The sequence below is a fragment of the Athene noctua genome, chromosome 1 (assembly GCF_965140245.1).
Source record: "Athene noctua chromosome 1, bAthNoc1.hap1.1, whole genome shotgun sequence".
NCBI lineage: Eukaryota > Metazoa > Chordata > Aves > Strigiformes > Strigidae > Athene > Athene noctua.
Window position 1 is genome coordinate 206989491 of NC_134037.1, and position 288358 is coordinate 207277848.

The window sequence follows — 288358 nt, forward strand, 5'->3', positions numbered from 1 at the left end:
CACCTCTGTTTCAGTTCCACCTCCTCCTTTCCTCTGGGTGCTGCTGCAGTAATGTAAGACAATGTGGGTATGGATGTAGAAGCAGACCAGCAAAAATCGTGAGAAAGAACTATGGTAGCCCAACTCATTTAAATGCCAGGAATCTTCAGGTACATTATATTTTCAAGTTATTGTTGGTTTTATGGTCAGGAGCCAATTTTGTCTTAATGAAAATAAAGGAAAGTGTTGAAGTTCAGAGGCTATGCAAATGGAGATTAATACACACTTTAAAAAGGTTATTTAACATTTTTATTGCTTTAAAACTATAATGCTTTTTGATTTTGAACATTTTCAGGATTATTAGCCTTGCTCAGATTTAATACAAGAAATTTATACGTATGAAATGGGAAGACAAGCATGCAAAAATTATCGCAGGAAGTGCACTGCAGAGTGAGGACTGCATATGGGTGTTGAAAGACTCCATATATTTAAAGACAATCATTTGGGGATAATGATGACTGAGTCATCATCACATACTGCGTGTCTCTGTGTGTCAAAATAAGAGTAATAAATGTAGCCATAAGGCAAATCTATATGACTGAGTAACGAAGAGGCTGAAGAAGACCTAATAGCTGGAATAATGATGGCTGCGAGGGTTGCTTGTTATGGTGATATGTGGTTTGCTTAATGAGGAATAGGCACAATAAAAGAGTCAGGATATTGTATGTTATAAACCAAGAGACTAAGGAAAGATGGCCAAAGATGGCATGCAGACAGATTTCAAATAGTTTATGTTATATACTCAGTGCATCGTAGAGAGGCAAGTTAGAGCTAGCAAGGTGACAGGGTATCCTTCTTCCTGGAGTGTTAGCATCTGTGGCTTCTGCAAAGCATGTCCAGCACACTTCATCGTCAGTGTGGGGAAGAGAAATGGCCCTTGGCACACCACACCTGAGAAGCTACTGGCAATTGTCACAAGCTGCTGGTGGGACAAAGACAAGTTGGCTTGTCCATGGAAAAAGGGATAAGGGACCCTGAGGTGTGGCTGTTGGTGTTTCCACAGCGAGAGAGGGTTAGAGGCAAACAATGAGGTTCCAATTCCAAAATGCAAAATGGTTTTAGAAAGGTACTATCTCATCTGCAAGTATTTCAGTATGAGGTTTGCTGTTAACTTCAATAGATTAAGCATTTTGTCTCCAGATGTTTATGAACCCAAAATGCTCTAATATTGAGCAAGGGTTTAGCATGGATATCCTAATGTGTCAGTTGTGAAATAAACTATCTGCTTTGAAGTTCTGTTAACAGAAGCGATGAACCATGCTGTAACGTCATTGATAATTATCCCTCTGTAGATAAATAATTTCCCTCTAGATTTCAGTGAAGTCTTTATTTTGGATCTGTGGTAAGAGTGTCATGATGATTTAGTGATTTTTCTGAGTTGGATATATTAATAACTGAAATATTAGTTACTTCTGAAAGTACTATAATTTAATCAACATGAAACGCATAAGAATTCTTCAGTATCAATCACCAGTAATAGATTATCTTTACCCATTAGTAATCACTCTACTGTCAAAAGTAACTAGAGAAGCATACTAATGTTTGGGAACAACCCTTCCTGTCCACAATAAATATACCCAGATTTCCACGCTGTACAAGTCAAATGTGATGTTAGAGATCAGTTTGAGCACTGCTGGACCGTTGACAGAGTCTGGGTTGCTGAAGGATCAAATTATGGAGCAGATCTTTATCTGCACTGAGTTCTCATTAACATGTCTCAAGCAAGGACTAGGTTAATAACTGAGACCTGTCATACAGAGCTGGCACAGGCATCCCCCTCATCCCATCCTCCGTCCACAGTCTCCCTCAGCTTTGCATGGATTATCGCACCCGAGAGCCTGGTTTTGTGCATGCTTACACCGAACTATGTACTCTCCAGTTGTTGTGTTTACTTGAACGAGGCCGTTAATGAAACTGAAGATTTGCTGAGGTATCTGCAGGGTTGGGTGCCTAATGAATAGAATTCTTAATGGGCCATAAATCCAATCAAGATTTTCATACCGTGTAAGAAAGCAGTGCAGTTTGTGGAAAGCAAGAGCCTCCCTGAAAGCTACTGTTATGCAAATATCATGACACACGGGGCATACATTAAAGCAGCCCTTGAGTTGCAGCTTTTTGGCTTTACACAGGAAATAAAATGGGATCAAAACAGGAGTGAATAATACTGGTCGATCTGCAAGATAAAGATTAATAAAAGAACTCATTGTATTCTTTACACAGAAATTTTATGGTTACCTTGCTGTAAATTTTTTAAAAAGACCTTTTTTTTTTTTTTTTTAACTTTCTGCGCCAGGACTATGATTCATTCACACAAAAAGGTTACATGAGAGGCACAATTTTTTAGTTCATTCAGGCTCTCCTATTCAAAGGAGAGAGGCTTTTGTGAGATCTGCCATTGTTCAGAGAGGGAATTAGTTTTATTAGCAGTGTGTCATTCACAATGTGCCTTACACATCTACCAGCTTCCCCATTTCATTTTTTTTTTTTAAATTTGTTAGCACTGGTGTGGTTCGGGGTTCTCGGTATGAATAAAACCCATTATATGCTTCCTATACTCTCACCCCAGGGTGGTATTTCCTTCTGACCAAGGACACAGGACTCTTAAAAAAAAGTGAGCACAAAAAAAAAAAAAAAAGCAATGTCACGCTTCCAGGATGTCAGCGTTACCAACTGATCACACCACAAAAATCCTCCTGCCTCATCCTTTCCTGTATCTTTACGTGTTGTTCTGTGCACTGAACTAACTCAGGAGCTTTTCCTAGACCTTTTGTTTTCTTTGCTGAAAGCCATGTGCATGTTGCTAGAATTAATTCTCACATTTGGGAGAGCATCAAGGCCGTTCGCTACAAAGCGAAGCTTTATAATTCACAAATCCTGGTAGGATCACATGAAGCATGGGGTGTCTCCCCGGTCCCTGGCAAGCAGACACAAGCAGCCGCAGCCAGCCTGCCCTGCTCTAGTGCCCAGACAGCTGGAGTGGGAGGACAAAAGACCCGTGTCTCCTCGCAAAGGATGCTGCCGTCATATCGCTGGTGCCCAAAATAGGCTATAAGCACAATTTAGGTATCTCAGTTTAAGTAAACAAGCAAGCCAGACCTTGCTGCATCAGAGGCATGATTATATCAGCACTCACATATAGGTGACAGAGTTCTGTATTGCATCAAATATATATCAGGCATGTGTAATAATTTGTTTTTTATTCTCATAAATTAAAAGTCCAGGGGGAACTGCTAGTGACCATCTCTGACTGTCTGCATATGGCAGACTGTAAGTTTTGTTCAAATTAATTGGAGGAAGAGCATCTGTTCTAGAACAAATTCAATTGATTTAAAATTTCCAGTACTGTAGAAACCAACATACTCAGAGAACCCACATACTTAATGATCTGTGCCCTGTTTCTCATCTGAAGTTTTCTGGCCACTGTCAGGCCACTGACTGCTGTTATGCTTTTCTTTGCAGAGTGAAGAGCCTTCAAACTCCTGCTCCTTAAGTTGGTAGTTTAGACTGATCATATTTCTTCTTAAATATTTCTTCTTCATATTTCTTCTTAAGTAAAACTGATGAAGCTCCTGGATCATTTCATTATTTAGCATGTTTTTCCTATCACATTCCTTGGTTTTTGGCTTTTTTCTCAACTCTCCTCATGTTCTCAATGTCCTTCCTAACCAGGGTGCAGGTAATGGATAGTCCACTTTGGCAACAGTCATGTGTAATGTGGGGATGATGGACACACCCTTCTCCTTCTCCTGCTCCTCCTCCTGGAGCCTATCCTGGTTCTACAGCCTTTGATCACAGCTCGTTCAGATCCTCTGGTGCAGCATTGGCTGTTGAACAGCAGCAGGCATATTTTATGATGCTTAGGTCTTTTTCAGGGTATCAGCATACCGGTAAGATTGAGTTCTGCAAATATAACATATGTCTTTCTGTTACAGGTTATCAATTTCATATTTGACTGTGTTAAAATGCCCATGGATTTCTTGTGTCCATGCTATACATTTTTTTTTTTTTTGCATCTTGAAGTTTTTCAGTCATGATTTTTGTTTTCCTCTCCCCAAATCACTGATTAAAATTTCAGTAGAAAAAAGAGTCAGGAACTGATCTTTGTGGGACCTCCTTAGAAACCAATCCACTCTTGAATAATTCCCCATTTACACATGCCTTTTGGGAACTGTCAAATAGCTTTTAATCCATACTGCTAAGAGAATAGCATTAATTTTGACACTATTCATGCCCCAGTGGAAAGAAGCACATTCCAGGACTGCTGTATTCGACCAGAACAAAGTTGGATCTGCAGCTGTATTTGAGTTTTCATGGGATTCAAATAGCAGACAGCTGGCTGGCCATCTCAGCCTGTTCCAGCTTAATATTTCCATGGTTTTTTGAAAAGGAAAGGCAGACCTCTGTGGTGATGTGTTGCCAACGTTTTAAGTCAGAGGTCCCATAAAATGTTCCCAGCTTGATGTGATAAATCTAAATTAGCCTTTGTAAAAAAAGAGAGAAAAAGGGCTGTGGAATCTTTTAATATATTTTAACTCTTTATGTGCTTTCCTGTAATTCAAGACAAGGCTAGCACGGCAAAAAAGGCTGTCTTAGATATAGTGTGAATAGCTACAGTCTGCTCCTGGTAAACACACTGAGGATATTTGCAGAGCCCAGTTTGTGCACTGGTAGATGGGAATTTGGGGAGAAAAGTTGCCAAATGTTTTCTGCAGAGAGGTTTTGCTTTCAGTCTGCTGGATCCTTTGTACACCCCAAGCCATTCCAGTGACAAACTCTCCACTCTCCGGAGGCAACCAGGATGCACTCCAGAAATCATCTTTACCTCGGCAGCAGAGAACTATATACAGGGAGCTATATGCTATATATATGCCAAAGCCTCCCTTGGGTTTGAGGTAATGTGTGAACAGCTCAGGGTGCCACCTCCCTCTATAAAAATGGGCAGTGGGAGAGGGGCAGGCAGAGGGGCAAGGGGAGAAATTTCTAGGCAGGGCTCTGGCTGGGACAGAGGGAGATGCTCTGGGTGCCACCCAGCTCTTCCAGCACAGGTCCTTTCTCAGCACTGGGAGAAAGTGGCTACATGATGGGTTTTTTTAGTGTTGTCAGATGACAACCTGCGTCACTGGATTAGCCACAACCACAGTCAGAGATGAGGGGAAGGATGCTTGGCATGAAAAAACCCTGGTTCTCACACTTCAGCCTGTAAATATTGTGACTGAGGCTGTATCGGTTAAAATGAACAGATTTTTTTGGTGGGAGATAACCATAACAGGTGGAAGCAGCAGATAGGTCTGCAAACCCAGCCTGAGGGTCCTGCACTTAACTGAGCGACTCCAAACTGAGTGGAAGAGGCTGTCTCTCTTGGGCTGAGATAGTCTAGCTGTCATTTATGAGAATTATTCCTGCCTTGAATCATAATAATCCATGAGTCATTTATATACAAAAACTTCAGATTTTTCCTGATAATGAAGGATATAGAGGCACTGTAAACTTCTTGAAAACAAGTTAACAAAGCACAGGTGAACTATGTGGCATGCAAAATTCAGCTTCTAAAGACCTAGATGGGTGAAAGCCAAGCAGACCTTTCCTTCCTGACCCAAGTCACCACTTGAGATCATCTATCTTAATTTTATAATTGTAAGACTGACAACCACTAGCTTGGCACACTGGAATAATAACATAAGAGGTAAACTAATCCCTTCCAAATCTGAGGGAAGGAATGAGGGAAGTTTCCTATCAAATGTCCACTTTTCAGAAAAGACAGCAAAATCAAATACATGAAATAGAGTAGCTGAACATGTCTCATTTTTATTGGTCTTTCTGAAAAACAAAAATATCTTTCCTGTAAGAACACAGACTGGTTCATTTGTGGAACAGATTACTATGCAATTGCAGCTAGCAAAAAAAAAAAAAAAAAAAATTAAAAATTGCCTATTGCTTGCCTATAACAGGGAAAATTGCTCTTTGAAGCAAGTAAAAACAAATTTGGCACATCACTCACTTGTACAACATTTTTCTGCTGCTCTCCTATCCCACGCACTAGATACATGTGTGTCAGTTGTGCTTGTGTCATCTTTAAAAGCTTTAATGACTGACTCATTTTTTCACGGCATGTGGCAAATGTAGGCTGGACTTCTGCGGGCTTTCGGAGCCAGGGAACAGGAGGATGCTGCTGTGGAAGAATGGCTGCAGGGAAGCAGGCATCAGGAGAGCGGCAGGATGGGCCCCATCCAGCTCTGTTTCTTGTTTCTCCCCCTCGTTTTGGCTGCTCTGCCTAACTAGCTCACAGCCAAGCATTCGTTTCACAAACAGATGAGCTGACGGAAACCCACACTGCCTCCAGCTGAATGCCATGACTTCTCCAGAGGAAGTTACCACCTCCTCCTCATGCTTTTGCCAGCAAAAGGGACAGCAAAAACACATCTTGAGGGACTTCAGGAGAGCTCTGCTGTTGCCTGGTCCTGGCTGGTTGCACCAGTGCAGCTTACCTAAGCAAAGGCAGAAGAGGGAGCATGCACAGAGGAGGTAACCACAACTGGCACAGCTACATCTGCAGAACAACATTGGTCCATGTCACCATTTTCTCATATCTTCTCACACGGAAAGTGACTTGATTGTTTTGGGGACTGTAGCATCAGCCATCACAGGGTGTCCAAGGGGAGCGGTGTCCTGTTTCCTGTTCCAGGCTTCCTTGGTATCATCATCACTTTAACAGCTGATCAGCAATAAAGACTTTTTATTCAGATGTCCTTATCAAATTGGACAAGTTGTGCCAAAGGTAATTGATTCCTAAAACATGGAGTACTTGGAGGGACAGGCAGCTACAATAGCAATGTCTAGCTGTGGATATAAAGTCAGACAGATCAAATGTCTACATTTACAACAGCTTTGAAATAGCAACAGAGACTATTCACCATGATGGACTCTAATGAAAGCATGAGGTACCAACCTTCTGACTCTTCCATACATCTGTCTCACATCTGCTGTGGCATTGCTGTGTGGTTTCCTTGCTTTGGTGGCCAGTGGGCAAGGCACCCCTGAGAATCCTCCATGGAATGCCATCCCCCATGGGACTGGCATCCCCCATGCTGCCATACAGCAGGTGCCATCGGGGCAGATGTTGGTCATGGCTTCTTCTCACCTTTTTGCTAACACACCTCAGCCCATGTTGCAAGAAGATCCTTTTCAAGAAGAGGAGACAGACATCCCTGCTCGGTCTCTGGCTTCTCTCTTGCAGCAGAAACAGCATCAATTAATATCAGCAAAGATGCCATTAATTAATGGTGGTAGGCTAGAGGACACCAATACCTTTCTTTTGTACATCCTCTCAAGAACAGATTCATCCCAGGCAGGTCAACCAACTGTGTGGCAGATGGCCGCAGCTCTCCCTGCCTCTCACCTTGGCTGGAGTTGACCTGGCTGCTTGGCACTGTCCACCCTGGTATCCAGCACCACCTTCCCAATCCATCATTCAGCCTCAAGAATTTGGGGTGAGATGTTCATTTACCAGCTTCTTTTTGGAGGTGTAGAAAGCAACCATAAACACTCATGCTGCAGCTATATTTTGCCAAAAAACAATCTGCCAGGGAGTGAATTCTTTCAAGCAAAATTTCTAAACAGTTCAATACATCCACTTAAAGTCATCATATACTGATGCTGCTGCAATAACCTGTGCACCATTCTGCTTTATGATACTCAAATATAATTTCAAATAAAGCTAATCTAGCATCTCATTTGTCTGTATTGATTACATGATTAAGGCACTAAATGAAGCCTGGAAACACCTGGAGTAGCTCCAAGCTTTGCCATGGACTTTGCCATGCCAATCTCTTTGCATGTTCACCTTACTTCTAGACTTAGATGTCTTCTACTCAAAGTTTGTTGTGTTGGCTCCTCCTAAACTGCCAGAGAGGGTGATGCCCTTACTTTGCTCAAGTGAGCAGACATCTATGAAAGGATGAATTGCTCTGTGAGAGGTCCCTCTAACTGGTGCTTTTCCCCAGGATTTGTTCCCTTTATTTTTTTAGACTAAATGTTCTTGAAGGTGATATATAGGATGTGGACAGAGGCTCACACAGCAGAACTCTGCTCCTCTTGAGCCACTCTGTGCATCTTTCTGGCAGAAGTAAGGGCCAAGCTCACTTTCAAAGTGTGCGACAAAACTGCCAGAAACATTGTCTGACATGATCTTAGCTCCACCTTCTCTCCATAAGATGCAGCCAGTTACATGCAGCCAGTTACAGAGAAAAAGTCCTTCCTTCACCAGACGTAGCATTGTCAACAGTGAACAGCCAGGTTTCTCTGGCTCCAGTGTATGTACCACCACCGATGGGTCAGTGGGCTCAGTGGGAGCTGAGCAAAGACCGGCGCTAACTGTACCTTCCTATTATATCAGGCCCAAACACAGCTGTTTGAAGAATGGTGATCTCATCCTTCAATTGCTTTGAAACTTCCAGAGCCTAGCAAACTTTAACTGCTGCAACTCTACTTCTCAAGGCAAGAAATCATGAAACTCCTTTTATTTGTTTCTCCAAGAGAAAGGATTTATTATAATGCAGAACTTTTATATTTTTGTAATAGCTCTCCGCCCATCTTTCCCACAGAAGAGGGTTGCATTTCTGTGGGTTTTGTTCCTACATTTCTCTTGAAAAGAGGCTTGACTGTTGGGGCACAGGTGGGTGCTGTGGAGGCACAACACTTTCTAGCTGGTGCTGGCATGTGGATCTCACCAGGGTGGTGGGTTTCATGGCTTTAAAAATCTAAAAGGAGAAATCCAGCTAATCGCATGCTGGAAGCACAGGTTTAAAATCAGGCACCAGTTATAACTTGCTTGTTAATTCACGTTCTCAGAGGAAAGTCCTTTTATCTGGATAAGCTATACTTAACTGCTCCACTTCATAGAACTGGGAGTCAAGAAGCTCTCCCCACTGGTGAGGCATTGATGTAGGCTCACCAACTTTCATGTGCTTCAGACCATCTTTCATTTATTCTCACTTCACTGGGCTGAGCTACCTGCTCCAGGTGAGGGCCAGGAGTAATGCAAGCACCTGATCATCTGCTTCCCACGTGATGAGGTTACATCTCTTTCTGTAGATTTGCCTCTTCAAAGATGCAAAAAACTCAGAGCAGTGAAGTTGAAATTAAATAGGCACTGTTGAAACTTTGTTTTCCTTTGCCTTTGCTTTCCAGTGTGCCTAGATTTTCCAGTTTTAAATGGCCTCTTGAAAAAGTGGACCAGCCCTCAAAGATGAAAGTCAGCAGTGCTGATTAGCTCCCTGGACAGGCAGAGCAGGAGAAAACTAACCCCTATGGTCTTACCACTGTCATCTTGACTTTGTACCCTGTTTGGGCAGAGCATCCCTGGGCTCTTGTGGCCATCAGCCACAGAGGCAGCAAACTCAGTTTCCTCAACGTGTCTTGGTCCTGCTCCAGCCATGGTTTAAGAAACTGAGCAAGCACCAGAGGAAACTGAACACAAGCCAATGCATAAGAAGTCGTTTTCTTGCTGCAGTGATTAATCAACCATAAAGGATGTTTCTGTGGTGATAACATCACACAAATTAGGAGCAGGATCTTGAGACAGGTTTAGGATTAGGAAGAAACTGTAATTATCCAAACAGAGCTGCTCTGCCCCACTGCAGGAGGTGGGAGAGCTTTGCTACTTCTGCTCTTCACTCAATTCCAAGTGTGATGAAAGCAGGAATCACATACTGGGCATAAACAGCAAATATTTTTAAAAATGCCTGTCTGAGTCTGCATCTAATCACTTCTCTCTGTCCCAAGACCTCCTAATTCCAAAATCTTTCCTATGGCTGGAAGTCTGATACAGATGAACTGCTGCTGAGGGGATAATGGCAGACATATTTTCCTCTGAGCTATTGGCAGTCAAATTGTCACTTGACCCAAAGTACCTGAAGAGATCACGCCAAGTTTTCTCCTTACTTGCATAGGGATGCAACTACTTGGTTGCAGAAAAAATTAATCAATGAAGGCAGAAGCAGCGCAAAATAGGCTATGTGAGATCAGATTCAGTTGCTGTCGGGAAGGGAGAGGCTGTGGCAATCACTGCTTTTACAATATTGTGACTACACCAAATGCAAAATTTCACTTTGCATCCATTGCAGATCAAAATACTTGTGAATTCTGGACAAATAGAAAGGACTTCTTGAATCAAATTAAATATAGTATTCAACACCCAAATGTGTTTTTAAATTTTATTTTTTTTTTTTTCATCAGAGCAATGGGTTGGGCTTGCAACACTAGGATGGAGTGATGGAGTGTAGTGTTCAGCAGTGTGGTGGAAATGGTAGAAGGATGCAGATAGACTGATGTTCTGACCTGTGATAAAAAAAATAAAAGGAGAAAATTTAAGTCAAGCAACACCTCAGAAGCATGTGCTGACTGCTGGGAGTGCCTCCCCATCCTGCATGGTTTTCTGACTGGCAGTTACACAAATTTTCTCAAGTTTTCTCTCAAGCAGTGAGTATATTCCAGAATTCACAGATAATTGAGTCTGGTTGAAATGGAATTTTTCATTGCAGAATCTTGTTCCAGGCAAAGACATAATTCAGAAACAATACCAGGTATGAAGCAGAAGTCTGCCTGACTGTGCCATACAGAGGTAATAGAGCCCGTAAAATGACCCCAGGGGGATGGGATTTGTGCCTTCCCCCAGCCTTTGGATGTGATTAGCCATTGTCAGTCCCACAGTGTATTCATTTCAGAACTGCAGAACCTCTTTGTAACAAAGACAAATGTATATTGTATTTCTCCAACTAAAAAGAGATGAAGTTGGCAATTTATAATGTTGAATTGCAGCTTCAGCCGAGTTTAGTGGTTTGCAGAGCTTAATCCTCTTTATTTAAAGTTTTATTCAGTGTGGCTGCTTCATTCTGAGCAAATTGTTCAAATGACCCTCAGAAGATGGGGAATCATTTGCAGCCTTTGACAGATTTGATCTCTTATCATTTTTGAACTAGGGATTTGGAGATGTAATTATTTTAATGCTTTTTTAATTTGAAAATTAAACTTGTATTTATTTTATCAATAAAAGGACTAATTTGTTCCTCAGAGGGAAAGCTCTGCAATAAAATAACAGAAACGTACAGTAAAGAACACAGCCTTAGTGCTGGTTTGGGAGGAGCTGTCTTTGAGCCAACTCTAAGATCAAGATTGTTGCTGTGTTCATTTTTGGAAGCCTCCTCCATTGATTTTTCATTTGTGTATTCATTAGACTGAAAGCCCACAAAGTGCAGTTGTTAATTACCATCAATGGTCTGGTTTTGAATTCTTTTCTTTTTCAGACTAAGTTGATAATTCAGCTAAGTATCTGAATGGCTGAGGCTGGTTAATACCAGCCTGCTGCATTGCCTTTTATTTCTTCTCTTGAAGGCCTTTGTGAAGCGAAGCAAGGGCACACGCACAGATAATCCTCAGCTTTTCTTAGTGGTGAGATGCCAGGTTCCCTATTGATGTCTATCGCATTTTTGCTGTGGGTCATTTGTGCACAACAGAGTTGTTTTAACAGAAATTAACAATCTTATGTTTTACATGAAAGCAGATCAAAAATAGTTGATTCAGTCAGTAGATAAAAATGGTCTTTCCTGCCTGTGATTTAGGCAAGATTTCTGCTGTTTGGTATCCAAGGACAGTGATGTGGCAGATAACTGCTCTGTTACGAGGGTTCCTGTTCTTCAAAAGATGTAGCGTGACAAGAGGCCTCCCTCTACGAACAGAAGGAAAAAGCTGATACAAAGTTATTTTAATGTCATGGCTTGCAGGTTTTTAATCACTGTTGAACCACAATAACAACTTGTGCTGAGAGTTATCCTTTTACCTTTTCTTTTTTTAAAGATAGGGAGCCCAAAATGTGTAACAAAGCATTTTGCGACAGAGTAAGTGACATGAGCACAGCCTGGTCTTCTCCGTCAGCTCCCAGGACAAGACTTCACAAAGAAGGACTGGGAGTGAACAAGATTGAACCCAGTGCTGTACTCGGACAGCAACAGCTCTGGCTGTTCTCTCAGCACGTCTCAAAGAAAACTGACCCTCCATTTGCACCAGAGTAAAGACCTCACGCTCTCTCAGGGCTTCACAGCTCCAGCACATCCCAAAGTGAAGCTCTGACTGCTGGAGATGCCCTGTCTCCATGGTTCACGATGGCTGCAGCCACCTTACAGGGCAGTCTGCAAGGTGGCATGATGCCTACATTCCCTGACCATGCTCCAATTCAGGTGCTCATGTTTTGGCTGGAGGTCACTAATCTTCCCACTTATTTTTTTTTTTTTTTCCTCACCACCCCCAGTACTCCAGATGCAGACTCCAGACTGTAACTGGGCTCTCATCTTTCCCCTGCTGTGGTGGCTGCTTTATGGGTGTGGAAGAAACAGTTTCTGAATACACAGAGCACTGAAGGATGCTCCTGGTTGAGACATATGATAAGCCTGTTGTTAATACACTCTGCTGTATAATTACCCATATTTGGTGTTTTTTAAATAACTAGTTGAAAGTTTCACAAAATTTAAATAAAATTGGCTTGCTAATGAAAATCAGAAAGATGCGAGAACCGTGACCTTGATAAAATTTTCCATTTTTAAATGTTTCTGGTACAGTATATTTATGTCTAGCTGTAAAGAGCGTCTAGGGAAGGGTGCTATGAAACTACCAGGCATCAGCAACCAGATAAACCAACATTTTGATACTTTGTGCTTATGTAGCCCACAACATCCAGAGATCATGAAACACTTCAAACTTTGAACTACTCTTGTTCCATGGATTAGAAGAGACAGGAGATTGCTCTGGGTCCTCCAGTAATGTGCAAAAAATTAATGAAAGCATTATTTTGCATTATTTCATCACACTTTTAATCTGCAAAGTGTTTTTTTTCCTCAAACAATATGATAATTTAGGAAGATTTCTGTACTGACAGCCACAACACAAAAAGGTATGGAGGCATTCACGGTACTTCTTTTGTATAAGAGGTATTGTGCCTGAACATGTCAATGGTTATTTTTAATGTCTTAGCTCTGACACAGCACTCGTTGAAAGACAACTCTTGCAGTGCGCTCAGCACCCACGCTCCCCGCCCCAGCTGCGGGTGCCAGTGGAGGAGGTGTGGGTGCTGACAGAAGTATGGGTGCGGTGGCAGCCAGTCTCAGGTCATCCACAGGTCCTTGCGGCTCCCCAGCTGAGCCAGCCCCAGTGCCATGGCCCCAGGCAATGGCTGGAGGCGGGAGAGAAACAGAGTTTGGGACAGTCTGTCAGAGCAGGCTACACTGGGGTCAGTCACAGAAGGTGACGAGAGCGTGCCTTTGGACTTACAGTATTGTCCGGGTTTGCTAATATACAATTACAAGAGTTTCAGGCTTGTGTTGATGGGCACATTATAATCTTATTTATTTATTTATTTATTTATTTATTTTCTTCTGATTAGAGACAAAATCTCATAAAGCATTGTATTTTGCTAGCCTGGTTATTCTTCCAGCATGGGTCATGTCTGAAATATTTTGCTTGTTTCAGTTACATTTCTCTTGAGCCCTGACTGGCTGTGTATGCCAGATAATCAAAGATGTGCCTGGAGCTTTGCTTTAAGAGCAGAGTTAAGTCATATTGTGTAGGCTGAGGTGTTCTAGCTTCTGCATACTACTGCTCATGCCTTACAGTCCTTGGAGTCACCTTGCTGCCTTACTCTACAGATTTTTTTAAGTACTGCAGTGCTGTTTGTTACTAAGTGGAGAGCGAGACTGAAGACTGCTTTAAGGAGGAGGTTGTTTCATCTCTGGAGTGGCAGCATCCAGACCCTATTTAGATTTTTCTTCTGGTCTCTTGTCTTTGACTGTAGTTATGCAGAGAGGAGTTGTTTACTTACTTTGCATGGCTCCCAAAAGTCATTTAGGCATTATTAACAGGAGGGTTACTACCTCCCAAATATCTAATTAAGGTCTTCCCTTCAGTCTATTAGTAGTGCTTTTGCGGACATATTCTTTAATTAGTTCTGACTTTCTGACTCCAGTGCAAAGTAGTTTTTAACTACTGTCTGCAATGCCCACGAGTGGTGAGTCAACCTATTAAAAATTAAAAATCAATTTTAGTTTCACCAAATGAACCGAGCAGTATTTCATCTTATTTTCATTACCACAGCGTCTGAGAGTCCAGGTGGTCACAAGAGCTTTATAAGCAGAGAGCAAAGATAGCCACCTCATAGGGCCCTGGGCAAGACAGAGCTTGTGCCTCGGTGGCCCTGCCAGAGCATCATCCAGAGCCAAGGAGGACATGTGTACTGGGAGCAGATGCGAGATGGGAACCACCCACTTGGTAGGACGGGTGTGCGGAAGGCTCTGGGTTTTGATGTCTGCCCTGATGTGAGTGCAGACCTGGGCTCACCTGCCAGCAGCTCTGAGGGAAGGTGACCCCACAGATGCTCCCTGTTATGTTTCCTTGCAGAAGCATCCCATTTCTTCACAGCCCTGGGAAAAACATATCTTGGAGATTTTAGGCAGCAAAACCCTCAATATAATGGCTCACCCTAAGCTCAGGCCATGTTTAGCTGGGTCCATATTTACCTTTTGAGAGCACACCCATGTCCTCAGTGCCTGGACATCCAGTCTGAGTCCAGTGCAGTTTTCTATCCTGGGTGTGACAGAAGTGTTAGGGTCACACTACATCAAATCCCAGCTAATGACTACCAGCCACCAAAAGTCATTGTCTCTCTTCCCTCCACCTCCTGCTGATGCCCTTGCACACCTTCAGGAAGCTAAACTGGCAGAAAACTCCCCTTGTGCTGGTTGGGGACTGGGGCAGGGACAAGGCTGAGCCTGGGCCAGGGCAAGAGGAGGAAGGTGGAATCATGGACGACCATCATCATCCCTTGCAGTGGCTGCTAGTATTTCATCAACTGTAATGTTGAGGAATGTGTGGACACCAGAGTGTCCAGAGGGGCTGAAGAGGGAAGGACATCCATCTGGAACAAGGAAGAGGATGGCTCCCCTAGCATATATGTGGAGATTCACATCTAGATTTGCAACCCTCAGATAAGGAAAAATTTGAGGCAGAAAGCCATGGCTGGGCCTTTTATTCATGCTTCCATGACCAGCTGCACACTGGTTCAGGAATCTGCTCAAAGCCACTTGCAAGATCAAGGCCTTTCTTTGTCACCTGTTTTGACCAAAGATGGTGTCTTTTTTTAAAATCCTTCACATCACTGTAGCTGTTGCAAACAGAGAAAATGCTTCCAGCCCACTGATACATTCATGTGAAAACTTTGTTGGTTCAGTCTTGTTCACTTTCGTGCTCAGGCTTGGTTTTCTAAGTGTGTGCATAGTTATTAATCTACTGACTAGGAGTATTTCCCACGGTGTCAAACAACTCTAAATAGATATCAGAACAGAGGCTCAATCAAACCAATGTGCATAAAAGGTGCAAAAACATCCATAAAGAACAGGTCAAGAGGAGTCTAAATACAGGTCATATTTTGAAAGAGATTCACCTACAATTTTGGGGATATATATTTAAATTTTAAAACCCACAGTCCTTATCGTTTCTGTGTTAACTAGAACTAAGGATAAGTTAAGTTTTCACAGTTTAAAATATAAGAATTGCGCTGTGTATACCATTTAAAACATACTAAAACACATCAGGTGATCTTTGAAAATGGTAAGTTATTCACAAATATTAACAATTTTTGTAAAAATTTTGTACTTGACTAGATAGTATGCTGCAAGTAATACAAAAAAGAATGGTCTAAATAGTTTTCTGGACCATGGCAGTATTTTCCAAGTATTTTTGCTTTCAGTAAGTAACATCTGAGCAGTAAAAATTATGCAGTACAAAATTATGAATTGCTGGGAAAGAAGGTTTAGTTCCAGGGTCTTTACTGTAATTTTGGCTGAATGCTTTTTCTAGGACCAGGGCCAGAGAAGAAGGAGGACTTTCAGAGCTCGATTAATGGATTGAAAGAAGGTATAAAGAGGGAGAGTTTAAATGCATTTGACATTGGAGAATGTTTTGGGTGAAGGAGCCTGAAGCTGGGGCTGACTGGGGATAAGGAAAAAATACATACTGCAAGGATAATTAAACAGTGCAACAAGTTGCCCCGACAGGTTGTGCAGTCAACATCCATGGAGGCCTCTGATGCCCTTCAGGACAAAGCAACCTGATCTGAAGGCAATGCTGACCTTGCTCTGAGCAGAAGGTTGGACCAGAGACCTCCTGAGGTCCCTTTCTGCTTGAGTGGCTTGGTCCTTTAGAGAGGATGGGTCTGCCACAACCTAAAGTGGAAGCAGCCTCATAGCAAAACCCCCAGTCCCAAATACCTGACAATGTCAGTTCAGAGTTCACCAAGTCCAGCCACCTCAGAACAATCTCTGGCTCACAACCAGGGCACAGGAGCTTCATCCCTCACCAAGCCAGGATCTGTGCATAGCAAGAGGAGAACAAGTGGCCCATCTGCAGTGCCTATGAACTCTATTGCTCCTGTTCCCTTACATAAAACAGGCCGGACCCTAGCGGTGACCTTGTAACCACAGGGCTTGCTCATGGAGAGCATTTCCCTCCCACCAGTGGCGGGGAAGAGCCTCCAGGAGAGGTACAGAAGCAGACGTGAGTACTGACGGGGCTGTATTAGTGTCTGCACCTCCCTGGAAGCCACCTCCCTTGGATGGAGGACCCAGCTCTGGGCTCGGGACCTCTCGTCCTGGCTCTGGCTCTCACCTTTTTGCCTTGGTTTGCTTTCATGGTCCAGCATCTGCACTGCTGGGGTACCCCCTACAATTTATTAGCATGGAGGAGCCCACACAGCAGACACCAGCTGGTTATGGACCTTGATGGTAGGTCCTCAAGGCCTTCTATCTTCCTTATCCCTAAGAGGAAGCATATTCATGCGCTGGCTTGTGAACACAATGACACATACATGGTCCAGAGGTACCTGAAATCACCAGTCATCAGGAGGTTATTTGGGGACCACTGCCCGCTCCTGTCTTCTCAACATCCTGAGGTGGCTGCTGGGGATAAGGCTGGATGGGGCTCTGATCAGATGCCATGTAGTGCTTCTGCTCTTTAACACAGGTGAAAAACCACCAGGCATGCCAGGTGTCCAGACCCAGCAGCATCGTGCTGCCCAGTCTGTGAGAGAGATGACCACCACCACCCCAACGGACAACAGCATCACTGCAGTCAGGACTTGGCTCAGCACACACTAAACAAGCCCCTGTGAGGAAGGGGAAAAATCCACCCACCACTTCCCCTGCCGCCTGCCAGCTGCTCAGCTCAGCGCTGCAGCTGGTTACTCAAGGGCAGGTTGCGGGGAGGGTTTTATTGCGTCTCAAAAGAGAAAGCCTAATTTCCCTGTGTCTCCAGCAGAACATCCCACCCATTTTGCAAGTTCTTTAGCAGTATTATTCATCTATGCCTATCAGCAATGGTTTTACAGGCCTCCCTTCACAGTCGGTAAGTAGGAGAAAAAAAAATTGTGCCATAACGGAAATGGTTTGTGTTTCTAAATCACAAACATCAGCATTGTGTTATGCTAGCAGCTATCATCTTTATTTTTAGGATATTTAATCAATTTGGATGTTTTCAGATATATTTTAGTCAGACCAGCTTGCTCTAACTTACCTCCCAATTCTGGTTGCCATGGCGTAACAATGATTTCTCTTTTAGCTAAAAATAAACCTTCAGCAACAAATGTATTATCCACAAAAAAAGAAAAAAAAAAAAAAAAAGAAAAAATCAAAACACCATGAAAACAAAGCACCTCCCTATGCATCTATTCATGTTACCCCCTGCTGTTGCTTGGGCATCAGTTGTACAAGGCCCTGGACAGATGCTTCCAGCCTCCCCTTTCCTATTTACACCCTTTTATATTCTGGCTAATGAAAGGCAGCCAAATGCTTAAAACATTGCAAACATTTTTTTAAATGGCATTAAAATCAAGTGCCGTAAGACAGACCGCCTGTCCTCAGTCAGGCAGAACTGCCTGTCCTCAAAGCTTCTGTAGATCCTGGGTTCTGTTGGGAGAAATATTTTCTTTTTTTGGTATGAATTCAAGCATGGGGAGAAAAATCTCATTCCCAAAGAGGCTGATAGGAGAGAAAGAAGGGGCACAGGGTGCTCCTTAACCAAGGCAGAGGCCAGCCCCAGTCCCATGTCTGCTCAGTGGCGTCTCACCTTGGCAGAGTGGCAGAGGATGGGGAAGTCCCACAGCAATCCAGTACAAGTCACTTAATCCCTCCTTGGGAAAAATGGCCTCCTTTGCAGCTACATGTTTTGCTCAAAAATAAAGTGGTATGCCACATATATAACAATAAACGGGCATTTACATAGATGATCAGGAGTCTGGAGCACCTCTTCTATGAGGACAGGCTGAGAGAGTTGGGGTTGTTCAGCCTGGTGAAGAGAAGGCTCCAGGGAGACCTTATAGCAGCCTTCCAGTACTTAATGGGGTCCTACAGGAAAGGTGGGGAGGGACTCTATCAGGGAATGTAGTGATAGGATGAGGGGTAACAGTTTTAAACTGAAATAGGGTAGGTTTAGATTAGATACAAGGAAGAAATTCCTTACTGTGAGGGTGGTGAGACAGTGGCACAGGTTGCCCATAGAAGCTGTGGCTGCCCCCTCCCTGGCAGTGTTCAAGGCCAGGTTGGACGGGGCTTGGAGCAACCTGGGCTAGTGGAAGGTGTCCCTGCCCATGGCAGGGGGGGTGGAACTAGATGGTCTTTAAGGTCCTCTCCGATCCAAACCATTCCATGATTCTATGAATTCTAAGTGTTAATTTAGAGGTGCAGCAGGCTACAGCAACACTCAGGTCATAAAAAATAATGTTGGTAGGTTCAGGGAGGTGTTTTCTTTCACTTTTGATTACAAAAACATCTTCCTTTTCCTTACAGTCTTACTGTGGGCACCCTGCAACAGGAAGAGGACAAGTCTGGCCAGGTTTGTCCTGCCCTGCCCTGGTGCCTCTCAGCCCAAATGAGTTGGTAACCTCCCAGCAGAGGCCTGAAAAGAAATGTTTCAGTCACGCAAATCCCAGCACGCCTGGACAAGGACATGGAGTAGAGCATGCAACTTGCTCTGCTTCTTGCTACCAAAATGACAGTCAGCCAGCCCCAATGAACACAGAGAAAAATGGTACCATGGACATTTCTGAGGTCCAGTTAGAGGAATGAGATTGAAGCAAAGAGGCAACTTCTCTCCATGAGTTTGTGGACAATGACCAGCCTCTTACCCAAACTGTCCATGCTTGCCGAGTCCCTACATTTTCTGGTCCTCATGCTCCTGTTTTAGACAACTTATGAGGCTGATCCTTGTAGGGATCCTGTGTTTTGTAAACACAGTTGCTAAATGAAGGAGGGAGAGGAAGGACTCCTGCCCCCAAGGGTGACTGGGACTGTCTGGCTCCTGTCCATGCACCAAAGCTCCCTGGCCTTGCGTCTTCACTAGACTGCTGTCATAAGCACCCTGCTGATAATGTTATACATACATATTTATATAAAATATACCTATAATGTTGCTGTCCTCTTTTGTAGCTGTTTTAATTGCAGAAATGTTAGTGGCTTTGTGAATGCTTACTTGAGAACCTGCTTCCTCAGCTCCCGTGGTGACAGCCAGAAGGTTAACACTGATGGTCCCATGGTTATAGCCCAGCAGGTTTGGGGCAAGGAAAGATCTGTCCTCCAAGGCATGTGTGTGGAGGCTGGGAAGCGCAGCAGGTGTTTCTTAGCCTGCAGCAGGGGCATATGTTTTCAACATGCTTGCAGTGGGTGCCCGGTCCCCCTCTGACAAAAACAGATGGAGCATGGCAGTTTTCTGTAATTGGCGTCTCTTTTAATCTGAGAGGCCGCCTAGGGCTCACCACTGGTGTGGGATGCTGGTGCAGCAGCTAACCAACCCTGCAGGCTCACCAGCTGAACTCCTTGTTTTACGTGTTGCTAATGCCAGCATTTTAATAAACAACACCCCTACCTGTGAGAATGAAGTGAAAGAGTGAAACATTGCCAGAATAGAGCTGGCCTGAGATCCCACCCCAGATTTGTACCTTTTGTCCACACAAGCCAGGCCCTCATTCTCCTAGTGTTCTTCCAAAAACATGACCCTCAGGCTTGGAGTTTGTATTCAGGTAAGAACTAAGGCATTTAGGCAGGCATCTCATTTCTGCGGCCTTTGGGCATCTGTTGTTGCCACTCCCACCCAACTCTTATTTGAGAGAACAAGGCTGTGCTTTGTTGGATGAGTGGATCAATGTCTCAGGCACTGTCACGCATCACACCACTGGGGCAGCATTACCAGTTGTGACCTGGGAACCTCTCCAGAGACACACTCACTGTTCCTTCCTTGCCTGGCCCTCAGGCTTTAATGAACAGACAAGTTTCCTACCATCTCCTCACTACTGACAGCAACCGCTGCAAAGAAACCAACCTCATTACTGCTGCTGTTGGGCTTTTTGAACATTGCTTTTCTGTAGTTACACTGCCCAGCCTCCTCCTTCTCATCTCTTACCATCACAGGTTCAAAGGAATGTTAAGAGCACAGCAGATGTTTTCTATATGAGTTGTGCTTCTGGGCTTGTGGTGGAGGAACCCACGAGTTGATCAAGGATGACGGAGAAGTTGGAGCAAGCACAGGTGCCTGAGGAGCCTTACGGTGTTTCTCATGCCAGACCCATGACAATGCCTCCATCCCTCAGAGGGACGAGACATACCACACATCATCTTCCTCCTCTGGGGTGCGGGAAGGGTGAGAAGATTTTGGGTCTGTCTTCAGGTCCCAGGAGGTGGCTGAGGGGCTGCAGGTCCATGGCTGCCCCCTCCCTGAGGATCTGGCTCCTGCAGAGGGTGGGCACCAGCCCAACTGCAGGGAAATTTCTGGCAGAGCTGATTAATCTTGAACTTGCTTTTGGGAAAAACAATGAAAAGCGCAGATCCATTTTCTGCCCATACTCAGCAAAGCTGTCTGTGCTGGGCTTACAGAAACACTCCAACACTCCTCTGCTGCTCCACTTGAGTTTCTGTTTTCCTTCAGAGCTCACATTTTTTCCCTTTTGCTTCACAGGGTCAACCTGCAGTTTAACAAGAGCTTTAAAATACCCATTTCAGTATTTAATGGCTTTTCCAGAGCATCTTCTCTATCTTTTATTCTGCTCCTCCCTTTGCTCATCATATCCATATTTTCTTTTAGAATATCTGTCTTGCACCCATTATAGGAGCCCCTTCTCCCCCAAAATTATTTATTCCTAGTTCATCATCTTGGAAACCAAGTTTTCTGGAGCTGCTTTTAATAGATGAGATCATTTCAACTCAAACCTGAGTTTCTGAGACCAAAAATCCTTCTGTTGATTATCAGCGTTGTCATTGTTTGAGCTTTATTTATATTGTTTCTTTCTACCTTTCCCCACAAAGAGAGGCTAAACCCGTGCTGATGCACTGCTGTCACTACCTCAACTATCTGGCACCGTCATTAGTTTCATTGAAGCCAGAGGGATCTCTCTGCATTCAGCTAAACGCAAGTGCGTGTGCTTTCAAGCTTGAGAACAGAAAAAAAAAGAGACAATATCCAGAAACTTTTGATAATTTATGGGTAGAGACTTACACCCCACTAATATAATCCCTATGGAGGGTGAAACAAATTGCCACTGGTCTGAAAGGGGATTGTGCAAGCTAAAATAGCCCCATGCTGCTTCACTCCAAACTTCCTGGCAATTTTTGCTGCTATCTGACCAGCACATCCAAAACAGCAAGGGTGCCTCAAAATACATGTTTATGTCCAAAAAAGCCTCCGAGGTATTTAGCAAATACAAAGAGAATAAGGGGTTAAAGCCCAAGAAATATTATTATTCCAGTTTATCTAAAAAACCCCATCCTGGTTTCTTCAGGAAAAGTGGCAGTGCGTAAAAAGAAGCCATACATGGGTGCACACTCAGCGCTCCCAGCAATAAGTACATTACAAACGTTACTTTAAGGCCAGATAAATAGTAAGTGTGTGCGAGAGTCTCGTATCAGCCTCATAAGCGTTTAAAAATCACAGGATTTTAATGATCTCCTCCTCCAATGAGCCATTCGTTTAGTCACGACGTTGTTTTCCTGGTCCTGGGATGTCATCCAGGAGCGGAAAAGAAATGCCCGAAGACTGTGTGCTAGTCCCTGTTTGAACAGGCAGCACGTGCTGCTGCCGCCTTCGCAAGGGAAGAAGCACTTCCAGATGACAGGCGAGTGTTTTAACATCCCCATCAAGGCCGAGAGCCCGGCTGGCTCCCGGGCACATGAAACACATGCACAGCTCTGCCCTTCGGCGCCTGGCCACAGGAATCACCGAACCACGCAGGCGAGCCGGCTCACCACATGGCACTGCTGCCAAATCGCTGCCCGAGGGATGCATGGCAGCCGGGGGAGGAAGAGGTGTTTTCCATTCAGGACTGCATGTTCGCAGGATGATGTTGCCCCCTTGGTCAGTGTGGGGCCGGCTGGGTGCTGAGGATGCTCTTGGAGAGGCTGCCAGGCAGACACCGTACTTGTGTGAAATACTAAATTTCCGGCTATTTGCCAGTGGCCTGGAATACTCACTTAGTTTTATCTGGTTGCTCATGCTGTTCTTCTTCTGGTCTCATTCAATGGCCTGTATTTCTGTTCAGTGCTGTAAAGGAGATGCTTTCTTTAGCTTAGCACCATCTTTTGTATAATCATATCCAGAATAGGTATCTAATGAGGTCAGGCAAAATACAAGTGTATTCATGTGCTTAGATGTGTATGACTCACTCTGACCATTTAAGATGCAGCCCTTGCTAAGGGTGTGACTGTGCTTAAAACTACAGGTATACCATGCATTGTACCTATTTATAAGTAAATATAAGTAAGCATATTCATATGTATATGTGTGTATATATATATATAAATATAAGTGTATAAAAAGTGCATAAATATGTATTTATATAAAACGAATATATATGAAGTTGGAGTTTGATAGCATCACAACCAAACAGATTATAACTCACCTGCTCATGTTGCTGTCTGCTGGTACTGTGTGCAGTTTGACTATCAGTTTAACTATCAGATGGTTTTGCGTGTGCACATAGCTGCTGAATTAAGAAAACTGCTGCTTTCTCTGTGTAGAGGTATAAGTAAAAAATACATAATGGGGGATACTCTAATGACCTTGCATAGGAGATCTGGTACCCAGAGCACCTGCCTCAGCCCCAGTCACTCTTCTGCACCAGGAAATGTTCTTTCTGAAGGAATGACGAGCTCCTGAGAGACCTCAGCTCTGCCCATTTGCCTCTCTTGGTGCCTTAGAGGTGACAGAGGGGAAGGAAACAACCATCTCCAGAAAAGCCCAGGGTTGTGGTTGCCATTGATGTGGTGGAAAGACAAACAGGACACCTCAGCCAATTCAGAAATCTTCCCTATCTCAAGGAAGTATGATGCTCCTGGGTCCCGTTATTAGGAAGTGGTGGCGGGCATAGCTCCCACAGAACCAGCACTGGGGCTGTTATTTTAGCTTTTTCCACCTCGTATGGTGCAAGAATCTGCTGTGGGGCAGAGCATCCCTCCTTTACCCAGCCTACTCACAGGGGATAGAAGTCTCCAAACTCCTCTGGTGGGAGTCCAAATTTCCAGCTTGGGACAGATTCCAAGATTTTTGACATTGTTTTCATTCCAGATTGAAGCAAACTCAAAGCTTCCCCATAGACAATGTTCCTGGTGGAAAAAGAATCTCTACAGTGTCAGAAAATAAAATAAATTTTAAATTAGAACGGGGATCTTTTTCACTGGGAAAATATTTTGGAACATTTATTTAGAAAATACATATCCATAAATGTCTGTTTCTCTGCACATCCCCATATTAAAAGAAAATATGTTAGGAGGTAACATCTTAAGTGTTGGGTTATTTTTTTTTTCCACCATTTAAAAAAAAAAAAAAATCAGAATGTTCTAACAGGATATTCTGGATTTAACCAAATGCAGAAAATACCCAACTGGAATGACCGTCACTTGGTTTTAGTTCCTAGAGGCCTCCCTAGGGGCTTGCTCCCATGGGACTCTCCCCGGTCACCCCTGTGGCAGTCAGTGCTGCCTCCTCCTGAAGGTCCAGGCAGAGCAGGCAGCCACGGAGCATCAGCAAGGAAGAAGTGACTGCAGCCTCTCAGCGAAGTCCCAACTCAAGCCATGGCTGCTCCTGCACAGGCAAGGGAAGTAAACGCTGGCCTTGCTGCTCTCTGGGATGCTGGGATTGTCCAGACATTGTGCTGGGAGACAGTTTTTAAAAGTCAAAAGCTAACAGAAATGTCCTTATAACACAGGCACCTTGACAAGCAGCACCCTGGCTTCGGCAAGCAGCTCTGGCAAGCACGTGCATACGCCCCTGAGCTCCTTGAGCTTGAGTGTAACAGGGGCTCTGTTGTTAAATTAGCAAAAGCACAAAAAGCCTTGAAGAAGGAGGGCAGTGAGTCTGAGAAACGCTGTGTCTGGAGCAAGGAAAGGAAGTGAGGGGATACAGGAAAGCAAAATCCCTCCGAGACCCTCCTTCAGCTGCCCAGATCTACACGAGGAACTGCTGTGTGTGTTTATGGAGGTGCAGATGTCTGCACAGGGCTGGGGTTTTTTTGTTCTGAGATCAGGAGTTGGTCCAGAAAAAAGCAGGTTCGAGGAAACAGCCACAGAAATACTTCCTAGTTTTGTTCTACTTCTTTTTCCTTGATCTACTAATAAAGACCTAACTTGTCTTTATTCGTAGAATTAATGCAGGACTATACCCTAATTGTCTACATACCTATTTGCTACAGTACTGCTGTCCATGGGGGAATTATGGCAGGGCTAGGATGGAGCCGTGGAGCACAGAAATAATTGACTAACATAGCAGCGGAAGATCACACAGTTCATTTTGGTCTGCACTTTGTTGAACAAGGGCAAAAGTATTTCAGCAGTAACATGCAGTGAGATGTGGGACAGTCAGGAGGATCAGTCCCGCAGAAACACTGTGACATACAGATAGTTTCTGTACATCTACGTTAGGCTGTAAATACCATTTTCAGCCAAGGCTTTCTTGTGACTCTTTATAAGACTTGGAAAATCTTTTGTTCAGTCTGAGACTGTCTTGGGCAATGACAAAAAAACCCAAAACAAAAATGACTCCTGGCACTCTGTGTAGCAATAGTGGGAGCTGGGAGGTCTGAGCAGCAGGCACCTTGCAAGGACAGCCCAGGTTGACAGCATTTCACCTCCTCCCCTCACTCCTGACTGCCACCTCCCAGCACCAACGTCTGTGTGACCTTGCAGTGCCGTCAGTCTCACAGGAGACCGACAGGTGAAGCTTTTATAGAGCCACAAAAGATGAGTCAAGCAAAATTTCCATGTTAAAACAGTAAGTCTCCTTAAATGTTGTCTGTCAGTGGCCTTTAAAAAAGAAAAAAGAAAAATCACTCTTTACAGTGGAAAGAAGGAAACAGTTCCTAAAATTTATGGTAAGCTTGTATATAAAATCTATAGAATTTTGATGCTGGCAAACACCAAGACTGGTTATATCAACAAAGCTGTTCAAAGTTGAGTTACTGAGCACCAAAAATAAAGGTCCCTGACCATAAAGCAGGGCTCAACCCTTCCTCCATGAGCTTGAGACTATACAGTTGCCTCTTTGCTACAAATGTAGGTCCAGGTTTCAAGTACCTTTGCTCTTTTTTTGCTCAATTACCTTTGTGATATTTGTTTTTACAAAGTTTGAAGTAGTGCCTTTGTGTTCAACCACTAGCTCAAAATACCCATGGACGTTCTGGCCAAATTGCTGCATTTTTTTTGGATGCTGTTTTCTCCAAGCCCAGATTTACTGGAATAAGGGCACTGCTCATCTGCACATGGTGACACACTTGGACCACGGTAAAGGTGGTCAAAGTGACCTCTTTCGTGCCCCTCAGTTACTAGTCTCTGGCAATATCGGGCTGCCCCCCTGGATCAAAGTGTGTGCCACCACCACCCTCTTGCCTTGCCACCAAGGTTTAGGAGTCCAGGGACAAGTTTGCTCCCGCATTTACAAGTAACCTGTAGTTATCCCACCAGTCTACAGACACTGAGCCAGTAATACTGCCATCTGGCCGACCTTTGGTTGGCCTATGCTACATTTTAGCCTCGCTTTCTGCCATGTCTTCGATTATTCGTTCACTCAAAATTTGTTTTACAGGGTTGTAAACTGATGAGGTTGGATTAATGAGTGTGTAAACAGCTTGGATCACTCTCCCATTTCTCACACTAGCTGGATTCCCATGTTATGATATCTGTCTCTGATTTGATAGATCGGAAATCCTTACTATCAGACTGGCAATTTCATGGGCCAGTTCACTTAGCACTGGGGATGGAGATTATCTGGTCTTTCTAGCTCGAATATATTAAACTCTGAGTTTAGCTTCAATCCATAGTGGAGTAATTTCCATTTCTCTTAACATTTCCATTAGTCATCCTGGCTCTGACCCTGCAGTCTAGATAATTATTCTTATTGAATTGCAGAGGCAAGCTAGTCTCTTATTTTTTGAGACCTAAATAAATTGTTACTCCTCTTAACCTGAGCAGGAAGCTGAATGTCAGGATCTCACTGATAATTTCATTTAGGAGGGTAAATCAACAGGAGGAATTGAGTGGCTCTGAAGCAGTTTTGTTTGCTTGCTTGCAGGGATGTGCAAAGTCTGGAACGAAAGGCTCTGATGAGCTCCCAGCTGCCTGGCCTGGGCCCAGATGGATGGAGATGAAGCTTCTAAGCCCAGATGGGACTTCCCACGGAACCAGGGGCCACTGTCACTGTGGCAACCCCACCCTACCAGCAGGCAAATGCAATCCCTCTGGTCCCAAGCACTCAAGCTCCCACACAACATTTCGTTCGTCTTTGAGAAAATTTGCTTATTAGCATCTTCTTTCAAGCCCCTTAATTGAAAGGTTAAGGTGCTGATTTCAACTTGGGTTAAATAATCTGATAACCTTAGTTTCTGTCTGATCCCTCCCTTGCTGCAAGAGTAGGCCACTACTTCTTGCCCTGGTTCTATGCAGCTTTTCCATATTGTTAAACACTTCTAGGAGGATGTAACTGCTACAAAGGTGTCTGCTATTTCTTTTTGTTTCTAACCAGACCCAACCGGGCTATTTCTCACATTAGCCATAGACAGTCTGATCTCAAATGTGTGAGATCCCTTTCCTTTTTTTCTTTCTTGATCTCCACTCACAAGGGACAGCTATAATGTGTCCTGTTAAGCCTGGATTCTTTCCATGCCCTTTTCCCTCCCTGGGATATCATCTCCTGGTGGCCTCTGGTGGGTTGGCAAGGATGGAGCACAGAAGGACAGCAGAGGTGGCAGGGCCAACCTCACCAGCAGAAAGCTTCTCACTTTCTGCTCAGCACTCCTCTTCACCGTGGTGTCTCCCTGGCCCAGGCCATGATGCAACCATACAAACACCTGCATCAGTACAATGGGAGAGGTGGCACACAGGAGGAGCAAGATACACAGCAGGATACAACAGCCATGACCGTAGAAAGTCAAAGCTCCCTTTTACACATTATCTTGTTATAGTTTACTTTTCTCATCTTTCCATTAACTTAAGCCAAATCTTCTCATGTCCACTTGGTCCAAAGGTCATCTTCTACAATATCTCTGTAACCAGCTGTATAGCTAACAAAATAGGTTAAGGTAACGTCACCCTTGATTGGCTCAATGACAAGTGAGCTGTTCCATCCAGGAATACCTGGGGATGCTGAGTGTGAGTAGGACTATTTTCCAGCTAGTAACTGTGAAATTTAAGTCTTTGCAATGATGTGGCTCTCAAGAGCACCTATTTCTGATGAAACTGCAAAGCCTTCTCCCACTTCTAAATCCAGTACTAGGAATGTGCAGCAGAGCACACTGAGCTCATTTCACAGACCCTAGATTCTTAGTCATCTCTTGCAAAATTAGCAGATAAAACCACACTCCTCTTGTTTGGTTTCTTTGTTTCCTTTGCTCACAGATTGGTCACTTGTTCTTTCAGTCAGTCAGTCTATCTATCTATCTATCTATCTATCCATCCATCCATCTATTATCTATCTATCCATCTATTATCTTGTCATTGCTGCTGCTCCACTGTTGTCTGTACAATATCCACATGTTCTTCCCTCTGTTGTTCACTTGCTGACCAGCCCCCTAAGGAGTGTGCAAATACAGTGGTTGTGTCTTCCTGTTCTTGTCCACAGTCCTACCTGTAGAAGGCCTAGTCCTTCATCCTCTGTGTTTCTGGCTACGTGAAAGTTTTTTTCAGCAGTAGGATTTTCCTTCTGTCCTTCCTTTTCTCATTCCTTTGTCCATTGACATCTCTGCTTTTAAATTACTTTTCTCTGTCTCTGTAGTAAAACCAAGCACATGGCTTGTCTAAGTCTCATCTGAGTTTTTTTGAAAACTCTTTTGTTTCTAGGCTTGCCAGCATTTGTCTCACCAGACTGGGAGCTTAGGCATGCAGGTGAAGTCCCTTTGCCAAGAGGAGTCCTTATTCTGGAAACATCTACTGTTGCAGAAAGAATGTGGTGATGTTCAGTTCATGCTCTGTTAACATGAGGGATGATACATGAACTTTCTTTATCCTGGATCCCTGAGGAAGTGCAACTACTCCCTTTCAACATTATTATCAATAACTTATAAGAATTTGCTGATTATTTGGTGCAGCTAATTAAGCAGAAAAGCAGATTAATTGCACTAATTCACTTTCATTTAGCTTTTATTGGAGTTTACTTCTTTAGCAGTTATTTGCTGGACTTGAAGATTCCTTACTTCATCCTGTGAGCAAACCGCTGTGTACTATCCACCACTGTAGGTACCTGTGGCTTTTCTGGCTATCAAGTCAGGTTTAAGGCTATCAAGTCAGATGTAGATGCACAGGACATGGCATCTTAACCCATTTGCCCTAGCTCCTGGCTGTGGCTGGAAGTGTTGAGATAGCAGTGCCACTGACTCTTGTTGGGATGGCATGGACAGTTACACCTCTTGGGTTGGCCAGAAATAACCCTGGCAGGAAAGCAGCGATCCAAGGACAGTAGGTGTAAACCCAATTGGTGTCATGATGTGAAAACAAGCTTTCAGGCCAAAAAGCTTATGCAGACATAGATGGAGCTGTTTAAGTAGCCATAGCCCCTGGTAGCTGACTGTCTGTCCCACTTGCTGGGGTTGTTCACCATGATAGCGGGACCCCATCACAAGGCATATGAACACCTGTTACGTCACTGTGGCATCCCTTCAGTATGCTAAAATCCCTGGGGATGTTGCACTGAAACAGAGTGGGTGCACTCACGCAATCCTTTATGAGGCTGCTTGTGTGGTTACCCATCAAGGGGCAATAAATGCACATCTGGAGTATGATTCCCCCTCAGAAGTGGTCACCTAAACATGTATGTCTAAATATAGGCGACAAAAGACAAATCAGGTACCTATACCTCAGTGTGATTAATGGAGCCTGAAGAATGGTTAGATAACCAGATTTAGGTGTCCACTGTAAGGTGACAGGAATAAATTTAGGAGTATACCCACTGAAGCTGAATTCCGCCTTTAATGACTGATAAAACGTTCATCATCTCCAAGGCTTTTCTGAAGGACTATACCTGTAAACCCAGGCACTTTGTAAACAGGTGGAGGATTTTCTGCAAGGTTGATCACAGACCCAGTCAAAGCTAATAATTACCCACCCCCACAAACACTTTCTCCATCCTTTCTTGGGCCAGAGAAGCTACCACTGCCCGGCCCCTCTCCTCACCCCATGCCTCTTGTGCTAGAGCTGGAGAGACACCAGTGACAGCTCCTCTTGTGCCCCACAAGTTGTGTCACAGCTGGGGCAGGTCAGCACAACGGTTGGGTAGCAGATACAGCAGCTGGGAAATAGTCACTATTTCCTGTCTATTACTCATTCTGTTCAGTATTTGAGGAAAGAGCTTGGGTTGAGTTGGGGATGGCATCTGTGTAATCATGTGGTCCTGTCCCTCCCTCTGTTAGCCAGGGCATAATGGCTTAGCACTGTTTCTCTTTTTGTCCAGCTAAGTCACAAGGCAGGTGCATTTTCTTTGCCATTACTGCCACCTCTGACCTCAGTTTCAAAATCAGCTTTCTGAAACTTGGGACAAAAAACATCTCCCTTCGTTCCAGGCACCGGTAGGTTTTGCTTGCTGAGGCAAAGGGTTGCAGTGCCTGTCTTTCTGCACTGCAGCACCAGCAAATGTGTCTCACAGGAACATTTATCCCTGATATGGACATTCAGGCATCTATTTGCTCCAAAATAGGAACATAGGTTGTTTCCACAACTTAACCTGTTTAACCTGGTTTATCTACTAACAAATCCTATTTAAACGCTGTTCTTCTTATTTTGTACAGAAAAAAAGTTCATCAGGAGAGGACTCTACTTGTGCCAGAACTTCCTAAAGAAAACATAGGCTTGGGATCCGAGTGTTTTTTTGTTTTTTTTTTTTCATTGCAGAGGCCCAAATCGATCACAGGGCTCCTTGTTTCCATCACTGAGCCTGCAAATGTGATGTTGTCTGGAAGCATGGGGCTTCCCATGATGGGTGCAAACCATGCATTTCCTCACCACCTGGCAACAATGAAGCAGCAGCACCAGGGAAGAATGGCAGTGGGGAGCAGCTTGGTGTCCCCAGGTGTGTTCATCCATCTGGCAGGTTGTCCTGAGACCACATGGGGACAAGGATAGCCAGGAGTGGCCTGTGCACTATCCAACTCATGCTGCTGCACCGGGTGCCAACCAGGGCCACGTGCCATGCGTCCCCATGGGAGACGTCCGTCCCGTGATGGGCGTGTTACCATTTTCATGTGTACGTTAAACAGCACTGATTGCAAATTAACAGTCTTTTAGCCTGCATTAGAGTATTGTCATTGAATAACTGCACACAGCGTGAAAATTGCCATTGATGGCAGGGCAATTTGAGGATGAAAATAAGTGCCCTTTGAAGAGGGATATGCACAGCTACATCTTCTGCAAGCTGATGGCTTTCCCAGGATAGCCCAACCTGGGCAGATAACCACAGCAAGCAAACACAAGTCAAAATGCTTTCAGCAGATGCTGAAGGAAACAAAGAACTGCTCGGGATTGTTTAACTGAGTGCAGACTCTTGGCAGCATGTTCCAAGCAGCAACATGGCTGGTCCTGGAGCCATGCCATACGAGGTGCTGTGATGGCAGGAGCCAGGATTTGCCCCCAGATGATGGAGGCGGCTGTGTAAGTCATGGTGCTTCAGCCAGCTCCGTGCCACGAAACCACTCAGGACACCTGAGCTTGTGCTTCAGGAGGGGTGTGGCAGGCTGGGACCAAGAGCCAGCCACATGGGCAAGGAGTATTTCTGGAAGACCCACGACTCTGCACAGAGGGCCTTAGGCAAAGGGGTTTGGGTGCAGTACGTCCCTCAGAGCACACATCGCTCTCATGCAAGGCAAATAGGGGGGTGGAGGCAGGGGAGAAAGGAAACAGCTGCCTCATGTATGAAAAGATTTGCCAAGCTCCCATGGTTAGATTTAATAGCTGGGTGCTGCAAGCCCAGGAGAACAATGTAATTTATGTCATTACTGCTAAAAGGCTGGTTTGATGGCAAGGGCTTCATTTGAGTTGCCTAAAACGTTTAACAAAGGGGAAAGTGAAAACAAACATGAACGTTCTAATAAAAATGATGAGGATTTTGGGGAGACTGCCAGGCCCGTTTTTCCAGTGGTACAAAGTTATCTCCTGAAAAGTGGCTCATTTTGTCTATTTTAACTCTAAGACATGAAGCTGGAGTTAGAGGTAGAAGGAAATAATTAGGTTTTGCTCTAGCTACACAAGTTGCTGGAACAGTAGTTAAGTCACCCTGTTGTGTCTGAATAGCACAAGCGATGGTGTACTTTTTTCATTCAGAATTAATTTCCTCTTCTTGAAAAATGACTTCTTAAGCATCTTTTTAAAGTATTTTGGGGATCAGAATGGAAGGAGACAAAATGGGTCCAAAGGGAGGAGGTCAGGGTGTTTGTGCTAAACCCAGTTTTTCTACCAGTACATTGAATACGACAATCCCATCCTTGCAGGAGCAAAAGCAACGTGTGTGGCTAACCCTGCTGTTTTGCCTCTTTCTGTACACGGTGCTATTTTTAATGCATCATCTTGTCCAGCATTGAGTGGAACATGGTGGGAACGCGAGTTAAAAAAATGCAATCAGCAAAGCTGCTGCTTCACAAAGGCACCACCACATCGCCTCCTCTTAATTCTGGCTGGTATGAGGCCGTACTGTGCTGGGTACTGCCAGCTCAGTCCCTGCACCTCGGCGAATGTCACTGTATGCTGCAGGGGGAAGCACAGCTCACAGGCGGTAAATTTGTGGGTTATTCTGGTGATGTGCTGAAGTTGGGTCAGGGTGCCTGCCTTGACCTCCTGCTCGTTCTCTGGCAGCAGAATGCACTGAAGGACTCATGCAGCCTTGTAGTGAAAACTGAGGCAGCATCAGCCTCTGATTTATGGTTTGGGCTGAAGCACTTCTCTGAAGTGTTTTTGCCCTGAGCAGCCAGTCGGCATCAACTGCTATCCTAGCCAGTGTCCTCCTGCAGCATCGCTTAGGGTTGTACTGCTTAAATTACTGATATCAGGAATCCACTGCAAAGCTCCCCATCCTGCAAAGAGGGCTGTGCCTGCCTGTATTCACCCACCATTTGGCACTGGTGGGACCACTGGGAATGGGCCAGGTGCTGCCAAACCCCCCCCCCCGAGACACATGTTCCTTACACTGCTCCCTGCTCCCACCATGAGGCTCTTCTCCCTTGAACAGCCACAGACAACTGCCCAGGGGGACATTTGAGATGATGGCCAGCCCACCTTCATCCAGCAAGGCTGATCACTCTTAATTGCAGACAACTGGGTAGAAATGATTTTGCAACTGGATTGTTACCAGGTCATTCAGATTATCTGCTCCAGCACTTTGAGGGACAGCTGGTAAAGCAAGTAGTAACAATCCAGACAAATTACCTTTATTTGCCTGTGAGCACAGCATCATAACGCGGGGCTCAAATGAGGCTCTTATTTTGGCACGCAAGGCCAGCGTTGCCTTTCGCACAGGGCATACATTAGAACAAGTCCCAGCCAGGCACAGCGTCTCTTTACCAAGAAGCTGTGTTTAAAACTTAGATGTGCTTTGCTGCTCTTGTCAGAGATAAGCTTACAGGATGGGCTGGCAGTGAGCTTTTCAATTTCATGTGTGCAAACACTTTAATACTTTTAGATGAGTTTTAATACATTATTTTACTCTTTCTTGCTCTGACTTGTTGCTACACAGAGGAGATGGTCACCAATTTCCCACCAGCTTTAACACTACTAGATGAGGGATGTGCACCCCAGAAAAATCTACCTGATTTTCATGATGCTGTACATCCCATTCCCTCTCCCTTCCTCCTTTATGCAGCTAATGTTACATGGTGGTTTCTTATAATAGTGAAAAATATGACTCTTGTTGAGCAAGCCAGACCCACGGACTCTGAACATCTCTGTAATTTAAGGGTTTGCCACTGGTTTTCTTTGTCTTTTTTTGCACTAGTGTGTGCTTTGCAGTCCCATTCTCCTCTGACTGACACTCAGGGAAACATGGCAGCAGGAGGGAGGTGCTGCAGGCAGGACGTGCAGGCAGCGATGCAGCTGCCAGGGCACAAGCATCTCCAGCCGTTCGCCATGCGCCGTTACATAAGACCTCCACCGTGGTGAGGCATTTGTGTTGGGGTGCCCAGGAAACCTCTGCCTTCTGGCTACTGGCTCTTGCTGCCAGCGAGCCTCCACCTGAGCATCGCCCAGGAAGCTGCCTGGCTGCAAGGGCTGTGCGAGGACAGGCACAGTGCTCGCAGCCAGCACTGCGCCAGCTTGTTCACAAGAAACTTCTCTTTCAGTCAGGGGACCTGCAGTCTGTCCTCTGGCTGGCTCCTCAGTGGAGGTTTCCAACAAGGAGATGGCTTCAGCACTGGAGCCAGCTCAGAGCGGGCACTGCACGGAGATCTGACTCAGATGCGCAGGTTGCCAGATACCCACCAGCTGGCAGAGTATTTTGATCATTAATAATGGCAGGATTGAATGCAAAGCAGCAACTGTGTTTCCAGAATGAGCTAGGGCTCTCGGCCTTACTGCCTCTGAAAACAAGTTACTTTTCCTTAAAGGATCCGGATCCAGCATGTTTTAGTGCTTCTGGAAGGATTTCCACTGTCCTTCAGGTTCTGTTCATCACAATTCATACCATACCTGCACTGTTGCTGTCACTGGGTAAGGAGGTCACCAGGAAGGGTCAGGTGCTATTTCTGGTATCAGCATATAAAATACAGTTGACTGACTCCACTGGACCATCCCACCCAAGGCAGAGCATTTGATACACTTTCACTTTTTCCCGGTGTCCAACAGCGGCTAGTGAAACCTCAAGACATTTGTTTGGGCATCTCTGGAGTATTATGGATGGTAGTGTGCTTTAATTCCTCCCCATCACTATCCATTTAAGTGTTGTATTTGTTTCAGCATTATCAATTTCTTGACTGTGGTTATCATCTGCAATAAACTCCACTCCTTTGTATTTATGCTGCCTTCAGATGTTTTCCCTTTTGGTCTTGCTATGAGAAGGTGGACTCTGCTGGATCTACATTCGCTGTATGACTCACTAACTGCCACATCTTCACTGCTTAGTCTCAACTCTAACTCAAACAATTCTCTTTTTTTCACTGCTGACTGCAGAAGTTTTGCGTATCACTAATCCTCCTTCTTGTCTCTGGATCACTTTACTGTTTCTGATGTATGCTGTGAAATGGCATACTAACAGTGCTATACAGTATTTCAATGTATTTATAAAGATGCTCAGTACTTTGTCAACTTCCAGATTTGCTGACTTTTTTGAGAAAAGGTTATTGAATGTAATAAAGTGCAACGATGCCTGGATTAAAGTGACTTGAATTAGTCTAGGACATACAGTCCATATATGATGAGAAGTTTCAAATTATCCCTTTCCATGTGCATCTTGGAAAGGATTTCCACCCACCATTGTGCTATGTGTCTGGTTTTCCCAGTTAGCAGCAAAGTCCCCCAGTCTTCCCCAGTATTTATGAAGCTAAGTGTATATTTTGCTACCAGCCCATTCTGCCCCCGCACTACTGTTCCAGGTCATTAACAGCTCTATTAATCACTGTTGCCAGTTTGGAAGGAGAGCATACCTCTCGCTACATTAAAATGAATCATTTTCCCCTCCTCCTTTGTCTCCTGCCTGTTTCAGTTGATAATCAGAAACATCTTTTGTCTACTCTTATCCTTTCAGTGCCTTGAGTACTTTCACTAAGCAAGTAGGAATGAGAGGTTTGACAGTGCCAGCAATCTCTTCTGCTAGGTAGTCAGCAAAAACTGACCAAGTCCTAGAGTCATCAGTGCTGAAGAGGGCTCTGGTAGGGCACAGCACAGAGCAGAGCAGGGACTAGTGAGAAGTTAAAACCCCTAAGCAGATTTCTGCAGTGTAAGTAGGATGACATTCAATTGAGGCAGTAGTACCACCTGTGCTTACAGCTGGGCAAACAGTCTGACAACCAGCCTTAAAGACTTGGCCATCACTTGATCTGTGTTCATGTAGCTCCAGGTGGGAGGTGCTCCATACTTCCCATCCCATGGCCACAGAAGAGGCTCACAGAGAGAAGGGCAGCCTTCAAAGGCATTCGGCACATTTGCTACCCAGTATGACAACCAGCAGGAGGGTTCACAAAACAGTGAATTTCAAATGCCTGCAGAACAGGCACTGGAAGTGAATTTCAAATTCATGTCAAGTGCTGGCAAAAGGAAGTTTCTTCCAAAAGCCACGTTCAATCAGGGAATAGATACACCCTAAGAACTCGCATCCCATCAACTCTGCCTCAGTGCTGTGAATCTCAATTAGCACTGGCAATGCTCACAGCAAACATCAAGAGCATCTCCTGCGCTGGAACCACTCATCCAAAAGCCATTGGATGGAGAAAGGAGAAAGCATGTTGTCACTAAAACTTATCACCTGTCTAAACAAGAGAGAGTGACAGAGTCCATGAGGGCTTTGATGAAAGCTGCTTTTAGCTTGAAAATATGAGGAGAGAATGAGTGTAATGAAATACAAAGCCCAGCTCCTGTCACTCACTTAAGGACACTCCTGCTGACTCCATGTGAAAGAGGTCAGACAGGGAGGCCATGTTTTGCTGCTTCCAGTTTCTAATAATTATTGCCTGTGTGATAGGTGGTGAGTGCAGGTTTTGCATGTGGTCTCAGAGGAGCTTGTACCCACACTCTTGCCTGAAAAGCAAAGGTGTCTCTTCACTGAAGAAAGTGAGGACATATTAACATGCTTTGCATAATGACCAGGTCACTTGCTCAGGCTTCAGGTACAAGAGCCTCCCTGACCACAACCTTGATTTGACAAGTTACAAACAAAACTATATTTGGCAGATGAGGTTTTCATCACAAGGTGGCACGTTAGTGTGCATCCCACAAAAGGGACGAATGCTGGTGTGGATGGAGGAGCAGAGCCTGAGCACCAGTCCTTTTCCAACAGGTGGGAGGAGGGCTCCTGTGGTCATGCCCCAGCGAATGGGCAGTCCCGGGGAGGAGGCTCTGCACCTGCTGCCAGTGGAGGTGGCTGGAGGCCTCTGTATCTGTGCTGGCTCTGCCCCAGTGCTTGCCCACACTGGCCAACCAGGACCTTGCAGCTCCTCTGGTGTTTCTTCCCCTTTAATCTTCTCTGTTCAGCCTGGGGCCAAATTCTTCCTCAGGAGGGTTGGCTTTGTCTCACCAGGCCTGGCTTAACAACATCCAAAATCCTTCACGGCCTCATCTAAAAAGACACTTCTGCACGTGCCTTCCTCCTCTTTGCCCAATTCAAAGGTGCACAGGTCTGAAACAAGATTAATTTAAACAATTTTTTTTTTTTTTCCTTAGTAGCCATTTCAGGCAAACTGATTTTACTAGGAGATGTCAGCTGGCCTCATCCTGAAAATGTTTTTTTTGAAAAATTGTTTTCAGCAGCTCTAGGAAAGTGCTTCCCTATAGCTGTGTGCCAGTGGAAACTCGGATCAACTCACAAGGACCCTTCAGAGCAGCTCTCAAAGGTGGGCAATTTTGATGGTGAGAACTGGTATTTCAGCTATCACTTTTGCTTTCATCTTTAGGAAAGAAGCATTTAGAGGTTTTTTTTGGTGGATTTTGTTGGACTGCCATTGTTTCTGTGGAGGAAGTTCACACAGACTTCTTTCCTGTAGCCATTTTCTTATTGCTCCCTCTCCAGCTGCAAATTTCTCTATCAGTAAAAGCAGTTACTATTAGTACAAACTTTTTTCCACCTTTCTCCTGGGTTTTGCATGACAACCAAAGTCTGTCTGTGGAATCGCTCTTTCCTCAGTCCATTCAGGCTAAACTGTGCACTCATAAGCCGGAGTGCACCATGCTCATTGCTTAAATAATTGGCTGTTGGAAGATCTGCCTCTCTGGGTAAAGGCTGGAGAGTCCCCAGAGCAGCTTGCTATTCATCACTATGCTGCCAAACAGACTGGCGAGCTTGCTTTTAAATACGTAGCCTCTGAGATCAGGTTCACAAAGCATCGCTCCATTTTTTCTTTCTTCCCCACCACTTAAGGATCAGGAAAAGCATTCAGCATTGAAAACCAAGATGTGTGCAAGAGGTGAGTTCCCTCCTTGCTTCCTTCTTTTCCATCCACCAAGCCAGAACATGAAGACTTCCCCTCCCCAAAAAGCATCTTATATTCCCTCTGACCACTAAAGTTGTGAGCAGAAATGTGCTGTTACAGACAAATGTACCCTTCACAGTTTATAACAGGCCTTTAAAAATAATTCTAGCCAATTTACTAAGCCTGACATCCTGTTTCCCTGGCATTGCAAGGTCCAGCTGTGTTCAGGCTGTCCCCTTCCAGGAGATTCCCCATCTGAGTGCTTGAAATGCTTTTTGTCTCTTCTGTCACATAGAGCACTAAAAGGACTGGAGTAGAGTTTATGCTTACCCATACTGTTTTTATAAGTACAAGACTTACAGAGCTGCTTCTTACTTCATTGGGATTTTTCAAACGAGGGAAGAAGAAAGATTGAAGTTCTGAGTTTTTATAACAAACAAAAATAATACAAACTTCCCTTCCTCCCCTTTTGTCTTACACTCTGATGCACTTAGAAGCAGGGTGGTTCCAAACCCAATGTTTTTTTCAAGTTCATTTACTTTCATAGTTTACTTTTTTAGTGTCATATATTGTTACTACAGGAGGGAATTTCACTCAGAGACATGCATTTGGAGACCCATTTTGCCATGGAGTGCTCCCTTGGGTGAATAACTGTCTCTACAACTTCCTTTCCGTAAGCATGAACTGAGGATGTAACGCATCCGTTTTACTTGAGGTTAAAGTTCATTGCCTGAGAGCATGATATAAATGTAGACTATAAACTCAACAAAAAGAAGCCAAAAATTCATAGTTTTTTAAAATAAATTCCACCACAAGAAATTGTTAGCCCATCAAGAGACTGATGATAAAGGTTACATGTGTGTCTGGATAAATTACCAGTAAAGGGTCTGTCAAGTATCAGCAGAAGAAAGGATTTCTTATTGCCAGACTTGAACATGACACATGTGCAAAGGTGTTTCCCTGATGCAACAAGAAAAAGCTGGGGAGGACAAGTCATCGGAGATACTTTGTCCCTGGGGTCCAGAGTTTAACTTGTCTTTGAGGCACTCAGCTGACAGAAAAGCAAGTGCTCACTCACCTTTTCCAAAGTCTTTTTACTATAGCTGTGCAGAAGAAAGAAGTCAGAGAAATCAGTCTTAGTTGGAAACTGATTTTGCTTTAAATGAGGATAAACAGTTACCTTCTTAGAAATGTTCAACAGATATTACCAAGGTATTTTATTTTCTACAGACTTTTAAGATAGGCCTTCAAAAGCCTGCTTTTGCCATCAGCATCTGGCCGGTCCTGGCAGAACATTTTAAACGCTGTTGTATGGTAATCACTAGATGAGGATCCTTGCCAAGTTTCACTAGATTTTAATTTGGCTCTTCTGTAGGAGAAACCCTCCGGTCTCCATGACTGTTCAGTTAACTACAGGAAAAACTCCTGCCCCATGCTCTCAGCTAGTTGCTTTGGTCAGTATTAGAATAGCCAATATTAGGTGTTTTGCCAGTGACAGCGGTAAGCTGTGCTTATTGAGAGGTGGGCAAGTAAAAAATACCCCGTCCTTTAAAGAATCTCAGATGTGCTGGTAGAGAGACATTCAGAGAGGGAAAATGTCCTATGTGCTACTCTAATGTGAGGTGTCCTATCACCTCTCATGTCCTTCAGTGAGTTGCAGGTGGCAAAGTCTTCTCCGCACGTCCTGAACATCTCCGAGTAGAGACCTGACTTCTGCATCTCACTCGATGTGCCTCTCTGGAGAGGTTCCCCTGGGTCTGCAACATACCATTTCCAGCACCAGGACACTTCAGTTGTGGCTTGGACCCAGGGCAAGTATGCCAAGGGCCAGGGCCCGAGCCACCCTGAGAGGTGGCATGGCCTGCAGCTCAACCACAAGTAGTGGCACAGGGGTTTTGTTAAGGCTGTTGTCAGGGTGGCATGCAGGAGGCACATCCTGGAAAAAGCCAGCTAGCAATGCACCGCAGTGCAGCACTGTGGGCATTCCATAGCACTAGAATCCAACATGAGCAGGACATCACACTCTAGGGCATCAAGCTACTTTGCTCTTGGTACAACTCTGCAAAATTAATTACTCCAAACATCCTAACAAATCTGACAGCATGGATGCTGAATTACCCTGACGCTGTACCTTTGGCAGCATGTTTATCTCAGACAGTACACAGTTGCTTCATCAATCAGGCAATGACCAGATCTTTTATGGAGTCTGTCCACAGAAAGCCAGTGCAATGGGAGGTCTGCTCTAAGGGGATTAGAGGGGATCCCTGCTTAAGTAGTCTAAGAGAGCTGATCTCAAAGATTATTTCTTACACAGAGCAAAGAGTGATCTTTGGATCAGTCAATTACTGCACAGATGTGACAGAAAACAGCATTGGTTAAGACTTTCAATCCAGAAGAAATCCAATAGCAGAGACACTTGGGACTATACCAACATGCAGCTGGTCAGGAGGAAGCGCAGGCCATAACCCTCTCACAGGGTAGCAGAGCAGTGACCTCTGAAGTCACAGCGACCCAATTCACCCAGCTCATCTGGAAACATCCTCTATGGTGGCTTCTTGAGGCAGAGCAACCATTCAGCATGTTCTGGTGTACAGTTCCTGACCATCGCCTTGAAGACGGGGATGGTACCCCACCCTTCCTCTGTGATGGGACAGCACCTAAGGGTTTTTTTTTAAAAAAACACAGATTTAGCAGCAATTACATCATCAGTTAAAGTAGCTCTGTGTTTCTAAAATTGCTAAATCCCAGCTGTGGTCTACAGGGTAAAGAAGGTGAATCTAGCAGCTGCTGCAATGCTAACCCAGCTTTCTCATTGCTTCACAGCACCATTGCTGGAGCATGCTGCTCATCACCCAGTATGCATATGATGTGGCAGACACTGCTCATTTGACTGCTTCCTTACAGGGAGACTTGTACAGGTAGAAATGAGCGAACTTTTTTTTTTTAACTTTTCTTATCATTACTAGCATTGAGTCCAGAGTCAACGCCTGCTTCCATCATCATCATTTTATATTTGATCAGAGATCTCTATAGATTATTTTAATATTACCATCCAAACTTAGTGCGCAGTCAGAACCCTTCCCCACCCACCAAGTCTTCCCTTCTCCCTCTTTTTATTTGCATTTATAAGATTCTGGACACAAAGTGACAAACAGTAGCTGAAACTTGTTGGAGTTACCAAGATGAGGAAAGTTAATTGGGCTTGGATTGTTTTCTAGGTTTGTACTGCTTGGTATTTTTTATTCATTTGTGTTCTTTAATCTTTAGACAAACATGGCAAAACTTGGAACAAATGAAAAATTTTAATGAGGCAGCAGCATTACAAACTTTTAAGAAGTGTGGCCTTCAAACAAAATTTCTTGGAAAACTCTGCCATTTATAAACAAGCAAACTAGGTTTCTAATTCTAGTGATACACAGGCTCTGTACATTTCTGAGTCAGAACATCTCCCAAGAGCAGGGGTTAAGTGGCTTCTGCCATGAACTATTGATTCAAGAATGCAGAGTGGCTGCTATGTGCAAAGACAAGACAAGATTAAAACCCAAAACAATAAAACGGAAGAGAAGGGGAGGAATCTTTCTTGTCCCACATGAAACAAGTCTTTTTCCACATAGAAAAAAGCTGAACATGAGAACAGGATGTTCACCCAATGGCAGAGGGGCAGAGGTGACCTGCCTAGGGTAAAGAGTCATGTACTTTGATGAGCAGTAAATCTTCTCTGTCACTATCCTTTCTCCACACTGACAATCAAAGTTTTTATCAATGTATATTTCTGGACAAACTAAAGAGCTCTGAAACTGGGGCTGTCTTCTGATGGGGAGAAAACAATGTTTATTATTCTTCACATTTCTTGTAACCATGAGAAGTGACCCAGAAAATGAGTATTTTGCTTTAGATCTGAAGCAGAGATGAGAGCCCCCTCCCTACTGACATCTCATATAGCTTGTCTTCAGGTGGCTGTTGTCTTCCTGGATTAAGGATGTCCACCTGATGGGTTAACTCTCACTTTAAATGCAGAGATTTGGGATTATCTCAGTAAACTATCATGCACATCATACATAGCATTCCTCGGTTGAAAAGGGGAACCAGTAGACAACATACTGTAAATGCACACCCACACTTCATAGTCTCTGACTGTTTGAGTAAGCGCATTCCCAGAAACAACCACAAATACCACCTTCATCAAGAAAGGGTACTTGAGTTCACTTTATTAAAGAGGTGACTTTAAGGACAACTCTTATGAAAACTTCTGAAAAGCCTTGAATCTTCACAGCCATGTCTTTCCCTGAAAAGTTAGGCAGAACTAGAAGGTTTTTGGTTATCTCCATCTTAAAACACAAAGCTAAATATGAAATCAATACGGCATCTGACTCACTTTAAGGGTCGCCTTCCCCCAAAAAATTTACAATAGAGCCCCACAGGAAAAACGTAAACTTTAGCTAAAAAGTAGTTAGAGAATATAGAGGTCTGGGAATAATCCTACCCTGTTACAGCAGCACCAGATACAATTCTTGAGGCTTGTCAGAGAATTTGAGAAGTATGTTAATTCATATTGCATTGAGAGTCCTCATCAATTTACTTTCTATCAACAGGACACTTACATGTCATCTATTTGGCTTTCAGAATCCTATCTTCTTTGGATTAATCAATTACTCGTGTTCCTGTAATTAAAATCTCACACAGCAAATACTGTAAAGGTTAATTTATTATTGCCTTACTTAAAGAGAGAAAGACTTCAAAGTAAAATTACATTAACACTTTTTGAAAGCTTTTCTTGTGTCACTGCATTGGTCATAAGCTGTCAGGCAGGTTATGATGTTCATGGGTTCAGACCAGTCCTCTACCACTGCCCTTAATAAAGTCTGCCTCTGAACCTGCTCCTAGAGGACTTCACTGTCAGCAAAGCTGATTTCTATTTCTTGAACAAGGTACATTAAGATCTACAGCTGGAAATCCTCCCTGCTGAATAGGTTCATCCTACTCTCTCCTACTGTTTCTCAGCTCCTACCCAGCATGTACATGCACAAAGACTCTGCCTTGCACCCAGCAGTTGAGGTCATATATATGAGCTACAAAGGGCCAAAAGCATATCCAGTGGCAGCTGACGAGACTGGATGCAGAATCCTACTGGGTACTGGGTAAATCATTTTTTTCAGAGGCTTATAACTTGGCCAAGTTTAGACTCATCCCTGAGATGGTGTTTTTTTAGGGCAATTTCCCAGTGGTTCAAATCAGAAAGTTGCCAGGTCTTAAGAAAATGTTTTCAAGAATTTAGCATATGCAGAATGATGCATCTGCATTTGTTTTATCCTTAGAAACAGCCGAACCATTAAAAAAGAGAACCACCAACCACCCCCAAATCTGGGACAGATAGATCACCCTGAGAAAACTGGAGCTCTATTAGTTTGAAAATAAATAAAAAAACCTGATCACCTTGTCTAATACTGGAAAGTGCCAGGCAACCTTTATTCTGTTCAATTATCTGTTCTGTCTGCAAGAACAGGGGGTAAATAGTAAAAAGAAGCCTAAGTAATAACCACCTGTAATAAAGAATATATTCTCAGCTGTAAGATGAAAGTATACTTTGTTTTTCTAAACTGTTTTGTACAACCGGAAAGCAAAGGTTCCATCTCTCAAGTATTTGGGAATGACGTTTGGGGGCAATATCTTTTTGGTTATTAAACTGTACAAGGATTCTAAAAGAAGAAAAAATGCCAAGTAATCAGAATCTTTCCCTTCAATATTTCAAGAATCAGCTTTATACTTCTTTCAATTAAAAGAAACGTCTCATAGAAGGTTGCTCTTAAGATCCAGTTCTCCGATTTATCTACTAACTTCTGCTAATAAGTGTTTCTGTCTAGGAATACTAAATCTTGGTCTGTGATAAACACTGTATTTCTCCCATTGAACAAAACACTCTCTCAGTCTACCTATGTATTTTTCTTGAACAACTTTCAGTTTTATATTTTCACCACGTTACCTAGATGCATCCCCATTCCCCTCTGCTCATGGCAGCTAACCATCTCACTTTCCCATTCTTCAGTGAGATTCCTATGTGGCTGTCTGACACTGCAAACACTCCTAAGAGCAGCAGGCAGGCATATCATCCAGTTGCCTACACATGTGGTCACTGCACCGTGAAAAGTTTGAAATAAATTCTCAGTGCTCCCCAAACTACTTCATATTCAAGTCAAGCCAAAATGTGCAAGCTTGAAAGTGCACAGAAAAACAGTTCCAGCTGAGGGGGATGAAGATTTGCTGTTAGCAATTCCAGTATCGCATGGTGCCTGCTTCAGAGCAACATGGCTTTTCCTTTCACCCGCCTGCAATCCAGCCTGTTAATACAACCCACCGTCTGAACATCAGTGTGGGCTCTGCCTGGTCTGTGCCTCAGAGAGCACTACAGCAACACCAGCTCCTGCTTCCAAGCTGGGTTGGTTTTCCTAGGCACAAAATCTAGTAAAGGTTGCACAGACAACTCTGAATACAGCTAGGTAGCCTAACCATTGAGATAGTGCTTTTATGGTCACTTCTCAAGTAAAAGACCCCATGATGAGCATAACCACAGGAGCTGAGGCAAAAACCACAAAGATGTTCTAAATGTTATACTAACTCTATAAATTTTTACCTCCAATGTGAGAATGTAAGAAAAACATGTTGTGTCAACCATCAGACAACCAAAGCCCAAATAAGTAACAACCAGTCAAAATTCAGATATATTCACAAAGGCATTAACTGACCTCCCTGTGAAGAAAGATGAGAAACCTGCAGCTCAAAACATCCACAAATTCCATGACTGCACTTAGCACAGAAAACCAGAAAAGGTCTTTCTGTAGGTCTTACGGCAAAACAGGAACTATGTGTAAGACAACTGACTAGGGTGCTAGTGCCTCCAAACAGAGCCAGCAGAAGCTGGAAATTTATGTTTGTTAAAAGAGAATGATCAAGTTAGTGCCTGCAAAAGGAAGACATAACTACATACCGAGTACACTTGGAGGAGCCAGAGAGAACAATAGAAACAGTTGTCAGCAATTTTAGAATAATTCTCCTACTCTCATTTGGGATGGAAGATGTAGTCCAGTGACCGCCTGGTCAAGCAACAGAAGTGGTGACCAAAGACTGGTAATCCAGTAAGACTAATACCCATTAGATATTTACTTCCCATCAAAATATTTTACAAAGCTTTCTCAGAGTTAGCAAGTTTCCTCCAGTAGCTACAAAAAAAATGGGCCCCAGAGAAAGCATTTAAGAGTACAATAGTCAAAGTTTTCCAGTTGTTCAGTGATTTGGAAAGAATGTTGCGTATTGGCTTTTTTTTTTTTTTAAACTGTTCAGAACAGCCCAATGAATTCCTGCTGTCCCTATACAGGTACCTTCTCAGGCAAAACAAAAGGATATTACTAAATCAACAGGATTGCAAGAACCCATCAGCAAAAGTTCCCCTGGAACAGGTTCACAGAATGAATGGGCAAATCAAAAACATAAAATTAGCAGTATGTGTCAGTCTTCTCTATTACCCATAGAACTAGGAGCTTTTAAGATGTGCCAGCCTCAGGCTTCTTGTTCTTCATGGCATGCATGACATGAAAACAAGAGGCCACCAAGCACCCATCACTACTGAAAACAGGGTATTTTAGTGATACTGGCATGACTAAAATGTAACTGCTGATCAGTGCCAATTAGCTAGAATAATCCTGTTAGCATTAGCTCGACCATTCATTTATAAATCTCTGCAACTCTGACTGTATTTGAAGTTCTTTCTAACACTAACTCCTTTTGTATGGTGCTGAAAGCCTGCAAAACACTCATCAGTTGAACAGCTGATATAACAAACAATCTTTTTCTTAACCCTTTGCAACCTTAATGTTATAAAAGTAGTTCTGCATATTAACCATATCTCATATCGACCAAGTTCATAAAAGATGATAAAATTATGTTCAATAAGCACTATTCTCTTGCCATGGCAAGAGCCATACCCTATAAAATACTGAGTCTTTACTGACTGTTGTCAATATATATCTCTCTAAGAAAACCCTTTGCTATAGTTCTTTATCAAGCTTACGACTTAAATGACAACATACATCCATCTGTAAAAGTTAAAGCATATTTGCTTTATACTTACTGCTATTTAATTTGCACCAGAAGAACGTTTTGGCTCTTAGCTGATACTTAGCTGAACTGCAAATAGTTGACAGAGTTGTTTGAAATTACTGGGTAGCCCTTGTCAGCTGTGGATGAACTTTTTGATTAAATCAAAATGGACAATACAGGACATGCAAGGGAGATTTCATTAAATAAATTTATTTGTTAAAATAATTTAACTCCAAATACAACTGCTGAGTTTGCATTGAGTTCTATGTACAATTCTTGTTTTATTTCAAACATCAAGGTTTAAACAACTGACATTGTTACAAAACAAACTGTTGCCCCATTTTAAGTTGCCAGTTGTATTAGAGCTCAACAATTAACTGTGAAATACATTAACTCACCCCTAGGAAACTCCAAATCAACAGCGTTAAGTCTGATTCCAGAACCCACCTTCAGTCTTTCTTCAAACCCTGATCAAGAATTAACAGATGCACAACAATGCAGATAAAAGCCTCCTGCAGTTGTCAAACATTTGCTTTTGTTGCGGAGTTTCACAATTAAAGCCTAACCAGTGCTTTGACAGCACACTGGTAAAAAAATAAAATAAAATAAAAAACAAACATGCACAAAACCCCCCAACCAAATGGCTGACTTCTTTAGGCAACATTCTATACAGGAAAGTAAATACCAGTAGTTTTCCCACAGAAAAGTAATGGCAACTGTAGCACTGGGGTTAGGGAGAGGCTAGAACCAGAACAGAAAATGTCACCAAAATTTTTCTGATGCTCTGAAGGGGCAGGCGGGGGGACAGAGACAACAGGAAAAACCAAACCAAATCAAAACCCTGTGTAATTATGTTTAATACTCTTGATTTGATTCTGGTTTGTTTGCTTTGACTAGTTTTTGTGTGTATCTTTAAGAGAAAGAGGAAACAGTTGCTCTCACTATCATAGCTTAAAAGAATAAAAGTTGCAACGTTTAAAAAAACCCCAAAACTGGAGAAATGCTGTCTTTGTAGAAAAGTACAAGGCTCTACAAGAACAGCCAAAGGAAAAGTGGGTCTTTGGAACAAATCATAATATTTTAAGGCATGTTATAGGAAACTTTCAAATACTATAATTGGTAATTCTATCAGGGTACAAATGAAACAGTGACCCAAGACCAACAACTCCCGCAAAGTGGCCACACAGCTGCCGCATGGCTCACTCACCTCCCTTTCTTCTACCCCTATAATTTGAAAAAACCTCTGTCAAGTGCAACTGTCATTGATTCAAGCTCCACTATCTTCACATTAGTGGAAATACAAATAGTGCATAACTACTTCCTCAGAACTATACAATGAAAAACAACACTTACGCTTTTACCCCCCCGCCACGTTGTGTGGTAGCTTACATACGGCCTATGTTTTTGAAAATGTAAGAGTGTAATGAAGAAACAAGACTGGGAGATATTTTCATGAATATTTTCTGTTAAAAGTTTACTGTGCAATTTTTCCTATATTAAAAGCCCATCTGTTTTATATTATGAACTTCATGTTAGGCTACTCATATTGTACTTCATGCCATTTTCTTGGTTGATGAACAATCTGTGAGGTAAGATTTTAACATCTCTGTAAATAACATTGCATAACATGCACTTCCAACTCAGTTTCAAATTTGGGTTTGGGTGGTTTTTTTGGTTGTTTTTTTTGAGCGCTTATGCAGTGGATCTCACACTGACAAGCTGTTTTACAGATAAGTTTTACTGCTCAATAAACCACTTTCCAATCTAGATATTTTAAACACTGAAATATCATTAATTCAACATCTCACATCTTGCTTAAGCATGGCAGCTGACACAATGGGCAGGCAGGGGGTAGGAGAACATTCATACCATCTAGTTTAGGCATATAAGTTGTGTGACTCAGAGGACCAAAGTTAAAAGCCTAAGTTTGCTCTATAGTCAATGGAAAGAGGTAGGTGCCTCTAGGAGGGCGATTCAGAGCACCCAAAATGGGCATTCAGATGCCAGAAATAAACGGTGTGCCTATCTCCCTAAAAGAACAAAGTACAGTAATGAAAGCTCTGCAAGGTAGATGGGAAACGGGCTACATTTGTGTTCTAGTAAGGCTTAATATTTTGTGACATCTAATGCCCTTTGATACATTGGTTGTGGAAAGATCTTGAAAGATTAAGGGCAGAGATGGCCAGTTCTCTTCCATTAATATGATTTCCTTTAGTTATCATCCACTGAAATATAATTCAAAATGTTAAGGATGTTTATGTATGAAAATCTGCAAAGCGTTTTGTTCTCAAGTTTCCTTTGTAGCAGATGAGAGCGTTTTTAGGAAGTTCTGCAGATGGAGGCAAAACTCTCGAACCTAACTCCAATTACAGCATTTCTAAGGGCCATATACACACACACATACACGCTCAACACACACACACACACACACCAGCACCCCTGTTTTCACTCATTTAAACACAAGGAACTACACTGTTACTGCACAAGATTGAAAAACTAATAAACGCATGGTGTTATTTAGACCACAGGCTCAGCGACTCTGTATTTTTATGGCCAATTTTACCTATAAAAGATCCAGCTCAAGACAATTTCTCCAGCATTTAAAATCTAAACATTGTGATTGAAAACTCTTCTATACTTTGATTGTAAGACTTCGGAATAGGTATTTCTGTGCCATTAGTCATGCAAATGATAAATACTTCACTGCTATGAAACTAGCAAGTCAGAGCTCGAGCATCCTTTCAAAATAAAATATTTGCTCCCACCATTTAACACTCCAATAATTGGGGCAACCTTTGAATGGTGTGTCAGGCAATTAAAGAACCATTTCCACACTCACCTAAGGAATTACAACCATAACTATTTCACCTCTGAACCAAATGATTTCACATGGTTATTCAATTTAAGTTTTCAACATTAAAGCTATCAAATAGCAAACTCGATTTTCAAAGGTTTGTTAGGGATCACACCAGAGAACATAGCCCTTAAAGGCAAGAAAAACTGTTGTCTTTAACAAACTTAAAAATGCAGGATGTTCATACTGTCCCACGAGGTTTCTGCAGAAGGGAACATATGGATGCAACATGGCTTAATTTTCCTTACAAGATGGTACTAGTTAATCTATTAAAGTGTTCCTTGTTAGTAAGGCTCAGCAATTTTTTTTTTTCATCACAGTTGCTTCCTCCTGGTTCAGTAAAGTGATAAATAAAGATGCTTCCTGCTTTGTAAACAGAGGGTTTGTTTGGCTTTTTGCAGACCAAAACCTGAAGTGATCCTCCATTTTTGAGCAGCAAAATGAAAGATTTAAAACATTCCAATGCCAGACTGTTTCTTCACCCATCATTTGTTTTCAGATCTTGCCTCTCATTTCATACACTGATTCAATGTTTTCTATTTCAAGATGTGGGATAAAGTGTAGAAATAATAGCATCGATTTTAAAAAAAAATCCAAACTATATAGGTCTCTGGTAGCCTCTTCATCTAACACTGTCAGAAGTTCTGGTGAAATCAACACACTTGACTGAACAAACTTGGCCACGAGTGATAGCGCATGTCCTGAACCACAGCAATTAGACACTGAAAGACTTGGCTCTCCTTTCGTGCTTATGCTAGTTGTGAATGGTCTTCAGAGATATTCTCTCCACTGCTTTTGCTTCCCATTTCCAAAAGTTTTCCAACTTCTTTGGAAATAGTTGCTGTTGTTGCTGTCTGACATGACAACACACGTACGCTCGACTGGAACGACCCTGTAGATCAACTGGCTATGCCATAAAATTGCAGGTGCTCAAAGGGAAAAACGGGTGAGATGTGGTCATTTAACCCAATTATATTCAGAGTCAGTGATTGACTTCCAATGCTCAGCTCTGAGTTAATGTTGCTACTTCACTACAGATGTATTTCAAGTGACCCACAAACCAGGAAGTGAAGTAGACAGTTTTACCACCTTACAAAATTTCTGCAAATTAAGTCCAGGTTAGGTCATTTTTAATGCTATTGTATATTACATGCAGAACAGCATGGATCATCTTTGTCTGGCTGTGCTGCATAGTTCATTTGTCTAACAATTTCCGCGAAGAGCTCATCCACCATTGTTTTACTTTTAGCAGAGGTCTCCATAAAGGGGCAGCCCCATTCTTCAGCTAAGGCTCTGCCTTCACTCGATGATACTTCTCTCTCACTTTCCAGGTCCACTTTATTACCAACCAGAATTACAGGCACCTTCTCATACCTACAGTTAAAAAAACAAAACCAAAACACAAACAGCAATAATTATATTTTAAAAAATTGCAACATTCTAAATGTAAACATCAATTTACAAACAGTACAGACCCAACAGGAAAAAGACATTTGGATGATCTTAAAAGTTCACATATTTCACCTTCTAGCAATGTGTTGCACATCTCTTTCCCCCCAGCGCTTTTAGAGTTCTAAGAAATGCTTCCTCCTCTGAATTTTCTTTCCCACCAGGAAATCTGCCAGGAACGCTTCTGCACTACAAAAACTAGGAATATAATATTTTCTATGTTGACAATCTTGGGGTGTAAGAACAGGATAGATGTCCAACCCTCCCTTCAACATCCCCCTTCTCCCTGAACAGGGATAAGGATGCATCACTCTCCCTTTTAAGGGTACATTCATCTTTGGTTAATATATACGTAATATATAATTAGCAGTAAAAGAGAGAAAACCAAAGGGACGGTAAATTTGTTTGAAATTTCAGGAAATGTAGCCCATTTCAAGTACTGTATAAACACAAAAGTATTGTTGCATGAAAACATGTATTAGCTAACACAGGATATACAACTCTCCCTTGTGGCATTCACATCATTATGCCAGTTAAGCTGAAAAGAAAAAAAAGTTCCAGGATATACTATCACAGTTCTGCTTCATAATCAACTTGGACAGCACAACAGATCATACAAGCTACGAAGGAATTTATTGCTTTGAACCTCCTTGTGAGGGGATCCTTGCCAAATTTTTTTTAAACTTAAAATGCTTGCCTCCCCCCCGCCCCATCCTCACATGCATAAACCCTTCTTCAGACATGGAACTAAGTGTTCAGTCAGATTTTAAATTTACATATTTGCCATAACAGAGAAGAAAACACTGGGACTATTTCCAAAATACTCTTACACTGTTTTTCTCACAAAAGCAACAAGGACTATGAGAAGAACTGATTATGGCTTTTAGCACTTAAACTAAACAAAGATCTAAGAAATGGGATCGTTCCCTCTTAATTTAAACCTGATTTTTCTACTTTGTATTAGCTCAGTTTCAAATCACTTGAGTAAGACTGACCCATGGACAGACAACAGTCATAGCTGACACCTGCAGCCGTTGAAGATGTCACTGTCCTTTAACCACATATTACTCTTCATTCATCCCTCCCAGGCAGGGCAGCACAGCAGAGCTGGTGCATGTGCCTCATCTGGTTGAGGGAAATGTCCAGCAGCTTGGTCTAACCTACCAGCCATGATGAAACTCAGCTGTCAAGACTCTGCACTGGAACAGGGAACCTACGCATGTGCCTGTTGGCTCTACTGCAGGAACGGTGGGCTCCTACAGAGCCAGAACGGATAAAAAGGCAGTAACTTCTCAAACACCTCAGCAACTCTTACACCACCACAGCAGTATCAAAAATGGGTTCAACTACGTCATAAGATGCAGCTGAAATTCTAAACTTTGTTAAGTCTCTTTGCTAACTATGGGAATGACATTTAATCTACAGTCAAGGGCTGTAGTCAATAATTGTAGACAATTGCCCTTACTTCCACCATTTATCCTACCCTTGTTTACCATCTGAAGAGACACAATCAATTTCTCACTCTGTGGATATACAATATTTAGCACACCGATACCTTTGGAACTCTTGCAAGAGCTAAGCTGCCTTTAATTAAGTACAAAAATACACACAAGCATCTTGAAATCTGTCCTCCTGCGTTTAAACACATGATAGCATAGACTTTAATTACATAAGATGGATGGCATTCAACAGATAAGACAGCAATTCAATATTTCTTTTTATCTTTATTGTTCAGATGCATGTGTCCTATTATATTTGCTGTGCAGCATTAAAACCCCTTCGATTAAAGTGGAAGCAGGTACACCCTCACTGCATTTCTCGATATCCAAGGGCCCCAAACCTTCCCCCACCTTCTGCCAGCTCCTCCAGGTATTCTGTATCTTCTCAATTTTTCCCACTGGTAAAATTGAGAAATTCAAAGCAACCACATGAGAAGCATTCAGTGAAGAAGTAGACGAGCCAGAATTAAAACAGAAGATCTCCTCTCTTCTTGTTCTGCAAAATCACTCCAATTTGTGGAGAAACATATGAGGAAAAAACCCCCCACATGTTGTAGACTTATAGCCAGTTCCACTGAAATATTAAAATGCCTTAAAAGGTCCAGGAACCTTAGAAAAGCTGGGCAACTAAATATCTGAGGAACTGTTTACTATGAGTACTCAGTACCTGGGAGATGGAGCAGTGGAAATAGTGAAGTTTCATACTGCAGAACAAAAAGAACTGATGAGCTGACAGGATAGATGTGAAAATTCCAATTTAATTTATTTGCAGGGAAACTATTAGGTGGAACACATAGAAGCACTTTTCTGTATTGCTTTTTCCAGCTTTTGCATCTTGCATTTAGCCTAGTCACTACCCACTGTCACCTAAAATGAGATGGGAATCCTACAGTCAATAGTCTTATTCACCTTATAATCCAGATTCACCCAATAACCACTTTACAACATTCAATTGTGTAAGAAAATGTTTCTGCAAAACACTCATCATGTCATCTTATCAAATACTTCCTCCCTCCTCACAGGGCAAAAATAAAGTTGCTCTTGCAAAAGACATCCTTGTATTACCTAAATTTTGAGCAGTCAACTGTACAGAGAAAATTTTTTTTATATATGTATAATCTGTGTGACAAAATATAACATTTATATAAAATATATATACTTATGCCTGCCTATAATATATATATAGAAACTATCTATAACATATACACATAGAACAAACATAGGAAGAGCGTCACACAATTTGTCTTTATACATAGAAAAGTCAGTATCCATTATCTAGAATAATGGAGATCAGAACACAGCAAATCATCGGAAAACAGTCCACGGACACTGAGCGAACGACTGGCTGCAGTATGGGCTAATGAGCCCATTAGTTCAGTATCAGTCCTGTCAGACCCAAGCTGCGTATGGGAGAACCAGACCAGACATCTGTATATTGTATTCCCCAAATACCGAGATGATCGATTGACTGTGTGTTGGACAGTGCCATACATCAACTAAAAGGTCTTTACAGAAACTATGTGGTTCCATGCAGTGGTTCCAGCCCCTGCCCGTCTTCGTTCAGAGTCCCTAAGGGTCTTCACACTGTACTTCCAGCTTTCAAGTTCTAGTAACACACCATGGAAGCCCTAGCTCTCAACTAAAGCTCTACAAGCTCTGAAGTTCAAACTGGGTCTCTACCCTTTACCTCCCAACACTGCCAGAACCTCCTGCCTCACTTAGTATCCTGGGCAAATTTATTTTCTATGAGTATGGAGGAGATTCCTGGCTCAACGCTCTCCTTACCACAGCTGCTGATCTTGCTGGAAGTGACTTCTGCTGGTTCCAGAAGGCTCCACTCACTATTTTCAGGGCTTCCGACTGGCCAGATGTTGGCACACACACCGCTGAGGTGGTGCATGGCAGCACAGGGAAAGGCAAATCTCTCAGATGGGGTGGAATTACATGATTCTAAGGAAAATTAAAGGGAAAAAGAACATCTTTTCCTCGCAGGCTTTTCATCCTGTTGAATTTTGGTAACTCAAGAAGAAAATAGCTTCTTAACAGAGGGAAAAAAAATAGCTGCCTTGCAATGCCTAAGCAGCAAAGCAGAACCCTTCCATACAACCACAAAAATCAACCCAGGAATTCACAAATCCTTTCAAAAGCTTCAAGTAGGTTTTAACCTACTCACAAATACTTTTAGCAGAGCAAAAGAGGCCAAAACCCCACCACCTCTACTGTGGTGGAGTCCTGAAAAGTAAGACTGCTGCTGCCATCGCAGGATGTCTGAGAGGGCAGCTCAGCCCACTATGGGAGCTGGGCAGAGGTCCTGCCTTTCAGTGCAGCCCATCTCCCCCTGCCTGTTCCCTTAGCGCTGGAGAAGTGGCACAGTTCTGCTCCTTGTTCCTGGAGCAGGAAAATCCAATTTTGTCTGTACTGCTGAAAAGCTTTTTTTTTTCCTAATGAAAAGCAATGAGGGCCACCTGAAAATGAGAACTGCTGCCAGTTTCATCTGTATAAATGCAGCACAGTATGTATTCTAGGGCAAACATCATAGCAGAGCCTGTAAGAAATATACTCAAATGCAGCATGGGAAGGCTTGACTTTTCAAGACCTCTTCAGGAACACATTTTTGCAAGACCAATTACACGTGTTTGCAGAACACGTTTAAAGAATGAGGTACTTCACCCTGTTCAAATGATCTCACTATCTTAAGCTCCAGTATGACAGATACTGAACAGTGGCAACTCCTGAAGAGATAACACGACTGCAGTCATTTATAGCCCCATCAAAGACACTGATGCAGAGTCAAATACCGTCATATCTAGGATATCACTACTGGCAAGATACGGTCATTGCTCCAAAAGACAACCAGCATGTATTTCCCAGTCCCAGATAATTCTTCAATGCTAAAACCATTATGTTATCCATCTTTAATGAACTTCTGGGACCAACAGGCCACAGTAAATCCCTCAGTTTTCCTGAGGATGGACACCATAGCCACATGGAATCAATAAATACACAGACTTTAAATGCTTTATGTGGCCCAGCTATGCACCACTGACCACACTGCCTTACACACCACACAGCAATAAATAGTTTCTGTACTTTATCTTACCTCACATATATATCATCCATATTTCTGTTTAGATTAATACATATACTTTGAATAATAGCTTAAAACATTTAGAAAGCCTCAGGATGAATGGCATATAAGTGATCTTCAGAGATTTTTTACCTCCCATTTTTTCTATCTTTAATCTTATTCAGAGAGAAAAATATGTGCAGCACATCTGAATCTCTTTTAGCAGGTACTTTTCAGATTTCTGTTTAGAGTTGTCATTGGATAAAGATAAAAAATAAAGATGATGTGCACTGAAAAGATAATAAATGAAGAATAAAAAGAATTTTTAAACAAATGTATACCCAGGCTAATAAACTGATCTGATTCCCTTAAACTGTGTTAGAGATTACCCAGTACCCCTAAGTGGGGGTGGGGGGAGAAGCAGGCTGGACCAGTATAAGAGAAGACATTAAAAAGTTCAAATGGTTTCCTGCTTTCTAATTTCACATTCTGGAAGTGTTGCATCTTTTCTAGGATTTTTGCTTGAGCTTCATATCACAGCCAAATATGTTCAACCAAAATGCGGAAACTTTCTGTATAATAAACACAAATTAAAAGAAAAAACATGTAAAGACTATTCCTTATAACGAGCTTAAACCCTGTTGAAGTTTATGGAAAGATGTATGATTTCTAGCTTTACGTGTTAAACACTAGGACCCTGAAACGTAAAGGTATCTGTCCATAACAACTTCCCAAACATCAAAAGGGAGTCTCCAGTAATAAAGCAACTTTATCACCAACTTCTACATGCAGGGTGTCTTCCCCTCTTTTTTTTTTTTTTTTTTTTAAGAACATATTTCTGGCACTTTTGATAGTATTTCAAAAAGGAAAGTAATATAAGGGATAAAGATATTAGGGACACTGATGAGGCAAACAGTATCAGAAAGTCAGCAAAAATAATTATTCTTTCTTTTAGATTTACAAAAAATTTGTGGTAAGAATCCTGCCAAAATACACAGTAAAAGAATTCTGGGCAATATGAAATAAACTAGATGTTTTCTCATCTAGAGAAAGAACATATTCCAAGTGTAACTATCAAGACTTTTTCTTATTCCATTCACACAATTTTTTGGATATTTAACCATTGATAATCCTCAAAAGTTAAAACTCACATCAGCTTCAGAGGATAAGAAAAGACCCACAGTGTTCCCTAAACTGATTCTGAGCTTCTCAAACACCAGGATGAGAGGAAGCAAGACTACAGAATTGTCAAGTGGAAAACAAACAATTTTAACCCTTTGCTGAAAGCTTTCAATAGTTGAATCAAAACAGCAGGAAAAAGGTATACACATTTCTAAAGCAATTACTACCTTGTCTTAAGAAATTCAGACACAGAAGACATTTCACTTTTTCCAAACCCTAATTCTTTGTATTTTGGTAGCTTTAAAAATTTTAACATTATGAGTTAAATCAACTGCAGGAGCTCACTCTGCAGAGCTGTATCTTTTTTCTATACACTTGGACTCCTGCAAATCTGGATTCCTGCAAATACACACCAGTGAAGATGTGCCTATACCTATATACAGGTATAGAATGTGTCAGGATATAGATATCTAAAAATAAGCAGGTTACTGCAAAGTTTGAGCACTTTGCTTTCTAATGAAAATTATTACAGCTTTTCAGGTAAATCCATACAGAGCAGCTGTAAAACCTCCATCATCCTGATGCAAAGGAGTCATTCCAGTTTACTAATTAATTGCATTTAATATTCAGTTTTGTAAGCTATATTGTGTAAGGATTTAATTACTTAAGCAACAACTCCCAACTAAAATAAAAAAAAGGAGTCTTAAAATAATTTTTATAAATGAGTAGATGTTAAAGAGCTTATTGGAAGTCCCACTTCAATTAGGTGGCTGAGTCATGAATTCGTCTGCTATAAAGAACAGTGTATGGCTTAATTGCAGAACTGGGAATCTAACATTTTATTCTAGGCTGACATGAACTCCTTATATAGCCTTTGGGAAACAAACTCTTCAGATGGATAGACTGAGGTATATAAAGTCAGGATAATTGTACTTACTCATAGGACAGCAAATTAAATAATAAATGTAAAACAACTTGAAGAATAATATTAGAATAATAAATAACCACCGCACCATATCACTTTTGAGGAGGCTTCAGAAGCTATCTTTGTTATTCTACATGAAACTTACTGGAAATAATCACCTCAAATAAAAAACTTTAAAGCCAATTCAGTTCTGTGGTTGTCATAGTCAGTTTACACTTTCCAGGTTGGTTTCAAGGTCTAGGAAAAGTCTCAACCAATGCCAGTTTTGATAAAATTGTTTGGCAGGCGCACACTTAGTGCTGTGTTTGTAAGTAATTAGAGGAAATAGTTCTCTTCCAAGCAAAAGCCCAAGAAACAACAACAAAAGCCAATGCAATGAAGCACTATATATATATTTGCTTCCAAACTGTTACTATAAGCACTTTTCAGCCAAAACACTTAAACACATTATTTCTAGGCAATTTATAGCTGAGACATTCCAAGGGACAAGAATGGTGGATGGTACTATCCAAGACACATACTCAAGGACCATCTAGTAAACCTACATTCCTTTACTGCAACAGAGGCAACAGGATGATGCATATCACTTCTGTATGAAGGACACTAAAGAACTTCTCAGGTCATTTACAATCACTTCAGAGCAAAATTCTTATCTATAGAGGACTTCCTGCATCTAAAATCTCATAGGGGAACCAGAATAACAATAAACTCCTTCCACACGTTTAGCCTCCTTCTGCAAGTCACTGCAGATATTGCCTATCTTCAGCTCTGTCACCCACTTACAGTAAAACACCACGAATACCTGAAAAATCAGGGGCCTGTCAACATTCCCTATGGGAGGAGAGTTCACTGTTCACTAAAAGGAAGTCTTAAAGAAAAATCCCTGATCATCAAGACATTAGGGAGACCTTTTCTCAGCAAGTTTGCAGAACTCCATGAATGTTTAAACTATGCCCAATGGCATTATCAGTTCCACCTGAAGTAAGGCTCTGGCATAGGAAGTGACAGGCAAACAGCACTTTGGGCACTGGGGATGACAACAAGGAGCCTATGACAGGAGTAACAGCAGTTCTCATCTACTAGCATTTCATATGCTCGAAATTCTTCTTAAACATGATTCTCGGAAAAAAAGACTACAGCTCGAACAGAGTTATAAAGCAGGTATGTTTACTCTGGCCGGGGTGCAAGGGGATTTCTCCACAAAGCTTGCACACCCACCGCACGTTTTACCAAAACTGATAGAGTGTGGATATCCATATTCATTGGGTTACGTAACACAAACATACATATGCATGAGTAGGGCTGGGTTAGTTCGAAAGGCTGATGTCAGGAGTTTATGTTCTCTTTGCACCTGTCCATTGCCTCCTGGTGGGCGTCTTCCGGGGTCTTTGGAAGGAAGGCTCGTGGTCTTTCTAACCTTGTTTTTTCCACGGAGCATGCACAGATTCTCTTGGCCAATTTCTTGAATAACAAAAGTATTTTTCAGGTGGTTTATTTTTCTATCTTATCTAAGAGAATCAATAGAACGTCTACCATTTCTCTATGACTATCTCTACTCATTAGCAAAATTCCAACTAGTTAGAGCCAGCCACCTGTTCCTCAAGGACAAAGCATAATATTTTGCTGAACACTGTAGCCCCTGGTAGATTTTCACAGTGAACTGCTTTGTTTTGATGAACACTGTAGTCCTTGGTAAAATTCTACGGAACAGTCTGAGCAAGCAAGATTCTTAACAATATTAAAAAAACACTACAAGTAAGTAAATAAGTTACTAAACAGTTTTCTATAAGTAAATAAATCTTAAAACAAGTAATCATTTCTCTGTATCAAACAAGAGGTTAGCTTTCACCTTAAAGCAGGACACCTCTCCCTAGTACCTATCATGAAAATCTGTATCTCACATGAAGTCTATTATCTAGACTGAAAAGGCTCTAAGTGATATATAACATCTACCTGCTTAGCAGCAGGTTTGCTGTAAGCATATCCAAACAATATTTTACTCCTCGAGTTCTCTCTCTATGCTAATCAAAATTCTTATCTTATACAACCAAGCATCAACATCATCTTGTTGAAATCCTAAAGTACTTGACACATTTAGCAACTTAGAAACACTGGAATTTTCAAATAAGAATTTTCTATTCCTTGGTATAGTTTAAGAAGCAATAATCACAAGATTCAAATCCATATAAAATGCAAGGCAAGTGTTTTACCTGACTTTTTCCATCATAAATAATTCTCTTGTTTCTAAAAGGCAGAGGAAAAGCAGAATGTCCTGTAAATCTGAGATTCTCACAGGTGCATCTATTTAATTTAGTTCCTGTCTCTATACTCTGTTTGCACTGAAAGAAGTCTAGTTGTGGAGAAAATTATGAACAGATTATGAGGCACAGTATGGCTGCTTAAATACAAAGTTCTTGCTCAAAAGTTCCAGATGCTAAAGTTGAGCATCTGATTTTTTGAAAATTCCTAATAGCTGTAAGAATGGCTTAACATATTAAAAATTAGGCTTCATATTTAAGAATTTAAAATTAGCATTCATTACTGAAAATTATTCTTAATGACCATATTAGTTTTCTGACCTTAAATATTTTTAAGCCATATGCTAATATATTAACATTTATTCCAATATAATGAGCATGACTGGATAAGTCAAGGGTTTTAGTACCTACCGAATGTACAACATATGGAAGGCACTAAAATTAAAGAGACTACCATATCTATCTTTTATTTGTAATTTAAAGTCTTCAAAAAAAGACAATTTTTTTTAAATGACCACTTTTTCAGGCATAACCACTTAAAACTAAACTTTATCCTCTGATACCTTGCAGAAAACACATGTGCTGGTTCAGTTTCATACCCTGTTACAGATTTCCTGTGCGATTTCTAGGAATCTCTAGAACTCTGTACCTCCATTCTCCAGCTGAAGAAAACTCCACTTGTCAGCTTTAACCTCTGAATGCCTATGGCACATAAACACTTCTGAGGTCTTCCATCTTTAGCAATGGAAGCAACCCAAAGGTTTTGAAGGAAACATCCCACATCCCAGCTATTCTCAGCAGAAGGCTACGTAACACCTCCAAATCTTCAGGTTTTCTTTACAAGTATTGAGAACAGACACATTAGGGCAGATTATGCACCAACATCCATCTTGCCAGCAGAAAGAATAAACCTATTTATTCTTAGGTGTGACTCTTTAGAAATAGGTTTGCCTCAGAACAGGAGCAAATACACCAGCATGGGAAACAAAACCAAGGTTGTTATCTTACTTCAACGGCACCAGCCTGAGCAGAAACTGCAAGGGCTCACAATATTTTAAAAACATATGCTGACGTTGAGGGATCTCTCCTCGTCTTTGCTTCTCTGCACAAAACTTTGACAAGGTCAAAAAGCCTGCCTATTCTGATGATGTGGGATTGAAAAGGTCCCTTTGCAAAGGCAATGAAAAATGCAGATACCTATTAAAAGAAATATAAGTCCCTTGCACATCATACATCCATGTATTCTGTTTCATATTTTTAATTTATTACTTTGCTGTGTTCAAAGAACTTAACAGTGACCCTAACATGCTTTACCATTTATCTGTCAATACATGCTTTGTCGGAAGAAATTCCTCTCAGAAGCATCTCTTGACATGCAAACCTTTAGATGAATTACTGTAATATTTTAAAATATACTGTAAACTTACAGCACAATGAAGCATTGACAAAAGGTGGGTGAGGAGAAGGAAAGCAACTGAACAGATTTGTACTGATTAAGATCTATCAAAGCTTATGCCTGTAGCTGTGTTAAAGAAAAATCTTTGAGACAAAGATATTGTTAATATTCCATTTGGAAAAGCTAAAGCAGCACTTAATCCTTCTATAATGCGCAGAATATCTGGGAAGTAAGTTATGAGGATAATGGTAGGTCTAGTTTCTTAAAGATTCGGTCAACACTGATCTCTAAAGCTCTAGTTTTAACTTCTGCCTTCAAGTCTTCCCCTCGCCATTCTCCAGTCCATAACTAGGGTTGAGCACATCGCACAGTTTCTTCCACAACTAGAACACTGACAAGGTGTCTTTCCCACCAACAATCCAGATAGAACGTAATCATAGATTTCTAATTCGTTCCAGACGTCAAACCCCAGAACCACTGGAGCAGGAAGGGACCTTGGGAGGTCCAGACCTTCCATGACACCTTTCAGAAGTTGTACTACCATTTAATTAAGTTTAATTTTGCCATAGAATACAAAACTTACTGACAGGTAACGGCAAAAGATGAGACAAGCAGACAACTGAGTTGCATAAGGCTTGTTTCCATAGAAAATGGGCTGAGAAACAAATGCTAAAGCTATATAAATATTTATAGATATTCATTTATGTAGAGGAACTGATAATCATACTTACAGGACTCAAAACAGACATATCCTAGAATTATGAAAGCAAAGTGTATTAAACAGATTTAGAGAATTAACTAAAGCTCAAGCATAAGTTAATGACAACTTCAATCTCTTTATCCTTGTTTATTTAAACTATAGAAAGTGAAACTTTTTAGTGGTTACACAAAGTAAAAACTTTGGCTAGCAAAAACAGTAAAATGCATATGCATTTTAAAAGGGCCAGAAGACCATAGTCCTGTAAGGTATTATTTCACTATTTAAAGTGAACACACTCTTACATGCCTTTAACCAATTTATAACCACTGATAAAAATCCCACTGCAAACTTATTTAAACTATTCTAATAGGATTTTCTCTAGCTCATTAAAATTGCACTTTTGCAGTCTTCAAGAATAGGCCTAACAATTAATTCAAAACCTTCTTAGTAGCATCGTCTGCTTCCAAAGGATTAGAGTTCAGGAATGATCATGTTGTGCCATCCAGTCAGAACCGCACAGGAAGTTTCTCCTCCATGTCGAGGTAAGAACCTTCTTACTCTGAGAAGCCAGAGCTGCTGACTTTCAGCACTACCCAGATCTAGCTTCTGAAAACATACACAAGCCTGGATCACAAAATTCACTGCTGACGATTCAATTGTCACTGTCTGGTCTGTAGACCTGAGCATTACATTTGGATATAAACTGCATTCCATAGTGGCTTTTATTTATTTATATTTTAAAGAATTTGACCTCTTGCAATGAACCTAGCATAAATTTCTGCTCTCTCATCAATTGCCTTGTAGAAGCTAAGGCAGGTAGATACCAGAGTTTGTATGATACTGCATAGCCTGAAGAGAATGTGTGTCTAGTACAAAGCAGAGACTTCTTGTTGCCCTAGTAACCAAAGAAAAATACAGCTTTATGTCCTTCAAGCTAATAAAAATATCCTACAATGCATATAAGAAAACTTTGCAAAAAATGCTCTGTTCAGACAGATTTTCCTCACAATGGTACGATTAGGTTACAACTGGTATTTTTCAGGAGATAAGACTATTTTATAGAAAGTCTAAGCAAGTGGCCACTGGTATAGTGAACCAATTTAGGAAAAAATAGCACAAGTTCTATCATTTTCTCTTTTACTTCAGAAGTAGTATTATGACTTCATATTTTTTTGACTACAGTGAAGTCCTCTTTTACCAAAATAAAATTTGTCACCAACAAAGAAAAAACAGATGTGAATCTGAAGACCTTAACTAGTTTCATTAGCAGATGCTCTGAAAGTCTCTTTAGTTCTGCTGAGTTTCTACAAGAACATTTGACCTTCATCTTGGGAAAGAAAAACATTCTGCCATGACTTCAGAAAATTGGCCCTTATTTTACAAAATAATTTATCAAACTACCATAAGCCTAGTTTATGTAATTGGAATGATTAAATGAACAAAGCACCAAGGTTTTCTTCTCTGCAGTTTTCAGAAGTGACCTCCATCTTTAACAACTCAACTTTGTAATTATAGAAATTTGATTCCAAAAGAGCACATCAGCTAGTTAAGTGAAACTGCTTCCGTATCTAAAGATGACTACAAAACAAGGGCTTCCAAAGCCATGTGGGGTTTTTGTCTGCTTTTTTAGAGCAAGTGTTGGTTTATATTCAAGTACACAACACCGCCTCCCAGCATACTGCCTCTACGAAGTGAATATAAAGTATGATTTACTGATAGCCTCTCTTTTATGTTGAGCATAAACTTCAGAAATAATTTTCTTCAGAGCTTTCTTCATTTTTCCTACAATAGGACAGGTACCAACTAAAAACAACCACAGACTACTTCATCCTAAGTCACATCCTGAATATACTGAAAGACTTGAAACTAAGTTTTACCTATTCTAGTATCCAGAACTTTCTCTGCAAGAACTTATTTATACAGTGACATCAAATATAGGGTATTATCTAGTACATAAACCAGTAAAATCTAAATATTTGATTATTCCTTACACATGTATGTGTATCTCAAATTTAATATTTCAGTAACTGTTAAAATGAAGCCATCTAGAATGAGGAGCTCAGATGCACTCATCTCAGATGTTGAGCTATTTCTATTTTAACTACTGTATAAATGTTAATTTCTTTGGGTCTAGTCTAGGTTAAAAAAAGCTTCCTTCTCCCAGAAGAGTTTTACTAAACCTGACAGTCATTTTATTGTCTACGAAGACACTTTCTGGCACTCCGTCACCATGAAGACCGTTTTATCTTGCACATGTTAACCCCATGCACCATTAGGCCACGCTGGCACAAGTACGGTGAGCCTCTGGGATTCCCTCACCACGCAGCTGCCCACACCACTGTGTCTCTGGGGCTTTAGGCACCTGCCTGCTTTGGCCAGTGCCAAAGCTGTGTCAACAGCTGAGCGGGTGCACCAGGGTCAGAGCCCAAGGCTCCCAGTCACCAGCACCCCCGGGGCACTGGAGCACCTCTGCGCTGGCATTCTGCCGGTGGCTGTAGGCTGGCTGATGGCCTGTGTCACCCAAAGAGATGGTTACTCAACTGAACAGACAGAAAGGATGGGCTTTGCTAGATAAGCAACAGAAAAAGCAACACATGCATGCATGTGCAAGAGGGAGGGAGCGAGAAAAAAAAAATTATAACCTTCACAACAAGAGGCTATGTCTCTCACTGACATATTTTATTCAGAGGGATAAAAACCAAACAAGCCAGGCCAACCTAAATAATTGTTTTAAAATGTCGCAAATTCCCACATGGCCATCAATTTTAATATTGCTTAAATTAGGTAGGAAACAATGTGGCTTTACACTGGTTTAATTAAACCTGTTCAGAAAGTAACTCAGTGACAAATTTTTCATATGTGGACAAAGCCTATTTTAAACTACTTCAAATAGAAGATGAGTGCAGAACCTGGTGAAATGCACATTTGGGTTTTGTCCTGGCTCCTAACCCCACAGGTTGGAAGACTGAAAAATCCCCCTGTATATTTGTGCATATAGGTACATGTTACATTTGTGTATATAGGTACATTTTAGCTGTTTCTCTGAGTAAACTTATTTTTAAAGTGGCAACATTAAGATAGGTATTTTTGCGAAAGATGCTAAACTATGATGTACTTTGTTTTATTCTGAGAAACAAATTCTTACACCAATATTTAAATGGCTGTTTGTCACATTCAAGGTACAGAAAGGATGATAATTTTTACAGTTAACCTTCAGAAGCGACAGTAATAACGGTAAGAAAGTATTTGAGAAGGTTGGAGTTCTTTTATTAAAAGTGCCCATATTTAAAGGTACCACACACCCTAGTGTCCATTACACCTTCTTCCTTGAATCACTAATTGGTAACTAGAATTTCCTGAAAATAGTCCACTAATTATTTTTTCCACATTAAGTTGTTCTATGCAGAAAGGCCATTTCAATTAATATGAAGGTGTGCGCGGGGATGTGAAGCCCAGACTGTTCCCAGTCCTTTTAATCTAACCACATTTCTTTCTGACAGACAGAAAGTCTTTCAAAGGAAGGCGTTTTGATCATCTCTGGGAGAAGAACGTAGACTTCAATTACAAGTCCAATTATCCCAGCTAGGAAGGCAATACAATTGCTTAATTTTAGAGTAATAAGGGACTTTCGAGGTGTGCCTTCTCAGCTTTCATCCAAGATAGAGCTTTCCATTGTCCTTCTCTGGCAGATGAAGCTACCATGATGGCAATCACTATTTCTGAATAAAAACCATCTGGAGGAGAATTCAACATACACTAAGTTCATTGATTTCACACCTTTAGGTGATTCGTTTCCTTTATTGAATATGGTCATCTCAATTTAAAAGGGATGCTTTTTCGTATGTTTTTGACAAATACAGTTTACAAGGATTAGAACAAGATTTTAAAAAGAAATATCCTGCAATAAACAGCCAATCATATTGAATGACCAAGTTCTTGAAAATCCATGGAAAGAATACAGGATAAACTAATTTTTTGGTTTTGTGGTTTTTTGGTTGTTTGGTTTTTTTTTTTTTCAAAATCCTATATTCTTTACTATGTTGAGTCTACAAGGTAGCAATTCTTCCTATAGGTGAAAACGTTGTAACTATTTTTTCTCAGTGTGTCCATATCGACCCTAGTGATACACCAGTAAACCCTGCAATGCATGGTATGTACATCACCCTCCCTTCTTCCTTATGTTCCAGAACAATGTGGACCACTTAAGTTCAAGCATCCTGACCCTAGCTTTCTGTATATTTTCCTTTTCAGAAAACAGTTATATTATAAACTTTGATAGGTAAAAAACGACTTCTGTGGATTTGTTTAATCAAAGAGTTACAAAAGAAAAGGAAGCAGTCAGTAGAAACCACCTTTCCATCAGATGGAACTATCATGATGCTTATCTTAAGCTTCTTGTGGTATAATTTTTAGACAGATAATGGTATTTTGAACATGCCTGCTATAGTTTAGTAGTATGACTGAGAGTTCATATTGTCTGCAAGTGCCAGTCACTTTCTTCCCTTGAGAGAGGGCCCTGATTTTAAACTTTCACATTATGCATCCTGTCTATAAACAATTACAGCTGGCCAGTAGTTGAACTCTTGGCAATTACGAACATAACTGACAGTGTAAATCAAAAAGATGAAAAGAACAGTAGCCCCGGTCCATTGGGAGGCTGTCGAAGAACTGCATTTTCTCACTATGGTTCCTGAAAACCACCCTTGCACAGATGCGGAGCAAGTCTAGCAATTCTCACATCACCTGGTCAATGCAGATTCTGAGGCACAGGGCCTGGTGACAGCAGGACTATTTCCACAATAACACCAGACTTTAAAGTAAAAACTGGTACTTAGAGTGGTAGTAGGAAGAGCATTCCTTGCCAACAGTTGCTGACAGACTCATCTGATGGGTAGCAAGCATGTGACTTTGGTTGCTATGAAATTTGGTTACAAAGAGCACTAGAAATAAAAGGGTTACAAGACATTTGACTAAAAACTGCTAGATGGTAAACAGACTCATCAGAAATTTGCAGCAGCTACAATTATAAGACAGTGATATTTCAGTAAATAACAGAGGTTACACAATCCCAGATTGAACAACTATAATGTATATAGTGCCAGACTAGAGGCAAGACCATTAGATATCCATTCACACAGTCCAGGCAAAACTATCATCTGATCCATAATGTTATCTTTGAAGGCAGCAGAGGATTCTTCAAACCTAATCCCACCAAAACAGCCACTCATTCACCACATCAACAGGCAGCCTAGCTTCTCCTCAATTTAAATAAAATTTGGAAATATTTGGATGGAGTGAAATTCCAGAACATGTCATCATGCCTAAATTTTCCAGAACATCATTGAGGATCAAGGAGAAGGTGGCTACCGATTCTCTCAAATGGTCAACCTATAACAACTACTGGAGAAGCACATGATATGAAGATAGCCTGCTGAGCATCTGCAGCGTCTAACGTTATGTGAGGCTGCAGACATCCAAACTAGGGGAAACACAGAAAAGACTATGAAGACTAATTAAGAAAGGTTCTTCACATTAAATATTTAACATTAAAACTCTATCTTGATATCATCTACATCTCCAGTTTCTTACTAAGAGTCTATCACCCTGTTGTACGAGCACCGTCACCTAAGCAGATTCTACTCCATACACAACGCTATAATCAGCAATATAATATAACCTGTGCATAGAATTCTTTTTTTAGAGAAGGAAGACATCTGAAGTACAATTGCCAATCCTACGCTGTGGATGATATGATCATCAAGTCTATGGTCTTCTCAACATTCTGTACCAACAAGATCCATACAGAGGCATTCAGAAATTCACTGCTCAAAACGTAAAGAATGAGACTGATGTGAAAAAGCAGCAAGTAAAGAGAGGAAAACATTCTGATGGCAAATATTTCTGGGCCTGAATGAAAAGCTGAGGTAGGTACTGCTACTCCAGAAGAACTTAGGGAGCAGCGATGTCTAAGAGAGTGCTCTACAAAATTTCTGCCTCCCCACTTAATTTCTTGACAGGCCGCATTCATGTGAAGTTTTTGTCAAAACAAGGTAGCTGTCTGAAGGCCTACAGCTGTGCAAGCCCAGCTGAGCCACACATTGGAACCACAATAGGGTCACACACCTAAACTCTCTTGGGATTTATAGATGAGGCATGCAAGCAGCCACCTCCCTTGAGAGGCCCAATTCACTCCACGTTCCGCTGTGAATCTAGTAACACACCAGTAGTAAGATACTCAACAAAACCCACAACAGATACCACTTTCACAGAAAGCCATCGGAATAAATAGTGACAATGCTGTTTCTCACACTTAATGTAGCAGTACAGCGATTACAACACTGATCAAAGAGGTGAAAGTCCTGCACCATATAGCTTTTTTAGAGATACAAGTTTCACATCTGCTTTTCCCAGAAGACTGTTCTAACACTAAGCTACAAGTGAGTTGAGAAAATAGTCTTCAATCTTCCTGTTGAAGTTGCACCATCATAAAAGCAAACAAAAATGCATGAAAGCAAATTCACAAATTCCAAGGGAACAACAAGAACAGAAAAAGATCAGGCGTACAAGCTGAAGATACTAGGGACTGAAACCCAGGGATGTCTCAGGACTGCTAATTCACTTTAGATAGAGAAGTCACTGCAAAAATGCAAAATCAGTATCCCATACAGTGGTGACCAGAAGACTCCCCTAGTTCAGGTGATCACAATGTTGCAGAAAAGGCCAGCTGTTGCTTCATGATGATAGTGGCTTCCATTTTTCTCCCACTCTTTTAGAATGTGTTTTGATCAGTGAGAAGGCCTGCCTCTCAAGAAGAGAGATTCTACATACATAAGGAAATAGTTTGAGTGTTTTGCTGCAACAGGACTACACACCTCAGAGAGGAGATTCCTAAAGAACTGACACAGAAAAGAAACACTAAGCTATTTTGCAAGACCCATTTCTCATGTATTTCTCAATGAAATGCAAGAAAAAAGAAGGCTGGCATTGGGGGGCGGGGGGGAAGCATCTCCAGTGCGCTGCATGTTCAGATCAACGTCAGGATTCCGTCCTTTGGGCAGCATCCTGCACACTTGGTACAACAACAAAACCAACCTCTCCTACCCCCAAAACCCCCACTGTATACTGAGGAGGTTATCTGTTAAAGAACCCAAGTAGATCAAACAGATTTAAGTGGTACTGCACTGACCCCCTCAACTCCTCTCCCCAAACCTAACATCACATCCAAGCAGACAAAAGCAGTGGGAGAATTTATTCCAAATTACTTCTTGGATTTTGACTGTGGACCACAGTGTTAACCCAGCAGAAGGTGACTCATACTTCTCTCTTCCAGGCATTGTAGGGAGTAACCTGTCTGTCAGCTACCAAGAATCTAACTGCTTCTGAGACTAGCAGAGCAGATGCCTTCTTTAAGCACGGAGATGGAAGGCCAGGATTTGATCAGAGACTGAGAAATACTCAGACCAGTTAAGATTTTTTTTTTTTTTGGGGGGGTGGTGTATGAAAGGCATCTGATAAAATGGTCCAGAAGAAATAGTTCAAGGTGATCATCTTCTGCCCTCTGAATTATTTTCATAAAGAAATTTAATTCTTTAAGTTAAAAAAAACCCACCTAAACCATAAAACACCACTATTTGACTGCTTTTCAGCAGAATTATTACAACAGCAGAAGGGCAAGTTTTAAACCTGGAGATAAAGATTACTACTAGAAAACCCCTTTACAATGTCAAGTCCTTTTTTAGCAGTAGAAAGTAATCCACAGACTGAAAATATATCTTCTTTAAAACAGTGTACAAATACCAGTATACAAATAAAGACTGCTGTCATGTAGTTCAAATAAATAACATGTCCAGGATTCTGCATCATGGCCAAGTAAGTGCAATTAAATATAAAGGTGGGTAAAAAAAAAAAAAAAAGAACCACCAATCTTTTTCCCCACTCATGTATAACTTTTGGGGAAAGCAGTATAAACCCAAACATTCATTATTTTGTTTTGACAAAAACAAGGAGCTTCCAAAATCTAAAAATTAAATTGAAAACATGGTAAGGAAATTTCAAAAGAAAAGCAATTATTGAGGAAAGAATTTATGTATTTCTAGACAGGTCTTATAAAGTTCATGGCTTTTTCAAAAGAAGAAAGAATTCCAATTATTTGCACATTTATAAAATATTTCAAGATTTTGTACAGCAGTTAAAAAGATTTTATAGCAATGTAGGAAACCACAACCAGATCTAATCAGATAAAGTAGGTTGATCAGTCCTTGCTTATCCTCTATACTCCAAGACATTAGGAGTAAGAGGGCAAACATACAAACATTCTCCTACCAAAACTTGCTCGTCACAGCAAGTGCACATATAGCACAGAGGAGATCTATGTGGTTATTTCTTCAAAGCATCTTTTCTCGCCATTAATCAGAAATCCAGGACCAAAGCTCTTCTTCACAACTTTCAGAGCACTTAAGTTCAGTGCCCTTATCCAATTCATTTCCAGTTCAAATTAAATTGTAGTTGAGTTCACAGTCACATGGGAATCTCAAACACTAAATCTTTTAGTTAAGGTGGCTACCTGTTACCCTGAACAATAACAGGAAGTCACCAAATCATTCTATAAAGTAAGAGTTATATTTTATTTTACCCCAGGCCACTACCCTAAGCTAATACATTCTAATATTTTAAAATGCTTTAAAATGTCTGCCCCCTTACCCTGACTTTTTGCAGAACATAATAACAATATATTTCAGAAGTTGCTAAAGCTCTATCTACATGACATAAATGATGTTTCTAAATAAGCTAATCAACTCTAAAAAGACTTACTCCTTTTTTGTCCTTCACCTGATCTTTCACCTAGTCTAGGCCTAATCAAGACAAGAATTAAAATATTGTCATCGTTGCATTTTTAAAGAGTACAGCACCAACTGAGCTAGCACCATGCCATTAATGTTAAGAAAGGATAACGTGCTCATATCACACCTTTAATTCTCTTGTCTAGACTAGGATTTAAGACAACACAGCTGCTAAAATGCAACCCATCGACAAAGACAGTGTTCCAGTTGCACTCATCATAGTAAACTGTACCTAGACTATACTGTTTGCCTTAGTGGAGCAAAAACTGAATACTAGTTCTGTACTGGAAACCTCTGGGAAAAAAAAAACAACAAAACCTTAAAAAAACAGAGCAGCAGGAAGCTAATGAATAAGAGAACATGAAGAAGCAGATAGCTATAGTTCTTGTTGCCTTAACAATCACGTAAATCTTTGTACAAGTCACTACGTGCCAGGATAATTTAGCACCGCAGTCCCAATTGCTTCCCTATTCTCTCTCAAAACGTTATCACATACTACCTACACAATTTATGAGGACAAAAATTGAAAAAAAAAAGATGTTTGAGCAACACTTTCAAGATTTCTGAAATGAAATAACCACTAACCCCAGGTTTGTTCTTGGGTGCAAAAAATAAAAATCTGACACTGAATTATTATGGGGAAAACTAGAAGAGGAATTGATTTAAGATTTTTGGGAGAGCCACCCACACAGACATTTCAAATTTTCATCTAAAAGCTTTCAATCGCCAAAGAATGTCTATTTTTGAAATTTCAGTCCAAGAAGTATGCCTGTTAACGTAAGAGTTTTAACTAAACATACTGTTAACCAGAATGTTTTATGTATGACCATACAACAAATTTGTTTCTATCCACATACTATCCAAATGAAGATTAGAAAATCATGGTTATTTTGAAAGAAAAGACGAAAGTTACTGCCAACTGTGTTGGCTATAAAAAAACAGTATTTAAAGAATTATTGTCCTCTTGGCAAAACAGAAATTGAAAGGCAAAAGAGAAATTCTTAATGAGCAATGATTTTTTCTGATAAAATTTTCCAAATATTCATTGCAAAAATCTGTGTCAAAAACACTTAATGAAATGCAAGATAGAAAACATTCAACCCCAAGCATTAATGTTATATTATTGTACTAAACTATGAAAGCCATTAAAGTCGCTGTTATATTTGGTCTTTAACACATTAAATAGCATTTTTACAATACACACACAAGCAAGCAATACCGCACAACTGAAAACAAATTTAAGAAGTCTTGCCACGTACTGTTCTACTATTTGACAATTGTAGCTACTCATATTTATTCACACACCTCTACAACAACATCAGCTACAGCAGCAATTAAGACCTGAAAAGAGAAGATGATGCTAAGTGATAGAGGCATCTCAAAAAAAGATATGCTATACTCTAAACTAGCACAATCTAAACTAAACATGCAAACAAAAGGAGTTTGCCTACCTGGCTTTTTCAATAAAAGTCCAAAGAACACCTAAAAAAAGCAGGAGGGGATAAAAAGATTTATTTTCAGTGCCCACATATGGAAACTATCACGTCATTTTACCTTACAAATTAAAAAAAAAAAATCAATCTTGGAAAAGAACAGCTATACAATTAGCTGGGGAGTGGTGGGGGGGCCAAAAAAACCCCCAAAACATTAGGAGACTCTGGTTATAAGTATTGTCTCAAATTCTCATGGTTTCCACAGAAAGTAACTCAAAGTAGCATGGGGGGGGGGGGGGGGGTGGGTATGTGTGTGTGTAGAGAGAACTCTGCCAGTATGAAATTTAATTCAAAAGCTTCTACAGGAAAACATTAAAGGTAATACGTTCTGAAGATGCACAAGCACTCTGAAATATCCAAGTTTAAGACTATTTTAAAGTTGCTTGGCTTTAATCTTCTATTGCTTAAAACTGCACTCTGTCAGACTTTTTTTAAAAGGATTGTCTATGTATGAATTCCCTAGTTAATTCAAGAAACCTATAATTGTCTGACAGAATTAGTTTGTTAATTTCAAATTTAAACAAAAGTACAGTCACAAGAAAAAATCTAAACTCTACAGAGCCAGAAAGAAGTGCTGTAAAGTTATTTTAAAAGTGTAAAAGCACAAAGAGAAACTAAAAAAATCCGAGTTTACTGTAAATTTTATTTAGTTTTAATGTCCTGTATCCTGTAAACTTAATACTCTTTCTATTACAGACACTTTCTAAGGGACAGTCTACACATCAGTTCCTCAGTAAGACACAAGAGATGGCCATACAGCTGAAGGTTTTGATGTTATATACACAGGGTCAATTTGGTATGACTGACTACTTGTGTTTACCACTTCTTTGTATTTCTACAGATGCTTAAAATACTTGCATTTTCTTCTTGTAAACTGATAAGGTTCTCACCTGAGAAACAGTTATCCATTATTAAGGTGTCCCTAAAAAAAAAAAGAAAAAACAGAAGAGGGACCAGTATAGCTCCTCTATTGTACTTAAATATTTTAACACAATGGTCGATGTCTGCATCATGTCAGAATTCCTTCCAGGTTTCTACACATTCTCAGAAATATACAAGTGTTTTATGGGATTTAAAAATCTATTAATCTGTTCTTGCAACAACGTGCTAAATTTCATAAGGTGGGTACACGAGTGGCTGGCAGCTTGGCCAGGCATCCTACAGAGAGTGGAGGCCATGCTTATTACCTGCCCTGCCTTTTTCACTTAAAGATGAGTACTCTAATCAATCAATCCCCTACACTGGTATTATTGCAAGAAAAGAACTCTTGCTTGAAAAGACTTCGGGATTTCAGCCTGTTCTTATTTCTACCATCTCTACATAGCTACTATCTATGAAAGTCCCTAGGCATTTGTCAAGTTTTTGCATACAGTACTTCAGAAGGAACAGGATTTTCCAAGTTTCACTTCTACTGAATGCTTAGGTATTTCTTCCTAGAAGGTTGGACATGTTTGCAGTTGAATGTGTTAGAATTCTCAAAATAGTTCTCAAAATTAGTAAGTTATTTTCTTAAAATAAAGATGAGAAATCCATAGAATTTCAGAAAAGTGATAAATTCAGGCTTGCTTAAAAAGGACTATGGTCTTTGAAAAAAACATACTTAGTTTTCACAGTACTTGGAAAGCAACATTTTCAAACTAGACATCTAGGCAATTTGTAATTATTGAAATGTATTAATTGTGAAATCAGCATCTTGAATCAATGATAACTGATGTATTTAGTGACTTAATCGTGATTAAGTCTGAAAAACTATACTTGAAATTATATCTCTTGTATGTTTTAAATTACCACACAGAATCCCTAGACTAGGAGGCAGTCTTTCATCCTGATGATAAACACCACCACAAAGAACATTCTCCACTCAGAGACATTGTGGTCTTTCATGTGATATTTCATATCACTGTATCATTTAGTCTGCATTTTCAGCCAATCTAAATTAATAAGTTTTCTGGTCTTTGCTTTCTAGAGAAAAAGCAACAGTATTAACAGGATTGATAAAAAGGTTTTTTTTTCTTCTACTTGAAATATGCATTTCACAAAAATACTATTTTAAATAGACTCTGTTAGAGTATCCAAAACATGAACACAACTGTCCTGTCTTTAAAGCACTGATCAGACATCTAGAGAAACTATTGCAAGTGAAGAACTCTGAGTTAAGTTTGTGTTGCTATTTCTGTGCTCTAGTTTTCTGCTTGAGTAGAAATAATAATACTTCTCTATTTCATAGCATTCTACTAAATACATATATATATATATATATTAAAGTCTGTAGGACAGATTGAGAAGTTACATTATTGGAGGCTACACAAGCACCTAGAATACATACCCAAGGAGGTTTAAACACTCCTTCACAGGAGAAAAACATTGGCAAAGTCATATCCAAAATTAAGATTCAGTATATGGTAAATATCAGCAGATTCTCTTCAGAGAACTTTCTAATCACACAAAAGGCAAACACAAAAGGGTTAAAAGTCACCTAACTCCTTTTTCCACAAAAAAAAAAATAATACTTAATTTGCATACTCACTACTCATTTCTAAACCTTGATATCTAACTGCGATGTACCACTTCAACCCATTTTATCTAACAGCTTCTGTTCTTCACTGCAGATCTTCACTGGCAACAGCCTGCTCACTCAGTTTATCCTTGCTCTAACAAATAAAAGGTTTCTCCAGAAAACAGCTTACTCTGAAACTACAGCGAGTTCTGTCCACAGCATAAATAACAGAATGCACAGGTGACACATTTTGTGTAACATCTCACCAGGAGGCAGTAAGGAGTAAAACAGCAGATTCCATTTATCCTTCCTGTATACAGAAAGTACTCTTCAAAGCTGCCACAAAACAAATATTATGCTTACGTATGCTCCATCTTCCCAACAGCACAAACCCTCAGCATTTGCAAGAATCAGAAGAAACACGGCTTAATGGACATATTTGGCACAAGTGGGATCCAGAAATCAGTACTAGGTGGCTGAAACACCATGATCGTGGAGCTGGAACAATGCATTTCAGATAAGCAAACAATGGCACAGTGAAGAGGAGCTCCCAAAACTGTTTACTTGGCTATCATCATCAGTGACAACAGCTTCAAACAAGCATGGAGGCACTCTCAAGTTCATAATCCCAGAGACCAACCCTATACCTTCAGCCTCATTCTGCATAACCCACCACTCTGCATTAGGACACAAAGCTTTTGTCCTCCTACCTTCTGATTGTACTCCTCATCCAGCAAAACAAGACGTCCGCTGCTTCACTCGCCTAGGGCACATCCCCTTTCATCAGTTTCCTGCCCCCTACTTACTGATACCAATGCACATGTTCCAGATAAGCAGGGCTAGTTGCAGGCACTGAAAGAAGAGCTGACTGCAGAAGCGATTGCTTTGCACAACACAAGCTATAGCCAAGCCACTCCTCGGGTAGAAACTATTGTAAGACGCAGCATCTGAAGGAGGAGGATCAGCAGTTGTGATTTTGTACCACCAAGATCCTTCATCCAGCACTGGCAGCATTCTGCGCAGCAGGTAACTGGCCCAGAGTACCAAGAGCACTACTGAAACCTCTTCCTTCTCCTCATCCTGTGTGTAGGCAGAGCTGCTGGGGGTGCACCCATCCACTCAGAACTGACAGGGCTCCCTTAACGAAGGTGAAGCACCTTAACTCAGACAGATCTAGACAAAAATTGTTTTATTTACTTCGAAAAGAAAAATATGGTTTACATGTAAACCATTCCCCAGGAAAGAACTTTAATTGCCTGTTTAAAAGCTACGGAGACATCCTCCACTCTTGATAAAGCTGTTCATGATGGCTGAAAGGGGTGCAAGACTCCCTCACTATGCAGTACACAAGGAAGCTTGACTTTATAGTTTTGCCATTAGGTGGCTCCTCTACAAACTGGGAGACTTGTATTTCAGTCCTGTTTCTAATTCTATTTGTGTATTTTTTACTACTAAATAGCCACTTAATGAGAACAGAAACCGTATTGGCAACGGTGATCTCAACCTCTTCTAACCACTAAGCTTCAGAGTTAAGTAAAGGTCCACCCGTTTCCTCTCTTTCATTCATAAACATGTCATTCATTCCTATAAAGTAACTCAACTTCATCAGGTGGAGTGAAGGACTCCCTTGGCTTCGTTTGGCCTGGTATGTGGTGGTTAGACCAGGGAAGTAGAAGACTTGAGCATGCATCTCAACCTGAAGAGGGAATTTCACCTGGCTTCTCTACTCCTTGGGAGAGTAATTAAAATTACTCTCTAATTATGTAATAACACAACAGGGATTCTTTCATCCAAGAAAAAAAGAAAAATAGCAAGGACAACATATAAAATGTAGAGATACCTATCAGTTAGAGACCTGGCCAATTGTTTTTCAGGTGCAGCGAAAGTTCAGAGATTTTTCAGATTAAGGTTTTGTATCAATATAAGGATATAGTTGTTGTTTTCAGGTACATCTCATCCAAAATCCCTAAGTAAACAGGACTATGATTATTAGTCGCTCAACATGGATTAAATGCATTTGTGCAACTGTAAATTGTAATTTAGAAGTCCTTGTACAGATACATATTATATCTGTAAATATGCATTCTTCCAGTTTAACTGGTGCAAAGGATGCAAGCTTAAGCCAACAGCACATTAGGTCTTAAACTGCCTCGGAACTTAAGTCCCAAAACATAAGAACAACACCACCCACAAATATGAGGGTAAATTTACGAGGAAAGATCTTGCTGAAACGACATCTTTTTAATATTGCAAATCAACAGCATCTCCCTTTCAACTACAACTCAATTAAAATTTTCAGGACTTGCTAAAGTATTCAGGATTTATGCAAAGTAATCTAAAAGCTGCCGAAATGAAATTTAGGGTTAAAACATAGCTCATGTGTCTTTCACAAAGTACCTAACCAAAAGCCAAGAGTTGAAGACTTGCAGTAAGAGGTGGCAGAAGAAAAACAAGAGCAGCATTGAGACCCACTCTCAGCAGTGCTGAGTCAATGTAACTATGGAAGTACAAGTTGCTGTCTATTCTGCTTCACCTATCTACAGCCTGTCAGCTGGGGTCTGAATGCAGATGCTCCATTGCAAGCTACAATGCAAGCTGCAAAAGCCACAGCTAGGCAATCACGGACTAAATAAATTGATATCACTGATAAAGTATACAGGAAACCCAAAAGCATTTATTAATGAATAAAGTCTACCCTAAGTACTTAAAGAGAAAAATGTTCTTCTATAAGGTATGTGTGAATGATAAGGATTGCAAGGACGTGGAAATGGTATTTTCCACAGTAAACTCAAAATAACTTCATTATATTGGTCTTTAGAAATCCCCATTGAAAAAGTTAGGACACACATGAAGAAACACCTACTATGAGAAAGTTGCAAGTCTAAAAATATCATCGCTTTGTCTCCTCCCTCCCCTTTCCCCTACTCACCCTCCTCCCCAATTTCAAAACACATCCTCCCCAGGCCTTGGGGAGGTAGTTTCTGAGAACAGACCATACCTGACCATATGATTAGCCATTATCACCTTTTATGCTCCACTCTACATTAAGATGCAAATCCAACAGCTGCGGTCCAACTAAGTTATTTACAAGGGTTTCCCTTTCAGGTGTCCAAGCCAAAGCTTACAACCAGTTCTGCGACATAATTACAACCTCTCTCCACGGGCAATAGCAGATCTCTGCCTGCGATGATGATCTGGCCAGCGGCATTTTCTCATCCACGCTATGGTTCAAACGGTTGCTATGATTTCAGATGGTGCATCTACCCTTATTTTAGCGTGACTGGCTGCATTTCAGCTGCTGACATCTCACTGATTGACGCATATCTAAACAACGTAGTGGTTATAAAAACAAACTGGCAGTATGCACCGGTGTTTCACCACTGTGGATTCACTCGTAATAGAGCGGCTGGCAACGCGACCGTGGGAAAATTAAGAGAAACACCGGCAATCAGAAGGCCTAACGCTCACAGCCGTCATCTCTTCACCAAGAGAGAGGCTCGCGTTGTGCGCTTTTAAGAGGAGTGGGAAGTTCACGGAAATACCTATGCAGGTATCCGAGAAGGCAGATCTCTAGCCGCCTCTGAAGACCTGTGTGCCGCACGGAAACACCCCAGGCACGTCCACGAAGAAAGTACACGCGAGGACTGACCCGATCCAACACTGGGGGAACTGCTTTTCCGCCCCCCCTCCGCCCCCCCCCGGTTTCGGCCGTGGCACAGCCTGCCGCCTGCCCGCCGGTGGGCAGCCTGTCTGCCATATTTCACGCAGGAGCACCCCAAACTTACCGCGTCGTAAAGGCAAAGCGGGGGAGCGGGGAGCAGCAGAAGCCGCTGGAGCCCCCTGCCCCCGCTCCTTCCCCCGCCCACGGGGAGCCCGGGGCTGCGGGCGAGGCACCGGCGGGGGCGGGGAGCGAGCGGGGGGGGGGGGGGGGGGTTGTCGGGTCGGGTCCTGCCGCCCAGGGGAGCCACCGGGGAAGGAGGGAGGGGGGCGGGTGAGGGAGGGAAGCGGCGGGGCAGGCACCTGAGCGGGCAGCGGGCAGGGCGTGGGCAGCCCCCGGGCCGGAGATCCGGGCACTGCGGGGCTGCCCGGCGCGGGGGAGGAGGGGGACGGAGCGGGGCGGGGGGAGGACACGGGACGGGGGGCGGCCGACGGGCGGCCCGTAGGCCCCGGCGAGCCGGGCCGCAGGTGGGCGTCGGGCGCGGCCGTCGGAAGGAGCGGCCGCCGGGCAAGTCACCTCTTGACGCGGATGATCTGGTCGCGCATGGGTCGGATGTCCTGGAAGCTCTGCTGGTTGACCAGGCTGTAGACGAGGATGAAGCCCTGCCCGTTCTTGATGTAGAGGTCCCGCATGGAGGCGAACTGCTCGGTGCCCGCCGTGTCCAGGATCTCCAGGACGGAGGGGGAGGCGTCCACCTCGATCTCCTTGCGGTAGAAGTCCTCGATGGTGGGGTCGTACTTCTCGATGAAGGTGCCGGTCACGAACTGCACCGTGAGCGCCGACTTCCCCACCCCGCCCGAGCCCAGCACCACCACCTTGTACTCGCGCATCCTCCCGCCGCCGCCAGCGCGGACGGACCGCCCGTCCGTCCGTCCGCCCGACCCGCACCTGCCGACGGCCCCTCCTCACCCCCCCGCCATGGGCCGCCCCGCCCTGACCGCCGCCGCCCCCGCTCCGCGCCCGCCCGGCGGATGCTCCCGGCCGCGGCGGCTCCTGGGCGGCGCTGCCGGCGGCGGGGCCGCGCTCACGGGCTGCGGCGCGGCTGAGGTGGGGCGCCGGCCCCGCCCCCTCCTTCCCCTGTCACCACGGCAACAGCCAACCGGCCGGGGCGGGGGGGCCGCGCCGAGGAGGAAGAAAGAGCGGGGAGGGGGGCGGGCGACGCCTCGTCACGTGGCGCCTCCCCGCCGCCCGGCCCCCCCCGCCTCCGCCGGAGGGCGCCGGCCAACCGGCGGCCGCGGCCGCTGCACGTGACGCCGACGGCAGCGGCGACTCGGCGGCTCGCGGCGGCGGCCGTCGCCCGTTTCCTCCCGCCCGGCGCTGTCGCCGTGGAGACAGCGGCCCGCCCCGCCCCCAGCCCTCTCCTCGGGCCTGCTCCGCCGCACGCGCTGCCCAGAGGGCCAACCAGCGGCGCCGCAGCGGTCACGCGGCGGGCGGGATGAGCCAATGGGAGCGCGGGTGGGGGCGAGCGGGGGTTGGGCGGGCGCTCGGCGGCCCCGCGGCCGGAAGTGGCTGTCAGGGGCCCGCGGCGGCGGTGCCGGGGCTCGGTTCCGGGGCTGCCGCGGGAGGCGGGGAGGGTGCGCGCTCGCCCCGGGGCCCCGGGAGCGGCCCGTAGCCCGAGGGGGAGCTGGCGTCGCACGGGGGGGGGTGGGGGGGGTGGGGGGTGCGGGGCGGTTGGGTGAGACGGCGGCGGCGGCCCCTGCGCTGCTCCCTGTCCCGGTAGGTGGGCGGCAGTCGGGGAGGGGGAGAGGCCTTTCTGAGCCGCCCGAGGGGAAATCCCTTGCAGGCTCTCGGTTCCCGGTTTGCTGGGGGAAGGGGCTCTGGCGGGGTGAGTTCTTGCTGTTTTAAATCTGGCGGTTCGCCGAAGGCTGAAGGTGTCTGTGAAGGACCCGAGGCCACACTGTTAATCCCACTCGTGTGTGCAGAAGTAAATAGGATTCACGAAATCTAACGCAGCGATCCTGCGAGCGTTCCCTTTGAACGCGCTGTGATCGTCATGCTGGCGTGTGCTTGCGAGGGGGATGCCGTTAAGCGTTTGTTACTAACGAGTGCCTACCTCCTTATCTTGATATCTTGATATCTTGATAGAGACAGAGGGCCAGGAAAGATGGTGGTGCACTTGGAGAAAAACGCTCCATCTAAACAGTACCAAAACCGAGGATGATTGACATTAACAGTTTCTCATGGGAACCGGTATCGCTCCGGAAAGATGCTCACATTTGTATGCTTGCCTTTCTACTGTGCGACAGACTCCTTAACCGTCCCTTTTTTTTTTTTCCTCAGACACCCCTGGTTGGAGTGGTTTGATACAGGGAGAAAAAACTTCTATTTCCATTAGAGGCTTGGGGTTCAGCCAGAGCCATTAGTCTGCTATTCAGATACTTTCTGAAAGCTGTCAGAAAAGGAGCTCACTCCTGGGGTTGCATTTCTGGCTGTGTTCTTTCCTTTGCATTGTCATGTCTTCATCTTAAATAACACCTAAGGTGTCAGCCTGCTTTCCAGACAAGTCCAGTTCTGCTTCCTTCTTGACTAAACCTAACTGGGAATTTTGAGTGGCAGGTTTATTTCTGGCTTTTTGGATCACATTTGTCCTCCATCTGAGTCTTCTGGTTAAATGCTTGCCATGTGCAGTGTTTTAAGCTTTTTAGTGTTTTGTTTGGGCCTTCTGCTTGGCTTTTCCTCTATATGTTGTTGTTTTGTGGTTTTTTTCAACTGCAAAGCTTCAAAACAAATTTATCTTAGTAGGATGCCTGTAGCTTTGGTCTGTCTAGAAGAAAGAAGATTTGCTGGCTTCTCACAGTGCCCATGTAGTCAAAAACCACCAAAGCAAAACCAAAACCCTACACATCTGTGTGACGTAAATATATTCAATACCAAAGAGATACATGGAATTTTTTACAGGACTGTAGGATCCATTTGAAAATGTTACAGAGCCTGGTCAGTCTAGTCACAACTGAATAATAATTTCAATGAAGAATCTCATTTCTGTTGGTGACTTGAGACCTTCAAATAGTAGAAATGAGCCTACAAGATCATGTAACAAGAGCACAAAATGCAAGATAGTGCATGTATGGATTAATAAGTATTTGTAGCATAAATCGGGGAGCCCTCCAGCAGAGTAATGGGAAAATACCTGGGTTTATGAGTCAGCAAGGAAAGGAAGCTGCCAATTTAATGTGGTTGTGAAGAAACAAGTGACTGTGGAGTGCACACAGTCAAGCTTCTGGATGACTAGTGAGACATTACCGTGTCCAGTTCTGATAAACCATGTCCAGGAAAGGATGTTCGGAAATACACTGGGGAGGGTTACCAGAAAAGAACAAAGCTTATCTACAAGAGTATACTGGGAATATTAACCGAGGAAAAGCGAATGCACAGAAGGGTTATGGGTAACCAATAAGGCAAGGTAGAGTCAAGCCCAAGCGAACAGGCATTTAAGCTTATGAAAAATATTGATAGAAGATCATGAATCTAAAGTGATTATAATCTAGATAACTTGTAGTTTTTCTATCTCAGAGGACTGAAGGTTTCATCTTCTGTTAAGAACAGTGAAAGACGAACGTGTCTAACAGGCTTTAAAATGTGTTGCGCTTCAGGACAGGAAGATGATGTGCAATCATACAAAATAGGTCTAAGTGATCTGCGTTGAAGGGAGGAGATTTGGGCCTCCCTTCTTACTCATCCTGAGACTGGAACAATCTCCTGATGTTCAGTACTTCTCAGAAGGAAGCTGTTAGCTGCTGGTTCATGATGAGGATGATGATTAGAGTGAAAGGGCAGTGGTTCAGAAAGAGTTTACAGGAATGCTCCCACTGGAAAGATTTACACCAGTTTTTTGGTCTCATAGATTACCAAGCTTGATGAGCAGCAAAGTGTTTTTTCACTTAATAATGATAGTGGGGTGACATGTGCAGGGATTAAAGAAACATGTACAAAACTGAAATATAGAGGGACAGTATGTGTAGCATGGAGGATGGAAAAGGCAAAATGGTCAACTGGAGGAGGTGCTGGATGCCTGGAACAGATGACGGTTCCCAAGGATCTCAGCCACTTCGCTTGTGAGGCTGAACACCACCTCATTGCCCTGTTATTCTAGCCTTCACCTTTGGCAGATTTTGGTTTATCTGGGGAGAATGACAACATTGAAAATTCAGCTAATAAGTGCCAGAGGCTCAGCCCTGAAAACAAATGCCGTATCAGTTATGTGAAGTTATTTATAGTGAGGTGGAGAACATGGGGCCATGTAGGTGCAGCCAGGCTTTTATGCACATTGATTATGCTTTTGCTATTCTTTACCAAAGAGTAGGGGGGGGAAAAAAAGAAGTAAATTTCGGGGGAAGAGAAACTTCCTGCCACAAAAGACTGAACTGGGCAAGGCTTGCCAGGCAAATATCTCAGGCCACAGCATGTTTTCTCAGCATGACTTCTTTTGCAGCTTCTCACAGGACACTCAGGAGTCATCCAGTCCCTCTGTGCTGTACAGCTGGGTTTTTGCCGACTTCCTAAGATTTAGAAACTTCAGTTTTATTGCTCACTTCTCAAGTCTTTTTATGTCTTATATTGAACTATCATATTTCAAACTTCAGCAGCCTGCGGCTAACCACACTGTTTTATGATAGGCTGGAGTTTCTCAATAAATATTGAATTTTTATCTTATGCAGAAACCACCATACTATTTCATAAGTTTTTGCTAGCTATTGTAGCCTCTGACTACATGTTAGATTATGTGTATGAAAGCGGAAGGAGGCCTCTAACATCTATTTTCATTCCAAAGCCGGTAATTCTTCAGTAGTAACAGCATCAGTGGCAAGATGCAAACTGGAGCAATATGAAAAATGAGGAAATCCATAGCTCCCTTCCTCTGAGAGCCGATGATGGTCTCCTGACACCAAAGCACAAAAGAACGTGTGAAACAGAGCCTGTCTACCCTACAAACTGTTCTAGTGTATATTTGTTTTCCATGGTCTTTTAAGTGCATGTTAGTAGAACAACAGTGATTTCCTGACCTTGCTTAGTGTCATATTTTTACATTCAGGCTGTCAATGCAGTTCTGTCATCACGTGGATTGCTCCTGACCATGTGTCATTACAGTATTTTAGGAAGTGTAGCCAGTGTTAAGGATTGAGATTATGTTTAGTCTTTAATATTTCTCCCTAAATTAATTATCTTATTAGAACTGTCCATAAAGTTGTTACCAATTTCAGGATGCAATTAACTGGAGTGAAAGGTGGCTGACTTTTCTCACCCTATCCTTATCATTTTTAGGTGATCACACTGTTAATTTCTCTTTCATCCTGGCAGTAATATTGTCTTTTTTTTTTACTGACTGCAAAATTGTAGGTGTTTGGCATCTTCATTCATGAAAGCAGCAGCTTTCTAGAGGAGAGAGGAACCACCTGAGTGTACTTGTAAAGGGAAAAGAGGTTGGACCTCCTCCTCTGTCCTGTTTGGCAGCCGTCGGGTGGCAGCTCTGATCGCCCAAGAGCCCGACCAGTGACAGCAAGCGCTGTCTGCAGCCTGGTGGAGGGCGTGGAGTGGGATTTAATTTACTGCACTGGAAGAGCATGTTTTGGAAGCTAGGTTTCATTACCTTCACTGCTTGCAGGCCAGTTTGGGTTTGCTGTTTTTTTGTTTTGTTCTTAAGGAAATCTAAGCACTTGTTTTTGAAGGTATAGTGGGTGTGCTTTTGTTTTGTAGTGGTGAAACCTAGTGTGAGCTTTGAGTGTGATGACTTTTGTGTCTGTGTTAAGCTTTACTGCAGTCAGGGGTGCTCTGTGCAAAGGTGAGATAGCAGCTCTCCAGAGACCTCATTGTAAGGTCGGAGTTGAAATTTGCAGTCATGAACTGCAGTCATCGGTGTCTGCACTGGTTGGGGTTAACAGTTCTCTGAGCACAGGGAATTGCCCATGTACCATCCTGGGCTTAGTGCCCTAAGGTGGTAAACTAGAGTGCATGGGTGCTGAAGCTTAGCTGATCCACTGAGTGTAGTTAAGTGTGATGGGGATCAGCATTGCCGTGCTTTAGTTCTGGTACCTGGTTTTGGGAAAATAGTTTGCAAATCTGAGGTAAGCGCTAGGAAATTCGTGGCAAAACTGAGACTTTAGCACTTGGATTTTCAGCGGTCAAGCATGCTGAGACCAGCTGATTGAAATGCTGCACGGGCAGCTCTTTTTTCCTCAGTTTAAATTGCTTATAGCCTTCATTTAAGCATATTTAGAGTGAGGGAGCCAAAATCTGAAATGGTCTCTTGCACTTTCTGCAACTCCATAGGGGTGTAAGCAGACCCTGCCTGCTTGCTGTGTTAGTTCCCCAGCCCTGCCCAGACCCACACCACCTTTCTCCTTCTTACACCTGTGCTGGGCCGTTCCAGCTCACTGAATTTGTAGAAAGCAAATCCAGACTAGAAATGCAAATTGTTTTATAATTGCTAGCTGCCAGGGACTTAACCATGAAAGAGGAACAGAGTTAATGCCGTCCTCAACTTGAAACAGTTTAAACTCCCACCTATTCCTTCCCAAGAGACTGTTTTGTGTTGTGACAGAAAACAAACTACATTACATTCCAGCAGAACGAAATTTAATTAATATGTTTTACGTTTCAACTAGAGAGGACAAGAAGTGTGAACACAATTACTGTGGCTCCACCAATAGATAGTCATTAAATTGCTGTACCTGCCACTTTCAATTGTGTGCTCCAGTCCCCAGGGTTTGGGTTTTTTTTTTGTTTTTTACAGTTTGAAAGAGATGGAGACGATAGGAATAGGCATACCAAAGTCTTCGCTCAGTCATAATTTAATTTGATAAAACTGGAAAGAAGCATTAAGACTTCAGTCCCATGGGTTCATTTCAGAGGATGGCCAGTTTGGTAGTTTTGCACATCAGGGCAGCTTTCTGTTGTTATCGTCTCATTAATGTTCTCTCCTGACATTGCAGATTAACCGTTCAAAGGAAGAGGATCACTTGTTGAGGGGTAGAGCTGACTTTTTTTAACTACTTACGCAGTCAGATAGCTATCCCTGTCACGTAATAAGGTCATCGTGTTTAATTGAAGATGGTGGTTAAATTTAAAATGAATAATTGCTCCTGGCCCCTCTTTTATTAAGAGTGAAAAATTTGATCAAGCCGTTCCCCAAAGCACCAAGAAAAGATTTAGCTCGTGACCTGATTTTTACTGGTTTTGGTGGAGTTTTGGTGGACTTCCGTTGATGTATTATGGCATTTCACAAGAAAGTTTTCTTTGCTTCTCATAAAAGCAAACAGGAAACCTTGGTGGTGTTATTAATTTTAATGAAAAGCTTCCATGGCATATCTAAGTTTTGTAAGAAATACTCATCTGCCAATACAGTTAAATAGCTATCATTCAGAAGTAGGTTCAAAACAGGGGAAGTCAGTTTCAGAATGTAAAAAAACCACAGTAAAATAAACTAAACCCAGCTAATTTATTATTCCATTTGACTGTTTCTCCTCATGATGTTCAAAAATAAATCAATTCAATCACAAGACTTAAGAGAAAGTGAAGATAATGATAGTCTCTTCTTATTAAGGTACAAAAGTCTTGCAGTATCTGTCACAAGTCACATAGCCATTTTTTTTCAGTCAGACTTGAAAGGAAATAATTTTAACTCCTCCTTTTTAATAACCAGAGTATAAGCATCAGGGACTTGTATCTCACAAGTGTTAGATTTCGTAGGCGTCAATAAAAATTTAATATTACAGTTACAGTAATACTTTCTTTTTACATGGTTATTTTGAGCAAAATATAGAGAACTGAATCAAATCGTAAGGTGCCTTAATTGCTGTGTGTTACACTGTAAATTAAAATAAGATTTCCAATGCACTCTTCAAATATTTATTTCTTATAGATGCATTTTCTTAAAAGAGGCAGCATTTAATCTTCATCTCGTGTAACAAAATCCTAACTTAGATCAGTTCAATTCAGTACAAGCCCTGAAACTGAGTAGGTCATTTTGGTACATGTCCGCATAGATGCATTTGTTCTGGATGTTTGGATTTACATCATCTGTTCTGGGCAGTGAAGCTGGTTGCTCCACAGAGTATCCAGATCAAACAGCAAAAGAGTCCTGAAAGGCCCCTGAAGAGAGGCAGGTTTTAAGGACAGACCACAGAGACGTAGATTTTAAGGGGGCTGGCCACTGCCTGGGGGATGTGAGATCCTTTGATAAAGACTCAGCAGCCAACTTGTCAGCAAATGCTGACCCTGTCTTCATACACAGATAGCTGAACAAGTGTGCCCAGCATAATCATGGGCCCACACTCCCTCTGCAGTGAATGCACAGCAGTAGATAGGAGGTAATTTGGGGACATGGGTGTAGGGAGGCAGGTCTCACCTGTAGAGTAACTTGTCTCTTTCTACCTGAAGGCCGCCTTCTGGAGTTGCCAATTCTGGGAGCTTGTTGAGCCCAACCTCTAATTAGTGCAACAGGAAGTTTTAACTAAATGCCTCTGAATTGTGAGTTTTATGTATGATCTTTATCAACACAGGAGTTGCTAACCACTGGCCTTCAAAGATAGGCATTAAAGACCTGAAAAAATCTGTGTTCCCATGCTGACTATTAAATTTGCCTTTTAGTCTTTAGATATTGTTGCTTCTTTTTGCTGCTTCCTCATACATTAAACATTTGCGGTTTTTTTAACAGAAGCCAGGAGTCTCATGTTCTTGATTCCAGTAGCTGGTGCTTTAAGAATATCCAATATCATAAATTCATAATAAAATCAGAAGTTTTGGCAACAGTGACTATGGATGGAGTAAAAATAGCTCAGCAATCATTCTGAGCCTGGAGAAAAGATTCATGCAAGGGAAAAGCAAAAAGGAACTGAGTCTGTGAGGTGTACGAAACGCCCATAACTCTTCTTTAGGTCTTCAGTGCTGTACATGAATGCAACCCCATGACTACTGCTTTCGAGCAAACTTTCAGGGCTGTGCTATAGTGAGAGGCTTATCTTACAAGAGTGAGATATGCATGCATATGCTACTTTAAAGAAGAACCACAGCTCATTTGTTTGAGGAAAATAATACAGAGTTAGCTCCATCTTCTCTTTGCATTTCCTCTCAGGACCTCAGTGAGGGCCAATAAATTGCAGGTGGATTCTTGCAAAATAACTTGGGAGCAACTCAGAACACACCAAACAAATCCATAAGATTAGATTTTCCAGATTTATTCAGGAGCTTTCGTATAGATCTGGTCCCGCTGCACGGAGCTGAACTTTTATCAGGATGGCTTTTCTGGGACAGATTCCAAGATTTCCTCATGGGTTTGGGATGAACGTAGTAGACATATTAGATGACTGATGGATGCCAGAACTGCTCCATGACAGTCTTCTTAAGGTGGTCGGTGTCTGCTAGTTTCTCTCTTTCTGGTTCTCCTGTCATCTTCCAAGTCAATGTTTTTCTCATGCTTGGATCTCTTTTCCAGTTACTCAGCAATGGAAGGAAAAATGCATAACATTTTGTATTCGGGAAAGAGTTTGATGCCTCACTGCAGCAAGGGGCTTATCTCTTGGTCGTTTTCTTTTCACAGTGTCATAATTCTTGGTTCTACATTTGCTGCAAACATCTCTTCCTCATGTGGCGGCTTCTTGGCTTCCTTCTCTTTTTAATGTAGTGTCCTCACAACCCCTCTTCCCCAAGGCTGTGCTTTTGTGGTATGTTAGCTCTGACAGGGAAATCAGATGATCGAATGCCTACTCTCCCCCACTAGCTACTCACCACATCATCCCCCGGTAGTCTCTCATTCAGTTAGCACAGAGCCTTTGGGCTCCAACACACCATTGCTCCTCCTTTTTCAGTCACTGTCAGCAAGGCTATTGCTGCAGTTTGAGGAGCTGTAGGAAGGAAATCTGCACTATTCTGGTTTAAAATCATGATTGCATTTATGTGATTGGTATTTTCTACCTCGGGACAAAAACCCCACCAACACTTTGATTAGAAGTTCAGCATTTGCAAATTCTTTGGCTGTATCACATCCTGATATCCCAGCCTGTAAACATTCACTGGTTGGTATAGCTCTCAGTTTCTGAAATCACCCATGAAGGGGGTTGCTTCCACCCCTACAGAGGCACTGAAGCATCTTCCTCAGAAATGTCAAAATCACTGCCATGAGCAGCTACAACTGAAACATACTGGAATTTCTTTAGAGCCACAGAAAAAATAGGCTGATGAGTGGATTTCAAGAGATCACAGAGGTCACACTGTCCTGTGAGGCAGTTTGAGTGCATCAGGGTCGGTCCTGATGGATGTCTGCACAGACGCTTCCTGAAGACCTCATGCGATGGAGGTGCCATGACAGCCCTAAGCAACTTATTCCCACATGTTGCTGTCTGCACTGTGTTAGTTTGAGGTTCAACATGAATCTCCTTTCCTGTAATTTAACCCTGTTATATACCTTGTCCACTTCACTCAGGTCATAAAGCTGCATGTTCCCTTTTCAGCAGAGTTTTAGGAACCTTAATAAAATCAGATTTTCCCTCTGGTCTTTTCCAGGATAAAAGTGCTATGGGCAATACTGTCTAGATATCTGGTAGAATTTGCATCTTTACTGGAGTTTTTCTAACTAGAGCATCCTTTTCCTGAAGCAGAGCATTCCAGGCTGGACACTACCTCAGCTGAGGCCTTCCCAGAGCTGACTAGGTAGGACTCACTTAGCTACTTGGCAGGGTAGGCTTCTCTTTGTATCTGCTGGTGTAACCTGGAACTTCGCTTTACAACAAAACCATGGTAGAGTTAATTCATAATAAGCTTGTGATCTATAATTAACCTCTCCCACCCAGTTCCTTCATGAAGAACTTTTGCTCAGCTAGTTGCATCTTATCCTGATTTTGTGAAGCTGGTTATTCTTACCTAAGTGTAGTACCTTGCACTTGTCTTCACTGAATTACATCGTGGTTTTCATACTATTTTTTTCCCAATTTGTCAAGACAATTTTTAATTCTAATTTTGTCCTTCAATGTACTTGCAGGTCCTTCTCAGCTTTGTATTATCCTCAGATCTAATAAGCATCGTCTGTTCCAACAGGTGTAATACACCAGTAAGTGACTGGTTGCTGGATTGTTCCCTAATCCAATAAGGATTTATCTTTCCTGTTATTATGTGAGAAACTGGATTTTAGCAAGTTCAGCAGCAGTGTCTGTCCCATACAACTTAGAGGTATCTCTGCTCTGTGATCGCAAAAGTGATAGCAATGCAGAGTACAGAGACCTGAGCCAGCTAGCATAGATAGCACATAAATACTCACTACTTGAAATAGTAATCAGTAGCATAATTTGCACTGCTCCATCTAATTCTCTAAGTAGAGGTTGGTTTGGTTTTTTCCTCTGAGAAGCTTATATCTGCAAAAACTTGCTGCCTGTTTAGGTTTGGCTGCACCATTGATCATGTCCCCACTGAAGAAAAAAATCATCATTTACGTGAAAATTGTGATTGCTCAGCTTTTCCACGGGGTGGGACATAATTCACCTCAAAAGCCACATTCCATTCAGGCAGCTGTTAGTAAAATCTAATTGTTTAATAGGTGAGTCTAATTAATAATACATGTTGCCATATAACTTCCTTGTATTTACTTTTGCTTCCTAAAATTCGCTTCGCTCTGTCATCAATGTACTCTTGTATGAAAGCTACTAATTGCTTACAAATCAAATTCTTGATTTGCATCCACGCAAAGGAAAGAAGAAAATCCTGAAAAAGTCCAGAATTGTGTTTACCGCTGTCTTTGGATAAAGATGCAAGACTCCAGTGTAAATACACAGAGGCCACAGCGACCTATGGGGGACCCACCCAGAGTCTGAAGACCTGGGGCCATGGTATTCAGACCCTGTGCTCACTCCAGATCTGCTCTTTTGGGGCCTGGAGCCGTGCAGTGGTGCTTGTGGCATGCTGAGGGAGTCAGTGGATTTGTGGAGGTCCAGTGCCACATGGGCATGGTGCTTTTCAGGTGGGCTTCCTGCTGGTCCAGGCCCCCTTCAGTGCTCCTCGACGCCGTGGGACACAAGGATGCCTGAAGGCAGGGGCAAGTCTGCAGGCAGTGTCTGCTGGAGGCTGCTCAGCTGATCTGTTGCTTTATATCAGTCATTTGTTTAAGTTAAAAAAATTTTAACGGGCCATTGTCAGTAGTGTCAGCTGGGAAGGCATCAGATAATATGCAGGAGACAGATAACCTGGAGTCTATGTAAGTATCCAGGGAGGAAACGTAAAAAGCCTTGCTCTGGAGAGATATCATCACACATGTAGCATGCAGCAAGTGAGATCCGCTTGTTGAATGAGAGCTGGTAGTAAATCAATGAAAATTTGAGCTGGGAGAGCACAGAGTAAGGGACATCTCTTTCTACGCAACCCTGGTGTGGAGGGGTCTCCTGCAGTACCACCCCATGGCTTGGCCTTTGTGCCTAGATCACCTGCAAGGGTGGTTTAGGAGCCCCTAAGTCATTCAGATGTTTGAAAAACGTTACTCAATATAGCTCTTCAGCTGCAGTCCCTAATAGGATACACCAGGGAATTTGTGTCCCTGAAGTAATTTAAAAGTTGTTTGGAACAAAAACCAGAAAATAGCCATTTAGATCTCCAAAATAATTCTTCACAAGGAGAAATAGCTTCAGTTTAACATGGGAGGAAGAGAAACCAAGCCAGTAGTAGCTCCAGATCAATCACTAACAAATGTGCTGTGTGTCAGATGGTGGTAATACCCAGAGCAGCACTATACCTGTATGTCTGCACTGTGGTGTAGGTATGGCTGCAGTTCATACTAGGGCTAACTGCACGTGTGGGGACTATGGCGATGCAGCCTGGCATGTATGTGTGTGTCTGGGGGGAATAAATGTGTGTCCCCCTGCTCTCTACAGGGTGGTACTCAGTGGGTACTGGAGCTCCATCTCATTTGAAGGTGAGGTGAGTGTGTATCTATGCTAGCTGTGGTTATATGTGTAACCATTGTGCTGGCATGCCCAACACCTGTTTTAGAGAAAATGAATTTCTATGAGTTAACCTTACGTTTTTCTTTACACAGAGGGAGATAGGAACAGCAAAAGTCACTGGTCACTGTGGCCCTGAAATGTTGCCTTAACCGTACAAATCAACCACCACATGTCTAGTTAAGGACTAGCTTTTCATAAAACATTCTTGCAAGCAAAGTTTTGAAATTATTAAAACAGTGCTGGAAGAAAAATGGTGGTGTATTTTAAAAAGTGGTAATTCAATTTGCATATATTATCTAAGTACTTGTGTGTGTTTACACGTAAGTGTAATCTCTCCCTGTGTGGTGTGTTCATAAACAGTCTCAAACCCAGCCATGATCAAGAATTTTTTAGAGTGATTAATTCTTGCCTGTTAGAGCAGGAAATGATATTTTTTCATGTTCTAAATTAGATCGCTGTCCAGATAAAAATGATGATAATATAGTTAACACACACATACACACAGAAAAAACCCTTATTTATAAAGAAAAGACAAAGCAGCATGTTTTGGTTAAGCAAACTGTTTACAACTCTCTGCACTTTATTTCCTTTATTTTGGTATTTTAGCTAGTGCCTAAGAAATGGATTGTCTCTAATGCTGATATATTATTACACACATTTGATTAGAGGAAGAAACATCTATGTAACAACATATAAAGGAAGTTAAAGGGCAGATCAGTCTTAGCTGCAGTATTTTCCATGGCCATGAAAACCCTCATCCAGAGTCTCAGCTGCTATACATTGGCATAAATGCCAATATCTTAAAGCTGCATTGGTTTATGTGACCCAAGATGACCTCTGGGATTTGTGGAACCACTGTATAAATACCAGAGCTTTAACCTGCCATGGTCAAAATAAATAATGCTTTTGGTCCAGTCTTGGCTTCATGCTTATGTGTCACTCCTTGATTTAAGCAGCATCGTGTGAAGCAGCAGAGGGGAGAAGGGAGCCTTCAGCAGCTCTGCAATTCTCCCCAGCAAAACCCCCACCAGGCTGTTGCCATTCTCATCTTGCAGATGAGGAAACTGATGAAAAGATAAGCAGTCTTCTCACTGCAATGTTAAAAAACGCACTTATTTTGTAGCCAAAAGAGGCAGCGGCAGAGCTTTCCACTACTAAGTGAGAGGCAAAGCCTTCTCCTGGAAAACTTCTGTCAGGGTGAGAAAACTTTGTTCCTCCAAGCCCCTCACTTGCCACTGGAGTGACTTGGAAGTAGGTGGAGAAAAGAGGAACAACAGCAACAGCGTTCACGTCCTCCAGAAGCTAAAACTGAAGGGGTGAGATGCTGCTCTTGCAGTGCTGCAGCCCTTTGCACCCACACAGATGCTTCATTCCTGCGAGGGCAAAACAAATTCAATGGTGGGTCCCCACCAGCTCCACCTGTGCAATTGTGCCCATCTGCAGTGGGTGGGTAGATGGATGCGCAGGGACAAAAGCGGACAAGCTAATTTGCTAGGAGTGTAAATGCCTGAGGAATGGTATTTTTAAATTATTTTATTTTTTCCTGCGAGATAAAAGAGGCAGTGATGAACCCAAACCTTGGGAGCTGAGGACTGGCAAAAGGTGCCAAACTAAACTTTATCCAGAGGAAGAAGGCGGCGGTCTATGAGGTGCCAGGGATGCTCCTGGCAGCGGAGCACAGAACAATTCCTCCCCGTGGCAGATTTGCTGTACCAGCAGGCATAGCTGCAGGCTGCTATCATCATAAACCTCCAGCTATTTTCATTTCATCTAAACAAATGCAAAGTTCACCCCTAAAGAGGTACAAAATGCTCTAAAAGGGTCTTGGGCTTTTCCTAACACAGGAAGGATGCAGCGAGCCATGCCCTGTGTCTCGTGCCTGCGTAGAGAGGCGCGTGGAGGGATGCCAGGAAGGGCTGAGGAGCTTTTGCTGGGGGGATTGGTTGGAGCTGGATGAACTGCTGAAGAGGTGAGCCTGTGTCACTAGCATTAAGTGAGACGGTTGTAGGGTTGAAGGCCTAAGGCACACAAATCCAGCCAGGTCTTTCTTCTGAACGGGCAGGGGCTTCAGCAGCACCTTGGCTGTCAGTAGCGGAGCAGATGCCATCAATAGCTAAGGGAAGCTCAGGGCAGAAACAGGCAGACATGTTGCAGGCAAGCCTCAACTATCTCCAGTTACCTCCAGCACCTGCAGGTGCCCCAAGGGAGGTAATCAACCCCCCAAGCCCCTGACCTTCTTAATTTTACTGATTTAAAAATAGCCTCAGGCTCCTCAAGGGGCTGTAGTTGAGGAGGCTCCCTCACAATGTTGCTGGCTGAACAGGCCCTGTAAAACCCACCTGCTCCTCTGGGTCCCCCACAAGGGCAGTTTTCAAGCGTAGTAGAAATAAACATTTCTACATTTCTGTCTTTGCATGTGCTCTGATTCCCCTTTGTTTTGCAAGAAGGAAACATGGCAGAAGGGGATGGCTTCAGAGCAGCCAGAGCTTGCCCCTGCCAGAGATTTGGCAGAAGAAATCCCAACAAAGAGAAGCAAACGGAACTTACTGCAAAGGCCACAGACTTTCCTTCTTCATACAAGCTTCTCAGAGGGGTCCTGCTACTGCTGATGCCAAAGTTTAGGGGACTTGGGTTTTGTTTTGAAGAGTGATATTATTTTGCATGTGCAGGAACAGGATAGCTGGTGAGGCGATTAGGATTCTGCCACAAGGATGTGTTGAACTGCTCAGGATGAAGACACATCCCCTGGGCTGTGCCCCTGAGTTCTCTCTTCCAGCCCTCCCATTGCTTCCAGCTCTGCCAGGAGGCTGTAGGATGTTCCTATAGCAAATCTACTAATCTGGCTGGTGGACAAAGCTGCTCTCCCTTACTCGGGTGCCTGAGGAGATCTTCTGTGGCTTGTTCACAGCCAGGCTGGTTATCTATGTGCTGACTACCGCAGATACCTTGGGCTCCTGAAAGAAATCATTACGCTTAAAAAGATGAGATCCTTGCTTCCATTTGCAACAACCAGGACACTTTTCACAGCAGTGCAGCTACCTACAACTCCTGTAAAGCATGAGCACACATGCAGTCTCCATAAATCCACACCCTAGCTTATCCTAATACCCTGCTCAAGTAACCCTGCCCAAGTTTACTCCTTTCAGCTGTGCATCCAGCTCCAGTAATAAATTTCTAATCCCAGCAAAGCCCAGCTGCTGCAGGTCTGGCTGCTGAGGAGCCCCACAACAAACTTTGGCAGGTTCAATAGGTATCAGCCCTGTTAATAGGAGCTCCTGACACTATGATGCTGATTTCTAGATAAAATTCACATTAGGACATATTTGCATCACAGAGCAAGCTAAATCCAAGTCCTACAGATACCACATTTTATCAGGGCCATCAGTTTTATTACAAATTGGTCAAGTGTATGGACTCCTGGAGCACGAAGCCACATCTAGCTACATCTTAGAAAGAAGCTCAAAAATAAAGGAGAGGCAGCTGTTTCTCTCCGCAGTATTCATGAGGTAATAATAGTAACAATAAGGGGAAGTAAAATAGAGCTGTTTCATTGTGATTTTTTTTAAAAAGTAAGGATTCAATTGAATATGAAATGATCATTGATTTTAGACACTTTGATGGACTAACATTTGATTATAACGGAGTGATTTTGTGAGAAGAGCAGAAAGAAAGCTGTGTGAAGAGGAAAAAACCCTCACTTTGTATAGAGAGGTGCTGCTGAGTAGCACTGCCGGAGTCCTTTATTTAAATAGGAATAATTATATCGCACAGCAAACTTGGATTTGAAAGCAGTTCCTCCGATACATTCCTCTTCAGGAGTAATTATCTGCTGCTTTCACCAATGCCTGAAGGCTGGCCTTGTATCACAGAGGGTCATCTGCATTATGGCTAAAATCAAAGCAAAGCAAGAGGAAACAAACAAAACAGGACATAAAATTCCAAAATGCCAGGTCAAAAGAAAAAGTTCTTTCCACCAAGAAGTGGTGAAATGTCTTTTAGAATGAACATCTGATGTAAGCGGAGGTGAAAGGCAAATAAAAGAATAATTATGTCACACTTCATTTCCACTTGAAAAGGAATCCCTACTGGCTTCTTTCCATATGATGTCCCTTTACTGCTCTACACCTTCTGCTTTCCATTGGGTTTCCACCATACATATGAGCTCTTATCAAAACCTTTCCAATGGACAGCATTCACTGTGGAAGACTGGCAAATTTCTCTGGCCAAATAATTGTAATCAGAGAGCTGCTTCTGCTGCTGAAGCAGGGTTTGTTTGCAGTCAGCCTGGATGGCAGCCTGCCCTCTCCACCTTCTCCCTGACCTTAAAATGTTGGACAGAGCAGGTGAGGCACTGCCTGCATGGAAGTCCAATCCTTTGCAGGAAGATTTAGACCACTCTACCTTCTGTGCAAAGCCAAGCCATAATTAAATGACACTTTAAACACTCAGACTGTTGTGGTTTCCCACTTTAGTTATGAAAATGAAGTCCATCTGGTCAGTCCCATGGAAATTGATTCACGTAAGCTTTCGTAAGCTTGCAAGGAACTTCTCTGAGTGGTCAAGAGCAGTGCGGCTCTTAATTTGGATCCAAGGGTCTCCTAAGGAAGGCCGGCAGAATCAAGTGGGTGACGATAAAAGTCTCTGCGCACAGATTAAAAACAGGACTCGCTAATTCTTCTCATAAGTAGCAAGAGGTCATTTTCCCCCAAAGTTTCTCTAAGCAGTACAGGATTCGTATTAATGTGGATGTGTAGTGGTGGGGAAAGGTATTTGATTACTGCAGAACAGGTTACTTACAAATCATCTCCTCCCCTTTCAGGCAGCATGCTCAATCAGTGTTGGCAAGAGAAATCAATTCATTGCAACTAATGGGCCGAAATGACCTGTTAGAGCACTGTAATAGTGCAAGGACGGAAAGGTGCTCCTCAACCACGTGATGGTAAAAAAGTCTAAGTGCTTTGTAGAATGAAAGGAAGAAAAGAGGAACGAGATGGTTTAAAAGACTAACCACTCTCCGACAAAAATAAAGCTGACAGGTGGCATGGAGTTTCTGTCATGCACATATGCTCAGAAGAGAAGCTCAGGTGAAAGCCAGAGGGGGAAGGATCTGGCTCTCTGGGGACAGGAATGGGGATGCACAGCACCTCATTGTGTGTTCCATCTCAGCAGAGGAGGGGGTTACCCTAGATATCTCTGTAGGCAGCCAGGCTGGGAAGGCTCCAGAAAAGACAATCCTGCCTAGAAGTTGAATTTTGTTGCCCTCTGGCAAAGCCTCAGTCACTCTCTCTCCATTTGCTTACACATGAAGCTTGGAGCTGAATGCAAAAGGCCTGAATTTTGTGTGATAAAAGCAAACTTCTGTTATGCGTGCACACAGAAAAGGATGCTCAGAAGAAAACTGTTGCCACTGTTTAGGCAATCCATATAAATACTGTGCTACATCTGACAAATAGAGTGGCTGCAAGTGAGGAAGTGCAGAGTTGGCTGACTATTTGATGTAATTCAGTTTCATTCGCCTTATAGGCTTTCTGTATAAAATCATAGAATGGTTTGGGTTGAAAGGGACCTTTAATGGTCATTTAGTCCAGCCTCCCTGCAACATGCAGGGACATCTTCAACTAGTTCGGGTCTCTCAAAGCCCTGTCCAGCCTGACCTTCAATGTTTCTAGGGATGGTGTATCCACAACTTCTCCAGGCAACCCGTTCCAGTGTTTCACCACCCCCATTGTAAAAACTTTCTTCCTTCTATCTAGTCTGTATCTACCCGCTTTTGGTTTAAAACCATTACGCCTTGTCCTATCACAACAGGCCCTACTAAAAAGTCTGTCCCCATCTTTCTTATAAGCCCCCTTTAAGTACTGAAAGGCCACAATAAAGTCTCCCTGGAGACTTCTCCAGGCTGAACAACCCCAACTCTCTCAACCGTTCCTTAGTGTTCCATCCCACTGATCATTTTTGTGGCCCTTCTCTGGACTCACTCCAACAGATCTATGTCCTTCTTACGTTGGGGGCCCCAGAGCTGGGCACAGCACTCCAGGTGGGGTCTCACCAGAGCAGACTAGAGGTGCAGAATCACTTCCCTTGACCTGCTGCTCATGCTTCTTTCTATGCAGCCCAGGATACAATTGGCTTTCTGGTCTGCAAGTACACATTGCCGGCTCGTGTCCAGCTTTTCATCCACCAGTACCCCCAAGTCCTTCTCTGCAGGGCTGCTCCCAATCCCTTCATCCCCCAGCCTGTACTGATACCGGGGGTTGCCCCAACCCCAGTGCAGAACCTTGCACTTGACCTTGTTGAAAGTCATGAGGTTCAGATGGGCCCACTTTTCAAGCTTGTCCAGGTCCCTCTGAATGGCATCCCAGCTCCCAGACATGTCAACTGCACCATACAGCTTGGTGTCAGCTGCAAATTTGCTGAGGGTGCACTCAATCCCCCTCTCTATGTCATTGATGAATATATTAAACAGTACTTGTCCCAATACACACCTTTGAGGGACATCACTCATCACTGGTCTCCATCCAGACATAGAGCCATTGACCACTACTCTCTGGATGTGACCATCCAGCCAATTCCTTTTCCACTGAACAGTCCACACATCAAATTCCTCTCTCTCCAGTTTGGAGAGAAGGATGTTGTGGGGGATCATGTCAAAGGCCTTATAGAAGCCGAGATAGATCACATCAGTAGTTCTTCCCTTGCCCACTGATGCAGTCAGTCCATCATAGAAGGCCACTAGGTTGGTCAGGCAAGACTTGTCCTTGGTGAAGCCATGCTGGCTGTCTCTAATCACCTCCCTGTCCTCCATGTGCCTTAGAATAGCTTCTAGGAGGATCTGTGTGTGGTTATAAATTACTTTTTAGATTGTACTTTATAAAGCAGAGTATTTAAAATACCTTGCTGCAAAGTAAGTTCTGTGAACAGTAAGAGGAACTGATCTAGATGGTAAATGAGCACATCTGAAATGTGTGTTTAAAGATGACTGAAGCAAACTTTAAATAAAAGTAGCCTGGCCCTTAAAAGCTACAAAGGATGTGTGATCAATCTAACAAGTAAGCTGCGGAGAAAAACACCAAACAAAAATCTCCATACATACCTGCAACTCCAAATAAAATCGGATTTGAAGAAGTTCAGTCTCTCCCTTCACCCAATTAAAAGGAAATAAAATGAAAGTCCACGGGCCACAGGAGGAGTTGCTGGTGTGCTTCTACTGCTGCCCATAAGCACTTACCATGGACTCTGAGATGACAGCTGAGGAATGGGCAGTGCCATCAACCCAGGGACTTCTCCAGTGATTGGTCTTGGAAAGTTCACGCTCATGGAGGAGGGCACTGACTCTCTATTAGAAGAGTTCAACCTCATTTATTTCTGCTAGAATGGGTATAAAGTAATCACCTTTAAGGTCAATAGAAAGAGAAAATGCTTTCTATCACATCCTGTAGTTAGAAAGCCTGATCTGCTCAAGGCTGACCACTTTTTTCCCCCGTGAGTCCTTGTGTACTTGTACTTGCTTGCATAGCTTTTCTTTTGAGCACATTTGGCTTGAGGAAGGACACAAAACAGGAGTCTTGCCTTTCACCATTTATCTTAAACCTGGAAATGAATGTGTAGGCTCTACCTAACACTTGTCCAAGGGCAGCTTGTTATCAAGACTTACAGAGAAATAAAAGCAACATAACTAGATTGGGTAGAGTACAGTTGTTTCACATGAAACTTTTAAACAGAATAAATTATTTGCATACAGGGACAGCCCATCCCATTGCAATTGCATTCAAAATTATACTGATGACATTACATACTCATTGGCATAATAATAATTTAATAAAGCCCATGTGAAGATTAAGCCTGAAGAAATTATATTATGTGCTAAAGGGTTACCATAATTCTTCATTTCTCCCTGTAACATGGTAAGAGATAAGAACACCTTGAATTCTCCAGGTCTGTAGTTTGTGTTGTCAAGTTTATGAGCTGCTCTTTAACTTACATCCATGAGCACATGGCATGTTAGGTGACATGAAAAACATTTCTAGGCATCATGGTAGGAGAGAAAAAGCTTAAATATGCAAGCTGGATGTACTCCAAATACCTAGAGAGAAGAACAGGGTTTTTAACAATTAATCAGACCATTTAAGCCAATCTCAAGATTTTGTGATTTCTTGTGCATGACAGTGTTTTAAAATCCATCAAAACCATTGCTACAATTGACAGTCCCTTGTGAAAACAGGTGGAATTCATTGACTGAACTCATCGAGTGTCATGGCTTAACCCCAACTGGCAACTAAGCACCAGGCAGCTGCTTGCTCACTCCTCCCCTGCCTCTCAGTGGGATGGGGAGGAGAATCAGAAAGAAAAAAAGGTAAACCTCATGGGTTGAGAAAAGAACACTTTAATGATTGAAATAATCTAAAATAAAATATTATAATAATAGTAACAGTAATAATAATGGAAGATAACAAAAAGAGAAATAAAACCCAAGAAAAGACAAGAGATGCACAGTGCAGTTGCTCTCCACCCGCTGGGTGATGCCTGGGCAGCGGTTTGCCCCTCCGGGCCAACTCCCCCCAGTTTATATACTGAGCATGACATTCTATGGTATGGAATATCCCTTTGGCTAGTTCAGGTCAGCTGGTCCCCCCAGCTTCTTGTACACCTCCTCACTGGCAGGGCATGGTAAACTGAAAAATCCTTAACTTAGGATAAGCACTACTTAGCAACAACTAAAACATCAGTGTGCTATCAACTTTATTCTCATACTAAATCCAAAATACAGCACTGTACCAGCTACTAGGAAGAAAATTAACTCTGTCCCAGCTGAAACCAGGACACTGAAGCACCTGCATGGGGCTGGCAGACTTGCACCAAGATATCCATCCAGACCTGTTCTTCTCCATAGCAGCAGCTTTAGGCCAAGTGGGTACCCTGCAGTGTCTGAAATGATACTTGACAGCTAGAGAGAAAACTGGATCCCACCCTAACAGCTTTCTAAGTGTGAAAAACTTGCTTGCTCGCAGTCCTGAGCTGTGCTGTCAGCTACCAACTTTAGCATCTCTGAATGTACTCCGCTGGCACTCAGTGTGGTGACTACAGCCATAAAGCAAGGAAATAAAAGCATTTCCTCCCTCTAGTCTCTCTGAAAAGGAGGCATTCACGGCACGTGTAAACACAGCTCAGGTTTAGCGTAGGCATGCACCTGGGTGACCATCCCTGGGGCTATTCCTACAAGGTGGATTTACGGGGTTTACACCTATTGTGGTCACCCTCGTCACCAACACATCCCAGTGTCTATTTGGTCCAGTGACCCTCTGAGGAACCATCCACCATGTAGGCTACACCCTGACTGTTTTGTGACAATTAGACTAAGGAGGACACTCACCGGGATTTGTTTTCCTTAAAAGTAGTATCCAAATCCAGCTCTTTGAAGATGAGAGGAGCAAGGCGTCTTTCCTGTGGTGATTTTCCTAAATCATAAAGTCAAGTGTATTTTGCTCACTCTGTAAGAAGCTTTGGTGGAACTAATGCAACTGCAACACAACATTGCATAAGCAGCTCACACCAACATCTTCCTTTCACATTTCTTGTTTTTTTTTTTTTTTTCCCCTGCTACAGCAGAAGGTATTTTCATGTAATGAAACATGTTATTTACTTTCTACAATCTAATCTATGGTTTCTATTACAGCATTAGAAGAATAAGAATTTAGAAGATGTTTCTGTAGTTAATTAATTCACAGATAATCTAACTATATTCTATACCTATCACACTTTGCTTGCATACCAGCAATAGTAACTGCTTTAATGCAACAGCTGAGATAGTATGGCCCTCACATGCACCCGCTCCAGCAATAAAAATCATCTTGACCCATGCAAAAAGTCTCCAGAACTGCCAATTATATGACATTAAAAAGGCAGGTTACTCGACAAAAGGCTTGGCTAGCGAAATGATTGCAGGCATAAAGAGTATGGTATGCATATGATCAGATGCCAAGGAAGGTTTTCAGCAATTCCACACACACAGCATTTATTTTGGTCCCATGAATTCGTGCAAGAAATGCCTCTAGCAGAAGACTCAATGCCCACACTGTCAAGCAACCTTGCCCACAAGTCTTTCTTTACATCATCACCCACAGTACAGAAATGTTGGGTCGTTCCTAGGCTCTATTCTGGAGTGAAACAACTCCTCCTGAAACAAAACCCAGCTGCTGTTTCAGTAACTCGCTCAACAGACACTCCCAAAATACAGCACAGACAAGGCTGAACCAGTTTTGGCTTTCTTTGCTGTATACAAACATGCAAAACTATCCCAGCAGGCTCTGACCCCTCAGATGTCACATCCCCTTTTGTTTCATGGTATTAATTCCAGTGGGCTCCAAAAAAAACCCAGCCCTCAGATTACTTCAGACTTTTGAACTGAAAACCAAGCAAAACATTCTGAAAATAATAATTGTGCTTTATGGTCATGGCTACACCACGTGGGGCCAGAAGAGAGACACAACCGAATGCTGTGAGCATGGACCTGGCCAGTCTGCTCCAGAGAAAGCTGATGTTGAGCAACGCGATGCTGCTGCAGCGCTTGGCCTGGGGCGAGGGACTGCTCCTTGCTGGGGAGCAGCCTTTGGCACCAAAGCTGTGGCCACCATCTCTCCGTGAGGACGTGCGTGGCAGGGGGAATACCAAAAGTTTCTAAACCCTCTTCTCTAGAAGCATCTTGCTTCCTTTTGGAAACACTGATGCTACCTGAAGGGGGTATGTGCTGCACGCAGAGGCGTACAAAGATTGTCCGTCTGGTGTGGCTCCTGAAAACTCACGGCTACCACAAGCACTTCTTCACTGCCAAAAAAGTGCCAAAGTTGACAAGAAACAAAGAAGTTTTCAGACAAAAAAATCAACAGTTCCGACCATTCCTGGCAGCTAACTGTCCAGGGTGGGGTTTAACACAGGAAAGCGTGAACAGACGGGGTTTCCACTCCTGAATCATTAGGATTTGAATCTGAATTGTTTGCTGCTTCTGCTCTACAGTGCCCTTGCAGCCCTCTAATGCTCGAGTCCTTCTCTGTCCCTGCAAGTCACTCCCCTGTCTCCTCTTCACCCCATGTGCTTGTTCTCAGCATGCTTCTGGCTCAGTATGTTTGTGATACAGCCATATTCACTGGGGGTTTTCCATATCACTTGTGTGACCTTGGACTCCTTTCAAACCAGCCCTGCACAGATGAAACGTATACAACTTTATGACACAAACCTTTCTTGATTCTGCAGGAATTGTATTTCCTTTTTTTCAAGCATTTAAAAAAATAGATCAGAGAAGATGGTGTGAAGAAACCATGGAGCTGCGACCCAGAGATTTTAATCCCTCCTCTGTCACTAGCTTGCCATGTGATCGCTGCCCTTGGGCACGCAACTCCTCTGCCATGATGCTCTCTGGCTCCTCTGGGGCTAGATAACGGGGATTATTGGTTAGTGTAATATTCTCCAAGATGTAGGCAAGAAAAGAGGATGCAGAGAATATGCTGGTGAAAAAAATCCCCCAATGGTTAGGCATCTGCAAGCCCCACCACTGAGATAACCACTGCCTGCCTGCATCCCAGCATGCATGGGCAGGCAGAAAGGGCACAAAAACACCGTTTGGGGCTAAAGCCATGCAGCACAGCATCCTCAGCATGCCGTCTCCAGGGGGAGAAGAGTACATGCTTCCACACATAGCATCTACCTTTGTCCCGCACCTGGGGATTGCATTTAAGGATTTGTTACTTGAGCATGCAATTATGGAAAAAATAGAATAAAATAGAAAAAAAAGGAATAAAATAAAAATAAAATACACTTTTTAAAGACTCCTTCACTTTCTTTTGACTTTTTTTGTTACCCCAGACCCCTCTTCCCAGAACCGCACCATAAGAAAGGATCTCCCTGACTCCGCTCTCATTTTAAAATGCTTCTTTTTATTTCAGTGGTTGTACATTGGGTGAATGAATTTAACGTCACAACAGAAATAGAATGGCTATTTAACAGACCACTAGTAGTTATATGCTGAAAAAGAGTGAATGAAGGGTTTTCTTTTAACTGTTACCGAAATCTTCATTGTACGCGCTTGTCAATTATGCTGGATGAGAGAGGCAAACAAAAAGGTATTTTGGTGAGGTGTTGTATCCTTTGAAGAAAATAAACACTGAGACACCTCAAGTCACTTGAAATCGTGTCCCAGCTACACTATTCACTGTCTCTGTGTTGGCCCATCTCATGGTTCTTTTAGGGGGTTTTATTTGTTGTGGTTTTTTGTTTGTTTTTTTTTTTAATTAAACAAAGCATTTAAAATTTAATCATTTTCATTAGACTTTTTTTTTAAAATATAAACAAAGTTTTGGCAAATAATATTTATACAGAAAAATAGTTTTAGATCTTCCCAAATTTTGAAATAGTCTATAAAATTACTTTATAAATAAATAAAATGCAGAATCTGTTGTACACGTATTTGCACATCTCTGTAATTGCCTCCTTACTGTTAGCATAGGTTTGTACTTGTACAGTTTTCAGGAATATTACAAAGTCATAAAGTCGGAAAGTGGATCTCTTATTAAAAATACATTTTCTCTTTTTGTCTGTCAGTTTATCTGGATGAAAGACCTGATGTATCTGAAGCTGTGTCATCCATGGGCAAAAAATAGTAGTATTGGATTAATTGTAAAAAACATAGAATAACAGTTATTTTGAAACATAAAAAGTTCACACAAAACAATGTCTTGAAGAGTTATCTACATAAAATATTTAAACAACATGGATAATTTACCATTTAGTATTATACAATAAGCTACCCAAATGCCTAAATTAACTATTATAAAAAAATAAAAACAACTTTGACAGATATAGGCAAGTTGCAGTGTCAACTACCTAGTTATTATGACTGAGAAAGTCTACAAATATTAGTGTTTTTAATAGTATATAATGGTGATACCTTAACTGCTAAAGTAACAAGTTAAGATACATTATTTTTCCACAAATTAAAACTAACGCAACGTTACAAGCACTATGTTAATTTTACAATCAAATTGTGATTATTTTTTTTCTTTCGGATGATCAATCTCCAGCTTTATATATAAATAGATAGTAATTAGACATCGGACAAACAAGATTTAGCCTGGAAAATAATTTCCTAGACAAATAGTTATATGGTTAGTGCCTTCAGTCGTTCAGAACAGGCAGTGCTGCCAAAGTTTAAAATAGTTTACAATCAATCTGAAGAGGTTAAGTTAAAATACTGCAATCACTAATAATGTCCACATAGAAAACTTATGCTGCAAACAATTATACATAATATCCATTTATAACAGCTGTCTTGTTTTTTTTTAAAACAATAATTTAAAAACTATGTCATTTATGTGATACATGTGCAACATATAAAATGTGAAATATGAAATATTTGGTACAATAGTGCTTGAAACAAATCTCAAATCAAACAAATGAAATTTTAATTATACATATATAATTACCTTGTAAATCAACAAAGTATTTAAAAAAGTAAACAACATTAAAATCTGCTTCATCCATATATATGTATGTATGTATATATAACATGTATATAATTGTATTAAAGATATCTTCATACTTTTGTGACATAAAATATGTTTTTAAAGAAAAACAATTAAAAGAACTATTTTTTTTCTCCACTCTAATCTGGTTACAATCTTATAATCCAATTAAAAAAATGTAAATACAGTAATGATTTATTAAACTGAATCTCATTCTACATTCTTAGTGTTCAGTTAATAGTCTAGATTAAAGTCACCTATGAAGTTTCAGTGACTCAACTGAATTTTAATTAAATTAGAGTATCATACAAATCTCTTCATCTACAGCCTTCTTTTTCGCCTTTTCTTTTGTTAATTTGGTCTTTTGTTTTGTTTGATTTTACACTCAAAGTTATTTCTTAACAGCTTGGATCTTTTTGGTAACCTGACTATGAGTTTGAAAGATTATTCGCTTCTGGTGAGATTTGACTGTTGGCATCAGGCTCACTTTCATCAAGTCTGATGTGACAAAATTTAGGCACTTCTGCAAAGTCTCTTTTAAAAACATTATAAATATACTCGTAAAATAATATTCTCAAGACTTTGTTCTTTTGGGGATTGAAAGGGGTATGAAGTTCATACTGTGCAAAATTTTTAAATTTTCTTCTGCTATTCTGCTATGATTCAAATGCAACTTCTCCATACAAGTCAAACACCAACCATGTGCATCTAAAGAATTTGTGCTTTACTTTGGACTTCTGGCTAAAAATATTCAGATTGGCAGGGTGTTGTGCAGGACACTGGGCTGCGTTTTACTTCCTCTGTCTTGGAATCAACTCGCTAGGGGAGCAAAACCAAGATTTTTTTTAACTGAGAAGAAAAACCCCAATCATAGTTCGGGTGAAAAGTAAACCTGCAACTGGGATAAGTTTTTAGCCAATACAACTTAATTATTGCTGAGCTCGAAAGATCCGTAAACACTGAATCTCACGAGACTAACTCAACTGGACCATTTCTGCTAGGTATAGTTATGGAGAAAAGACAATATTTGCAAGAATTAAACTATGCTTAGAAAATCTTTAAAACTAAATGTTACCCTTTATGTCTTGAAACATCACAGCTGGTATCAGGTAGTTAACTATTTTAGGTTGGAGTATAGTAAGCATACCATATTTAATATTCATATATGACATAGCAGCACTAGCTTTTTCGAGTTTGTGATTTGTCCATAAGAACAAATTCTTGACTTAGCATGCAGTTTGTGGCAACTCTAGAGAGGAGGAGACGGGGTAGTATGTACAGTAGCCGTGCTTGGCCGTCCGCAGGGAGGCTTCGTGACACTCCGTTCCGCTCCTGCCGGCTATTTCAGGATTATCTGTTAAGAGAAAGGAAAGCGTGATCGCGCTTTTAGGTGATGCAGGGAGAGCAGTTCACCCAGACGGCTGGCGCTGGCCTAACTAAGCTCGAGCATCCCATATGGGACAGCATCCCGTATCCTCACGCTGCCTGCCGAGGCGTTTGCATTTCACAAACCTGGTCGTCTTCCTCCCACACACACTTCCTCACGTGTGTGAGAAGATGCAGAAGGGGTATTTTACGTGTCAAAATACTGGAGATGGCACCGACACCACAAAGGAAGGGCCTGGCTGTAGGTGGGGTGTGCACCCTCAGCACCCCAGCTGCCAGTGGAGGGGGAAGCAGCCCTGCACCTCCCCAGGAAGCTCAAAAGTGCATTGGTACCTGGTACAATTCTCCAGCTCCCACCCTGCTCCCACAATGTCTAGAACAACCAGGGGAAATGGTGGAGGCAGGGACCCTTGCCACTAACAAGCAAAAAAATGTACTGAGCTGGGTGTTTTCAAGAAGCTCAAGTGTGTTTTCAATGCACTTTTAGCAGATGCTTATTTCCTAAAAAAATTATCTGCAGGTCAGTGAACTTGAGAGGTTTTTTCATGCTTCCTTATGTTGAGGGATCCAAGGAGCTGATCATAACGGTACCTCTGTGTGCCTAGCTATTCAGTAACCTTGCTGCTTTACCTCCACAATGTCTCAAACTGAGGTTGAAGCAACCATTTCACAGATTCAAACTCTCGTGCTTCCAATACTGCAAAGGTTAAATGCACAATGTGCCCACCAACCAACTCAACCTGCTCACAGTATTGGGAAACAGTCCAGATTTCCATCACCTGCCTGAAACAGCTGTTGGTGAAAGTGATGTCAAAAGCCAGGGGTGTGATGTTTTATCACTCCATTGCTAATCTGTGCTCCAGATTTAAGCACAAGTCAAGGAATTAGAGTGCATTGCCTGCTCTTTCTGTTTAATTTGGCACTTGACGTATTTTTAAGCTGTATTTGTAGGTGGTATGCAAGACAGTCATGACAGCAGTTTGACCTACTTGTGTATTACAAAGCTAGACAGCTGCTTAATGCAATATTTATTTTAAAAGAAAAGGAAAAAAAAAAAAAGGTGTTTTGAAAATAACTTTAGCAACATACTACCTCTGACATACAGATTGCCTAAAAGAAACACACTCGCCTCTGCGTGAAGGGCACTTGTACTAGTCCCCTGCCCGGTCACATTTTAACACACCTCACAACCGTAACTGCCTTGCTCTCTGCACCCAGTGACCAGCTCCCTGACCCCACCTAACTTGCTGGCATGCCAAAAAGTCATCTTCCATTACCATCAGCACTGAAAATCTGGTGACACGCGAGGCCCCATTGTAATGACACTGTACAAACACCTGCTGCTCCAAAGGGCTTAACATCTAAATACATCATACATACAACAAGGACATATATTTTTAATGAACTTCCACCCATTGTGAGTTTGTTAGCTTATCGCCTATCTTCTGTTTCCTATTGAAATAACAAAGAAATACCATTGCTGAAATAATAAAGCCCTGCCTGTGATAACCCTGGTTCATCTGCAGCACGGTGATTCGACAGTACGTACAAAGAACGCAGCCATGCTGAAAATAAGAAGTGACCAAGATTATCAGTGCTGATATTTTTAGCATGTTACAACCCAACATGTCAATGTAATTAATAAAGCAGCTTTAGCTATACTGGGTTAGCCATAATCACACAAGTGTACTTAAGGGATCCTAAGGTCTGATTTAATGGGACACAACCTGAAATTTACTCAGTGTTAAAAAACAGAATTTCAGACACTGAAGCTGCCTACATTGTTTGCCAGCCTCTGAGGGGATAAACTTGCATTTTCCTGTAGCTTTTTTCTCCCTGTACAGGGAGACAGGTCACTGCCCCTTATGCCGAGATGTCCTAAAAGGTCAAACAGCCCCACAAGACCGATGCTCCCAATTCCCCCAAAATGTGTGACAGTGAAGGCAGAAGGCCTAATCTCTGGCTGTTTCTTGGGAAAAGGGCTAGACTATCCCTAGTGCTTTGATTAGCCCAAGTGCAACTCACCCTGCCACGTGCCGGGCAGGATGGAGGAGTCCTAGACAGTGTGAAAGATCAGGGACCCCTTCTCTGCCCTGCTCTGGCCACGGGCAAAGCCCGGGTAAGGACTTCCACCGCCCAGGCCCTACTCCTGCCTTTTCTCCCCTCCTCTTGAAACTCAGGAAACAGCGAAAATAATGTAAACACTTTCCTTTTGTGCGAGAGCACGTCCTGTTTATGGGGCTGCGGGTGCAGGAGGAGCAGCTGGAGCTCTGCCCACCATGGTTCTCCCACTGCCAGTGGCTCCGGAGCCGGCTGGCTCCCGCTGCATCGTCCTCGCCACGCTGCCGCTCGTGCAGGGGATGTAACTAGGGCATGTTGCACCCCGGCTATTTCTAGTACACGTAGGAGTCCTCCTAGGAAAAAACCCTCCAGTCTCTCCTTCAGAACAAGCTTCTCCAGTGTGGAGACACAGAACTGTGGAACTACATTTTTTTTTAACCTTATCCACAAAGTGTAAATCATATCCCGTAGTCTTTAATTATACGTTCACACCCTATTTCTCAGAAGATAACACAACTCTGCCATAGCTACATACACATGTATCGGCTTCTGCAACTGTTTTTTTTTTTCACTGTGTCTGACAGAGAAACATAAAATGCTAAACTACTTTACATGGAAAGCACACTGCAAACCTCTTCTGTTTAATCTACAAATGAAGTAATAAACTGTGATGGAAGATGGAGGCTATCTAAGTCTGCATCGCTGCTAATTGCTCCACTGCTTGCACGCTGAAAAAGAAGCTGCACAGAACATACTGACAAAGGGACACCCCTGCAAACACTTTTTACAGAGTCTGTGCTCCCTTGTTAGTTGTAAATAGGTCCACCAACCTTCATGTTCACTACTGTTTGAAGAATTACATCTCAAATTTACATACATATGACTTGTCCAATTTGCACTATTATATCATTATACTTCACAGCAACTTGATACAATGTATTGACATTTTTACCATAGTATATATAAGCATAAAAACCTGAAAAATAGGACTATACAATGAGTTTGCATTGTGCCATGTACAAAGGCCTACAGGTTAAGCATGGGAAAGCATTTTCTCATGCTCTGTGTGGGTAAGATCCATAGGTATGCATACAGACATGCCAGAAAACACACCTTCTGCTGCTGCAGTAAGAGATCTAATAAGAACACTATTTCTAGCATAAGCAGAATGGACTGGCACTTATGGTCTGGGGTAGTAATCCACAGAAGATTGAATAACAGCAAAGGGCATTTTCTAGAGGCAGTCAGAGACATAGGGTACACATCCCATTGCCTTCTTGCTTGGTACTTGTTTGAAGTGCCAGAAAGCAGGCTACCCTTTAGACTAAAATCACAAAAATTGTGCCAATGTTAGTTACTAGACCTCACTGAAACTAGTAACACATAGTGAGCCTAAATTTCTGCAAACTACTTTCTAACAGCGAAGAAGCATCTGCTCTTCAAAATTTTCCAGCTCTTTAGAGGTGACATTTTCAGCTCCCAAATGCCAAGACTTTCTTTCTCTCTTTTCTATTAGAGTATGGCTCTTTCATACCTTTACCTTTAGGACCTCTGAGTGACCACAGTGGTCATTAAGCCCCTTGTGCAACACAGAACATCCCTAAATTCAGCCAGGATTGCTCCTATGAGTGATACAGTTCTGCAGCGTCATCCATGGAAATGACAACCAAGAGAGATATTTCTTGCCAATGGTTTCAGCTTCTCACTGAACTACCAACCCATGATATGCAGCAGACAAACTGACGTCAGCTTGGGGTTTCCTCAGACCCAGCAAAGGCAGCTGAAATCAGTCATTGTCTCAAGACTTCAAAAGTAAAATGGAGAATCTCTTCTAAATTAAGGTGGAAATTCCACGTTTGTGAAGTCTTTTTTTTGACACCCAGGTTACTCTGTGCACAGCTTTACTTCATACAGTTCATAGAATTAAACAAATTACTTAGAATCACAGCTGGGTACTAGGAATTTCAAGAGCACCATTTAGCTTGAGATTTGCTGTTTTTAAGCTATAACTCTAGAAGCTTCTTTATTGTTTCTGTGTTAAATTCTGTTTCCAGTTCCAGATTTATTAATACAACAATGAATACAGAAAATTCACCATTCTGCATGAATTCAGTGTACATGAACTCTTGTTCGACTATAGACCTGTCACAGTGGATCAGCTGGAAAACGTAACTTTGCATCTACCTCTGACATGTTTCTCTTTCAGAAGTTCTGAAATTATTTCTCCAAATCACACTTTGCTCTGTAAGCATTAATATATTTTAAAGGGCATTAAGATCATGTTTGACCTCCACACTGTGAAGCACTTATTCCTCCAAAAATGAACTCATACATAGTAAACATTTTAGACTGTTTAACCTTTCATTTTAAAAGCAATGTAGTAATAGGAGCTTCCTGTAGACAAGATTCATCTCTGATGATTTCAGACTTGTACGCCTCAGCTGGTCACCCTATTTTACATCTTCCTAGCCTTCCTCAGGCAACTTATTTTAGCATGAGACAGATTATCAAGTCATGATGCTTTTTTCCCCTCCACCAAATGTAAAAGTCTGTGGCAAACAGTTCACACTGAGGTATTTAACTTTTAGACACCTGCATCAGGGCAGATGAATCCTTCCCCAGTGACATTTTCTGTTTTCATGTTTTTCACACAAGTAGCAAACTGGTCAGATATATCTAGGGTATACATTAAAAATGACAGATATTTTCAGACAGCCAGCTCATATCAGGCTGTCTCATAACTTCTCTTGCTTTCTAAAAATAAAACTAACACCATGTATTTCTTCCCTTTGACATGAAACCCAAGACTATTTATATTTCCCCATGCCTTTGGGAAATGTCTCCATCTCTTTATTTTTCATTTTCTTTTAGAATGCTCTTTTGTGGCATGTGTCGTTCTTTTTCTTCAAAATAAATTAGTCTTTTTTAAATCAAAAGCAGAAAAGGATGAGTAAATATTCAGGTATTTACTGAGAGCAATCACTATAGTATCAGTTATGCTTGGTCTTACTTTATTTTTACACAGCCTTACAGATGGACTTTTTCACCTCCCATTTCTCCATAGCTCCAGCAGTAGCAGCACCCCCACAGAGCACCAACCTGAGCTCTTTCCAATCCCCCATCCCAGGACTCCCACCAAAAAGGGATGGGGTTTGCCCCTGTCCTTGACTGGCTAACAGCCCAGCTGACTCCAACTCCCGCTTCCATTAAAAGCATCCTGTCTGCTCCCAGTGCTCAGGGTGGAAAGGTACTTGGGTACACGTACTTGGGTACACGTGCCTCATCTCTCCCACCTTAGCTGCTGTCCTGCCTCCTTTACTGGTTACTAGCTGTAATCCCCCCCTGGAAGCCTCTTACTGACCTACTGTCCACACTGTATTATAGGTTTTGTCACCACTGCAAGAGCCCCCCTTCCTTGTCTCTACCGAGTATGTTTGCATGTTTGTGCACCCATCTAACCCCAGGCCCGCCTCACCCATTTGTCCTTTTCCACTTTCAAAATTCATGGTCACCGGTTTGTACCCCTGTCAAACTAGCATCCTTCTACAGGGTCATCTGCAAACACTGAAAAGAAAAAAACCTAAATAAATGTATCGCCAAACAAAACCTAGAGGAGCTACTAACAGGGTTGGAGGGACCTGCTGAAAGCAATTTGTTACCCCTGCTACCACTGCCGTACACTTCATCAATTTTCATAAACACACTGAGCTCCACTTTGCGTCGCTGGCTTCTTTCCTTTGCTACTCCTCCTCTCTTGATGGCCAGAAACCTCATTCTCATCTCCAGCATATTATGATTTAATACATACATGCTTTTTCTCACTAACTGTGGACGTCTCCTCAATTCAGGGTTGAAAGAGGATTTTTATCTTATTGCTTCTCCATTAACCCAATGCACCCCCAATACATTTGTCTACTTTGCTTAACAATAAGGTGACCTCTGATTTGTATATAAAGGGTGAGATGTCTAGGCCACAGACGATCCCCTTGGTTGCCTGCCCATATGGTGACTAATAAGGGGGGCATCAGGTGTTTTCTGAGGGGTAGAGGTCCTATTTGCTTGGCTTTCTCACAGCCCATCTCCTGCTATGGTAATTCCAGTGCCTTGCTCCATCCTCACTTTTCTTCCCTAAATCTGAGTGTGCTCAGTTCTGCCTGTCCCATACGTTGATGATATGCCCCTGGAAATGGCTGAGGGTCAGATGTCCACGCTGAAGTGGACACATCTGCTAGTACATTTTCATTCCATCAGGTACAAGCTGTTGGCCATCAGGTTATCAGAAAGCTGACAAAGACTTTGTGTGAATCCAGCTCTTCACGATGATCTAAAGAAAAGATCAAGGCAGCTCTGGGATCCCAAAGGGCTCAAGGGTTCAACAGCATCATTCTTCTCATGTAATATTCACAAGATCCTGAAAGAGAGTCCAAAGCCACTTGTGCTGCCAACTCCTTAGCATGCTTACGAGCTTCAATAGGTATTTACTCAAGTAATAATGTATAATATTTAAGTTCAACTTAATAGGTATTTACTCACTCTGAAGAAACAGGACTAGTTGCTTTAAAATGAAAGCAATCTGGCTCTATTTATTCTTCCTTAAAGTAATAAATAATGCAGTACTAAAAATTGATCATAATATAGTCTAATATATTCTACCAAAATCTATTTTAAACTAATTGCACAGGCAGCAGACAGACTACATAGAAATGAGAAAACCACTGCTGTAATATTTTAGGAGCACCCGTACAGTGACTGTTTTGAATAGCCACTCAATTTTACCTTTCATCAGGTCTGAACTACTGCAACCACCTGCGTTTTTCACTTCCTATTTTCAGGTCATTTTCCTTCTCTTCTTGAATTTAAGAAACTGCCAGAATAGGCTTACATAGAGGCACTGAAAGCACAAAGGAGTGAAAGTTGTGCATTACCTGTGGAAGTCCCGTATTCCTTTTGTATGGGTGTTACTTCTCCAAACCTGCATTTTCTTGGGTGTCCTCACCTAGTCTTTTCTTCTTCTTTTAACAAAACCTGCTTCATATCTTCCTCTTGTACATCATTCATGCCCAAATCATACAAGATGAGGCTGCCACTACACATATGGCATCCCTTTCAGGCAAACACCGCAACTGCACGCAGAGCATGGCTAGCACTTCTGCAGGTTCCCCAGCAGTAACCGCGGCCCTGAAACCCCTCCTCTCCCAAAACCTGGCTCTCCAGCTCAGACTCCCTTCCAAGTGAGACGGTCCACTGTAACATCCAGAACTTAAACACAAAAAGGTACCAAACTTATGTTCATCAAGGTTACTCATCAGACACCACACTCCTAACACATCAGTTTCATGAAACTCACTATACTTATAACTTCTCTGAGGAAATCCTACTGTTCCTGACATTTGACTACTTACTGCTTCCTTAATTTTCTTCTTGCTGGAATACACTCACATAAACAGACATACATACTATTGCGTGTCACTGCAGATAATACTGCGCCAAAAATGAAGTCAGTCAGAGTTAAATCTCTGCCTCGAGCTGAAAGTCATGACAGGTACAACAAACAAACAAATAAATAAATAAATAGATGTTTCCACTGCAGTTACGTGGGCAGCTCTCTGCACACTCCAAGCCAAAGACTGGCATTTCTGGCGGGCAATAAATCATAGACTGAGATAAAAATATCATATTCAGTTAACTCAAAGGAAAATAGCTGGAACAGCTAGAGATGTCCAGATGCAATTATTTCAAAGAACAGAATCCCAAACAAGTACATCTGGAGCTCTGCACTGCACTGTGTTGTTAAAATTTTACGATGGAAAAAAACAGACTCACATGAGCTGTGTGTACATGCTAAGCAAAATAAAACTAACTCATTTTTCCCCAATGCCTACAAAATGAGTTGACCTCAGAAAAATTTTCCCATGTTTAAATAAGAAATATATGCCCCAGTAGACTTTTACTCAACTTGTCAAAGCATCATTTGTTGAATAATTGAAAGCAAGAACACAAACCAAACTTACATCAAATATAAATACATTTTTCTAATTGCAATGATATGAAAGCTAAGCCAGTCTGTAACAGGAAAGGGAAATATGTCTTGATTTTTGTTATATAAAAGAAATAAGTGTTCGCCTTTGCTTACTGCTCAAGTTATGTGATACTGCCACCTAGCAGGCTGTCAGAGGAAGTCAGATTTCAGTCCTCTACAGGGGTGGGGGTGTTTGAGGGGGCGTTTCTAAAAAAAGCCAAAACAGAGATTTTCCATTTCTTCCCACTGACTTCTTGTATATGAGCATGTGATCTAAAACTCTGTATGCAAGCCTGCCAGAAGTATTCATCATCTCTACAGAAACAACATGCTATCTTCAGAGACCAAAAAATGTTATTAAAAGTAAAACAAAGACTTGGTTAAAGTTTGCATGAGACCTAAAATAGAGTTCCTTTAAATTTTCCCGGGTAATCTTTTGGCTTTGCTTCTTTGCTGCCTTACAGTTTAAGAAAACAAAGTTTTGCCATGTATTTTGTAATGTTAGTTGTTTCAAGGCAATTCAAAGGCTCTTTTCTTGACACTGCTTGAGATTTGTTGTGGGCTTTAAGGTTGGAAACTCTCACTTCTTGAGTCTACAAACTGTTAATTCTGACAGTTACAGATACTTACATATAACTCAGTGTCTTCAGATAAGATAACTTGATTGAATTGAGGCTTGCGATTCTTGGGTGTCTAGCATGAAAAGAGGCAGCAAGTGGTTTGACTCCTACTGTGACAACCTACTGCTATTCAAATACCTTCTCTAGAGAAACGCTCTTCATGATCAAGGATCATTTCAGTTCATTTTCCTGGCCTGGTGCAGGTGCAAGGCAAGATGTCCAGTCCTGCATCCCAGATGCCAAGGCTTGCTGGTACCTCTACATGCAGCAGCATGGCACCATACACGGGCTTGCTAGATGCCCAACACTCTTCTGCTTATGGCTCGCTCCCCGTAAACATCCCTCTGATAACATGTCTGAGAAAGGAACCTGTTCCTCCATCTCCTTTTTTTGACTTTTTGACGTCAGATTCAAATGGCCCTTTCTGTTGTTTGAACAGAATTTTCTATAGGTGTATTTAAGTTGGGACTTTATGAAACTTTTAGACCAATACTTTTGGTCAAAAAAAAGAGAGAAAAATTGTTTAGATACTTATTATTCACAGCAGAAGTGCCTTGCTACCTGTTCCCCCATTCTCTTAGAAACTGCAATTAAAGCTTTTCAAATCACTAACCAGAATTTTGCATAGGATCTTATTTGTAATGTATACTGGCACTAAAGATGTAAATAACATTTGTTTCCCCTTCCCACCTTCCTTCTCAAAAGCTTGCTTTTAATCAGCAAAAAAGGCTGTTTCCTACTACCTTCCAGATTTTTCAATTAATTTTCACTGTATACTGCTACTCTTCTCCCCGTTTACAAGTTCAGCAGGTTTCCACAAGGAAGAATGGGAACATGAGACAGAAAAAGCATTGTCAGCAGCACTGAAGACATCCCCCTGCCCTGCCAGAATGCTTCCCAGGGCTAGATGGGTAGCCTGAAGAGGAAGCCATTTTTGGGGACACCAGGGAATATTTGCAAGATTTTTGCAGAAGCAAAAATTAGCCGAGTAGGTGCCACATGACATTTTGGTCTAAGAAGAATCTGCCTCCTTTGGGAGTGGCGGCTGCCTTTGTGAGTACCTTGGCAAGGAGAGGTGCTGTGTTGCTGCACATCCCAGCTCTCCTCCCTCCTGAGGGAGCTGCCATGCACAGCACCTCAAATCCCCGTTAAACATTTGGCGTGTTTGTATTTTATGCTATGTTAACTACTTTTTGAATTCCGGGGGAAATATTTTAATTGTCTTTTTGTTTGTGGCACTTGAATGTAACATAACTATTTTTATTTTCACTTCATTGTATTTTTGCAGATTTTGACAAGACTGAAGGCTACTGAATGATTTCATAATTAATATCTGCATAATTGCCACCTAATTTAGTGTGAACGCTGATGCATAATTTAAAACAGCTGTGCTAGATAATCACAAGCCTTAGCATGAGACAGCCTGTTGATCTGATATTTCTTTTCAGACACAGCCCATGAGTGTTTCATTTTTCTACTGGATCTGCCTTTGAATTTTTCCTTCTTGGTTAAAGGTCATATAACCAGTATAATAATGTTGTCACTAAATAACATCTTTATAGAGCATTCTCTGCAATGCTATTTCTATACTGTCAGTTTTAGGCCCATGTTCATTGCTACAGAAAAGAAAACCGTGTACTGTTATGTACTGAAATGATGTGAGCAAATTTTCTTTAAAATCATTAGGAAGTTGGTAGTTGCCCTGTAATAACCAAGAACTAAGGAAGCACCCACTGAGCTTGAGGACACAGATTAAGACACAGAAATGCTGGTGTCAACCTCCTGCTGCAGTCAGTGGGGTGATACAATCTAGTCAGTAAGCCAAGAAATCCTGGAGATCACTTCATGTGATGACCCACACACTGCAGGCTTGTGTCATTTGCTCACCAGGCTTTTAGTACCATTTGGGCTAAGGTCTCCTGCTTGTAATCCACCTGTCAGTTCAGAACTGTGCAGATATGTCTGTAGGTCCTGTATGGCATCTGCCAAGCTTGTCAAAATGTCTTGGATAACCTAGACTTCCAAGGTTATCTTAGCACAATCTTAAACATTAGTAGACAAATGTTTAGGAAACTGAATCAAGCCCTTCATGAGTTCTGAAGGGTGAGCCAGACTGTTCTCCAGACTTCATCTGACTGTGCTGATAACCTTCAAAGTCTACAGTGGATACTTAAACTTCTAGCTGGCATGTACACACCCATACTCAGACAGCAACACTTAGGTGTCTTAATTTTGGGCAGAGTCCTAACCTTTTAATCCTTATAGGACTCACCCATGAGTGTACGTAAATGAAGCAATAGTAAGGCTTTCTACTTAGAAATTTAAAGCCCCCAAAGCAGGTGTTGGCATTATTCAGAATTGAAATTCAGTCCCAGAATTCAGAATAACACCTCTCAAATAGTGCTAGGATAGGTCATCCTCTGTGAAACCTGTGAGTGAAGCTGAGTAGGTAACAGTTTCCTTGCTTGCTTGAGTACTTCTAGTCCACTAGCTACAGGAATAATAATTAAAAGCTTTGTTAACGATCTCTCAAGTATTTATTTACACACAATTACTGTATCAATATTTTAAAGAAGATGTTTTACATACCTCTGCCCACATGCATGCACTAGAGGGAGCTAGGACCATACTGTCCATACACATGCCCTAATGCTGCTTCTCACCATCATTCATCATTTCACACTACTTGCTGGTTCCATCCTCCAAGCAAATGTTGTCAGCAACCCCAAACAACAACTGAACCTAAGTTTATAAAGGATCTAACTCTGGAGCAAGGCTAAGCAGCTGTGGCTTCCAGATCCACTCTGGTGGGAATGGCTGGAGCAGTTGTGAAGGGAGGAAAGAGGAAAAGGGGAAGGATCTCTCACCTCTGACAGGTCATGCTCCTGGACTTATCTCACATACCTTTGGAAGTTCACCTGCCTTTCACTGGAAATCCCAAGCTGAAGTCCTCCCCTCTGTCCCCTCTCATCACAGCCTGGCAGCTAGAGTCAGTGGGGACACCCCCTCACAAGATGTCCACACGCAGTGAACAGCAACACCAGCAGCTCTTGTATCAACCGACTTAGATTTCAATCAGGATTTGTAAAACAGGGTTTGCTAAGCACTTTTGCTCCATCCTGTTTTCACTGCACTGAGCCAAAGCAATTCTTCCCACCTCTGAAGTACTCCGCAAGAAAATTATTTTGGCTTTAAACCTAACTTCTGTAAGTCAGGAAAAGACACTTCCAATTTTCCATATATTCTTAACCTGTGTCACCCTGCATGGATGTACTACCGCATAGCCTTTAACCCCACACAATTTTCTTACGTGCTTCATGCCATACATTAAATGCACAATGCAAAGAGCTGCTGGCCAAGCATGACTGACTGTGTGTGTTCAATGTGGGCACATTTTGAGTCGTTACTCATGCTATTTTCAAAAAGAAAGTACATAGAGAACACATGAGACACAGTTCATCTTTTTTTGAAATACAAGCTGACAGCACATGCTAAATAATTTACTGGACTCAAGAGTTTTTAGGGTTTTTCAGACATCAAGCTGAGACTTTGTAACTTTTGGAATGTTGACTTTTCCTTCCACTGGTACTTCAAGGATACCTGGGTCATCACATTCAATCCAAGGAAGTCCAGCAGACCTTCCTCAGGGCAGAATACTAAGTCAAATGATATTGAGCTAAATGATTAAGCCTTGCCACAACTTTCTTTTCATGCCTGACATTGTGAGGAGAAGCCACGGGAGCTGAAGTGGGACAGGCTGAAGACTACAGGTTGATTAGAAAAGTGCAATAGAGACACTGGAAAGAGGAAACCATATCCCACGGATACATAAAGCACAGACCAGGAAAGGAAATTTTATCTAGATGCGAATAAAAGAGTCTTTTTCTGAAATACACAGGAAAGGTTAAATCCATACAAGAGAACACAGAGGACATTACGACCATGAACAAAGTCTTAACCCAGGTTAATTACCTGCTCCTTCTGTGTTTCTTGGGCTAAAAAATACTGAGAGTTAGGACCACAGAGCTACTATAGGGACTTTCCCAGTGTTGTAGCTTTGTCTCCAACTATTAGGAGGTTGTAAATAAACAGCAAACTTGGAGATTTGCCTCTTACGAAGAAGTAGTAACTACTATGACTTTCCCAACTTTCAAACAGAGGTTTTTTACAGAAGCTTTTAAAGATTTGCAATGACTAAAACAAAGACAGGAGTGAGAAGAAAAAGACAGTGATGGCACATACTACAGAAGCCAACAAGAAAAGCTGCCAGGGTGGGACTTATCTCCTCCATGTGCAGTGGTGCAGAGCTTTGGTTATGCACCTACGCTCCTTCCACAGGCAAAAGAAAGAGGCAGGACCCTCCAGGGCAATTCATCTTGCCCTAACATGGACTTCTAGAAAAGCAGATGAACTGGATGCCGAACTTCCAAATGGTTGAAGTTAAACAAGTGGAAACCCATCCCCGTGTTAAACTATCCTTTAATTTCAGCATGAAGTTCTATGTCTACACATACACAAATATACGCAACTAAACAAATACAGGCAGACACTTTTTACAACTCCTGCTAAATTTAAAGTGCTCTGATCGTTCAACGTAAACAAAATCTGCACTGGGAAAGGAGGGGCTCTGCTTGCTATACTGCTGGATGAGAAAGTGCATTAAAGCACATCTATTTCTATGCAGTGGTAGTTACTAGTTACTCATGTGAAAGTATTCCCATTAACTAAAAAAACCCCAAAGACTGCTTACTGGCCCTCTTGTAGGTGGACATGTATTTATTCTACTTCAGCCACAGCTGGCCTCACTGGTGCTCAGGAGTGCAGGTGGTGGAGCTGCCCTGCCTGCACTACTGTGCTGGAGAGGGTCCCCAGTTGACACCCTCCTCAAATCTCTCCATTTTCTCATAGTCCCTTAGCATCTTCAAGTCCCTCTGTCACCACTTTGGGACCACAAAACTACACTGGATACCACCCAACAATTTTCTGCTGCGGACGCTGTTCTGGGAAGGACAATGAAATGCACCATTTTCTTGCTGCACCTTCCTCCTCATCCCAAGCATTTTTTCATTAAAACAAGCTAGCTGTCAGAAAAGAATGCACAAAACGACAACCCGCTTTTGATGAAAATGCTAGAAGCACAAACACCACAATGCTGGCAAACGAGCCTTTCAAAGAAAATAGAAAAAAACAGACTTGTTTGTGTTTCTTTATTAAAGTAGTGTGTATTTCAGAGGTAGTATATTTTTCCTAAATTACTATAAATAAACTCTTCCAGCAATATTTTTCCATGGGATAATTAAATAGGTTTGGACCCAATAGTAAAAAAAAATTTTAAATCTGCTGGTATAACATTTTTAAGCAAAACATTTTCACTGATTTCTCTGTAATTCCTTGGCAGGTGAAGGGGAATGAATCAACATGCGAGTGTTTCTACTAGGTCTGCAACAGCTTGTTGGTCTGGCCAGGAGCAACACGAGGAAAGGTGATGGGGATACAGCCCCTTGCTTTCTCTTGGTGAGCAAATCTCCTTGCTTTCTCCTCAAGTTGGACCTCTCAAAACCTGAGGGAAAAGAGTGGCCACTTGGTGGCCACTTCTCAGGTGGAAGTGCCCAAGCATGGACGCAAAGCAACGGAAAAGCCAGAGCGACCCAACTGCTGTGCAAACCCCTCTCCTGGCAGAGTCTGGGTGCATCAGGGTGGGAATCTCTACAGCTCCAACAGAGGAGTAAAGCTACACACACTGAGTCTACCCTGGGAATGAGGTTCTACAGGAGAAGGGGGATATCCCACTGATATGAAAACTGCCATTAACATAACACACCACAGAAGAAAAGGAGAAAGTATTATTTTTCTTTCCTAGCCTGCCTCTGCCAACAACTCTAGGGGTTCTTTATAACAATGTCTTTCCTTAGGGAAATATAATTCCTGGGTTAAAGATACACTTTCAAACATAAAGCAGGCATAGTCTTAAATATCTCAAGTGCTGTTTTGATCACTAGCACTTACAGAAGACATTCAATTTTGTTTATTTTCTTTTTCAGTTGCCTTGTCCCACTTGTGATTTTAGACAGCTTCTATGCTTACAAATTAGTGACTTCCACACACCACATGGAGAAGGCTACATTAACAGACCTGAACGTCTGAAGCCTGTCATGATCTTCCTTTTGAACTTAGGAGTTAATAACAGACTTTTGTAAGTACTTCAGTACTAGGGTGATTCTAACTCCAGCTGGGTTAATTACACAATAATTAGGTACAAACATCGCAACACAAAACACAGCTACATCATTATTTGCAACAAATGTTAACTCTAAATAAGTGCAACCTGTCCCACAAACACTTGCTATAAACGACTTAAAAATAAAAGTAAAATTTGATGGGGTAAACACAGAAAAAAAAAATTCTCTGGGAGAATTTTTTTTGTTAAAAAAAATTAAAATAAAAATCTCAGCACTCATTTAGAGTTCGGGATCTTGTGAAAGAAAGCTTTAAAAGGAGCAAACCTGATTTGCTGTGGCTGTTGCGGCGAAGGGAACACTTGTTGCAGGAGTTGTTGCTGCAGAGACAGTGGCGGCCGTAGCGTTGTGCATCATGGGTACTTTCAGGAGGGGAACCATGGAAGCAATGAACAGGAGGGTGCAGCATTATGGTAAGAGAAGTGGTATTTTTGGCATGGTGAATATCAAGAGCAGCAAGCCATCATCATGGGTTAAACCGGCAGATGGCATGCAATCACAGTGCAAAGCGAGAAAGCGTGGCGGAGAAATAAAAAAAAAAAAAAAAAAAAAAAAAAGGGAAAATAGCTTATTACAAGTACAATTAAAAGAAGGTTGTCAACACAATCGGCGATTCCCAGAAAAAAGAGCAAGGACCACTGAAAATGCAGGTGTTATTTCTAAGAAGATGATTACTTGTGGAAATTAGGTCTCTACCAAAATAGGCCATTACCTGAGAATTTTTACATGGGCAATTTGTTCTCCCCCAGTATCAATATAAAGCACTCCAAAATAAAAATCTACTTAAAAAACCCTGGTGGTTTGTACTGGGAAGGAAATTGATAAATGTTTATCTTCAGTTTTAAACACAATCAAAAAAGAAATAATTTTCATCTATCTTCATTTTGAAGTAAGCCAGATACTCACTGTCTTCCTTTATAATCCAATTCATGCATTTTTCTACTATCACTGCATAACTGTTAGACTTTATCAGAGTTAAATTACCATCTGCTTTGAGGCAAAAATCAGGAGCAGGATGATAATAATTTTTATGATTTAAATACTACTTTGTTTGATCTAAAAAAGCAAGGTCGATTTTGTGAAAGTCGCTTCTTTTGCTCATTTTAAGAATTAATCAGCATCTTCATGGGAGAATTAACTTGATGTTTTAAAGGCTTGATAACTGCTTATCTAAATAGTCCCACAAAAAAATAAATCACTGGCATAGGACTATATAATAGAAGAAAGATTACTTTTCTGTCTTAGAGGCTGTTTGCACTGGACTTCCATTTTGTATGCCCAAAATGTTAATTCCAAGCTGAAAATATATTTAAAGGAGGAGCAAGGTTCAGATCATGGGTTTCAACAGAACTCTGTGGATCAAAGTAGGCATTTCTGGGAAACGCTGATAAAACTTTCTAACACACAGCAAAAAGGAGAAATAGGCACACCACTATGAAACTTTAAAACACTGATGAAATTTGCTGGCTTTTTCCAGTATTTTATGATTTTATAGTACTAGACAATATAAAATATAAAGAGAAATAAAACTTTGGAAACTGAAAAGCAGACTGGAATTCATGGTATTATGCTTTTGCAGTGTAGTTGTTATAGCAGGTGATATCATATCTAACTGCAGCTTTCATCTACAAATCTAAACACTCTTCGAAGTCAACGAGAAGGACAAGCGAACCTTTACTTCTAGTCAGTGCCTACATCTTGCCTAGGATTTTTGAAACAAGTGAATATACATAATATACAGTATAAAAAGAGATCAATAAAGAAATTTGGAACCTACCAATACTGGTAGCGGGTGTCATGCACAAAACTGACCCTGCGTGTCATGCAATGATAGGTGAAAAAAGTGGATAAAGGGAAGAAACAGGTTAGCCGTTTAGAGTTAACATTCAAAGTGAGATTCAAGCATAACCACAGAGAAGTAAGTTAGTTAAATGAAACTGTAAGGTCATTCATAGCTTTGCTTTAACACAAAAAAGGTGATTGTGTTCATTCTAAACTCCTGAGTATACTGTGTGACTTTTGGCATGTTTCTGTGTGTATACAAGATACTTCATAAACTTTATTTAGTACTTTTATCCTTTCACTTAGTACTTTTGCAGCAACAGGTTTTTGTTTATAGAAACATCTTCGGTTAAATCGCACATTATTTGGGAATTTTAGAACTCATTGCATAATTCAGACAGCTCAGTAGTGTGCAGATCAACATTCACCAACTTTCTGATGTGCAGCAGAGAAAGAAATTAAAATGGAATTAGCTGATACTGTTCTGCAACGGCTTTGCCACATTTGTGTTTGATGTTAACATACTCATTCTTAACATAATGCTGGAGGTGGAGAGGTGCTTTTGACCAAAGAAAACACTACTGTGACAATTCCTCAAGCTAAACACCTCAAAGTGTGTAACGCTCCAGCAGAAGGCTCTCAGCACACCTCAAAGATGCTCTGGAAGGATGGCTCACCTGTCACGGTTTAGTTTTGGTGCCTAGTCCAACTTTAACCTGAGAAGACCAAATGATAAAAATCCCTGTGTATTTTCAGTACAGTGCATATAGCAAGCTGGTGAAGGTGAGCAGGTAAAACGACTAGTCACAGGTACCTGTATATCTGATACAAAGTCAAATATGCTTCCTGTATTCCTGCTTACTTACTGCTGCAGCCCCAACCATCACAGTGGCAGTGTAACTATGAATGACCTTATTCAAGAACAGTTCCCAGAGAATACACAAAGTTCCTCCTCTAGAGGCTATAGAAACACTAACAAACAGCAATGGGAAGAGAGAAAAGATCTGTTGTTTTTAAGATCATCCACCAAACAATAAAGAGAAGGTGACAAAGCAATCAAACTGATGTAAAACAAACAAAGTGCAGAACTTTGGAGGTAAGCCATGCTAAGTCAAGCCCCACACTTTTTATTAGAGGAGCAAGTGGTTAAGAAAGCAGAGAAGTTATATAAAACAATTAAGTTTTATATATATTCCAGCAGCAAAACTTATCTGAAAATTTAACTTAATACACACACACACACACACACGGAACACATTTGAAAATTTATACCAGTTCAGAAAATATCACACAATCATTTAAAATCCAACAGATTATGTCATGCATTGCTCCTTAGGCCTAGGTGGCATGACAGTCCTTACACCCTTCCAACCTTCTCAGGAAAGGTGGGAATATCAGACATAGCATCTTTAACGAAAAGTTCATGACACCCTCTCATATAGAGTGGGTTCCTCTTTCCTAAACTCCTCCCATACCCCACTCCTCTTTCTAACATCCCTTCTAGGTGCTCTTGGTGTTCACAAAGAGCAGGACATTCAGCACTTTGAGAAAGGTTTTCTACTCTGGGCTTGGGCTCCATCTGCTACGTTATGCCTCTATTTCTTCTTTTTCAATGCACTTGTTTTGGGGCTTGCTAACAACCTGGCCTTTAAGATTTGGTTTCAAGATCCACCCTTCCTACCATCAGAAATTTGTAAGATAAAACTATAATTACAACCATTAGTTGGAAAGAGGGATGGTCAATAAAAAGTACAAAGAATGAGCTACTTAAGGAAGCATGAGCATTCCAAAAGTCTGGAAAATAACCGAATGCTATTTCACTGAAAAAGGTTTAAACTACTGTATTTTCCATAGTTAATATAAAATCCTTGGCAATTGCAAATAATAGCGATAAGCCCTGAAATGGAGTGCTTAAGAGAAAGAATAATGCATATCCTACTGCAAATTCTCAGGGTTACAATGTAAAATAAATTTCTGGAAATTTCTGTATGTTTGTAAGCACAGGGCAGTCTTCCATTCAAGTCCAAATAGGCAGTCTCACAATTTATTTATTTTTTTCAAACACTCCCATAAATGTCAGTATGTTTTCTGCCACAGATATTCTGGTGCACTGATGTGCTAAAAATACAGCATGCTATAACTTACTATTATAAATACAGGGGCAGGCTCCAAGGTTTGTTACTCAGGCCTTATAGGAAATTCCATGAAGTCAAAGCCATCTGTGTTTGTTTTTATCTTTAAAAACATATGGGAATGCTGATAGATTGGGAAATCATCATGTGTTGCATTTCATTCCTTGTTTAACCTACATTATTTCTATAAACTAAAATAACATCGCTGAAATGTCAAGTGCATTTGCAAACACATAGTTTTAAACAATTCTGGAAGTTCACACTCAATAACATTCTGATACTAAAATATGTAATTTGTTAATTACAAATGAAATCAGTGAGTTCATTGGGCAAGATATTTACCTTTGGGAAGTTTGGAGTGGGGGTGACTGACATAATTTAGAGGGTTATGTTGTTATTGTTTACACGAGCACCTAGCACATTCTTTCTCTCGAAGTGTTAAAGAGGAGCCCTGCCATCAGCCACGGTGCAGTTCAAACCATCTCTAAATGCTCTGGTTTTTACAGAATTCTGAGCACTGAAATGCAAACTACGTTCACTTGTCTTCAGATCACCCCTTTGAAGAATTACAACCCCAGCTATTAGCCGCAAATGCTAGGAAAAGTTCTGAGGGCATTCGAAAACCATGAAAACGCATCTGATGCCTCAAAGCCCTTTAGTGCAGCTGCGGGGAGCAATGTGGTTCACCAGTGCTTCCACACTGGTATCGACTGGAAGGTTATGGCTGGTGCTCCCCTTCTTGCTCTGCTCATGTGTGGCTGGGGTAATCTCCATGGCTGCAAATCAGCACCTGAGGGAGCAGAAGGATGTGCCCCAGCCACGACATACTTTGAGTGGCATTTCTGGAGCGTGAGGCTTTTCCCAGCATTTTTGTTGGCAGAACTTTGCCCTTTTGTCTCCTAGGAGAGCGCTGGCAGATAAAAGTCAAAACACAGACAATTTAAGTAGGAAAAAAGGGGCAAACTCTGGACAACGATGAACGAGGCCATGAATGTGAAAAGCAGCCTAACGGTATGTTGAAATTTCTGCTTCAACTCTTGTACTTTTGCAGGAGGAATTAAAATAATGCGTAAATTATCTGTGCAGACTTCACCTCAAGTAGGGCAGGGAGCATAATAAAACCTTCAGTTAAGTGCAACCGCCTGACACGAAGGAAGCCTAAGGAACACAAAATTGGTTCAATGTGGGTACAACATACCTGTTGGGATAAATGCTGCATGTTGCTGCAACTGAGCATTGGCAAGAGCCTGTTGATAGTGCAAGACACTGGGATTGAAAACGGCACTGGCACCATTGCTTTTTTCAAGTGCTTGTCTCTTTGGTAAAGGGTGAAGAACACCAGGAGGAAAGGCCTGTAAATAAGAAAGTTAGTTAAAATGGCATCATTTTTAAGACTTTGTCTGTAACACATACATAAATACAAAAACTTATTATTTTTTAAAGCAGCTAAGGATGCCTTGCCATGCATATTAACTCAAAGCACAGCAATGTAAAATGAGTGAAATTTTGTTATTGATAGCAAAAGCATGGTACTATTAACCTAAAACTGTAGCAGCACAACTACTGAAAAGAAAGGTCTTTAAAGCAACAAAAATGGCATTGCCTTTAAATAGGTTTTCAAATATTATAGGGAGAAAAAACCACTTGTGTTTCATTGCCAAGTATTTTCTTTTTTAGATTTAAATATCATTTCCTATTATTATACAGATTAATGGATTACATTAAGCGTTTTCAATTACAGAAGCAGTTTTATCTCAATTCGACTTTTCATGAGAGGATATTTAAAAAAATGAAACCATGTTAGGAACCAAACTAAATCGTCTGCGTTTATTACGTATGAGAATGAGATGGATAAATAGAGTTTCTGGTAAATTAACGAGTATGTGAAATCATTTCCGGTTGATGTTCAAAAGTAAAGCGATACAAATTTCATTAGTTGCTTCTCTGAAAAAAAAAAAAAAAAAAAAAAAGGCTACATGCAAAGCAAAAGGTGAAAGGTCAAAGTACCAGGTCTACAGTTGCTTCGAGAGGTCGCTTCATTGCTTTGGCAGTCGACTGAGTCTTTTAATAACAGGCAGCGAGCACATGATGGCAGTGGGCCAATGGGATTCAAGCGAATTAACATACAGGTAAACAGCAAGCAGAGGTGCATCATGGGAACGGCATTGCATTTGTGGATAGGTGAGAAGGAAAAAAATATTCTGAATGCAATATACAACATACAAAACACTAGGCATGCACAACAACAAAAATGTCTTCTAAAGAAATGAATATTACATTTCGAATTAGTACCGAAGCAAAAATGCATCTACTATACCTTAGTTAAAAGCATATAAGAGAGTAAAATATAGATGTTTGAAATTCAGGAAAGTTGAGTAAAACAGCAGCTTGCAGACACTATTAAGCATCGTATAAACACTTCACAGAGATGCAGAAAGTTTTAAGGATATGCCTATAAGAATTCCTGATAAGTTAGTGGTCACATTTTAAAGCAGAAATATCCATTTGGAAGGCTACATTTTTAAATACAAAGTACTAGTGAAAGTTGTAATGCATTACAAATGCTATTAATATCAGTGCTTACAAGGTGAGGGTCTTTTAGTTAAGAGAAGTGTGTCACTCAATAGATTTGGGGTTCAAAGTGAAAGAGGTTCTCCTCTTCAAATACAAAGCAGAATAAACAGCATGTCTAATTACACTAACTTATCATTAATTCTGTTTTTTTCCCCTACAGCTGGGTCATTTTTGTAGATTTTTTTTCTCCTTGGAACTTACCACATTACATTGAGAGGGGAAAAAAGTCTTTCAGATTTTAAAACATTTTCTAAATTTTGCTACAACCTTCAGTACTAGCTTCAGAAGCAGGGAGTAAAAGTACTGCTCTCAATTCATAAGCGAACATTAACATATAAGTTATGATACTAGTCCTGCATTATTAATCTTTTAAAAATAAAGTATTTAGGCATAGTACATAGACATATACATTTATGTATACTTCCATAATAATATCAAACTTACGGCTGATATGATGGCATTTTGTTAATAATCTTCTCATAAAATACTACTTTCAAGTTTTATAGTAAATAATTCTTACAAACCTTTGGAAAGGAAGATTTATTTAGAAATTGGAATTTTTACTTTTGTTTTTTAAACACAGGCTGATATTTAGCTCTTTTTAGGACATGCAGATTATGTCTATCTTGATATCAGTATGTGGAAATAGGGAACAAAAGTGAAAAAAAGGAGGACAAGGCATAAAATGCCTACAAACAGGTTATGGTCACAAGATTAGCTGCTGCCAACACAGTATTTTGCAGGATAGCCCTCACTGCCTATTCCTTGTTCCTAGTTCTGTTGCATCTACGTTGCATGGGACTTCCTTCCCCATCTCTCCTTCAGCACATTTAAGGATTACATACCCTGACCTACAGGATCTGCTCATCTGTTTGGGTGCAAGACTCAAGAGATAAAAAGAAACACCCGGTGCAAAATGAGGATCTGAAGCACCTTCTTGTGTCTAAGCAGGGTGCTGTGGCAGCCCACATGTGGTACCTCCCATGGGTACCCCCGCAGGGGACATCACTCCATCTGCATGGGGCACAGCCTCAGACTCACTCTGCATCCACCATGGATGGAAGTCTACATGGAGGTGAAACATTACATCTGAATTCAGCATTATGTGATGAAGTCCACAAATTCAAATAAACATCATTAAGAGTAAAGCACTTCAGTTAATTACCTTCATTATCCAAACGCAGATCTTATCTGATCTCACTTGTTAATTTACTATCTATTTATGATAGCCTTTCTCCACTTCTTCTCCATGCTTTTCTTAACCTCACCTCCGTATTTTGAAGCTTTTTGCTGGCTTTCTCCCCATCTACTACAGCAAGTTTGGCCTCACAGTTTTCCCAACCTGAAGGCTTTAACTTGAACTGTTTCTAGACCTGCTCATCAACCTTGTTTCCATGTAGTCCCTGACTCTTTTCAGGCTTTCAGACTGTCCATTTTTCTCTTCCACTTCATATTTTCTTTCTTTTTGTCCTGATGGTAAAACCTCCTGCTCAGCATTTGATCTCCTACATAACTAACAAGCGAAAAAAATCAATAGCTACAGTCTGGACAGGAAAAGGCTACAGAAAGGAAATAAACATGATAACAAAAATGATCAAACATACTGAGGCATAGTATTTGTCTGCCGTATGTCACATTGGTACGCTCTGTCTCCTGGAACGTGAGCAAGACCTACACAGCAGAGGCCTGCATGTATGTGCAATTTGCTCCTCACTAAAATCAAACACAAGAAGGGAAGCACACAAGAGGTGGAAGAAGGGACAGATGGCCCAGGAGGAATAGGGACATAGCCTGGGCACACAGGGATGGGTTAGAAGAGCCAAAGCTCACCTGGAGTTGAATCTGGCAAGGAATGCGAAGGACAAGAAGAAGGGCTTCTCCAAGTACATCAGCAACAAAAGGAGGAGTAAGGAAAATGTGGGCCCGCTGCTGAATGGGGCAGGCGACCTGATACAGGACACTGAGAAAGCTGAGGTACTGAACATTTTCTCCAAATCAGTCTTTACTGGTAAGACAGGCCTTTAGGCCAGTGGGAGACCAGTGGGAAAGTCTGAAGTGAAGATGATTTACCCTTTAAAGAGAAGGATCAAGCTAGGGAACATTTAAACAAACTGGTTGTACACAAACCCATAGGACCTGATAGAATGCACCGACTGAGGTGCTGAGGGAGCTGGGCAATGTCACTTCAAGGCCACTCTTAATTATCTCTGAAAGGTTCCTGAGACTGAGGGAAGTTCCCAAAGATTGCAAGAAAGTATATGACACTCCTATCTTCAAAAAGGGCAGGAAGGAAGGTCTGAGGAATGACAGGTTGGTCAACCTCACCTCAGTCCCTGGGAAAGCAGTCAAGTAAATCCTCCTGAAAACCATCTCCAAACACATGAAAGCCAAGAAGGTGATGAGGAGTAGTCAGCATAGATTTATGAAGGGGAAATTCGGTCAGTGCTTAACAGACCTGACAGCCTTCTGCGATGAGACTGGCTTTGTGGGTGAGGGGAGAGCAATGGATGTTGTTCCTCTTGACTTCAGAAAGGTTTTCAGCACTGTCTCCCATTTCATCCTCATTGACAAACTTATTTCATATGGACTAAACAGGAAGCACTGAGATGGACTGAAAATTGGCTCAACTCTCAGGCTCAAAGGGCTGTCATCAGCAACACAGTCCAGCTGGTGGCCAGTCACTAGCGGTATAAAACTCAGAGGAGTGAATGATACACAAAATAGATGTGCTGCCACTCACAGGGACCTGGAAAGGCTAAAGAAATGGGCATAGGGGAACCTCATTAAGTTCAACAAAGAGAAATACCAAGTCCTGCAGCTGGGGAGAAACAACCCCAGACACCAGTACAGGCTGGGGTCCACCAAGACTTGGCAGAAAAGGCCCTCAAGGTCCTGCTGGACACCAAGTTCAACATAAGCCAGCAGTGCGCTCTCAGACCAAAGGCAGCTGACAGCATTCTGGGCTGCATTAGGAAGAGCATCACCAGCAAGTTGAGGGATGTGATCCTTGCCCTCTACTCTGCATTAGTGAGGCCACACATGGAGTGCTATGTCCAGGTCTGGGTGCCCCAGTACAAGAAAGACATGGACATGCTAGTAAACAGTCCCTTAATCATCCCCAAAGATGATAAGGGACTGGAACACCACTTATATGAGGAAAGGCTGAGAGAACTGGGACTGTTCAGCCTGGAGAAGAGAAGATGCAGGGGAATCTCACAGGTGTATATAAATACCTGATAGGGGAACAAAGATGGAGAAGGCTCTTCTCATCAGTGCCCAGTGACAGGACGAGGCAATAGGGACAAATGTACATATAAGAAACTCCATTTAAATGTAAGGATTTTTTTTTTTTTTTACATTTTTTACTGTAAGCATGATTTAACCATGGAGCAGGTTGTCAAGAGAAGTTGTGGAGTCTCCATGCTTGGAGACTTTCAGAAGCTGATTAGGCAGGTTCTGGACAATCTGGTCTAGCTCATCTTGTTTGAGCAGGGGGATTGGACTAGGTGATCTCCAGAAGTCCTTTCCAATGCCAACTATGAATTCACATTTTAATTTATGTTGTACATACTTCAGTGACTTTTTATGCTCTTTGATGCACCATATGAATATTTGGAGCTCCCTGAGTACAATGACAGATGACACCATCTTCTAATACACTTCACATTTAAGCTGTACACTGTCTATAGTCTCTTTCACAGTGTCTTTTCCATTTCTTTTTACTTCAAAAAATTTGAGTAAAAAGTCCTAAACTTCAGTGTTCAGAAATAGAGACAGGGCATTTTCTACAAGGTCCCAGACTGCAGAATTCATTGACCTTCAATGACCTTACAAGATTTGCCTACAGTGCTCTAACCCTATCCACAACACTCACCTATACAAGCACTTCTGGACCAGAGCAATGAGGCCAGCTCCCCCAGGAAGGAAAATGTCTTGGACACAATTTCAACCTGGGAGCAACCTGCAAGTGAACCCTACAGGGAAGCATTTGTATTTCCGCCTTACTTTTGCTCTCTAGATCCAACTGAGCATTCTCAGTCATTCTTGGGTGGCCTTGCAGGCATATGTCTTTTCTATCACTTTTTTGTTGTTACTGCCATTCTGGTGATTTTTCAATCACTCTGTTTCCAATCTATATTAATCAAAAAATTGTTGGATTGTAAAGAATTTTTTCTGTTTGGTAGTCTAAACAAGCCATTAAAATATTTTGTACATCTTTTTCTGCAAAAAGTTACCCTAAATTACCGGTCCCTGCCGCCTTCTCCTGTGGCATTAGAATACTAACATTTCAATTCTGTGTTTCCAAAGATGCCTCGTATTGCTTTGAGGCTAATGCAACTCCAATTACAGCTTATTTAAAATCACAGGATATATACTCAACCATTACTGAAGTGCAAAAAAATTAATCCCCTCATCTCTCTCCTTTCTTCTTTAGAATACTGCCTAGAAATATTACATTCTCAAAATGGACAATAAATATTGCACAATAGAAGCTAATTAGAATAAAAAACCAATCTCCTTTGCTTTAATTTCCAGATGGTATGCAATTTCTACAAGCACAGGAAAATTTAACTAAAAATCATCCAATTTGAAACAGAGACTGGGGATACTATAAGAATATTAAAACTTAAGAAATGTTCTTCTGTTTAGAGGTTTGCTTTCTTGCACAGCTTACCCTTTGTCCCTCAAAAAGTCTGGTCTTTGCTAATTTGCTAAATACAATAGCTTGGGGTAGTTATATACTGTACTGTATTGTGTTTCTGGTAGGCTTTTTATCCAGAGAATAACTGTATTGTCTATAACTATTGTATGCACTGCCCACAAGTCCACAAACCACATCTGCTTAATTATTCGTCCACTGCCAGCAATGAGGACAATGATTCTTTGATTTGCTGCCAGCAATTTTGTCTCCCAAGTCAGATCCTGCATGCTCAATTTATTTAACTTTTATCAATACCACTCTATTTAAATTTAACAACTTTCCTGGTAGCAGTCGTAAGAGAGATCCAATACTGGTAAATGGTTGGGCTGACTTGTCTGAACAGTTTTAAGTAAGAGCTTAAAATACCTGATAATAGAAAGTCCTCAAATCTCCTTTCTTCTGATTACAGTTACTATGCTGCTTCTTAATGATTTCCAGTTTAGTTTTCTGCTTTAAACCCTGTGATTCAAGTAACTTGCCCGTGACAGTGGGAGAGGCAAGAAAAGTCTCTAGGTGTGAGATTCATCTAACCAAAGTTCAAAAAGATATAGTCAACACTTTTTAGTCAGTGGGGATAGACGTTTATCTATAGAACACAGTTCTCTCTCATCCACAGACAGGTACTAATGATAGATCGGATGCATTGGGCTTTTTCCAGTACCTATAAAGTAAGACCAAGGTGGCTAGGCTAGGCTCAGATATCTAACTGTCTGACATCTAAGGTGGGGTCAGTTGAATCTTAACACAGGTTTCTTTTCTACTACCAATCTCTGAGGCAAAAGCTCTCTCTTTGCTTTTCTTCCTTTTCTTCCAAATTTCCACATGTATATCTGCCATCAAAGAGCTAAAACAGCATCTGTGCCCCTATTTTCCAGGGGACATTGAAGCTTATCAGTTTTGTTTCTGTTTGGAAATACTAGGGGCAAATTTAACATATAATCAAGGCAGAGAACAGAAGTGGTACAGAGTGTCATTTGCTTCACTGTCTTGGATAGAAATACAGCGTTAAAATAAGGGCATAAAGGAAAAAAAGTGCTTCCTCCCATCAAGCAATAGTAATAATTTTATAAATTCTTATCTTCTATCAAAAAAACAAAAAGAAAAAAAAAAGAGGCAAAAGAGAAAAGAAAGTTTAAGCAAACAGCATTAAATTGAAGCAAAATAGGCATCAAAGAGCTTCTGTCAAAAGAAGGCAGCCATATATGCCAGCACTTACCATCACAGTCGCAGCTGCCGCAGCTGCCTGGGCTGCCACCGCAGCCTGGTTGGCTTGGTGTTGCGCCGCTTTGATTTTGGCCTGCAAATGTGCAGGAGGGTGAAAATACTTGCATTTCTCCCTCATGCAACGACCTTTTATGTAATCCATACACACGGTTACGGTGTTGTCGTTTGTGTCAATCATTGTGCTGTCTGCCGGGTGCGCAAAGCGGCAATCAGTCTCTCCACGCGCACAGTTTCCCCGCTGGAACTCCCTGCACACCTACGTGCAAAACAACACGCGTTGCAGGGGAAGAGCTCGGCGCAGTGTGAAAGGGCAGGAGAGCCCCGCAACCCCAAAAGACAGACCTGCCCACTTCCCCAGTTAGTTCAAGTTTTTCAGCAAATTCAGTTTAGCAAACCCTTCATCTTTTGGGAGAGGAAAATGCATCTATTTCACCCTCATATGCTTGGCTCCTTGGGTAGCTCTGCGGTATGGTGGCTAAATGAACTTGACATGCAACAGAAGCATTCCCAAATGCCTTTCCTTTTTTCTGTCTAGAAAACACCTGGGAAGGATACTTACTGAAGTAACTGCCCTTGCAAAACTAGCTGGGAATCACAACATATTCAGTCCCTTTCTGACTACACTTTATATTCTTGCTGGTCCATTTGTAGGGAAGAAGTTCCTCTTGCTGAGGCCTGGAGAAAATATGCATCAGACACACTATATTTTTTATTTTTTAGGGAGTCTACAAACAAAATGGAGAGGCTCCTTAAAAATAATTTTCAGAAACAGGTAGAATGAACATGCTGATTTTCCCAAGAAGAAACATGCTCTAGACACTAGTGCTTAGGCTTTTGGGAAAGGATATTAATTTCTGCAAGACCCATTTGGCCTTCTTGTGTACTTGGGTCACAGATTCCACTAAGCCCAGCCATGTGGGGATCCACCAACACCAGGGAAGCTCTGCACATAGCTGGGGGCTTGCCCCTTCAGCCTGATGCAGGGTTGGTAACATTAAAAATCTCCTTTTGTAGCTCAAGGCTGAAGGGCTATACCACTCCCCTAATATCCATCTACAAGGGTATAAAATTCCCCTAATATCAAGGCATAGAAACCAGGACAGAATTAATACTGCAACAGAAATATGCTTGTTAGATATTTCAGCGAGGCATATCTTTACAGGCATGTATACTTGAGGTATTTTGGAAGAGATTAACTTTACAAAAGATTAAAATTCATGTTGATGTCTGTGTATTAACTTTGAGTAAACACACTACCTTAAAAAAAAGAGGTGTTTAATTACCACTGGCTGCAAGTGTAGAAATCCTGTCTGATTACAAGGTCTTTATTTGTAGCAACTAAATTTAAGCATCGTTTCTAAAACAATAAAGTTTTTCCCTCTAGGATCTTTCACACAGCCTAACAGAGGACTGTATTTCTAGTTACAGCGGTGTCTACAGTACCTCCAGTTTATCAGTCCTGAGAAGTTTCTGGGTAGCAGTTGAACCGGGGACTGAAACCGGTGGACTTCCAGGAACAATGACAGGCGGCGTGGGTAGGATCTCAGTCGGGACTAAGCCAACTCCTGGTGTTACTGGCGTTAGGTAAGGAGCAAAGCTAATAGCCGTGTTCGTTCCTATTGTGGGACCCACTGGAAATGTGGGCTGCAAAAGGAAAACACAGACCAAGATGAAAAAAAACCACTCCTTAATCAAGAGCTTACTAGTTGTCTTTTGTGTGTTCTTTCTGGCACTGATTCATTTTCTTAATGAAAAAATTTCAAACAGCTGGCAAAACACACGGCATACTCTCTTCTTCTAATCAGGTAACACATTCCAGCAGCATATGAAAAAACGCCTTTGTAGCTCTATTACTAGAAAAGAGGTTGCTGATGCAAAGGAAGTTGTACTTTGAACCTGAATCTCTACAGAGGTCCAGCTTACATTGCAGGCTTATTTACACATCTAAATGTAAAAATAACATAGACTTTATTGCTTTTTCTCAATACTTGTTTTCCTTGGGAAAACAGGCTATTTTTCAAAGTACCAGATTTCATAGGTGAAGCATTATTAACTATATTTAAGCCATATTTCTAATAACGGTATATATAATGAACTCTTTGGCATGTAACTTCCATCTGTTTGCATGCTGTATTTTGCCACCTCCTGCAATTATATGTTACTATGGTTCACATTGAAAAACCTCACCTTTTCAAATGTTTGTGTGTTCAGCTGTCACCAGTGGCAAGCAGAATAAATATTATAATCTCAGCTGGACACAATATTTAGAAAGGGATTATTCAGGCTTAGCTAGAGTTCATCTTACGAAAAAATTTGATTGGAAGGAATGATATGGGTCTAAAAATCTGTTTCATGCCTTCCTACAGCAAGTCAGTGAAGTCACAGAAGAGCGAGCACTTGTGTGATGCTAAAACACTGACCTACCAAGGCAGAATGGTGGGTTTGTTACTGCCAGCTCCATGGAGGATGGAGGCAGAACATCACCATGGTCAGACCACGGTCAGACCTGGAAAGTGCTTTAGTTCTGCAGAGCTGACATTTACCTGAGAGGCTAAAGTTATAATTATAAAGGAGGAAAAACTATGCAGAAAAACAGGACACATCTCAGATTAGCTTTCTCAGAAATTAAATTCCCAAATAAGCCAGCAGCTAGAAATGAACCATATAACAGCAGAACACTAAGGAAAGACTTAAAAATGCTTAACGAAGGGGGAGTGTCTTTCTCATCAAGTCAGCTTGCATGGCCTTTGTTGGTGAAGGGATGCAAGCCATGCACAGTATATAGAAAATATGCAAAGAGAAAGCATAGGAGCTAGAAGCCTTATTTCTGGTTTGGTTTTGCGTTTTTTTTTGTCTTTGGAATCAATTACTAAATTATAAATGAATGTGAGTTAGTACCAAGAAGGTGCTCTGAGCAGCAGATTAGCCAGGATATCCAACTGTAAAGAAATGGCATCTTCCTGCCCTAGAGAGTTAAAAGTAAATAATGCTCTGTTTTTATCAGAGGTGAAAACTGCTTGATATCAAACAGCCCAGTTTATATGTCAAGTGCGAGTGAAATTCTTGAGAGCATAATAATGAACATTTATCTGAAACAACAGTTCAACTATGTTGAGGACAATATGTGTTATGTGAAATATAAATAACAGCTTTGTATCAGATATAATTTTAAGAATAAATCCACATGTCAAATGACTTCTATGGAATTTTCTTTCACTTTTTATCCATTTGGTCAAGACTGAGTCATCTTAGTCTAGCAATTTATGCAAGATGAAGAAATAAAACCCAGCACTTTTACCACAGCAATCAGTACAGCAGGCATTACGTCAATGAAACTGTAAAGTTCTAATGATGAAATGGGCGAGCAGAAAAAAAGTATAATTTTGCCACTTCAATTTTTCTCATAATACTAAGAGATGGAATCTATTACTTCATCAAAACTTTTTCTGGTGAAAAGTCACGCAGTAAAAAACCAGGAAATATCAAAACATATTATGTGCCAGTGTACCAAGATACATTTCAATGAACATGTACCAGAAATTCAGGGACTCCTGACACCCAACTTTTGTTCCTGCCTCCCACCTTACAGCAGATATTTCAAGTATAAAAACTCATTTGAAAAAGGTATCTGGGGTGAGCTTCCTGTGACCAAATACAGATGTCTTCCTTTGAGATTCTTACACTTGGCTCCTGTGGTAGCCATGGAAAGACAAAGGCACTTAAAAAAACAGATAATCCAATCCAAATGCAAACGTTTGAAACAAGCCAAGCAAATAGTAATTAGAAGTGCCTATGTCTTTTGATAAACTATAAACGGACCTTGGAAGCCCAACGCAGAAGTTGATGCCAACACTCCAGATGCCTCAAGTTAGCGAAAGAAATCCCACTCCAGTGGGATGCCTTACACTAGGCATTCAGATTGAGAAAACATCATTAGCAGTCATGCGTGAAAAGTTTAATTCAGATTCCTTGCCTAACCATGCTTTGGAAGTCTGGTACAATGAGGACCTCAAGTGCAAAGGCAGCCCAGAGCAACTGATCATTTAAATGTATATCCAAAGGTGTTGCTCATGCGTGCAAGGCTATAGTTTTATGACACCTTCTGGATTTGAAATGTCCCAGGCACCATACGCATTACCTTAAAATAAAACATGGAATTTGTAAAGTGCATGCACCAGCAATGTCTTATTCTGGGACACTTGAGATTTTAAGAGAGTAAGAAAATGCTACCCAGAATGACAGTAACCTTTGTTCCTCGTACTGGGATTAAATACTATTTAAAGCCATTCAAATCCATAGACTCCTGAGAAACTCTGCATTCCTACTCAAATAGCTTACTAGCAAATTATTATTATTATTGTTATACAGAATTTCACCTCCAGAAGTAGTATAGATAAAAACCTTGCAAAGCTAGATTGAACCCGACATGAACAGAATGAAGGAAAAAAACCCGAAATGGAAAAAAATGCAAATTATTCTGGGATAAAAAAATAGATCAAATCTACAGCAACACTCCACTATATCTTCAAATGTAAATATAAATGAACATATCTCTAGCATCTCAGCAATTCCTTAAGTCAACAGACGAGTACTATTTTTATTGTTACTAGTTTAGATAACTTTTGCAGGTCAGTATAGTCTTCAACTTTACTTACCATTAACACCATCAGAGAAATATACTTACCACTGGCTGTAGTGGTGTCCCTGGAAACATGAACTGCATTTGCTGGGCAAGCATTGCTGCTGCAGTTTTTTGCTGGATTAAGTTGTTTCTGCCATTGATTTCCAGTTGAGTTTTTAAATGTGTTGGTGGATGAAGGTACTTGCAGTTCTCCCTTGTACAACGACCCTGGAAAAAGAAGTCACACTAATTGGTCTGCTGCTTTTGATGATACTTTAATGCCTTCAAGCAAAACATTACACTACAATCTAAGCAATAACTAATGAAATACAGGGTGTTTCCTGGGAACTATGTAGCAGACTGGGAGGAGCTGATGGCCTTGAGCTCTGCCTCAGCCAGCTATCTCTGATTGATCATTAAGGCTATTAGCCATGAAGGAAAAAAGAGAAGGACTTTGAAACAACATTTTCATTGTTAAGTATAGATTACTGCTATATACTTAATATTGAGTATTATCCAGACTGCCCGAACTGCCTCTCATGGTATCTTGTCTAGAGTATCTGGTATTACCATAACATAAATGTCTTTTATAAATTACATTACATTATGAATAACAAATTTAAACTTTCTTTAAAAAGAAACACAACTTTTAAGTACATTATATTAAAAAATAACTGTGTGTCTACAGCAGTAAGGATCTAAAGTGGCTGCTCTCTACTTGTGTTCTCTTGTGTGTTCACCCTTACTCCAGTTCACTGCCTTCTGGCCTCCTGTTTTTATTACATCAGCACAACTTCAAACTATTTCCATTCAAGTATAAAAGAACAGAAGTCAAGTTGGTACTTTCACAGCCTAAATTTAGAAACAGTGCATGGAGCTAAATCTGAAGGTACACAGCAAAAGGAGAGCTCCTGGTCAACCTGAAAGCAGGAATTTTTAGACAGTTATGAGACAGTAAAAATATGGGTGGGCAGTCACCTCTGAGGTTGCTTGTGCTGGAGAAGATGGACACGGAACTCACATCTACAAGCGGCGCATCCTGACCAAAACAAAGGTAGTGCAGCATAAAATGTGCCGATACATTTTCCCCAAAAAAGGGAAATCGTAGGCTGCATCAGCAGGTTGTGCAGCTGCAGGGCAAGACCTGCTGAGATCAGAAGCTCCTCGATGACACGGATCACAAACAGTCACAAAATTTTAATAGCTGTGACCAGAGGACCTAAAGCGTTAGACAAACTGCATTTGACACACTCAACTTGTAGAAGGTAAGTTTCCAAATTGAGAGATTTTTTTAAAAGCACTTTTTAAACTTTCCATTCACTTGTATAAAGGCTTGACAATTTGTATCCAAGCAGGAATATCCTTCTATAGCCAAGAAAACATTAAGATCCCTATGCAAGAACACCACACCATACACACGTACACTCTATGTATGTATACACACACATGCACACTGCTACAAAACCTTTAATACCACTTCAAATGTCCCAGAACAACAGTGTTAATGTTATATTTTTTTACTCAGACACTTAAACACTGCTGATTGTGCCTCTAACTGCTGAAAGGATGTAATAAGTACCTACACAGGAGTGAGTTAAACATGTTCAGGAAGGTTCTCCTGCACGGAGACTGACAGGAATGCAAACACCCATTGCCATACTATTAAACGACTGAGAACAGCCCTTTCCTGAACTGCACCTGGCCACTACTTGGGAGCATGCTAAATGGCAGAGGCCAGAGGAGTTCAAGCAAGCTAAAAATTTAAGAAAAAACTTGGTCTTGGCACTCAGGAACACTTCTTGTTGCTGTTTTAACCTGTTAGTATAGATGCAGCCATTTTCAGGACATTGTGCCTTTCTTCTGACTTCTGTTGTGCAAGTCACTAATGTTTTCTGGAACATTACTCTGTCAGCTGGCATGAGCAGAACCAGAAATAGTCATGATTTGATGGACCCAGAAGAAGGCTGGCTCTTCCATTCAAGAAGAACAAGGCCATTGCCTTCATAATGTTAAATTGGAGCACGCTCAGCACAGGCAATGAGCAAATGCTTTTATGCTGGCTGATGAGGCCAACTCATTAAGACATTTTAAACTGACACCTCTTTAACCTTAATCTATTCTGTAAATGAATGGTTCATACAGCAAATCTGAAAATTAAAACAGCAAAATCAAATCAAACCACTCTACCTGATGGAAATACCTGCCTATGGAAACAGAAGTGCTGCTCAAATAAGCATTGAGAGCAACTCTCAACCACAGTGGCTTTTGAAGTACCTTAAGCATGAAGAGTGCCTTCAGCCAGCCCTCCAGTCTTACCTCTGAAAGCACATGGCTACTATATACCATCACTTCAAACTCTGCAAAGCGACCCGCAGGGCACAAAAGACTGGTTATTTCAGAAAACTTTCCAAAATAATCCAACTATACAAAAATGTACTGTCCTCTCTAAACTTATTCATGTATGTGCCTCATTTACTAGTTTTTTGAGCTCCTGGTTAGCAATGAATGTACTATAAAAAAGCTGTGTGGCCCCGTCACACTACTATAGAAAGTGCTGTAAACAGATCAAGCCTTGTTGAAATTAAATGACCCAAAATAAACTGCAGTGGAATGAGCACTGAAAATAGTGAGCAGATTAATTCAGCCCTAGCTACCAAAAATTAAATAAATTCTGTGACCAGCTTACATTTTTTGGACCTACAATGGTTGTGGGAAAACGCCTATAAGCAACTTTTCATTCCTTTTTTAACACATGTTCGTGTCCCACTGAACTCCTGATGAGATTAGTTTCAGAGAGGAACCCCGCCGATTCCCAACTACTGATCATTGCAAGCACAAAAATTCAAACTTGTAGTGTCATCTCAGTCAAATGAGACCCTGGATTTTTTTGTTTATTTAAAAAGTCAACTAAGGAGTCCAACTGAGATGACAGCATATATCCATCAAAAAGCAGAACAGGCAACTATACACAATGTACAAGGGTATTCAACATGTTGGCTGGGTCAACATCTATAGTAAGAGTGTACTTTGGATTCTTGCAAAAAAATACTGTGCTAGCAGGCCACCTCATTACAAATACCGAGATAAAATTGAGTGCTTCGACTTGTAGGATGCATCAGTATCAAGCCTCTAGAGTGAGGCTTGGTTCACTGCAGCTCTAAAAACCACAGCAGTTCAGGATTTGCTCCCCAGTCCCCTCCAGCACACGGCAGCACAAACTCTGTCAGCAGAATGAGGCAGGCAGCAGGGAAAATAATTGCTTCATACAACTTTTAACCTGCTCCCACATATGAGTCAAGAGTCCTGAAACTGAGGGTGCCGACAGATTCGTTTGAAACTTGTTCCCTAGAAGCTCCTGTCACCTGTGAAGCGAAGGTTATCAGCAAGCACATCATAAGCTGTTGTGTATTTCCCATGCAAGTTCACCCAAAAAAATCAGTTTCAATGAGCTGTCTCCTTATCTGCAATGGATAGTAACAATGAACAGACATCAGATTAAATTCCCAGCACTCTGTTACTCCCCTCATCTTGCAAGGATGGTACCTACCTCTGACCTTTCATTTCTCTGCCTTTGTCCTCTATAGCTAGCCTACCCTAATGCACAGAGCCACATTTCAGGCAGGTAATGGAAAATTTTAGCAGAAAACCCACTTTTCTACCGCTAATTATCCAGACTGGGAACATGCTGTGGCTTGCATCGGGAGTGTGCCACAGGCTTCATTCCAGTAGAGAAGTAGGAGAGGGAAAACATGCACCAAGGAGCTGGGAACTCAAAGGACTCCAGTGAGCATCAATCACTCAGGCACAGCAACAAGAGGCTCCACTTCTGTAGGGACAAAGGTCTTGGGAGCTGCTACCTGTCTGGCTTAATATCAAAACCACATCCCTTAACAAGCCATGCCACACTACTGATGTTTTTTTTAAAATCAATAGATGTCCCTATTAAGAACCATAGGTAGTTAGCCTAAAATCAGTGGCACAGACAGCCCACAGGCTGAAGTATATTAAAAAGCTAGGTATGTGCTAAGAATTATGATTTTAAAATAAGCAAAATGAGGCGAATGCAAAGTAACACCCTGTAACTTTGCATATTAAAATACTAAGAACCCATTTCCTGTCTACAAGTTGTACGGCCGGCCACATTTCTGTCCTGAATATTTTATAAATCCACAGCTTCCCTCAGTATTTTACTACTGCTCTAATAGTAACAACAATAATAATAATAATAATAATTCATCCAGGCTCAGGCTGGAAATTGCTTATGCATAATAATGAGTTAGTTTTTACTTACTAAAAGCATGTTTTTCTTTCATAAGATGTTTGAATTAATTTTTTGTTAAGAAAAAGGCAAAACAATTTTTCTTTCACCTCTTAAGGTGAGAATTGATGAATGCATCCACAAGCATTTAGCTTAGGTACTGAATTGACTTAACGCATCTATACAAGCGTTTTGCTCAGATACTGAGTTCTGCTTTTAAGATGGGAGTCAATACATATTCTTAGCATGCTTACTATAAAATTCCCACTAGTGAATGTAACAGCCCCAATCGATACAGCAGTCCCAACCTGGAACTGCTGTAAGACTCTTCTGCAGCACGGTGTGGTGGGCTTTCTTTGGCAGAAGGAGAGGCTAATTCAGGTTGGAAGGGCCCTCAAGAAGCTCGCAGTTCAACGTGCTCAGAGCAGGGTCAGCCCTGGGATAAGCCCATGTTGCTCCAGCCAGGTCTTGAAAACCCCCACAGGTGGAGCCTGCACAACCTCTCTGAGCAATCTGATCTATTGTTTGGCTGTCATCATGATGAAGACGATTTTGCTTATATTCAGTCTGAACCCACCACCACTCCGGCTGTCTCATGTCCTCCCACCATGTACAGCTGTGAGGAGCTGGGCTGCACCTTTGGACAACCTCCTTGTCCTTGAAGGCTGTTCTTACAGGAGGAGCATCACCACGCAACATTGTCATATTGTCTTCTGTTAGTGTTGCTGTCTCAGGTTTGAGCCCTGAGGGATACGTGTTGGTTTTTAAAACCATACCAGCTAAATTAAGACTTCCTCTGTGCTTTACCTCATACTTTGGGAAGGCAGCAGCCAGGATTACCTGCTATCCTATCAAAGCAGCAGTGTTATCCATCATCAAACCAACAAAATTATTTACATTTTCCTTAAATAGATGAAATGGGGAAAGTGCATCTTAAAGTTGGGCATATATATCCATAGTTAACTGAGGCAATTTATTGATACTATTAATGGGAAATAACAGAACATGCCTCCCCCACCTCACAGTATAGGCTAACAACTGACATGGGACACTTCATCACCTTTAAAAGACAGGTTATCCAATGAGGAGCCGAAACAGGGAGGCCTACTTCCTTGCAGGCATCTGTCCCTTGTTCTTAACCTCGCTCCCCAGGGTGCTTTCAGTTCCCCCTACTCACCTCTGTTCTCTCTAACCTTGCAGCTTCTTCCTGTACCCCACCTCCCTCCTTCCTTCTCCCCACCTCTCCTAACTATAGACCAGGAAACAACTCACACGATAAATATAACTTGCTCAAGCTATGCATGTCCTGAAGGGCCAGCCAAAATGTGCACGCGGCTGGCCCGACCATGCTCGGGAGTGGCTCAGTGCATGCTCTAGCCTTTTCCTTAACAGGGCAGTAATTTGGATCTTTCTCTTCAAACCAGACACTGATTTTTGCATAACCAGTAAGAACTTTGCAATATGTCTTTAAGATGTCTGCTTCTAGCAACTTCGCTTGAAATTGGCCAGGGTGTTCAAAGTTATTAGGGTGCGACAATGATGCTGGCAAAAATATGGATAGTGCAATTATGGAAAACTTGTTTACTTATTAAAACAAGCTAAAACTAACAAATGTAGATGAAATTGTATGATCTCTCAGAATTAAATATGCAGTCTTATGGAAAAAAAATAAAATATGTGACTTCCAAGACATAAATGGTTTTATAAGGCATCTGAGCAACTGGTTCTACAAGGACAAAAAGATTTTCTGGTTTCCAGCTAGAAACTCTGAGATCCAAATATTTGCTGCAGGTAGAAAAGACACACCAAAACAAATATTTATTTTTAAAAAGCAATAATCACCTGATGCCACAACCAACTCTCCTACTGGAAAAAATTTTTTGCAATTTTCAGTATAATGCAGATTCAGCAAATTTGTACATGCTTCTGAAGATCAGATCACACTTCAATAAATTAACACTTGTAATTGCGAGCATGCTGCTTAGTTAAACATCACCTGCTTGATACTGATATTAGATACCTGAAGATATTACATACTGTTCAAACCTTGGCAGAGCAAAAGCTAGCACAGGCCACTGTCTGGGGCAGTGGCAGTACACAGCAAGAATAGCCACAGAGACAGCAGTGTCAGCAGCTGCAGAGGTACCTAAACCATAAATACTCCTCTGGAAGAGTTTCTGACAAGAGCAGAAACTGTTTCTTCTCCTTTGGGATTCCTCCTCAGCCGCCCCTCAGCAAATTCTGGTTGGGAACATGTGTGGCCTCACCCAATCAATTTAACAATTTCACCATTGCATGAATCAGGAACTTCTCAATTCCAATAATCCCAGGCTCTCTGGGCCTAAAAACAGACCCAGTCAATAGAAGGGCAGGGTATTTTGAGTTATTTAAGCTTCTGCTCCAGTCCACAGACATTCACACTAGATGTACCACCCCAAAACATACAGTTCAAATGTTATTTTTCAAAGGCAGAAATACCAAAAAGGAAAAAAAAAATAATCTGAAGAAAACATTGACTGTGTATTCATATCCAGAGAAGGATGATTCCTCTTGTTCTACAGGATTTACCTTTATGCATTCCCCTATATATTTTAGTATATGAGAGCTCCATCACCAACAGTACTTTCAATGCTCAAGGAAAACCACTACACTTCAGTTCGGACTAAGTTAAAAAGTATTTTCCATCTCACATCACAACACGGGAATTCAATTTTCCTACGCAGGTCTATCTGCTTCCTAACTTCGCTCAGAAAGTGAAAAACCAGATGCCACACCTCCATTAAAGTATTCCCTTTGCACTTGCTGTGAATATGTACCATCTCAAACAACCTGTGGGGCTACATATGTCCGTGGAGTTAAGCATATGTGCAAGGACTTAGGGGATTTAGTTAAGCCTTAAGAATAGCTATGCATAGATTTTTAAAAAAAACTAACTCAGCATTTTATTTCTTCTTTAAGGTATACAAAAAATCTTCAAACATTTTCTGAATTTTGCATAATTTCACATCGAGGGTATGTTGACCTGCAAATATGTATGCCTATGATGAAAACATGATTCCTTTAGCCCAAGTAGAATTGTATCTAATTTTATGGAAAGAAATGGGGATCAGAGTAAGATCCCCTTATCTTGCAAATGAGACATACTTGAACTATTTGAGAAAAAGAAAAATAATTTCAAAAGGACAAAACTGTACTTGCAACAGAAATATTAAGCTTCTGATGGAGAGTTTCAAATGCCTCACACTTCACTTGTTGCCACACACCTCACCAGCACAAAGACCTAAAGGAAAAATCGTCTTTCAGAAAACCACAAGCATCTCTTATATTACACTTGAAATATTTCAGCTGTTGCATCTGTTTTCCGGGAAAAAAACCCCACCAAACAACACAATACCAAACAAAAACCACCAACAAAACCAACTTAGAAACTACAGATATTAATTCTGTATTTCCAAAGCTATCTTGCAAGTCTGCCTACCAAAGTTAGTGAGTGTGCATACATATTTATATGCACCTACACACTTCCGTTTCAAGAAAAAGTAGAAGGCAAATTCACTTTCTTACTTTAAGTAGAAAAGGAAAAGAAGGCAAAAAATTCTCAAGTGACTTCAGCCTGATACAGTTTCCAACAAGCTAAGAAAACCTATTAGCTGTTCTTCTAACGATTTCAATTATTTGTAAGAAATGACAAGCTGGTAAAATGAAAATGATCATTTTATTCATAAAGTTAGAGAACAAGAACTGCCTGTAACTGACAGAAAAAACAGAAAAATATTGAAGAAAAATGGAAGTCTTACAAAAAGATGGAGTGTCTAGATGATGTAAGAGTCTTAACTCTAAAGACTTAATAGGAGATATTTATTTAAATGGAAAAAGACAAAATGTTCTACTGAAGAGCACATTTGCAATGCACAAAGAGCTCAGAGTCTCTCAAGATGCTCTTTCAAACAAATGTTGAGAAGGATGACTATAGAGAGTGGTTTAATAATTTGCTTTGCAATATCAAGGGAAGTGTACTCAATATTAAATTGCACAGAAGAGAAAGAACTCAAGCAGTTATTGCAGACACCAAAAAAAAGACACTTATGAAATTGTAAGTCATTTGACAAACATCCTCAAGATTACTCTAACAAGACAAAGAAAATTCAGACAAAAACCCAACAGTTTAAACTAATATAAACTTATTTTATTTCTGTGTTTATTGCCTTGAAAATAATTTGAGAATAATATGGAAATAAAGATTACTTCTTCCCCTTTTCCCATTTTTCCCCCCTCACTAGCACTCAAAATCTAAACCAGTTATTTTTATCTTAGCTTCATGTCTGGCTACCAGCACTGATCAGTACATCACAAGTAATTGTGGATAACCCTTGAAATAAATCTTCACTCTAACACGTACGGGCAACTTTCATGGAATGAGAGGCAGCCAACGCATAGTATAGCAGAAGACTCCTATGGAACGAACATGAAGAAAGCAGAGGAAAGAATGACCTCGTTTAGTTAAAATTCCTCAAATGTCTGATTTCTATTACCTGGGTGGGGAGACTCTTCACAGGATGCGAAGTTGCCTTGTACTAACAAACAGCTACTCCTGTGGCAGGACTAGATGCAGCCAGCCATGCAACTCAAGATGCGTTGCAGTAGCAGAGCGGTGATTTAAACCCTCCAACTCTGTCTGTTTGGAGAAGTCAACATATTCGCAGATTCCCGCATTATAGAAAAAATGTCTAAAACCTTTATGGAGGCTCATGATACAGCGTTACACATAGTTAACTGACGGCTGGGCAGCTTTCACGCACCCACTCATCACAAGGATCAAGTGTTTTTGTGGAAGACAGAAGAGAGCTGTGTAAATTGCAGGTGGGATCGCACAGTAACTCAAGGTGACACAGATTTTTTGCTGATAAACAACATACTCCACCATTAAGTTTAACTTGACTGAACTGTAAAAGAAGTTAAGAGCTTGGAAAGAGGCAATTTTCTTCACATTTTCTCAATATCTCAAAAGCAGACAAAAATAGCCATTCCAGAAGTAATGCCAGTAAAGGAAGGCAAGTTGTTTGACTGCAGGTCAGCTGGCACGAGAAAAGGCAACAGTGGTGTAGCAAAAGACCAAGTAAGAAGATGGGCATAGCATGGTGCCACTTCCCAACATATCTCTTTCCTCACTTCCTTTACAATTCCCGTAAAAGCCTTCAAGCAGACATATGCTGGCTTTAATGAAAGCTTATTCACACGAATAGTACTGAGATTAAATTCCCTTGCTTTGGAAATACCATTTTTCAGTGAAAACATAGGCAAAGACAACAGCAGAACTGACAGTCAAGCCTGAGACACCTTAATTACCTCTTGGTGGCCTGTGAAAGAAAGCCACCATGTCTCAGCACAGGGACTACACCCTCCAATGTCCATACCACACATTCTCCACCATAACCAGGCTAGAAAAGAAAGAGCAAGTAGTGAGGACACGTCTTTGCTGCTGGGATGCCCATGAGCCCAAATGGTAAGCAGCCCAGCAAGGACCAGGCAATGAGCTGGTATGCTGGCAATGGTTCCCTCAACAACACAGAGGGAATCTCAATTATGCCTCAGAAAAAGCCATAAAATCAGTTATATGGCATCAAAAAGGAGCAGGAGACATGCCTCGGCAGTGAAGAGCCCAACTAACCAGACCGGAAGGAAACAGGAGATTTCTGTAAAACCAATCACATTAGCCTCCTATGTCACCTGCCCAAGGGAGCATTGAGAAGATGCTTCATTTGAGAGCTGCAGTGAAAGAAAAGAGAGTTAGAAAAGGTCCATTATTCAGAAGAGTCTTACCATATGGAAAAGATCATCAGCACAATGTACCAAGTCCCTTACATGTCAAGGGACCTCATGGGTGTGCTACAGAGAAGGGTGTACCCAACATACTGGGAACAAGTGACCACCTTGGCCACCAACATGTCATAGTCCCCAGCTCTTGAGCTGAATGCCCAGCAGCCATGAACTGCTACGTGGGTGACCTGATCTGCTGTCAGCGAGTCTCTGCTGTTCCTTGCAGGGACACTTTCACCCTGGCCAGGCCACCCTGAACAACGTTCTGGGGGTCCCAGTCCAGTGGGGGCTTTGCTGGGCCTCTCTCTTCTTGGGGATTTCACACTTTCTTGACAAATCACTTTACAAACAAAGTGAAAAAGCAAGGGCCGAGTTAAATACACGAATTGCCAAGGACACCTTATGTAACTGCAGAGGTGAAAAGTACACTGTCTTGTCCCTCTGCAGAGGAGGAGTGTTTACCCGACTTCAGCCACAGCACTGGAACCGCAGCTGCGTTATTAATAAATCACTGGCTTCGCTCTCAGGATGAGCCAGCCAGGGCTCACGTCTGACAGCAGCTCTCAACTCACTGGAAGGCTGTTGAAAACACACAGAAACTATTTGGAACTGCATTAAAAAGCACAAATTAAAGAAAAAACTCCTCAAAATTAAAATATATTTGCATTTCCAAAGAAGAATTACACGTAAAATCCCCTGTATTATCTATAACCGCATGAGAAGCATAAAACAAATTATCAAGATGAAAAGACACCATATCACTAAGGGACTACTTAGAGTGAGCAACCAAATGTGCCCAACCTGAAAAGCAAAAGGGAAGCAGGCACCTTTCCTATCCTTTTCTATACCCAGTCAATGCTTCTCCTCTTCTGGGAATTGGTTTCTTAACATCAGTGATAACATTTCAGTTTCTATCTTTTCTTGCAGTCTGACACACCTTGGATTTCCCTCTTCAGGGAATGGGGAAACCAGCACTGCTAGCAGGAGAGGCAGAGACACCCCTGCTCTGAAGCAGCAGGACATGAGAGTCATCAACGAGAAATAACCAGAGAATCAAGAAACTAGACCAACTTAAGAAGAAAAAAAAAAAAAAAAAAAAAGAAGAAAAAAAAACCACCAAGAAGAAAAAAAAAAAAATTAAAAAAATAAAAGGTGGGAGGAAGATGACAAGAGGTCCAGAAATTCAAGCAAGAGCAAAGAATGAAGCCCTGGCATCCCAATAACCCAAAATACACCTTTTCTCTTTGCTCAAGGCCTACCTGTCACCCTCTACCTGCTATTAGGAAGCTTCCAGAAGATCTATCAAAAATAGCAAGATGTATAATGCAGTTACATTTATCTCAAATGGTAGCTTACAGAATTAAGGAGCCAAATCACGGTTATAAGAAAAGATAAGACACATTAGGATGTATTATTACCTTCTTTGAATTCATCTAAGTACTAGAATATGTGATTATGGTCTTGAGAGTGCTTATACCTTTTCAATACTGTGTTGAAGGAGCAGATAATTATTCTCTTCCTTAAGACAGGTTCAGCACCAACTAAATAAAATTCTAGGTTAATCTCAAATTAAAATGCTGTCTCTAGGTTTTCCAAGGCATATATCTGTGACTTTCAGGGCAACGCACACAATGGACTCCCTACCATTTACTATACTACAGCAACATTATCAGTGTATTCCAATGTCCATGGTACCTGTCTTCATCACTGTCATAAGTTGATGGAGTGACATCAACTTCAATTACATGAGAGCATCTACTATTTCATACAGCCTTGTTTCCCAGACAAAGAATAGACAGTGGAGTTGTATTTCTTTTAACTCTGACAGTCAGTGGGTAGCAGTACTCTAACACACATTCATCTACCTCCTGGCCCAAATGCAAGATATTCACTTCCTCTTGGGCCTATCCATAGGGCTGGTTCTGTAAGATCACATTAGAAATGGCTCTTCTAAAATTACTGATGGATTTCTTGGTCATCTTCTGAGACTAGATAGCATTACTCCCACTCTACACAGAATAAAGTGAGACTAAATATCGTTAAAGAGTTGAGAAGTGCCCGCAGTTTTCGGCTGCACATCTCTGCCCTACTTCCACTTTGCCCTTGAATCCACATGGCACATGCAGATGTTGCACTAGACTCCTACTGCTCTTGGGTTTGGGCAGTCCAACCACCTAAGGGCTAGTGGTAAAGATACCAGTTTCAGGGACTCACTCGCTGGTCTCCAGAGAAGCAACAAATGCCTGACCAGGAGGCCACCGTCTGCCTCTCTTGCTGCACCAGCACCCTTTGGATGGAGACCTGATCCCTCCACATGCCATCCCTTTTTCCAGAAAGCTGTCTGTGACATGCACCCCCTGAGGCAGAGGAAAATACAAGGCTGGAAGAGAGCACACACTAACATTACCTGGATTGCACATCTCTGACACATTTTCCTCAGCTCTTGGCTCCCACCATGTTCACCTGGGTGACCCAGCTCTCCTCTTACTCTACCTTTCCTCACCTTGGACATTGTCTCCTCCCTGCTCCCAGCACATGACACCAGATGGAGTAAATGCAGACAGAGCTGTCGCTTGGTCCTCAGTCTGAAGCCAGCTCAGTGCACATGGAGCCTGTCTGATCTGCATGCCAGTTTGTGCACAGCCTCTGCTAGGCATGCATAGATGGCGAGTTTTCACACTTGTAAAATGATCAAATTTGGGTGAAATTTCATAAAAATAGCATAAGGCAAATTACTGATACCAGAGCAATCCTTCTGCTGCTAGATCTCAAGGTTCAGCTGTAAACAATGAGAAATCAATTTTATGATTGAACCAGTTTTAAGAACTTAAGAAGGAAAAACAAGGTATTTACGTCTCAGTTGTTTCTCAAAAACGGTTGATGTGTTTGAGCAAAACTTTAAATAAACACTCTGAGTCAGTCGCTTGTATGCTTCAGCCCAGATAATTGCATTTTGAGAGATTTACAAACCACAGAAAAGGATAATATTGTTTGGGAAGTGGTGGGCAAGATTAAATCCAGGTGATGATGATGGCACACTGTTGGTAATAAAACACTAATGCGTGCCTCATCAACACACCCGACCAAAGGCTAATGATCACAGCAACTCCAAGCACTTATGGGGAAATAGAAGTATTTAAACACAATTACAGTAAACAAAACATTCAGTAACATGTTAAAAACGAAATCTGCTGGATCATTTGTCCAGAAATACTTTAATGCAAGTAGTCATTACATGTCCCAGCTGACGCACTCCACAGACAGAATAAAAGCTACCGAACAGCATTTTGCAGAATATAATGCCTATAGAGCATATAAACATCATTTCAAGGCAAATTATTTGTTATATTTCAAATTGCATTGAAAGGGATCATAACCCAGAGCCATATCTTTCCAGTGACACAGCAAAGCCCTAGTAATCTATGTAGAAAGAAAAAAAGTCACGACCATTTGACTTAAACAAGTCAAATTTGCCCCTCACTACAAAAAGGACATTGAATTACTTGAGCGTGTCCAGAGAAGGGCAACGAAGCTGGTGCAGGGTCTGGAGCACAGGTCGTACGAGGAGCGGCTGAGGGAACTGGGGGTGTTTAGTCTGGAGGAGGCTGAGGGGAGACCTCATCGCCCTCTACAGCTACCTGAAAGGAGGTTGCAGAGACCTGGGGATGAGTCTCTTTAACCAGGTAATAAGTGATAGGACAAGAGGGAATGGCCTCAAGTTGCACGAGGGAAGGTTTAGACTGGATATTAGGAAGCATTTCTTTACAGAACGTGTTGTGAGGTGTTGGAATGGGCTGCCCAGGGAGGCGGTGGAGTCCCCATCCCTGGAGGTGTTTAAGAGTCGGGTTGACATAGCGCTGAGGGATCTGGTGTAGTTGGGAACTGTCAGTGTTAGGTTAATGGTTGGACTGGATGATCTTCAAGGTCTTTTCCAACCTAGATGATTCTGTGACTCTTCTGTTTTCTTCATCATTTTGAGGGTGATATATTCCCATCCTAACTCTTAGCAGCTAAAAGAAGTTCATCAAGTACTGACAAGCTATTATGAGATTTACTGTTAAATGTGCAAGCCCACTTGGATTTTAAAGGAACCACCTTTGTGACTTGTTCTCCCTCCCCATTAAAGTTTCTACAGGAGACAAGCAGGTTCCCCTGCAACAGCAACAAACTGACTGCTTTCAGTCTCTATCTCCTGGAAGTCTTCTGATTGGGTTTGCATGGCAAGGTTTTGTTAGCAGGTGGGCTGCAGGAGTGACTTCTGTGAGAAGCTGCTAGAAACTTCCCCCATGTCCAACACAACCAGTGCCAGCTGGCTCCAAGAGGGAGCCGCTGCTGGCCAGGGATAAGACCCTTCAGCAATTGTTGTAGAGCCTCTGGAATAACATATTTAAGAGGGGGGGAAAAATAAACATTGCAATTGCAGCTGGAAGGAAGAGCGAGAATCTGTGAGAGAAAAAACTCTGCAGACACCAGGTCAGTGAAGAAGGAGGGGGAGGAGGTGCTCCTGGTCCTGGAGCAGAGGTTCCCCTGCAGCCCGTGGTGCAGCCCCTGGTGAGGCAGCTGTCCCCCTGCAGCCCACGGAGGTTAACGGTGGAGCAGAGACACCTGCAGCACATGGAGGACCCCACGCCAGAGCAGGTGGATGTGTCCGAAGGAGGCTGTGACCCCATGAGAAGCCTGCGCTGGAGCAGGCTCCTGGCAGCACCTGTGACCCATGGAGAGAGGAGCCCACACTGGAGCAGGTTTGCTGGCAGGACGTATGACCCCATGGGGGACCCACACTGGAGCAGTCTGTTCCTGAGGGACTGCACCCCATGGAAAGGGCCCACGCTAGAGCAGTTCATGAAGAGCTGCAGCCCTGTAGAAAGGAGTCACATTGGAGAAGTTTGAGAAAGACTGTCTCCTGTGGGAGGGACCCCATGCTGGAAGCAGGGGAAGAGTTGAAGAGTCCTCCCCCTAAGGAGGAAGGAGCAGCAGAGAAATGGGTGATGAACTGACCACAACTGCCATCCCCCAGTGCCACTTTGGGAGAAGGGTTCGAGAAAATCAGAAGTGAAGTTAAGCCTAGAAAGAACAGAGGGGTGGGGGAAAATGTTTTAAGTTTTGGGTTTATTTCTCACTATCCTACTCTGGTAATATTAAACCAATTTCCCCAAGTTGGGTCTGTTTTGTCTGTGATGCTAATAGGTGAGTGATCTCTCCCTGTCCTTATCTGAACCCACAATCCTTTCATTATCTTGTCTTTTCACTTGTTCAGTTGAGGAGAGGATTGATAGAGTGGCTTTGGTGGGCACCTGGTGTCCAGCCAGGGTCAACACACCTCACCTTCACAGGTTTGGCACCACTCTCATCTGCTTCTCAGGATAAACTAACATGGGGTCTGAAATACCGTTCTCCTAACAGGAACCAAAGTACCACATAATTTAGGACTTTCCTTTGTGGGTAAAGTGTTTCCACTGCCTGCACCTTATCTGGGCAGCAGTCACAAGACAGAGATTCCCATCAAACATCTTTTTGTCAAATGCTTCCCTTTGTTTGGGTGCCAAGGAGGCAGAGACAGGATGCAACCAGAAGCCAAGGGCACAGCCAAGGCTTCCGTCATTGCTTTTTATGCCAAAGTGGCAACAAGAACTGAGAAACTCCAGGTGAAGATTACACCACCTGCAGTTGACAGGCCTTCTCCCTCTCTGCCCCCAAGCAGGAGTGAAGAGAACAGAAGCACTGAAATCTTTCTTCTCTGGAATAAGAAGGAGAAGACCACAACCACCAAGTTCTCAAAACTGCACATAGACTTTGAGAAGGTATCTGGCTCACCACCTGGCCTGGCAGCATGGCTGAACTATGTCTTCATCATTCCCAGAATAATCATTCATCACAGCTACTATTGCAGGACTTTGGTTTAAATGTTTTATAAATGCATTAAATGCTTTTAAAATGCTTTATAAACAACACAAGACTGAAGAACATATTAAACTAAAACTTCACAAATCAAAACAAAGTTTTATGGAAAAAAGTGCATAGTGATCTTGTACTTTTCACAAGAGCACTCTCTCACAGCCAGGAATCATGAAGTATTTGCTTCTATTTTTATTTGTCTGATACACACATCATAAAGTGATTACAATTGCCGTGGAACATCAAATTCAACCTGAGGGACATTCAGGTTAAAATGTAGTATGGTATGAAATGTTAATCATAATAGAAACAATCTTGATTCAGATTCTTCAAAAAGCCTTTATAATTGCAGACAGTCTGGAAAAGAAGTATTTAAATGGCCAAATCAGTGCTTTTTCCCCATCCTGCTGCTTTTCAGTGAAGAAAAATTGTGATGGATGAGTACAATACACCAGGATAAATAGTCAAAAAATGAGATCACTCACCAGCATCTAGACAGGGTTTAAACCAAATCCTTTGTTTAGTCATTGGGGATTCAGTGTCTAGATGGAGTGAGGGCAGGAGAGAGTTTAGACAATTCCACAATTTTAACACTAACATATTAGAAACATTTTTAAAGATTTTTAACAGCTTGTAGTACGTAGCAATATTCATCACAGCGGAGAGAGGACTCTCTCAACCAACAGTGACTGCATGAAGCCTGGCATATGTAGCACAAAGAGCTATTTTACCATGTTAGCAAGACAGAGAGACTAGAGTTAGGTTTTCTTAATCAAATGTAATGTAAAATCATGCCCAAAAGATACAGGTCCCAATACAAGCTGTCATTTACTTCCTACCACTCATTCACAAGGCAGCCTACAAAATATCACTCTTCAGGCTATTAAATCCCTATGCTATACTACTTAGTAAATAAATAAAATAATGAAAGCAAAAAGAAAGATCTACTTTCAAAGATGTTTTCCCATCTTCAGTCCAGCCTTGGGGGGCACATAAGCTGCCCTGTAGGGGTAAGTATCAGGGTACCAACAAACGCAGTATGGGAACCTAAAACTCATTAGGGGTCCTCTGGAAGACCTATGAGCCAGATGGAGCATCTTCATATGAGGGCAAAGCTCTGACCCTACGCACTGCCAAATAGACAGCAAGCACACAGGTGAAAGATGCAGGAGGCTGCAAGGACTGCACTTACCTCCCCTCACTGTTAGGCAAGCCATACACTACATGATATGTGGATTATATATCTAGGCAGACATGTACAAAAAGTGAGGGTTTTTTGTACCTCTACACCTCTAAAGACATGGCCTCCGAATCAGAGATTGCTTTGGAGATGAGTTAAAAACAAATGCACCCCAAGCACATTATTATTAGCTCTACAATTATTTAGTTCCATTTATTTTTGTAGATTTTTAGATACCTTAAAAGCAGACTAATTAGAAGTATCTTGCCTTCCTACAGCAAATCATGTGGAATACAGTAAATAATCTCAATGTTCCTTGGAAAGTAACTTCAGTAGAAGGGAAGAAACTGCCAATGGAGAAAACATCTTTTAGTGAATTTTTAATTGGCATTAAGATTACAGCAGCGCTGTTAATATTTTTAAAGAAAATTGTCTCCTCCAGTAGTGTCACAAGGCTTTTTATTTATTTGACTTTACTATCCCTCACTGAAAGCCCAGTGTTTCATCAGCAAGTATTTATCTGCATTCTTCCCAGCAATGGTAGTCCCAGTCTTAAAGTTTCAGTGAATAGAGAATGCCAAATCAGCTCTAAATGTCAACTCTGCTTTGAGAAGAAGAAACACAGTGAATTTTAAAGGTATCAAGACCCCAATAGAAGGTTCATCATATGTACAGCCACCCACCATACTGTAGACCACACTTCATTAGTTTTCCCATGCTATAATCCTGAGAACAATGAAGCGGAGAGACAATAAAGAATGGAGATGCATGTCTGAAGGATCTCGTTGGCTGGCTGTATTTAACAAATAAAGCGTTCGGTTTTAACTGGTTAAGGAACATTTGATTACCATATCATAGCAAAACCAAAGAAAAGGTAAGAGCTATGAAAAACCTTTTCAAACATCAAACAGAAATGAAAGAAGCTTATAAATAGAGTTGCCTGCAAGCAAACAATTTCTGGAATGTACTGGGGGAAGCAAAGGAGAATCCCACAACAAAGGAGATTGCAAAAGCCAACCCAGTTTAACAAGTGGAATTACCAGTTTGGAGACTACAGAGAAACAATGAAAAAACACCAGCAAGTCTGATACAAAGAAATTTTCTCAGCATTTAACAAAAACCCCAACATAAAGGTCAATCACTAAGCAATTAAATACGGCTCTTTGGCAATACAAAGCCTTACACAGAGTTGTTAACTACTTATGGAGTACTAGAATTAATGAGTAACTGAAGGTCTCTCAAAGTAAAGCTGAACAATTTCAGATACATCTGATTACAGTTGGAAAACTTAAAGCTATTTGAGTACCAGAAAACGATTTATGTATCAAACAGCTGTCTGTCAATTTATCATGTACTTCTTGCAGACACACAAAGAGCTGATAACCTATGAAGATCTCTAAAACATGATTCTAATGCTTTAAATCTACCTTTTATGATTGCCATTAAAAACAAACTCACACACGACTTTAATTTTACAATGAAGTAGTTTTCAGATCTCTCTGACTACAGCTAAGAGGAAGATGACATCATTGTTATAATGAAAATGTGATGGCTACCACTGCTCTCCAACACTCTAAAAGAACTCCACAATCCCCACCCCAGCACTGTAGGGGAGTACAGATAATTGAGCATTTGCTAGTCTGGGAATGAGAGTGTCATCCTGGGACATTTCTCCATGTCCCTCCATGGCCCAAGCAGGCACTGTGGCTCATAGATCCAAGCAGTGAGCTGTCTATGGAGGTTGGTGGAGTCCCCTTGCTGTTGGGCACCACACTGCACTCCACAGCAATATTCAGTGTTTCCAGTTCCCATTGCCTCTTTCCACATGGACAGAGGGATTATCCAGGATGCTCTGAGTAGCTGCACTGGGAGGTGTGGGATCACTGGTACTGTCTACAAGTCAATGCCCATCTCTGAGGACCCTGCAGAAAAGACAGCAAAGAACCCTACCCAACGCAACCTCCCTCACCTTAGCACTGGCTGATGCCACAAAACATGGGGTGGGCCAGCCTGAGCTTGTGTATTCAAATAATTAGCTATACGTAAGCACCTAATGATCTTCAGATAAACTTCATCTTCCATTTGAAAAAGTAACATACGCAAAACAAACTGCATCTGGTCTTCTCTTTTGCTCATGTTCATGAATAAAGACATACACAATATTCCTATATGTCTTTAGCTGCCCTATAGTTGGAAAAAATAAATTCATATTCCAGAATTTTAAATTTTTCTTTGTTTAAACTTAAAATAAAAATACATGTTGGCATTCCTTAAAATGAAACTGCTTCAAGGACAGTGGAGTCAGATAAAAATATATTGCCTGTTGGCTAGTTCACCATCACCGGAGAAGTGAAAACTGCTATTCCAAGTACTGTAGCCAGGAAGTATTTAGGACAGATATTCAGCCAACTTTAACTGACTCCTGAGCAACAAGTCAACAAAGCCAGTATCTGTACATGCTCTGACAATTTAAACATAACAATAAAGGTCAAGGTTTTCAAAATGTTGAGCTCCTGTTAAAAAATAAAAGAACATAGAGGTAGATGGTGAATGCATCAAATGATAAAAATTTTTTAAAAAAACAGTATGTGAAAAACACCAACCTGAAGGACAATAATTAAATAGTGCACTTAATTACAAAATCCATTCTGATGACTAAATGAGTAAATGAGTAAAAGTACAGTAAAGTAAAATGTCCAAATGTAGAAATTGGTTGGAAATTCTGTGAACACAAATCCTAATCCCAAAAAAACTTTCATATGGCCACGTATACAGGTAAAATTAATGCCCAGGAATCTTGTAAGACCTCACTCTAAGGCTATCATTGTAAGAGCATCTTCATTAGTCCAGTGTCATTAATAATATGATTCCCAGCCATGACTGGGCTCACTGCAGCATACCACAAATCTGTTATTGACTTTAGTGGTATATGAATTAGGAACACAAAAAGAACATTACAAGGCAGTAAAACTCACATTTCCATGTCTGCTTCTTAAAAAAAAACCCCAAAACACTAACTTTTTATTAGTCTACATATTAAAAGGAAAAAATATTTAAAGATCAACATTAATGTCAAAACATAAACGTTTCAAAAAGAAGGTATGAGAGGATGTTGTGGGCCCTTAAAGTTCTGCTAAGCTGACTATTTAATAAAACATTTACCATATACAGTTTTGATAAGGTATTATTGAATTTGGATCCCCCCCTGAGCTGTCTCCTATTTGCCTTCCCGAGCAGTGGCAACAACAGCTACCAAGTCTCAGGCAGATTTTGTTCCCTTTTGGCACCCCTTTTTTCCCCTCCAGAGTACAAGCTGGGGTAGCTCCCCTCTTTCTCTGCTATTGAGGTCTCTGGCTCTTCTCCTCCTCAAACATCCAGACTTTCTCCAAGTTGCACACTTTATTGCAACACAGACTTACTGCCTCTGCACTCAGCAGAAGGTTACAATTAGGAACACTTTCGTAATTACTTAGATGAGATGTTGTACACCTCTGAATTTGTTTTCATATTCTCAAGAGCAAACCACAGACTCTGCTTCTCAAGAGCCACTGCAGCTGCATACAAATAAATAAATAAAAATCACCTTTTCTGACAAATGATTCAGCGTTCAAGAAAATAAAAACAGCTGTACAGTATTAGGCCAAGGTCCATCCAGACCAGTATCCTGTTTCCAAAAGCAGTCGGCAGCAGATGCCTAGGGAGTAGTATAAGAACAAGGAAACCATTTAATGATATATATTGAAAATATTTTTCACATATCCTTGATGAAAAACAGAGATGGAATTTTGACAGAAGAGGGAAAAAAAGCAAAAGAAAACAAAGAGTCTAACACACAGTCTTTGCAAAAGCATGAAACATTCCTTTCAAAAGAAAAAGAGAACTGAGGGAAAGAAATCTTACGGATTTCCTTTTTTTTTCTTTTAAAAAAAAGTCACCCGCAGGAGTGAGAAAGAAACAGAATCTCACTTGCTATTTGCAGCAACAGTGTAAGCACATATTGATGCACATCACTGGCCAGATAATTTTTAAGAATCCTTGACTATAAGTATCAATGGCTTTTCTCCTGTGAAAGGGTCCTCACAGAAACCTACAGGCAGGTATTCATGTTGTGATATCAGATCTAAGAGCTCCCAAAGTATTTAAATTAATGGATTTATAAATACAGCTTTGAAAAATATATACCTCAGACAGAAAGAAAACCTGTTCCACTTACTTCCCCAAGAAGAGGAACAACCATTAAGGCATCATACTGGAAACAGTCAAAACAGGCTGCACTTAGGTACAGAAAAAGTGGAGACAGTGAAGTGCCCCATGAAATCACCTAGAGGTTTACAGGCTTAGCTGGACATCAAATCAGTCCTAGGAGAAGTCATCCATGGGGACATAGGCTGGAAGGGCTATAAAGTCACAGATGCAGAAACCAACCGCTTTGATTACACTGTTAAGCTTCGCATCTCTGGGACACCAGATCTGTTTTTTTAAGAAGCTCCAGATAAGCTAACGAAATGTGCTTATGACTCAAGCTCATTTGGCAATGGGAAGAGAAAAGAATCAGGGTATGACAGAAGATGATGGCCTTGAAATACAGAGAACGAGAACCAGTATGAAAGAACAAAGTATTTCTGGACAGTGACATGACACATCAGGGCAGACACAGATAGGAAGGTGGTCGGCTGGGGATGGCGCTGGCCATGGCAGAGAACATCATCATGGATGTTTTGATCAACCACTGAATGACAGTGCAGACACCGTTGTGACAAACAATGGAAAAGGGAATCACAGCCCCAAGGATGTATCAAACAAGGATCATCCAGCAAAGGCAGCAAGCTGCTGCAGCAAGGCTTCTTCTCTCGCAGTAAAACTCTACTTGCAATGCTGTGCGTGTTTCTGGTCACCAACATCCAAATAAGATGGATTCGGCCTGGAGCAGGCACAGGCAAGGGCTGCCAAGGTGACTTAAGGAAAGGAAGGCCTGTCTTACAAGCAGAGAAATAGAGCGTGGTAGGGTTTTTAGGCTGAATAAAACAAAGGCCAAGGCAGGTTATATGCCCGTTTCCACTGAGTGTCCCAGGAGAAGCTGGGGTGGCAGGAAGAGGTGGCAGAAAAGGGGGACGCGGCTGCTTCAGCTGCAGAGTAACAGCAGCATTCTGGTGAACAGAGGTAAATTGGCAGTGAATAAATCCACACTGGAAATGAGAAGAATGCACGTGAGAAGTGAAGCTACAGGAAAGAATGCACATGAGAAGTGAAGCTGTAGGAAAGTCTTTTGATGGAAGCAGAAAAAAATCCTTCCAAAAAACCCCACCCACATTTAGTATGGAGATTAGTACCTAACTTTAGAGAGGAGGTGACATGGCTGCCTGTGATGACAGCATGGAAATCTATGCTTTCCACAACTCCCTCAAAGCTTTTTAACCTGTTAGTATCTGCTAATGTACTGGAATGGTAATGGGGGTTCAGAAGTCCTTGCTCGATAGAGCACTAATAAGCAAAGCACTCGAGTGGGCTCAGGTCCCTCCTGTCTCAGCAAATCACTGGGCATAAAATGCTGCAGTGGAATGCTTAAGGGAAAACCTTTGCTGAGGAGCAGGCAAGGTGAAGGCGAGATATATATATATACACACACACACCAGATACCATACACTCATATATATCTATTAAAAAATAAAGACACAATCAACTTCACTGGACTCTTGGGCCTTCAATTTCACACTGAAGAGTTGCATTACAGGTAAAAATTGAAAAAGGTGTGGAAGGATTGCATTCAGATGTTACCATACCTTTCCAGGATCAGTTTTGATGACTAGAGAAAACCTCCACAGAAGAGCACGCTTTCCCACTCAGAAATTAACAGAGAAGATTACATCAAGCTTCAGCAGATACCCTAGCATGAAAAAACCCTCCTATGTGCTTGATAGGTTTTGAGAATTTCTGTCATGCTTTACTTTTAAAAAAGCTGGAAATGAAGACTCACTCCCTGCAGAAGCAGACGTTAGTCTCTTCCAGTGCAAATCAGAACATGTAACCCATTCCCTGTAAAGCCTTCAGCACCAGGCTGTGAGTGCGGCTGTGGGTTGCCTAGGGCATGTTCCTTGTTCAGGGGGCTTCTCATGCAACCTGCCTCCACTTTAGGAAGCGCAAATTTAAATATCTAGGCCAAGAGCTCAAAAGGGAGAGACTCAACTTTAGGTACTACATCCAGGGGACCTAAATTAACGACCTGTCCCCTGAGCACTGGATTCTAACTTACACTTCAATCACCAAGCTGCTAGAGGTAGATAAAGGTCCGTCCGTAATTTTGGGTGTGAATCTCTCCTCTGAGCTGCAGAAGCAATCTATGGTGCTCTTAATTGCTCTTCATTCTACCGCTTCACCCTAACCTACCAGTTTTTTGGGTGTCAGGAACCCACAGGCAAATTGCCATTGCACTGCAGGAGTGACTCTACATTGATGCATTCTGGGTCTACCAAATCTAGTGCACAGCACACACCAAATACTCTGTGTGTCTCTCTCTCTCCATGTGACCTATGCATTCATGGACTCCTAGGTGAATAATAAGTCGCATCACAGATGCGGTCTCCTCATATTTGAAAATGCTGGTTTTTTGATGAGTTTTTACAACATGTTCTCTATTTCCAAGACACACTATCTGTAAATATGACCCAAAGAAAGGCTTGTGAGCATAGAAGTTTGTTTTCTTTCCAAGCTATGTTAGCAGGTTTAATTAATAGAAAGTATTGTCTCTACTAACTTTGAACAGCATATTAATTTCCCCTACATCTAAAGAAAAAAGAGAGAATCAGTGAAAAAAACAAAACAAAACCACAAACCAGAGTTATATCCCTTTCACAAAAGGGAAAACAAAGGGACAAGGATGTTGATCAATTTGCTTCAAATAATATAGCACATCAAAGCCCATATTTAAATAAACATCTTCCAATATCTGAGGTTATCTGTTTGTTATCCAGCAGAGATCTGCTACAATGTGAGTGGTTACTATGACTTGTAGACTGAAGACTTACTATTTCATCTTAGAACAGGCAGATACAAGTACTTTGCAAGCAGAGGTGGGCTTAAATATACATACAAAGATTGATATCTTCTGATTTACCACTCACTGATTTTAAGATTGGTGTAAGAGAAAGTCATACCCATAGCAGACCTATAACTAAGAAAATATTTACAAATACCGTAAATTTTATACATATTATTAAGAGGTCTGCACTGCATCAGACAAATACAGTCTTATGAAGAAAACAGAAAAAATACCACATTTAGGAAATTGTAATCAAATAAAATTTAAACATGTCTCCTACACAGTCTTTGGGGAAGAGAAAGCATGTTAAAGTTACTGTATTTATAATGATAACTTATGGTTATATATTTTAATTGGGGTCTTAACTGCACACAGTATGCATATAAAAATACAAAGTCAAAAATCAAACTAAGCAATTTTAATAACAATCCTGCAGATGCCGTATCAGAAAGTTTCAGCCCTCCCTTCAGATCACTTAGGGTTTTTTTTTTTCATTTTTCTTTGCTCATAGTTGCACAGCAAATGTTTATACCATATGCTAATGCTGTTCTCCAAGTCAGTCTGAACTAAACAGCCAAGTCAGAGAACACGCAATACCATCTAAGCACCCTCATAGCAACATTGACATTCCTATGCTCTCCGTACCTGCTGGTTTTTATCATCATACCAGAAAACAGTGAGTTTAGAGAGAACGTTGCTTCACGTTACGTGTAATGGTAGCAACAGCTCTGCCCACAGCTTTCCCCTTTCTACATGCCTGCTTTGTTCTTACAACTGTTGCTGAAAAAACAGTGCAGCGTTTTCCAAACTGTGTTGTCCTCTCTGCTGTCTTCTGGCATCCTCAGTGATGCAGGGCAGCAGTGTCTACTACCGGGCTCTGCTACCTCACCAGTGTCACCCTCTCGTCCTTTGAGATGCATCTCCTTTGAGATGCTCTACAAGAAACATCCTGTTTCAAGCAATAAAGCAGTCTAAGATCACAAGCACACTGGGATCAACAAAACCTGTTAGGTGTATCAATTAATTAACTTCTGTTGAACTGAACCAAAAACCAATTTGCCAACATTTCTTTACAGTGTCTAAAGAAACTACACATTAACTTATTGCATTACTTTTCCATGTGATATTTTTACTTCTATATCAATAAGTAAGCCCACTAAATAGAATTTGACCATGTGTTATGAATTAATTGATCTTTACTTGCTTCACTTGCACTTAATTAGTCGGTGGTAACATTTCACATAAAAAACTCGCTGGCTACTTTCACACCCCTGATTCTCAAGTGCATTGCTGAGATGCACAGCTGCTTTCTATCAAATCAAAGCACACCAACACACAATTAACACAGATCACAGTGGATCTTTTCGCAGCATCCAGGACTGAAAGGCAAATAGCTAATTATAAAGAACAGTCTTATTTAACTCCCTAATAGTAAACTCCCTTGCTCATTAAACACATTACATATAGTGTAACAGCTGGCATGCTGAAATATCTCATAAAGGAAAACCTTCTTATAGTATTGTTGTTGCTTTAGGGAAAGCTGGCTAAATATGTTACTTGTTTAAAAGATCATCTATGCATGGAACAGTGGAAGACTTAATTACACTGCAAAAATGTCAAGTTTGGGGGAAGAAAGAAAGAGAAAACATCTCTTGGGCCAGCCTTGAGTAATGCCAAAGACCAGCTTACTCCTGCACCGGGATACAGGAAGAGTCTTGTGGGATGCTGTCCTGAAAACAAAATGTGATGCTACAAGCTCAGGACTAATTGGCATACGGTTCTTACATGAAACATAGCCATCTCAGCTTCTAGGACAGTGTTAATTTTTTTCAATCAAGTGTCTGTCTAAAGAAAAAATGCCTCAAGAAACCTAGCAGCAGAGACAGTAACTGCAAATCCCCTCCTTCCAGATGAGCTCTAACCACATACTCTAGATAGTTACACCTTCTCTCGTTCTCCTTGTGCCTTTTATAATTCCTGTGGTGCCTTCCATAAAACAGCCAGCTTCAGTGTGGGGTGTCAACCTCCCCACCTATCATCCAGGATCCTGTCACTGCCTTGCACACCCATCTAAAATAAGGCCTAAACCTGCATTCCTAATGGCAACTTGCTTCTCCCTGAATAATAAAAAAAAGAAGTAAAGGTAAATACCAATGACTCAGAAAAATAAATCTGCTACTTGAAAAGGTCAAAAAGGAAAATATCATGAAAACTATGCTTAACAAGCAAGTGGAGGCTAAAGGTAAGAGGGAATGGCTGCAAGCAGTCCTCTGCAACAGCTCTGCTCAGCACAAAGACTGCCAGCTTCATTAAACAGGTAGTACCGCAAGCACTGGCACAAATGAAGGCAGGGGCTTTACACATTTGCTTGCAAATCCCAAAACCTAGCTTCCTTGTGATTAACTGAGTTTTAAGGATGTCCTCCTTCCTGTGCTCTCTGAGAACCTCTTCTTTCATTTGGGAGAACTTACAGGTCTCTCCATTTATCTCCACCCTACTATTTGGCTGCCTGTGCTTACAAAACTCGTAGAAACTTAATTATCCTCAAGACTATGATCTCTTTGTCAAACTTGGCTGAAACTGGCCAATGGGTTCACAAGTTAGTGGGGGAGGAGGGAAAGAGAGGCAGCCTAACTGCATAAACCTCATTTCCTCCAGAATCCAGACTAAAAACAATTATAGCCAGAAGGTTCAATTAAAGAAAGAGAACCGTAGACTTTTCCTGCACTTCGAACACAGACCAGTTCATGCATACTAATCAGCTAATGCTGCTCTCACTGAAGTAATGAGAGTTTTGCAGCAAATTAGTATTTTTATTGATTTATACTGAAGACTGTCGCTGGTTGGAACTTCAATGGCATCAACATGTTCAGCATGAAGCACAAAACTGCCTTCATACTCACACTGTAATTTACAGATGCTCACAGTATCTCCATAGCCATATCCACACACCTCCATCTCTGCACATGCAAACCCCATGCCTCCATTTTTACTAACACTGACATATACTGTATGACCAGTGCTATGAAGCACACTAAGGCAAAACGTGTTTGGAGAAGCAGCCTACATTTGTGTGACATTCATTATTATCCACTATTTTAGAAAAATCACCATTACCATACTCTTAGAAAAGCAAGTATTTTTTCCAATTTTGTATCAGAAACCAACTACATGCATATTTGATGGCACTTGACGTATGTTCACATCTGCACATGAAGTAATGGAGAATTATACTTCAGGGGAACAGGATTTCTTTGCTGCAACTTTCATGGTTTTTCAAATGCATAGGCCACATTCTGGTTAACTTCTAGCTTTAAAATCTTCATGAAGAGGTAGTTATGGTTCCTATTCTACTGAAATCTGCAAAAGGTTGCCCATATTTTTATTTTTTAAATATACGGTGTTCACTGTCATAACATCCCTATGCTTAGAAAGATTCTCTTTCTTGTCATAGAAAGCAAAAGATGAGCCCAGTTACATTGGTTACAACTATTTCAAAATAACGAGTTTACATTAGCTGTTAGCACTACTAATGGTGAACCATAAAGTACACACTGAAAATGTTCATCCCCTTCTTAGTCTCCGCAAGGGCGTTTTTCTGCTACAGAAGACATTTTCTTCTAGATTTGGTCTATATCCCAGCTTTCCTCTCAGCCAGGTCACCACTGCAGCAAATGCACTGTCTACCTTCTTACTCAAAGCAGCTGACATCAGAGTCTCCAGTTAGTACACAAGCTAATGCTGCCTCATGAGAAGGGCTTCACCCTGTTGCCATAGAGAAGTCAGCAAGACCATGTAGAGCACCCTCGGGCATCCTGGACCTCTGCATGGTACTAGCCAATATGACACACTCCTCTGACACGTCACTGGAAAGCCACCAAGAACACTCAAGGTTCAAGGTGTCTCAAATAGTATCAGATACCTCTGTTTGGGCAACTGAATCAAGTCCAAAGATGCAAGTCCTATCCACAGCAAATAAATACACATTAATTTTAAAGTGATGGCCTAATCTAGAAAGTGATCTTAGAAAAAAAAAAAGCATTAAACATCTCTTGACTCACATGTTACACCTAACTTAAAGAGTTGGCTTTTGCTGATTTTTTTTGCTTAGCTGAGGGTAAGTAAACCAGCAGCCAGTGGGGCTTGGTCTAGTGCCTAACATGCTGGATTTTGGTTTTTGGCTTACAGTGAACCAACAGAGAAGGTCCCAGCAGCTCAGTTAGCTTCTGAAACACAGCTGAGCTGTTCCTACAATCACTGTGTAACTCCACAGGTGCCATCAGACTGACACTCAGTAAACTCCTCTCCTGACAACATATAAGATTGAACAGGTTCATGTACCATCAGAGGTATAGCTTGACTGTGGAATACTCAAGGCCCAAACTGAGTTTCAAACAAAAATAAATAAATGAAGTTTTCAGAATTTAAAAGGTGTCTGGCCTATAAGGCATGCAGGTGAGGCAGCAGCAGCACACCCAGTGTGCTGCTAGCCCAGGCTGTCCGTGCAGCTTCCACAACATTGCGCACCCTCGATCCCATCTTGTTCAAGCCAAACCAGCCCAGGAGGAAGCAAGGGCTGAGAACTTGTAACGGCTCATGAAAAAGGATACATCTACACTGTGGTGACTGTACCATGGCACCTTTCAGTCAGGAGCATGGCACTGCACAGTGCCATGTTATGGAGCAATGCGTGAGTCTGCAGGGAGGATGATGGATCTTTTGGCCCTTGAGCTGCCATGTGAACACAAGGGTGTTGCACCACAGCAACTACATGTCTCATTTTCATGCAGTTTTCCACTGGTTGTCTACTTCTTTCTTTCTACCACTCATTGATTTGTCTTTCCCAAGTGTTAGGGCTATCTGACTTTCAAGGTGTGGTTCACAACACCCTGCCACACAGCTCATTGACAAAGAGATGAGAAGCCAGTTTCTTTTCCCCATTATTTTCTTTATTGTGGTCAAGAATTTGCAGGAATCTAATCCTGGATGGCACAGCATACCCACAGCCAAAAGAAACAATGATTTCCTCTTACATTTCAGTTATGGGACAGGTACCTCACAGCATGTTTTCAATGACATGTTCCAGCATCTCTAAAACCATAACAGCTTCCCTGCTATTGCGACGGGTTTCAAATACAATCCACCTCCTCAAAAACAAGGTGCCAGTCTTTAAACAAGGAGATACGAGTTGGGAGAGGGGTATGGTCGTCAAACAGATTTGCAAATAAACTTCCCAATTCTTGTTGTGTTTGATTTTTCACATTTAAAAAATTCTTCCGGTGCTGGGGATGACCTGGGCTCACAGGAACATGGGTCTTGTCTCTGCTAGGCTTTTACATCAGGAAGCTCCCTGCATCTGAGCACAACTCTGTCTTTTGTATTGATGATGCAAAGTAAAACAGCTTGGGAGGAACAGCTGACACTTGAGCTGAGAGAAAACTACATACACAGGGCCAAGGGGAAAAAAAAAAGCCTGGAATGAAAGAGGAACCACCTGCCAGAAAAATAAAGGAGTAGGTGGGGAGACCTGGAGAGAGCAAGCCTGTGGGAACAGTGAGTGACCTGAGTTAATAGGGAGCGTGGGGGAGGAGTGGGCAGCATGCAATTGCTCTTGTGTTCAAAATCCTAGTGATGGGATGAGTCAGAGACTCTGATTGAATTTTGCCTTCACTACACCCACAGAGTGGTTATTATAAAGCTTAGGGGAGCACGGGTTGGTGCAGCAACAAAAACTACAGAGTGAATCAATAGGTATATGAAGCACCCCCAAGTGCCCGAAAATCTGAAGAACATCTGCCAAACACCCTGCCCTTTCACACAAGGTTTCCTGCAACTCTAACTAGTCTGTGTAGCTGCTCTTCTTTGTGTAATAAGACAGACTGATAACCAAGTTATCAGTCTGATATGAGATGAAGGGGTACAGCAGACTACCTGGGAATGCTCTTTGTGAGTCTGCTGGAGCTTCTGAAAGCAGCAAGTTCCCAGAGCTAACTCAGCCCAGCAAGACCACTGCCCAGAAACTACTAAATACTCTTTTAGTCCCTCAGGACAACACAGTTCAGTGAACAAGAAGATATATTTGTATTACGTACTTCAGTGACAGCTCTTTAACTGCTTTTTCTTTCAATCATTTCTGCTCTTAGTGCTCATCCTCCCCAGGCCAGGGGCCAGGCGACCTGCTCAGCAAGTTCTACCACACAGAAACCAACAGTGAAAACTCCTGGTAAACACCCACTGGCTCCCATCAGGCGGTCCTAACGGGTCAAAGGAGGCACAAGCTCCTGTGACAGGTCTCCTGCCCATGAAAGGCATCTGCTCTGAAAACCAAGAGACTTTGCCACTTTACCGTGCAATTGGGAAGAGGGGTTTCCCACGCCTTCGGAGGGAAGGAGGGTCTGGGTAGCTCAGTGATCAGATGTCCAACTCATTTTTCCTCTGAGAACATAACTTATATCAAGTTAAAACAAGGTGCACAGGTTTAAAATCTGACAGGTCAGGTGGTGACAGGGGATACCAGTGACAGCCAGGAGAGCTTCGTGCTCTCGGTGCTGCTGCTGAGAGAAAAAAACAAGGATACAAAACGGGGCCTGAAGGGGAGACTTAGCTTTTCTAGCAGCCCACATAACGAGCTTCAACTGGTTCAAGTTCTCTGCTTTCCACAGTTGCAGTTTGAGGGCAGAGACAGTGGTAGCAGGTTAGGACTTGCTCCTCCGAGTTGACTTGATGGCTTGTGCACCTCTGCTGCAGGGGCCAGCCCTTGGCTCAGCCCTGGCAACCTGTCGGGGGCTCCTGCGGATTAAACACCGCAGGCAGCAGGCTGAGCTATGCCTCCAGATTTTGCTTCACAACAGATGAGAAATGACCCTCTCAAATGAGGGACAAATCCTAGTGAGAAGCACAGCCCCCTTCACAGTGCATTAACGTCCACAGCTTTGTTTTTAAAAGCTAAACACCATGTAGCACAACAGTTATGCTTATTTCAGTTTTGTTTGATTCTCTCCTAACCAATTTAAGCCAAGCTCATAAATTTTTAAGGGTGTCCACCCAACAGCTCAGCTAGTTGATTTTTAACCCTACATTTAGTTAAGCCAGAAGAGCTGGCATGGAGACAGCTACAGGAATAGATGAGCAGGAGGCAAACAGGAAAAAGGAAGTGTTAAAGGAGCTTGTGCACACTGGGAGAACTACAGGAAAACACTCAAAAATAAAAATAGGCTTTTTTTCAGAAAACAAACAAGAACAGGTGACTGACAATACAGGGAACAAAAGCCCCTAAACTCAAAGAAGGGGTCTTCAGAAAGAGATTCCTCCTTCTTAAACCCCATTGTATCTCAATTTATGCTAGATGTTGCTGCCTAAATTCATAGTTTAACCTTATATTTAATGCAGTTCTTCCCTTTCCTTTGGATCACCTCAAAACAAGTTGCATGGCCGCATGATCACTTGAACAGAGATAAAAAAGGGAACTAGCTGTGATAAGATACAGGACTGGATGTAACCATCTCTTTTTAGCAGCAGCACAGTTGCACGGGTTGGGTATAAGGTGAAATACAGTCTCAGGAAATAGGATGGCATAATTTCATGCAGCATCTGACGCCCTGCACTTTATTCTGAGCCAAAAAATTCCCACAGCCTGAAAAAGCAGGGCCTTCAGCAATCATACCTGTCCTGGGAACAGTATTTTCACACAGTAGATTTAAAACAATGTCTTCTCTCATGAGACTTCCTTTGAACTCACTAGGGAGAAACATGCTCCTTCCAAAGACAAGTCAGTGGAAAAAACCCACCCAGATTCATCCTTAGGACAATTCACAGCAGACTGTCTTCTGCTTTTCTAATACAAGAACTGGGGGTATCCATGAGTCAAGGAGGTTTGAAATGAACAACAGAAGTTTGTTTCCACGCTGTACGTAATAAAGTTGTGAAAGTCTTTGCTGTGGCATGCTGTGGGTGCTGAAAGTGTACATGATTCAAAAAAGCAGCAGGACAAATCCAGGGGACAGATGGTCACAGAGCTATTAAGTATAACCATATCATGCCTGGCTCTCAATGCCCCTGAGCAGCACACTACTAGGAACTGGGAGAGCACCCCAGGAAGCCATTGCACGTTTGTGTATCACCTCCTAAATATCCACTACTGGCTGTTACTGGGTCACTGGGCTACATGGGGCTTTGGTCTGATCCAGAGTGGCCACTACTATTCTGAATACAGAGGCAGCCTACAGAGTTAATTCTCCGTCATCTAAAACTGGCCTTGATTGACACTTTCTCTTCATGCCCACACTTTGCAGCAACTCAGACACATAAAAGCTTCTGCCAGGTGGTGTTCTCAGACTACCTGCAGTTTATTGGACTTTTTACAAGAAAAAACAGAGGTGGGTGAAAGAGAAAGGATGCAACTGAACTTGTTGATCTGCAGGAAGAGCGAGATCTGGATTCTGAAAATCCCCACCTGAAAGGTTTCAGCAAGCAACCGCCATGTCCCCAGAGCCCACGACTCCTGAAAAGGACTGCCTATACGTCCCTCATCCTGCTGAAACTGGGTCACTGTGCAGCAAAGCAGGCAAAATTCATGAGCCCAGAAGGAATATACCACTCTTGCCCAGAAGAAATGAGTCTGCCCGTTTCAGTCATTTTCCCCCACCAACTATAGGCACAAACCTTGAACTCACCTTGTCTTTGAAATGTCACACCACGTAACCAGGTGATGGGCAGAAATTCAGCCAGCTAGGACACTATGAACATCCATTTAAATGCTTTCTAGTATAGATAAAACTAGCCAATCCCCTCTGCATATGGTGTTCATCTACAGTCCGTCCCAACTGCCTCACCTGCCAAGTGAGAGTACTATCACCTACTTCGAAGTGTGAGATGATGCTGAGTCCTTGACATTTGTAAAACATTTAGAGACCCACAAAAGAATCACAGGAAGGCAAATGACTACCTACTGCATTCCAACTCTGAGCTGACTCTCTTATAAACAGCCTGATCACCTTACAAAGACTTTGTTTTCCTTTTTCTAAATAAAGGTGAGGCAGTCTTAAACAGATTCTTTTCAGTTCCAGATATTTCAACAAAGTGGATGTTCCTAATTTTTTTTTTCCTGGAACCCTTTTAACTTGGTAAACAGGTATCTGTGTAAAGCTTTCAATTACCTTTTATTCTGTGATGCCAAATGAGACCAGATAGGCATATTCTTAAAAGGCTTTCATGAAAATGCAAATGAACAGTTCGCACTAGTCTGTTGGCTCAATAAATAGAACAGTTCGAAGTGTTTAGACACAAGTAAATAGATTAAAAAAATACAGAAAAAGCCATCTGTAGCCCTAAAGAAACTTTCTTTTTCTTGTTGCCACCATAAAACTTGCAACGACAGTTACCTTCAAGATACCTCCTCTGTTATCTGTATTATCTTAGACAATATTTCCTTCTAGTAGGTGACCTGCAGAAAGGGTATAAATCTGAGCTGAAAAATAACACCAGAATTTAAAACACAGACTTGCCTGCAAACATAAGAGTCAACTTCCAGCAAAACGCGTAAGATCGTATTTTCTCATCTGCCTAGCTTTTCCCCTATCCCCCTCCAAGACATCACCATTAATTTTTTTTTAATTCCAGCTCAAATACAGCGATGTTGCGTGTTCTTGTCCCCAAACATTGTATTATATATTAGTATTCCTTTGAAAGGATTTTTTTCTACTAGACCAAGAAAGCCTTGAAAATAGGTTTGCTTATAGTGTCCAACTTGGAGGGATCTAAATGTGATATATTAAGTGTTATATATCCAGGTTCTTCACTTTTAAATTAAGCTACTTGAACCCAGTGACAAGTATAAAACCAAACAGACCAGTTCCTGAAATTCAAACTTCCCAGTTAGGCCTCTTCACAGACCCTTCCCACTGCACAAACACTGCAGCATCCAAAGTGGAGCCTGTAAGGGCTCTAAAATGGCTTTGGGAGGGTTTAGGGCAGCAGACAAGACTCTGGCAGTGCATCCTCAGCATTCTCCATCTTTCTGGGCCCGGCCATGGAAGTACTCCTTCATTCACTGCAGGCCCAGTCAACCCAGATTAGCTTGGAGACACCTTCATCCTCACATTAAGCATCCTGAGGCCACTTGACTAGCACAGTTTTGGGCGTGCCTGCATGGCCCTACCAGCTGGCCAAGTCATGAGTGGCTTCTGCTGGAGTAAGCCCCATTGCTAGGGGTGATGCTATGACCAGCTAATGGGCACACATCTGGCCAACTGGTGCATCTACTGGATGCACAGGAATGATCCACCTACACTCTCCTAATACCCCAAAAATGCCTTGCTCAGAACAGACCAGGCTCTGTCCTTCACCAAAGAGCAAGAAACAAATGCTGAGCTGCCTCTCAGAAGCGTATGCAGTAGAACCTGGCTTGAAATCAGCAAGTTTTTGGCCGGAATCGGAACTAGGCTCATTAGTCTTTAGCTATTTCTGTCTAGCCTGAAGCATCTCACAGATGAAGGATATTCAGAGCCCAGAGAGTCTTCAACAGTGAGCATTTTGGATCCTTAAAACTGTAATCAGTCCAATGGGTTGCTGTTGCAACTTTTGCTGGGTTTAAAGTCAAGTATTGCAAGGACAGGTATTCTAAGCCAAAAATTCCTTTTGAGTTAAAAGCAAACAGGGTCCACTGACCTTTTACTTGGAACCATCAGACCTACAAATACACTTTAATACAGGAAAATTTGGATTCTGATGCAATCGTGTTACTCCAGAAGCCTGGCCTAAGGCCACATCACTATCACCAGCAGAAGTGACCCAATGCTCTGCTGGTGCCACATGGCCCCTCTCCCTTCTGTCAGAAGAAACTGCAACAACTTAGGTTTAACCACAGTCAATTTACCAACCTGGTACACTGCACAATCACAAAGTGGTGGGAGCACAGAGGGTACATGACACAGCATGGAGGCAGGTGTCCCTGGCAGGGATTATTTCCTTCAGTCCCAACACCAGCTTTTGCTAGCTTAGAACAACCTTCAGGCTATAGGCAAGTCAGTGTAAAGATGCTTCTGGTCATACAATCACAGGATAGTTGAAGCTTGAAGGCTGCCCTGGATGTCAACTGGTCCAACCTCCTGCTCAAGCAGGGCCACCCAGAGTCAACTGTCCAAGGACCATGTCCAGATGGCTTTTGAGTATCTCCAGGGAGGGAGACTTCACAACCTCCCTGGACAACCTGTGCCAGCTCTTGGTCACTCTCACAGTGACAAAGTGTTTCCTGCTGTTCAGAGGGAACCTGCTATATTTCAGGTTGTGTCCATTGCCTCTGATCCTGTCACCGGGCAGAGCCTGTCTGTGTCCTCTTTCCAAACTGATGAGATCCCCCTGAGCCTTCTCTTCTCCAGGCTGAACAGTCCCAAGTCTCTCAGCTTTTCCTCATAGAAGAGATGCTTCAGTCCCTTCATCATCTTTGTCACCCTCCACTGGACTCTCTCCCCTAGCTCCATACTGGTGCTTGGCAGCCTGATCCACCTGGCAGATACTGATATCATGCTCCCTCATCTGCTCTGGAAAACTGGAAAGAAGAGGGCATGCAGGAGAGGGCATGTCCCTTCCCAAAACTGTTTTGATCGATCAGCATGTAAAGGAGAGCCTGTCTCAAGAGTGCTGTATCTTGCAGTTGACTCTTCTTAGGGAGCAGCTGTAAATACCAGGCACCACCTAAATGTAACACATACCTCAATCTGAGACTAAAAAAATTCTCTGTCTTCTCTGGGTAGGAAGATGTTTATTCAAAGAGACTCAACATACTCACTATAATTTATTTTTACAGCAGGTACAAACCACGACAGTTAAAACGCTAAGTCTCCAAAGCTTTAGATATTATGTAAATAAACTAAATAATTGCCTGCATTAAAGTGTGGTTCGGCATTCAGAAAGGAAAACAGCTCTTGTTTTTTTTAATTAAATTGTGATTTTATCTATAATTCTAGACTGTTCTGTTTGTTTATTTACATGAAAAGTTATCCTCCTTGTTGAGTGCCAAAGCCTTATTCTGAAACTGCATGATTAACACCAGCATTTCCAAAAGCTACACATCAAATAGATTTATGGGACTAATGACATAAGTCCCTCGACTGGCAGTATAAGCAAACTGAGCCAACCAGGCACATTCTTGCTGTACATACAGCAATTTACAAACACTCTTCTGAATAACGGAGATAATGGCTGTGAGGATACCAGTTGATACAGCCAAGAGTCATGCACTCGCATTGATTCCCAACAGCTTTTTATGCACTGCAGGCTCAGGCAGCACGCCGAAACGCATGCCTCCAACTCATGCTCAGTGGTGAAGAGCTACAGTTGAAGACATTGTCATGCTGTTAACAGATCTCCCTCTGCCTGCAGCAGGGTTGGCAAGAAGAAACCTGTACCTCCACCCCTGCTGCTTCCGGCCACAATCTGGTTTCTTGGTATAACCCCATCTCTACCAGCAATTTAACCCAATAGACTCAACTAGAAAATGCAAGACTGGAGGCCCAGGTGCATGCTCTCTTCTGCCAGCTGGGAAGAGGGTGATGATGAGCAGCGGGATAGAACAGGACCACTTCAGCAACCAGAGCCAGGCTGAGTGAGCTGGCCCCTCAGAGCAGATGCCCTCCCATACTAGGACAAAACATGCCTGCTTGCTTTGACTACATTTTTCACATGGTTTTGGACTCCTCTCAACTGCGCAATGATGCTGGTTGTCAGTAAGTTATCCACAGTGATCCCTCTGGATCTCTCTACATGGTATTATTAATATAGCCTGTGACTCCAGTTTCAATTCGTGGGTGATAACCATCCCTGCACAAAAGTCTCCAGCTCGAATAGCTGGCACCTCCACCATGAGTGGCCCAAGCTGCCAGGAGAGCAGTGCTGTCCTCAGGCAGTGAGGACAGGTGCATCACCGCTTTGGCCAGGATGATGCAGCAGCAGCACCTCTTGCACTGCAAACCCACCGCCCTGCCAGCCCAGGGGCTACCAAGCCCTGCTGCTCACCTTCAGCCTCCCAGCCACAGCCCCGGGTCTTTACAAGAGTAAAAAGCTGTATTTTAAAAAAAACTTCTACTGAGTTGCTTATTTCCCATAAAAGCTGATTATTGCCCATTTGCTGCAGACACTAGCCTGCCTGTTGAAAAAAAATTATCCTGTTGGCAGGCAACCAATATACAAGAACATCTACAAAGAAGCTGTTACAGTTTATCATGCAGTAATCCGTGGATTAAGGTCATTAATAGCACTCGATGACATACTGCCATGACTCCAAAGGTGCTTTTCTGGCTTGCACGATATACAGAACGTAACCCCCTCACAAACATTTCCCCTCAGTTACTTTCTTCTAAATCTTCAAAAGAAGAAGTGAGAAAACCCTGAAGACAGACGCCTAGCACAATATCTTGCATTGCACAAAAAAAAAAGTTATAATGAAAATAAATTAACATTCTCAAGTAACACTGAATTTTCTTCTCATTCACACTGGTGTTCTCACAGTAGGAGTTCTTGGTGAGTAACCGAAATTTTGATCTACAGAGCTAAATTTAAAGAGCAAGCCAAGACATTCTCCCATGCCCAAGAGACAAAGCCACAACTAAAACTTTCAAAATAAAACCTGAAATGCTCAATTTTGCCCTTTAATTATTTACATGAAATAAGCTTTTTCCTTCTGTTGACATGAGAACACATGTATCATCACAGAAAACACTGTGTACTCCCTATATCCCACAGGGCCATTAATCTTCTTTTATGCAGTACACAAAGTATTTTCACAGAACTTTTAAAGTGTTTTTCTAAAGCTTGCCTGATGTCATTAGGAAGTCAGAAGTTGTTGATGGACTGACAGTATAATTGCTAAATATCCTCCAAAGGAAAGAACCCTTCATTCTGTTCTAAACTTATGCTGCTATCTGCACCATCCATACATGTAATTATCAATGCTATTAATTTATCTGAGAGTCCCCAGTACCAATGGTAAACAATTTGTTGTGTCAAAACTGAAGTAATGGATAGACTTTTCTTACTTCTGTTGATTTAAACAGAAGAATCTACACTCTTTCCATTTGATTTGTTTCATTAGGACTCTGGTAATGGCCTACTACTGTGCCACTGTGTATTTCCATTTGCCATGAAACAATGATAAGTCATAAAATGTGCTCGGGAGAATAAAACTGTCCCACCAGCTGTAAGCAATCCTGTATCCCACAGTCACATGAAATTTTTGTAAACAACACACTGGCAGTGGAAAAGAAAATCCTTAGAAAGAAATATTTTCAAAGCTTCAATAAATAAAAGTTATAACAAATAACATTTGTATTAATATATATCTTACCAAGAATAAATCACTTTCTGATTAAACTGGCTTAGTTGTAACTCATCATTTCACGTTTTACTTTCAGTACAATATAGTAGCATTTTCACTACACATGCAATTTTTTTTTCTTACCTTTAAGGAATCAAAGCAGGCAATAACCCTTCCATTTTCAACCTGGCAGCTTTTAGGGGGGTGTGCAAATTTGCATTCTTCATCAGAGCGTGAACAAGTTCCCCTCTGAAATTGCCTGCACACTTCTAGTGTTAGCCATTTTGTATCTCTTACTGGAGCGACATTCAAAGCCATAATGAAGAGCTGATTTTGAATTTGTAAATTGCTGTCAAGGGAATTATGCCGAAGAAATTTCCAAAACTAGTGACAAAGGGAAGGGAGAAAAAAAGAAAAAACCCACAACAACAAAACAAACAAACAAAAAAAAAAATCAGAAAAAAATTCAATTCCAATTGAAAAGAAGGTTTAAAAAAAAAAAAGCAGGGGACGATTAACGATGTCCAACGCACACACAGCAGAATAAACAGAGAAAGTTTATCAGCAAGCAGTCACTCATCAATCATTAAGTCCCGCTTGTAGACTTCTGGCTGGAAAAAAACATGCTCAGTTGCATTTCTGTCTGTAAAACATGTGGGCTTCTTGATTGTATCACGGATGCACCAGTTTTAAGCCAAGATTCTTCAATGCAATGGCACTCCTTGGTAGAACAGTAGTTCTCTGACAGTTGCTTGCTGGTATTGATTACACAAGAAAAGCAATGCAGTCATTTGTTCGTGTCCCACGAATAATAATAGTTCTTCCTCTTTTTCTTCTTTCAGTTTCCCATCAACTGATTGGCAAATGGAGACAGCTGAGGTATCTTCTGCCAGGTGTAAGGTGAAGGCAATGTCTGGCTGGCAAAAACGGAATTTTGAGAACACAGGCGTAGCAGTCCTCACTCATAAAAGTGACTTCACAAAGGCACTTTTTAAGTCACTCACCTGACAAAAACAAATACAGTATCAGTTCATGTGCAACTCATTCAAATCAACATTACGAAACCTATCATCCCTTTTTATCAGATATTATAAACATACTGCCAATGCTCATTTGTATTTTTTTTTCCAAACAAAATCGGCCTCCTTCGTGAAGTTACGCGTGACAAGGGAACAACCAGTTGAAACACATACTGCAGTAATATTCTAGGCAGCAATCCAAAAGTTGGGAATGTTTTAAATAGATGAATGTGGCAGACACAATAATTAGGCATGCTGGTTGTGAAACAATTCAATCTAATGTGCTTCGTCTCCAAAACAATATACAAAACCCCATTTCCATTAATTTATCATTTGGCCCTTTAGATGGTGTTACTGCATTATAAGCTGTTATTTGTTCTTCCTTAGAAATGAGGACAGTAGTATTCTGTTCAGATTTTTTCTCTTCCCCTCTGTTTCTCAAGGGGGAAAAAAAAAAAAAAAATCAAAAAATTGTCATTCCAAAATTACAGGGAAAAAACCCCTTCCATACCTAGAAAAGAGTTAGTTTCTCTGTTAAACTAAAGGCTGTTTCATAAAGGCTTCATGAAATGGCTCACCACTAAGTCATCGTCCTCTAATGAGTTCTTTCTAATACAAAGCACTTAATCTAAATTTTCCTTTGATTAAATTAGCTTTCATGTACCTTTACAAATACATAGTTCAGCATCAAAATCTAAGAATTAAACATGGAACTAACTTAAGCTATTTGGAGACTACAAAATACCTAGGATATTTTATAGATAAATAGACCTGAAAATCAAAGGGTTAGATATTATAAATAACTTTTAATAAATGACTATATTGTGTACGCAGACGGGGAAACCGCAGACATGATGTTTCCTTCTATTCAGCTTCAAAGGAACACAACTTTCACTCTGCAGATACCAGCTAGAAAGTGTTGATGGATTATTTTTGTGCAAGAATAAAGAAAGGGGGAAGGACTGAAATAAGTGTGGTTTTAAAACGCATCAATAAAAATAGCTCTAAAAACACTGTCAGCTTTCCCATGCCAGAATAATTACCATTCTGTGCTTGGATTCATGTGATTTAATTGAAGTCAGTGCTGTTAGTAATGCAAGAATTACTCACACACAGTTTCAGGAACAGATCCCAGTTCTGGCTTCCAGGTCTTCACATCAAAAGGCTTTTCTATTACTTAGTAATGTTACCAGAAAGGGTTTTACTACTTTACTGATACCTACACCAAAATTTGCTACTGCTAGCATGAATAAAAGGTAATGCAATGCTAATTGCTGAAAAATTCAATTCCAACACCAATGTTCAATTAGATGGGTCTGGATGATATTTAGCTAGCTTTACCTGGCCATCAAGAATGATGAGTTGCAAGATAATTAGTACATTTTTAAATAATTCTACACAATTGTAGTATAGTACATGAATTAAATATTCCTCAAATTAAATATTCCACCAATGTTGTCCCACACCATCAATGAAGAGTGAGGTTAAACTGAAAACGCACAAAGAGGTGAGAAATACTCATAACTGATGAAAAGGAAAGAGAGGAGGAAAGACAAGGAGAGCCTCTCCACAAGAGCTTGTTGAGCTGATAGCTTGTTGGGCTGATGATTTAGCTGGCTAAATGTAAAAGAGGAAATATTCTCCCTAAAGCCACCCATTCCAATTCAGAAATGTCAGTAACGGTTTTCAGTAATAGATGTAGGAGACAGATGGAAATTTTGGGAAAAGGGTAAATGTTATACTGCACACTGCTGAAAGTCACAAGTAGTAATACTCTGCCAGGTTGCATACTATTAAAATTGACAAAGTCATTTCTCAAGTAGTAGGTGCTAAAACTGAATAAAAACAGATATTGCACATGGCGGCAAAGCAAACAGCATGCACTATATAAGTGGCAGTAGCCATGGTTTTAAAAAAAATATGCACAACAGATTCACATAGATTTCTGAGATTGCAGAAAGAATTAATATGAAAAAAATGTTTGGGCAATAGAGGGTAGAAGAAGAGTAAAATAGAGCGTCATCCTATTTCCTATCTGCTTACTACATTAATATTTTCTTTAGAAAGGGAAGCATGAAAAGTATGTCTCAAAAATCATCACACTATCTGATTTCTCAAGAGATACTGCATGCTTCAGCAGTTTCTACTGATGCAGGCTTAGGAGAGATAGAACCGAGACCTTTCTGAAGGAGACCATGCCTTCAGCAGAAGGCAGGTGCAAACATGGAGACAGAATTTGGAGTGCTTCATCCCTACCACTTACATGCCCTATGTGTTCATGACCACATCCTTGGCAGCTGTTATACCTCCTCTGCCCATCACCTGCATCAGAAGGGTGAAGGAAGAGATGCCACCTGGAAAGGCTGACCATGAGGGGGAAGCAATACAAGGAGAAGGGAGAAGACAGACAAACTGGGGAAAAAAAAATATGGGAGGAATCAAAGAAAGCAGAGTTCAAGATATGAGACATGGAAAGAGCTCAGGAGAAGGAAAAAAATGGGAGTGGATGGTAAGAAAGTGAAATAGCTGATCGTGGATGAGGAAGGGAGAAGTTTCATGGGAAATGAGGAAAAAATAAGATAAATGTGGAAGAAAGGAGGAGGGAAGATGTGAACACTGGGGGAGAGAAGGGCAGATGGAACTTTAGAAGGAAAGCAGAAGAGACTACGGTTACAGGGGAAAATTCAGCAGTTTGAGTAAACAGAGGGAAGTAAATGTGGGAAAAGAAACATGGGATTTCCAGAAGAAAACACAGTAATAAATAATAATAAACCTCAATAAAATGCCTCCCCGGCCACAGGCCATTATTAACATCACAGCCCACCCTGACCTTACGTGTTGCAAAACCCACTCGTATGGAGAACACCAGGGCCTCCAGCAAATGTGAACTCTGCTCTTCTTTCCACTACTTCTATTTGTGTTCCAACATATCAACCAAAGTTAGCTGTCCTGCCAAAACCAGCCTAGAGCCCTCAGCACTAATGGGAACCCCTATCCAGACAGAAGGTTTGCTTTTGGGTTTGCCTGGGGGTTTTCTTTCATTGTTTTGTTGTTAATTGCCAATGACTGATTCCAACTCAAGCCGACACTCCCCACTGTAGCTAAACAAACTACTAAAACTTACACGTTGACAACTGAAATGGAAAATGTTCTTGATGAAGCTGAAGAAAGCCCTCAACATAAGTACAAAAGAACTAATTTTGTTTGTTTTTTTCACAACTATTGCTGTTTATTTTCAGTCTCTCACACACTTGGATTAATGGAACTGATCCAGAATACACATCTACAAATGCAGTTTTTCGTATGCCAAGTGAAATAAATTCATGGACATGTATTTGTAAAAACTACTTAGCTTTAGACCCCTATTTTCAGATAAGCATCACTTCCCTTCTGCGGAAAGCTAGCCAGACATGAAGGAGGAGGAGGCTTTTGCCGATCTCGTGTTCCCTTGAGAGAGCGGGAAAGAGTCTGTGTTAGGCTACAGATCATCTTCCTGTTCTAAACCACAAAATCACTTATTTTCCAAGTAAGCAAAAAAAATCCTGGTTAAAAAAATCCTTTTAATCATTAAACAAGGCAAAGCATACAGGTACTAGGAGGCTCTAGTAAATGTTCTTGTTCTAAGGAATGACGGGCAGTCAGCATCTTTAGGAGTTGCAACTGAGCACAAAGCCCTGCCCTATTACTAACCAGATGGATGTCTCAGATGGAAAATAGGAGCTCTTGTTATATACAAAATATGGGCTGCTCTGGTACAGTAGTTTTACTTATCAGACAGATTATTTGGCAATGGATTATGTAGCATCTGTCTCATGAAGAAGCTGAGGCTTCCTAGACATGCTGTATTCACGCTTCAGTAGATAATGTGTAGTAAAGACCTTGTCTTCAAAAAGCCATCTCTGCAGGTGATGACTTCCAGTAAAGGAGCAGAGTCCTCTACATAGTCCCAACACAGATCTCTAGTGGAACTGCTAAGTTAACTCAAAAGGTGTTAAAACAGTTTTTCATTTTATCCTTACAGAATTAAGCACTCTGTATTATTCATCACATTAAAATCTTCAGCAAGAGATGTCAAGACTGGGGCTCAATTTGTTGCTCCTACTGTCAAAGTTTATCAACATGACCCATATATTTCTTCTGTATATACACCAGAAACTCAAAAATTAGAAAGTTAGAAACCCCTTAGTTGCGCCTAAAAGAGACTGCACAGTTTACAGTAGACAAACTCTTCTTTCCCAGCAAGCCAAAAGAGATGTGCTAAATATCCTTAGCTTTACAAGTCTGACCATTTACACTGTGGAAAGTGGGTGTTCCTCCTTTAGGTCACTAGCAGGGCAGAAAATAGATCACTGCCCAAATTCAATTAAACACCTGAACTCAGGTGGGATAAAAGTCATCTTGAGGACCTATCTAAAGTCACCAAAATTGACCTGCTGGAATCTCTAATGCCAGGACAATGTCTTGAGAACTTAGTTTTCAAATGCAGCAGGCATACACTGCAACTCTTCAGAGAGAGACTGTTAGCTCTGCCAAACGTGGGAAAGCTCTCAAGAGGACCAAAGTCACACCTCTAATCCCAGGGAAATGATACTGCCCAATTTTAAACCCTCAACCCAAAGCAGGTTACCGTTACAATGTTTATACACTTCCATGTACAAGTTCATGTTGCTTACTTTCAGAAAATCATGTCCATAGTCTTAAATTTGCTTCAGGAATCTTTTACCAAAGAGACAAAACAATGACCCTACAGTAGATACGAGGCATAAAGGACTTCAGGTTGAAATTTTAAACTCTGTCTGGAAGTTGTAAGCAGCAGAAAACAGGCTCTCTACCATGTTAACACTGGCTTCACACTCCACAAACCAGCAATGTCTTACCCACACATTACCTTAATTCACATGCTTATGACATTCTTATTTGTCCAGGATATAAACTAATCTATAAGAAATAATATCCTCAATTCAGCCATTCCCTTCAGCCTGGATTTACCAGCTTCGAGTCAGTGACTTTACCTGGGAGAAGCAATGTGGGGCAAAATACAACCATTCCCAGATGTCCCAGGACATCCTATGACATTCAAATACAAGGATTAACCAATATGCCCCACTCTACAGATGCATTTTCAGACTACTGACAAGCACTGTGTTCGTTCAAAAAGCTGACACTCCAGCAGATGACCACATTTGCAAAGGAAACTTGCTTTGCAGTTCACTATATTTATAGCCAAAACCTAGTGGAAAGATTCTCTATATAAGTTTAATACATAGGGGTCCTTCTATAACCAGATCAAGTGTCTTGAACATTCATGATGTAAATACAGATATTTGAAGACTGACAGCTACTGAACCCTCATCCTTTAAGCCAGGAAAAGGCATCCAGATCCTGCTAAGTAGTACCTCTTGTTTGCAGCTGCACAGTAGACTCCACTTTCAAAGCACTTAAGACACAGCCACACATTTAGGATACACTGGCAGCTGTTTTAGTCCAAAAGATGGTGGGACTGTGCTTCAGTTTTTCAACTAAACATCACTGTTACATTCTTTTAAATGTCATTTTCCCCCCATTGTTTGTACTTTAAATAGCATTCAAGGCCTCCAAACTGAAGAGAAGCTGCACACCAAAGGACTGCTGTGACCCCACGAGAACACTCCAGCACCATTTTCCATTCCAGCTACCCACTATTTCCTTGACTCCCCTGTGCTGTTTTCTCTTGCCCTCCCTCAGACTCCCTGCCGAGGAAAGCAAGGCTGCAGCTTAATCCTAGGCTAAAGCTAGATCCGTTATGATTTGCCTCCCCAGGTGCAGAATAAAGCCAACACAGCAGCTTAAAGCACCCTGTATCACACGTGCTGGCCAGCTCAACTCTGATGTGCCCACCGGCCCCATGCCCCACACCCGATGGAGTAGAGCAGGGCAGGCATGACTGGGCACAATGGCATAGGCTGCTGCCCCACTCCCTCCCCTTCACCCCACCTGCGGCAGGTCTAGCTCCTGGTTACAGGCTCCTGTAATTACGATGCTGTATGCCACGGGACATGCTCCCCGTCCCTAGAAAGCAAGGCTGACTCTCAGTCATTACACACTAATTTTAAGCCTCACTGTGCAAAATTCCCCACTAACCAACACAGAGAGGATCTTGTATCAAAGATGCTAACATGAACGGAAAAAACAAAGAAGGTAATTTTCCAAACAAATAATGTGACAGTCAGCATGCTTATTAATTATATTTGAATAAATTACATTCTTAAAGAGAACATGCAAGAGATTTTTCATGTGGTGGATAGGCTTTTCTCACTCTGTCAGGCCAACAGACTACAAAACAGGACCAGAAAGTGATGTGACAGCATAGAAATATCATTCATCAGTGAGTACTATGTCAGTTTCATATTCCTCTCTTGAACCAATTTCTAACATAGTTCAGTAAAATTACAGCATTAAAACCAGAATCAGGCTTCTGGCTCTCTTCTGAATTGTTGTAAAGTCACAAAAAATAATATTCACTATATTCAAGAAACTAGAGAAAACAAGACAGATTTCTATGGAACATCATCCATTCTTTGATGGCAAATACAAATGAAAAACCTTTCTGCCGTCATAAATTTTTTAAGAAATTACAATAGAACATGAGGAATGCATTTTCTTCTACAAATTTCAAATGAAACTTATCAACATTTCTTTAATCATTTTAAGGTTTTTTTTCCACTTTCAGATGTTAAGTAGCTTCCATTTGGCATTGAACAAACCAGCATTGCTCAAATGAAGCAGCAGCCAGAACTGCCCTATTAGAGAAGCAGCCCACTAGTTTGACCAGGTGGCTAGGAGCCAAAAATATTAAAATTCTAACCCTGATTCCTGTATTGATTTGATCTGAACTCAGCTAAAGTAAAAAGTGTCCTGACTTACAAAAGAACCATTATTTATTTTATTTGCTTGACTTGGAGATAACTATTGCAACATCTCTCTTTGCCTGTTATACAACCAGAGATGAACATTTGTCAACTGTAATTCAGATGAACACTTTACCCAGTCAATCCTAACTATTTTAGTTAAGCTGAGAGAAGTCCAGGTACAGGATAGAAAACATCAGTCTGTTCTGTTTAAACTGAGCATGACCTCCAAATATCAGTTTTGCAAAGTGAGCCATATTCTCCTTGTCAAGAGCACTAATGTGCCAGGTTCAGGTTTTTTAGTATGTCCCACACTATTTACAGTACGGCAATGAGCTTATTAAAACCTGCCGATTCACTTTGAAGCTGGCTTTACAACTTAATAACACTAATGTCCTTTGTCCCTGGGGAAGCAGGTGAGGAGGAAGGTGTACCACTGACTGCGAAACAACAGACACAGCCTGGGATCTTTTCAGTGATCCACTGTACTACTTTGCTAATGGACCATGAAATATTTCTGCGGAACTTTAAGTCTGTAGATGGCTGGAGCTCGCAAGAGTATTTTCTAACATCAAAGTGCTTCGAAGTCATGCTGATAAAACTAATGCTCATTATGCTTCAGTTAAAATGCAATTGCAGAAAACAGTTTTTCTTCTTCTAGAAAACTTTTTTTTTTCCCCCACAATGATATTCATCCCACTCCACTTAACCTTCTTCTCCTTTCTTGGTCTGTACTTTCTCTCACAGTCTGCAACTTAAACACCTCTTGTTTCTAAGTTCAAAGAAATCTGATTTTATCCTCTAGGTGTATGAATTTCATACACAAAATTCTGCTCCCACCTTGGCAAGAGGGTAAAAGCAATTTCTGTTTCTGTGCCTCTGCAAGCCGAGTTAATCATCCCCGGCAGCAATGACGTTATCACTTGGCCTCTTGTGGACACAAATGTTTTGCTTTTGGCAGAGTGCACCACGTAATAGCTATTAATCAAACACAACTCCACAGGGAAGGGTACCCCAGTGCATTAGGAGCTTCTACTCACACCCAGCTTCAGACATGCATTGTATTTATTTTTTTAGGACTGTAAAAATATTTATAGAAAAGTCTGCTTATGTACTGTGAAATTTTTATAGACTGGCATGGAGGGAATGCATGATCAAATGACTGTTCTCACCTGCCAAAGGACCGATAGCATGCTGTTACACAGGAGCACAATTTAAAAAAGCTCAGGCTGTTGTCAATTTTCTATTTTCTCTACTCTGGTTCGCATGAAGCCAAAAAGGCAGAACTCTTACCAAGATATCTGTGACAAACAGTATTCTTTTGTACTGAAAGACAAGGATGGTCTGAATAAACCAAGGACTCCATGTAAATTCAGACATGTTGAATTCATAAGCTAAAAATATGTTTAAGACTGCCAACACCATTATTAATAATATACTCCAACAAATTACCCAGCTCTGGGAAGTTGCATGGCACATCCAAACAAAGCTCCTGAGGCAAGGGCAGCAAGAGCACTACCTAATGCTATTAAATCCGACCACCTCTTAAGCACTAAACCCATTCTGCTAAACAGATTCCCTGCAGAAAATCTAAGCAGCATCACCGTTCTGAGATAAAATACCTATATTTGTGCTGTTTTCTCCATTTGCAATTTACCTGAGCACAGGATACCAAAGTACACAAGGATGACTTTAGCAGGTCAGCCAGAAAGTCCATCTCGCTCAATATCCAGTCTCCAACCACGGCCAATACCAGATGTCTGCAGAACAGTGCAAAACCAGGGTAGGCAGAGCATGATAATTTTCATTAATCTTCTCCCAGCAACCTGTAACTGATGTCTTCGTATTTAATAGGTCTCGATGGATTTTTCTTCCATGGATTTGCCCACTCCCTTTTTGAACACTGCTCTTCAGAAGTGTCTTTCATCATGCGCATGGGAAGTAGGATACCGAGAGGAAGCCTGACTGATTTTCACAACTGTTGACAAAAAGCCTGGATTCTCAGGAGAGGAGTGTGGATATGGAAGGAAACATTTCAGTATTTTGGAGATTTACAGAAATTTGCAAAACAACAAATGGAGTTGGGGAGTAAGATGACTGATTACAAAACTCCTTAAGTATATCTGTGTTGTTACTGGCTTTTTATTGTCCTTGAATGGGTTAGACTAAGAGAAAACATACCTTTTCCTTCCAGCAAAAGTGAAGCTTGGAGAAAATCACTTTTAAAACCTACCAGAAGAGGAAGAAACACTAAGACCCCTTCTTCACCCCAAGCTGCATCACCTAGAAGCATTCCCAGAAGCAATAAGCAATGCTTTCTTAACAATCCAATGGAGAAGAAGGAAAACCCAAGAGCGAGCCCAAAGGAGCCCAAGTGAGGCACTCCAATCACGTTCTGCCAGACCTGGAGCATTTCACAACTATCTCAAACACATTTCGGAAGCAGCAACTCATCACAATGGAAAAGTGCTTCCAACAGGGAAAAGAAAAAAATCTCAATAGTGTCTATTCTCAGAGGGCTGCCCAAGCAAGCCTTCATCAGTCCATTTTATCGCAGGGATTCAATTCCCCCTTCTCTCTCCATTAGGACTGTGCACGTAACACACAACAGTTTTATTTACTTTCAAAACTAAAGAAATCCTCATGAAGCAGAACATATGCAAATGCTTTACTTCTTACAGGTTTCATGGGACATGCTGCAAAGCCATTTATGTCGGAATACTTTGTATCTTACAGCAGTTAAAAAGATGAAACAGCAACCTAACTTTAAAGTCACCTATGGAATAGCAGATTGTTATCAAGTACATTCAAAGGCAATTTAATTTTATTTTTTTAAATAATGTTTCTTATGCTGACATTCAGACAGCATATGTTTTATATACAGAAGCTGAAATCTTCCACTAAAAGCCCTTTTCAAAGACCCTTCCCAGTCAATGAGAAACCCAGTAATGGGTTTTTTTGGCACAGCTCTGAAGGAAAAAAAGAAGCAGTATTCCACAGGTTATCGGTATCTTCTGAAGGCAGGTTGCTTTTTTGCATTTTGAACAGACATTGCTTCCTGCTTGATTATCTTTGGTCCTCCAAGGCAAATAAATACAATATCTAATCAAGCTCAGTGTGAAGATGACAGTAAAAAGCTTTCTTTTCAAAATTCAAGCCATTTATTTGTCCACAAAAAAAAACCCAAAACAGCCAACATTTAAAACTTCAGAAGATACCTGTGTTGTATTTGACAATACATAATGGAAATTTAGTCTCGCTGGAATAAAATAAATTTGCATCCAGTGAACCACTATTCTGTTGTCAAATAGGTATCAATGGTTCAGAAAGAAAACACTTTTCCTCTAAAATTGTTTTTGCAATTGGTGGCAGAGAAGCAACGAAGAGCTTTATTCAGAGTACTTGTATGCTCTGGTGAACTTGTGTTTTCCTGGAAATCTTGAAAACTTCTATTTAATCCTGAGGCAAGTAATGGAGTTACAACTGGAAAAAGCGCACAGTAACTCTCTGCAGAAACTGCCTACCAGAGCAAACACCTTTTTTTTTTTCTGACACTAGGATGATGAATTTGGGGTTTGGTGTGCAATATGGCTACTGACCCTCCTTTCTGCTTGGGTACCAATTAAGAAGCGCTGACCCAATAAAAATGGGTCATATCGATCTGTTGTTTTAATTTGTGTAACATCTCCCTCAGTCCAAAAAGCTAACCACCCATTGCCACTTGAAGAAAGTTACTTTTTAACCCAGTTTCATTTCAGAAAATAAACTTTTTTTTTTTTTAATAAGTAACAGGAGACAAAGTACTTAATTCACAGAGAGGATACACACGAACAAACCCAGACGTTTATTATCCTACAGCAAGGACACTGGATGAGTTCATACTCATCTTTCTGCCATGTGCCATAGTTCAGCTGTCTGCAACAGTAAAAAGGGGACATAAACTATATTCAGACTTCTGGAAAGAAAAAAAAAAACAAACCTACCACTACCTTGTAAAAGTAACTTTAATGTACAGAGCCTTCCTCTTCATTGCCATTAGCTTACAAGTTGAAATGGGAATAGATTCAGGCAGCAATACTGACTTGTTAGGCAACATTAGTCCAGTACTCCTAGAGCCCAGACCCAGGCATGTCCCTGCCTTAAATAAAAAAATTTCTCAGTACTTAAATGACAATCCCTCTCTATTTTAACTCAGCTATTTAAAATGGAGAGAGACCAATAGGAAAAAGTCTTTCATACTCTCATTAGGTCTTGTTGAAATCTTTCCTGAAGGAAACTTCAGCATCTGAATGCCTCCTCTGACTGAAAGGTGAAAATATTGCGGGCAAAAGTATAGCAATATTGAAACAATTCCACCGTGACCTGTTATTTTCATATGGTTGAATCATTTTATTGTAACTTAAATATTATCACAGATAAGCACACAGATATTCAGGAATACCCTGTAAATTGTGTTTCAATAGGGAAGTTGGAAAAGAGTTCTTTCATCCTTTGACACACTGAATTGCAATATTTTTGCAGTCAAAACTGAATACATTTCCCAGAAATGTTTTGACAGAGCACTCTTCCAGACCTTTTTCTACTGTGTCTGCTTACCTGTAACTGCAGAGATTTCTCCTTCCTGCTAATCACAGCCCAGGGTTCACCAGCACTTCCAAAGCAATGGATACACTCGTGATGCTGAGTATAAGCAACTGGCTTTTGGCAAGAGAGAGTTTTCTGCTCACACTGCAGTGGAAAATCTGGACTGGTTAAGATAAGTCTTGACAGTTTTGTCCTTTTCAAAGGTTTAATTCATTTGTTGTACTTCAAGCCTAGTCCCAAATGGATAAAGCCACATTTTGTTTATGCACTGTACAATTTGTATTGCCTTGCACAACTTCTGTGTTAAATCGTTAACTCAAAAACTTCCTTTAACCCTGCATAAATCTCATTGATAGACAGCAGTATTTCTGAAAGACAAGGTCAAATTTTCCATGTTACAAAGTCAATAAATAGCACAAAAATATTTTTGATTTGGTCAAACAAGTAACATCAACAACAACATTCAGATAAAAAAAATTGTGCACGTGTAAACATAAAAAGTGGACTGCTGCTGTTAGCCTTACACACATTTCTATTCCAAGAAAACAACTTTGCAAAAATTATTTAAACTTCTGTGTTGAATATGCCTCACTTTAATGCAATATTTGCTTAGCTTGTAAATAAGAGATTTTATAACTTCTAACCTCCAGCCTATGTACACACACCAGCCCCTGACATTTGATAGGACTTCTTTCCATTCCATACAAGATTTCCAGGACAAAGCAGGTGAGAGACAAAATCAAACCAGACCAGAAAAGCAACCAAACAAATTATCTGACACTCTCAGTCAAAATTATGCCCTCCAGTCATCCTCTGCAACTTTATGGGCTGCAAAGTATACATTACCAATATTTGGCTTCCACAGAAATATCCACTTTATTACAATGCATAGACTCTAGAAATCTTGAAAAACCCTTTTCCACGTTTATCCCTCTGTCCATCATCTGAAATAGTAGTAACCATGGTACCACTTTATAGCAACAGAACTGCCTGTCTGCTACCAAAAAGCAGCACTACTATACTCAAAAAGACAGAAAAGGGAGAGACTAAAAAGATGTAGCAGTATTCTACTTGCAAGTTTTTAGGATTTCTTATCAACAAAGTTCACCCAATTTACATATGAAAAGGGTTGGGGGTTTTAAATTTAATTATTACCATTCTGTAAAGTTGGATGGAAATCCACAATTTAGGATCCCAGGTTTTTTCTGGCTTCATTATTGCCAAGCATTCACCAGATGAGCAAGGTCCACCAGGAAAAAAGTTAAAGAACAATCCTGCTGATGCACAAGGCACAATGCAATCTGTATTTCATATCAATGTAGCCACACGACTAAAGAAGTTTAGTATTTTTAAATCAGAAAAGTACAAACTTGCTCACTGTTTCTAAAGTCCTATTTCAGCACCATCATTTTTACCTCCAGTAGAATACTCAAAAGTTGAAAACCATCACATTTACCTTTTCCCTAGGTGAAAAGAGTGATGACATTTCACTGTCTGGAGGCCAAGATGGTTGAGATACAGTTATCTTTACCAAAGAAGACTATTACTAAGAAGTCTGGTTTACTTTCACTTTTCTTTAAGGGAAAAAAAAAAAAGAAAACAAACACCAAACCACAACAAAACAACAAACCTATATTGATTCCTACAAGAATCCTCAAGTTTAAGGACTTACTACACAATCCTACTGCAGCACAGCTACCTCTCACCCCTTTCACTGGAAGCCTGAAAATATCAAGTGAATTTCATAAAGTCTTATCACCTACAAGTATGTTTACAAGAACTGTCAATTTTTATTAAAGAGCATGATTTTGACAACTGTAGAGAAGAGCTGGAAAATACAAATCCTAAAAGCTCAAAATTAAGCAAAACAAAAGCAAATTAATCATCCCACCCTTGTAACCTGATTTTTGTGGGACCTAGTTCTCATGATGACAGGACTCTTATGGATGTTAAGAGATTTAATTTAAAAGGTTAGCCAGAAGTGATAAGCATTTACAGATAGTATGAAGACTGAAGTCAGAGCAGAAGTTCAGGGTCAACAAATTCTACAAAAGCCTACAAATCCAACAGTCTTACATGGTTAAATATCATGCTTTTACTTCTAATAATCTTTTGTAATTTTCATAATGAACTTTACCAACAGAGTTGTCCTCTGCTTTGCAACATAACCCTTAACAACAAAAGATAGTTTGCAGTTAACGTAAAATTTTTTCAAAGTCATACCTGAAGCCAACTGTGAAGAGTTACAAAAGGATCTCATGATAATGAGTATGCTGGATGATAAAGTGACGTAAGAGTTTAACATAAAGATAGGTAATTCAATGTGAACTTCAGCAAAATACTCAGCAGTTGATGGAGTATAAAGCAAGCAGAACATCTGGCAATATTGAAGGAAAACAGGAAAGAACTATGCTACTACGTATACCCATGGAGCATGTAACTCTTGAGTGATAAATCAAGTTTGGAATACCCCCATCTCAAAAAGATTATAGCAGAACTAGAAAAGAGGGGGAGGACAACAACAGCACCATCAACACTACAGAAACACACATACAAAGGAGCAACAGCGAGGCTTTTGACAACAGAAATAATTTTATATTTGTACAGACTGATGATGAAGACCACAAAATTTTGAGTAGGAAGCTGGGGGCACTCAGTGAATTACCAGTCAGGAAAACAAACAAAAGACAGTTATCGTTACATATGGCAAATAGAGTGTGAAGTTAAATGGCAAGTGATGTACTGAAGGTCAAAAATATGAACAAGTCTATTTTAAACTTTTCAACTTAAAAATCCGATGATTTAAACAGTCATCAGAATCACCAATGGCTACTAAATTCAGTGGTTGAGAAGGAAAGTCCTCCCTGGAAAGCTTCTCCCCCTGGTGACTCAAAGCTAGAGTCATGTTCCAATCTAGGCACATGCTGCTGTCCTCAGCTTACCCTCCTGCCTTCTCCACCTCCGGACGGCAGCTTCTTAGAAGCAGCCTAGATCTGCAGCCAGAGCTGGCTATGGATCCATAGGGACACACTGATCCTCAAGCCCTCCCATGAGAAACTCAATACTTTCATCTCCTATTTCAAACAAACGGATTTCAGAGATGGTGGACTCGTTCTGCTTATCTTCAGGCACTTCCAAAGGACAATTCAGTACATGAAGGCACAGCTTTATCTCTTCAGGCCACAACAATGCCACCAAGGTAACCAGACACGTGCCCCCAAGGACCGGCAGATCACTCAAATGACTGTGCCACCTGCTCTGCACTCCAGTGGGATGGTTTACCGACTTGGGAAGGCAAAAAAACCCCTCTCAAACATGTGTTTGTTCTCAGGCCTCACTCCCTTGCCCTTCAGTGGTTGTGTCCTGCTCCTCAAGAGACTGGGGAGCGAAGTGGGGGACAGAAAGAGAGTGGGAAACCAGAGAAAGAAAGAAGAGAGGGACTTGATCTCTCAAGTCCTACAGAGGTGTCCAACTACTTCCAGCTCTACAGGTGAGGTCCAGGTCCAGAAGACAGATTTAGTTCCAGTTATTGCTCTCCAGATTCTCCCCTTATGATGGATGTTGTGGCTTCTTACCCCTTAGGACCTTTTACACCAAGGATTAAGCCACTGGCTTGTCCCCTGCTGGTGTTTCCACTTCAAAGAGCTGCTACTGTGGATACCAAAGCCTTTGAAAGTGGCCTCACCACACAAAGTTATGAGCACTAAATAAGGTCCTAAAAAAAAAAAAAAAAGGCAAAAAAAAAGCACTGGCTTTATAAACACATCAGTGCAGCCACTTTTAAAGCCTTTCATGCCTTCTCCACTGTGGCAAAGAAAATATCTGGGTTTTTGGCCTCCCCACCCCTCAAAATTATGGCAGTAAAGCAATCCAACCCCAAAGCTTGTCCCAACATTAGCAGCGGGGAACTGAAATACACACTGGAATTGTGAAAAAGAAATAAAATAAATAAAAATACACAACACGTGAAGCAAAAAGTTTTTAAATGCAAGCACTAGAGCTCCAGGACAGCAGCGTGCTGTGCTGCTGGTGCATGTTTAGCATGCCAATAAGGACTGCAGCACTGCAATCCCTAGCACAAGCAGCCCACACACCGGCATCCTCCTCCGCAAAAGCCTCTCACCAGCCGGAGGAGCTGCCCCAGTCCTCACCACTTCTGGGCTGCGGGGCAAGAAGATGAAGGTGAGAAAGCCAGTGTTGGTCTCCTCATAGCAGTCAGAGGCCGTAGCTGGTGATGCTGTGCCACGGGTGAACGTGGCCGTCGGGGAAATCCCATATGTGTTATGGCAGCCTTTTAAATAAATAAAAGCGAGGCAGTGCCAAAGTCCTGAATCATTAACCGGGCACAGATGTATGCTTCCATCAACGACAGGCCTGCCTGTTCCACTAGAGGCACAGCCAGAGGTGTTTGCCGACAAATCAGGGCAGCTGTAGGATTGAAATATGCATATAGCTGCTGATAACAGCACCACAGACTGTCTGAAAAGTAGGAAGGAGTGCCCCCCCCCCAAAAAAAAACCAAAACAAAAAAAGGTCTGAAACTACGCTTTGATATCCTGCAAGGCAGCCACTTCCCCCACCTCAGGAGTCTCACAGAGAGCATTAAGGCACAAAACCAACACACCAAAATCCAGCATTGAAAATCATCCTTCCGAGAGCTTGAAAATAAACAGAAATCTTGCCACTTTGCAAATTAAGGTTAGTTTTAGACTAAGTTCAGAACACTGCCCATAATACATATAAAGTGCAAAAATCATGAGAGATTCAGGAAATGGGGGGGGGGGGGGGGGCCTGAGCCATTTAGTATACCTGAAGCACATATAATAGGGCATTTGAAAACAATAGAAACACAAAAATCCTCAGAACCCTAGGAAAATATATTCAGCCTGGATAGAAGAGTATGCCAGAGGGCTGAAAAAAAGACTGAAAAAAAATATTATTTGCTAGGCATCTCTTAAAAGTAATGACACACACACACAAAAACATACCAAATAGTTGCCTTCAGTATTCACAAAAAGAAAAGAAAAAGTCATTTCTAGTAGAGTCCTAGTTTCCTTCCATAAAACTAGAGGGAAAACATTTCTGCATTTTTCCTTACTTGTATTCTCTAATTCTGCCTATTATCAGAGGCGCTGTACTCTCCACAGGAGAGAAGATTTTACAGCACATGAATCTCCACGCCGACCTTGTCTCTATTCATGAGTTCAGCAGTGTGCGATGCCCAGACCTTCCTGAAATGCTGTTTATCATCCACTCAGAAACTGATAAAAAATTATTGATCTAAAATAGAAAAAATTAATAGACTCTGATATGAACCATCTGTTCCTATTTCTTGATCCATTGCCTTATGCAACAACTGTACCACTAATTCCCTCCTACTGTCTTTATTAGCTATTGGTTTTGTACTGCAAAAATCAAAAAAAGAAAACTCATATTTTTATGAGTGTGTATATTACATATGTGTGTATGCATTTGAGGACCTACATCTAGGTATAAAAATGGAAGAGGGCAGGAAGGAAAAAAAAAGAAAGGAAAAAAAGAGGAGCAAGTACATGTGCATTTGTTCCTTTTGCTTATAGCTGAGCTCATCTAACTTGCAAAGTTTAAGGTATCACAAATCCACCAGGTTCTTCACCAGACTTATGGCTCCAGGAATCCTACAGGTCTTCTGCAGAAGTGGCAAGCTGCACACTGGCAGTTCTCAACAGCTTTAGTAATCATCAGTAGCAGAGTCTCCTACATAATTAGTATTTCTTTAGGTTAGTTGTAAGGATTTTTCATCTTATCTCCTGTTAGGTATGCTCTTCAATTTTCACAGCTCCGAAGTTTTCCTTTTTAAGTATGACCAAAATACTGAGCAAAGAACCTTGTATCACCAGCATTGTCAGAGGGAGCGCTCGGTGTTTCAACGGACTTATTAGAACAGAGTAATTAAAAAAAAAAAAAAAAAGAGGACATTAAGAAGTTTGCAGATTCTAGAAAGGGGCTGCATGATTTCTTTCTCTTCACACACCTTTTACCCCAAATAAAACCCAAAAGTTTGTTTTTAAAAGACGACTTTGGACTCCGTATATCAATAACCAACAACTGTCACTGCATTTGCTAATTATGTATAAGAAGATTAGTTTAATTAGTCAAGCAGTTAATACCACTATTATTTGAACTGGTTTTCAGCATTGACACCCTCTTGAAATTGTTTTATTTCCCTCAGGCTATGACTTCAGTCTGTTTACAGACCAGTTACATAGCACTAGTGTTATGGTTAACCATAGTGTGAACATCGTATCAAACATATCAAATTAGCTTCACAATCAAAGGCTGGAAAATGGTTTTGAAAAGAAAATATACACTAAAAAACTCAAAAGCAAGTGATTTTATTCTCTTTTATTACAATATTATAACAGCCACATTCACAAAAGAGGAAAAATCATTGGGCTTTAAAAAAAAAAAAAGTGTTTCTTCCATGAAAAAAAATAATCCTCAGTCAGAAATTTCTAGTAACATTAGAAAACAAGGTAACAGTAATAGCTATTATGTGAAATTTAAATCTTAACAATGTGTCTATTTAGGAAATTAAAACCATATGTGAAATCATTAACGAGGAATTTCATTTGAACACTTAAGGTTTTTTTAATCTCTCAATACTATAAAAGATGAACAGATTAGAGGGTTTTTTTAACAAATAAACACACTACAGATTATTCCTGACTTACTTGTGAGCAACAGAGAACATTCATTCACAGCAGACATGAGTTAGACTTGAGTGCCTGAAATCCCCCATAACATTAAGAGCTGTTTTTCTTGCTCAGAAAAAAAAGTATTTGTAGCACATGATTATCTTAGATTTCTATAAAATGTACACTTACAAATGAAGAACTTGATTTGACTGTATAAACACTCTACAGCCAAACACTATATTTCAGGACATATAACTCATTAGAAAATCCTATCTTAGGAAAATGAAGAAACTGATTCTAAACAAGAGTAATTATCCATTGAAAACAGACAGACTGCACACAGTAAGATGTTACTGCACTAATAGCTCTAATGAAATCCACAGAGCAATTAAGCAGAAAAGATACTACTAAATGAAAAGAGCTACCAGAATCTGGTCCCCATTACTTTTATTACCATCTATTCACATAATAAATGTGTATGCAGAATAGTCACTACCACCTCTACACTCCAAGACGAAAGCCCACTTACCTATCCATATAAAGTAGTAGTATATATACACCTTGAACAGGAAATATTTTTTTTTAAATCCTTTTGTCACTTGATTGTCTGTAAATAGTTTGATACAAACTATTTGATCAAGTGATGGATGTGAATTTTCACTTTGGCAGTCAGGCATAAGTAGGATAATTCTATACACTGCCATCTCCAAGGTACGAAAAACAGCCACTTAAATTATCTGAAAGTAAGAGACAGTCTCAAAACACGATACTGAGAAGTTTTCTTTGAAAGCTATGCATGACAATGGTTTTATCTGCAAAAATTAAAGATTCAGCTCCCATTTTATAGCTTGAAAAAGATTATTTGACTTGCTTCTAATTATCAATCTTTGCCTCACATGCTTAACACACTTGGCACGCTAACACCACATTTAAACATCAATAGTGATAAACATATACATACCCTATGGATTTTTATTAATAATGCTCTATACCCCGATGTGTGTTTCACTTTTTAGCAGAATTTCAAATTCTCAAAGACACGAGGTTGATTTTACTTAGAAGAGTGTAGCATTTAAAAATAACCAGTTCATGAACTAAAGATGTGTCCACGACTTAGCTGCAGGTCTTCCACTAGCATTTAGCCAGGGAGAAGGGAAGTTTAATCCACCTCCTCTTAGCAGAGTCAGCTGTGAGGAGCCAGGAGCTGACATCAGGAGTTCTGAGCCCATGTCCTGTACTTCTCCTTGGAAAAGGGCAGGGGAGGTGTGTGTGGACAACTGGTCTAGAAGGGCCTATTTAATGCAATACTTTTAAAACTAGTGTAACTTGTTCTAGGATTAGAAAAAAATCTTGAGACTTTCCCCAAAATCGCACCATTGAAAGCTTTTCTAGGCAGTTAAGATGTTCTTTTACCCCATTTCTTCTTTAAAAAAAAAATAATCTTTAGTCTTCCTCAGTTCATGCACTTAATTTTTCTACCAACATCCTGTTTGAATACAAATATCTATGTGCAATGTTCATGGCTGTTACAGGAGAAATAAGATAACATTTTCTTGCTGTTTCACTTAACTGTTAGTCTTGGGAAAAAAAACCCAACAACTTATATATAGTACATATACATGATGCTGCCGAAATGCAACTGAAGACAGTCTGCTAATTCAGGTCTCTAATTATGTGGGATCCTGAAAGGTAGTGAGCATCATCAATGCATATGGCAGTCTAAGAAAGTTGAAGAGGCTTCAGGCACATCACAGGATGAGGCAATGCCCTCAGACCCCTCCCACAATATGACGGTAAAGTTTGCTTCCAGTCTAATAAATAATAATAGTAATTAGTAACTCCCCTATTCTTCCAGAATTTTACAGACTTCTACCTAAATAATCCTTTTCTTTCTCTCCAGAACATTTAACATAAATCTTCCCCATTCCTTCCTGTCTCCTCCTCAGAAAGTTGATGTGCCTCTGTACAGTGAAATCATTGCTCTAAAAGCTAGCCTGCTCATTAAATTATTCTGCTAGCTGCGTGTTCTCTCATTAAAAATGTATAAAGATCAGATAATCGTAGCACGTATTATTAACCTCGTTTTCCTTGTTTTCATATATAGGTTCTGTTTTGCTGCCAAGAAAAGGCAGGGGAAATGCTCAGCTGAACTACAATACAAAAAACTCTCCCGACTTGCCTTCAAGAGCACAAGGAATCACGGTGCAGTCAAAAATGTCCATACTTTTATAACTGCCTAAATTATTGTAATCTGGTTGTATGCCTCCTAGAAGTCAAAGACAGGCAGTCTTAGCTTTAGTTAAAGCATCTGATAGGGAATTATTTAGATTAGCCACTCTAATTCACCTAAATCTTCAAATGTATCTGCTATAAACTTCACAGATTTCCAGGTTGACTCCTCCTCAAAGCTAGGAAGCACTACCAGATGACAACCCAGCTAAAAATCCAATTAGGGTAACAGCACTTCTGAAACACACTGACCTATTTCTTTTTTTACTTGCGTTATTTTAATATGCGTATACTCACATTCTATTTCTGAAGAGAGCTATTTACATTGGAAATTAATTCCCTTTGAAAACAAGTTACCATAAAATCCACTTACTGCATCCAAACAGAATATATTCACCGGAGAAACATCGTTTCCCCGACTTCCCCAAGCAACACATACAGTATGCAGCATACTGCAGCAAACTCTTTAAACATTCAATAAAAGACAACGATCCTCCTACCTTGTTTAGCCCTGTCTATTCGGCACATTCCCAACGTGAACAGGAACATCTGATATAAACAAACAGCCATATCTTTCCCATCGCATCACGGTTAAGTCATTTTCACATGAAACAATGAGCAGCCCGTAATTTTTTTTTTTTTTTTTTGGTGCTCAGAAAGCCTTGTGCCTTATCTGGGGATTTTTCTTCAGATGATGAAGCAAAGACACAGCCTAAACTCTGTTGCTGAAAGACTGCAGCCCTTCCTTCTCCCAGAGCCCTCCCAGCATATGGCAGCCAATCACACCCAGCTTCGTCAGCCCTACTGCTCTTAAACTGATCCTAACGGAATGATTGACACAGCAACACAGCACTTCTAATGTGTAAAAACAATGCATCCATACTGATGAACCAGGAATTTCCCTCACGCAGGGAAGGAGTTTTACCGGTGAGGTAAAGCGATATCTCCATGAAATAACATACGCAGCAAAAGCAAACAACTCCCTTCCCCTCCCCTGCAGCAGCAGCTACACCATTTCTTGCACAAGGATTTTTGAAGCTTTTGCTAATCATAAATGCTTGCACAACGTTTCCAAAACTGCAGAACTGCAATATGCTGTTTTGGTTGTAGAGGTGAGCTGTGCACTATAAACCAAACAATCTATCCTTTATATTAACATGCAGATGAAATGCACTCCAATTGAAGCAGTAATAGTCTCATTTTAATACTGCATAATCTTATGCGCAGTGTTTGTACTTAACAGCAATACATGCATAACGTCTTTCCAAATATTTGAGACCAGTTGTTAGGGACTGCAGGTATGGGATGCTTCTCGATGAAAACATAATCTGTGTGATGGTGTTTTAACATCCTTGGCAGACAAATCACAGCAGCAGCATCTAAACTGCAGTTTGTATGATTAGCTTACAACTGATGTTTGTTTGTTCCAAGGTACTGGCACAGGGACTAAGATACCAGTTGCCATTTTCAAGTCAGACTATAGACAGCTCGATACTCTCAGTACACAAGGTCTGCTGTCAATCAGTTTTCCCACAAATTTTGCTGAAGTTTTAAAACAAAAGAACAAAGCAGCCAAGGATTATTGAATGTGAGTTGCAATTAAGAAAAATACAAAAAGGAGCTTAAACTGAAAGTCAGTCTTTATCCAGAAAAGGATAAAGATTGCAGTGCAATACAACTTCAGACAGCAGTTCATGCAATTCAAGCCATTACATAAAAAACATGTAAAAAGTGTTTAAAATTCCACAAAAAGTTTAGAAATATGAATAGACAAGAGGAAAACAAAGCTCTCATTCACTGGCAGCTCTGTCCCAAGGCCCCATTGTTTCCTATGGACTGTTTTGCATATTATAAACACAGCTTCCCAAAAATCCATTATTCCTCTATCCCGCAAGCAAAAACTCTCTTTTGGGCTCCACCACCTCCCACCCTGTTTGTGAAAACCCTCCCCTCCCTGGCATGGCTTAAATGCACTCCTGCCAGCCAGCCCTCGTTCTCTGCTCAATCACCCCCTCCACTCTGCTCTGTTCTGCCCTATATATAAAAAAAAAAAAAAAAAACCAAAAACAAAACAAAAAAAAAACCCCATAAAACAAAAACCGAGCCAAAAACCAAACGACCAAATAAAACCAAACTCCACAAAAACAAAATCAAACTCTGCAAAACCCCCAAACAGCTGATTCTGGTGAGTCTGAGGAACCCCGGGGACAGGAGTGGTGACTCCACCCATTATTAAGATGCCCTGGTGCATGTGGTATTTTCCACATTCTTTTGACTTTGCCGAACTCAAGCTGCCTGCGTTAAAAATTTTCCATGCTGGACATCTGCTGCAGGATTTATTTACTTTTCTGCCAAAACACAGTTTGCCCATTTCTGAGATAGCTGAGACAAAAACATGTTGCTCTGCCACCCTTGTAACTCACCCACTGGGGAACTCCAGCTCTCCTGCCCATGTCGGGGCATTCTTGAAATCTGGCGGAGTGCTGATCCCTTACTTTTTCAGCTGGTTTGTTAAATCAAGGATACATTTTTTGCTATACTTATGATAATATTTTCCTAATTGACAAAGCCCTAAAACCTGCTAGAATTCAACTGACACACACCATCTTTTAATTTTTTTTTCCCTGATCCCCATAGTGCAAACCTCGGAAAATGTTCTGCAGTAAACGTCCACCTCCTCCTCCAGCCGTCCGTCCGTATGTGGCTGGAAAGGCACCAGCCCCACAGTGCGACTGAGCATGTAATGGGCTCAAGTTACAGGAGATTAGCAGGATTTCCCCTGTAACTGCTGCTCCCATCTGCCAGAGACCAGACATTGGAGCTGACAGCAGGAAGACAACCACGCCTGTTGCTTTCATGACCCTTAGGCTGGTGCCCCACGGACATGCAGGAGACAGGCCCCTGACAGCACACTACAGAGGGGCTGTGAGAAAGGTCAGGTGGACTAAAATGTGTCATGAAGCTGGGCAGAAGAGGAAAAGACAGCAATGACAGGGAAAGGGAGGAAGAGATGCAAGAGCCAGAGACTGGAAATCTCGGGTCCAGTCAAGCAGAAGGTTACAACAAGGAAGAAGACGGTACCCAAGCCAGGTGAGAGCTGTGGAGAGTAAGTGTCACAGTCCACAGACCACCAGCCAACAGGAGCCAGCCACCCTCCCCATGGACCGCATGCATGTTCATAAGGCAACATGTGCCAAGGGCTTTTGTGATCCATTAGCTTGCTTCTGAAGAGGAAGGAAACTTGCAAGTTACCTCAAAAAATCCCCACAAACCCAAGACGAGTCACTACTACAACCCCTCGACAGGTGAGGGTTCAGCACTGCCTGCACACCCCTATTTCAGCACCACCGCTTCACAGCGCATACGCCAGCCAGTCTTCAACCACTGCGGAGCTTCAAGTGCAGTCAAACAAGGTTGAGGCACTCCGAGGTATCATTCCTAGGACTGTCAAATCACAAACACAAAACTAGCAGCCGCATGCCCACCCAGCTCCTCGCGTAAGTTATTACGTTTTGGTTCCTCCCTTGCCAAAGGATCAAAAGCTGCTCAACTCAGAGCATACTGAGAACAAATGACATTTATGAACCCTTTGGCTAGGCCCCCATCAAAAAGCTCAAGAGAAAATGTATGATCTTTCTCAAGAAGTGGCGCTTTGAGTAGTATGCAGCAAATAATGCATGAGTTCATGCACTGAACAAAAAGAGATTTTTAAAAATACCTGCTTGGTATATTGAGGAGTGAGGAGTTCCAAAGTGACTGATCTTAAATTGAGATATGTGCACGTGCCCATTTGTTTTTCACATCCGTTACAAAGAAAAAGGCCAGAATTTCAATTTTCAGGATGACTTAGACAATCATATTATATATTTAATTGCAAAATGACATCATCTTAGAGAAGCTGAGAAATTCAGATGTCAAACACAATGAAGAATAACAAATAAAGTTAAATTCCCCACTCAGAAAATGCCATCTGCTCTGCTTGACATGCTCCTATAATTAATGAATCAAGGGGAAAATGCTGCTAAAGGTGACCGTTATACACAATTTTCTGAAGGGTGTAGATACAAGTTTTGGAGAAAAGTGGATTATTTTGGAAGTAATTAAGAGGAGGAGAACTGGAACATGCAGAACCCTCACAGCTGTTTTTCCTTCTTTACTCTTGAATCATAGCAATTAGGTCTAATCCCAGAAACAAAAAAACTTCTCAATTTAAAGGGAGTTTTGCAAGAAGCAATGGAATGTATATAACACTAATGTTGAAAACATCAAGCAATTTATGTGACATTCAGTACAGCAGAAAGATGATTTTGAGCCTTGCATAGATGACCTATAGCAGTAGTGACATTTTGGTAAGTTCAGCAATGGCAAGAACAACTTCAGAACTATTTCCTGTAATAGATTCTTCCCTTAGTAACTTCCCACAACTGCTACAACCAGCAAAATTCAACTTTGGTAGCTATGGTCTGAATGACAGCATGAAGAAAAGTCAAGGCAGCTGCCAAGGTTTTAAAACTAGGCACCTAGACCTATTCATGCATAACACCACTGATGCCAGCCTTTGCAAAATACCTCTCTCGGGGCTGAAATGATGGTAGAAATCATACGTTACAAAAATAAAGAGTAATGCCAAAATTCAAGTTACTAACTGGAAGCTGGTATGCTATTCTGAAAAGGCACTGCTAGGTTTAATTTTGGTATTAAAAACACGCTTATCAGAAGAACTTTAATTTCAGAATTTCAATTGTTTTAACTTCCCAACACCCAGATATCCCAACATCTCCCTAACCTAAGAAAACTGGAGATTGATTGTGGACAGACATGAAAACAGACTATTCTATTTTCATCGTATATGCTGAGAAAAATATGAAATGAAAACACACCACAGAAGCAAGCATATATTCAAGTTACATGTTAGGATTCAATCTTACCAAAATTAAGGTGGCTTCTGGAGGCCTTCCAAATCCCCTCTCTCCTTCCACTGGGTTGCACAAGAAATTTAAGCCACGTCTAAACTGTGAGATCCAAACACATGGGTTCAGGCACGCATCCAGTCTACATCCTGACTTTATTTTGGGATGACACCAATTCCCCATCAGGATGAAAACTGAGTACACGTGCACCCTTCCTTCAGAGGGTGGTTCCAGTTGGGAAGGGTGATGAAGACACCAGCCAGAGGAGAGCTGCAGTACGCTCCAACCAGGCTTTGTAGCTGAACGTTTGAGGCACATATCCTGGGTGCCATGGAGAGCTGAGCTGCCTCTGGATTGTAGCCTTATGCACTTAGCTTGAAATATATTTGACCAAATATAAACAACCACATCTCACTGAGTCACTCTACTCCCCCTCTCTCTTTATAGTCACTGAAGAGAAATAGGCATTTGTGGGCTGTGATTCATCCTATCCCAAAGCAGCTATTCTAAGAGATTCCATCATATCCTAAAAGCATCTGTGTTTCTCTGTTGGTTACCTGAGAATAGTCACCCTTAGGCTCCTTCTATCATGTTCTGCATTGAACATATAAGAGGTGAAATCTTACTACAGAAGCAGCTTTATTAGGAACATAAATATTTAGACACTTAAGTTACATGCACTGGATAGCACTTTTGTTTTTCAAATTCATTTAAAATAACTAAAAACATTAACATACAGCTAAAGAACACCTGTATTTTGACAATGTACAGTTACAGCTTTGGTGTAAATCCTCAGCTTGCCATAAGCATGTTCCAGCTATGTTGCTATATAAGCTACATAAGCTTGTTCTCTAAGCTATGCTGAACATGTTCCAGGGTTTTTTTTCCCCTGACTGAACATCAATCCTTGCACTCACTCATGCTTCCTTCCTCTGAACAACTGAGTGACACCAAATTAACCCAAGAGAAGTTGGGATTTGAATCCTCCTCCTAATTTTCTTTTTGGTTTTGTTTTTTTGGGGGGGGGGGGGGGAGCATTTGGGTGGGAGGGGTAGAGGGGAAGATTGGTAAAAGAACCAATATCTTGCTGACTCCGTCTACATAAGCTAGGTAATATAAACTGGCAAAATAATAATAAGCTAGGTAAAAAAACCTGGCAAACCACCTATACGTGCTTACTCTCAGAGTGCAGACTTATGCAGAAGCTTTTTCAGGGAAGCGATTCTATTTTTCTTTATGACAGCTGAAAAAAAGCTGTTTGCAGTTTTGCCGATATGAAATACCAAATCACAGAAGTATTAAAACATTAACATGTAAATTTTAGACATTCAAACCCAGACATCTAGTGCCTCCTTAGATGCCCTAGGGAATTCCTGGTGGCCTTCAGTGGTCACTACTGGAAAGACTGGGTTACCGTTATGTCCTGGCTTTTATCTGCCAGCCCTGTGCAGATGTCCCAGACATAACAGCTTAGTGTCATTTTAGATGCCATATATTTAGGTACCTGTATCCATCCAAAAAAAGTAAACCATTTCCTCAATACATATCAGAGTAGATCTTCCTAACCCTTCTAGGAGAACGTAAAAGGATTACATACAAAACAGAAACCCTTTATCTTCAACTGCTGAACCCTACGCAGAACAGATGTTTTATGAATCACAAGGAATCATAGGGTAAAAGCACAAGCACTATTTAAGCCAGCAACATATATCATAAATTCAAGATAAATCCTCTTTGTTAACTGACTTCATGTCCCCCTATTTTGTACAGCATCTACCACAACCAGGGAATTATCTGATGGAAGTCTCCCAAGTCTCTCACTCCAGCTGAAATAAACACCAAATGCTTAAACCTTCATATAAATGTATTTTGAATCCACGTGGTTATGAAGAATACTTTCCAAAAGTGTCAAATTAAGAAGAAAGCAAGTGTTGTACCCTTTAGTCTTTAATACCCAGTCGGAAACAATGCAAAAGTGTAAACCCACCACTACTCACTAATGCCTAAACCATCCTTAGTGAGACCCCTGTACATTGGGAAGTTCTTCCATTGCTGATAAAAACATTCTCCTTCCTCCTCAGATCCCTCCATGACTAATTTCCTCCATAGCTATTGTTCTGGCCTCAGATTTGGAGTAGCTCCTATTCAAACCCACAACAAGAGGAAACCATTTGATAAATCACCTTGTCAGAGAACCCACTAACTTCCGCCACAAAGTTACATGGGCATAGGAAAACCCTCGTGTTTCAGGGAACATAGATGGAGGATACATACACTAAGATTCTGCCCCTTACCCTGAGAATTGGCGGGCTTCCCGTAACAGCCAACCTACTGGGAAGACACAGAAGCAAGTTTTGTCCTCTAAGAAGTTCCCAAATTACCAGAATTAATACTTCACATAACTGCATGAGATAAGTATTCCAATTACATTTTCCGCAGGTAAAACAAATATTTTTTTAATCTTCTATGAAGCTTCAGTTATCAACCTCTAATGTATCCCAGATCCTGCATATAATTCAAGCAATGGCTGCAAATAATAAATCTTCCAACCAGTGATGTAATGAGGGCTCCCTAATTATTCTTTAAATCCTAAAGCTCTATTTTATTACGCCATTATAAACTCAAAGGGAAGAAGATGACACTGAAACTTAGCTACATTTTGAATTTTCCTATCCTCAATTAGCACAAAAATAATTCAATTCACTCTAATGCATTAAAATTATCCTACTGTTTTTGCACACTACTGTAATACAGGTGTAAAACATCCCATTGCTATTTAATGGGTGATGCTAGCTCCCATTTCCCTACAAGCTGCTGCTCAACAGCCTGAGTCTGTAGGGTAGTTGCTCAGGGGCATGCAGCAAAATCAGCAAGCAATCTCCACTGTAAGCAGAGAAAATGGGCTCCAGGAAATTTCACAGAAAATGAGAGCCAATTGGATAATATTTGTTTTTTAAAATCAGTAAGAGTAGGATTCAATCCCTCACCTTTTACAGCAATTAATAACCTGCACATGTAAGAGCAGAGGACTCCATATAATTAACAAAGCATTACTTTGGCAAGGAGGGAAGGCCTGGAGTATGTAAGTACAGGGTTTTATTTCTTTCTGTGAAGTATGGATGACAGGTAGGAGAAAGCTATGCCAAGTGAACTGCTGGCAAGCAACTAGTCTTTTGGTTAGCAGGCAGCTCTGTTTTGTGAAGTCTCTGAATTTGTGTTCACATAGGCAAGCTTTTCTTTAAACATCAGACTTACATGCATTCAGTCATGAGTTTTGCACCAAATTTCCATTTTCACCTCAAAAGACGTTGTTTTGTTTCAGCTTGCTCTCTGATTACTGTGAAGCGCCAGGAATACTTTAGTTGTATAATGTTTTTAAACATTACATGTGGATCTCTGCCTAATTACTTTGCTACATAATACTATATAAATGGAAGTTCATGATCATGTATCCCAACGTCATGTAACAGAAACCAAATAAATAAGGAGCTGTATACACACAAAGCAAGAAAAATTGTTTTCAGTCAGGGAAAATAAGCCAACAAGTAAGAGTAATGAAGGGCAAGAAACAAGGTCCTCTAGCAGAAGCACTATGTGTGGGATAAAATGGCATCCAAAAGCCTGATCTCAGATGACAGCATATTTCAAGCAGCGCACGTCAAGATTTAATCCTGTCACCTCAAAAATGAAGTAAATTACAGAAAGAATCAAAATGCACACAGGACTTTATTCACCAGAATTCTGAAGGCAGAACAGAGTTTACTTGTAGGGAAATCTGCAAGGGGATAGCATGCAGTATTGTAACATGGTGTACTTCACCTCTTCTGCATTTTTCTCTGACTTTCCTCTCAGAAAAAAAAAAGGTGCTATAAAATTGACAAAGCCATTCATTTGGCTACTCCCCCTCATACCCCCTAATAACAATAACATGTGAGCACTAATACATATTAGGAAAGCCAAAATAAGATTAGAAGGCATCCTGTCTGCTACCTTTAGCTTATTTAAAGGTAGTAGCAGGCAAACGGGACTGCAAAGGAAAAGTGCAGGATGAAGTTTACACAGATCTTTTGCTGCAGGTATATAGTCTTATGAATTTAAGATTATAAGGCAAATTTCACTGCAGTCCACCTGTCCTCTTGGTGATTGTAATGCCACCTCATCCCCTGAAGCCATCTTTGACACAAGGAGGGGTTTGATGGTTAATACTGACCAAACAGGCAAAGAGCTCTGCCCCTTCCCTCTGGGCCAGGCGAGAAACAAGGAAACCTGATGACAAAAATAACCTCCAGGTCCTCATAAATACAGGCCAGTAATACTGATCTCAGTATTGATCACTGAAGCATTATTGTATCAACTACAAGAGCTGTATTGAGGACATGAAACTAAGTTTACCACCAAGCATCCCAAAGTAACTGGTCAGCTCAGTTCAAAGTTGCCTAAAAAATTCTTCATTTGAGGGGGATCTGAGCCAGTCTCCTAGAAACTTTGGTTGGAAGAAACCTCTGGAAGTTACCTAGTCCAGTCCCTAACTCAAATCAAGACTCTCACCAAGAGCAGATCAGTCCAGCTGTGGCTTTGACTTGACAAGTCCTGAAAAGCTCTAAGGGCAGATACTACCTTCAGGATGACCTTCAATAGTGCTGCACTACCCTCTCAGTAACAAGATTTTACCAACGTCCAACCTGAATCTCTCCCAAGCAACAACTTGTTGTCATTGTCCCTTGCTGCGATTTGGCACTACTAAGTAGAGTTTGGTCCTCTTATCTTTATAACCATCCTCTAGTAGCTGCAAACAACTATAAACAGCTACGGGATTGTCCCTTAGCCTCCTTTTCATCCAGCTAAAGCAGTCCAGCTCCCTTAGACTAGACCCCTACTAGACAGATACTATTAATAATAGTAGCTCTTCACTGTATCTAGACACAGCAGCAGGACTTCATCTGAGCTATAAGAATTGCCTTTGACAAAAGCAGTGACCATGTGCTAGTTCCCAATGGACAATCCAGCTTTATCTCTTCCCTTTACTGTTGGCAGCACATACATGGGACTATCACTCATGTTTTGCATTTGCATTCAAAGATTCTTCTTTGAACTACTGACAGAAGGGATAGGTTAAAAGATCTGGATCCTGTACAAAGGTCCACAGAATTTCAGACCTTACTATTCCAGTCCTCTCGGAAATGCGTTTGATAAGCAAGATATCTATTTTACAAAGAAATCTACGACCAAGCCACCTAACAGCAAAAAATGAAGTCAACAGTGCTTACTTTCTAGAAGAGTTCTTTATAGATCCTTCAAAAACCAAAACCTGAGGCAGATGCTTCCAATTACGGCCATCTCCAAAGGTTGTCTTGATACAACGTAACTTCAAGTGCATTGGCAGCCCACCAAAACCCCCCAACCTTTAAGGATATCCCATTTTCCAATCTATTATGCAGAATGCAAAAAATTACTATGAACCCACCGACAAAATCGTGCTGAAGTAAGCAAAGTGGAACTACAACAGTTTCAATCGTTGATTCTCTTTAGAAAACTCACCTCAATCCTAAAAGCCTTCTACACAAACCGACTTTTTCCCTCTTTCCAGTCTGTTTCCAATAGCAGGCTCCACCAGGGACCCAGCAGCAGCAGGGACCAGATCTAGCAGGTTTGGCACTGCTGGTTGCACATAAGAAAAAGTGCCTCGGTCATCTTTGAAATTTGTAAAGAAGAATGAGGTAAGCTTTCTAGAAAGCAAGAACAATGCTGTAATAATCCTCCTGTCAGCCGCAGGGCCATCACCACAATTCAGATGACCAAACCGCTCTGCTGCTTCATGAGGGAGGAGTACTGAGCTCCACCCAGCTCTGGCCTCCAGTTAATGCCACACTATTAGTCAAGCTCTTTATAGCTCAAAGTGTATTGATTTTTCTTCCCCCTTCCTCTAATTCACAACAGCGAAGACAGGTTACTTCAAGAAAATGACTGACTGAAGCCACCAACAACACCTCCTTCTAATGGAAAATGCCTTAATCTTACGATTATGGCTATTATGCCCTCACCCTTCCTGTCCACACTCACCGCTGCTCCCACAGGATGCATATCCAGGTCTAACCATTCCCAGGATTCAACAGCTTGCACCTCCAGAAAGAATCACAGGGTGTCCTTGCCTCTTCTGTGGCACCTAGCAATCAGAAATGCACAGCCTACTTCACCTGCCATGGTATAAACTGGAATGGTCTGTTCAAGGAATTAAGAAAGCAACCAGAGAAATCAGATACTTCTAATAGCTGTAAGTAGCAGGAGAAATATGCTCCACCACAAACAGGAAGCAAAGAACATAAAGCATTATGAAATTAAGTGAATGAATTAAGTAACGTTAAGACCTACCTCTAACTGCCAACAGGCAATACACGATCCCAAGAGTGAAATACCTGATGCGCATTGCATCATCCAAAGCTGTCCAGATGAGATCTAAATCCCTGCCTTTCCCCCCACCCCCCATCCCCCTTACTGTAGGGAGTCAAAGACTCAGGCACAAGGAGATAGCAGGAAACACTTCGTTCACCTGTTCTGCAAACGTGACATCTAAGGTGTTCTAGTAAGGCATCTTTATTAGATTTCATTAATCTGAAAAGCTAAAGCTAACATTTATTCACTTAAAGACAATAAACAAACAGCTTTAGGAATGCTAAGCACTTATATTTTGTAATGGAAGGTAGCAAAATGTCCCAGAATGATAAATCTCAGGAATTTCAACTGATATATTAACAAGGCTGAACATGCTGAAGTCTGCAAGATTCATCTTTTCATGCTCTGTATGAAAAGACGGTTTTTCTCATAGTCTCCTTGGTGGCACCTTCACAGGTCACCTCTGGTCCAGCCTGCAGAGTTGGTCATATTTTTGACCTGACACTTGAGAGAGAAGTTGAACGTTAGGACATCGCAACACTGCTGCTGTTACGGAAAGAGCATCACCTCATTCAAGCAAGCGAAAGAACGTCCAGTTTTCCAGGAACTAGAGAAAGCCTCAGTAGAGCAAAGACCGAGAAACTCCAAAATCTTTTACAGCTCACATAAAACCAGCAGGGCAAGGGCCTGAGGGCTCAGGGAACCACACGTTAGCAATGATCAAAAATACAGTCAACCACTGCTCCAGTAACACACCTCAAAATCACCCTGATGTTTTCAAAATCTTACCATATACACAAATAGGACAAAAATTCCAGATTTGAGAATGGTAAATAAAGGCTGAAATAACTAATGCATCAAATCAATGCTCTGTGCCTATGACATCCATATAGACACACTGCACTGCAAGGAAACGCTCGACTTTGTGAAAACCTTGAGCGCACTTGGAAAGCCCTCTCGGGTAACAAAAATGCATACGCATTCACCCATACGCACCAACTGCCAGCTTACACAACTAAAGTTAAGCACGTTTAGATATACCCCCGTACCTTAAAATGGTTTTCTTTTTCTCTGAGATCTGTGAATTCAACCAATACCCCTTCCAGTTTTATTAACAAAATACCCAGAAGTTTCCTTCCCCCTTCAAAACACAATAGTCCTACCATTGCTGAAGAAACTCGCCATGGATATACTGTCTTGGGCAACCACTGGTTAGTGCCAAATCTCCCATTCCCAAAATAGGTCAGTAACAAAGCCAACTATCGGCTCACTTAAATGAACATAGCACCGGAGAGAGAGAACATGGACCTTCTTATACTTCAAATTATCTCCTGTCAGAGGAGGTGTGGGCTCATATATATTCAACCTCTCAGACCTCCTTTTTGATACCATCAGGCATGAAATATTTGTCTCTCACCAGTGGGGTAGGGACACCTCACAAGGGCCCACAAAAATATGAACAACAGTGTGGGTCCTTCCTGGATAAATTAGAAGCGATGGGGAAACAAGCAGCAGTACAAACTAGCAGCAGTGATAAGCTGCTCCATCACTCAATCCTTCCCCTGTAGAGACCTACAAAGCTCAACTCCCTCTATGCTACCTTCTAACATCAGTGTCAAATCACCAGGTGAACCAGCCAGAAAGTTTCAAATTCTCTCAATGTGGAGGCACAACAGACTTATTTATCCTTCAGCACAAACAGCTGCAGAACCATCAAAACAAGGAGGAGTAGCTGAAGTTAAACCTAAACATGGATTTTAGTGGTAAGCAGAGGAAAACACTGTCACAGACAGACCTTGGTTTTGTGGCTTTAAGATACATGATCCCAACTGATCATAGGTCAGAAGTATTTCTGGACTTTACACTGACATTATACTTTCACACTGAAACATTACTCAGTGACAGTGTTGCTGTCTCAGCTCTATACAGGCAAAGAGTGACTTGCATCTCCAGTACGCTGTGGGCAGCTCAAGAAGCCTTCCCATCTAGAAAATTCGATTACTCCAGAACGTATTATGTCTTTCCCCAGTAACACAGCTGCATACTATCATTCTCCCACCTTTCAGGCTGCATCCCCACAGTGCTCAAACACCTACCCACAATCTTACAGCTCCCTGTGGTCCCAGCCAGAAAAAGGGCTACCTTGGGCTCCACAAAGTAACAGCCCCTGACAGTCATCATTGTCATCAGTCACCCAATGTGAGCCAAAAATGTTGGTGTGCAGCTGAAAATCAAGATAAATTGTTGAGTTATTCAACACTTCAAGCTCTTTGGATAAGTCTACTCTTCCTTCATGTCTGTAGTTGATTGAGCCATACTGACTACATTTTTATTCCAAATTTTGTTGAGTGTTTCAATACTGCGTTTCTTTGAAGCCATAAGCAAATTGACTGTGTCAAACCCAGTTATCGCAAATAACCCAACCACAATGATCAAGACAGCAAAAAGCACGGGGGAAGTATCAGCAGTGGAAAAGAAAGAGATTGTTTTGTTTTTTAAAGGTTTATTCACCAGAAATGAGCAACTTGAAACTGTAAAGTGTTTCTGATCAACACTCTTCCCTGACTTTCACTTCAATGACATTTTAATGAACACTTTCTAACAAGCTCTCCTTACGTAAAGTTGCAAATGAACGTGGGAGAATACTGAAGAAAGGTAAGGGGTGGGGGGAGAAAATTCCATCAGGCATTTTATTTCTTGGATGCCTCTGAGAAAATGAATAATAATTCATCTGGTGAAAAGTGATCCAGCAAAGATTCGATTGGTAAAAGACATCTGGAAAGGAGTAATATGTAGACAGAGAGTCTGAATTATGATAGAGGGACATGAAGAAAAATACAGTGAGATCTGGAAGCCAATTAGGTTACTTCATAATTCTGCAAAGATGAAGGTAGCATGTTCACATCTGTCCTGAGTACTTCAGCCCCAGAGAGCTAACAATAAACTGCCAGAAGAAAATTTATAGAAGAGTAGTAAATGTGATTGTAGGACTGGCTGGAGCCATGTGAAGTGAGATTTCTACCCTGATAACTGACAGTATGAAAATACTCTCTTTGATAACAGGTTTAATATGGTTCATGGTTCATTATTTCTGGTTTTATTGACAGGTTGGACCAAATTCTGAAACCTTCCAGTAGAACCACAATAAAACCTATGAGGGCCTATTAAGGTGGGGGAAAAAAAGGCAACATAAACAAGCCGACTGTTCATTCACCTAGCATGGCAGGAGTTTCAGTGAGAACATGCCAAACCTAAATAAATTAGGCTCTATAATTTTACTCAGCAGTGTAAGGAGTAAAATAATCACACTGTGCTGCTGAGATTCCAAGAGCTACTCAGAGGATGAGAAAACATCTAACACCATCAGGCAGCAATGGGAATACCAATCTTTTTCTTCTTCCTGCCATAAATTGCTAACAGAACTTTTTCCAGTGTCTTATAACCAAGCTTTTAATCCAAGAAAAAGCAAGACCAAGTTGTTCCCAAAATGGCAATCATATGCCACTGGTGGCAGGACTCACATATCACTTTTGCTATGTTAGGTATACCACAGTTTAAGAATCCCTAGGTTAGTAGAAAAAGTAGTCTATTTAGTATTGCACACTACAGTTCTACAGACTCTGCAACCAGCAGAGAAACTACAGAGCAGCTGTAGTAGAAGAGATGAAAATTTCACCCACCAAGTGTTAGCAGCAAGTAGACTTTATTTTTAATCTTCTTATGACAACTGTTATTCTGCAAAAGCCAAATTTAAGAAAATGATGCTCAAATGAAGATTTCGGCATCACAATCCCAAACATACCAATGCCAAAGATATGAGATTTTGGCAGGTTTACTCATGTCTAAAAACAGGCCATCTCTTCAGAGAGAGGGCCGTAAATGATAAAGGAGATAAGTTTTAAAAAGTATGTTGAGGTGACACATGTCATGCCACCCACCGATTCCACCTGCACAATGCAGAAGTACCACTCCTGTGGTGACAGCAAGGATACCAAAACAAAACTGCCCAATTCTTCAGGTACAGGAAGACACCACTGTATAGCCACTATCCTGCAAGGTTACCTTGGATGGACAGACCGACCTCTACACTAGCACAAATCACCGCCGTAGCCCGCTGCTATTCCAAATGTCACTCACACATAGAGGAGCCGTAGCATACACCAGCGACTATGGCAAGTGCTAAAGACTGGGGTGCCCCAGCTCGAAGCTCCAGCCTGTGTCAGAAGTTTCGTTGCTACGATCTCTAATGAGCAACACCGGCTGGCACCCCACCACCACCTTATCACAGGAGACTGGAACCGCAGGGCTCCACCCGGGGTTCATATACCCTCTAAAAGCATGCGAGGTTAACGATACACAAAAGGGCCTTGTCCGTAGTGGGAAGAATTACATGCTGTCCAGCAGCAGTATCAGCTGTACTGGCTGTATGCAAATAGCTTTAATGCCAAACACAAGTTACAAATTTGCATCACTGATGCTGAAGCTTTTTTTTTTTAAATTTTATTGAACATCCTCGAAAACTGTATGAAAGATGCTTTCCACTAGTCCTTGACAGTAACCTCAGAGCATTTCCTCGAAGAGTTTAAACACGTATTTGTCCCTAAAGCCTACCACAGGCACCTTTTTCATTTGCGCAGTGTGGTATGTGCACTCACAATGAGAAAACGGAGGACAGATGGCTAAATCTATGCATATTTACCAAGGTATGAATACCATGTTAAAATCATAAGCGCTAGGCCAAGTCACATGTTTAAAATTAATTACACTTCCGCTACTACCTACAAGTCCACACTGCTTTAAAAATCTACAAGTCTGAACAAGATACGTCAGTGTGACACGATCGCTTAAGTATATTAATCCCACATGGATATCCTCTGCAGCTGAATTAAAGGCACACAAGTTGTTCCCTGCTACTGTTCAAATACGTATTCAGCAACATTACTGCTGTCTGCTCCCCTCCCAGCAGAAATGCAAATGAACCTAAAAGAAACAGAAAAAACATCTGGAAAGAGAAGCCTACAAGCAGTGTTCTCAGAGCTCCAAAAATACGCATTTATATTCCATGTATACATAGGTAAGAGTTACCTATATGTACATACAAGGGATAAATATATAGTGTTTCCGCACAAAACTAGTAGAAAGAAAAACACTTAATTTGTGACAGCTTTTCCCTCCTGTCACACTCACTTTCACGGGTGGCAGTTCCACCACCACCACCACCCAAACCTGCCCAGCGATCCCCCGGGCACAGCGCTGAAGTGGGGGACGTGGGGAGGGGAGAAATTTGGAGGAAGCCGCTGGGGCGGCCACGGCCCCACGCAGCTCTTTTCCTTTCCCTTCCAGAAGTAACAAAAACTTATGCCTCCCGCTCGCTGCTGCTCCCCGCAAGCGCGCCGTGCCAAATGCTGACTTAACAAAACCATAAATCACCGCTGAACCAGATGCAGCGGGCAGGCAGCAGCGCCCGCCGCCTCCCGCCCCGTCGGCTCCCCCACAAAACCGAAGGGGACGCGAGTGGCGGGGGGAGGCCGGGGGGGCCCGGGCAAGTGCCTGCCGGGCTCCCGGCGCCTTCCCGCGCCCCCGGCGGGGCGGCAGCAGGCGGAGAGGCCGAGACGGGCTCAGGGGCGGCCGCCGCCCGCCCAGGTGCGGCGGGACGGGCAGCGGCTGGGCCGGGCGCGCCCCGGCGGCCGCTCCCCGCGCAGGGAGGCGCCGCGGGCCGGGGCCGCCGCCAGGCTCCCCCGGGGGCCGCCGGCACCGCTGCCGCGACTCCTCCCCGGGGCGGCGGAGAAACGAAACTCCCGCCGCCGCGCACCCGCAACGTCCCCGCGCGGCCCGACCCGGCGGCGACGTGGGGGACACGGACGGACGGACACGGGGACGCCGCGGGACCCGCTGTCCCCCCGCCGTGGCCCCGCCGCCGCGGGGCGCGGGGGGGGGGGGGGGGTGGGTGGGCGGCTGCCTTACCTCGGAGCGGGGCGCGGAGGTGGCGGCGGCGGGGAGGGGGTGGTGCTGGGGGGGGACGGGACACCCGCTTCTCCCACCCAGGCGGAGGCGGCTCCGCGCAGCGGCTTGTCACCTCTCCCGCCGCGACGGCGGCGGCTGCTCGCGTAGGGGCGGTGCGGCCCCTCCCTGCCGGGGCCGAGCGCCGCGCCGCACCGCCCCGGGGCCGGGCCGGGCCGGGCCCGCCCGCCGCAGCCCGCCCCGCCCTCGCCCCGTCCCGCCGCGGCCGGGGCCGGGGTGCCGCCGGGGGCGCGGGCGGCTCCGCCGCGTTGTGCCCGAGCGTTTCCTCCACAAAACCACGGGAACGGGAGGGGGGTGAGGGTGCAGAGTGGCCAAAAATACTGGGTTTGAGGCGTCTTGTTCTGCGTCCTTTTTATTGCTGGAGCTGTGGAGTGTCACCCGTTACTGTCGGCGATTTGCTGGAGGAAACAAACGCGTGTTTGGGCTCCCAGAGCTCATTCTTCCCAGATTTTTACCCGAATTCGCGAGTAGTTTCTGTTCCCTTTAAGTGACGTTCCCAGGCAATAAAGCGCTCCCTCCTCGCCCGCGGAGGCCCGCGCAGGCCCCTGGTTGCCCTCGGGCCCTGGCCTCCCGCAGGCCGCCCTCCCTGGAGCGAGGGTTGGCACCTTTCCCTCAAAACCGCGGAATACCCCCAGCCAGAGAGAGCGGGGAGCTGCAGTGGTTCCCGCTTTGCCTCCAGCCCCTCAGGCTGCGCTGGTGCTCTGCCAGGTGAAGCTAGAGGTGGGGTTCAGCCGAGCTGTCGGGGCACTGCCGACTCCGGCTGTGCCCCCCCGGCGGCTCCTTCGCCCCCCACGATCTCAGCTGACCCCTGCGCTGTGGGCTGGAAGGGCTGAAGCCTCGTCTGACAAATGCCATAACTGCTTTCCAGGCAGTTTATGTCCCCGAGCCGGCTCTCCAGAAAGCCAGGCAGCAAGGAGAGGGTCACGCGTGGGCAGGAGTGAGGCCACGGCTGCCCCACCCTAAGTGATCTAATCTGCTGCAGCATCACATTGTAAGGGGGGGGGGGGGGGATCTGCACTTCGATTTCAACTAAATTCCTTGTAGCTGATGTCTTCTGCAAGAATCAGTAACTGAACTTGCAGATTTCTGCTACTGCAAAATGTGTTACGTTTTGAGAAAATGAGCCTTTCAACTTAGCCACCTCCTTTAGCGTTCAGAGGCTGAGAAAGAGACAAAAAGAAACCCCTTTTTTATTTTAAAGTAATGAGCAGAGTGATGAATTAATATTTTAAGGCTAATTGGAAACCAGTTCTAACCAGTCTGTTCAAGGCGACCCTGTTTATAAAGGTGTTTGAATATAACCAATGAGAAAAGTATGTTAATATTGCTCTAGGGAAATATAATAATATTCCATTTATTATATTCCATATAATAAATGGAATAAATACAAAGCCCTGCCAAACTCTAGCTGAGGATGCCACCAGGTACAATAAGCACCCTCCCCTAGTTGGTAGGAGGAGAGAATGGAATAGCTTTGCAAAGGGCTGGGGGGGGGGGGGGGGGTATAAGAAAAAAAATCTGCTGCTGCTCCAGCTTAACAAACTGCTGAAGACGGTGGTCCCCAGGTGACCAGGAGCAGCAACAGCAACGTCTCTACTCATTCCTTCTCTCTGTTTGTATGATTTTGGTATTGGTGAACGGCAGTTCTGTGAAGGAAAACAAGTGAGATTGTAAAATTTTTTCCCAGCATGTTGTTTTTTCATCTTCATTAAGTGAGAGAAAGCAGAACAGAAAAAAACGTTAAATATGCAAGAAGTCTCAGCAGAACGTTCCATCAATAAGACTTTAGTACACAGCTGATATCATAAAACGCGGATCTCCTGAGGCCTTCTATTAAACATCTACTCACAGTAAAGCAGGATTAAATATATTTCAGGTCAAATGCAACATTTTTTCTTACCCTGCCTTAAAAACCTGAAGTGAAGTGCCTGTTCTCTTCAGGCAAGTTAACATGCCCATTAACTGGTTTTGTGCAAGCCCCTCTTTCTGCAAATTAACACCATTAAATTTTGTCTTCCTCTTGTGAGTGTGGAGCACGACTGATGTTATCCTATTTACGACACTTTTACATATACGTCTAAACCTAGCATGAGCTATATTTTCCCTTCAGACTTTGCTTTTTGAATCAAATTGTCATGTTTTCCCCAACTTTTATCATTCTTGTTGCTGTCTTCTAGACACTTGAATGTCATGTCCACAATAGGGCACTGTGGACCAGCCAAGCCTCAGTAGTAATGAAGAGAGTAGCATAATTAACAGTGACTTACATAGAGCGTAATTGCCAATAAATTGCTCAATGAGATTTGTTCTTGTTGCAATGGCAGCTTCATGTTGATTCATTGAGTAGGGGGGCAGTGACAACAGCACCCTTTCTTCACCAGCTCTTCCCTGTTTGAATTTCATGCCTTCCAAAGTGCCTGCCCAGCACTTGCCCTCATCTTTTTAATTTTCCATACTTTTCACCAATGGAGAATAATTTTAGTAGAAATAGTTTATCAATGTACATTCCAAAGTGGCTTATTGATATTGGAACATGGATCATTAATTTTGCCTTTTTCTTTAAAAAATAATTTCTGAAAGTTTAATGAGGCTTAGTCAATATTATCTTGCTTTGTAAGATGTATCCTAGAAAAACTGATGAGTAAGCAAGACAAAGTTAAACACCATTAACTCTTTCATATTTGCAGGGTTATTTTCTCCTGTTTGTGTTATTACTTTTTACTAAGAAAATACCACAAAGACTGAAGGTATCAACAAAGTATATGAATGGCCCTATTCATATTTTACGAAATGATAAATTGATATTCAGAAATTTTGCATAGACTTAAAGCCAATCTGTCAAATCTTTTAGGAGAGCATCAGATCCATTCTTCTGGTCTCCTTTCCACTCCCCCGCTGCACCACTTGCACCTCAGGGGCTTGCCCTGAGGCCACCCTTGCCTGAGGTCCCTTGCCTGCAGTCCTGGAGCTTCATAGCAGCCAGCCTGCAGAAGGTGCCAGCAGACATCCATTTTCCACCAGCAGCCATCCCCCGCCCAGTGGTGCCCTCATGTGTCTCCACACGTGAATTTCAAACGTTGGGATTCCAGGAATTTGTTCGACTTTTACCTGACCAGAAAACTGGCATGCGCAATCTGTTTGCTGTGCAGCCCCTTTCTCTGGAGCCTCAAATCAGTTTGGGAATTTCATACAAGGGAAGACGTATGGAGAGAAATAACTTGAGCCCATACTGGCATAAGCCATGCTTTTAATTGAGTAATAGTAAGTACAAAGAAAATCCAACAATTTGTTTTAGATCACGGCAAACTCCTAAATTCAGACATGAATTCTCTTTACCCCTTAATTTTCAAGGCTACCAGTAAAAAGAAACTTTACAAAAAACCTTTTTGTGTATATATATATATATATATTCACATGCTACAGCAAAGGAAAATTGGCATGCTTTCACTGACATTATGCCTGTCTACACAAGTTGAAATTAATTTGTTGTTTCAAAGGCAGTCAAGTCAGTTCAACCCTATCTCATTTTTTTAAAGAACAGAAAAATTCTGCTGAGTATGAAGTTTTCCTGTATGTGGACACCTATATGTACATACAGAGGCTTTTAGGATTCATAGCCAGTTCTATAACTCATTCTTTTCTTTCTTTTTTTTTTAAATAGTAAAGAGAAAACATGAAACTTAACCTATGAACTCATGCAACTTAATTGAACAAATATTTTATTATTTAATGCTGGATCATCAGGTTTCCCTAGTTTGTTCAGTGCTATCATTCAAGAAAACTAAGTCTGCAAGCTGCTGCTTCTGCACAAGTTTTGCAATGCCTTTTTTTCATGTATGCCACATTAGATTTGTTCACATGATGATGGGGGCATCTGCCCCATCTGTTCAGGATGCTTTTTGGAAATAATACTTAAAATACCTTCATGATACATTTATTAGGAAGTTTCACAGGCCTTCATTATTTCAGCATTTAAGGCCATAGTGGATCAATAGATTGCAGACACCATGTGCCATGTACTGTTAAATTTTCTCAAGACACAGCCACAGAGAGCCGTCCCAATGACTTTGTTACTCATCTTCAGCAGTCACAGCAGAAACTATCTTCTCCCATAACAGACGGAGCTTTGCATGCTATACTCAAAGAAAAGGAGAAACTAAGGTTGACCAAGGGCCTGGTAGGGGCTGGCTTCTTCTTTATCTTTAATCTGCAGTGATGCAGATGATCCTAAGAGAAAACTCATGTTCTGCGCTTCAAAGGCAGATAGGATCCCCCTGACTTGGAAGCAAATTCTTTCCCATTTATAAATTTGTTGAATGCTTTGTCACTTCGTTCACTGTGTGAAAAAACTGTAACAGACAAGCATCAGAGAATGAAGGTTCTTCATATGATTTCAGAAAATGAGTGTGTCCTGGTTTCGGCTGGGGTAGAGCTAATTTCTTTTTTTTTTTCATTCTTAGTAGTTAGAATAGTGCTTTGTTTTGGATACAGTATGGAATTTGGTATGAGAAGAATGTTGATAATGTACTGATGTTTTTAGTTGCTAAGAAATCAAGGACTTTTCAGTGTCGCATGTGCTGCCAGTGCGCAGGTGCACAAGAAGCTGGGAAGGAGCACAGCCAAAGCAATGGACCCAAACTGGCCGATGGAATATTCCATATCATGTAACATCATCCTCAGTAGATAGATGAGGGTTGACAAGGAAGCTCACTCTGGCTTCTGGGATTGTGGTTTCAGGATTCTCTCTTCTCCAGGAACATTTACTGGGAATGGGCTGGGCATCAGTCAGCGGATGGTGAGCAATTGCATTGTGCATTACTCATTTGTATTTTCTATTATTATTACTATTATTATTATTATTATAATTATTATTTTTATTTTATTTTATTTCAATTATTAAACTGTTTTTGTCTCAACCTACGAGTCTCCTTACCCTTACCCCTTCAACTGTCTGCCCCGTTCCCCGGAGTGGGGGAGGGTGAGTGAGCAGCTCTCTCTCCAGTGCAGCCCGGGCTGCCGGGTTTAAATCACGACAGAGTGCTTTCCCGCCAATCTTCCAGCTCTAGGAGAGACTCATTTCCAGTGTGTCAGAGGGAGATAACCCTCTACCCACAAAATACAATTGGGCTTTTGTGCATCAGAGAGGAGCCTTTCCTTACTGTGACAGTCAACCAGCTGTCAATCCAGACATACAAGATTTTAATACATTCATTGTCTTGATGAAGAGCTGTAAATGTAATGAACATGCTCCAGGCAATACAGTGCTCATATCCTCCAGCAGGACTGCAGAGGGTCATCTCTATGCTACTACATGTGACTCTTCTCTGACCCTATGGCCAAGGGACACAGTGTGTATTGCATGCACATGGATAAACTTTAACTTTCTTCTATGCCCAATAAAGCTGTCCGCATCTGTGATGCACAGATATTCCCTGAGTTTAGGGGATGGTGTTGTCTGTTTACATGTTCAATATTGTCTGAGTTAGCTGTTGTGTAACTATACCATATGTTAGGTAAACAGTATGGACCAATGCAAATTGCCAATGATGAGCCCATACTCTCACCCTGTGCAATTTACTTATGTACATGTAACCTCACTGAGTCCTCAACCAAAAGAAACAGGCAGCACTATGATTATCCGTCCTGAAACTAGGCTAAACTGCATGTGTGGATAAGAATTCTGATCAGGTTTTCACCCACTTAGTAAGCGTGAGTCCTCCACCTTTCCCCAGTTACCTATTCTGACAGTTATGTTTGCTGCTAGCAGGCTGTCTCTCATTTCAAGTTTGTTTCTAGCCAACTTCAGGTTTCAAGACACTGAATAGCGTTGTACCTTTGACGTTCAGGTTGAAACGCCAGTCCTGACTGAGCTCTTGCCTTTGCTTGTTGCTATATGTAGCAGTCAGTTTAATTCTCTTCAGTCTAGAAGATAGACTAGACACACTGCATTTCTCAAGCCTCGTATTGTAAAACTCTACTGACCCTGGGTCTCCCACCCTATAGATGCAACTAATGTTGTTAGATTCCATGTGTAATACATTGTACTTGGGCCTTTTAATGTGCCTTTTTATTGGAGTCTGACTCTCAGTGAGATAACTCATCCCCACTGGCAAAAGTAGTACATATTTATTATCATCTTCAAACTTCACCATAATATTTTATGTTGTCTATATCATTGGTAAAAGTATTAGGAAAAAAAAATCAATTTCTGGGAAAAACCTCTCAACACAATAATTTTCCTTGTTTATGTATTTTCATTAACAGTGACCTCTGGGGATCAGTCAGGGAGTCAGTTTTTAATCCGTGTAATGTTAATTTTGTATAATGGAAGTTCTTTTAAATCAAAGTGGTTTTGTGGTATTGACTGAAAAGCTTTGAAGGAATCAATGACTGTTATGTGAACACAGTCATCTTTAGCACTTAGAATTACATACTTTTCAAAGCAAGCAAAGAAGCACAGACACCCCCCCCCCAGCAAAAGAACTGTAGTAAGATCTACCTTCTGGGATGCCGTGTTGACTGATTTTAATTATATTTTAACCTCTAATTTTTGTTAATAAGATCCCAAATTAGCAATCTCTTTGCTGTGGTTATGAATGACATCATTAATTATTCAATAGGTCCTTTCAAGCTTTTAAGACTTTGACAATACTCTTCTGGAATTACCCATGACCTAAGGAAATGCCTTATTAGCAGCTGAAGACAGGTATTTGCCTAACTCTGTTAAGGCTGAAGTTTAACTTGAACAGATCCTGGCCTGCTTGCTTTCTTGTAGGGGATATTTATTCTTTTTGCCTCTTTCCCACGTGGATACATAATCCCTTTGCTCCAAATACCAAACAGAAATCTCTTCTACTGTTTATCTGCTGCACTTCACATATACTTGATGTAAGATTCTTCCGTTCTTTTTCTCCTAATGCTTATTAAAAGTGCCCTTTTACTGTATTTAATCCAATTGCCCACTAGTACTCCAGCGAGTAACTTTTTAAAAATCTTGTTATTTTTAATCCCAGTCATTAATTTCTTTGTTTCCCACCTGAGTCTTTACAAACCGATTTTCTATTTTCTCATTTCCTCGTTTCATTTTTTAACGAGGGTGGCTTTCTGCCCAGTAAAAGCTTTACATACTAATGAAATCATGGCTATCTACATATCCAACTGGCTATCTTTGAACAACTGGCAGTTTCTCTTAACACTTCCTACTTCAAAGCCATGTTCTCTGTCCATTATGCTGACAATTAGTCTAAGCTTTGGCTAATTAGCTCTTTTAGAGTTTCATAGATGAATGTTGGTGCTACCGTTACATGTTTACGCAAATAGAGTGTAATCAGATTCTAATCAGAAATACATAAACAACAGAGTAATTTTTCTGAGTGACAATTAACTATTGTTTGTCAAGAGAAGGTCTGATAATGAGTCATTCCCTTTGGGAGCAGGGCATACTGCATTCAGAAGCTTTAAAAAGAAAATAACCCTTCTCCTTGAAGTTTGTCACTTATTTTTTTCCATACAAACTCTCCAGCAAACATTCCCTAGGTCAAATTAACCAATGGTATGTATTTTCCATCTTGATATTTTATATGTAGTTCATAAGCTTTAGCATAAACCAGTTTGTTGTTAGGTAAGATCCAAATGTTTTGACAAGACATATATAGAAGAACATATTTTATGTGTTTTATCCTACAGCTTTTTAAGGCTGGTAGAGACAACATCAATAATCCAATAAGATCTGCATTAAAATAGGACCTACATCCAGGCCATATCCCCCTAAACTCATCAAGAGGCCAGATAGATGTTGCACCAGTTATCCCCATTGCCATGAAATTGTCTAAATCAGGGTAGAACTTAATGCTGCAGAGGCTCATCTGCTAGGGAAGTTAAATTTTTAAAATATTATTTCTGTTTTTATACAAAACCATCGTGTATCTGTTTCTACACATGCTTTTTAAAATACAGGTTTTGTATCAAAATGTAACCAAACTGTATAACTCTGTAAAAATATAGCACACATCTTTTTAACTATTCTTAGCTCCCTACCAGAGAAGTTTTCTCAGACTCATTAGTAAGATTGCTAAAGTTCATACTTTACAGTTTCACCTGTATCTATTTAATAATTTACAGGGTGAGAATTGCATCACTGAATTATGTTTGAACAAAGCACTTAACTTTAAGCATTTGTTTAAGTTCATTGCTATTTGTCAGGCCACTTAAGTGTGTCTTGAAGTTCCAGTGGAGCCTTGGTATGTTTAAATTATTTGCTGAATAGAGATGATTTTAAGTACACACGTTTGTTTGGGTTGTTTTGTTTTGTTTTGTTTTCTTCCGAAATAGAGACTTATTCTGCAATTTAATATATACTTCAGTGTTTCTCCTATTGAATGTCTAAGAATGATAGATCTTTAAGAACTTTGATTTTAAAATTACCTAGGAAAAGTATGCAAATATTTTTTGTAATATATCCTTTGAAATACAGAACAAAGCATTGAAATATCCAGTGGCTTATAAACTACAGTAAATTTTTTAAATGTGCAAATGACTCTTATAGGGATATGCTCAATGAATACTTAACAGATCCCTAAAGCTACTGGCACAACTTCACAGAAGTTATGTCATAGAGTTTTATACCTATGCAGCACTGCTGCAAATGGATAACGTTTAAATAATTCATTTCCTTCTTCATGCAATGCATTGACAAGCATAGGTGCCCTCCTAGCTATCTGACCCTCAGTTATGGGGTTTAAAACCAGTGAAGAGTTTCTGGAAGCACAGAGGTGTAAAAGTAACATCATGAAGTAAACTGTAAATTCAGACATGAAAAATGAGAGCTGAAAACAAGAGGCAACTAATCTATTTAATTTTTTTTAAAATCCACTTAAATTAAAAAAAAAAAAAAAAAGTACAGTAGAATTGTCCCAGCTGCAATGAAGTAGGCTCACAACCAGGCAATACTGAGTGCCCCAGTTCCTACTGCCATCTGAGCTGGGTATTGCCACACATGTGGTGCAATCAGGGAGCAAAGGCTGGGAGAGGCCAGCCAGGAGCAGCAGATGAGACAATCACGTTGGGTGACCCTGGCAAAATGTGGAACTGGAACTGAGCAACCTATCAGAGCAAAACCAGAAGGGTTTTTATTTTCAAATCAATAGAGAGAGCAATACAAAGTGAAGTTGCAGATGGGAAAGTGATACATGCTTTCACATCTACATAATTCACCACTAATGTATGATTCATATAAAAGTGCTTTCTTGCGGAGAAATCCAGTGCTGCTCTGTGAAGAAGCAGTACATCTACAGGTTAACTAATAGTGTACCTGGCACTGAACGGGGAAATCTTGTACTTCATTTTACATCTTGTACTGATGTTACATATGGAATAAAACTGATTTGGCAGCATCCTATTTCTAATTGTGATTTGGCTAGTCTGGACTAAATTTACAGCATGTATGGTATAAATTGCGTCTTAAGTATGTTGAACGTATGCTTTTACACTTAAATGGCTGTCTGTACTGTGTTTTACAAATCTGAAGAGGCACATATGTTGGGTATAATCCCCATTATTTTATATTTGCATTTTCTCTCCTACGATTTAATGAGTGCCCTTTTTTTTTTTTTAAATCAACATAACTCAAAATAACAGTGGAAGTCCTCTGCCTACCCAGGTTAGACCCTTCTATATTTATTTATTTATATTAAATAGTTTTCTTTGGGAAAAAACCTTTAAAAAATGAAGCTGTGAAACCTGTTTCGCCTGGAAGCATTATGAAAACATGGTTCTTCACCAGTGAAAGCTCAAGTGTGGTTTGTGATGCTAGAAGAAATGTTAGATAGTATATAAATATACAATATAAATTCATTTTACCTAATCTTATGGATAAAACACACATCTTTAATAGCATGGTTATTTTATAGCAACACATTTTAAGGGAACTGGGTGGGGTTGAAATTATATGTGAGTATTTCTGGTTTTGATGGATTTTAAACTGGACTGTAAAAACCAGCTGCAGCTAAAAACTGCAACCATATGAAATCCTAGGTAATAACAAAGGTCAACCCTTCTTATTTTGTTATTTTACCTACCATTATCTACCTTCAGATGTACCATTGCTGGGGCACTTGAGTTCTCTGCAAAGTAAATTCAATTCAGTGGAACTATAATATAAGGTAAGGGTGGCACCATAGAAAAAATGAGTCAGGCAAAATGGATATGAAATCACTGGATAATAAAAAAAAGTGCACTGTGTATAAATTGAGGGGGTTGTTGCAGAACTATTTCTGTTACCAGTCTTTCTAATAAATTTGTAAAACCAGAGGATTACACAGAATAATTAACTCAGTGGAAATCTCACTTTGATGCTTCGATTTCTCATTGCCAAAAACAAGAGCTAGGAGACTGATACAGTCGTTTGTACCCCCAAGTACACTACCACAGTCTTTTCAAATACTCAATAACATCTTTTTGCCGCATGATCAATACTTCACAGCACTTTGCCTCTTCAAAGTGCAACGTAAGTGCTACAAATTCAATATAATGTTATACTAAAGTTTAATGGGCTAAGGATTATATTCATTTAAGAGAATGCTATAAAGTCAGAAATTACATTAAAGTTTTCTTATTTGTGTTATTGATTTCTTCTAAGCTACCTTTTCTTCTAAGACTCAGTGCTATGCCCACCTATATGGGTTCTGTCTATTTAACATGAGACTAACACCAATCCTAAACCACCTTATTTCTTTTATTCTTTCCCTGCCTGAGCCATCACAGGGTTTTTACACTTCATACCAATACTGCAATATAAACAAAGTCCCATACCTTTAAAGAGGCAAAGGCTCATGCCTTAATAATCTGAACTGAACTTCATTCTTCATATTGAATATATATTAGCAGATTGTGTCAGAACATCTTTTTTTTTTTTTTTTTTTTCTTTTTATATCTTTTAATTATGGATGTGTCTCTCTATACTAGAGGATTTTCCTGTTTGCTCCCATTGCACCTGCAATAAATACAGTAAGGATTAGTGGTAAATATTACTGTTTTGAAAATACATCTTATGTATAAGTTTCCTGAGATGGTGCCCCATATATCAGGAAGAAAATGCAGCAATGGCACATTTCCCCTTAGGACAAGACATAAAGGCTGCCTGGATCACGACCAAACAGCCTTGGCGCACATACCACAGGTATATATTCTCAGTGCACCAAGCTGCCTGGGCTCAAGAGCAGCCTAAGCAAATGTCTAGGCCCTGCAACAAAGCTAACAAGCAATATACTAATCCAGAGACAGAGAGCATGGAGAAGATGATGTTTTTGAGAAAACATGGCTTCTCCAGGGGGAAGATGAATGTGGGTGACAGAGGCTCTGGAAAGAAAACAGTTTTGTTCAGATCCCAAAACACACTGGGCTCTCTTAAGGATGTAAACGGGATCTGTTCCTTTCCTGTATCTGAAGAGGGCCACTCCAGTAGTTAGATGAGATGAAAATGTAAGTTGTTTGCTAAAGAAAATAGTTTCTAAGCAGCACTTTACTCAATTTACTAATAATTTTCAACTTGCTTTCAGAAGGCTCTTTTCTCATCTCTATCATGATTACCATGACAATGAGAGGTTGACCCAGGAGACAGAGAACCATGTGATTCCAGTCAAAGGAGAGGAATGCTATGAAATTCCACACCTACCTGTGAAAGGGTCTAACGCTTAAAAGCACACACTTGTTTGCTCTTCCAAATCACATGCCACTGCTTTGGTGTATTTTATAAAATCATTACACACCATATGGAATTAAAATAGCATCTGGGAATTGGCTCAGAATTCCCAGTTTCCGTATAATGCTCAGCCATATCTTTCCTATTCATACATATACCTTGGATATCTTCTGAATTATTTATATCTACTTTCTAGATGACAAAAAAGGATATCTATGTGGTTCTTCGGGAAATCCTTGGCCTGCTGCATTTTTTTATTCCAACACACAAGATTTAAATTTTACATCCCTTTTTACTTACAGGAATCTATACAAGGTCATCAGTACCATTTCATCCTTGTATTTAAATCCCCATCCAAAAGATTTTCTCTGATAATATTTTTAATAGTATTGAAAGCAGCATCCATATAGCTGTGTGTTTAAACTCTTGCAGATAATGCTGAAGACCCTTACATGCGTTTTGCAGCTGTGTACAAGCATTGTAATGCTTCCAGCAGATCCTTCAACACTCAGCACACACATGCACGTAGAGAGATTCTGAATAATATTCTCGATCCTTTCTAATGATTTTTTTTGGACAAACAGAGAAGTGGATGTCTACAATCATTTCAGATTCTCAAAGAGACACATAAATGAAACCTGTGGTACAAGTTCTTATTTCTCATCAGATAGATCCAGAAAGAAACAATAGAGAGAGGGATAGACTTGGACGCATAATTTTATTATTCTGGAATTCCTTACAAGAGGAATTGTGATACCACAATCTTCTTCAAATTGTCTTCTGGAGCATGTGAAATGGCAATGAGCAGTGACTGATATTACACTTGCATTATTTACAACTCTTTAAAAGGCAGATTTAAATTATTCTTTTAGTTACTATGGTAATCTAGGAGACCTTTGCAGCCTCCAGCTTTTCTGAGTAAGGAATGAACTGTTGCTTCAAAGCACTTTCAATATTGCTACAGAAGATTATTTACAATGCCTTTTTTTTTTTTTTTAATCTTTTCCTTTTATATTTGTTTGGCTGGTAACACATTAGATTGCTGTCATCTGGAGTGGTGACTTCAATGTAATAATTCTGGCAACAGATCTGTAGACAGCATGGGTTAAAGATGCTCAGACTTTTATCCTCATGTGTAATGATGTAAACCTGGATTTGCCCCATATCAGATCATAAAGGTACACCTGATTAATAAAATATGAGGTAAAAATTTGGAATTTATTTTATTATAACATTACATAGACTTTTCCATTTTTTTGTATGTCTTCACCAAAGGATTTACATTGAAGGTAAGATTTAAATTGCCCTTAGAGATGCTCTTTTTCTCTTGAGACTTACAAGAGATGTTTACAAGTACTACCTCTGAACTTCACTGAATAATACTAAACATTGGTAAACTGCTTTAAAATACTACTCTATTACTCAATTTTCATGCAACCTCTATGCAAACAGATTTTTTAGAAGAATTACATAGCTATGAAAGGTGAAAGACTGGGAGGGCCCTGAGATCTTAACTCACAGAGAAGGTGTGATGCTGAGTAGTACAGCACTACAGGCTTGCTTATGTTGTCTCACCATTCTGCCCAGACTTCAGATGAACATGGCAGTGGGTTTAAGAAGGCATTTCTGTCTCTATGTTCCTCCATCTGCTTACTGTTCAGATATCTGAGTTATTTGTTAGATCTGGTGGAAGTGTGGTGGAGAGTTTTATGATACACCCACAAGCATTCGGGGAAATCAGCCTGACATCACCTCAGCTGCTTTAGGGAATGGTCATCCTGATGACAACAGCTTTCAGTCATTACTGACCTGGATTTGATTGGAATCATAAGTCAAAGGATTAGCTTTAAACATGATTTATAGTTGATTTTTCTTGTTTGAATGTCAGTAGATATAAATCATATTCCTTTTATCCTGGGCATAATTCCCAGTGTTGATTAGAAATCATAATTTCAATTTTAAAAATTTTTAAAAAAATGTCTTCTGCTGCATTTTTCCCACATTTGCAAAGGTAGAGGCACTTAAGCATTCAAGAGATTTAGGTAGGCTTTGCATTCAAATCACCTTCTTTGTCCAACCTCCTGTATACACCTCATGGAAAATTTCACAAAAATTTAACTTACAAGTTTCTGTAAACAATCACACTGCAGTGGTAGCCACCATCTCAGTGTTCTTATAGCTTAACTTGTTTCTCTGGTGTTTAAATCCATTCTCTATGCAGCATCGTAATGTAAGTTAAATTCATATTGATAAAACTCATGCTTCTTTCCAGAGGAAGCCATTGAAATAAAACATTTGGGTTTTCCCACCTCATTGTAGCCTGTTCTTCAATTTCAAGCTACTTTTATGTGCTCTTTCAAGAGAAGACATATGGAATGACAGTGATTTTAAGGTACATGAACTGTACACATCTTGTTGATCTGAAGAAAATGTTGAACAAGTGACCAAATATAATTAGAAAATTAATTAAGCTTTGTCTGCATTTTGTCATTTTGGCTTGGACCCTTAAAGCAGTTTTGAATCAAATTCCCCAGTTGTTCACACTTACTGCATGTTGTTGTGAAAAAGGAATGGGGTTTGTACATACAAACTAGATTTCTCTCAGAGAAACTGAATCTCAAGCCCCACACCAGGTGCTCCCCAAATGTGCTCCCCCCCATGCAAGGTCCAAACCACAGTGCCCAAGACAAACGTCAGGTGGTTCCTAACTGCCTGTGTGCCAGAGCACATTTGGTCCAGAGCACCACATTAGACCTACTCTGAGACAAAACTTCAGACCACATTTACTGAAGATGTAGAAGGCTCAGCATCTAACAGCAAATCTATTGATCCGCTCCTAATGCATCACATTGCTGGCTGACATACTCATAGTCTCTGTTTTCTCTGTGTGCAGCTAGAAGGAGGGATGTGTCTGCATGCTTTTTACAAACCATTGTGCAAACCCAGGCACCAAGAGAGACATCACTGTGGTTGACAGAATCACAGCTACTAAACCTTGCTCTGAGATGTGCCGATCATCGCGCTAACATTGCTACATGGCTACTGTGCAGCTCAGCGTGCAGGCCAGCTCACACCTGCCCACCAAAGGCTGAGTGCCCATCCTCAGGGCGCTGCTCCACATGTGCTGGATGTGATTCTGCACGGAGCTTCCTTAAGAGCAGGAATATCACCCAAAGATGCCACTCCCAGGCTGGGGGCCTATTCCGGTGCCCCTCAGAGGAATGTTCTAACGATGGCATGCAAAATTATACAACGCTATCAGATTTCAGCCAAATCGGACCATAGGTCACGTACAACACAGAGATGTCTGGAAAACAGATGCTCCTCATAGCTCTGGTTATCTAAATGTATGTGGTTGATTGCCTTTTTCACGTTAATGAATAGAAATCATGGGAAGTCTTCAGATAAGAGATTAAAATTATCATGACTGCAGTGGGTCCAAGAGGTCCAAAGATGTTTTGCAAACACGCTTAAAAATGCAGCAGCTCTGAAACTACAGTGAATACTTGACACAAAGAGTCATCTCTGTCAATATGTATAATGTCCCCCTTATTGTTGTTGATGAGATATTCATAATAAATTTCTGAGGCTTATTTTTAAGCCTATTTGTGGATTACTTCCAGCAAGTCAGTTTTACAAAACAATCCTAACAAAAAGCACACGGTGTAGATCTTTATAGCAATATATTTCCTATTCCTCTTTTTTTATAGATATTTTATAGTCTACCCATCTTATTACATAAAAGGAAAAACACTTTCATTACTGAGAACTGGCTTTTATATGAAATAGCATAACTCAATACTTTTCCGCTAGATTGGAAAATGAATCTTTCCTTGTTAAAAAAAAAAAAATGTTTTCATTTCACTCTTTTCTCTTTATCAACCAAAGTAAAGATGAGCAAACTTCAAACATATGTTCAGTATTTCAGCTAAAAATCCACCAGTGTATTGGAAAAAGTCAGACTTCAAACAGGCCAGAAGACAGTTCCTCTCTCATGACACAACTTCGAAGGACATTTACCAGAACACCCACTCACTTGGCCAGAAAATCTTTTAGTAACCAGAAATTACAGTTCAAGCATACATTTAAGTGGTAAATTCTAATGCCCAGCATTAAATGCTCGGCCATCTCTAAGCCATCATGCAAAAGAGCTTTGCTTTCTTTTTCTGTCTTCCAGTTAGTTCAGCTGCTTGCCTGTATTCATCTCTCCCTTTCTTATCAGACATAGAGATATCATAAAACTAATATCTGTAATAGCTTGTTCAAAAAATAGCATATTTCCTGCAGGGTACAGAGGACTGGATGGCCAAGCAGCAAAATTTGCTACTGTGAGATATATTCCTGTAAAGTAAATGAGGAAGAAGTCAAGAAATTGTTAATGTCCCTGAAAAGATAAATTCTGGATGCAACCTTGAAATGTTTTCTAGCATTTCACAGCATTTCATTTTCATAGAATTGATCCTACTGCTTAAAATATCCAGCAATAAAAGGAAGGAAGGAAAACCTGAAGTTAGTAACTCCTGACTGTTCTAGACCAAGACAAGTCATCTTCACTGTTCTAGAGATACTCACTGAAGCTGTTGTCACTAGCCAGAGGTTCAAAGTCATTTTATGTCTCAAGGTATTTTAAGGAGATGTTACAGAAGCAGAAGGTAATTTGTTCTAGTGCAACTCAATAGTGAAAAAAGAGTTAGTTGTGGGTAAAAAAGGGCATCTTGCCTTCAGCAATTCTTCAAACATGCTGCACAAATGTAAGCACTTTCTTGCTGCTTTTGAGAATGAGTCTTAAATCAGCCAAGATAGTCCTGTTGGAGTCAAGCAAAAATTAGTACCACCTAGTCCTAACGTGACCTCAGCTGGACTCCCATGTGCAGCTCTGCCCACCCCTGGTTAAAAGAGAGGAGCTGAAATTCCAGCAGTTGCAAATGATATTCTGATAATCCAGGGAATGGAGAGCTTGTTTTACAAGAGGAAACGAAAAGGCTTTGGATTGCTTAGCCTAGCGAAAGAGTGGCTGTGGGGGAATATGATTCATGTGCTTGGGCTTGTTCCAAGCTGCGTGAATTCTGACCAGCAGGCCAGTACACACATGCTAGTTGGCTAACAGGCAAGCCGAACACATCAGAGTCACACTGGAGCCTCTCCACGGTGGCCTGCTGATGTGGTTGCCTACCTAGCAAAACTTTTAGTTCCTTAAAACTCATGAAAACTTAATATCTGAACTTTCAGTCCTTCTGACAAATTCAGCTGAACCTGAGCCATGGTTTGAAAACATAGTGAGACTAGAGCAGACTGAAATGGACCCACTGACAGGCAGAGAGACAGAATCCATAATTTCTTAGGAAAGCAGCTGTGGACACTTTATTAAAAATGTATAGTGATGGTAAACGTATCTTAAACAAGGAAACAATGGTGAGGCAGAGAGGTAAGGGAAGAGCAAGAGGTATTTCCATACATAAGCCAGGGAAGAGAACAGTTCTTTTGCAACTTTGATCAGCAGGAGCAGCGTATTACATTTTGAGTTTTTCCATTAAACAAATATAGACTGCAAGTAGAAACAACTACATAAAAGACACAATAAACAGCATACTGTGTTATTATTTCAGATTACAATGATCATAGTTTAGAGAATTGCACTGAGTTAAGAAAAATCAGCAGTGTGGTTAGTGAATCTATTTGCACTACTATAGGTGCTACATTTCAGCATTTAAACACTTATTTTAAGAGGACTGGTTCACCAAGATACCCATATAAAGAAAGAGATTAGTGTCTCTGAAGACCTATAGCCCTTCACTTCTCAAAGAACCTCAGTCCTTACTTTGGGAATGGTGATCCAAGAGGCATCTAAAATTGAGGTACAAGTCAAATATCCAAGATGTGTGGATTAAACATGATCCTTACAGTGAAGTATGTTCTCAAATCTTTTTTTTTTTTTTTTTTTTTTTTGCACCAATACCTTACTGATTGCGAGAAAGTACTTACTTTCATTATTTTTCACACGTACGCTGTGAACAACACTGTTACCTGGTCCCTGGCATTGCAAAGTGTAGATCCCTCCCACGTACATTCAACACTTCAACATCCCACAGAAACATTTCAATCTAGTTAAGGAGTTGGCTTGGAAGGCTGATGGAACAATCAGCTTTCAGCTGCTGTCATTCATGAGTTTCAATAAGAAAATGTTTTTTCCTCCCTTACATGTTATGAGGGAATTAGATTCTTTTTCAGTCACACTTTATTTACAGGAAGCAAGACAAAAGTTTATGACTCCACAGACCACCAGACTGGAAAGACTTGTAGTCAAGAATTAAATTCTACTTGAAATACTCAAACATCCTTGTCTTGTACATATGGTTTATAATCAGCAAGACCCATTGGTGACACTTCCTGCTAGTGGCCAGGGATTAATTAGCACTAGTATTGATTGCAAGAGATTGTCAGTAACCTACAAACAGATTTTTCAGGGGGATTAAGGCAATGAGAAATCATAAAAGAATATTTTGTGAGGGGTGGAGGGGGTCCTGTACCACCTGCAAGAGGAGGACTGCCAGATGGGGTTGCTTCTACATCATTTGTGTGGAGCAGCATGGCTTCTGAGAAACATACCCACAGCAGAGAAGAACTGAAAAAAGGAATAGTTCAGGGGATCCCATGTCACTCGTGGTCAGCTACAAGGAAGGGTGCTGCATCTTATCAGTCAGCAGGGTGATGTATGCAGTACTCCAGGGGGCTAGGAGACACCTTTCTCCAAATTGCTGAAGATGGCAGCTCCTCTGCCTTCCCACTGCCAGAGGCAGTGCATGCAAAAAAGACTGAAATCCAGATGCTGGGAGCTCTCTAGTGGCCCTTGTCTTCCGGATTTCTACCAGAAAACATGAGAGAGTAACAGTGAACATACTACGTTCGTCTGACAAACGTGTCCCCATGAAGAAATCATATGGAGAGTCAGAACTGCAGCTTGACAGGGCTTTTACGGAAGTGGGGACTTCTTTTGAACAAAATCCTAACTCCTAAAAAAAAAAAAAAAGAGAGAAGAAAAAAATAAAAAGAAACCCCAGCTCTCTTTATTCAGCCTACTGGTATAGAGATCAGCCTGGCTTTTTATTCTGGGCTGTTTTTCAGTCTAGTTCTCCACAGGAAGCCTGCCTAATCTAATAACTGCCTCAGATTGACTCCAGGCCAGTAACTGGACCTGAGCAGGAAGACCAGCACATTGCTCTAAATCCCCATTGAACTGGACCACCTTTCAAGATCAGGTCTACCTAGCACCATAATAATGGAACAGTTTTTCAAGTGTACATGATGTATTTCAAGAAATATAATGTATTTAATACTTACAGTATCCTAGCACTTGTGCGAGACATTAGAAAGTGTGCAGCAAAGCAGTCTTGGCAGATGGACTGGATGATCCAGTATAATGAAAACCTTTCATTTCTAACATCTGTAACAATGTCTCCACTTTAGGCATTTGTGACAATGATCTTTACTTGCTGTATTTTGGATTAGTCGTCCAAGTGATATCCTTTCTAAGTATTAGCAGACAGAATAATAATAGCTCATTGTTGTAGATGGCAGCAGGCATAAACAGTAGGAGACATTAATTATCACTCTTTTGGTTTACAGCAGCAGAAACCACCATTATAGAAAAAGAGAAAACCCTAAGTACAAGATAGCTCTTCCTATCAAAGCTTCATTTCCTACCAAAAGGTGACCTAAAAAGGAAAATAAAGTTCAGACTATGCCAAATTTGGGTTGTGTTTTTTAACAAAGTACAGGGACAATCTGCAAAAATATTTTTTATCTGCCTATTGGTTCCATCTGAAAATCTCATGTGTAATATATGGAGAACAAAAGGGATGGTGACTGGAGATGTAGCAGTAGAAAGTGAGCATAGGAAGAAGGAAGGGACTTACTCAGATTACGTGTTTGACTATCCGTTAGTAGTGACAAGTCCAGGGTAAATGGGCAAAATGATGGGTAGCACAAAGCATAAAATACCACTGCCATCTCTGTTAAAACACCAAAAAAAGGAGCCACATTATCTTTTGCTTGGTGTGACAGTAGACTAGTACCAACTCTTCTTTGCCCTAATTGCATTTTCTTATTTTCTACAAATATTGTGGGCATTATTGCAGAGAAGGCTTTCATAAGTGTAGTGAGTTTTGGTATCAAATCAATTCATAGGAGCTGAAGCAGTGATACAGTTATTGACAGCATAAGGTTCTCTACCTGTATCATGCTTCCCAACTTTATTACTATTTCTCCGAGTAGACAATTTTTGTCAAGATTTTAGAAAAGATAATAAGATCACGTTAGCTCTGAAGTCTTCCTCAGAAAGATACAGATTAGGGAACCTTCTCTCAAAAGGAGATGTGATTTAAGGTGAGGTTATAGCAATATACTAGAGGCATTTAAAAACAATTGGGATAGAACTGATCTTAAATCATGTAATGTGACTTTACTCTGGAGATCTTTCAATGTCAAATCTCCATCCTGAAATAATCCTGCAATAATTCTGTTTTAGCAGTTTCATCTATTTTAGATTTTCTATTTGTAATCCTGAAGTTGACTGGAGGTGTTTGATATAAAGGCTGCATAGAAGATATTCAGGAAAGAGCATGCATTAAAAGCAAAATCTTTTATCCCACAGAAGATCTGACACTGATCCAATTGACCCGTCACAGTATAAACAAATTGCTGCTATACCACATCAGCTTTTCCAAAACCAACCTGTGTGATTTATTGGATTGTGTGTTTGTGATCTCATCCTCTAGGTTTTCAAGGCTAATGATTCTTCATATGCCTATTGTTGGAAGTTTCTAATAGCCTCTGCTATGTATCTGACGTTTGATTTATACCAAACCAATTCAATTTAATTTTTAATGCAGTGCCCCAGCTCTGCTTTTCAACAATATCTAATGCCAACATTTGGATGAAAGTTCTTGAAATCTCCCTTCTGATGGGATTCCAGGAAGGAGAATTCTGGGGCATGGGGAGGCACACACAGCAAACTGCTCTGTGGCAAAGGCTTCAGCTGAGGCGTTCAGCTCAGGTATCATCAGTCTCTTCATTGGTAACAGATACTTCTGCACAAAGCTTGTACTTACAAAAGCATAATTTGTCATTCTTTAAAAAGGCTGTAAGTCAAAGAGTGCTTAACAGTTTAAGATAGCGCTGCCGCTGAAAGAAGAGGTCCCTAATCTCCTTCACTCTCAGCAGCTCATTCCCACTTCTGCATTACTGCCGCCCTTTTGTGGACACAGCTGTTTCCACAGCTACATGCTCAGTCAGACAGGAGATTGGGTCGGGCCCTGCGTTAGCTTTCAGCCTAGTCTATTCCCCATCCTAGGTCATGGCATAACCATGCAAACATGTAGGACTCTATAAAGCAGGGAGTGAACAGCTGGGGACTAGTGAAAGCTTATTCTGTTTTAAAGAGTTCCTCAAATTACAGGCTTGGCTATAAACCACACACAGTGATGGCTACTCAGGCCAGTCAAGTCCCGAAAAGACCCCTAGGAACATCAGAGGGACTTACCTGGGTGAGGTAAACAAATAGCACAATCAGATTAAGCTCAATGTCACTAGATAACACAAGTGGGATGGGAAACTTGAAATTATTTGGGATTTTTATTCAGGAAGGACACCTGTTTACCACTAGGGACAGCTCAGTTTAAAACCTTTCTTCAGTACACAACTATGTTCTGAAACAAAACTCAGTATTATATTGCCTGAGAACAGCACTGAGAAAAACACCGAAAAATACTACAAACCCATTACATTAAAAGAAAACAGGTTGCAGAAGTGATTGCACCATCTGCCAACAGAACACGGTACAAAACAGAGGTTGCTGGTATTGAGAGGAAGGCAAAAGAACCATGCACAAATAGACTGAAATGATTGGGATTGTTCATTTCACAAAGCAGACATTTGAAAGAGAACATGATAATAGTATTTAAAGTAAGGAATGGTACCGGCAAGGTAGATAGAAAGCTTTGTTGAGACAACTTTGTTCCCTGGCTCAACACAAGACTGTGGAGACATTCAGTGAAATTGTAATGTAGTGAATTAAAAACTGATTAGAAATAATGCTTTTTAGCACAATATGTAATTAGAGGATGCAGTGCTGATGCAGGAGGTGGGATGTATGGGGAAATTTGAGGTTTCTTAACCCTCAGTGAAAGAATAAGCTACTTAGCATGAAGGGTAAAGTAAAAAAGCATGAAGTTAGGTAGTTATACTGTAGAGCAACACTGATTGCCACCAGCTGCCAACTTACACTAGCTTGCTGTCTGTTCTGACTTGTAACCATCCACCTCCCGTCTTCCTGAAGGGTTCATAGTTTGTCAAACAGCAAGACTCCCATCTTTGAATAGTGTGAGAGGTATCTATTCCAAGGAAGTCAAATACATTCACTTTATGGGATTAAAAGTATACAAGCACAGAATCATGGCATTTCCTAAAAAAGAATGGTCTAAAAGGGGACTTTCAGTGCATACGGAAGAGATACATCACCACAGAATATGTCTGTTCTGTTTCAGAAGATTTAGGCCAATTTGATGCACTTGACCCTTGGTACGGAGCAGAGGCAACAACTCTTCTCACCACTGGGCAAGCAGTGAAGACCAATACATGAAGTCATCAAAATAAATTACTTTGGAAACAAGATCTAAGGCTGTATTTGTCAGAATTAAATAAAAAGTCTGCACATAAAACACTTCACGGGGGGGGAAAAAGGCAACATTTCAAAGCAGACTGTTGACAAGTAACATTATCCTGCCACCTGCTAAAGACAAATGACTTGTCAAACACAGCTACGCTGGATGCAGCTGTTATTTCACTGCTGGGTTTTCTGGCTCCTGTAGTCTCTTGCTATCACAACGTGTGTCCAAGAGACTGTGACTCAGCATTGCCAGACCAGGCTTTCCCGAAGGAAGGTTTTGCCACACACCAGAGCACGCTGGTCCCCAGCCCCTGTCACGGCAGGGCTGGCAGCCCTCTCCACCACCGAGCACCACACCACAGCAGTCACAGAGCCGAGGGCTGGCGGGGAGCCCCGTCCCTCAGGGACACTGTTCCTGTACCGACCTTGCCTGGGGAAGATGGCTGCCAGCTGCACCAGCCACCAACCCCGCCAAGACCAAGAGGGCCGTGGATCCCTGGGATCCTCCCACCCAGGGATGGGCAGGAGGAGGGAGGGATGGGGCAGTCTGCCCGCTGCTGTGAGGTGCTGTGAGGCAGCCTGGTGGCTCACCATCAGGTGCAGGTGGTTGGACCTGGCAGCGAGGCCTGTGTGTGACATGGCTTCTCGCCCAGCTGGGCTGGGCCAGGCCGTGTGCCTCTGCTGCCCCGGGGTCTTAACAGGTGTGCAGGAGGGTGATGCCTTGGCTGTGCTTGGGGCCAGGCTGTGAGGGCAGGAAGGTGCTGGCTTCCTTGCCTCTCGAGTGGTGTAACCTCCGTTCCATGACACCGTGGCCTTTGAGGCTTGGGCTCAATGGAGGTGTCAGGAGAACTGTGTGGTTTTCAAGTGACAGGTGTATTAGGCCCAACAACCCTAAATAAAATTGTAATGCTGCATTTGCAGTACAGCTGGAGAAGAGGAAGCCACATGATAGAGTCGGGGTACAACAAAACCAAGGGATGGTTTTATTTCAGCTTCTTGGCACTAACAACCCCTCTGAAAGAAAGAAAAAATGAGCAGTTGCTATAATTTTAGTCATGAATTGACTACTCTTCTTTTTTTTTTTTTTTTTTTTTTTTTTTTTGTAAGAGGAAGCAAAGACTCAGAGAAGCACTAACAACTAATACTGGTTTCTCCCACTTTAAGATCATTCTCTGTCCTGTCAGCTCTGCCCACTTGTTCTCTAAAACTATTTTCCTCTTTGGTGAGCTGACTCTACCAGACCAGCCACTCTGCTGCCCCTCAATCCCCTCTGCTGATCCAGCCTGCAGCTATGAAGGTCACTCTTCTCCCTGCCTTGTTCAAAACCGAATTACGGTAGCAGAACCTTTGCTTCATTTTGGAATTACCTGCTGCTATCTCTTTATGCAGCATAGCCTTATGTACACTGTTATCTTCTCTCTTTCTTAGTCTGACCTTTCATCTTTAATAATATTTGGGTTTTATTCAGTTATGTTATTCTGCGTTTGATGATTGGGCTTAGGAAGGAGCAGTTTCTCAGTCTAGTTGTGATCAGATTTTTGCCTTCCTGTGACTTTAATATATATATTTTCTGACTTCTCCCATCCCATTCATGAGGGACACAGCAGCTCTGTGGTAATTTATATATATATGGTATGCAAGGTCAAGCCACACTCCTGTAAGTATCTAAGCATCTTTGGTTTTAATAGGGCTTCAATAGGTCTGGAAACGAGGATCTGGGCTTGGTTATTAGCATAGTCACAGACAGATTATATTACTTTAGTTTGGTAGCAGTTTATTGACACCCCATGAGAACACAAGCAGAAGACAAGACAATAATTTAACAAAGGCTTTGCAATTTGATACAGAGCACAGCAACTGTCCACAGAAGGTTAGGACCTATTTGTCGAAGAGCTCACCAAATCATTTTTGACTAGCAAGGTCAAAAACTCTAGGAAATGAACCAGAAAACAATCTAAATTGACAAGGACATTTTTCTATGGAGAACTGGGGAGCTGTTTGTGCAGAACAAGCATCTGCCTGGAAGGCTGCAGAAGACTGTGGAAGAGTACATTCTGGGCATTTTATGATGGCAAAACTTTGCCAAAATAGGTATTTGTATAGTCCTTATAGTGTTTGGGGAATGGCAAATCTTTCAAAACTATCCTTTCCCTTGACTGTTAAAATTTGCTTTAATCTCTGAATGATGTTTTGATAAAACAATCCTGTGTTCACAGACTACTAAGGGGACGAGTTATACCCAGACTGCCAGTATGTTTGGTACACAAGGTGATAGAAGAGTTGCAGAACTGGCACTCTGAAGTTGTCAGACCTCACACTTGAGGGGTCATACCCAGACAGGAGAAGAGACAGTTTGCTTGGTACTAATGGTGCCTGTGCCAAGAACTGTTAAGTTGTCCTGAGTTTATGGAAATGTTAGCAATAGCACTGAACAGTACCTCTATATTTACTGAGTGAGGAGACAAGAAGGAGAGCAAGACAGTAGTAAATCCAAAGGACCTATTTGTAAATGTAGAGGTCATCACATCCGTTTTGTAACAATTTTCTTAAGTAATATTAGCTATATAAAAGTGCTCAAAATTGATGTTATTCTGGGCATGTTTTTCTCTGAGGAAAGTAGAAGACCATTTTGGCTCCTAACCTCAAATGTGTGTCCTGTCACTGTTTTGAAGGAGAGCTACAATAAGCCAGTGAAGTCAAGCAGAAAATGCTGGGCATAAGTGAGAAAGATAAAAAAAAATCCAGTGTTTCTCCACATATCTCAAATAGACCAACACTGTTCACTAGTTGAAAAAAAGCTGTTTTTTCTGTCAGCAGAAGCACAAGGTTCAGAGTTTTCCAAGAGAACCAAAGCGGAGACAAATATTAAACTGCCTAACTTTTAGATGTCAACACAACTTACATTCAATAATTAAGTATGAGACTGACCTATTGAGACAGGTGATAACCGTATTTCAGGTTCAATGGTTCTCAGTAACAGCACTGGAAGAATGAAACTGAGACTGGAGACAAGAAGATTATTTTTAGAAGCATTAATGCTAGGGCAGTGATTAGAAATAAAGATGCTCTTCTCAGGTAGTGAAAATCTTAACCAAAAAGTGTAATTCCCAACATTTTGAGACAAGACTACGCTTCATAAGTTAGGACCAAAAGCTTATATAGGAGCACACCTCTACTAAGCAAAAAGCAAAAGCAAAGTTTAACTGATTGAGGAAAAAGAGATGTCTACTACGAGATTTTCTATAGTGTAATTAAGAACCAGCTGTCTGCTCCTTTGGACAGGGAGAAAAGAAAGAGGAAGCTCCTGAAGCAGGCTAGAAAACTTAAGTCGGGACATATGAAGGAAAAGACCAGCACTAGCAGTTAATGGCGGGTAAGGAAGGAGACCTCACTAGGGCTATGGCCAGCCAGTGTCTAGAGGATGTAGAAAGTTCTTGACCTAGGTCTTTACTCCCAAGCAGGTCTGCAAGAACAGGGAAACAAGTCCATGCCAACAGCAATCCATCAGTCTCATACAAGCCTTGACTTACAATTAATCCAAAGAATGAAGGTGTGGCCAGTGGCGTAACATGGTGAAGTTCCACACACACGATTGAGACCACAACCTTGAGATCACATTTTGTGGAAAGAAAATGCTGGCTGTGAGTTTTATTTGGAGGAAAGTGAACCCAGAAAAATATTTTCACCCCGAGCCTCAAAAAGTAATCCTATGGAATAAAAGATTGATTCTGTGTGGTGTTTTCTACTAAACTTTAAGTGAATGTGCAGAGGTTTTGGTCACACTGAAAACTTTGTAAAAAATCAACAATGCAATGATCAATATTTTTGAAGACACATTCAAACTGTCTTGATGTGTCTGGCATCCTTGATTTATTGAACTTAAGATGAGGTTTAAACTAATCCATTGACATTTTGTGATCTGCTGTTTACAGCTATAAAACCCTACATGCATTCATCAGTGGAAACATTAATGGTGACTAGTACTGCTAAAAATTGGGTATTGCAACGGGATTACATGTAACAAATTCTCTTGACCCCAATGAATGTAAAATATTGCTGGGTTTTTAGTAGTACCCCGTGGGATGCAGAAAAGCATTTCTGCTGGTATGCTAAACTTATCTGTGATCAATAAAAACTGTATGAGGACATGAGACTGGATAAATAAAACTGTCCATATAATTAATGTATTCTCTTCTCTCAGAGTATTGCATCGCTCTTCTGTACCTCCGAACTTCTGTGCTCCCAGTAGCTGGTTTGCATTTTTATCCTCTGCTATTTTGTTCTGCCTTCTCCCTTGTCATTGTTTTATAGTGTGTCAGGGACAGAGGAGGGAAATAATGTTGTGGTTTTGTCACATGGGGGGCAACTGGGGGAAAAAAACACAAACCTGCTAACCAAAACAAATATACTAGCTCATACCAGTGACCCATTGTGAGAGCAATGGGATGGGAAGGAGGCCTTGAACTACCAACTGCCTGCTATTCTCTAAATCTACTTATTCCGGCTGTGCAGCTCATTAAAATCCAAAGCACTTTTGATACAAAATACTAGGTCTGCCAAAACCCCATGCTATGCAAAATGATATTTGCCAACCAAAATATTCATGTGTCTTCCCTTTGTTTTTCTACTGACACTCCTTTGTCAGTCATGTTTTCTCATCTATGGGCTAGTGAGTGAGAGAGTGAGTGTGCCCCCACTACTCGGCATATCTGCTCCTGAAAATGATGTCCTTTAATGACATTTTACCTTTGGGCTTTTGAACAACAGAATCCAATGAAAATTCACAGATTATCAGAGCAGCATCATCAACAAAACAACTAATTTCCAGCACCCATTTAACAAGGTGAAATGACCATTTTTTAAAGGAGGTGAAATGGCCAAGTCCAATTAGATCATTGGTATTTGTGGATGAAACAGCCCTGCCATGTTCAGCAGTTACCTCAACCATTTAGTAAATCTCACCGTCTATAAATTAACCTAATTCTCAGTGTAAGTTGTATGTGATACTGATTTGCAGGCTTTTTGACCCACTGGGGAGCAGTGATAGCTGATGACTGCATATAGCATGCAGTAGCTTTGTGGAAAGGAATATGTTGATGGAAATCCTCTACAAGTAGTGCAGATGAAGTTGGTTTTGTTTCTGTGTGCCCAAGACAGACAACCAGGCTGTATTTTCAGCATCTACTTTGCAGAGAGAGTGCCTGTCTCCAGAAGAGGAGGACTGACTGCTCCTTGGGGCTAGTGTTGATGGAAGCAGAGTTGGCTCCCTGGACTGGATGGGTGGTAGGGCAGGGCCTTGCCAGCCAGGACTCTCCCACAACTCCAGCCAGGACCAGGGCAGCCTGAGGACTTCAGCCCTGGCTCAGTTGGCCCAAGCAGCAGCTGCCTGAGTAAAAATTCTAGCAGCAGTGTCAAACCAAAGCTAGAGTACAGAGGCAGCACCAGGTTTTCCAGACTTCACTACTGAGAATTCTTATGATTTCAGAAACTTCCTAGAATAAATACATTACTTAAACTCCCTTCAAAGCAGCTACTTGTAAAACTCTTACATACCTCTAAATAAGTGCATAACCTCTGTTTAACACAAAAGTGTTTACTAACCTCTGAAACAGAGGTTAGTACTAAAGAGCTGAAAATACAATTAATTTGCTGCTGAAAGTAGTTTGTCAATTTGTAGTACAAGGTCTTCAAAGGTTAAACAGCTATATTTAAAATAATTTGAACAGATTCATGATTGCTGGAAGTGTTCTGGAACCCCAGGATGGCAAAAGCTAAAATGCTGCCTTCTTAGTTTTAGAGAGTGAAAGACCTCTGAATTCTGTCCTTCCTTATCTATGTATTTATTTGTATAATTATTGTATCACAGAAATAGATTCGGTAGGGGGGAGAGAGCTGCTGTTTTGAAAAGATTTATATCTCTGTCAAACTAGGAGCAAGGATAGGGGAACAGGGATGTTTCTGTCTGAGGGATTTCAGACTGTTAGGACTCACTGAATAGATGCCAAAAAAATAACTTGAGATGACAGAAAATATTTAAACATTGTACATTAGACCGTACATTACACAGTTCCTTTATCCAATGTCCCACAAAATGAAAACAACAAACCCTCTTCAGGTTTTGCTTCTGAACCACTATTTTCTCTGAGCACAAATGGTGAGCCACTTTTCCTGCAGGAATGAGAGACAGTTGTGGTATATGTAACTGTGCATACAGTGTGTACACAAGTACATAAACAATCCCTATGTCCTTCTCAACAGACACGTTCTCTCCAGGTTTTTCTATTCTGCTGAATGTGCAGTGTGGTAGTTGTTGTAGAAGTTCTAAAGATTAAAAGGTTTTGAACTAGACAGTGCCAGACCAGATACTGATTTTCTTCAGTGTGGAGCAAAAATACGTTTCTCCGTCACTTACTATGGGGAATGGGTGAAGGAAGGTTCATTCTACCCTGTGTTTGAAGACTCAACTTTGGTTTACCGAAAGATAGTAGAAGTTTGTCCTAGTTCTCCTGCAAATTCTAGTTCAATATCTAAGTCACTTCCTGCATATACCAAACTCAGAAAAGTTCACACCATCTAGTTGAAGGCATCTAAATGAGGTGCCTCCATTGAAAGCTTGGCCACCCATGGTCCCTGTGGGGAAAGTAGAGGGAGACAGCCCTCTAGAGGTGTCTGTTTTGCCCTATTGAGATATGAATTCCTATCTGGAGATACCATTATAGGAAACATTACGAATCCTCATTCTCATTCAAGTATTTCAGTTAAGTAGCTAAAATGAGAAAGCATGAATTTTTGCCAAAGATCTCAAACAGAAATTCTCTTCCTCAGATTTCTGTTATCCAAGTCTTTGAACTATTGCTCCAAGATGTCTTTAGTCACTGCCCAGGTTCCTTATAGAATTTATTGTAGACAGAGGTCTTACATGCACCGTTCCCAACATGCCATCATCATCTGCAACTTCAGGATTCCTGAAATGAAGACAATGAGGAAGCCTTCATGGCCAGGTCGGGGTGATGTGTGAACAAAGGTGCTGTTAAGCAACCAACAAGGCTCATTATAGGGTTTTCCAGGACAAGGGGAGGGGAACAGTAGTATTAAAATGTATATTGTTCTGGAATGCTTTTGTGTACTCCATATTCTCTATGACCAGATCCTCAAAGGCTTCCACCTGAGGTACCTGAACTTCTACCAAAATCTAATGTAGAGTTAGGAGCTTGGTTGCCTCTGTATATCATGGCCTATGTTCAGGGATACGAAAAGCTGGTGATCTCTTTATGAAAGGCTTTGTTTACTGGCATGTAAATAATGCAGATAAATTTTATTTAGTAATGAGAATAAATTTTAGTTCTCTTTCCTATATTAACAGTAAATGGCTGCTATTTGGTATTCCTTGTGCAAACAGTGGATCACACAGAACAAGACAGATCCTAAAAGGCCAGATTAAATTAATTTCAGGTTCATCTTGCCCTAACGGAGTGTACAAGACAGCAAAAGTGTGACTTAGGTCCACAAAAAGACTGAAAAGAAAAAAAGGAATAATACCACTTGTAAATCATACCTCAAAGACTCGGTAAGCTTCTTCCTTCTGTATCAACCTGACTTGAAAGTCCAAATGACTTTTAATGAAGTTAGGCTGCATGGTGCATATGGCATCTTGAAAAATATAACCTATACTGTAACCTGTAAAAGCTTTGATAAAGTAATAAAAGCCTTGAAGAAATGTACAAGTGCAAAACATTGCCAGACAGTTGCTTAGTCTGGGATAGTTTGGGGTAGTGCTGTGGCCTGACTATACGTAAGTGCTTGCTTTAACACCGAGTACTGTAGAAGAGTGCTGGGGACTGATGCCATTCTGTCTCAAGTCCAGGGAAAACATTCCACTGTCTTCAGTGAAAGCTGGACTGAGGCCTTGATTCTGAGATAAGAGGATGGTCTTTCTCGCCCATGGTAAAAAGGCAGGCTGAGTTGTAGTCAACTTGACTTTATTTTTTTCTTTTTGTGGTTTTTCACTTTGTAGATGCCCTTGCAGGCTTTTATCTATTCTAGGAGTCCCATGAGACAAGAACATTCACGCTGATTTCCGGGAATGGACTGAGAAGTTTCAAGAGGCTCTCTGAGAAGCAGTTTATGCCGCTGGCTAAAATCTGAAATACAAATCTACAAGAGAATAGGGAATTAGGCTAAGAAAAAGGGGAAAAAAAAGAATGATACAAGAGACAAAAACATGGCTACAGCAAGAAAACCACATTTATCTCTGAAGCCATGGGCTATTACATTTTGTACTCTGTAGAGGGAAGAAAGAATTAGAATTCTACTAAGGTATCTTCAGTTGAAATGCATGGAAGTAGGGGATTGAAAACAGATACGGATGGCTCCAAATAATCCCTTTTCTAGAAAGGGACTAGAAATTTCATCTTGTAATGCAGTCAGAAATCTGCTTACCTAAGTCACCATCATTTTAAGAGGAACCTCATTACATGTGTGTTACTCGAGAAAGAAATCCCATATATACAAAGCTTCAGCAACAACAACAAAAAAAGAAAAGCTAGACGCTGGTTTTTATCTGTCCACTCATTTCTGAAGGTCTCCATCATAGCAACATCTGACCATCTATGGATGCCAGCCAGGCCTTCAAAACATCCACAGAACATGCTAGAGTTTGTCTTATTTACTCTTAATGGATATTATTATTTTCTATTACAAATTGTTTCAGACTGGAATTTAACCTCTTCTACATGTTTTTTTTTTCCACTTTCCACTGGTATATATGAACTGTATGAGTATTTGGAGAGTACAGTGGAAGGAAAAGTAGTAGAATAGAAATGAATGGTGTTTACTTTTCTTTGATTAGATCTAACAGCAAACAGTGTGAATTTGGGTAGACAAAGAAGCCTGTTATTCCATTTTTGGGTGAGATTAACTGCTAAGTAACACTAAAGCTTGCACAATGGTCTAGAAAACTGCTATCAGACTAAAAGAATAATAAAATGTTTTGGACAGAAATCCAAACAATGGTGAATAATGAATATCTAGTGATCTATAATTCTGACAAAGGTTTTTCTTTGAGGCTATGTGTTAGAATTACATGCACATACACATGCTCAAAATACTGCAGTACTCAGCATGATTTATGTACTTGATAAAATGCCTCATAGTAGCACAAAAATAGAATTACACCAGGTGCAAAACAGACATGCTACTTTTAAAAAACTCAAGTAAGCCAGCTGGAGTAGGAGCCAATGAGAGCAGATGATCAACATATTTATTTTGAAAGCATCCAGAATGCCTCAACCTTCTTCAGTCACAACTATCTAAACTAAGTCATGGTAGCCCCAGATTCAGCTAATCCTAGTTATGGCTTTGTTATCAGGTGAGAGTAACCGTAATTCTTTTACTCCGGCCAACTTTCTCATTTCTCATGACTGTCATCATTGTTTGTTTTCACTGTCCATGGTCAGATAAACCTGGGGCTTCCTAAAGCCATGACTTAAGTTCATATAACCCAATGGCCAAATTAAAACCCAGAGAAGTCCACAAATCCTGCACCAGTAGCCCAGGCTCAAAGAACACAAAAAAATAAGCCAGTGACACAAAGAAGCAAGTGGATACAAAGTCCAGGGGAAGGGAATTTAATTGTGGAGCTGAAGGACAAGAACAACTCCTCCTGCCAGTGCAGTGGCATCTTGGAAAGAGGTAGACTGCAACTCTGAATAAAAACTGGGCATTCTTTCTCAATAATTTTTGCTAAGCAAAGGAAAACATTTTTGAATGTTTGGATTAAAATTCTAGATTTTAATGTAAATGTTTGAGAAATAGAAGTTAGGATTGAGAAATTTTAATTTGTCAAAGGAAAGTAATTTTACAAAACAATTTTTAAAGAAATAGTCTGGGTGGCAAGCAAGATCATCAATACAACATCAAAGTATCGTTAGTGGTAGAAAACAGGGGAATGGGATAAGCATATATCCGTTGAGAAATAACAATTTCCCAGACTCTAATTCTAGCATCAGAGGAACAAAGATTCAGCAAAGTAGAAATTCTGCTGATGTAAAGTTATTATTACCTAAAAGGTCCCTAAAAGGGAGAAAGTAAGAAGTGTGTCTGTTAGCTGTAAGAACGATGTATTATTTGGTCAATTTGGTATCTTGGCTTTCAGAATTTATGGATGGTGAAAGAATTACCTGATACACAACCTAGGTGTGGAGGTACTTTGTAGTGAACACAAATAACTGCATAGGACAGGATTGGAGAGAAGAGTCAGGTAGGAAGAGAAAATACAAGAACAAACAAGCAGATCTGGAATCAACAGAGGGAAAGGATCAATCAAAGGTTTATGTGAGCAGATAAAAAAGTCTGGGGACTGTGATAGGTAGGTGAAGTACAGGAATCAGACAGCAGAGGAGGCGGCTCTCATGGAAGTATCTTAACAATGATACAGTGATTTTACCTTGACAACAGGTTGGGGATGTTGGAAGGGAAGGTTAGGAAACCAGAAAGAAATCAGAATAAGAGAACTTGAACAAAACACATGCAGCAAGACTGGTAATGCACAAAGCGAACATTGTTCATAGACTTAGAAAGCAAGCTGTTGATGTGGATTTCAGTTGATGTGTTGTGTTGGCTGTGAGAAAGGTATCAAAATGGAGACCCATTTAATGATGTAGATCTCTCCTGAAACTGTGATAGCATACTTTTGTCGATTAGCATTTTAATGAGTCATAATAAAATATAATATGCGGATGTAATCTGTGCACAAATGCTTGAGGAAATGAAAGACTGACTAACAACCATTGCATAATTTCAGCATGGAGAAGTTATTGCCCAATTCAGATGTCAAAACCATGCAAATAGAGATGCCTTGGTCCTACTAGGTTAATGTTCAATTTGTTCTATTACCATTTCAAACATCAAGGAACACAGGCAATAATATTTCTAATTTGGATATTTAACCTTTATTCCAGTAATTTCTCTTCTGGATGAAATGAAGCCTAGAGCTAAAGCAATCTAATTGAGAATAAGGATCTTCACCTAATTCTGTGATTAAGCAAGGGTCTTCACATAATAAATCTGGCAATATTTCTCTTAAATCAATATTTCCTGGACAAAAAGGTCTGTTCTGTAGACCTTCAATTCCTGATTTATTGAACATAGCCATTCTCAAATCCTGAGTTCCTTTAGAAAAACAGATAGTAAAACTGAGGATCATTTTTTTGCCATTTTTTTTCAGTAAGAACATGTCAATTTATTGAAACCTCAGTGATGTCTGGATGCTAATCACAGCACACTGATCTCCAGCTGATGTTATGTCAGGCCAACTCCTAAGACAAACAAATACTTCCTGATTAAAAACCCCGAACTTTTAAATTAATCCTTCTCTCCCCGACCCCCCCCCCCCCCCCCGCAATGTTTGATTTGCATGCTTCATCAGAGTAGAAATGGATTTTGAAATCAGTTTTCCATACAGTTGGCAAAGGTTCTTTCTTAAACGACTTTTCTTGCACAATGATATTTAATGTTCCCAAGAATAGCTTGGAGAGAAGAGAATACAAAGTACCAAATCAGGGAACAGATAGTTGGGTAAATAGGGAATTTAAGACAAGGAGCAGTTAAGCACACTCCTCTTAGTTCAGGAGTGAGGCCTTTTCAAGGACAAGGGAAAAACAAAATGTAAAATTCAGCTCCGTGACAGTAGGTGTAACATTTTAATAGCTGGCACGCTGCCTGTATCTGATGCACTCGTTCCAATAGGCAGATGCTGGATTGGATAAATGGAAGGGCATGTAAGGACACGGAGTCTAGCTCCTTGCTGCATTTATTATCACAGTATCTCACCGACTGCAGAATGTGGGAAGAAAGTTCCCTGGATGTTAAGGGAGGCTTTATACTGACAACCCAAGCTGGAGGGTTTTGCTGTGATTAATGGAAACTAAAGTCAGAGAACAACTGAAACTATTCTATGTTCAACTCAACTACTGCTTATAACATTTACTGGTGCAAAAGCCTCTATCCCCCAACTATCAACTCAGATTTAACTCACGTGATTTATATTCTTCAGCAGGTAACTTTATACTACCAAATTCTTTATTAGCAGGTATTTTAAAGCTTGCGTACTTTCATTGTTATGCAAAAGTCAAATGCGCTTTTTTGACTGGGTATGATGGATGGCTTATTGATTAGAGACCCCATGTCTGTTATTTCCATGCTCTATGTCCCCCTCTAGCACCCAGCTGGTGAAGCCTGAGAATCAGTAGACTGATGACAAGAAAGCCGACCATTTTAGAGCAGAAAGATGTCAGGTTTTCCTTCTTGTTTATTATGTTGTAGGGCTGATACTAACTTTTGTTTCACCCAAGCCACTGGGGATACAATTTTTCTTTTAAAAATGGAAGACCCTCTATTTGTCTGCATATGATTCTTCACACAAATTTGTTTGATTGCATTTGGAAAGAAGAGCTGATTTTTAACCAGTATGTATACTTTTAGTCTTTGATGGTAGCACACCACACATTTTATGTACGTATGATGTTATTGTTACTAAAATATGTCTCGAGAAAAGCTCTAACCCTATCACCTGGTTTCTAAGGAAAGATGCTCAGATTTGCAGAGCTGCAGAGCACCTGCTTGTGCTGGGGTGAATCACAGTCATGGAGGGTGCGATACCAGTTGCTCAGGTACAAAGAACAGCTTCTTAGAAAGTATATCCTCAAATATCTGTTGCTGCCACGAACAACGTCACAGGTGTCCATGAGTCAGCACTGCAGTCCATCCTATTTTAACGCAGAGATGAAACCGAAAACTTCCACAAGAAAATAACGCAGCATGCAACCGCGGCTGTAATGTGCACAGGGATCCTCCCGCTGGCTCGCAAAATGACTTAAAAGGAAAGGAAAATGTTTATTTGCCCGTGCAGCCTTGGTTTTTGGTGGTTTGGTGTGGGGTTTGGGTTGATTGTTTTTTTTTTTTTTTCAGTGAGTAATGCCTGCTCTCTGCTACTTGATAGCCGAGGCTGGCAGCACTATGGCAACCGGGCTGCAGGAAGGGCGGAGGGGAAAAGTCGCTTAGCAACTGGAAGCTTTAGACAAGCAAGGCTGGTTTAAAGCACAGCAGTTGAAAACAAAACCAACAAAAAACCAAAACCAAACAAAAAAACAGCAAAAATACCTCCCAAAACAAACGCACAGTTGCTACCATCAAAAAAGATGAGATGACTAAAATATAGATGAGTAGAGTTAATGATTTAGAAGAAAAGGGGGAAAAAAGAAAAGTGAGGAAAAAAAGAAGCATGACAAAGCCAATAAGAAAGGAGATAACAGTTTTTGGGGAAAAAAATAAAAAAAAAAGTAGAGATATTTTGCACTCCTCATCCTAGATGCAGGTTTCATCAATGCAAACAATGGCCCTAAACCAGCCAAGGCTGTTCCCCGTCAGATCCCAATACTGTTCTACCAAGTAGAACTCCAGAGGCGTTACCTCCCCGGCCCCCGAGCTCTGGCCTTGAGTCCGGAGGGGCTCGGCGGGTGCAGCCCCGAGCGCCTGCACAGCCCCTGGGCAAGATTCCCGTGGGCTTCTGGCACCCAGAGCCTGCTGGCAGCGGGGCCGCCGCTCCTTGGGGAGGTGGAAGGAACAGCGCCTGCGTAGTCTTGCTCTTGCTCGTTATTATTTATAGCCTTCCTCCGGCATGATAAGGACTCTATGGGCAAGAAAAAAAAAAAATAATGCGAAAGGTTATCCAATATACCAATTCAGATTTTTAGTAATAATTTTCCAGAGATGTTTTTCCAGTGCTCCAGGCACCCTAACACTTCATTAATAATGCAGTAAAATCCCAGCAACATTACATTAATCACGCCGGTGGGAACCCAGCCAGTCAGGCACCTCTTTTTCAGTCCTCCATCCTCAGCCTTCTCTAAGCACTGTCTCAAACAGACGTCTTTCACTGCATGCTTGGAAACTTGCCAAATTTGAGCTATTTTGGACTAACAAAGGGACAATTTCATCCAAAGACACAGAACCCCCACAGAGCTGCTGCCCTCCCCCTCTCCAGTGCAATGGGGGTTGGGTGTTTCTGCTGACCATCGACCAGGCAAGGAAACATGAAAGGAGAGACTATGTTGGTCTAACCTTCCCTTCTAAAGTCTACCTGGAGACCGAAGGGGAGCTAGCTTGCATCTGCAGGTATGAGGAGCTGCAGACTCCTTGCAGAGTGCAGGGTCCAGCAACTGAAATGCGACAATCTGCATATGCCACAGGGTTTGATTTTGGTGTTGGTTTTTTTGATGCAGAGAAACCGGGTTACTGTTGGAAAAGCCTGATCAAGCAAAAATCAAAATAGGCACTGGGAATGTGTCCGTCTGGTCAAATATCAGCATAGTCAAGTCACAGGCAGGTTGGCAGGCAGATCTGGATGGCATAGGTTTTTTTCCAGCCAAGCAACCCAACTGGCAGCCAGAACGAAGACACTGCCCGAGCTCCCGGCTGTCCCTGCGCCCTGGCCGGGCCCAGCAGCCAGTCCCGTCCTGGCTGCCTGCCTGCTCCCTCCGACCCCGCTGCAGCCAGCTGCTAACGGGCGGCACAACACCAGCCACAGCCTCGCCATCTCCCAGGCTCCAGGGCTCCTGGCTCAACCAGTGGTTTTAGGGCTTACAGTGCTACAGGACTTTTGTGTTCGCGTTTACCGGCAGCATTGTGTCCCCAGTAGATAATGCTGACTAAATTGATACTTTACAAAGGCACAAAGGAGTCAGCTTGTGACTGATACACAATACTGGTTAACAAGACACATACAATGGTGGTATTAGTGGGAGGAAAAAAAAGCTCAACTTTCTGTCAGTCATAGGTTCATTAGAAAGTAAAGAGTTGTTAGCAAGCAGAAAAGCTCTTTACATGCATGAAAATAGTACCAATTCTGAAAAAAAAAAAAAAAAAAAGGAAAAATTAATCTTGCTTTAATGCTGGAGGAACTAACTCAAGCTGTCTTCCCTCAAGTAACCTTTCTTAATAGAATTCTGAAATGTGTATACTAAAAGAACAAGATCTATGAAAATCCCATTTTAATTTGTTAAAAATGCCCTCAGAGCATCTTGCATACTCTTTGGCCTGAGATTGATACTGTCAACCTAAAGCTTCTTGAGGAATGTCAGGCATTACTGTAACACTAATAACCAATAAAAGCTTCTAGAATTATAAGAAATAAGTAATGTGAAAGGTACATTATCTTTTCCTTTTGGCTCTTCTAATGTTTTTCTAGAGTTTGGGGAGGTCTCTCAGTCAGAGGATGTGAGAAAGTGGTGTATAAAATGCTTTAAATCCAGTCACACAGAGAGAAAAGAGGCTAATTGTTGCAGACAGTCTTCAAAAAAATTCAAAAAATTCAGTGATTCTAGGGTTTAAAAGTCCAAGAGGCATACCAGCATGCCCTAATACCTAGGTGTTTATTTCATCTTTTTTTCTTTTGACAGCTTTGTGCTCATCGGATGAGCTGTCAGAGCCTCCAGCACAGCCTGGGAGTTTTGCTCCTTTATTGTTGTACAGCATTTTTGGCTGACAAGTTCTACAAACCTTATTGCAGTTCTGTTTGTCTTGGAGCAGAATGGCAAGATGTAACCCACCTCCTTCACATGATCTTACAACTCAAATAGCTGTAGATTTTAACATTGCCCATGGAATAAGGTACCACACTCAGTCTAAGACATAAGAATGTCAATACAACTGTGAATATATAGATTCACTCATTTCTCTACACTCTCACTCAGCCCTCCACTTGACAAAGTCCCAAAGGTAGAAAAGTCCAGGTATTAAAAACATCAGTGTCAGGCATATGAATATTGTGAAGTGCATGGGCACTATCATTTACCGGGCTACTGGCTGCCGGTGACACCAATGAGCTACCAGATTAAGCTATATAGGCTGTAAGGGTTAGTTTTGCCTTGCTTTGGATGCCATATATTGCAGCAAACAATGTATGTGTTGGTAAGACAGGCAAATAAATTAACTTTTAGTTAAATGGTAACTTTTGGGAAAAGAGAGTGATAGGATCTAATTTTAATACAATTCTTCCCATTTGTTTTCTGTAACAATATTGTAAATAATATATGCCCTTAAAGAATAAATAAAAACAAAAATATGGAAAAATGAATGTGATATATGCAAATTAAGATTGCTGTAACAGATGCAAGAACAAGTTATACTTACTCAGGCAACTGTTTTCTCTGCTAAATTTTGAGTATTTCACCTTGAAAGTTTAACAGTTTTCACCAGAAATTTCTTGCACCCTGAAAAGCCTGACCATTTTCTGCTTCTATATTCACGGTCACTTTGTTATTATGATTATCATCACTGGGAAAGCTTGTGAAGACAAAAGCGTTGTCCTAGTACCATCTAGTGGAGGGAATGCTAGAGAGAGGTTTTAATGAAACGAGAACAAATTATTTGAGGTGGGAGCCAAACTCATCAGGGCAGTGTCAGTTCTTTGGGGAAGAAATATGTAAACCTGAAAAATAGTTGTTTTCAATCTGCGCAGAGACTCTTTCAAGGCTTTTTCTCCCTGAGTCCCACGGAGATTAGTAAACTACCTAGGACAGAAATGCCTTTTAATAATACAGACCATCAAGCTTAAGAACATTTTGAAATTTTACTCTGTTTTATAAAGAAATTTATAGGAAAACCACATGTCAGTGATGCCACCTGTTTCTTATTTGACAGCAACCATCTGGACAGCAAATACTGTAAAGCCAAGAAAGTCATTGCAGTCTGCAAGGCAAGATAGAGAGCTGTAATTTAAATGCCTGAATGTCAACCACAATATGAAGAATTATATGTGGCCCAAGGGAGGGATGTATGAAATGGAGAGCATGCCTATAGCAATAAGCCTTGTATTAGAGGAAACGATTAAATATGTAACGTATGGCCTTCTACTCACCCTCTTTCTGTTTGCAACAACAGTAGACAACAGAAAAACTTTCCAGAGATTAAACCAATTTAGAGGGGGAGCAAGCAATGCAATAGTAGCAAAAAGCCAAGCAGACACTCCTCCTGACCTCATTCTTTCACACCCTCTGGACAACAGTGAAGTAAACAGCTTGTGCCCACAGCTCAAATTCAGCTGACTTTGGGGGGCGCTGGCTTCTAATCTGACAGTCTTCTTCACTAATATTGCTTTTCAGTGTCCCATCAGTCTTGTGTTTACCTTCTCCTCATTTCTTTCTATCCACCTATTTGGTTCCTAAAGATTAAACTAAAATTAAAAACAAAAAAACAAAAAACCCCAATAAAAACCTGAAAGAGCATTAAGAAAGTCCTGTATCTCATTGTAGCGGTGCAGTGCTCTGCACAAGAATAAAATTCAATAGAGTATAGGGCAGTAAGTCAAAAATAGGGAAAATATTGGAAACTTAAACATATCATTTGCTTTTGGAAGGTAGAGTACTGAATCAGGCAGAATAGAATAGGGTTGATTTTTAGTGCGGCTTGACTAGCTGGCAATCCTCCCATCTTCAGGCAGTGCTAATTATTAAACTACACAAAGTGTCTCCTGGGGCCCTAGAGCATGTCTGGAAATGAGACCCAGGGGATGAAGAGCAAGCTTCACTGATGGGCACTAAGTACAAGAGGAGGGCCTCAAGGTAGCAGTGAGGCAACCAACCAACCAACCCTCAATTTGCATTCCCCATGTTCCTTATAATAGTAGTGGCCCCATAGCAGTGATCAAGAGATGAATTACCAGTGACAAAAAGAGGAAGGAATTACTATCAGGCAAGGCCATAGATGTAGATGTAGCATGTATTAAATATGATGGACATGCTAGGTGCAAGATATTTCGGAATCAAACTTGAGTACCTGATGCTTTCATCAGGAGATGGAGTAGAAGGTCTTTTCCATGTCATTCTTCCAGACATGGGTATTGCAAGTATGAGAGTGTTATTTCCATGGCTGCTGCTGAGATAGCCCTACCTGACACCTACAGCAGCCCCTCAGAAGACTTTAAGTAGGCCTCCACCTCCTTCAGCACCAAGGGGGAGTGCGCCTTTAGTGGCCAGCTCCACACTGGAGGACCTTGAGGTCCCAAGCCAATATCCCCAGTACTCTTGGTAGTGTGTGGTAATGCTAAAACCGCAGCATGATTATCAAGACCAAAATTCTTGCTGCACATACATCTCGCACCTAAAATATGTGACTTTCTATTAGAACATTCAGCTAGAACGGTGCCTCTGCAAACCATGCCCAAAGACCTGCTTAGAGAAAAGGTCTAGAGTGGATGGCATGTCAACTCCTGAGACCATGAGCCTAGAGGAGATGGCATAGTCATAGGTATCAGTGCTACTAACTGTGCAGCCATGCAATATCCCTAAGGCTTAGTCTGCCAGAGGAGGAGGGTGTTCAAGTAAGCACAGGCAAAGGGAATGGAGGCAAAGAGCAGGAAGAGCCCATCTGTCTCTGCCATGTGATGAGTCCCGTGGCACTTCCCTGCTGTGTCTGTAGGCTGCACTGCCAAGTGATTGGAGAGCCTTATGCTATTTCCAGTGTCTTGCTGGGAAAAGGAGAGGACGTTCAAGATCAATAATAGAGCTTTGGCTAGGTTTGCTGAGTGACTGCTGGCATGTGCTGTGCTGCTCACTGGCAAGATCTGGGAATGCTACCAAAAGCCCTCTGCTCCCTGGGAATTGCCTTTACTGATCAGGAAATGCCTGAAGACCATCCTGCATGAGAAGTTTGCTTCCTTCTCCTAACAAAAGTGTCTGCATGTGGCAGGGGGGAAAAAGGAATGTTCCTGCAGGAGCCTGAAATCCCAGGGAGCTCTGCCCAGAGTTGGTATAAAAGGTTTGTCCCCAGTCTTGGTGTTTTCCCTGCTTCTGTTCCCCTATCCTGAGAAGGGAGCACTGCCTCTTTTGTCCTAGACAGCATGCAAGAGTCTCCTCACTAAAACTAGTTTCTTTAGGATCCTGTCCTGCAAGTGTCACCCTCTGACCGGAACAGCACGTGGAAGGCTCTTCGTGCTTGAAAGTGAAAGCTCCATGTTATGCAATGTCTTCTTCTTGCCTGGCAGAAATTATGGTCTGTTTAGCCTAGCCCACATGGTTAGCACTCTCAGCTCATCATTCCCCAGCATTCGAAACACTGGGCTTCTGGGCAGCTGGCTCATTATGTTATTCCAAAAAAGTCAGTAGTAGAAACTCGGGCAATGTTTTGCCTTCTTAAGCTCCTTGGACACCAAAACAGACACTAAGTCTCAGGCTGAACTGTGGAGAGTGACACACAACGGTATGCTGCCTTGAATTTCCAGTTTCGCTCAACAGGGGGTGGACATTTCTGCTGAGCTCCCGGCTCTCACCAATGCCTGGGCTCACTTCTGCAAACTAATTAACTCCAGGACAGCATGGTCAAGACTGCATGAAGTGCGCCTCCTTCCATCCTACACAATCTTCCAGTGCTATCCCAGCAGGTTTTACAACCTCAGACATGCTGTACACATATGCGGCTCCATGTTCCAAAGCCACCACTCTGGCAATCTGCAACACAGGTTATACGTTTGCTTCAAACATGTTGAACTGGGCAAAAACACATGAAAAGAATTATTTTCCACTGAACTTCACAGGCACCCCACAGAATGAAACAAGTCACAGGGGCAAGAGCTATGTAACATGGATCTGTCTGTGCTTACCACTTGTCCTCAGCACTGAGAAGTATCTCCTGTCTCTCTTCTATTTAGCAGTGTAGCCATAGGGTCTAAGTAACCTTCTCCAGCCCTATCACAGCTAAAGCTGTAATAAGATAATCCTATTATTCTTAATATAGGTCAAGTTTAGGAAGTAATTGTAAAATTCAGCCATCTTCCATAGGTACACTTTCAGACTCTTTGAAGGATAAGGATCAGCATTTCTCAGGAATAATTTCATCTTCGTTTAGATCCATATCCTGTATCAATAAATACATTCTAGGCCAAAGAACATATGTACAGAGGTGTGGTTCTTATTTCTTCCAATTTCATTTATATTTGAGGATATTGCAGGTTACTTTTTTCTTTTTTGATCAAGAAAAAGTATAATGTGGCATGCATATGGCTATGATATAGATGCTGTATTTGGAATTGCCAGAAAGATCAGATTTACTAGGCATTTCAAGAGCTCTTCATCTGAAATAATAAATCAAACATCATGGGCCCAACAGTGTTCTCTTTATACTGTAGCAGCCAGAGTGAAATTAATTCATAAAAGTAGAGCCAGAAGGATTTGGCCAAATGCCTATTTACCTTAAGGAAGAGTTATAAAGAAAAAAATAATGACGCTTGGGAAGATGTCAGATTGATAGCATGAAATACCCATAACCAATAGTAAAAATCTACTCAGTTAAATGGATGCCATCTGTGTATTCTGGCATTTGGTAACATAAACAGCTTTTGATATATTTGGACTCAGAAGCAAAACTAGAACCAGTAAAGCTTCCAGAAATCATAAAAGAGAATAAAAGAGTATGAATTCACATGTTTCAGCAACTCGTATTTCACACTTGTAACTCAAACTTTGTTCCATGACTTTATGACAGAAACAAGAAGAGGAACTACTGTTACAGCAGCCAGAAAATGTCTTTGTCATTGACAAGGATTAAGGAAAGAAACAGGAGAAGATGGCTACAGAGGCTCAGTGCCAGAATGTAGCCCAACAGACAGCCATGATACAGATCCAGCCTGCTATGGTCTTGCCTGTGTCTGGGTCATCTGAAATACAACTGGACAGTAGCATTGTAACATAAAAATAATTTCTTTCATCATAGTTCTTTGCATTTGAAAAGTAAGCTTCTAGTAACTTGATTCACCTGTGAACCAAATATAAATTCATCAGATCTATATTATGGGAACTCTAGTCTAAGATACGCCCACTTAAATCTCTGAGCTTACCTTACTGAAGTAGGTTAAACTGACTTTCCTTAAGTCTTTTATATAATTCCTTTTGCTAAACGGTGACATGGAAAAACTCAATTCTGAGGCAGATTTGTTTGGAAAAAAAAAAAAAAGAACTCCATTGGAATGGATTATCATTTTGAGATCATATTGGAAGATTATAATTTTTACAACCTTAGCTAAAGCGAAATGCTATTCTAAACACTGCCCGAGTGCAACTGGTTTTCAGAGGAAGGCTGGTAACTATTTATAGAAATCTAGCAACAATATGTAATAATTTTATATTTGGCAGAGAGCCAAGGAAATGCCATCAGTGTTTGAAATTGCTGCAGTAATATGCCAATTGCCTATCCCAACTGAATGTGATCCAGCACACTGAAGTTAATGTAGCTGCTCTGGATGGAAAAAAAAAAATAAATAAAAGAAACCATAATTGGGCTCTGAAATAAAGAGAAGTAAGGAATTTGGAATTCCTTACTCTCTAGCTGTCTGCTCTGCAAATGCTCTGTACCTTTTCTCAAATGCACACAGGAGACCTGAAAACTGGTGGTGCCTGTAACCTGTCTGCATCACTAGGCACTTCTCTCCTTTGGGCTGGTAGGGGTTTGGTGGTGATAGATGGTGGCAGAGCCAGTCGCAGTCAAGAGTGAGCTGCAGAGCAATGGAGGTCAGGTTGCATAAAACGATGAAAGCAGAAGTAGATCTGTTTCAGATAGGTACCTAGACATAGATGGGATGTATTACACTCACAGGTGCTTTTTAAAACCACAAATTAGTTGAAAGCACCAGAGAAAACATTTTTTAAAAATACAATGTTCGTTTTCAGTGTTTTCAGAGGAAAAGAGAAATTACTAGATCCATGGAGGAAATTAGGCACTAGAGTGCTGTGTTTTCTGCTGAATACCTAACATAAAATGCTTTTAACGTCCATGGCAAATGAACTGGGATCCAGGCTGCTATTATACTGTATAATTGCCAAGGAAGCAACTGGCTTCAGTTTCTGAGAACTGAGTGCAAGTTGCAGCATCACGAATGATGCATCCAAAGAGCCCGCAATGAAAGCCTGATTTATGGCAACTCAGTGTTAATGGCAAAAATCATCTTCCTGCTTTGCACTGAGCTAGGCTGGAAAGTCCTAAGCAAGATGGACTATCTGTCCAAAAGTCTGCAATATCAGATATTTTAGGAAGTAAATTATGAAAAGGATTTTACAAGGTATTTTGTGAAAATATTGACTGCCCTAAAACTCTTAAAAACCCCAATGTTGTGTACCCATGCTGAATAAACCACACAGTAATTTATGAACTTAGCACTGAAGTTGTAAGTATTGACATAGTAGCTGTGCTATACATCATATATGATAATGAAACATTAATCTTGGGCAAAATAATCCTTCAGAGCTGTAAGCCTTGGTCCTGCACGCTTTTTTTTTTTTTTCTGTTGAATTTTCTAAGAAGTAACAAAGGCAGAGAGACAGACATCATAATTTCCCTTCTGCCAGCTGAAAGGATTTTATGAGGACATTGAAAATATGAAACGCTTTGTTGAATAGTTGGCACTAATGTCTTTTTTAGGAGCATAGAGAGAGCATGGCAGTTTGTTTTCATGGTGTCTGGAGAACTTTCATCAAAGAGGGACTCCATAAACAACTGCCATGCAGAGGATTTAGTATGTACAATGCTATTTAAGCAGTTGATTTAAATGTGAGGTAGTACTCTACACATTCAAAAAGGTTATTTTCTTTCCTATCGTCTGGTTTCCAAAAAGGGCCTTTGTCAAAATGTAGTTTATAACATATCATACAACATATTTTAATAGAATAGCTGAGATGAGTTGTTCTTCAGCTAAAAATTAAAGGGCCCCCACCACTACCATCATAAATGCTGTGTTACCTTTGAGGTTTGGCAGGCTTTTAAGGTCACCTCTCTTTAAATTTGAAAATGCTTGCTCACATTCAAGTCTTCCTGCCAGGAGGACTCAATTCATTAACTTGCATTTATATGGATGGCTATTTTACTGTTTCTTTAACTGAACTTTTATGCTGGCTGCCTGCTGTGTCCCGAGTGTTGCGAGCATTTCAGAAAGTAGGTGCATGCTGTGAAGGCAGCCCATTCTGTAAATAATGTTCCAATTAATAAGACAATTATGCAGCACTGCAGTACTTTATTGGTGTTCTCTGTTACTGCAGTGTTGGTCAGAGCACAATAGTTAAGATAGGATCAACATTTTCATGTAAGCCTTTCTCTCCAGAAGCTTAGACTTAGAAATTAATACCACTCTGAAAATTCAACATAACAAAGAAGCAGAAAGGCATGCATTTTCCAGTGGTTTTATATAAAATTGTTTATAGATTATATGAGTAAAATTAAAATAAGGAGATTTGGTTTAGTCTTTTTATATGAAATGCTTTATACTTTATGGGTTATAAGAGTAAAAACAGAATGGAAATGTATCTTCAGTTACATTTTTAAATGTTTACTTTAACTCTCCAAAGGCATTTTAAACTGAAATTTTACAGTTCATTAGTCTATGAACGGGTCCTGGAACAACTGTAGATTGAAATTTCCAAGGTTCAGACACAAGACCTGTGTAGAATTTAGTTGCCCAGCACAAAGATCCTGCAACCCCCTGCTGAGCTACTGTGTCACTCTGTGGATGCCTGTGGTCTACAACTACTTTTCTCTTCCAGTCTGAAGTTCTCCAAATGCCTCAGTTTGTGTTTCTGTGCACAGAAAGCATTTCTGTCTAAACCACTTGGTACCTATGTCATGTGTCAGCCCAAAAGGGATGCAAGAAGTAGCGGCTCTTATTCCCTCTGGGCCCTGACACTGTAAGGGAGCCTGAGACTATCACTTCCTAGGTAATGATGCCCTGAAAGGCTACCAAAATCCCACTACTGCTTTCTTTTAAAATATGTGAGAGGAAGATTTTGTCTTTTTCCCATATGACAGCTTTCTTATCAAATAGAGAACTAATGGAAGAAGAAGGATGTCCAGGGTCTAGTCAAGGAATAAATGAAAAAAACAAAGCAGAAAGAACAGACCTTACAGCCCAGTGGCGAGAGCATGCATGGTAGTCAACAGTCCTGGGTCTCTGCATGACATACAGATACAGTCTTCCATCAGGTTCACCTGTGACTACATTGATATATACACATATATAATCAGTGTAAATGTTATGAGAATCCTATAAAGTATGTTTCAGATGTAATCATAAAAATTGCTACTTTAAATAATACCAGCATCATTTTTCCATGCCTCTGTTGCAGTTCATCCAGACATGATCATCTTAATTCCATAAAATGTAGAATGTCTCTTTTGTATGTTTGTGCAAATTCCAGCACATTGGAGTTCTAATACTCAGTTGGGATGCTTCAGCTCTGTGATAATATTTAATAAGTATCAGGTTTGCCTGTCTTGTGCATACGTGTGGTTATGCTTTTTCAGATTATCAGTTTGGACATCCTGCTCCTTTCTGTCCTTATCAGCTCTCACAGTATTACTGCAGGCTATTTACTGTGACTTAAATTTTACAGTATAAAATACAGAATACAAACTTCAGGGGCTTTTATAGTCTATTTATTTGATGTAAAATCCACTGGAGAAATACCTGTCCTCAGCACCACTTACCTGACAGGGTGAAGCGGTACTTTAAACTGACCATCAGCTAAACCACATGAATTTGCACTATTGTTGTCAAAGGATGGGTAAAAAAACAGCTGTTCATGTGCCTGCATTCCCTTTTCAGGAGCCCTCCAAGGTCAGCTACTAAAACCAAGCTGTGACCTTTCCTCAAACTTCATTTGGTCTCAGATGAGGTGCCTGTGGTGAGGGATCCACACCTGAGCTGGGTATCTCATCTCCCGTTATACCCAAACCTGACCTCATCAGTTAGTAAAGTCACTGGTGTTTTAAGATGAAGCAGAATCGCTCACTGTAGGATGAAGTGACTGCAGCCTATACACTACTGACTGTATCATCCAGCTTTCCATCTCTCGTGAAGACAACCTGGATTGTTTGTTCAGCCATACTGAGGTGAAGCCGCTCATGACTAGCGTTCCTGCTGACTGCAGAGCATGGGCAAACTGCAAAGCCACCTTGTCATAAGTGTATATTGTATTTACACTGGGTCAGTACAGTGAAATCTTGAGGAGAAAAAGAGAGCTCTACATTTATTGCAGATATGAAAAACCAGGAAAGTGGAAGAACTAGCAAATCTAGCTAAGCGGCTGACAACTCTTATGGGGCTGTATGGCAAAGTCAGGTCCAAAAAAGTGCAAACGTTCCCTGGCTTGCAGAGAAAGTTTTTCCAGTCAGCCACAGTCAATGTTGCTGAAGCTCATCATGTTTCAGTACCTGGATGCCCAGCTCAGGATATCCATGCTACAACACATGTGGACTGCATTATGCTTACCTGCAACTTCATACCAGTAGTTTAGTCTGAGCAGGGTATTTACATCACTCGTGTTTCAGAGATGCTAGCACATGAACATGGCACAGGATGGATAAGAATATACGCAAAAGTAGAAGGCATTTTCATTGTCTGGGCAGAAGAGCAATGCTAAGCATGACATAGCTGAGCTGCTTGCAGGGGGTTTCACCTCCTCCCTTTTGTCCCTCAGCTCTGGCAGGGCTGTTGTCAGTTCAGTGTGGAGGCCTCGAGTAGCACTTACATCCTTGGTCACTTTTATCAGGTTGGCTCAGGTGCAAAATAATGTCACATTTGAGTCTACTCATGCCTGCAAAATACAAACAAGGTTTTCATTAGGCTTTCGGGGGGTGCAGACGTTCCCTCTGTTGGGTGCCCAACATGGTGCAAAGGAGGTGCACTGGTGTCAGTAGGGCCTGAGCCAGAGGAAAGGCAATTGTGGGGAGGAGAAAGAGGAAGCACGATGCACCAGGAGACACAAATAGACCTCGGTAACATGATCTTTCTCCACTGGAAACATTTTTCCTCCTAAGACGTTGCCTCTTCTCACTGCTGTTGGTGCAAAGGTAGGAAATGAAAGCTTCTGGAGGAAGCCAGGTTTCCCCTTCATTGGGCTTGTCAGAAGGTGTTGAGACACCTGGAGTGGGACAATTTCCAAGCATGTATGGCCATGGGGAAGAGTGAGATGGGGAGGCAGGTGTACCCAGGAGCCAGGCTATCCTGCAGGCCTTTGGGAGGAACGAAAGCCCTTGTTCTAGAACTTAGGTGAAAAAAAGTTGTGAAGGTTGGGGAAGGAGGGATGAGTGAGCCCGCTTCCACCACTGACCTCTTCTCCACCAGGAACCAGTGGGGAGTAACGATGGCTCTGTCCTTGTCACACCAAAACCCCCACTGTCCTGCAGACAGGGCACTAATGACTAATGAGGTTTATCCCGGGCAGCCCGGGCTCAAACACTATTTTGAGTGCCAACCATCACATCATGCAGTAAGTTTACAGAGAAGTGTCACACACAGATCCCAATGCCTGTTATGGAGATTGATGTGGCTGGAAGTGGTGAGCAGAATGGCTATTTTTGTACTGTTACTGTTACCCAGCTGAACAGCTGGTGCTGTGCTTTGACAGCCACTGAGGAAAGTCCAGCATGGCTTAAGAGCAAGAGAGCAGTGCACAAAATAAATGCTTCATGGAGTATTGTGATGCCCTGATCAGGTTGTCAAGATCCTTGAATTTCTTTTGGTAGTGTGTAAGAGAAGCAATAGAAGCAGGAGAAACAGTAAGAGAATCAAGACTTATATGTCTACTTTATAAAAATATATGTATGTATTTTAAATACCTTATTGTTAGGTTTCTCCAGGCGCCTTGTTTTGGGTTTGTCTGTGACATTACTTTTTCATTTCAGTGTTCTAGTATTATTCTGGAAGCACTTACTATGAAATCTATGCATTCATACAAGCTTTATTAAGGAAATGGCAGCTTTCTGATGAGTTTTGTGGAGACAGACTGTTATAGTAGGTCACTTGTGTGATTACTCTCCGGTGCTTTCCTTTACACAGTTGTTACTGTAAGCCAAAGACTTTGCCAAGAAAGCAGGCCGAAATGAGGGCGAACAATGATTACAACAAAGTTATTTATAACAACCATAAAATTAAGTCTTATCAAGTGACAGCATTATCCCGTGGTAAGAGACAAATGCTTTGTTCAAAAAAGCTAATTTGTATATAAAAAAATTCAGGCTGACAGCTGAGGCATGATGGTTGATATGTGCAAGACGACTTGCTTTCCAAGGTTTAGTGCATTTATTGCAGCTCTGAAGGCTCAGATAAACTGTTTACATGCTAACCAGTGGCCCAAAATGTAAGATGTTTGCAAACCTCATCATGTTTTTAGCAGCTCCATTTCAGGCTGTTGAAAACCGTTAGCAATGCACCACAATAACTGGTTAAAAGAAAAACATGCTGTTCAAACAAATCTCCATTAAACTGTCATCTTTATTTCTATAATTCTTCTATTGCAATTATGGGGATTTGTGTGGTTTTTCTCCATTTTCTCCATCTCTCCAACAGCAAGAGGCAGAAAGAGACTGTCTAAATGGACTTTTTCACACTTTGGAGTGTACACAAATTGCACACTGTGCACAGAACATGAAAACAACACATAGCAGTGCCGCTTGTGTTTGCAGTTAAGTGATGAAGAGTCATAAAGGAAGTTCAGCTACAGCTCCTGCAAATATCGGTGATAACTTATGTCTGCTTCTTGCTCACAGGCAAATAACCTTCACCTGGGCCAAATAAACTGCAGTGATTCTGGCCTGTGCATTAACAGCAAATAAATGTCAAGGTGGAAGTGTAGGAAGTTTATTAGATTGAGATACAAATAACAAATGGCATAATAATGAAGCTTTTAGTATTTAAACCATAAATGAAAACAAAATTACAGAAAAATGCTGAGCAGGCTGTCAGAGGAGGATTTTTTAAAGGCCAGGGAAGGACCCCTTCCCTGCCTCTCCTGTGGCGTTGGCCTCCCTGGGGTCCCCATTACCTCTTCTCCACAGGACGAGGAGAAAAGTGCTAGGGCTTCCCCACTGAAAAATCAGCCAGGCCCCACAGGAGGAATGATCAGGGTGGTGGGGGGCAGCCAGGCTATGCTGCAAGGAGGTGAAGCAGAGTTTGGCTGGCTAGAGAGAGGGGAAATCCAACCCTTCTCCCAGATGCCCAGCAAAGGAACAAGGGGTGACAGGGTCACTAGTGGCAGCAAGGAAAATGCCAGCGGTATGTAAAGAAACAAAATCTTCCCCATGAAGGTGGTTAAGCGTTGAAACCGTTTGCCCAGAAAGCTGGTGGATCCTTGGAGATTTCCAAAATTAGGATGGTGTTTGTTATTCTAGTTTTCTGTACAGAGTGAGGGACACCGGCAGCACCACGGTCTTTTGCTCTGCACTTGCATATAACTGCATTAGTATAGAGATGTTGTTTAAAAATACTGTGCTCTGTAGCAGCATGACTCTGGTAAATATTTCTGGTGTCAAAGTGGCCTTAGCCACCCATGCCTCCGCAGTGCCTACTGACGAATTAGACTATGAAGGTCAGAATACCCTATAAACTGCATAGTATCCACGATGCCTTTTAGCTCCTGCCAAGTCACTTGCTCGTGACTGCAGGGAGAAACAAATGCATGCCCTTGGCAGCCATGCGGCTTTCACTATGCTACAGTATTTAATCACATGCTAGGTGTAGCATTGGATACAGCAAGCTTTTCTTCCCCCACTCTGCTGTTTTGGTAGCTCTTTTGCAGTTCTCTTCCCAGTCTTAACACTTATTTCAATGGTCTTCTTACTTCAGGAAATCTTCAGCATAGCACTAACTCTACCTTTTTATTTTCCTTTGTGAAACTTCGACTCAGTTTTTAACAGATAAATTATTAGTGTCATACTAGCAGCTCCAAGTTACCTTTTTAGAATTTCCTTTTGACAGAAGCAAAAAATCTACATGGCATCAGGACAGTTTTCCAGCATAACCCTGTGAAAAAATCTTCAGTGCTTTCCACGTAGGCTCAAGTTTGATGAACAAGTTTAGTAACAGGTGATAATATCTTTTTGTAAAACACTTTTTTTACCTTGAAGCTACTGCAGTATAAGCAGTCCACTGAAAAGTATTTTAAATCATGATACATAAAGTTCACACAGTGTAAGAAAGGCATTAAACTATAATGTCAGGAATGTCAGTTGCCATTCAAGAGTATGGAGATTGTCAACAATTTAATCAGTGATTTGAAAGCACTGATTAAAAGTATCCAGTTGTCAGCATTAAAAGATCATATACTCCTCAAAAGAGCAAATGACCAGAGAGTGTTCCAACTCTATTAATTCCACTATAGCTGCACTTTTTTAACATTTTCTTTACTTTAGTATTATTTTCCTGACTTCCAGTGAAAATTCCAGTCATGGTCCCTGCTGAAAGGTAACTTGTTTCTGAAGTTTCAGCAGAAATGTTAGACAAGCTTTGATCAGGGAAAATACTGGAGAAAAGACCTCTTCTGACATAAATACATACATATATACACATATATTTTATATGCACACCTTATTTATTTTTCTAAACAACTATTTAGGCAAAGTGGCTTGGGAAAGATACTGGAATTTGGCCAGAATATAGCCAAAAGGGCCTTTTGGCACTCTGGTGTATATTGTCTTTCTTCATAGTGATGATCCTTTAAAAAAAAAGTGGGTTTTTTTTCAGTCAATACATATATTTCTTTGTACAGCCATGCATTGAATCTAAGGACCCAGCACATATGTGTATGCAGCTTACTGTATAGCTTACTTCCCCTTCAGCTGTCATGCACTCAGCAAGGTACAGAACAGACTTTTGTAGATGACAGCAGGTAAGGCAAGGCTGATTGCAAACATAGGAGTAAGCTCTCTCATTTATATCAGTAGGACCACAAACAGTTGCTAAGAGAGAGTAAAAAAAAGCCCTTTCCAGCAGTTATTTTAATGTCCATATTTACTGTTTGGGGAGTTTTCCTTTGAGCTCCTAGCAATGAATGATATCATGGGAATTATTATTGTTAGATTTGGGTAACATTTTTTTGAGAAAACAGTTATCATGGCAAAAATGCTGGGTATGTTTTTCCCCAAGTCAATACCAATTTTCTTATTTTTAAAATCTGAAATCAGGGCTAGGGTGGAAGGGGAAGCTACCATCATAAACATTGCAGACAATTTTCTGCACTGAAACCCCCTGACTGGGTGTCCAGCAAGCTTCAGTGCTCACTTGGGAAGTGGGGAAACTGGCTCTCATTTCTGGTACTGCCACCAGAGTTTTAAACCTGAATATCCTGGTTCTCAGGAGCATGCTGTACCCTCCTTGTTATAAGACACACAGGATGGAGCAGGGGAAATACCCTCAAACCCTCTTGTTGACGACACAAGACCATGAGTAACTGAACATCCAGCTGAGCAAGGAAAGATGATCATCCCATCCACAGGTGAGCAGCTACACTCCTTCCTTCCTTCCTTCCTTCCTTCCTTCCTTCCTTCCTTCCTTCCTTCCTTCCTTCCTTCCTTCCTTCCTTCCTTCCTTCCTTCCTTCCTTCCTTCCTTCCTTCCTTCCTCCCTCCCTCCCTCCCTCCCTCCCTCCCTTCCTTCCTTCCTTCCTTCCTTCCTTCCTTCCTTCCTTCCTTCCTTCCTTCCTTCCTTCCTTCCTTCCTTCCTTCCTTCCTTCCTTCCTTCCTTCCTTCCTTTCCCAAAGACTTCCTGGGTCCTGCACTTGGGTCACAACAACGCCATGGCTTGGGGAGGAGTGGCTGGAGAGCTGCCAGTCAGAGAGGGACCTGGGGGTGTTGATGGACAGCTGGCTGAACAGGAGCCAGCAGTGTGCCCAGGTGGCCAAGAAGGCCAATGGCATCCTGGCTTGTGTCAGCAATAGCGTGGCCAGCAGGGACAGGGAAGGGATCTCACCCCTGTACTGGGCACTGGTGAGGCCGCACCTCGATTTCTGTGTTCAGTTTTGGGCCCCTCACTACAAAAAAGGACATTGAATGACTCGAGCGTGTCCAGAGAAGAGCAACGAAGCTGGTGCAGGGTCTGGAGCACAGGTCATAGGAGGAGCAGCTGAGGGAACTGGGGGTGTTTAGTCTGGAGAAGAGGAGGCTGAGGGGAGACCTTATGGCTCTCTACAGCAACCTGAAAGGAGGCTGCAGTGAGATGGGTGTTGATCTCTTCTCCCAAGTAGCAAGTGATAGGATGAGAGGAAATGGTCTTAAGCTGCACCAGGGGAGGTTTAGATTGGATATTTGGAAAAATTTCTTCACCAAAGGGTTGTCAAGAATTGGAACAGGCTGCCCAGGGGAGTAGTTGAATCACCATCCCTGGCAGTATTTAAAAGACGTGTGGATACAGCACTTTGGGACATGGTTTAGTGGTGGACTTGGCAGTGTTAGGTTTATGGTTGGACTCAATTATATTAAGGGTCTTTTCAAACCTAAATGATTCTATGATTCTGTGACTTTTTGACAATATGCAGCTATACCACAGGAGAGACTGCCAACCAGCCAGCTTTAGAAATATCATTCAGGTAGCTGAGGCAGGAGAATATAACTCTTAGGACAGACCACTGTACTCTCCTTGAGCCATTGAGTAAGAACTAGCAGGAGCAGGTCTGCTTTTGAGGGGCTTTCAGTAATATATATTATAGTATTTTAATTCTATTGCTTGTCTTGATAATCAAAAACTGAGTTTAGTATTTTATATTACAACATACTTTTTTCATTTACTTCTTGAGTGTACACTACCTGTGAAAAGTGAAAGAGGATTAAAATGTGTTTCAGGATCTTATTTTTTTACTTTTTTCAAAAACAAAAACACAGTGTAAGATTGGAAGGGAAAATCGCACAATTATATGCAAGAATATATCCACTAAGTGTTCATATAGCACCATAGACACCACTGTGGTGTCTGAACACTGCCCAAAGGGCTGTGGGTGCCTTGGAGAAAATTTGCTACATAGAAATTTGTTTAATTCTTCTGTCCAAGGGAATTACCTCTTAGGAAGTTTCTAAAATGCTTTTTATTAGGGTTTTTGGTGATGTTTTATCAGTTTTATATACTCAGTGCTGAAGTCAAGGTGAAGAACGGAGTACCGGTACTGGGATGGAGCTGGTGGTACTGGCATCACTGATATCCAGGGCAAAGTGGGTCTTCAGCAAGTCAGTCCTAGTGGGTTTTTGCAGCCTGCAGGAACCTTCCACCAGGAGTGAGATTTACTTTTACCATGGAGGTCTCACAGTGTCCTGTCTCCTCTCAGGTCAGGTCATGATCCTTACCTTAGAGCTTCAGCTTCCCAGCACTTGAGGATGAGCTTCACTGGGGCATCATGAAAGTAAGGACAGACACCACGAGTTGCTGTTGAGTGGAAAATCATTGTAAGCAAGAGATGGTACAGCCAAGCTGTTTGCAACAGTCTTTGCTGCTGAGGAGCTGCTTTATGCTCTGTATTAATATCCTAAAAGGGAGCACACAAAGCTCAGGAATATTGCCATTCAGCACGATAAATGTGTGTATAGCTACTGCATGGTGTTTATAGAGGCATTACAGTCTCTTATAATAGTTCTGTTTCAAGAAATATCAAAAAGAACACCCTTGCATGATGTTTATAATCACACATTTGATTTAAAATCTGTCCTACCAAACTTGTGCTTACAGTAGATTGTGAGGCCAGAGTAAGTCTCCCACATCTTTTGTTTGCCTGACAGGCATGTGGCTGTGCAGTGAGCTGATAATCAAAGTCTTTACTTCAGAGCAGCCATATTTTTTCTGGTCCCTCCACAAAAACTTATAAACCTTTGAGAAATAATTCATGTTTGAGCCTATGCCTCCAAAGGAGGGTTGTGGGTTGTCTGATTTTTTTTAAGGATGAAGACATTACCACCTAGTGGCAAGGCTTCTGAACATAGCAAACCTGGTGTCAAATCTTCAATCAAAATCAGTTATCCCGAGTTTCTATGCTTAGCATGAATGAATAATGAAAAATTATGAATAATGAAATGATAATGAAAAAACAAGAACAAGATGAAAAACAATTTTAATTGTAAATGAAAACGGGAAGCAGAAAACTGGGTGTACATGTGTGGGGGGGGTGAATTTCTGAAATTCTCAAGCCAAAGCCTGCTGCTTGCCAGCTGCAACCAGTATGTGCTGGTTGTAAATTTTCATCCCACCTGAACCAAACAAACACGGCACATCTTGAATCCTCCAATTAATAAATAGACGTGAGATAAACCCTGCAACTAGGAGGCTGATCACGTGTTGTGCTTCTGCACAGACTATTTAGACCGGGAAAATCAGGCTCAAGGTGCTGGAAAGAAGAGATGGTGCCAGTGAGAGGGGTTCCCAAAATGAAGTAGCAGTCTCAGAAAGTAGAGGAGAGCCTGGAAAAAATAAAGAAAAATCTTGCCTGAAGGAATAACTTGGCAGTGGGGGAAGATGCAGGACACCAGACAGCTTGTGGCCCACAAGGCCTGAGACTATTAACAAAGGGCAGCAGCACAGCATGAACCAACCTGACTTTCTGCTTGACCATCCTGGGCCAGCAGCAACTTACCTGCTGAGAGGGATGGTGAGACCTTGTGACCATAGTGCTGGGGTCAGCAAGGGAGTGGGTGTCTCAGAGAGTAAAGTGAAACTCTTGTCTCATTGTTTCTTAATTAAACTCCACTTATCCAGAGCCACTGCAGGCTGTTTTTGTTCACTGTGTCTCACCCATGACAGCATCCTATTTCCAAATTATCCTTTTCAGCCAAATACAATTCCCAAACAATGTAAATGGCTGGATCGACAAGGTTTCCCTTCATGTTAGCTAAACCCCTTGGTTTAATTAGACTTGCACAGTTGAAAATTATTTTTTTTTTCTCCCAACACACTACCACGCTCTTGCATAATGTCCTAGGTGGATGCGACTTATGTTATGAAAGAAACTGTACATTGAGTTCCTCTGGAGAAATTCAGGAACTGCCAGACTGATATACATCCCTGTCACTGTCTTAATTAGGGTTATTAATAACACTGCTAATTTGATAAATCTTAGATTTTTCACAGATTCTTCTAAAAATAAAGCATTTAATGCTTGACTGAGATCTCTGTTGGAGCAGGTATAGGGTGGGATTCGGAAGATAAGGATTCTGTAGCAGATGTGTATTAGTGAAATATCTCACCTTCAGCATCTTTATCAAGGGATGTCCCAGTTGTGTAATTCCTCCATTTCTCCTCTCTCTTGAAATTGTGTATCCACACCAGACATTAATAAGGACAATCAGCGTCTTATTTTGTAAACACTTTCTAGTCCTGTATAGTGAAACCCAGACATAACTGGAAGCATTTATGTCGTTGTTATATCAAACACTGCATTTTTTCTGTTAGGAAAATTATCTTAGGTAAGAAGTCTTCAAAGTAGTCACATTTGAGAGAGCCTGATTTAGACAGGAGACCAACCACCAGCCAGAACTCGAGCAGAAGTCAGAAATTACTGTGATTTTCACACATTGCTAAAAAGTGATGTTTACAGTGGGGTACAGTGAGAGTTGTCACCCCTGTGAAAGAAACTAATATCTCTCTTCAGACAACCCGGTTCTTACCCACGAAGAAAAACAGACCAAATAGCACAGGTGCTTCCACAGGTTGCAACTTTGCAGGTGTTTTACCTCTGCCTGGGCACTGGTCTTGTCTCCCAAGATACTCAGAAGGACTCTGAACCTTTTATTAAAAAATAAGTGAGACACAGCGACACACACGGTTGCGGGATGAATTTCTCTGCAGCCTTTTGAAATCTCCAGCCCTTGGTGCTTGTGAGATAACTGCACTAAGGTGGTTGCACAGCTGCCAGAGAGCTGTTGAGCAGAGAGGAACGCAGGCTTTGCCTACAAGGTCCAGGCTGGCAGCCTTCCGTTACCAGACACTACACTATGACAGGTACCAGAGTGGGTTTGGTTTCTTTTTCACCCGTAAGATGGGTGGCCAAGAAATTCTCCTTCAGCCCCCCAGTACTCAAATTTACTATTAAGTTTTCCTGGTTTATGTATTAAAATGGCCAGCTTTTGATGAGAGGGGCAGTTCTGCATAATTTAGCAGGCCCCCAACACACAGTTCAAAGACTGAGATAAAAATAATCCAACACCTGTACCTAAAAAAAACCCCAGAACTAAACCTTTCATTAAGGATTCAATATACCTTATTTAGGGATTCAGAACAAGGTGTGGATAGAACATCTTGCCTGGGATAGAGAAGGCTCTGAGGATACCCTATTGCAGCCTTTTAATACTTAAAGAGGGCTTATAAGATGATGAGAGACTTTTTACCAGGGTCTATAGTGATAGGACAAGGGGCAATGGTTTTAAACTGAAAGAGGGTAGGTTTAGATTGGACATGAGGAAGAAATTCTTAATGATGAAGGTGGTGAGACACAGAAACAAGTTGCCCAGAGAAGCCTTAGATGCACTGTCACTGAAAGTATTCAAGGTCAGGTTGAATGGGGATTTTAGCAACCTGATCTAGTGAAAGATGTCCCTGCTCAAGGCAGGGGGGTTGAACTAGATGGTCTCTAAAGGTCCCTTGCAACCCAAACCATTCTATAATTCTATAAAAGTTATAGTTTTCTATGCAGGCATCTTTTTATCTGAAAATAAAGTTTTTCCTCAGTAGCATTTATGATCAGCAGTCACTCTTTCCCCGCCTCTCATACACACTTAGAGAGGATCCATCCTTTCAGTGGAGAAACCAGTCTCTATACGTTAGGCAAGAGTGACATCTACTGTGCACCGCCACCGGCAGCCACAGAGCTGATGCATCGCCGTCCCACTGGATGCCCCCCGACCTCCCCGGGTCACAAGGACACGGGTGGAGACAGACTCCGTGCATTTCTGCACTCCAATCTTCAATCCATAGAGTCAATTAAAATGAATGAGAGTCATTATTTTAGTAAATATTAGCAAATCACCCAAACTTCTGGGTGATGAACAAAAATAAAATTTGGAATTGTTAGTACCAATGCTAGGACATGTATGAACAAAGCAGTACTACTAGCAACTCAAAACGAATGAATCAACAAGGGGGGAGCTCTCAAGAATTGAGGGTACATAACCAGAGAGCCAAATCCTTTTTCATTTTGAAGTCTACAGAGAATGAGAATACGGGCTGTGAAATCAAACTCAAATCAAATATGCGATTTGAATGATGAAGCATTTTGATATTGAAAACAGATTAGAATCTGTGAATGCAGACCTCAGAGCTTCCTCACCAGGACTTGTATTCACTCCTAGCCTTGTTCCACAATGCAGGCCTGAAAGAAAGCATTCCTGTTAAACAGAAGCTTGAAAATTTGTTTATCAGAAATTAGATGAAACAATAGAAATATTTTTCAGGCCACAAGTCAAGTCAAATGAGTAATTTCAGGATACAAATTTCTGTTTAAATCCAGGCAGCTTTCTGCATGTGAATGCTGGGGGCAACCAAGCATGCACATATGCACACAGCCATACATGTCCTAGGTATGAAAAAAAAAGAATATAAAGAACCGCACAATTGCTAACAACTTCAGTTTTGCAGCCTTCAAGATTCCTGAGAAACGGGGATTGGACAGACAAACCCAGCTAGTAAACAGGACTTTCTAGCTGTGGAAAAGGATTGGATGAGGCCTAGGGCAGATTTACTATATGATTATTTGTCTTTTCTGAAGCAGTAGTATACTTATGTACTTCTTTCTCTTGAAATGATGGCTCTTTGATCTTGCTTTTGACTTTTACAGCTTGCAGACTTCAGAGGATCAAAAGATTCTGGAATCAAGCAGGTTGGAAGGGACATCAGGAGGGTTCCAGTGCAAATCACCTACTTAGGGCAGGATGGGCACTCATTTCGGACCAGGTTCCTCAGGTCTTTTTCCAGCTGGGACTTGAAAATCTCCAGGGATGGCACATGCACAGCCTCTCTGGGTGGCCTGTTCTACTACCCAGCTGCCTTTACAGAAAAAAGGTTTCTCTTACCATGCTCTCCAAATTGTTCTTCCCACAAAATTTGACTGGATGACATTTTCAATTTTTAATTGCTAAAAGGCAGCAACAGAGGGAATAAGGGAAAGCACAGGCCTTTGAGAACACCAGCTGGTCTGTGGATCAGCTGAGCATGCAAGGGGAAGAATATACAGACACCAGCAGACTGGGTCAGGCACTGCTTAGAGCTAAGAAATGTTTGATAAGAGGGCACCATTGCACCTAGATCTGTACCACCATCTGCTCTTCCACTGTGCATGCTCAGTGTTTGGTTACTGGTGTCTGTGCTGGACAAGGATGTCATATGCAAGAGTTTTATTCTTGTCTTCCAGTGAAAGGACATAAGGGCAAAGGTGATCCATGGCAATGTATTGCTTTTTGCCTGAGCTTGTCTTCACACAACATGAGATCTTACGGACTTCCTGAGCCTCATCTTCCTCCTTTCCCAGTGAGCTCTGTGCTTCGCTTCTCTGCCTCTCTGTTGACCACCACTCTCTTCTTGCCTTTCTACATTCATGCTGGTCTTGTTTTGCCAAAACAAGATCTCTGCAGCTAAAGTAAAGCAGCAGGTTCAGCTTTAACTACTATGAAGTGGGCATGTAAGTAACTCACACTCCAAACCCAATAAAGGGAACAGGAATGAGGAAATAACCTCAGAGGACTCAGCTGAGCTGCAGAAAGACCTATCAGTAACACCCATCCTTGGCAGAGCACACACCCGGAAAGATAAGAGAAACCTTCAACAGGGTGTAGTACAAACAAGGCAGGATGATTTTCTCAATGCCATGCCAGAAACAGATAGAAGAAAAATGTCAAACTCTTGAAAGCTGAAGTGAAAGCAGAGAATAAAACTAAGTAGCATGAACTTATAGTTAAGACAAAGGCTGTGGGCCCCCAAGTGTGATATATAATAACCCATCCCTGAAATACATGTTCTGCAGTAGTTGCCTAATTTGCCATAGCACTACAATCCCACTGAACTTAAAGAAAGAAGTGCTATGAGCAAAATATACCAGAGACTAATGTACCAATTGCATACCCTGTTGTATAAGGACTCATGGGTATTATTCACATTCTTTTTTTTTTGTTTATATTTTGTTTTTTGTTTCATTCCAATAAACAATTACAAAACATGTGAGGAAATAAATTTGGAACAAATGTATGTCTTTGGAATATACACATGTGACCTGCAGAGGTGCCATGCACAGGAAGGGCGTGCACCTGCCTACCCTGCTAGGTCCTGCAGGCACACCAATACTACCCTGGGGCATAATAATGTTATGCCAAGAGAAAAAACAGTGGTATTAGCAACACATTTTAGCAGTCTGAGTTTCCCGCTGAGTGTAGGAAGGAAGTACTCAGTGCAGGAAGGGGAATGAATGGCCGGAAGAAGGCGTGATGTAGGTGCTTTAGTGGTGAAAATTGCCAAGCTGCCAACTCTCACAGGATAGCTGCACCCTGGGAATTCTGTGCAGAATAAAAGGAGAAGGAAAGTTTTTCCCAGATGAAAAACTGTGGGTGTGAATGGAAATATATGCATGTGTTGTTCATGTTTTAAATCATCTTTGTGACAATTGGCGAACACCTTTCAATGGCGGGCTCTTAAAATGTCTCTGTTGAAGGTATAAAAACTCTCTGTTGGAAAAAGAGACAGAGGGGAGAAACACAGGAGGAGGGAAGCACTCAGCCAATGAAGTTAGAAGAGATTTATTAGAAGAATCAAGGGCAATTAGTATCCAACCCCTGTTGATGCCCATAACGCTTTGGAAAACCTCCTATCAGTCAAGATGACATATGGCAAAGATAGATTACATCTTTGAAGACTTCAGTTATAAGGGACCCCCAAAACGTCATGCAAAGCCGGAGCAATTTCAAAGACATTCATTGCACAGCATGAAAATGGTTCAGAACTGTATATAGGGAGATTACACAATGGATCACATGGAATTTGTGTAAAAATACATGTTAAGGAACATCTACAATTGAGCAAAGACTCCAATCTAGCTAAATTATTTAAGAAAAACACTTTCCAAGCAGAAAAATACAACTAGATTTCACTAGGAAAGACAGCAGGGGGATCCCATTTATTTTCTGACAGGAGGAGGAAATTTCTGACAACTGTGTCACCTTAAGGTATTTTACCATTACACTTATTTTGGAAGCAAGCTGAAGACAACATAGCACAGAGTAGTGAGACCTGAAAAGCAGGAGAGAGACTCTGACAAGTCTTACATTATGGAGGCTTTCCTTGCTGACAGTGCATGACAGAGCTTGCTTTGCGGCATGACTTCACTGCTCTATATGCTAAAAGTTGGCAGAATAATACACTCCTTGTATTGTTTCTCGTGCAGCAGCAGAATGGATTTTTGTGTAATCCTTAGGCTCTATTCATTGCAATTCTTCTTCTCTCTGCCTTTCCCACCCTGGGTGATGGTTTCCTAGCTCAGAACATCTCTTAGCATTCCTGTCTTTCCACCATGGTGGAGTAGAGGAAGATTTTCTTAATTTCTAGATTCTTCAAGAAGGCAGGGATACAGGATGTGTTTCTTTTCCCCTGGCAGGACAGAGAGTGCCCACAATAATCACTTGGTGCTCCAGTCATGGTAAGAACAAATACCTACGCAATCAGTGGATGAATGGACAGATGGGCCCCAAAGCAGGAAGGATTTCCTGATTGCTGCAGGAGACTATTAGGGCTCAGGAGGGTAGGGTGTGCAGAACAGGCCACCTTTGACACCCGTCAGCAGAATCCTCCAGGGTAGCTTGGGCAGAGCTGACTGGTGCACGCACACTGGGGATGCCTGGAATTTCTACAAGTCTGGTACCGCAGGCAGAGATGTGGCTCCAGCCACATTGCCCAAGATGTGGAAATCCAGGACAGAGGATGGAGGTCATCATGTTCTACCTAACAAAGCCAATGGGAGGAAAAAGAATAGGCTGGAGAAGTCCATATGCTACCGTAGGATGCCCTAAGCTACCAAACTAATCAGGAAGAAGTATGAATGGTAGGTTGGATTATAATGTTTAAATACTTCCACAAAAACAAAACAACCTTTGTTAAATGGGCTTCTCTCTCCTTAGAGCAGAGATTTGTAGTAGTTGAAAGGCTGGAAGCACAAACTACAGAGACATATTAAAGTCTAAGGATATGATTTCAGCTGTGGGCATGATTCACCTTTAGAACAAGCTATCAAAGGAATAAGAGGATTCTCCCTATCACATCCTAAAAAAACCAAAAAACCACAAAAAGCCCAGTGCTAAATACAGGTTTCTGGGAATTCTGAGCTAAATCCTTGGTTTATAATATTTGGGAATACAAATATTTATATATATTTGGGAACACAACCCTTTATACTGGGTGTTGTAGAGATCCTTCTAGCCTTTAAAACCTATGAATCTCTCCTGCAAAGTTGCATGACGGTATCATCTCACGTTGTTCTGTGACTGTACCAGTATCTATGCAAAAGACGCTCAATCTTGATTTTAAAATTCCAAAGTTGAAGAATCTACCATATTACTATGGGGATTTGTTTTAGTAGCTACCCACCCTCACTGAGAAATACTTGTGTTTCACTGCCAGCCTGGATTGGCATAGCTCCAGCTATGCTGATGCCAGGAGTGTCTTCCCATGGATGTGATCATGGCTATCATCTATTCCTATTTAAATCTGTTCTCGAATAAACTAACCAGAGAGAATCCCTAAAGCCTCAAAAGTCTCTCAAGGCATGTCACAACATCTCCCCATACTCCGTTCATTCCTGAGCTCTTTTCCAGCTCCTCACAATTTTTCAAAATCTTTTCCTGAACTACAAATGCTAAGCCTGAGATGAAGTATTCAAGTAATGAACCCATTTTAATATAATTTGAATCATAATGCCAGAGCAATACCCATTCTTTCTCAAAAATACCATACTAGAGCAGACAAATATCAAATGAATAAAAAAAATTAAAAAAAGAATAAGAGCAATGAACTCGATATCCTTTATGTATTGACAGGAACTTGTGAAATACAGAAAGTTCTTCATCTATGTGTGTAGGGAAAAACTGGGACCCCTGAGAACATACAACTTCTAGCCCCTGGTCTCTCATGACTCACCATATGCCCTTTGCAAAGGGTGTTTTTGCATTTTGCAGAATGTACAGTTTCCATGATGCAGAGCACTGAAAGTACTACTATCTGGTAGCCAGACACATGGTAGAAAGCAGTTTTGACTCTTTCTATAAACAATGGTGGCTCATAACAGCTGTTACTTAGGGATGTGTTGACAACTGTCAGTTTATTTCTGAATATTTGCAGCTAGGACTCCAAAAGTAATGTTCACGTTCAACGGTGATGTGGCTAAACTTATATCAGAAAGAGTTAAGAAGAAGAGATTATGTATGGCCAGAAAGCTGAAAGTCATTCATGTGAAGATGACAAATACTGAAAACATCAGGTAAAGAAACAGGACAGTTATGCAATCATTTTAAAAGTTATATTTACTAAATAATTTGAGCCTGATTCACCATTACATTATGCAGTACATAATTGTCATGTTTCCAGGTTCACATCTCTTATCACCATGAGAAAGTAAATAATAGCTTCAAACAAGATCTGAAATTAAGTTCAGTGTTGGAAAACATTCAAGTTCTTTTCAGCCTAATCTAAACATTTCCCTCTCAAGATAATAACTTTCCTACCTGTTCACAGAAGTTTGCAAATATTTAATTCAAAATCAAATCTGGAATGCTCATGCTCTTGAAAGTGTTTTCTTCATGAAAAAAAAAAAAAAAAAAAAAAAGAGAAGCCTGAAACTGGTCTAAGGATCACTGCTTTGAAACAAGGTGAAAGTCAGCAGAGCACAGTTAGCCCAAGAGTCAAAACCTGTTGAAAAGGAAGAGGGAGAGAAGATCAAGCAAAATGTGTAAATAATACTGGCTCTGTGGAAGTTCTCCACAATGTCATAGTCTCAGCTAGCACCACAGATGGCAAAGCTAAGTCACCCCATAAAATCTTTCACACCATAATTACCCTGGCACCTCTGGGAGGGCCCATGCTCCTCACAGTTCTCTGTGCAAAGCTGTGCTGCAGGGGACCCCAGAAGGTGCCTGTGCCCTTTGTCCCTCTCCAAAGAGAGCAGAGATTTCTGCTAGCCCCTTCTGAGGGTTGGCCATTACATTCAAGGAAGTGCTGGTCTTCCTTCTGCTTTATTGTCTGGATATTTGAGGACAGTAAAATGCTCCAGATCACACAGCAGGCTAGGTATTTTTTCAAACCATATGCAAAGGGACCATATCGTTTGACTTAATTCCTAGTCTTCTTCATTTCTCTGACCTCTGGACAAGTTATGCCAGCAGAAAAGCATGCGATACAGTGAGGATAGATGTCTGTCAGAGTCATGCAATTCGTTTCTCCAGTAAAGCCCTCCTCCACCCATACTGACCTCACAAGCACATGGTCTTAGATACCTCTCCCAGCCACAAGACTCTGCTTGTGTCCCGGTTGCACAATCCTTGCTGTTCTCAGAGCCAGGTCCCTCCCTGCAGAAGGGGCAGCTGGTCCCACCAAGCTCCCTGTTTGAAGAACATGTGTACCTTCATGCTCCTTGAGAGGCAAGGGTTTGATCCCAGCTCCCAGCATCCACCTACCATCTGTAGGGCAGCTCTGGCCAGTTCTAAACCCTGCTCTCCCCCCATCCCCCACCTCTCCTATACTGTGCTCTGAGACTCAGGGAACAGGTATTTCTTCAGGTGGGCACTGTGGTGGTGCTGCTTCTCCCTGCCGGAGTGCTGCTGGCCTGCCTCCCTCACCAAAGGCTGGAAGCACCTGTAACAAACCTCTCCAGCCAAACTGGACAGTGTACAGACAATTCCAAATGATTTTGCAAGTGACACAGGGCAGGTCCCCACATCCCATGCCAGCGGCAGAGGCTAAACAGGAGGGCAGCCAACACCAGCACAGCCCTGCTGCCAGGGATGTGACAGCTAGCCCACAAGTAGGCAAGAGGGGTCAGAGCTGCTCTTTCTCAGCACTGTGGAGCCTATGCTACCTTTGCCTGGCAGACACCTGGGGACAGAGGCAGAGCGTTCCCACAACCTGCCCAGGATGTCTTTCCCAGACAGTGTCACTGCACAAGCCTGTGGAATTTAAAAGCAAATATCCTACTCCAGCTGGCAGGGTTTAAGGAACCAGCAATGAAGAGGAGAGAAGACAAAACCAAGGATTTACAGGTAAAATTCATATTTTGATTTACAGATGCGAACTTAGAGGCAGGGCGAAGTGGAGAGAGATGAGCAAAGGGTTACAAGATGATGGAAGCATGGAACAAATTAAACTTATCAGGGATGCATCAAATACTCAGGTTAAATCCACATACTCCTTGAAATATAAAGGGTAAGGGAAGGAGGGCTTGTATCTTCATCCCTAAATATACCATTTGTGTCTCTTAAATCTGAGCCAGTGGAAGAGTTGAATGCTGTGAGCCAAATCCTATTTAATTTATTCAGCAACACATCTGTGTGAAATATAGTCAAATTACAGGCATTAGGTTACTTTGCCATGGCTGCAGACATTTGGCTTTTATTTCCAGCAGGCTCTAATTAAATTATCACAATGCAGGAGCAGACAAGTTTCCCTTATACGTGACTGCAATTAAAGACATGCAATCACAACATTTCTTAAAGTGACTCCAATCAATTGGTTACAGTAAAGAATACCATGTAATAGAGCAGTGACTCCGCCATTAAGACTGAAAGAGGGTTTCTATTTCAATAATCTAGTTCCCTTTTATTATGAGTTCTGCTCTTGGATAATTTATTTAAAGTTCATTATGTGTCTACAGCATATATCATTTGCCCTCAGCTTGGGCTGCAGAAGTCCCATTATGGCCAATTACTTAGTGTGATAAAATCTGCCACAGTACAAACTGTTCCTTAATTAGATTTAAGTTTTGTCTAAATTCTATTTGTAATTCAGACAGCAAAATAATAACAGCAAAGACTTGCAGTGTCCTTTCCTTGGTCCCCGTGGTAACCTGTTAAGTCGGATGTAATCTTAGGGCAGCTTAGAACTGACACCCCACGCCCATGTGCTTTTCCTGCAATACCTGTCCCCACTTTGCCTTTCGGTAACCGCTGCAGGGCTTGGGAGGTGCCCTGGCCTGTGAGGGAGTTCCTCCACCTGAATCCAGCCCTACCCGATACCTGACCGAGAGCAAAGGGTATGGGTTCCAAAGCACCTGAGCGCCTGTGGCTGTCAGTAAGGACTGCAGCAGCTGAGTGCCACTGTCTCGCTCTTCAGTGATGATAGGTATTTGCTCTCCAGCCCCTACAGGTTTGCTGCAGCAGCATGCTGGTGGGTGGAAATAAAGCTGCTGACAAAACGGTAGTCCTACAAAACCACAAAGTGGTGCGGGGAGCAGCACCCAGCTGTGACCTTCAGCTGCCTTAATCGCTGTGCACTGTAAACACCACAGTGTGCACAGCCCTGGTGCTGCCAGCGGCAGACGGCATGTCGTGACCTGCTATCGCAGGATGGGGCCTCTGCTATTAGCCTGATTAACAATTAGGCATACCGGAGGCTTCAAGTGTGTTCGGGAACAACAGTATCACTGCATTACTACTTAACTGAATTAGGGCCACTGGATTTATCGAAACCCTCCCCTGCACCACTCCCAGTCATGAGAAGAGGTTTGAAGCTGTCTTGTTCTTTAAAAACAAATGCCAGTTTGGCATGTGTCTCCACCAGCTCCAGCTTCAGTTTTCAAAGTGTTTTAAATATGACTGAACCAAATGTTCTACATAAATTTGAATTAAAATCCTGAAGCCTGTCTCTGTGCGATCTCACAAGTGAGTGAGGATAGAAACTACATCAAGAAAATTTGGAGTGGAACAAGAAATAGAAGTGGTGATTCAGTAGGATCCATTTTAAGAGATCCAGGCCACAGTAATCTGAAGACGGGCATCATCCTGTAAGAAGCTGCATCCCTCTGGAAAAAAACTAAAGTAGATATTTATTCTTTTTTTCCCCTCAAAACATTTACTGGACTTTAAAGAAAGCATTCACACAAATGCACTTACTGGATGCCATGTTAACAGTTACTTGCCATGTGCTTCAGCAGCCCCATATTTTTTGTTGTAGAAACTACATAATGGGCTATCTTTACTTCCCTTGAATCCTGCTCAAGTCCTATATTATATCTTGCAAATGGCTGCTCTGCAAAGTTGGATGAATTTATTCTGAGGTTTCAGAAAACTTCTATTGAAGACTGATGTCAAAGCAAACCGCCATTTTAAAATTTCATAGGGATAGAAATTTACAAAGCAGCTAATGACAAGCCTAAAAATAACCTATTTTTTTGCAACATCAATCTTGTTAATGAACCAAAAGAATGAAATATTCCTCTATCAGTTGTTTCCAAGAAGCAGGGAGAAAGATGTTAACCAACTCCAGTACCAAAAAGAATATTAAAACATTTCAACATCCACACTGTTTTCCCCTTAATTAACAAGGCTGCAAATGGCTTTTATGGAGCAGTTACGTTCTGGACATTTCTCTCTATACTTTTGATTAGTAGCACAACATGACTAGTCTGTCCTTCTGCTCTACATGACCCCTGAGGAGAGCAGAAAGTGCACTTTATAAACCAGGGGACACACACCACACACTGTGGGGCTGGGAATTCCTTATATTATGGCTCCATTGTCCCAGTGCAGACCCTTCCCTGAAAATGATATTTTAAAATAAAATTGTATAGATCATATATAGACATGATAAAAGGCCTCTAGATCAGGACCAATTCTCATCAAAGTATCAGGGCCCTTCCTCAGTCAGTAAAGGCACTTAATAGTGGCACTGATGGGAAGCAGAAAGACCTGGTTATTAGATGTTTTTAACACTCCATGACAAGGTCTCGTCAGTGAACATTAAACATTTCTCTGTTCCTTAAGCAGCAAGGAAAAACCATGAACACAACAAAGGATGACTTAGCAAACCCCACCACCTGGCAAGACACCAAAGGTGATTTTCCCAATTGCACTGTTGCAGAAGTCAGTCTGAAGAATTTGTACCTTCTCATTATGTATAGCATTGTCTTCCTGGTGGGCTTCCTGGGAAATGTCATTGTGATTTGTGTTTACAGCTTCAAGATGAGGCCTTGGAAGAGCAGCACCATAATCATGCTGAACCTGGCACTCACAGACCTGCTCTACCTCACCAGCCTTCCCTTCTTGATACATCACTATGCCAGTGGGGAGCACTGGATCTTTGGTGAATTCATGTGCAAGTCCATTCGCTCCAGCTCCCACTTCAACTTATACAGCAGCATCCTCTTCCTCACCTGCTTCAGCACCTTCTTCTATGTGGTGATTGTCCACCCTGTGAAGTTCTTCCACATCCAGAGGTAGCAGTGGACAGTGGTGGTTTGTGCAGCCATTTGGGTGATCTCACTGGCAGCTGTCAGCCCCGTCGCTTCTTGATCTCCTCAAAAGAGCCACAAAACAGATCCTTATGCCTCCACCTTAACAGCTCTGAAAACATGGGCACAGTCAGGTGGTATAACTGGCTGCTGACCACCCTGGCTTTCTTGACCTTGCTGATGGTGACTCTGTGGTATGTGCTCATTATTCACACCTTGGCTACCAGGCCCCACATGTGGGCTTGCTACAGACAAAAGGCTCACAGACTCACTATCGTCCTCTTGGTGGTCTTCTATGTGTGCTCCCTCCCCTTCCACATCTTCCGGTGGCTTGGTTTGAACTACAGTTGTGTCCAGTCAGCTGTCACATGGAGAAGCAAATCCACTCCACCTGCATCATCTCTCAGCCACTAGCAGCACTCAATACATGTGTCAACCTACTACTTTAATTTGTGATTGGAGGTAACTTTCAGCAGGCCATGCTCTCTCTTTCAAGGTGTAAGTGGAGGAAATATGTCCAGCAGCCCAGGAGTAACAATTACATGACCAAGTCAGAAATTACATTAAAGTTATGAAGGAATCTCTTGAAGAGAATCCCAGCAAACTCAGGATGGCTTTGGTGCTGTAAACTCCTGCAAAGGCAGGTGTGTTCATATGGTAGCAAAGATTGTAACCAGCTTTGACCTGTCCCTGCAGTAGAGCACTTGACAGAAAGATGTCTCAGAAACAGGTTTATATATACTTCTCTTAGCAACCAAAGAAAGAGGAGTGAAAAGATTTTTAGCCACCTCAAAGGTGAAATGTAAACTCACCCAACCGGACTGTTTCAAAGACATTTGGGAAACACAGGGTTCTTTCGCTCCAGGCTTTGTGGTTGATTACAGAAACCCGAAGAGCTTAGTCTGGACGTGAGAACAGCTTCCATTGATTTCAGTGTTGCCGGTGATGCAGTGCTCTGTTTATTACAGCCTGAGCAAAACACAGAAGGTATTGTCACAGTTACTGAAACCACCAAATTACATACTTAGAAAGCACCTATATAAATCAGATGTTTTCAGATTAGATGGACCTGATGAACTTCAGCATAGGGCACTGAGGAACTGAATGGTTAAATCTCAGAGGTGGCCTAAGGGAGGATGAGAGGAGTATCAGAGGAGGACATACATGGTGAATACAAGGAGAGATATGTATATGCAAGGACATTATGTGTGTATATATATATATGGGAAAAATGAAGGAACAATTAACAGTCACGCTGATGTCCATCTCAGAAAAATAGTGAAACAAACAGATGATAAGTCTACAGAAGATTAATACAGGTGAGTACCAGCCAGTATGGATCTAATATCAGCTATGTAATACAATCCCAGGTCATTCTGATTTCGTACTACAACAAATTAACAGGCTTGTATGTGAAGGAAAAGATGATGTCACATATCTTGACTCCAGAAATTTTGACACTGTCTGAGATGACACATCTGAGATGATGTGTGTAAGCTAAGGAAACAGTCTGGAGGAAAACATTTTTGCTGGTTACAGAGTTGTGCTTGGAATGGACATATTAGTGATTTACTATCAGAGCAGGGGGAGCCACTGAGTGGGGATTTGACCAGTCTGTCCTGGGTTTAGGGATATTTAGTGTTTTCATTAACAAATTGGATGATGAATTAAATAAAGTCTGGTTATTATATTTGCAAATGACATGAGGCTGAAAGGACAAAATTGACAAATTGCAACTATGGTCTGAAAAACACAGGATGCTACTAGATAGTGACAGGTGCAAAGTTCTATGTTCAAGTAGAATAATGAACTGTGCAAACACTAAAGGAGAAAAAAAATATTTAGATAGCAGTTCAACAGAGAAAGATCTGTGGTTACTGTGAATCACAGGCTGGAATGAAGCCAGCAGTTTCAGTGGGCTGATAGTGTCTGTCGCAGCAAAAAGGGCAGATGCAATGCTGCGATGTATACATAAGAATATCACGTGCGAGATCTGTGTAGCAGCCCTTACAGCCTTTGCAGAGTTGTTACCCTCCCAGCTGGAGCACTGTGTCCAGCCTTGGAGGCTGCCCTTCAGGAAAGACACAGATGAGAGTAGCATAGTAAGAGCACTCAGCAGGATGTCCTAAAATGAAGGAAATGGACAGAAAACCAAATGGTATCCAAGCCCCTCAAGGGTGCGTATCAGGAGGGACTTTCTCTCAGGGCAGGTAATGAAGCCCTGGTAAGGACAAGAGGTCTCTCAACTGCCACATGTCTCTAGGAGCAGGGTAGCCAGGCACTGGGCCAGAGGAACACAAGCCTGCCTGACCTCTGGAGGGCCCTTTTGGCCAAGAGGCTCTGCGATTAGACGTACGTTGCCAGTAACATCTGTGCTAGCAAAGCAAGCAGTGCCTGGGAGCATTGCCGACACCAGAGCTTATCCCACCATGCTGCCATGGCTCTCGGGAGCCTTGGGCAGACAGCTGGCCTGCAGCAACCAGTGTGCTGCCAGCAAAGACTGGGCACCTGCCACGGGCTAGTACTGCACCCCAGTGCACACAGGCCCCTAAGTAGGACAAACGATGACACCATAGTGCTTAAGATGCCTTGTGGATATTTAGAATACTTTATTTGGTAAAGGCTCAACCATCATATTAATCTTTCAGAAGCAGTGCCACAGGCCTTTTGACAGGTTTTCTATTTTAGATTGTCGTCTTCTGTATTGTTCTCACAGTCTAAATTTTACAGGTTGCCACTAGATGGTGATCAATCATGGTCAAGCTACCAGGTTTCACCTATGCCTGGTTGATTCAAATCCACAAGTTACACAAATACACAAGACAATTCACATGAAATAAATCTTTTCTGATGTAGATTCGTAACATTTCAGCTCTTCAACATGGGCAAAAAGTACAAATTGTCTTCCTCTTCCACATAAGTGAAAGCACAAGATGTGTCTATGACTTACACATACACATCTGAAGGAGTGGATTAAAAATGATCGTTTTTCCTGTATCAGAGCATTTTTAATTCTTGTTCTCTGAAGCTCTTCCTTCTTAAGCCCAAACTGAGCTTATCACACATGAGCAGAAGATCTTCAATGCAACTACACATACAATATAAAATGGAGCAGCTAAAGGTAAAAAATGTGAAATAGAAGTGTTCAAGGCTTTCGATCTCTAACAGCAAAAGTAACAGTCCCACAGTTTCCATGACCTGGAGAGGGGCTGCCCTTTTGCTTCCTCCTCCTCTCTTTCCTTAACATAGCTGTTGTTTGGTTGCCTTTTTCCTGTCTCATCTGCTCATCAGCCACCTCTTCATTTAGTTTGGACTATACTACCTGATTTTAAAGTGCTGAAGTAGATTAAGGAGTGCTCCTGGGAGCCATAGTTCTCTGGTGGGGCAATAAGCTTCAGGAGAAGGGCAGTCATGTCTTCCAGTAGCATGGTTGAGTCTGGAAAAGGTGAAAAGCAAAACCTCAACACGTGCATTTTTAAAGCATTCAAGGACTCTTCAGGTGCTCTGCAGGACTGAGAGATCATTATCTTGTGTGACATTCCTTTTGCTTACTGCGGAGGGTGACATCTCCATAGCTTCCATTTTTAGCAGCTGTTAAGTTTACTGCTGAAACAAGCCTAAGTGCTTCAATTGCAGTAAACAGGAGACACTTTCCAAGCTCTGTACACAGTGTGACAACACAGCTACATAAATTACGACACTATTGCCAGCTAATTCACAACATAGTTATGCTCCAGTAACCAGGCTTCTATCAAAAGTCTCCTATAGGTTTGTCTGCAAAGACAGTCATGTCACCTCAGGAACGTACCAGCAAGTTGCTCTCTGCCTGGGACCACAGAGGGACCAAGAGCATAACTTTCAGGGTAAACCTCTGAGGGGGATGCCAACTCTGATGATACTAAAGATGAAATTTTGAAAGTGCCAACTGCTTTTGTAGACATGTTGAACCATATTCTTCACAGTGACTCATGTACTGTCACAGATTGCAGCAGAGCTATTTTCTATCCTTAATTGTCCAGGAAGGCAATCAGCAACTTTTTTCCTTTTTTCCCAAATCATGTGTTCCCATAAGAAATGAAAACAAAAGGCCCTCCTTGTACTCAAACCTCCCAGAGAGCAAAAATACTGACTGTAATGTTCTCCATTAAAATAAATAAAATTTTTTAAAAATGGCAAAATCTGTCTTAATCCAGCTGCATCTAGCTGCTTTCCAAGCAATTCCGTGTCATACTGAACACCTAAGCAGAGAGTGTGAAGGAGACTGCATGTAACACCAAAATGAATAGCTTGGTAAACATCTAGTAGAGAGAAAGGCTAAAATAGCTTGAGAATGGTCTACTCTTACAAGGTCTGTGTAGGATATTGACAGGAGACAAGTCTGCAATTTTATCCCAATGTAAAGGTATGTGCAGTTTGGATGCTGCTGCATTAGCTGTACAGTGCAACACTACGGTAGTGATCCACCACATGAAGTAGAGGGTAGTGCCAGGCTCACCACCGAGCCATTTAGACCTCAGATAAATGTTGTCATTTCACTGATAAGGCTAAGTGAAAAGAATAAATTTTGAATGACTGCTTCCATCTGTCTATATTTTCTACTCTGAAAATGCAGGTTGAGTGAACCTAAACTTTAAAGTAGCAAACAACAAATGAACACATTGCTATTCAACTCCTACCAGCCCCAAACTGTATTTGCCTTTCCCTGCCAGCAGAAAAGGAGAAGAGATTTAAAGGAAAATATTTTGTGTGTTCCCTTAAAGCTCCCTTATGTTTTGTGACAGTAGAGAAGGTGCCAGCTGATGTCACGTCAATGTAAAGGCCATGTAATTAAGTCTAGGAGGGAAAAAAAAAAGTTTAAAGAAAATGTATTTCAAAGCTTTTTTCTGAATAGCAGCTGAAAAAGAGCACTACTTTTGACTAAGGTGTCTTGCTGACTTGATGCCCTAGACTACTGGGTGCTGTGGTGGAGAGCAGAGTGAGTTAGATGCCTAAAGCAGGAGAAAAAAATACATTCCTGCTTTAGTCAGAGCTGTACTTTTGGGCCCAGAAGGAGAAAAAGTAAAGTTGGTAAACACTGAGCTAAGTGTCTTTCCAAAATAAAATTTAAAGATCAAATGCTGGTTTTTTTAAAACACACAGAGGGAACATGA

The 288358-nt window shown here is 41.4% G+C and overlaps 3 protein-coding genes across 14 annotated transcripts; 1 reads left to right on the forward strand and 2 right to left on the reverse strand.

Moving 5' to 3' along the window:
• Positions 1-45970: 45970 nt before the first annotated feature.
• Positions 45971-78699, reverse strand: RAP2A (RAP2A, member of RAS oncogene family). Of its 5 annotated transcripts, XM_074911315.1 has the most exons (4): positions 78116-78696; positions 72275-72306; positions 71343-71373; positions 45971-50009 (listed from the first exon to the last, which is right to left on the reverse strand). In XM_074911315.1, exons 1-4 carry the CDS (start codon positions 78427-78429, stop codon positions 49772-49774), a joined length of 615 nt encoding a protein of 204 aa, XP_074767416.1. In that variant the 5' UTR covers positions 78430-78696; the 3' UTR covers positions 45971-49771. The 5 variants fall into 5 exon arrangements, with proteins under 5 accessions (XP_074767416.1, XP_074767442.1, XP_074767452.1 ...); XM_074911341.1 differs by lacking the exons at positions 71343-71373; positions 72275-72306 and having other exon boundaries at positions 78116-78243; positions 78295-78699; XM_074911351.1 differs by lacking the exons at positions 71343-71373; positions 72275-72306 and having other exon boundaries at positions 78116-78243; positions 78370-78696.
• Positions 78700-102434: 23735 nt separating this feature from the next.
• On the reverse strand, positions 102435-214654 carry MBNL2 (muscleblind like splicing regulator 2). Of its 8 annotated transcripts, none has more exons than XM_074911373.1 (10): positions 214542-214654; positions 176026-176885; positions 137451-137615; positions 134210-134410; positions 132759-133022; positions 126274-126327; positions 125465-125618; positions 122130-122165; positions 120620-120714; positions 102435-105384 (listed from the first exon to the last, which is right to left on the reverse strand). In XM_074911373.1, exons 2-10 carry the CDS (start codon positions 176197-176199, stop codon positions 105370-105372), a joined length of 1158 nt encoding a protein of 385 aa, XP_074767474.1. In that variant the 5' UTR covers positions 176200-176885; positions 214542-214654; the 3' UTR covers positions 102435-105369. The 8 variants fall into 8 exon arrangements, with proteins under 8 accessions (XP_074767474.1, XP_074767482.1, XP_074767465.1 ...); XM_074911381.1 differs by lacking the exon at positions 214542-214654 and adding an exon at positions 199701-199799; XM_074911364.1 differs by lacking the exon at positions 214542-214654 and adding an exon at positions 197778-198025.
• A 68102-nt stretch (positions 214655-282756) lies between these two features.
• Positions 282757-283783, forward strand: LOC141972823 (2-oxoglutarate receptor 1-like). The gene is given in 3 exon segments (XM_074930863.1): positions 282757-283258; positions 283261-283533; positions 283536-283783. Coding segments are annotated over 3 exon segments (1023 nt in total).
• Positions 283784-288358: the final 4575 nt, after the last annotated feature.

What these genes read in the sequence shown, in the direction of transcription:
- RAP2A (XM_074911315.1), bottom strand. Translation starts at nt 78,429, where the DNA reads ATGCGCGAGTACAAGGTGGTGGTGCTGGGCTCGGGCGGGGTGGGGAAG. An exon ending in AATGGATAACTGTTTCTCAG is followed by an intron (nt 71,374 to 72,274) that starts GTGAGAACCTTA and finishes TGCTTTTTTTAG; the next exon opens with GTGTTCTTTGGACTTTTATT. An exon ending in ACTTTTATTGAAAAAGCCAG is followed by an intron (nt 50,010 to 71,342) that starts GTAGGCAAACTC and finishes TTTTAACTGTAG; the next exon opens with GTATGAGAAGGTGCCTGTAA.
- MBNL2 (XM_074911373.1), bottom strand. Translation starts at nt 176,199, where the DNA reads ATGGCTTTGAATGTCGCTCCAGTAAGAGATACAAAATGGCTAACACTA. An exon ending in GGACACCACTACAGCCAGTG is followed by an intron (nt 134,411 to 137,450) that starts GTAAGTATATTT and finishes TTCCTTTTGCAG; the next exon opens with CCCACATTTCCAGTGGGTCC. An exon ending in TCAGGACTGATAAACTGGAG is followed by an intron (nt 133,023 to 134,209) that starts GTACTGTAGACA and finishes TTTTGCACGTAG; the next exon opens with GTGTGCAGGGAGTTCCAGCG.